At 38.6% G+C, this 288,358-nt stretch overlaps 1 protein-coding gene across 1 annotated transcript; it reads left to right on the top strand.

Moving 5' to 3' along the window:
* Positions 1 to 90,808: 90,808 nt before the first annotated feature.
* LOC122734197 (telomere-associated protein RIF1-like) lies at positions 90,809 to 237,969 on the top strand. The gene is made up of 35 exons (XM_043974940.1): positions 90,809 to 90,930; positions 171,380 to 171,635; positions 171,946 to 172,062; positions 172,762 to 172,840; positions 178,493 to 178,589; positions 179,128 to 179,258; positions 179,344 to 179,438; positions 182,785 to 182,974; positions 186,928 to 187,020; positions 187,996 to 188,134; positions 189,014 to 189,165; positions 189,753 to 189,873; positions 195,448 to 195,615; positions 195,833 to 195,943; positions 196,092 to 196,154; positions 196,418 to 196,518; positions 198,204 to 198,290; positions 199,152 to 199,225; positions 199,512 to 199,692; positions 201,603 to 201,710; positions 202,036 to 202,185; positions 210,763 to 210,862; positions 212,042 to 212,306; positions 213,644 to 213,686; positions 215,055 to 215,257; positions 216,698 to 216,794; positions 218,306 to 218,428; positions 219,071 to 219,115; positions 220,009 to 220,160; positions 222,178 to 222,255; positions 222,362 to 222,416; positions 222,855 to 225,713; positions 231,503 to 231,658; positions 234,155 to 234,257; positions 236,040 to 237,969. The coding sequence occupies exons 2-35, from the start codon at positions 171,388 to 171,390 to the stop codon at positions 236,252 to 236,254; spliced, it is 6,999 nt and encodes a 2,332-aa protein (XP_043830875.1). The 5' UTR covers positions 90,809 to 90,930; positions 171,380 to 171,387; the 3' UTR covers positions 236,255 to 237,969.
* Positions 237,970 to 288,358: the final 50,389 nt, after the last annotated feature.

The raw sequence follows: 288,358 nt of genomic DNA on the forward strand, positions 1-288,358 counted from the left end.
TGGCGTTTTTTCCTGAGGACTCTGGTGGAGAAGGGAGCTAGAAATGTGCTCTCCCTTTAATAGATAGATGAATGTAGGTCTTTCTCTCTCTCTTTACCAAATTCTTATTCTCATTAATAAATGCTTAAAAGTCTAACTCTTGCTAAAGCTTATAATTTATTGGCGACCACTCATTAGATATTTTAGACAGACTAGCTAGAATTTTAGCTTTAACAAGCTATATACCAACTGTGAGCTGAGACCCTCACCCCAAAGCTCCTGGATCTGTACCTGAGAACCAACCCTGAGGGATGGGAATTGAGCATGTCCTGCAGAAACATTCTTCTTCCACTCCTGCTCAAAGGAGGACTCAAACTGGGAATGTCTCAGAATTCCTTAGTCAATGGGGCCTTTATATAAGGGAATTCTGAGGTGTAGGACAACAGAGAGCTTTCAACGATTTGTTAACCATTGTGTTCTCTTTCTTTTTCTTTTTTGTTGGGGCAATGAGGGTTAAGTGACTTGCCCAGTGTCACACAGCTAGTAAGTGTCAAGCATCTGAGGCCGGATTTGAACTCAGGTACTCCTGAATCCAGGGCCAGTGCTTTATCCACTGTGCCACCTAGCTGCCCCAACCATTGTGTTCTAGTCTTGATGTGCTGTTGCTTTCCTTATGGCCTGAGAGAGGGTCTCATCCACCCTTCTACATTTTATATATCTGAAAAGAATGAAAATGTTTACTTTTATCTCTCCAGAAGAATGAAATGGGTCTCATCTCAACAGATTTACACATTGAATAATAAGATAACTTCAATAGGCAATGAACATTACAATTTAAACTTTCTAAAACTTCAGGTGTCTATGAATGTTACTTTTAGAAAAAGTTTTTAATCCAGAGTACTTATGTTTCCAAATGGTCCAAAAAAAAAAAGAAAAGAAAAGAAAAGAAAGCAGATGCAAAGGATCCAATAAACGCAGAACATTTATCAAAAATAAGTTAACACCAAAGATAGCACATATCTTAAGATGCAAGCCTAGGTTATAATTTCAGCATAATATACATACAGAAGTCAAAAGGAAACCTTATGAAATATTGAGCTGTACTAAACTTTCAAAAAAAACTTTATCATTTTGCCTAATTTTGATAAGGTAAAAATTATTACTCTCTCCTCCATTATACTACCTTCATGGGAAATAATCTAGAGAAATAAATACCTTTTCAGAAATGATGAAGCTTTTGGACTATAAAGTGTGAAGAAAACAAAGATTTTAGGGAACAACTTTACCCTTTCTCCCTGCCCAAGACATATCTACATAAAAGCCAGTATAATTTCTGCTCACACTTGTCACACATGACCAGATTCTGGTCATGCTTGGCCTCTTTAAACTGTCCTATAACCTAAGCACAGGTTTGAATCCTCATGTTTGATGGTTCACCTTACCTGGAGTTTGAACATTATTGCTAACCTCGTCCCCATTTTAGGGATAGGATAACTGAGGCCTTGGAAGGGAAAGGAAAGTTTAAGGCCTGACAGAATCCAGATCCAGGCTTTTCCACTACATCCTATTAGAGTTATCCATGCTGATGTTATTGCTCTTATCGAGTGATTCAGTCCTGTCTGACTCCTCCTGACTGCAGGCCAGGCTCTTCTATCCTCCACTCACTGTCTCTGGAAGTCTGTTAAAATTCATGTTAGGAATTGGGGCCAAATCTTCCCTGCCCTTGCTCCCAGGCTGGTTGTAGGCCCTCGGCTATTAGGTGGGGCCCTTTCTTTCATTATTGCCTAAGAGGGGTGTCTCTACCAGGAGCCCTGCCAAACCAGGCCACACTGCTAGGGAGAGCCAGGAAGGAAGCAGTTCCCAGGGAAAGAGGTGCCCCAGTGCCAAGTGCCAACTTGGCCTATGCCAAGTACCAACATAGACTAGTGGCCAACCTGCCCCCTGTCCAAGGAGGGGAGCCCATGCTTACCTTTCATGGGCTCAAGGTGCCCAAGGGCCAGTGTTTCCAGGTGATAATGAGGTACAGATAAGTCAAGTCCAAGGTAGGTTAATCAAGGGGGAGTGAGAACAGTTCTGTGACCAACCCTGATACAGCTCTAGGCCACATACCTTCTCAGCCTCAAGGACTGAACGTGCCTTAAGTGGCCCCTTGGCTGACCCCAGCAGCCCCAAGTGCAGCCCAACAGCATCCTTGACAACCCCATGCACAGCTACAGGTGTCACAATAGCCACATCAACATTGTCAACCTCCCCAGGAGACCCATTCTATACCACTTCCTCTGCTGCTTATGCACCAACAGACTCCTCCACAGTTCCAGTGGCAGCTCCAGGCTCCCCAACAGACCCACGCTCTGCCCAAGTCTCCTCTGAAGCCCCAGGCTCCCCTTCCCACAACTGCAGCAGCAACCTCAGCCCCAGGCCCCCCAGACCAGAGGCCATATCTCCAGTATTTTATTCAAAACACTAAAGGGTAAATTGGAGAGGATTTGAAAAGGTTTCCATTTCTCTTTGTAAACCACTGCATTGCTAAGACACATAAGCAGGTAATTTCAATAAAATACATGTACTCAGAAGACACCAAAGCCTGGCATGTCACAAGAAGGGGAGGCCTTAGAACATGGAATGTCAGGGCTTGTAGAGACCTGAGAACACACAGAAAATGCCTAGGCAAGAGTTACCATGGAGAAGAGAATGCTGGGAGGGCACCTGTATGGAGGGCTATCAGAGGGAGAAGGGCTCTTACACCAGGGAAATCAGAGTGACCTCTAACATCCCAGAAGAGGATGGAAAAGCTCCTGTTATCCTCATCAGAAAGCAGTCAGCTGGCTGCCGCTATCACTCCTCCTGTTAGAGGAGAGAAAGGGAGGGTCATAAAGTCTCAAGGAATGGCCCAGGGCCACAACCCTAGTCTGTGTCTGAGGGTGGATGTAAATGCAGCACTTTCTGACCCTAGGATCAGAAGTTTAAGTCCTTAGCCACTGATATATCTGTCCTCAGGCGACTGTGGGAGTGAGGGCTGGTGAGTGTACTAGAAAACTTACAAAAACATACTTGAGAAATTCTGATATTTTGACAAAATTCTTTTTTCTCTTAACACCCCCAAAGTATACAGAAGGATAGTATCATTTTTAAAACAACAATTACATAAAATTAGTATATGATAAGCAGATTTAATTTCATGCAAAATAGTATTAATATAGAATTGACATTTATTAATTCAACCTCAGAAAAGGAAAGAGGAGGCCCAAGAGAAAAATGAAAAGTTCTGGAAAATCTATCAGTTTGCCAGGGGCAAAATTGGGAACTATAAAAACTCCCAGACAGTGATTTGAAATCCAATAAGTCCAGTATCGATATTTGTTTTCTGGGCAGGGAATTAAGGATATTTATTTTAGTACAAAAGTCTTCATTTGACAACATTAGAAAGGGCATGTCTCTGTGCTTTAAATCTCAGTATTTCTGGGGGCAGCTAGGTGGCGCAGTGGATAGAGCGCCGGCCCTGGAATCAGGAGTACCTGAGTTCAAATCTAGCCTCTGACACTTATACTTACTAGCTGTGTGACCCTGGGCAAGTCACTTAACCCCAATTGCCTCACTAAAAAAACAAAAAATTATTTAAATCTCAGTATTTCTAAGAATCATAAGCAGAGAATTGACTAGAAAATACAGACTCCAAAGTCCCTAAATTGTAGCCAGTCACAAGAGTCACAAGACTAGGCCTGAGAACAGATTTTATCCAGGATGTTAAGTGCCCAGAAGAGACTATCAGAGTCCACAGGGTATTGAAATAGAGGGATATCAATACCGGAATGGCCCTTTCAGCTGTGGAAGACTGGAATTCATAGTGGCCTTTTAGCCCAATGAATTTTGGGTATAGAAGTATCCTCATGACATACCTAATAGGTAACAGTTGTGAAGGGCTTTAAGGCTGGCAAAGCATTTCGAATTGTGAGCTCATTTGATGCTCACTATAACCAGTTGAGCTAGTTGCTATTATCATTCTTTTTAGAGCAGAGTTCTGGGAACCTCAAAAAAATGACCCAGGGTCACAAACCTGGTTAGGAGGCTATAGTAATACTGGAATGCAGCTCTTTTTGACTCTAGCCCCAGGGCTCTAAGTCCAAATGCACAAGAGGACCCAATGGGAAGATAGATATGTGAGGGGTCCTAGAAAATCACAAAAAACTCAGGGTGATGAGTACCGCTGTCGAGGCAGGCATAGGATAATTTTTTTTTAAATGACCAAACAGGGGCAGTGAGGTAGCACAATAGATAAAGCACCAGCCCTGGATTCAGGAGTACCTGAGTTCAAATTCGGTCTCAGACACTTGACACTTACTAGCTGCGTGACCCTGGGCAAGTCACTTAACCCTCATTGCCCTGCAACCAAAAAATTAAATTAAATTAAAAAGTGACCTAAAACAATTGTAATAGGCAGCATTTATTTCAATAAAAGGCATAACACTGTAAATATCTTCTGAATTAAAATGTGGGTTTGGAATCACCAAAATGATAAAAGGACTGTAACATATGTGGACTTAACCACGTCAAATTGAGGACACATAAAAAATTCCACTCAGTGCCTTCATCAAGTACCCCAGGAAATATTTCTATTCTTGACCATGAATGAGGAGTGTTGATTTTATTCCTGAAATTAACGGGTTAATTGAAGAGCATTTGAAATGGCTTCCATTTGTCTTTGGAAACCAGTTCATTGCTAAAACATATAAAGAAGTTAATTCTCAATATAATACATATATGTCAAAGACACCCAAATCTAGCATGTTACAAGAGGATGAGGCCTTAGAATATGGAATGTCAGGGCTTGTAGAGGCCTGAGAACACACAGAGAATTCCTAGGCTAGGAGTTGCCATGGAGAAGAGAATGTCAGAGCTCAGAGGGCACTCAAATGGAGGCCAATCAGAAATGGAAGAGTCCTTGCAACAGGGGAAGTAAGAGTGTCATTTAACATCAGAATGCTAGTGATAGAATGCCTCTCATGATATAAAGTGTAGCTAGCCTTTATAAAGTGTTTGAAGGTTGTGAGACTGCAGAAGCACCATGGAGCAGGGAAGCAGGGAAACCTTCATTCTTGGAAAGGACCAGTAATATCCCCCTGCCCCAGCCAAGGGTAGCTCACTATTTATCAGAATGTACACATCTAAGAAGTAGGAGGATATTAAATTCTGTTGCAGGAAAATCAGTTGGGTGTGGCTACTACCTGAGCTAAGAGACAGAGATAACAGAGATAATAAAAGAAAATCTTCCTTGACTCTCTGGCTTCATTCCCTACCCCACCCCCAAAAGGAACTTCCCATTGTCAGGTGGTTACCTCTTCTCTATAAAAGCTTTGGCTTCCCTTCCATTCCAGGAGAAAGATGTCTCTAAGCCATCTCTTACCCTCCAGGAAAAGTCTTTGTTGTTTTGGTTGCTTTCTCCCACACCAAATAGAAGACCATTTTATTCTTATTGGATTGTGTGTGAAAGTTGTAATTCTTTACAGATGAATACCTAAAGACCCCCACCACCTATTTCCCTGTGACAAAGGGCATGATTGCTGTTACGATTAATTTCATTTTGTTTTAGTTTTTTGTTTTTTGTTTTTGGCTGGGCAATGAGGGTTAAGCGACTTGCCCAGGGTCACACAGGTAGTAATTGTCAAGTGTCTGAGGCCGGATTTGAACTCAGGTCCTCCTGAATCCAGGGCCAGTACTTTATTCACTGAGCCACCCAGCTGCCCCCCCCCTTTTTTGTGGGGCAATGAGGGTTAAGTGACTTGCCCAGGGTCACACAGCTAGTGTCAAGTGTCTGAGGCCAGATTTGAACTCATGTCCTCCTGAATCCAGGGCCAGTGCTTTATCCACTACACCACCTAGCTGCCCCTGATTAATTTAATTTTAATACTTTTTGTTTTGTTTTGTTTTTGTTTTGTTGGGCAATGAGGTTTAAGTGACTTGCCCAGGGTCACACAGCTAGTAAGTGTCAAGTGTCTGAGGCTGGATTTGAACTCAGGTACTCCTGATTCCAGGGCCGGTGCTCTATCCACTTTGCCATCTAGCTGCCCCTCACGATTAATTTCTAATGAAAATATAAAAAGATGCACTTCTCCACCTTCTAGTGCAGTGACTTTCTCCAGATATACAAAATTATTGAGTTCTCTCCCCAAAAAATGGCACCAAGCTCTCCATCTTTTTGAAAAGCACCCTACTTTTTCCCATACCCTGACAGTTCCTTTCTCTATCTGCTTTTCTCCACCCCTGGAAGAAATCCCTTACTCCCCCTGTACAGTTAAGTCTTCTGATACTGAAAAGGTTCTTGGTGCCTCTCCTATCCAAAGTTAGTTGGATCCCTCTAAGCCTCTTCCTCAAGTCTCCTATTATACCCTCTCCAGAGGCTATTGAGGGCTTTAGGCCTTTCATTAAGGACTACCTGCATTGGTCCTTGTAATTTTCCTATCCTTTCTGTTTGTGAGCTCTCCCTAATGCCTATTGTTGGAAGTAAAATATGTACAAATAATCAGACTTGCAGCAGAGTATGGATGAAGACTTTTTACTGCATTCTCAAGATAATGAGTATGGGGACCCCTGTTTATCCTCAGAGGAATGTGTTTGAACAAAGCCTCAGCCAAGCTTATATCCCTTAAGACCACTCCCCTCCTTTCTCCAATTGGATGGAAGGTTCACAGTCTTCCTGGAAGTTTACCTATATAAAGCCTAAGTATGTTCTCCCCCACCCCATTACATATTCCTGTATATATTGCATGTTCAGAAAATGGCTATCAAATCCTGCCCAAAGGTGGAGAGCTAATATTCATGAACTCATTGTTACTTATTAAGCATTGTTATGATGAATTTGATGGAGCTGCCTTATTAATCAAAAGAATTTTATGAAACCCTGGATTAATTGGACCAAAATGCCCTTTGACTGAATTCCAAACTGAACCCAGATAACTAGCAGATAATTCTTTATCTTCTGGCTTCTTTCTCCAGGACAGTAAGCTGCTTTCTTGTAAAAACTTCTGGGCATCCTTCTCCTTGCCAAACCCTTTTTGGGAATCATACAGTTTTATCATAGTGTTTCTGTTAAGTCTAATTATTGAACTGATTGGTATTTCCTATATTCTTGTTATAACTTAAATTGTTAAACTCCTTTGCATCATGTCCATTCTTGTCATAGTATTTGCTTTTAAGTTGATTTGTATCCTGCTAATGAAACGGATAGCATCCTGTAACCAGTGAACAAAGAAACCTTATATACCCTCAGAAAGAGGGAGTCTTTGAGCTCCTTCTTTGGGAGGGGTCTCTGCATGAGTCATGCTTGCTTGTTCTTGGGACAAATAAACTGGTGCTATCTTTTTTCCTATCTGTCTCTGATCTGATTTTTCCTGTAGGAGATGTTTTGAAAATAATTTCTCTAACTTTTTTTTTTTCTGCAGGAGACAGGCATAAAAAATTACAGAAATGGTGCCATGACTCGCATTTGATTGGAGATTGGAAATGGAATTCTCCCTGGAACTATAGGTTCTGGCAGGTGCCTTGAGGTTTACTCCCAAATAAGCTGTGGAAAAATTGGAACACTAATGCATTATTGGTGGAGCCGTGAACTGATCCAGCCATTCTGGAGAGCAATGGACTTGGAGAGTGAAAATTCCTTTCCAGTTTTCATCTCAAACCTCCAACTCTCACTAATTGTTTGAGTTCTTGTCCCTTGAAGAAGCTCTGGAGCTCTTAATAGAGGAGAGCCATCACAAGCTACTTCTCAAAGGTAGGAATTCCCCAAGGTAAAAATGTTGGGTCATACAAATTTCAAATTATGTGTAATAGGGCAGCTAGGTGGCACAGTGGATAAAGCACCGGCCCTGGATGCAGGAGGACCTGAGTTCAAATCTGACCTCAGACACTTAACACTTACTAGCTGTGTGACCCTGGGCAAGTCACTTAACCCAAATTGCCCCACAAAAAACAAACAACAACAACAAAAAACACCAAAATTATGTGTAATAGTAATAATGGTTTTCTGTGAAGTGGGCATAGTAAGAAGCTTTTAGAATATTCTCATCTGTATTTTAAGGCTTTAAGATCTAGCAACATGCTCAAAGTACAGTGATTTGATTTTAGCTAAGTGCTGGAACTTACAAACAAAAGAAAAAAAAATCAGTCTCTAGCCATTAGGAAATACTGTCCTAAGACCAACTTTCAGGACTTTGTCTTCAGTTTCCAACTAGTAAGGTTAGATAATCACCTACTTATTCACATCTAAGTACCTTTTAGGATAAATCTCTTGGAAGATATTGAATCTATAAGTATCATAAGTATTGCATATGGTAAAGATATTGGTTATTTGTTAATGTGCTTATCATATAGAATCTTAAATATATCTGATGTGGGCTGGAATTTAGGGTCAAATTGATTGTGAGTCATCCCAAAAGAATGACAAGACTCAGTGACTCAGTTTCCCAAGTTTTATTCCAATACTGTGAGTGACCACAGAAAGAGAACCAGAATAGTGGAAAGGTATTTCTTGAATAGTGAAAGAAAAGAAAGTTATATTTATAGTATGGATAAATTCATTATAATAATCTCCATCTTTGGGAGGCACACGGGAGGGCCTGTCCCAATTTGGAGTTCCTAGGGTCCTAAGTCAACCCCTGAGGCGGGTACTTTTTTCAGTGAAGGTGTGTTTTTGGGATTTACACATCATAAGGTGAATCTGAGGACAAATTTGGCCTTTTCTCCACGTCTCTTTCTGGTTCCCATGTTTAGTTTCAAAACATGTTCGTTTATCATTTATTCCTAGTCTAAGTTTCTATAGACTGTCAATTTTGTCATTGTTATATGACTTCACCCTTTTATGTTCCTGTTATGGGTAGTGATTACTGTGGGTAAGAGAACTAAGCCTCCTGACTTGTAAGTTATCTATTAACTGGGGTCTGAGTGCCTGTTAGGGCTCATATTTGAATAAGAGCTTGGATCTTAGGTTTTTCTGTTAACCCCTTTTCCCTGTGTTATCCAAATTGAGAATTATTTATCTCCTATGAAACTGGCAACACCCTGTCAACTTTTAGCCAAATTCCATAAGTCATTTTACCTGCAAGTCACAAAAGCCTTGGGACAGAAAAGTGACTGCAACAAAAGGGGAAAAAAGCCTGCATATTTTAACTTTAATTTGTTATCTGATAAGTATCAAAGGTAGGGACAGAGGTCCTAGCTCATTAGAGAAAAGGAGGAAATGAATTTTTACATAGCAGGGAAATAGTTACTATGTGCCTTTCATAAAGGTATTACATAAATCTATTTATTTATTTATCTATCTATCTATCTATCTATCTATCTATTTTTTTTTAAATTTATTTAGTGAGGCAATTGGGGTTAACTGATGTGCCCAGGGTCACACAGCTAGTAAGTGTTAAGTGTCTGAGGCCAGATTTGAACTCAGGTACTCCTGACTCCAGGGCTGGTGCTCTATCTACTATGCCATCTAGCTGCCCCCATAAATTTATGAATGATGAAATTTTTTTTCTTTTACAAATGCCAAGTGGGCGAAGCCAAGATGGTGGAGACGAAGCAACAAGGTGCCCGAGCTCTCCTTCTGTTCCCTCAAATTGAACATTAAATCAAGCCTCTGGATGGATTCTGAAACTACAGAACCTGGAAAGAGACAGAGAGACACAGTCTTCCAACCAGAGAAAATTTAGAAGACTTCAGGAAAAGGTGGGTCTGACTCAGGCAAAAGGGAGACCCGGCAAGGGGGTCGGGGCAAGTCAGCAGGAGCTGCGGGCCACAGCCAAACAACTGAGGCCCATGGAACCTGGCTGAAAAATCTGGTGGCCAAGAAGGACAGTGGAAAAACCTATCTGCACCAGCAGAGAGGGCAAGTTGCCAGCTGTAAGGCCACGAAGAGGACAGGCGGGATTAGGGCCTGACCAAGCGCGCTCAGACAGGAAGTGCAGGGGGGTGAACTGCACACACTATAAAGGCCTCAGAGTAAAAAGCTGGTCACACAGCACCTATACCCCTGCACAAGAAACCCAAAACAGGGACCCTGGTGCCCCCAGAGCAGACCTCAACTTAAAAAATAAATAAATAAGATGCAATAATGAGGAAGAAGCAAAAAAGAGCCCTCTTCATTGAGAGCTCCTGTATCAAGAGGGAAGAAGCCAACACAAACTCAGATGAGGACAATACCCTCAAATTGCCTACATGTGAAGCCTCACAAGGGAAGGTGAATCGGTCTCAAGAACAAAAGCCTTCCTGGAAGAGCTCAAAAAGGATTTTAAAAGTCAACTGAGAGAGGTAGAAGAAAAAATGGGGAGAGAAATGAAAGCTAAACAAGAAAACTATGAAAAAAGAATCAGAAGCTTGGAAAAGGAAGCACAAAGATTGACTGCAGAAAACGATTCCTTAAAAAATTCATCTGGCCAAATGGGAAAAAAAGTGCATAATCTCACTGAAGAAAACAATGCCTTAAAAATTAAAATTGGACAGTTGGAAGATAAGGAATCCATGAGACACCGGGAATCAGTCAAGCAGAATCAAAAGAATGAAAAAATAGAAGAAAATGTGAAATAACTCATTGAAAAGACAACTGATCTGGAAAACAGATCCAGGAGAGACAATTTGAGAATCATTGGACTGCCTGAAAGCCATGACCAGAAAAAGAATCTAGACACCATATACCAGGAAATTATTAAGGAGAACTTGCCTGATATCATAGAATCAGAGGATAAAATCACCATTGAAAGAATCCACCGATCACCTCCTGAAAGAGACCCCAAAAGGAAAACTCCAAGGAATATTGTAGCCAAATTACAAAATGATCAGGTGAAGGAGAAAATACTCCAAGCAGCCAGAAAGAAGCCATTTAAATATCATGGAGTCACAGTCAGGATTGCTCAGGACCTGGCAGCTTCAACATTAAAGGACCGCAAGGCTTGGAATATGATATTCCAGAAGGCAAAGGAGCTTGGATTGCAGCCAAGAATCTATAACCCAGCAAAACTGATCATTCTCTTTCAGGGGAAAAGATGGACATTTAATGACATTGAGGACTTTCAGTCTTTCCTGATGAAAAGAACAGAACTGAATAGAAAATTCAATCTTAACATACAAGACTCAAGAGAAGTTTAAAAAGGTAAACAGAGGGAAAAAAAAGGGTACTCAATTAGGTTAAACTGTTATATCCCTACATGGGAAGATAATACTCATAACTCTTAAGAATTGTAAATGTATTTGGGCAGAGAGAAGGACTTTACACAGAGGGTATAAATACATATTGTCTTAGATGTGATGATAGAAAAAAAATTAAGGGGTTAAAAAGGGAGTCTATGGGGAGGAGAGGAAAGGGGAGGTGGAATGGGATGAATTATATCATATGAAGAGGTGAAAAAAAAACCTATTACAATAGAGGGAAAGAAAGGAGGGGGGGACATTGTTTCAATCCTACTCTCATTAGATTTGTTTCAAAGGGGGAATAAAATATACGTGTATTGGGACAAAGAAACTTAGCTCATTCTTTAGGGAAGCAAAAGGGGAAGGGAAAGGGGAAGACTGACAGAAGGGAGGACAAAAGCAAGGGAGAAAAAGTTAAAGAAAAGAGAGGGGGGTGATAAAAAGGGAGGGCAGATTGGGGAAGGCAGGGGTAAGAAGGAAAACGTCAGTAAGGAGGATTAGGGTGAAAGAAGGGGGGAAAAGTACAAACAGGGTAAATAGAATGGAGGGGAATAGACAGTCAGTAATAATAACTGTGAATGTGAATGGGATGAACTCTGCTATAAAACGGAAACGATTTGCAGAGTGGATTAAAAACCAGAGTCCTACAATATGCTGTTTACAAGGAACACATTTGAAGCAGAGAGATACACACAGAGTAAAGGTAAAAGGCTGGAGCAGAATATATTATGTTTAGGTAAGGTAAAAAAAGCAGGAGTAGCAATCCTTATCTCAGACAAAGTGCAGGCAAAAATAGATCTCATTAAAAGAGATAAGGAAGGAAATTACATCTTGCTTAAAGGTAGAATAGATAATGAAGTAATATCAATATTGAATATGTATGCACCAAGTGGTATAGCATCCAAGTTTTTAGAGGAGAAGTTAAATGAGTTACAAGAGGAATTAGACAGTAATACTATACTAGTGGGGGATCTGAATCTCCCCCTCTCAGAATTAGATAAATCTAGCTGAAAAATAAATAAGAAATGTGAGATTTAAAATTGGATATTAGATCATAAATCTCCCCTACTTAACCTTTCCCTTAATTTATCTCCCAAACTAGTAAATGGAAGCAGGTTTTGGTTTTCTAGATAGACCTTTTTATTTATAGTTATGATAGTCACAAGGTGATGTTGGTTAGAAGGATAGGAAAGTAGAAACACAATACAAATCGTCTTAAGTCTAAGCTTAGTCTATATTCCTTATAACAACTCACCAAACCGACAAGGCCACCAACCGACAAGGCCACCAACCGACAAGGCCACCTTTGGAGAGAGAGAGTCCGTGCCGCGCCGTCAGGAGTCCCGCCAAGCAGGCAAAAAGGCCTCTCTCCTTTTCTCCACCCCGGAAGTCAAAAAAAAAACCCGGCAGGCAGTCTGACATGCGCAGCAGGCGCACTGTACCTGGCAGGCAGTCTGACATGCGCAGCAGGCGGACTGTACCCGGCAGGCAGTCTGACATGCGCAGCAGGCGGACTGTTCATCTCCTCCCCAAAAGGGTGGTCCTTGAAAAACTGGCGTCTTTCAGTTATCCTAACCGACTGTTAAAAACTTTCATATTTTACCACATTTCCCCCCTTTGCTTCCTCAAGAAACGGAATGTTTCCTTGATGGAACAGTAAAAAGAATATAATAACTTTTGCTGACTAATAATATGCGAACAACAATACAGAAAAGGAAGAGAGGAAAGTTTTGTCCAGAGGGGCGATTTTTTTTTTTTTCCTCATGAACCGACGCTTTGACATTAGTCTTGCAAAGGGAGAGCCTCTGCAGAGAGTACATGTTACAGATAGTATATAACAGAAAGGAGATAGTAAAAGCTAATAAAGCAAAACAGTTCATATAAAGTCTCTGAGTTCTCTTGTCTTCTTGAAGTGGTAAGATGTCATCAGGAGGAAACTGGATTCTGGTCTGGAAAACTGGATTCTGGACTCTGGTCTGGAAAGCTGGATTATCTTCTTTAACTGTTTGAATTGCTGTATTTTTAAAACCTTAGCATAGCATTGTCAATGATCAAATTAATAAATTCCATTACATTCCCTCCTTTATATGGTTAGACTTGTAATAGAGGGTTGAGGTAGTTATGCAATGTGTAACACTTTTTACCACCATGTGTCTGGATCAAAGCCAAATTTAGTATGTGTTCATGACACCTGAAAATGTTATGGAAAGGTTATCATACCATATCTCATGGTTCTGAGACAGCCAGTGATTGTGCTAGGCCACAGGTGAATTCAACTGAGTGAGATAAAAAGATAAATAAGTTCAGTTAAATTAGGTTAAGTTAGGAGGGAGAGAGGATGAATACTGGACTGTGCCTAGTAATTGTGCTCTACATAGTCACCATCATAAGCAAACCATGGACTTACGTATACCTGTCTCTCCTTTTGTTGCACATATATTCTCTCCAGGGCCTGCGTCAGAGTTCACAGCAAGTTAGTCTCTGAAATGATAAGTTTCCATATTTCTGAAATCTCATTAATTTCACCAAAGACAATATGATGGTAAAAATGTGTGCTATGCTGCATAACTGAGAATATATTAGTGATATATACAATAATTCCAAACCATACCCAGAGTATAATGACATATAAATAATAAACGAATGTAAATAGCTGATTATATTAGACATTGTTACATAATCTTCTTTTAGACATTATTACATAATCTTCTTTTAGCAAGTAGACCACATCATCTTATACATGAATTCTCTGGTATAACAGTAGCAGATACTTAAAGTGGTGATTAATTCATCAAAAAGAAATAAGACTTCAATTAGCAAGATTCAATATTCAATGTTTTCAGTGAGGTATCAAGCAATTTCTGGTACTTTTTAGTTAAACAGAACAACATACAAGAGAAAGGAGAAAAATAAATAAATAAAACAAAACTCATTAGAACTCATGGTTCTCTCAAAAAGAAAGAGTAAATAAAAAAAAAGAAGAATTCTGGTAGCTTCTGAGGCCCGATAGCCTCACCCACAGCATATACTTAAAATGTCTTTGAATAATCACTTAGTTTACAAAATTTAGTTTTAAAGAAAAGCAAAAGAAACAAAAGTAAAAAAAAAACCAAAGCAAAACCAAAAATAAAAAATAAAAAGCAAAAGATTCGCTAAGCACCCTTTTGTGCTCTTAAAGAACTTAAAGGTGCAGTCAATTCCAGGTCTTTTCAGTGCCTTTCAAAAGTCAAAACAAAAACAAAAAAACCCAAAAATTAATAAAAAAAAAAAAATAGTTGAGGTAGGCCAGAAAACTAGGCCATGTACTTCAGTGCTTTTGCCTGTAGAAGGAAATGCTTGTTAAATTATAAGGTATTTAAGCTGCTAGAGTTTGGGGTATGCCACATTGTTTTAACTGGTTCCCCAATTCTCTGCATGCCAAAGTGGCAGGGGTTTCTGAATTGTCATTGATCTTTCTAATGCTGTCATAATGTTCTTTATGGTAGAAAATGTGGAGTTCTGTAGCATCAGTTTTGTCTGTGCCACTGATTTTCAATAAAGGCTGATTTAATTGATGAACCACAACATTCAGCTGATGCTGCTTAGCAAATGCTACAATTGTATCATTTCCTCCCCACTTTCCAAATTTCTTTAATTCATCAACATATTCTTCAAAAGGGGAGTCATTTACTATAAAAGACTCAAACTCTTGTCTATGGTTAATCATATAAGAAGCAGCTTCTTGTCTGTGTCTGAGATGATTTCTACAGTGACCTTCTAGCTGGTCTGCTAAAGCCCTAAAAAGGCAATTTCCGTCTCCTGATACTTTACGAAGACTGAGTCCCAAAGCATTTAACTGATCAGTGGGATTCTTAAATGGGAACTTCCTGTTTCCTCTGAACTTTCTTTGCTCTTTAACAGTTGCTATCGTTAGGGTTTTTACCTCTTTAGCGTCTACCTCAGGTCTATCTGAAATCTCTTCACCTATGAATGGTGCAGGCTTTATATGAGAGCAATGAATCCATGAGTCTTTTTCACCAATTTTAATGGCAGTAGGAGTTGTCAATAATACCTGAAAAGGTCCTTCCCAGGCAGGTTGAGTTCCACTGGTTCTCTGAAAATTCTTTACATATATTTTATCTCCTGGGTTGAAGTTATGCAATGAAAAGTCTAATGGTCCTGCCTGGACCACAGCTCCTGCCTCATGGAGTTCACGTAGCCTGGTCTGTAATTCCTGTATATAGGAAGCAACAGAAGTATCACCTCCCACCAGTGATGTATAAACTGGGGAAAAAGTTTTAGCTTGGATAGGAGGGTGACCAAAAAGCATTTCATAAGGAGATATATGAAGTTCTCCTCTTGGTCTACTTCGTAGATAGAATAATGCCAATGGTAGAACATCAGGCCATTTCAAATGGGTTTCAGTACATAATTTGCCAATCATACTCTTAAGCTCTTTATTCATACGTTCGACTTGGCCTGAACTTTGTGGATGGTAGGGCGTGTGGAATTTTGGAGTCACTCCCAAGAAAGAGTAGATTTGGGATAAAATCGAATCAGTGAAATGTGTGCCTTTGTCAGAATCGATGCGGGCTGGTGGGCCAAAACGAGGTACTATCTCTTTAAGAAGAATTTTGGCAACAAAGGCAGCTGTGGCTCGGGGGCTGGGAAAGGCCTCCACCCACCGAGTGAGCTGATCAACTATAACAAGGCAAAATTTATAATGTCCTGCTTTTGGCATAGTAATATAATCAATTTGTAAGTGCTCAAAAGGTGTATATGCTAGAGGACGCCCTCCATAAGCTTTGGCCTTAAAAGCATACTGATTATAAGACTGACATGTGGAGCAGCCCGAGCAGATTCGAGATGCTGTATTAGTCACACCTGGTGCTATCCAGGTTCTCTTAATAGAGTCTACAATGCCTTGTGTACCAAAATGGCCTTTTCTGTGAACAGAGAGGCATACCTGGTGGTAGAATTTCCGGGGAAGAAATGGCTTACCTTCCGGAGACACCCAGATGCCATTGATCTGTTTCGCCTTAAATTTCTTTTTCCACTTTTCTACTTCAGAATCGTCATAGGTTAGGTTGGAAGGAATATCCTCAGAAGGTGAAAGGTTAAATACATGTTCAGGAGCTTCTAATGCAGCAAGCTTGGCTGCAGAATCGGCTCGTGCATTTCCCTTTGAAACAGGGTCACTATTCCCTGTGTGGGCAGGGCAATGTACAACGGCTAGGGAAGAAGGCAGTTTTAGGGCATCTAAGAGGTCCTTGATAAGGTCCCCATTGGCAATAGCCTTGCCCGAGGATGTTAGAAAGCCTCGTTGACGCCAAATCATACCAATAAAGTGGCATATGCCAAAGCCATATTTCGAGTCAGTAAAAATGGTGGCACTCTTATCTTTAGCTATATTACAGGCCTGTGTAAGAGCCACAAGTTCAGCAGCCTGTGCACTAAAATGGGAAGGCAGAGAAGCTGCCCAGAGGGTGTCATAATCAGAAACTACAGCAGCTCCAGTAAAACGGGTTCCCTCTCTCATAAATGAGGAACCATCTGTATAGAGGACAAGATCAGGATTTTCTAAAGGTGTATCAAAAAGATCATCACGGGGTTTTTCAGCCATATCAACTAAAGAAGCACAGTCATGCAACGGTTCCCCCGAGAATGGTAAATTAGGGAGTAGTGTTGCTGGATTAAGAACTGTGCAGCGTTTTAAAGTGATATTCTCATTACCTAACAGGGTTATTTCATACTTAGCCAGCCTTTGATCTGAAAAGGCTTGTGTCCTGTGACGTAGTAAGAGAGCCTCCACTTCGTGAGGGCATTGCACAGTTAGAGGGTTACCTAGGACCAAATCAGAGGCTTTTTCTACCAAAAGCGCTGTGGCCGCCACTGCTCTAAGGCAAGGTGGCACTCCAGCCGCTACAGGGTCCAGCTGAATTGAATAGTAGGCTATAGGACGCTGGTTAGGCCCCAGTGACTGAGTCAGGACTCCAGAAGCCACCCCCCTTTGTTCATGCACAAAGAGAGTGAAAGGCTTACTATAATCTGGCAGTCCTAGGGCAGGTGCTGATAACAAGGCCCGTTTTAATTCTTTTATGGCTGAGAGATGCTGGGGATCCAACTGTAAAATGTCTGGAACAGAACTTTTTGTAAGAGCTATGAGGGGTTTAGTAATTTCACCAAAAGAGGGTATCCATTGTCTACAGTACCCAGCTGCTCCCAGAATGGCTCTCAACTGCCTCTTAGTAGTGGGGGCAGAGAGTTGTTGAATGGCCTGGACTCGCTTAGAAGAGACAGAGCGAGTTCCAGCAGCCAAAATAAATCCTAAATATTCTACCTGGGGCAAACACCATTGTACCTTTGTCTTAGAAACCTTGTGTCCTCTCTTGTGCAGCTCCAGCAGTAAGTGACGGCTATCTTCCTGACAAATTTCAGCATTAGGAGAGGCCAAAAGTAAGTCATCAACATATTGTACTAGTGTGGAGGCTTTAAAGGTAATAGAGGCCAGATCCTGCTGTAAAATTTGGGAAAATAATGTGGGACTGTCTACAAATCCCTGTGGGAGTCTAGTCCAGGTCCACTGTCTATTTTTCCAGGTAAAAGCAAATAAATATTGGAAGTCCTCATGTACTGGTATGGAGAAAAAGGCAGAGCAAAGGTCTACCACTGTGAAACATGTAGATTCATAGGGAATTGAGGAAATTATCATAGCCGGATTTGCGACTATAGAATGTCTAGGAATAACATAATTATTAATCGCTCTAAGATCTTGCACAAAGCGATAAACAGGTTTACCATCTGGCCCAGGCTTGGGTTTTTTAACTGGCAAAATGGGAGTATTGCATGGAGAGTGATGACATGGAATAATAATACCCTGGCTTTTCAAAGCCTCAATTATAGGGGTGATCCCTTCTATTGCTTCCCTAGACAATGGATACTGTGGAATGGAGGGGGGTGGTCCCCCCTTAACTTTAAAGGTAACAGGCATGGCAGACTTAAGGAGCCCCACCTCATTAGGGGATGAGGCCCATAAAGACTCAGGAATGTCAGAGGGGATTTTGGATACCTCCCCTGCTGTTCCTTGAGCTTCTGTAAGTAAAATTGGTAATAAATGAACAGTATCCTCTGGCAATTGTAAGGAGACAGCCCCATCTGGAGCACAAGATATGGTTGCTCTAAGCTTGCAAAGGAGATCACGACCTAATAAATTTACAGGGGCATCAGGCATGAGTAAAAATGAATGTTCTACTGTTAAGGGCCCCATAGATACCATGCGAGGATTCAATTTTGCCACTCTCTGGCTCTTTCCTGAGACTCCCACTACATTCAAATATCCTACAGGTCTACACCCAGCATCTGGTTTGCTTACTAATACTGATTTAGAGGCTCCTGTGTCTAGCAGACAATCATAATAAGTCTCCCCCACTTTTAAGGTGACATGTGGTTCATTACTCTGGGGAGGTGAATGGACTGGCACAAGTGCATTCAAAAAATCCGGATCTGGGAATATATGGCTTTCATTATCTATGTTCCATTCCTCCCCAAGACACCATCATTCCTGTGTCCTCTTCTGAGGGGGGTCTTGGTTACCATTATTCTGGTACTGCCTTTCTGTATTCCTCCAAAAAGATCTATTTCTATTTTGATTTCGCCTGTAATTAGAATTAGAATTTCTTCTCCAAGTCCTACATTCTCTCAATTCATGCCCCTCCTTACGACAGTAACAACACACCTTAGTGTCCTTGCTCCGGTATCCACATGGCTGACTAGTAATCGCTGGTGCCAGAATGCTCTGTTTAGGGTGATCTGGATCTTCCTCACGTGAGTCAAAGACATAATTTGCAAGTTCCTTAATTCTATCTACTGAGAGATTTCTCCAGTCTGGACATTGTTTCAGAAAGTATCTGCGTATTTCTGGCAGTGAATTATAAACAAATGTGTTGAGAATGATACAGGAATCTCTTAAATCTACTGGATCCAATCTGGTGTACTGTCTAGCGGCCTCACAAAGTCTATCATAAAATCTGTTTGGTCTTTCATTAGCCTCCTGAGGTAGGCTTAAAAATTTCTGCCAGTTTTCTGGTTTTCTAGAGCAAGATTCCATTCCCTTCAGAAGTGTTTCTCTAGCATCTTTTAATCTTTGGAAATCCCTATCATCATTATAATTCCACTCTGGATCCTTTAGAGGCCATTCCACATCGGCCTTACCTTTCGCAACAAGGGCATTTCCTGCTGAGATAACATCTGTAATCTCAGTTGGGGACAGTAAAGTTTCCAAAAGGCAAGTAACATCAGCCCAACTGGGTTGATATGCATTAAATATAGTCCTTAACTGTGAAATTACAGTGTTAGGATTTTTCTCAAAACTAGGGATGATTGATTTCCATGCGCTCAAGTCACTTGGTCTAAAGGGGCTATATTTTCTGACTTGAATTGGCACTCCCTTCTTACTATGTTCTATAGCTTCCTGCAGAGGGAGTAGTTTCTGCTGATCTGATTCTGAACTTGGATCATCTCTAGTAGAAACAGCCATTTTGAGGTCTCTCTCCATATGTGAGAATTTCATTTCGAGGTCTCTCTCCATATGTGAGAATTTCCCCCATATCATAACAATGATAATAACAAAAACAATGATAATAACAAAAACAAAAAAAAAACCAAAAAAAAATAAAATCCTTAGTCGTATGAACTATGGATGTGGTATTAAAAGGTATTTCAATTGCAGGCATAAAATTTCTACTTATATTAAACGTATTTTCCCAAAGATTCTCACGTATACTATTATACAAAAAACTTTTTGCTGCCTGAATGAGGAAAAAACCAATAATGTTATTAAGGACCATTGAGTAAACTATTCCTCTAAGTCGGGATGTTATGCTGTCCCAATACATTCCGATGAGAAAAATCAAAGGGATAGTAGAATATTCGAGCATCTTGCCCTTTAAACTGGGCTGGCTTTTCTGTTTAAAGCAAGACTCTTAGAGGCTTAAAGTCTTTAAGGGAGATTAGACAAAGGGAAAGTCCGTGGGGGGGGGGGGTAATTTGGAAAATCCACCGAATTGGCCGGCTTATGGCCAAACTAGGGAGGGTGGGAGGGTCCTTAAGGTCCCTTCGGGGTCGCCAAAACTGTGAGATTTAAAATTGGATATTAGATCATAAATCTCCCCTACTTAACCTTTCCCTTAATTTATCTCCCAAACTAGTAAATGGAAGCAGGTTTTGGTTTTCTAGATAGACCTTTTTATTTATAGTTATGATAGTCACAAGGTGATGTTGGTTAGAAGGATAGGAAAGTAGAAACACAATACAAATCGTCTTAAGTCTAAGCTTAGTCTATATTCCTTATAACAACTCACCAAACCGACAAGGCCACCAACCGACAAGGCCACCAACCGACAAGGCCACCTTTGGAGAGAGAGAGTCCGTGCCGCGCCGTCAGGAGTCCCGCCAAGCAGGCAAAAAGGCCTCTCTCCTTTTCTCCACCCCGGAAGTCAAAAAAAAAACCCGGCAGGCAGTCTGACATGCGCAGCAGGCGCACTGTACCTGGCAGGCAGTCTGACATGCGCAGCAGGCGGACTGTACCCGGCAGGCAGTCTGACATGCGCAGCAGGCGGACTGTTCATCTCCTCCCCAAAAGGGTGGTCCTTGAAAAACTGGCGTCTTTCAGTTATCCTAACCGACTGTTAAAAACTTTCATATTTTACCACAGAAAGAAGTGAAAGAGGTGAATAGATTACTAGAAAAGTTAGACATGATAGATGTCTGGAGAAAATTGAATGGGGATAGAAAGGAATATACCTTTTTCTCAGCAGTACATGGCACGTTTTCAAAAACTGACCATGTATTAGGGCACAAAACATCATAGTCAAATGTAGAAAGGCAGAAATAGTAAATGCATCCTTCTCAGATCATGATGCAATAAAAATTACATGTAAGAAAGAGCCAGGGAAAAGTAGAATGAAAATCAATTGAAAACTAAATAATTTCATTCTAAAGAATGAATGGGCCAAAAAACAAATCATAGAAACAATCAATAACTATATCCAAGAGAATGACAATAATGAGACAACATACCAAAATCTATGGGATGCAGCCAAAGCAGTGCTTAGGGGAAAATTCATAGCTCTGAATGCTTAAATGAATAAAAAAGAGAAAGAGGAGATTAATGAATTGGGCATGCAACTTAAAAAGCTAGAAAAAAAAAACAAATTAGAAATCCCCAATTAGATAGTAAACTAGAGATCATGAAAATTAAAGGAGAAATTAATAAGATTGAAAGCAAAACAACTATAGAATTAATCAATAAAACTAAGAGCTGGTTTTATGAAAAAAACAATAAAATGGATAAAATATTGGTTAATTTGATTAAAAAATGAAAGAAGAAAACCAAATTACCATTATCAAAAATGAAAAGGGTGATGTCACCACCAATGAAGTGGAAATTAAATCAATAATTAGGAATTATTTTGCCCAACTGTATGCCAATAAATTTGACAATCTAAATGAAATGGATGAATATTTATCTATCTATCTATCTATCTATCTATCTATCTATCTATCTATCTATCTATCTATCTATCTATCTATCTATCTGTCTATCTATTTATTTATTTATTTATTTTGGTGAGGCAATTGGGGTTAAGTGACTTGCCCAGGGTCACACAGCTGGTAAGTGTTAAGTGTCTGAGGCCCGATTTGAACTCAGGTACTCCTGACTCCAGGGCTGGTGCTCTATCCACTGCGGCACCTAGCTGCCGCCGGATGAATATTTATAAAAATACAAACTGCCCAGGTTAACTGAAGAGGAAATAAAATCCTTAAATATACCCATATTAGAAAAAGAAATTGAACAAGCCATTAATGAACTCCCTAAGAAAAAATCCCCAGGGCCAGATGGGTTTATAGGTGAATTTTACCAAAGATTTAAAGAATAATTATTTCCAATATTATACAAATTATTTGGAAAAATAGGTGAAGAAGGAGTTCTACCAAATTCATTTTATGACACAAATATGTTGGTGATACCAAAACCAGGCAAAGCAAAAACAGAGAAAGAAAATTATAGACCAATTTCCCTAATGAATATTGATGCAAAAATCTGAAATAAGATATTAGCAAGGAGATTACAGCAAGTGATTACCAAGATAATACACTATGACCAGGTGGGATTTATACCAGGAATGCAGGGCTGGTTCAACATTAGGAAAACTATGAACATAATCAACCACATCAATAAGAAAACCAACCAAAATCATATGATTATCTCAATGGAAGCAGAGAAAGCTTTTGACAAAATACAGCACCCATTCCTAATAAAAACACTAGAGAGTTTAGGAATAGGTGGAGCTTTCCTTAAAATAATAAACAGTATCTACCTAAAACCATCAGCAAGTATTATATGCAATGGAGATAAATTAGAGGCCTTCCCAATAAGATCAGGGGTGAAACAGGGATGTCCATTATCACCCCTATTATTTAATATTATACTAGAAATGTTAGCTTTAAGCAATCAGAGAAGAAAAAGGAATTAAAGGAATTAGAATAGGCAAGGAGGAAACAATCACTCTTTGCAGATGATATGATGGTATACTTAAAGAATCCTAGAGAATCAACTCAAAATTTACTTGAAACAATTAACAACTTTAGCAGAGTAGCAGGATATAAAATAAATCCACATAAATCATCAGCATTTCTACACATGACCAACAAAGTCCAGCAGCAAGAGATAGAAAGAGAAATTCCATTTAAAGTAAAAGTAGATAATATAAAATACTTGGGAGTCTACTTCCCAAGACAAACCCAGGAACTCTATGAACACAACTACCAAACACTTTTCACACAAATCAAATCAGATCTAAATAATTGGAAAAATATCAATTGCTCATGGATAGGCAGAGCTAATATAGTAAAAATGACAATACTGCCTAAATTAATTTACTTATTCAGTGCCCTACCAATAAGACTACCTAAAAATTATTTTATACAGCTAGAAAAAATAATAACAAAATTCATCTGGAAAAACAAAAATATCAAGAATATCCAGGGAAATAATGAAAAAAATTCACAGGAAAGTGGGTTAGCAGTACCAAACCTGGAGCTTTACTATAAAGTGGCAGTCATAAAACTATCTGGTGCTGGCTAAGAAATAGAGTGGTAGATCAATGGAATAGGCTAGGCACAGGAAATGTAGTAGTAAATGACACTAGTCATGTAGTGTTTGATAAACCCAAAGACTCCAGCTTCTGGGATAGGAACTCAGTATTTGACAAAAACTGCTGGGAAAACTGGAAGATAGTATGGCAGAAATTAGGCATAGACCAACATCTTACACCTTATACTAAAATAAGGTCAAAATGGATACATGATTTAGACATAAGAGGTGATACCATAGGTAAATTAGGACAGAAAGGAATAGTATACTTATCAGATCTTTGCAAAGGAAAACAGTTTATGACCAAACAAGATATAGAGTATATTATAAAAAGCAAAATGGATGATTTTGATTACATTAAATTAAAAAATTTTTGTAGAAACAGAAACAACGCATCCAAAATTAGAAGGGAGGCAGAAAGCTGGGAAATAATTTTTATGGCCAGTACTTCTGATAAAGGTCTCATCTCTAAAATATATAGGGAACTAAACCAAATTTATAAGAATTCAAGTCATTCCCCAATTGAGAAATGGTCAAAGGATATGAACAGGCAGTTTTCTGATGAAGCTATCTATTCCCATATGAAAAAATGCTCTAAATCTCTAATGATTACAGAGATGGAAATTAAAACAACTCTGAGGTACCACCTGATACCTATCAGATTGGCTAAAATTACAAAAATGGAAAATTATAAATGTTGGAGAAGCTGTGGAAAAATTGGAACACTAATGCATTGTTGGTGGAGCTGTGAACTGATACAGCCATTCTGGAGAGCAATTTGGAATTATGCCCAAAGGGCGATAAAGCTGTGCATACCCTTTGACCCAGCAGTACCACTTTTGGGTCTTTTGCCCAAAGAAATTATGGAAAGGGGAAAGGGACCCACATGTACAAAAATATTTATAGCTGCTCTTTATTTGGAGGCAAGGAATTGGAAGTTGAGGGGATGCCCATCAATTGGGGAATGGCTGGACAAGTTGTGGTATATGAATACAATGGAATACTATTGTGCCGTAAGAAAGGATGAGCAGGAGGAGTTCAGAGAAACCTGGAAGGTCTTGTGTGGGCTGATGATGAGTGAGATGAGCAGATCCAGAAGAATATTGTGCACAACTACTGTGATGGACTATCTTCTTCTTCTTCTTCTTCTTCTTCTTCTTCTTCTTCTTCTTCTTCTTCCTTCTTCTTCTTCTTCTTCTTTTTCCTTCTTTTTCCTTCTTCTTCCTTCTTCTTCTTCTTCCTTCTTCTTCTTCTTCCTTCTTCTTCTTCCTTCTTCTTCTTCTTCTTCTTCCTTCTTCCTTCTTCCTTCTTCCTTCTTCTTCCTTCTTCTCCTTCTCCTTCTCCTTCTCCTTCTCCTTCTCCTTCTCCTTCTCCTTCTTCTTCTTCTTCTTCTTCTTCTTCTTCTTCTTCTTCTTCTTCTTCTTCTTCTTCTTCTTCTTCTTCTTCTTCTTCTTCTTCTTCGGCAATTGGGGTTAAGTGACTTGTCACAGAGCTAGTAAGTGTTAAGTGTCTGAGGTCGGATCCAAACTCAGGCATCCCTGACTCCAGGGCCGGTGCTCTATTCACTGTGCCATCCAGCTGCCCCCCATATTCTTCTCACCAATGCAATGGTATAGAAGAGTTCCAGGGAACTCATGATAGAAGAGGATCTCCAAGTCCAGGAAAAAAAAATAAAAGAACTGTGGAGTAGAGATGCTGAATGAACCATACAATTTTTTTGTTTTCAGTGCTGATGTTTTTCTATTTTGAACTTTTTTGTCATTGCTCTGATTTTTCTCTTATAACATGACTAATGCAGAAATATGTTTAATGTTATTATGTGTATGTGTGTGTATATATATGTATATATAAAACTTATATCAGATTACATGCCGTGTATGGGAGGGGGGGCGGGAGGGGAGGGAGGGAGAAAAATCTGAAATTGGAAAGCTTGTATAAACAAAAGTTGAAAACTATCTTTACATGTAACAGGAAAAAAAAAACTTTATTGATTTAAAAAAAAACAAATGCCTCGAGTATTAGGCCATAGAAATTAAAATGTTACCATTTGTTATAAATCCACAGTTGATTTGATTTAAGCCAAAATCTGTCCTAAAGGCAGTCTGAATCTATGCTCTTCTATGAGGATTATCATGGTATATTAGGACTTAACATTAAAAAGATTTGACATTAAGAAATGTACTAGCTATATGACCTCAAGAAAGTTCTATCTGTCTCAGTTTTCTTTTTTGTAAAGGGGATAGTAATAGAGTCACCTCCCAGGATTGTTGTGAGGATCACATGATTATAAAGTGCTTGACATAGGGCAAATGTTATATAAATGATAATCTGTGTAAGATATACAGAAGAAGCAATGCAACTAAATTAAGAACACTTTATTATCTCAATAGATTCAGAGAAAGCTTTTGACAAAATACAACACCCATTCCTAATAAAAACACTGGAGAGTTTAGGAATAGGGGGAGCTTTCCTTAAAATAATAAACAGTATCTACCTAAAGCCATCAGCAAGTATTATATGCAATGGAGATAAATTAGAGGCCTTCCCAATAAGATCAGGGGTGAAACAGGGATGTCCATTATCACCCCTATTATTTAATATTGTACTAGAAATGTTAGCTTTAGCGATCAGAGAAGAGAAAGGAATTAAAGGAATTAGAATAGGCAAGGAGGAAACAAAATTATCACTCTTTGCAGATGATATGATGGTATACTTAAGGAATCCTCGAGAATCAAGTCAAAAATTACTTGAAACAATTAACAACTTTAGCAAAGTAGCAGGATATAAAATAAATCCACATAAATCATCAGCATTTCTATACATGACGAACAAAGTCCAGCAGCAAGAGATAGAAAGAGAAATTCCATTTAAAGTAACAGTAGATAATATAAAATACTTGGGAGTCTACTTCCCAAGACAAACCCAGGAACTCTATGAACACAACTACCAAACACTTTTCACACAAATCAAATCAGATCTAAATAATTGGAAAGATATCAATTGCTCATGGATAGGCAGAGCTAATATAGTAAAAATGACAATACTGCCTAAATTAATTTACTTATTTAGTGCCATACCAATCAGACTACCTAAAAATTATTTTATACAGCTAGAAAAAATAATAACAAAATTCATCTGGAAAAACAAAAAATCTAGAATATCCAGGGAAATAATGAAAAATAATTCACAGGAAGGTGGGTTAGCGGTACCAAACCTGGAGCTCTACTATAAAGCGGCAGTCATCAAAACTATCTGGTACTGGCTAAAAAATAGAGTGGTAGATCAATGGAATAGGCTAGGCTCAGGAAATGCAGTAGTAAATGACACTAGTAATATAGTGTTTGATAAACCCAAAGACTCCAGCTTCTGGGATAGGAACTGGGTATTTGACAAAAACTGCTGGGAAAACTGGAAGATAGTATGGCAGAAATTAGGCATAGACCAACATCTGACACCTTATACTAAAATAAGGTCAAAATGGATACATGATTTAGACATAAGAGGTGATACCATAGGTAAATTAGGACAGAAAGGAATAGTCTACCTATCAGATCTTTGGAAAGGAAAACAGTTTATGACCAAACAACAGATAGAGTATATTATAAAATGCAAAGTGGATGATTTTGATTACATTAAATTAAAAAATTTTTGTACAAACAGAAGCAATGCATCCAAAATTAGAAGGGAGGCAGAAAGCTGGGAAATAATTTTTATGGCCAGTACTTCTGATAAAGGTCTCATCTCTAAAATATATAGGGAACTAAATCAAATTTATAAGAACCCAAGTCATTCCCCAATTGAGAAATGGTCAAAGGATATGAACAGGCAGTTTTCTGATGAAGAAACCAAAGCTATCTATTCCCATATGAAAAGATGCTCTAAATCTCTAATGATTAGAGATATGCAAATTAAAACAATTCTGAGGTACCACCTGACACCTATCAGATTGGCTAAAATGACAAAAAAGGAAAATAATAAATATTGGAGAAGCTGTGGGAAAATTGGAACACTAATCCATTGTTGGTGGAGCTGTGAACTGATCCAACCATTCTGGAGAGCAATTTGGAATTATGCCCAAAGGGCGATAAAGCTGTGCATACCCTTTGACCCAGCAATACCACTTTTGGGTATTTTTCCCAAGGAGATCATGGAAGGGGGAAAGGGACCCACATGTACAAAAATATAGCTGCTCTTTATGTGGTGGCAAAGAATTGGAAGTTAAGGGGGTGCCCATCAATTGGGGAATGGCTGGACAAGTTGTGGTATATGAATACAATGGAATACTATTGTGCTGTAAGAAATGATGAGCAGGAGGAGTTCAGAGAAACCTGGAGGGTCTTATGTGAGCTGATGATGAGTGAGATGAGCAGAACTAGAAGAACTTTGTACACAGTAACATCAACATTGAGTGTTGATCTACTGTGATGGACTATATTCTTCTCACCAATGCAATGGCACAGAAGAGTTCCAGGGAACTCGTGATAGAAGAGGATCTCCAAATCCAGGAAAAAAAAAAAAGAACTGAGGAGTATAGATGCTAAATAAACCATACTATTTCTTTTGTTTTTGATGCTGTTGTTTTTTTTTTCTGTTTTGAGGTTTTCCATCATTGCTCTGATTTTTTTTCTCTTATAACATGACTAATGCAGAAATAGGATTAATGTTATTATGTGTAATATATATAACCTATATATATTATAGGTTACATATTATATATATATATATATATATATATAACCTATATCAGATTACCTGCTGTCTAGGGGAGGGGTGAGGTAGGGGAGGGAGGGAGAAAAATCTGAAATTGGAAAGCTTGTATAAACAAAAGTTGAAAACTATCTTTACATGTAACAGGAAAAAAAAAACACTTTATTGATTAAAAAAAAACTAAATGCCTCGAGTATTAGGCCATAGAAATTAAAATGTTACCATTTGTTATAAATCCACAGTTGATTTGATTTAAGCCAAAATCTGTCCTAAAGGCAGTCTGAATCTATGCTCTTCTATGAGGATTATCATGGTATATTAGGACTTAATATTAAAAAGATTTGACATTAAGAAATGTACTAGCTATATGACCTCAAGAAAGTTCTATCTGTCTCAGTTTTCTTTTTTGTAAAGGGGATAGTAATAGAGTCACCTCCCAGGATTGTTGTGAGGATCACATGATTATAAAGTGCTTGGCATAGGGCAAATGTTATTTAAATGATAATCTGTGTAAGATATACAGGAGAAGCAATGCAACTAAATTAAGAACACTTTATTATCTCAATAGATTCAGAGAAAGCTTTTGACAAAATACAACACCCATTCCTAATAAAAACACTGGAGAGTTTAGGAATAGGGGGAGCTTTCCTTAAAATAATAAACAGTATCTACCTAAAGCCATCAGCAAGTATTATATGCAATGGAGATAAATTAGAGGCCTTCCCAATAAGATCAGGGGTGAAACAGGGATGTCCATTATCACCCCTATTATTTAATATTGTATTAGAAATGTTAGCTTTAGCAATCAGAGAAGAAAAAGGAATTAAAGGAATTAGAATAGGAAAGGAGGAAATAAAATTATCACTCTTTGCAGATGATATGATGGTATACTTAAGGAATCCTCGAGAATCAACTCAAAAATTACTTGAAACAATTAACAACTTTAGCAAAGTAGCAGGATATAAAATAAATCCACATAAATCATCAGCATTTCTATACATGATGAACAAAGTCCAGCAGCAAGAGATAGAAAGAGAAATTCCATTTAAAGTAAAAGTAGATAATATAAAATACTTGGGAGTCTACTTGCCAAGACAAACCCAGGAACTCTATGAACACAACTACCAAACACTTTTCACACAAATCAAATCAGATCTAAATAATTGGAAAGATATCAATTGCTCATGGATAGGCAGAGCTAATATAGTAAAAATGACAATACTGCCTAAATTAATTAACTTATTTAGTGCCATACCAATCAGACTACCTAAAAATTATTTTATAGAGCTAGAAGGAATAATAACAAAATTCATCTGGAAAAACAAAAAATCAAGAATATCCAGGGAAATAATGAAAAAAAATTCACAGGAAGGTGGGTTAGCGGTACCAAACCTGGAGCTCTACTATAAAGCGGCAGTCATCAAAACTATCTGATACTGGCTAAAAAATAGAGTGGTAGATCAATGGAATAGGCTAGGCTCAGGAAATGCAGTAGTAAATGACACTAGTAATGTAGTGTTTTATAAACCTAAAGACTCCAGCTTCTGGGATAGGAACTCAGTATTTGACAAAAACTGCTGGGAAAACTGGAAGATAGTATGGCAGAAATTAGGCATAGACCAACATCTGACACCTTATACTAAAATAAGGTCAAAATGGATACATGATTTAGACATAAGAGGTGATACCATAGGTAAATTAGGACAGAAAGGAATAGTCTACCTATCAGATCTTTGGAAAGGAAAACAGTTTATGACCAAACAACAGATAGAGTATATTATAAAATGCAAAGTGGATGATTTTGATTACATTAAATTAAAAAATTTTTGTACAAACAGAAGCAATGCATCCAAAATTAGAAGGTAGGCAGAAAGCTGGGAAATAATTTTTATGTCCAGTACTTCTGATAAAGGTCTCATCTCTAAAATATATAGGGAACTAAATCAAATTTATATGAACCCAAGTCATTCCCCAATTGAGAAATGGTCAAAGGATATGAACAGGCAGTTTTCTGATGAAGAAACCAAAGCTATCTATTTCCATATGAAAAAATGCTCTAAATCTCTAATGATTAGAGATATGCAAATTAAAACAATTCTGAGGTACCACCTGACACCTATCAGATTGGCTAAAATGACAAAAAAGGAAAATAATAAATATTGGAGAAGCTGTGGGAAAATTGGAACACTAATCCATTGTTGGTGGAGCTGTGAACTGATCCAACCATTCTGGAGAGCAATTTGGAATTATGCCCAAAGGGCGATAAAGCTGTGCATACCCTTTGACCCAGCAATACCACTTTTGGGTATTTTTCCCAAGGAGATCATGGAAGGGGGAAAGGGACCCACATGTACAAAAATATTTATAGCTGCTCTTTATGTGGTGGCAAAGAATTGGAAGTTGAGGGGGTGCCCATCAATTGGGGAATGGCTGGACAAGTTGTGGTATATGAATACAATGGAATACTATTGTGCTGTAAGAAATGATGAGCAGGAGGAGTTCAGAGAAACCTGGAGGGTCTTATGTGAGCTGATGATGAGTGAGATGAGCATAACTAGAAGAACATTGTACACAGTAACATCAACATTGAGTGTTGATCTACTGTGATGGACTATATTCTTCTCACCAATGCAATGGCACAGAAGAGTTCCAGGGAACTCGTGATACAAGAGGATCTCCAAATCCAGGAAAAAAAAAAAAAGAACTGAGGAGTTTAGATGCTAAATGAACCATACTATTTCTTTTGTTTTTGATGCTGTTGTTTTTTTTTCTGTTTTGAGGTTTTTCATCATTGCTCTGATTTTTTTTCTCTTATAACATGACTAATGCAGAAATAGGATTAATGTTATTATGTGTGTATATATATATATATATAACCTATATCAGATTACCTGCTGTCTAGGGGAGGGGTGAGGGAGGGGAGGGAGGGAGAAAAATCTGAAATTGTAAAGCTTGTATAAACAAAGGTTGAGAACTATCTTTACATGTAACGGAAAAAAAATAAAATACTTTATTAATTAAAAAAAAATAAAACAGAAATAACAATATTACCTACATCCCAGGGTTGTTTTGAAGATTAAATGAAATATTTAAAAAGCTCTTTGCAAACCTTAAAGCACCGAAGAAATACTAGTTATTTTTATGACTACAAAAACTACTGAATTTAAGAAAAATGGTCATGGTGGTTATTATTTTTGTCATGAACTTAGGATGCTAATGGTGTGAGGCATAAGGGTCAAACAGATTGATAGCAAGACTCCTAAGTGTGGCAAACCAGGTTAAATATAATAGATAAATATATTTTTAAATAAATAAAAATATAATCAAACATAAAAAACCCCACTTTATTGGTAATTAATTAATTGGGACCGCAAGGACAGTAAGTAGTCAATATCTAGAGGAGACTGCATTCCCAAGACTCTGGATGAGGGCTGAGTATACCCTGCATCCCAAGGTCTCTGTCACTTTACTCTCACTCTCTGTGTCATATCAACCTTGTGAGGTCACTCTGTGGTTTTTATCCTTAGCATTGATTTCTCCTACAGGTGGGATTAGTTTTGGTGTCTGGTATTTAATTTTGGTAGCTTTCTTCATAGCCAGTTCTGCCCCCCATTTGACAATCATCAATACCTCTCATGTGACTCCACACCTGCTCAGACCCTTAGTTCAATAGGCTATAGCCCACCTGAACCTATCCTCCTGCTGGCTCTGTATACCTACTGAGTCAGACAGAAGTCTGACCATCCCACTCTGATTTATGGATCAGTACCCCTGTGATAGAAATCCCTCATGTGTCCAGTTCTTATAGGCCTTCCTATCGTTCTATTATCTCTGTTACTCCTCCCCTTTCCCAATAACCTCTTTCACCTCTACCTATGCCTCTGTTTGCCTTCTGAGGAAGAGTTGGTTACAGAATAGCTCCTACTGCTGCCTTGGTTCAAAAATCACAGCGCTTTGGGAATCTTTCCCTTGAGCTCTCACAAGGCATGGAAGAAAAATACTCTCCAATCATAAACCTTAAGGAACAAGTTGCCTTCCTTTCCGGGATAGTGCTCCAGAACTGAAGGGCCCACAGTGCAAGGTTGAGTCTGTGCTTCTGTTAGTGAGGAGTGTTGTTTTTGTGTAAACTCATTCCAACAAATTGTTGATAATGGCCACTGCCTGTATGAGCAGGCCTTTAGGCTAAAGGCACGGGGCACAGAGGCCTATGATTTCCTCTCTTTCCTCCCTGGAGGACTTGGAAGTATCAATCCCTCTCTCCTGTTTGGTGCCATAATCCTCCTGCCCCTGATTCTCCTTTTCTTTCTTGCTGTCCATGGAGGCATCTTACTGGCACTGGAATTATCAAATGCTGTTACTGCCAAAGTTATGTTCCAAACAGAAGCTCCTTTGTCTATTGGGGGGGGGGGGGGTCAGTGAGACTGAACCTTTGACTAACAGGTGGGATTGTTATGATGAATTTTATGGAGCTGTCTTATTATCCAAAATGATTTTACAAAAGCCTGGATTCATAGGAGCAAAATAATCTTTGAACTCCAAACTGAACCCAGATAGCTAGCACATAAGTCCCTATCTCCTGACTTCTTTCCTCAGGATAGTAAGTAGCTCCAATCTTGTAAAAAATTTCTGGGCTTCCTCCTCCTTGCCAAACCCATTTTTTGGGAATCATAAAATGTTATCCTAGTGTTTCTGTTAAGTTGAACTGCCAAACTTATTGGTATTTCCTATATTCTTGTTATAACTGAAATTGTTAAACTGGTTTGCATTATGTCCATTCTTGTCATAGTATTTGCTTTTAAGTTGATTTGTATCATGCTAATGAAACTGATAAAACCCTGTAACCAGTGAAAAAAGAAACCTAATTACCCTCAGAAAGAGGGAATATTTGAGCTCTTGTTTTGGGGACAAATAAACTGGTACTATGTTTTTCCTGTCTGTATCTGATCTGAATTTTCTTATACAAGACATTTTGAAAATAATTTCTCTGATCTGTTTTTTTTTTCTATAGGAGACAGGATTAAAAACAAAAACTGATAGCATGTGCAGCCCACCTCAACCAGCACCAACTAGATCCAGCCAGTTGGGTTTTTTTGGGTTGTTTTTACACTTTAGGACCTTTTAGGAATGTTTGAAGAGGGGCTAGAACAGTTTCCTTCACTGTCTCTCTGAAATAAGTGACACACTATTATAACCTCTCACACCTATGCACTCATGAATCTCAGTCCCCATGATTCCTGTTTTCGCCTTTGATTTCTATGGTGCCTTTTTCAATGTGCCCCTTGGTGTGAATTGCCAATTTCTTTTTACTTTTACCTGGGAGGACCTGCATTGCACTTGGACCCTTCTGCTCACAGAGCCCCTCCCTCTTCTCACCAATTTTGAAAGCAGACCTTGTTGACCTTAAGTTTCCTGTAGGCTCCACCCTCTCCAGTATGTGGATTAGTTACTCCTTTGCTCCCACATCTCCAGTCTTCAAATCTGATTCCATTTTTCTCACTTCCTTCCTCACAAAGGCCTTAAGGTGTCTTTTCTCAGGTTTAAGTTTTTAGGACATCAGATACCAGCCAAGGGTCTCTGTCTGGCAGGATTAACGATCTCTCTCTACCATGCAAACTTTTTTTTTTTTTTTTAGTGAGGCAATTGGGGTTAAGTGACTTGCCCAGGGTCACACAGCTAGTAAGTGTTAAGTGTCTGAGGCCCGATTTGAACTCAGGTACTCCTGACTCCAGGGCCGGTGCTTTATCCACTGTGCCACCTAGCTGCCCTACCATGCAAACTTAATGTAACTATCTCCAGGTGTAGAGCCCTCAACCCAGCCACTTTTCTCCCTGACAAAGAGGATGGGAATCCTGACCATACTCAGGATCAATTGTGTTAAATTTGTTGACTTTATTTTAATTCCCCAAGAAGATCTCCACGAAACTGAGATAGAAATCTGGATTATTCCTGGTACAGAGATGGTTCCCAACTCTGAAATGATTCTGGTAACATGACTATCAGTTATGCTATCACCACAATGAGGAGGTTATTGAATCAGGACCACTTTCTTGGGCTTCCTCAGGACAACAGGCTGAATTTGAAGCCCTGACTCGAGTTTGTGAATTAGCAAAAAGAAATGTGAGGATTCCAGGTATGCTTTTGGGGTGGCACATTATTTCTGGATGTTATGGAAATATTTAAGGTTCCTGACATCCCCTGGCTCTCCCATTAATGTGAGGGCCAAAATTTGATATAGGGAGCTTTATTTGGGTGACTTGCCTTAATATTGGGGTCCCAGAAATATGAAGGACCTTTTAGGTTTAATCCTCCCCTCTGAACTGCCCTTTTTAGATATTTCTCCCAGACCAATAAGAAAGGAGCTTCTAAGCTTTAGTTCACAAAAGGATCAGATTTTATTACTTGGAAATTAATTAAACAACAAAGGTGAAACTAATAAAAATCAAAGATAAGGCAATAGGAAAATAGAAATACAGATAGTTATTCTTAACTCTAAACTTAGCCTATGCAATCCCCAGACCTTTTTCTATTAAGCTATTTCAAAGGAATTTAGAGTTTTCCCTCATTAACTCACCAAACACCTGAATAGTCCACCAGACTGAGAACCAGCATGCTCCACCAGGACTGCAGTAGCCACACTGAGAGACCGAACTCCCAATCCAGAAGTGACTCGAGAGCTAGCATTCTGGAAGTGCCCTCTGATGTAGGAGGTGAAAAAAGGGTTAATAGAAAAACCTAAGACCCAAGCTCTAATACAGATATTAGCTCTAAAAGGGAGTCAGATCCCAGTTAATGGATAACTTATGTTAGGTTCTCGTACCCATAGTGATCAACATCCATAATGGACCAGAGCAGGTCAGGTCAAAATGACAATAAAGGAAAAAGACAACCTATAGAGATTCTAATGAAAAATGATTCTATTTTGAAACTAGTCATGGGAATCAGAAAGAGACATGCGCAGAAAAGGCCAAATTTGTCCCCAGATTCACCTTATGACATATGAACCCCCAAAACACCTCCACTGAAAAAGGTACCTGCCTCGGGGGTTAGCTTAGGACCCCCAGGAACTCCAAATTAGGATAAGCCCTCCCTTGTAACACCCCTAGGTAGAGAATATTATAATGTGAAGGACAGGCCCTCCCCTGTACCTCCGCAAGGTGGAGATTATTATAATAGACTGATAATCAATTTATCCATACTATAAATATAACTGTCCTTCCTTTCCTTATTGGAGAGATACCTTTCCACTATTCTGGTTCTCTCCCTGTGGTCACCCACAGTATTGCAATAAAACTTGGGAAACTGAGTCACTGAGTCTTGTAATTCTTTTGGGATGACTCATGATCAAGTTGACCCCAAATTCCAGCCCACATCATTTGGTGCCCCATGTGACTTCAAGTCCCAGACTCAGTGGGGTGAGATCTTGTTAAGGTAAGTTTGAGATCTGCCTTTAACTCCTGCACCCAAGTTTTTGGCTCATTTGGGAGTCCGGGCTGGCTCACCAAATCGAGTGGGGGTATTTCTCGTTGATCCAGGATCAAGAAATTTACCCTGAGGGGTTTCTTTTTTCTTTTAAAAAAAAATTTTTTTTTTTGAAGTGAGGCAATTGGGGTTAAGTGACTTGCCCAGGGTCACACAGCTAGTAAGTGTTAAGTGTCTGAAGTCGGATTTGAACTCAGGTACTCCTGACTCCACTGCGCCACCTAGCCACCCCGAGGGGTTTCTTTTTTTTTTTTTTTCCGGAAAAGGGAAGAAAGGAATTGCCCTGTTGGCAAGACCCAGAAGTCTGGGGGACGCCCTGGATTGGGTTCTTTGCTGTTTTAATGGATACCCATGTGGACACAGGTGGAGGTGAGGTGTCGGTAACCTCCAGGACGTTATGGATGGGTCAGGAAATTTTGACAAATTGGGAGAAGGGAGTAAGGAGAAAATTGGATGTAGCCAAAAAGAAACAAATGACTTTAAGAGGAAGAATTCTGATAGCACTGACCTAGAAAAGAAAACGGGTGGTGTTTTACTGCAATATTGTCTGACCACAGCAACCCCCTCATTGGGCTCTTGTGTTCCCTGGGACAGAGTATGCATTGTGTTTTTCTCCTCTGTTGCCTCAGAAACCTCAGTCACATTGGGTGGGCACCCAAGGTCTGAGGTAGGATTTTTCTCAGGTACGGTCTTAGCCCAACCTACCTTAAAGGGACAGGGAGAGAAAACATTCTGCATGACCTCTCGGGTGTATCCTTACAAATTTGGAAAAAGGAGAAAAAAGAGGAAAAAAGTTGGACATGGGTAAAAAGGACTTATTTGCAAGAGAAAGATTTAAGGTATGGCTGTTTGTTTGTTTGTCTATGTGCTGATGCTAGCCTGCTTGTTGTCTTGTGCATTTATGTCTGCCAAATTTTGTAATTGTGTTGTACAATCTGTGGGGAATTTTTGGTTGTACCCCCATAGCCTTTCAGAGCAATGGCCAGTTTCTGAAAGTAGGGGGAAGTGAAGTCTCTGACTTCTGGAAATCTTTGAAGGTGTGTGTCTACTTAAGAGCTTGAATTTGGCATTCATAGCTTTAGATGAACATTGTAAAAGCTGGTTTGAAAATGCTGCTAATTTGAAATCTTTTGTAGTGGAATGGTTAAAAAATCAGGAACTATTTGTAATGTGTAAAAGTTGTAATGAAAAATGATCTCTAGTCGAGCATGAATTGCGCAGCTGCCTCCCCCTCTGCCCCACCTCAGGTGCTGGCTGGTTGTCCAGCACCAGAGCTGTGAGTGGGTGAGTGAGAGAGAAAAAGGTTTAGAAAATCTTTTTTTTTTCTTTCTTTTTTTTTTTTTTAGTAAGGCAATTGGGGTTAAGTGACTTGCCCAGGGTCACACAGCTAGTAAGTGTTAAGTGTCTGAGGCCGGATTTGAACTCAAGTACTCCTGAATCCAGGGCCGGTGCTCTATCCACTGCACCATCTAGGTGCCCCTAGAAAATCTTAAAAAAAAACTGTCCAGAGTATTTTAAATTATTGGTAAAAGCAAATAGAAAGAAAACCGTGCCATTTTGTACTGACTGTTCAAAGAATTTGGAATCTTGAAAAAAGAAAAAAGGGGAGTATTTAAGGTGCACTGCCACTTTAAGTGTTCACCTGCCATTTCAAGGTTTATGAATTCTGGAAGGAACCAAAGAGTACTGTTAAAGTTTTAAAGTTATTTTAAAATTGATGTATATGTGTTAAAATTGTGTTAAATTTGCAATCTGGTTTTAACAAAAATAGGTATAGTGGTTGTTTCCTCTAAGAGGAAAGCATTGGAAGCTGGTAAATCATTAAACAGAAAAAGGCCTTCTAGATTTTTTGTGTGTGTGGGGGGGGCAATGGGGGTTAAGTGACTTGCCCAGGGTCACACAGCCAGTAAGTGTCAAGTGTCTGAGGCCGAATTTGAACTCAGGAACTCCTGAATCCAGGGCCGGTGCTTTATCCACTGCGCCACCTAGCCACCCCTAGATTTTTTTAAATTTGTAAACTTGCCAGAAAAGGGCTTGTTACAAGGAATGGTTTTGCTGAGGATATAAAAGGCTGCTTATTGTATAGAAGTAATTTCTAATGATTGATCTTTACACCAGGATAAAGTTTAACCTGAGAAGAAGGAAGGAAAAACCAAGCAACATATGTGTGTGTTTCCTGATAAATCTTTTTTGCTCATTGCAATTTCATGAGAGTAGAGGTTTGCTATTTAAGATAAAATATTTGGCGACTGTAATTTATATTGTTTTGAGTTTTTAATTCAGGTATAATTGTTTGGATGGTTAAGCCAGTAATCCAAGTACTAGAGAGAATGCCATAAATTAATGCCACAAGAGGGAATGTGCTGCTTACAGGTGGAGGTATCTGGGAAAAAGCCGAGGACAATTTACAGACTCAATCCGAGGTAGGCTCCTTCTGGCTCATTGTGTTCCTACTGAATAGGAAAAGTTTCCCCACCTGGCTATCCCTAAATTTGGCTATTACTGTATGACTGTTTGTCACTTGTAACTTTTACCTGAAATCAAACAGAGCTAAGGATGTTTTATCCTTGCCTTATAATCATGTCCCTGCTTTTTCTTTTATAGCAGATTTCTATAATCAGAGCAAGTAGTCAGTAGAAGAAATGAGCACAATGCAAGTATGTGAGATATTACTGTTTTCAGTTTAAATGTGTGGTTACTTGATATGCCAAAAAACAAGGTATATTAATATTTAGGTTCATCATCTGCCTGCTAATTCTTACATGGTATAATGATAAGGTTAAATTTACTGGGTATCTTTTTGGTTTAGAAGAAAGTGAAATTCCTCCCCATGCAGAGGAGAGGGAGGATGGTAACTAGGAAACATAGTTATGCATTTTAGGTTTTATTATAAATCTGCCCAGTCATATCTCTGTTATGTACTGCCAAGGGCACCAAGCTACCAGCTGCATAGCACAAGGGAATCACAGGGCAGACCTTGCTGCTGGATTAGTTGCTAGGTCCATTCACTGGTCAACCCTTAGACCTGGTCCCCTTGCACCCTATTGTGCCCCAAAGGTATTTCCCCTTCCTATAACAAGGAGGAGATTATAAATCTTTAGTGTTAACTACCAACTGCTTAAGCCCATATGTTATCTTGGAATATTTGGATTATAGAATAAGAATTCTATTGCCTCTTCTCATATTAAAGTCAGAAGAGGAACCTGGGATAATTTTCTTTGGTGGGACTGGAAAACTGCTGCCCTCACTATTCCTTTTGTTGGGTAACTTGAACATGAAGCTATGCTTACAAATTTAACTTTGGTAATGGAATAAGTTTCTAATTCTACTGCATTAGGGTTACAAGAATTGGAAGCGTGCTTTAACTCTCTGGCAAATATGGTCCTGGACTGAGGTGGAGTCTGTATGGTTCAGAACACCTCCTGAAGGTTGAGCTGCTGTGCAGAGATTACCTGGATGGCTGAAACTCATTCACAACTGCTTGCTTCGTCCAGTTTTGTTTTTTTTCATGGAACTCTTAGATTTATTCTGTATTAGGGTCCCTGTTGCCCCTTGGTCTGTTTGTAAATCATTTGTGTTTTGTGTTGTGGTTCTTGCATTTGTAACACTAGTTCCTACATCTCCCTCAATACATAAACCCCCTGTAGGTGCCTACTTCGTCCCCACTCAGCAGGAAGCAGTAACAGAAGAGATGACCTTCGTCCTTTTTCCCGGGGTATATGAAAAGGGGGGAATGATGTAGGAGGTAAAAAAAGGGTTAACAGAAAAACCTAAGACTCAAGCTCTAATACAGATATTAGCTCTAAAAGGGAGTCAGATTCCAGTTAATGGATAACTTATGTTACATTCTCGTACCCATAGTGATCAACATCCATAATGGACCAGAGCAGGTCAGGTCAAAATGACAATAAAGGAAAAAGACAACCTATAGAGATTCTAATGAAAAATGATTCTATTTTGAAACTAGTCATGGGAATCAGAAAGAGACATGCGCAGAAAAGGCCAAATTTGTCCCCAGATTCACCTTATGACATATGAACCCCCAAAACACCTCCACTGAAAAAGGTACCTGCCTCGGGGGTTAGCTTAGGACCCCCAGGAACTCCAAATTAGGATAAGCCCTCCCTTGTAACACCCCTAGGTGGAGAATATTATAATGTGAAGGACAGGCCCTCCCCTGTACCTCCGCAAGGTGGAGATTATTATAATAGACTGATAATCAATTTATCCATACTATAAATATAACTGTCCTTCCTTTCCTTATTGGAGAGATACCTTTCCACTATTCTGGTTCTCTCCCTGTGGTCACTCACAGTATTGCAATAAAACTTAGGAAACTGAGTCACTGAGTCTTGTAATTCTTTTGGGATGACTCACAAGCAATTTGACCACAAATTCCAGCCCACATCACCCTCTAACCTCCCTTCAGGGAGCATTCAATCTTTTCTCCCCCAAAAGGGGAGGTTCTTCAAATGCTGGCTATACCACAAATAATTTTTACCACATTAAGAAGGTCCAGAGGTCCATTATACTCCCATGAAGTCTCTCCCCATGTTGGAGGTAATGCCCTCAATTACCTAGACTGATCAATACCCCATTCCTCATTCCCTATTAGGCTGTCTTCCCTCTACATCTACTGCACCTGCCCTCAAATTAACATTGATCCCAGCAGAGCTTAAAGCTGTCCAAGAGACTATGTCCTGCTGGAGGAGCCAAGATGGCGGAGAGGAATCAGCAAGCTGCCTGAGCTCTCCTTCTGTTCCCTCAAATAGAACATTAAATCAAGCCTCTGGATGGATTCTGAAACGACAGAACCTGCAAAGAGACAGAGAAACAGAGTCTTCCAACCAGAGAGAATTTAGAAGACTTCAGGAAAAGGTCGGTCTGACTCAGGCAAAAGGGAGGCGCAGCGCAGGGCAGCAGCCCAGCACCGTGGGGGTCGGGGCAAGCCAGCAGGAAGCTGCGGGCCACAGCCAAACAACTGAGGCCCATGGAACCTGGCTCAAAAATCTGGTGGCCAAGAAGGACAGTGGAAAAACCTACCTGCACCAGCTGAGAGGGCAAGTTGCCAGCTGTAAGGCCACGAACAGGACAGGCGCAACTAGAACAACTGATCTAGCATGCTCAGACAGGAAGTGCAGGGGGGCGAACTGCACACACTATAAAGGCCTCAGAGTAAAAATCTGGTCACAGAACACCTATACCACTGCACAAGAAGACCAAAACAGGGACCCTGGTGCCCCCAGAGCAGACCTCAACTTAAAAAATAAATAGGCTGCAATAATGAGTAAGAAGCAAAAAAGAGCCCTCTCCATTGAGAGCTTCTGTATCAATAGGGAAGAAGCCAACACAAACTCAGATGAGGGCAATACCCTCAAATTGCCTACATGTGAAGCCTCATGAGGGAAGGTGAATTGGTCTCAAGAACAAAAAGCCTTCCTGGAAGAGCTCAAAAAGGACTTTAAAAATCAATTGAAAGAGGTAAAAGAAAAAATGGGGAGAGAAATGAAAGAAAAACAAGAAAACTATGAAAAAAGAATCAGCAGCTTTGAAAAGGAAGCACAAAGATTGACTGCAGAAAACAATTCTGTGGTAAAAAGTTTTTAACAGTTGGTTAGTGAATACGGAAAGACGCCAGTTTTAAAAGGACCACCCTTTGGGGGAGCAGACCGACGGCCGTGCATGGGCTATGCAGGCCAGTCTGGCTGCTAAGAACTCCACGGGTGTGAGCTTAAAAGGCAAGGAGAGAACGGAAGTGGAGGTCTTTTTGGCTCTCCTGTTTGCTGGCTGCACTGCTCAGACAGACACTGACTGGAGTTCAACTCGGCCCAGCTCGCCGTAGCAGCACGTGCTTGACGTGGCTCCCCCCCCCCCCACAAGGTGGCCTTGGGCTTTTGGTGAGTTTTATATGGAATATAGACTAAGCTTAGACTTAAGACTATTTGTTTTGTATTTCTACTTTCCTATCCCTCTAATCAATATCACCTTGTAATTTCCAAACAATAAAAGCTCTAACTAGAGACCAGAGGTTCCATTTACTAGTCTGGGAGATAAATAAGGGAAAAGTGACAAAGGGAGGTTAATGCTCTAGTATCCAATTTTAAATCTCACAATTCCTTAAAAAATTCATTTGGCCAAATGGAAAAAAAGGTGCATAATCTCACTGAAGAAAACAATGCCTTAAAAATTAAAATTGGACAGTTGGAAGATAAGGAATCCTTGAGACACCAGGAATCAGTCAAGCAGAATCAAAAGAATGAAAAAATAGAAGAAAATGTGAAATACCTCATTGGAAAGACAACTGATCTGGAAAACAGATCCAGGAGAGACAATTTGAGAATCATTGGACTGCCTGAAAGCCACGACCAGAAAAAGAATCTAGACACCATATTCCAGGAAATTATTAAGGAGAACTGCCCTGATATCATAGAATCAGAGGATAAAATCATCATTGAAAGAATCCACCCATCACCTCCTGAAAGAGACCCCAAAAGGAAAACTCCAAGGAATATTGAAGCCAAATTCCAGAATTATCAGGTGAAGGAGAAAATACCCCAAGCAGCCAGAAAGAAGCCATTTAAATATCATGGAGCCACAGTCAGGATTGCTCAGGACCTGGCAGCTTTAACATTAAAGGACCGCAAGGCTTGGAATATGATATTCCGGAAGGCAAAGGAGCTTGGATTGCAGCCAAGAATCTATAACCCAGCAAAACTGATCATTCTCTTTCAGGGGAAAATAACATTGGGGACTTTCGATGTTTCCTAATGAAAAGACCAAAACTGAATAGAAAATTAAGTCTTAACATACAAGACTCAAGAGAAGTTTAAAAAGGTAAACAGAGGGAAAAAAGTTACTCAATTAGGCTAAACTGTTTACATCCCTACACGGGAAGTTAATACTCATAACTCTTAAGAACTGTAAATGTATTTGGGCAGAGAGAAGGACGTTACACAGAGGGCATAAATATAAATTGTCTTTGATGTGATGATACAAAGAAAATTAAGGGGTTAAAAAGGGAATCTATGGGGAGGAGAGGAAAGGGGAGGTGGAATGGGGTGAATTATATCATATGAAGAGGTGGAAAAAAAACCCTATTACAATAGAGGGAAAGAAAGGAGGGGTGAACATTGTTTCAACCCTACACTCATTAGATTTGATTCAAAGAGGGAATAACATATACGTTCATTGGGATAAAGAAACTTAGCTCATTCTTTAGGGAAGCAAAAGGGGAAGGGAAAGGGGGGGACTGATAGAAAGGAGGACAAAAGCAAGGGAGAAAAGGGTAAATAAAAGAGAGCGAGGTGATAAAAAGGGAGGGCAGATTGGGGGAGGCAGGGGTAAGAAGGAAAACGTCAGTAAGGAGGATTAGGGTGAAAGAAGGGAGAAAAGTACAAACAGGGTAAATAGAATGGAGGGGAATAGACAGTCAGTAATAATAACTGAATGTGAATGGGATGAACTCTGCTATAAAACTGAAACGATTTGCAGAGTGGATTAAAAACCAGAATCCTACAATATGCTGTTTACAAGAAACACATCTGAAGCAGAGAGATACACACAGAGTAAAGGTAAAAGGCTGGAACAGAATATATTATTCTTCAGCTAAAGTAAAAAAAGCAGGGGTAGCAATCCTTATCTCAGACAAAGTAAAGGCAAAAATAGATCTCATTAAAAGAGATAAGGAAGGAAACTAAATCTTGCTAAAAGGTACTATAGATAATGAAGTAATATCAATATTAAATATGTATGCACCAAGTAGTATAACATCCAAATTCTTAGAGGAGAAGTTAAATGAGTTACAAGAGGAATTAGACAGTAATACTATACTAGTGGGGAATCTGAATCTCCCCCTCTCAGAATTTGATAAATCTAGCCAAAAAAATAAATAAGAAAGAAGTGAAAGAGGTGAATAGATTACTAGAAAAGTTAGACATGATAGACATCTGGAGAAAATTGAATGGGGATAGAAAGGAATATACCTTTTTCTCAGCAGTACATGGCACGTTTTCAAAAATTGACCATGTATTAGGACACAAAAACATCATAGTCAAATGTAGAAAGGCAGAAATAGTAAATGCATCCTTCTCAGATCATGATGCAATAAAAATTACATGTAAGAAAGAGCCAGGGAAAAGTAGAATGAAAATCAATTGGAAACTAAATAATTTCATTCTAAAGAATGAATGGGCCGGGGCAGCTAGGTGGCGCAGTGGATAAGCACCGGCCCTGGAGTCAGGAGTACCTGAGTTCAAATCCGGCCTCAGACACTTAACACTTACTAGCTATGTGACCCTGGACAAGTCACTTAACCCCAATTGCCTCACAAAAAAAAAAAAAAAAAGAATGAATGGGCCAAACAAGAAATCATAGAAACAATCAATAACTATATCCAAGAGAATGACAATAAGAGACAATATACCAAAATCTATGGGATGCAGCCAAGGCAGTGCTTAGGGGAAAATTTATAGCTCTAAATGCTTACATGAATAAAAAAGAGAAAGAGGAGATTAATGAATTGGGCATGCAACTTAAAAAGCTAGAAAAAGAACAAATGAGAAATCCCCAATTAGATACTAAACTAGAGATCCTGAAAATTAAAGGAGAAATTAATAAGATTGAAAGCAAAAAAACTATAGAATTAATCAATAAACTAAGAGCTGGTTTTATGAAAAAACCAATAAAATAGATAAAATATTGGTTAATTTGACTAAAAAAAGGAAGAAGAAAACCAAATTACCAGTATCAAAAATGAAAAGGGTGATGTTACCACCAATGAATTGGAAATTAAATCAATAATTAGGAATTATTTTGCCCAAATGTATGCCAATAAATTTGACAGTCTAAATGAAATGGATGAATATTTACAAAAATACAAACTGCCCAGGTTAACTGAAGAGGAAATAAAATCCTTAAATAAACCCATATTAGAAAAAGAAATTGAACAAGCCATTAATGAACTCCCTAAGAAAAAATCCCCAGGGCCAGATGGGTTTATAGGTGAATTTTACCAAACATTTAAAGAACAATTAATTCCAATATTATACAAATTATTTGGAAAAATAGGTGAAGAAGGAGTTCTACCAAATTTGTTTTATGACACAAATATGGAGGTGATACCAAAACCAGGCAAAGCAAAAACAGAGAAAGAAAATTATAGACCAATTTCCCTAATGAATAATGATGCAAAAATCTGAAATAAGATATTAGCAAGGAGATTTCAGCAAGTGATCACCAGGATAATACACTATGACCAGGTGGGATTTATACCAGGAATACAGGGCTGGTTCAACATTAGAAAAACTATTAACATAATCAACCATATCAATAAGAAAACCAACCAAAATCATATGATTATCTCAATAGATGCAGAGAAAGCTTTTGACAAAATACAACACCCATTCCTAATAAAAACACTGGAGAGTTTAGGAATAGGGGGAGCTTTCCTTAAAATAATAAACAGTATCTACCTAAAGCCATCAGCAAGTATTATATGCAATGGAGATAAATTAGAGGCCTTCCCAATAAGATCAGGGGTGAAACAGGGATGTCCATTATCACCCCTATTATTTAATATTGTCCTAGAAATGTTAGCTTTAGCAATCAGAGAAGAAAAAGGAATTCAAGGAATTAGAATAGGCAAGGAGGAAGCAAAACTATCACTCTTTGCAGATGATATGATGGTATACTTAAGGAATCCTCGAGAATCAACTCAAAAATTACTTGAAACAATTAACGACTTTAGCAAAGTAGCAGGATATAAAATAAATCCACAGAAATCGTCAGCATTTCTATACATGACCAACAAAGTCCAGCAGCAAGAGATAGAAAGAGAAATTCCATGTAAAGGAACGGTAGATTATATAAAACACTTGGGAGTCTACTTGCCAAGACAAACCCAGGAACTCTATGAACACAACTACCAACCACTCTTCACAGAAAGCAAATCAGATCTAAATAATTGGAAAGATATCAATTGCTTATCGATAGGCAGAGCTAATATAGTAAAAATGACAATACTACCTAAATTAATTTACTTATTCAGTGCCATACCAATCAGACTACCTAAAAATTATTTTATACAGCTAGAAAAAATAATAACAAAATTCACCTGGAAAAACAAAAAAAATCAAGAAAATCCAGGGAAATAATGAAAAAAAATTCACACTATCTGGTACTGGCTAAGAAATAGAGTGGTAGATCAATGGAATAAGCTAGGCACAGGAAATGCAGTAGTAAATGACACTAGTAATGTAGTGTTTGATAAACCCAAAGACTCCAGCTTCTGGGATAGGAACTCAGTATTTGACAAAAACTGCTGGGAAAACTGGAAGATAGTATGGCAGAAATTAGGCATAGACCAACATCTTACACCTTATACTAAAATAAGGTCAAAATGGATACATGATTTAGACATGAGAGGTGATACCATAGGTAAATTAGGAGAGAAAGGAATAGTCTACCTTTCAGATCTTTGCAAAGGAAAACATTTTATGACCAAACAAGAGATAGAGAATATTATAAAATGCAAAATGGATGATTTTGATTACATTAAATTAAAAAATTTTTGTACAAACAGAAGCAATGCATCCAAAATTAGAAGGGAGGCAGGAAGCTGGGAAATTATTTTTATGGCCAGTACTTCTGATAAAGGTCTCATCTCTAAAATATATAGGGAACTAAATCAAATTTATAAGAACCCAAGTCATTCCCCAATTGAGAAATGGTCAAAGGATATGAACAGGCAGTTTTCTGATGAAGAAACCAAAGCTATCTATTCCCATATGAAAAAATGCTCTAAATCTCTAATGATTAGAGATATGCAAATTAAAACAATTCTGAGGTACCACCTGACACCTATCAGATTGGCTAAAATGACAAAAAAGGAAAATAATAAATATTGGAGAAGCTGTGGAAAAATTGGAACACTAATGTATTGTTGGTGGAGCTGTGAACTGATACAGCCATTCTGGAGAGCAATTTGGAATTATGCCCAAAGGGCGATAAAGCTGTGCATACCCTTTGACCCAGCAATACCACTTTTGGGTCTTTTGCCCAAAGAAATCATGGAAAGGGGAAAGGGGAAAGGGGAAAGGGACCCATATGTACAAAAATATTTATAGCTGCTCTTTACGTGGTGGCAAGGATTTGGAAGTTGAGGGGGTGCCCATCAATTGGGGAATGGCTAGACAAGTTGTGTTATATAAATATAATGGAATACTATTGTTCTGTAAGAAACGATGAGCAGGAGGAGTTCAGAGAAACCTGGAGGGTCTTGTGTGGGCTGATGATGAGTGAGATGAGCAGAACCAGAAGAACATTGTACACAGTATCATCAACATTGTGTTTTGATCTACTGTGATGGACTATATTCTTCTTACCAGTGCAATGATACAGAAGAGTTCCAGGGAACTCATTATAGAAGAGGAACTCCAAATCCAGGGAAAAAAAAGAACTGTGGAGTATAGATGCTGAATGAACCATACTATTTCTTTTGTTTTTGGTGCTGTTGTTTTTCTATTTTGAGGTTTTTCGTCATTGATCTGATTTTTCTCTTATAACATGACTAATGCAGAAATATGTTTAATGTTATTATGTTTATGTGTATATATATATATATATATATATATATAAAACCTATATCGGATTGCCTGCTATCTGGGGGAGGGGGGAGAGAGGGAGAAAAATCTGAAATTGGAAAAGTTGTATAAACAAAAGTTGAGAACTATCTTTACATGTAACAGGAAAAAAATAAAATACTTTATTTAAGAAAAAAAAAAGGGATACTGTGGCCTGTCCCATCCAAGATAGACTAAGAGGAAAGGGTATTAAAACGTTAAAACTCTGGGCTCTGGTATGGGCCAGAGGTACGCCTGGTGCTCCCCACCTCTCTGTGTTGTCCTATGATGGAATCCCTGCACACTTTCAGTTACTGGAGCCCTGGCAAGTTGCTAAGTTTGGGCTGCAAATATTGGTGGGGGAAAAAGGAGATGAGCTGTAGCTGACATTTATCTGCAGTGTGAAATCTGTCCCAAATATAATGTTAGCAAGCCCCTAAGACCTCCCCCAGCCCCCCTTCACCCAGGAAATTCCTCTACCCTGAGTACTGCTTTCAATTCTGGCAGATTGATTTTTATTCAGTTCCTACTTTCCTCTACTTAAATGTTAGTGTACTAGTCAGGGTTTGCATGTTTTCCAAGGGGTTTTGTTGGGAGCGACTTGTGACCTTGATGGGGGTGGGGTTTGCTACCTCACCCAAAAGAAGTGGAGGCTCCTCACCAATCTTGTCAAAGAAAAAGAAATTTAATAGGAGAGAGGTATATATTGCAGGGGAACAGATCACTATGGAAAACTGTCCCCCTTGAGTTAGAGAAGACCTGGTCCTTTGTAGGTTTACAAAACAAAGGAAGGGAAGGGCACTACAAAGCACAGGGAGGGGATTTTTGAATCATGGGGCATCAGTAAGACATGTAGCATCCATCCATACCTTGTATATCATCTTGCTTATCAGCATATCAGGGCCTTGCTCAGTCACACCTTATTCCTTAGTTGGGAGGCAAAACTGTTTTTACTTGGCAGATTCTAAGGATATCTTGGGGGTTAGGACCTTTAAGTTTCTTGGGGTCTCATTACATTGCCACAACAGGTTGAGGCTTTTCCTTATAGTCAAACCACTGCAACACACCTAGCCAAGCACCTCTAATTTACAGTAGAATGGATCACTGGATACATTAAGATTCAGCTTGTCAAATTTATGGATGGTTTGGGTCTGTGAAGGCCAAAAGCCCTTCCCCTATTTCCTCTGAACCTTGGAGCACCCTCTTTTGGTAAATATTCTCTTTTAAATGTACAAATAGTCATTTGAAATAGTCACTAGTTGTCACATGCCCCTCTTTCTCCTTCCAGCAATTCCTCACCACCTTCTATCCTTCCTATTGCTGGGATTCATTCAACACTTTTGAGACCTTAACTACCTTGTTTCTCAGTCATTTTCTAGGAGCTCATCCTGAATCAGTCTACCCTGAAGGTGGAACTTAGAGATTAGTTCTATTGGAAAAAACACATGGCAAGGATTCTCTGCAGCCTAGGTAGGAAGTATCCAACCAAATCATGCTAACCAACCCCTCTGCCACAAAACTTAAGTTAGGTTGACAATTGGGTACATCTATCACCTGAAGATAGGAGAACCAAATAGAACTCCCAGTAACCCAGAAAAAAGATTCAGATGACAGCAGGGGTAGATCATTTTCCCAAGACGCTGGACATTGCTTGAGAATTCTGTGTTCCTCACCCCAGCATTTAAATTTTTGCAAACTATGTCCCTCTAACAGATACTGAATCTTGCCTAGTTCTTATTCTTACTATATTGTCTATTCCCATGAGCAAATTCCTTTTCAAAGTTGGTAAATTTCTATAAACTCAACCCCTTTTCTAAATTAAGTCAACTTCTCCAGGACAACTCCTTGTTCCAGCAAAACATTGGACTCTTGGCATTATTTTTTAATCAGTGATGGAATTCCAGAAGTCATCTTGACCAACAGGAGGAATTTACTAAGAACTGCTTAATCCTCTCCCATTCTCCATTCCCAGGTCAATGAATTGCCTGAGGCTGACTAGACTGTCAATTCTAGCTTATGATTATTTGTGGATCTACCAAACTATCCCCTACAGAAATTCTCAAGCTTTCTTATGTGCTTTTGCTTATTACTAAAACAATTTGCCTTGTGAAACTACGAAAATCTTAATCTTCCCAAAGGAAGTCTCATAGATCTCTCTTCTATTCCCCAATAAACCCTGTCCCCAGTCCTCATCTTTGGGTATTCCTAGCACCTGTTTTGTGATGCTCAGAGTTGTAACTCATCTGCCCAGATTAAAGACTTTAATTCTGTTATATTAATTGCTTCATTAATTTTTGGGGGGGGAGCAGGGCAATGAAGTTTAAATGACTTGCCCAGGGTCACACAGCTAGTAAGTGTCAAGTATTGGAGCCCGAATTTGAACTCAGGTCCTCAGGTCCAGAGCCAGTGTTTATCCACTGTGCCACCTAGCTACCCCCACTTATTTTTAGTTTGACATATTGGGGGCTTGTCTGGGATTTGAAGACTCTACCAAGCCAGCCATTTTTTACCTCTGATGTTTGGTGCCAACAGGAATCTTTTGTGTTCCAGCCTGGACTTAAACTCAGCATCTCAGACTGGGTAGGGGTGTCTCAAATTCAGAACTCCTATCCTTTACTCTTGAGTTCCTAAATCTCTTTGATCAGGGGTCGGCTAATGTCCATGGATGATGTGGTAAATTGGGTCCCTTCTGGCAGGTTCCCCCACAAGGGGATGGCTGCAGTTTGTTTCTAAGGACCATATGTGGCCACTGAGAGGTCCTAAAAGGATGGCTCTAAGTCTCTGTTTTCAAATCATGGACTACATGATTGCAAGTATTTGGGAAAATTAGACCCACAATATTGATGGCCACAGTGAGGTTTTCTTTTTGAGTTTATTCTTGATTCTGCCAACCCCCAAATTAAAGGCTTTGAGTGGGAATCCTTTTTTCCCCGATGGAATTTTAAATCAATTAAGTGGGAACCTGAATTTGAACCCTCCTCCTTTCCAAAAAATAGTAAAAAACAAAAACAAGGAGGAAAATTTTTTTTCCCTCAAAAAGTAGGTCTCTAAATTTTAAAATGTTGAGTGTACTTATGAACTGGATAGGGGGATAGCACACCCAAAGTACTGGAGGCTAATCACAAAACGTGAAAAAAGATTTATTAGGAGAGAGGAATTAGGAGGAGGCAGGGTCACAGAATAACTAGGGAGACTGTACTGCTGGAATAAGAGAAGAGGTGGTCTTTTTGTATATTTACAAAAGAAATGAAGGGGAGAGAACTACAATAGAGGGAAATAAGGGAGGGGTGAGCATTGTTTCAATCTTTCATCAGATTGGGTTCAGGGAGGGAATAACATACACCCATTTGTATAAAAAGATTTAGCTTACTCTTTTTTTTAGTGAGGCAATTGGGGTTAAGTGACTTGCCCAAGGTCACACAGCTAGTAAGTGTTAAGTGTCTGAGGCCAGATTTGAACTCAGGTACTCCTGACTCCAGGGTCAGTGCTCTATCCACTGTGCCACCTTGCTGCCCCTAGCTTACTCTTTAAGGAAGTAAAAGGGTAAGGAAGAAAGGTTGGTACTGATAGAAGGGAGGGCAGAAGAAGGGAGGAAAAGGGGAAAGAAAAGGAAGTGGGGCTAATAAAAGGAAGGGAAGATTGGGGGAGGCAAAAGTCAGAAGCAAAACAGTGGTGAGGAGGAATAGGGTGAAAGAACTCTCCCATAAAATGGAAGAAAATAGCAGAGTGGATTAAAAATCAGAATCCTACATGTTGTTTACAAGAAACACATTTGAAGCAGAGAGATACACACAGAGTAAAGGTAAAAGGTTGGAGCAGGATATTTCACGCTTCAGCTGAAGTCAAAAAGGCAGGGGTAGGAATCCTTATCTCAGACAAAGCAAAGAAAAAATAGATCTAATTAAGAGAAATAAGGAAGAAAACAAAATCGTGATCAAAGGTATGATAGATAATGAAGTAATATCAATACTAAACATGTATGTACCAAGTGGTAGAACATCCAAATTCTTAGATGAGAGGTTAAAGGAGTTACAAGAGGAAATAGACAGCAAAACTACACTAGTGGGGGATCTGAACCTTCCCCTCTCAGAATTAGATAAATCTAACCACAAAATAAATAAGAAAGAAGTTAAGGAGGTGAAAAATGTTAGAAAAGTTAGATGTGATAGACTTCTGGAGAAAATTGAATGGGGATAGAAAGGAATTTACCTTTTTTTTCCTCAGTGGTACATGGCACATATTCAAAAATTACCATATATTAGGGCACAAAAACCTCATAGTTAAATGTAGAAAGGCAGAAATAGTAAATGCATCCTTCTCAGATCATGATGCAAATAAAATTACATGTAATAAAGAGTCATTTAAAGTTTGAGGTTTAAAATCTAATGTGTGTCCTTACCTGTCCCTTAGTGTGGGGGGAGAATTAACTAAGATTTATTATAAATTCAGCAACAGTTTAGACTTTTAAGTGTTTATTAAAGTGTATTATTATTAAAGTGTATTTATTAAGTGTTTATTAAAGTGTTAGTGAAGAGAGAGAGACTGAACACAGGTCTCTGAAAGAATGGAAAAAGCTACCTCAGATCTACGCGGGATAGATAGAGAGAAAACCCACCTTTACCTAGCAGTTCACACTTCCAAAGAGAGAGTCCCAGTCGGTTCTCCCAGAAGCCCCCTGTGGAACAGGAAGCAGCACAGTCCCCACACACAGCTCCAAGCTAATTGGCTGATCCATTGATTAACATGACTTATAGGCAGTTCTATGAAAAGAAGCAACTTCCGGGATGCCAGGCAACCTCCAGGATGCTAGTCACATGCTTTCTGATCAGGGGGCAGCACCCTAGTTCTCACAATGGCTTTCTCAGCAGGGGGTGTCACCTTGGTTCTCACAAAAGGTAGACTGAAAATTAATTGGAAACTAAATAATTTCATCTTAAATAATGAGTGGGTCAAACAACAAATCATAGAAACAATCAATAACTTCATCCAAGAGAATGACAATAATGAGACAACATACCAAATCCTATGGGATGCACCCAAAGCAGTGTTTAAGGGAAATTTTATATCTCTAAATGCTTACATGAATAAAAAAAGAGAAAGAGGAGATCAATAAATTGGGCATGCAACTAAAAAAAGCTAGAAAAAGAACAAATTAAAAATCCCCAATAAAATACTAAATTAGAAATCCTGAAAATCAAAGGAGAAATTAATAAAACTGAAAGCAAGAAAACTATAGAATTAATTTAAAAAACACTAAGAGCTGGTTTTATGAAAACACCAATAAAATAGCTAATCTTGGGTTGTCAATTTAAAAAAAAAGAAAGAAGAAAACCAAATTACCAGTATCAAAAAAAAGAAAGAAAGAAAAAGGGCAAATTCACCACCAATGAAGTGGAAATTAAAGCAATAATTAGGAGCTATTTTGCCCAACTCTATGCCAATAAATTTGACAACCTAAATGAAATGGAAAATATTTACAAAAAATACAAATTGCCCAGGTTACCTGAAGAGGAAATAAAATCCTTAAATGAGCCCATATTAGAAAAAGAAACTGAACAAGCCATCAATGAACTCCCTAAGAAAAAATCTCCTGAGCCAGATGGGTTTACAAGTGAATTCTACCAAACATTTATAAAACAATTAATTATTATATAAATTATTTGGAAAATAGGTGAAGGAGTTCTACCAAATTCTTTTTATGACACAAATATGGTATTGATACCTAAACCAGGCAGAGCCAAAACAGAGAAAGATAATTACAGACCAATTTCTCTAATGAATATTGATGTAAAAATCTTAAATAAGATATTAGCAAGGAGATTACAGCAAGCGATCTCCAGGATAATACACAATGACAAGGTGGGATTTATACCAAGAATTCAAGGATGGTTCAACATGAGGAAAACTATCAACATAATCAACCACCTCAATAAGAAAACTAACCAAAATCATATTATTATCTCCATAGATGCAAAAAAAGCTTTTGACAACATACAGTACCCATTCCTAATAAAAACACTAGAGAGCATAGGAATAGGTGGAGCTTTCCTTAAAATAATAAGCAGTATCTACCTAAAACCATCAGCAAGCATTATATGTAATGGTGTTAAGTTACAGGCCTTCCCAATAAGGTCATGGTGAAACAGGGATGTCCATTATCACCTCTATTATTTAATATTATACTAGAAATGTTAGCTTTAGCTATCAGAGAAGGAAAAGGAATTAAGATAGGCAAGGAGGAAACAAAACTTTCACTCTTTGCAGATGATATGATGAATATGACGAACTTAGAGAATCCTAAAGAATCAACTAAAACCTACTTTAACAATTAACACTTTTAGCCAATTTGCAGGATATAAAATAAACTCACATAAATCATCAGCATTTCTATACATGAACAATAAAGCTCAGCAGCAAGACATAGAGAAATTCAATTAGAAGTAAGTGTAGACAACATAAAATACTTAGGATTCTACCTGTCAAAACAAACGCAGGAACTATATGAACACAATTACAAAATGTTTTTCAAACAAATAAAATCAGATCTAAATAAAAGGAAAAATATCACTTGCTCATGGATAGTCTTAGCTAATATAATAAAAATGACAATTCTACCTAAATTAATTTACTTATTCAGTGCCATACAAATCAGACTACCCAAAATTATTTTATAGAGTTATAAAAAATAATAAAATTAATCTGGAAGAACAAAAGTTCAAGAATATCAAGGGAAATAATGAAAAAAAAATGCACAGGAATGTGAGCTAGCTGTACCATATCTTAAGCTATACTATAAAGTGGTAGTCATCAAAACTATTTGGTACTGACTGAGAAATAGAGTTATGGATCAATAGAATAGGTTAGTCAAGTGAGCTACTGAACTCCTGACACGATTGCTCCAAAAAACATCCAACTAAGGTCATAGGAAAATGCCTGGAGCAGCAAAACTGACAGAAGAATGTGCTGAAATCATCTTCTAACCAAGAACGGCTTGGAAGGTCAGAAGGAGGGAGCTGCTGCACTGATACAGGAGTCGGGCCCAACCCCACAGTCACCCTGACACAGATCCAGTCTCAGGAAGTCCTCACCAGAGAAGGAGACCCCCAGAGCCTCTGAATCAGCTGAAGCACCTGTGTTGTCTGGAACTCAGCTCACAGTCTGGTGAGTGGGCTGAGCCCAGGGCAGGGGAGAGATTAAAGGGGTCTATGCTGGTGCTGAGGCAAAACTTGGGTTTTTCACCACTGCTGAGAACCAGGAGGTAGGCTTGAATAGCAGTGGCCCAGGTGGGTGTTAGCTCGTTGGAGCTAACAACCACAACACACAAAGCTGGTTGATTGGCAAGTTGGTCTGGGGTCATCTAGGACCAGGAAACAGGCCGGGTGAGGGAAGAACCTGATCCTTCTTAAATCATACCACCTGGGACTTCTTAAGCTTGGGATACTGCAGCCTGGAAACAGTGCCCCACTTTAAGGAGCTAAAAGTCTAGTAAAAGAAAGGCAAGATGAGCCGACAGAGAAAGGTGAGGACCATTGAAAGTTTCTTCAGTAACAAGGAAGACCAAGGAGCACCCTCAGAGGAAGATGTCAACATCAGGGCCCCTATATCTAAAGTTTCCAAGAAAAATATGAATTGGTCTAAGGCCATAGAGGTGCTCAAAAAAGACTTTGAAGATAAAATCAGAGAGGTAGAGGAAAAAATGGAAAGAGAAATGAGGGTGATGCAGGAAAGACATGAGAAAACAGTCAACAGCTTCAAAAGTCAAATGGAAAAGGAGGTACAAAAGCTCTCTGATGAAAATAATTGCCTAAGAATTAGGATTGAACAAATGGAAGCCAGTGACTTTATGAGAAACCAAGACACAATAAAGCAAATCCAAATGAATAAAAAAAATAGAGGGCAATGTGAAATATCTTCTGAGAAAAACTGCTGACCTGGAAAATAGGTCCAGGAGACATAATTTGAAAATTATTGGTCTACCTGAAAACCATGATCAAGGAAAGAGCTTAGACACCATCTTCCAAGATATTCTCAGGGAAAATTGCACTGAAATTCTAGAAGAAGCTAAAATACAAATGGAAAGAATCCACCGATCACCTCTAGAAAGAGATCCCAAAAAGAAAATTCCCAGGAATATTATAGCCAAATTCCAGAGCTCTCAGGTCAAGGAGAAAATATTGCAAGCTGCCAAAAAGAAAGAATTCAAGTACTGTGGAGCCCAGTCAGGATAGCACAAGATTTAGCAGCTTCTACATTAAAGGACTGGAGGGCATGGAATATGATATTCCAAAGGGCAAAGGAAATGGGATTACAACCAAGAGTCACCTACCCAGCAAAACTCAGCATTATCTTTCAGCGGAAAAAATGGGACTTTAATGAAAAAGAAGACTTTCAGATATTTGTGATGAAAAGACCTGAACTGAATGACAAATTTGACTTTCAAATACAAGACCCTAGAGAACCATAAAAAAAAAAGTGGAGCTGGGGGACATACCTGGGGTCATACAGTGGGCAACTGTCTTGTGTCTGAGGCCAGGTTTTGGCTGGGATCCCCCTGGGTCCAGGGGTGATGATTTGTCCACTATGTCACTTAGCTAGATGATAACATCTTTAGGGTTAAATTGAGGGGTGAAAGGAATTCACTGGGGGAGGAGGAATGGCAGAAGTGAAATCCTACATGAAAATAACAGGAAAAGGCTTATGGAGTGGGAGAAGAGATGGGAGAGGAGCAGGGCAGTAAATGAATTTTACACTCATCAGAAAAGGCTCAAAGATCTTAAACTCATCAGAGCTGCCTCAAGGAGGGACTAATAGACACACCCAACTGGGTGGAGTAATCTATTTAATCTGAGCAGTAAATGAGCCTAACACTCCTCAAAATTGGCTCAAAGACCTCAATCTCATTAGAATTGGCTCAAGAAGGGAATAATGTACACACTCAATTGGGTGAAGTAATCTCTCTAACCCTGCAGGAAAATAGGAGGGGAAAGGGATAAAGAGAGAGGGGCAAAAGAAGGAAGGGCAGAGTGGGGGAGGGGACAGACAGAAGCAAATCCCTTTTGAAGAGTGATAGGATGAAAGAAGATGGATAATAGAATAAATATCATGGGGAAGGGAATAGGATAGAAGGGAAACAGTTAACAATAGTAATCATGAAAAAGAGGAAAGGGGGAAAATTGTACAAAAAAAATATTTATAGCAACTCTTGTGGAGGCTAAGAATTGAGAATCAAGGGAATGTCCATCAATTGAGGAATGATGGAAAAGGCTGTGTTATATGATTGTAGTGGAATGGACTTGTGCTACAGGAAATGACAAACAGGATGATCCCCGAAAAACCTTGAAAGACTAATGAACATCGATGTATAGTGAAGTGAGCAGAGCTGAGAGGACACTGTGCATAGTGACAGCAGTATTGTTCAAGGAGCAATTGTGAATGATTTAACTACTCTCAGCAGTGCAATGATCCAAGACAATCCCAAGGAACTAATGAGGAAGCTTACTATGCACCCCTATAGAAAGAACTGATAAAAAGAACACTTGTGGATTGTACATATATAACCTGATTGCGATCTTGTGGAGGGGGGAGGAAAGGAAAGGAGGGAGAAAAGTATGGAACTCTAAATCTTATGAAAATGAATGCTGAAAACTACCCTTACATATAAATGGAAAATAAAATAAATAAATAAAAATAGAATAGGTTAGGCACAGGAGACACAGTAGTAAATGACTATAGTAATCTACTGTTTGACAAATCCAAAGATTCCAGCTTCTGCGATAGGAACTCAGTATTTGACAAAAACTGCTGGGAAAATTGGAAGATAATATGGCAGAAACTAGACATTGACCAACATCTCACACTGTATACCAAAATAAGGTCAAAATGGGTACATGATTTAGAAAAAAAGCGTGATAATATCCAAGAAATGCAAATTAAAACAACTCTAGGGTACCACCTGAAAACTATCAGATTGGCTAATATGAAAAACAAAGGAAAATAATATATGTTGGAGAAGCTGTGGAAAAATTGGAGCACTAGTGCATCGTTGTTGGAGCTGTGAACTGATCCAACCATTCTGGAAAGCAATTTGGAACTATGCCCAGCGGGCTATAGGACTGTTCATATCCTTTGACCCAGTAATACCACCACTAAGTCTGTGTCCCAAAGAGATCTTAGAAGAGGGAAAAGGACCCACATGTACAAAAATATTCATAGCAGCTCTCTTTATGGTGGCAAAGTATTGGAAATTGAGGGGATGCCCATCAATTGGGGAATGGCAAAACAAGTTTTGGTATATGATTGTAATGTAATACTATTGTGATGTAAGAAACGATGAGCAGGAGGATTTCAGAGAAACCTGGAAGGACTTACATGAACTGATGATGAATGAGATGAGCAGAACTAGGAGAACATTGTACATAGTAAAAGCAACATTGTGTGATGATCAACTGTGATAGACTTGGCTGTTCTCAGCAGTGCAGTGATTCAAAACAATTTCAAAGAACTCATAATAGAAAATGTTCTCCACATCCAGAAAAAAAAGAACTGTGGGTTATGAATGCAGATTGAACCATACTATTTTTACTTTGGGGCTATTTTTTCCTTCTTTTTTGAGGTTTTCCCCTTGTGTTATGATTCTTCTTTCACAATAATATGACTAATATAAAACCTATATCAGATTGCTTTCTGCCTTGGGAAGGGGAGAGGAAAGGGAGGGTGGGAGAAAAATTTGGAACTAAAAATCCTTTGAAAACTATCCTTAGGAGATGGAGCCAAGATGGCCAGGGAAAGGCATTAACACTCAGACTTCCTGATATAATTACTCCAAAAAAAGTCCAAACACAACCAGAAAACAACTCCTGGAGCAGCACAACCCACAAAAAGACAGAAGTTCTGCAGGATGGGGAGATGGGCTGGGAGTGGAGTCCAGCCCCATGATAGCACCAACACAGATTGAGCACCAGGCAGGCTGCGCCAGAGAAACTTACCCCCAAACCTCCAAATCAACTGCAGTGCTGGCATCTTCTGGAACTAAGCTCATGTTCTGGTGAGAGGGCTGAATGGCTGGCCAGGTGAGAGTCTATGGGGGTGTATGCAGGAGTTAAGTGGGTATTTGGATGTCCTACCCCAGTGGGTAACCAAGAAGAAACTTTGAATGGTGGCAGCCCAGGTAGGGGAGGGGTACAGGCTCATCAAAGCTAGCATCCATCACACATAAAGTTTTGCTGCCTGATTGATTGGCAAGTTGGCCTGGAGTTATATACAGACCAGAGAAAGGGCCAGGCAAGTGAAGAAACTGCCCCTCATTAAATCATAACACCTGGGGGGGGGCAGCTAGGTAGTGCAGTGGATAAAGCACCAGCCCTGGATTCAGGAGTACCTGAGTTCAAATCTGGCCTCAGACACTTGACCCTTACTATCTGTGTGACCTTGGGCATGTCACTCAACCCTCAATGCCCTGCCAAAAAAAAAAAACCAACAACAACAAAAACAAATCATAACAGCTGGGACCCCCTGAATCTTGGGACAGTATAACCTGGAAGCAGAACCCCACACTAAGAAGGTGTTAAAAGTCAAGTCGAAGATGAATAGAATGATCAGGCAGAGAAAGTTGTGAACCAGCGAAAGTTTCTTTAGTGACAAGGAAGATCAAGTTGCACTCTCAGAAAAGGATAGCAATGTCAGGTCCCCTACATCTAAAGCTTCCAAGAAGAATATGAATTGGTCTCAGGCCATAGAGGCACTCAAAAAGGAGTTTGAAGATAAAATTGGAGAGGTAGAGGAAAAAATGGAAAGAGAAATGAGGGTGATGCAGGAAAGACATGAGAAAAAAGCCAACCGCTTGAAAAGCCAACCGCTTGAAAAGCCAAATGGAAAAGGAGATACAAAAGCTCTCTGATAAAAATAATTGCCTAAGATTTAGGATTGAACAAGTGGAAGCTAGTAAGTTTGTGAGAAACCAAGACACAATACAGCAAATCCAAAATGAATAAAAAAAAGAGGGCAATGTGAAATATCTTCTTGGGAAAACTATTGACCTGGAAAATAAATCCAGGAGAGATAATTTGAAAATTATTGGACTACCTGAAAACCATGATGAAGGAAAGAGCTTAGACATCATCTTCCAAGAAATTGTCAGGGAAAATTCCCCTGATATTCTAGAAGCAGAAGGTAAAATAGAAATTGAAAGAATCCACTGATCACCTCCTCAAAGAGATCCCAAAAGGAAAACTTCCAGGAATATTATTGCCAAATTCCAGAACTTCCAGGTCAAAGAGAAAATATTGCAAGCAGCCAGAAAGAAGGAATTCAAATACTGTGGAGTGACAGTAAGGATAGCACAGGATATAGCAGCTTCTGCATTAAAGGATTAAAGGTTAAAAGATTGGAGGGCATGGAATAAGATATTTGATGGGGCAAAAGAATTAGGTATAAAACCAAAAATCACCTGCCCAGAAAAACTGTGTATAATCTTTCAGGGGAAAAAATGGGACTTCAATGAAAAAGAGGACTTCCACGTATTCATGATGAAAAGACCCAAACTAAATAGAAATTTTGACTTTCAAATGCAAGACCCTAGAGAAGCATAAAAAGACAAAAGGGAAAAAGAAATCATGAGAAATGTTAACAGGTTAAACTGTTTATATTCCTTCATTGGAAGATGACATGTATAAATCTTGAGATCCTTCTGAGTATTGGGGCAGCTGAAAGGAATAAATTTAGACAGAGGGCACAGGTGGGAATTGATTATGAAGGGATGATAACTGTAAAGCATTTTTTCTTTCTCTTTTTTTTGGAGGGGGGTTGGTCAGGGCGATGAGTGTCTTGTGTCCAAGGCTGAATTTGGGTTTGGGTCCTCCTGGGTCCAGGGTGGGTGCTTTGTCCACTGTGTCACCTAGCTGCCCCATGATGACATTCTTGAGGTAAAATTGAGTGGGGAGAGGAGTACACTGGAGAGCGGATAAGGGAGTGGGATAACGGGATGAAATCTCACATGAAAGAAGCAGGAAAGGGTTTATGGAGTGGGGGGGGGGGGGAGATGGAAGGGTTGTGGGGAAGTGAAAGAGCCTTACACACATCAGAATTAGCTCAAAGACCTTAATCTCATTGAAGTTGGATCAAGGAGGGAATAACATACACACCCAATTGGGTGGAGTAATCTATCTAATCCTGCAGGAAAGTATGAGGGGAAAGGGATAAGGAGGGAAGGGTAAAAGAAGGGAAGGCAGGGGCGGCTAGGTGGTGCAGTGGATAAAGCACCAGCCCTGGATTCAGGAGTACCTGAGTTCAAATCCGGTTTCAGACACTTAACACTTACTATCTGTGTGACCCTGGGCAAGTCACTTAACCCCCATTGCCCCGCAAAAAAAAAAAAAAAAAAAAAAGAAGGGAAGGCAGAGTGGGGGAGGGGGGCAGTCAGAAGCAAAACACTTTCAGGAGGAATAGGGTAAAAGAAGATAGAAAATAGGACAAATATCAAGGGAAAGGAATAGGATGGAGGGAAACAGTTATAATTATTGATTATGATGGCAAAATGTATGGTACTTACTTTGCTGGGCTATTGTGAAGAAAATTTTTTGTCAAGTTTAAGGTACTATATAAAAGTTATTATGAACAGGACACTATCAGAAAAACCTGGAAAGGGGGGCAGCTAGGTGGCACAATGGATAAATCACTGGCCCTGGATTCAGGAGGATGTGAGTTAAAATCTGCATTCAGACACTTGACACTTATTAGCTGTGTGACCCTTGACAAGTCACTTATCACTCATTGTTCCCCCCCCCCAAATAAGCCTGGAAAGACCTACATGAACTGAAGCAGAGTGAGATGTACTGTATCCAAAATAACAGCAATAGTGTAAGATGATCTGCTGGGAAGCACATGGTTATTTTCAGCAATGTAATGATCCAGTATAATTCTGAAGGACTTATGAAAATTGCAATTCATCTACAGGGAAAGAACCGATGGTATCTGAAAACAGATTGAAGCATAATGTTTTTGATAGTTTCTTAACCTGAAGTTTTGTTGTTGTCTGTTTTCTTTCACAACCTGCCTAATGTGGAGATGTTTTACATGACTATTCATGTATAACTTATATTGAATTGCTTGAGTTCTTGGAGTGGGGGGGGGAGGGAGGAAGAGAAGTTGGAACACAAAGTTTTGAAAAATTGATGCCAAAATTTGTTTTTACATGTAATTTGGAAAATAAAATTCTAAATAGAAAAAAGAAAGTTAAAAAGAGGGATATTTAACCTTGATGTAAGAAAGATCTTTCTAATTAATTATAACTCTCTAAAAGTAGAATTGGCAGTGGGTTTTCCCTCAGAAGAGGATTTCAGGAGAAGATTGGATGATTGCTTTGTTGGGTATGTTACAGAGTAAAGGAGTCAAACACTGAACCTATAAGGGTTTGATTTTTTTTTTTAGTGAGGCAAATTGGGGTTAAGTGACTTGCCCAGGGTCACACAGCTAGTAAGTGTTAAGTATCTGAGGCCGAATTTGAACTCAGGTACTCCTGACTCCAGGGCTGGTGCTCTATCCACTGTGCCACCTAGCTGCCCCTAAGGGTTTGATTTTGACTCAAACTAGATTAAAATGTAGGGGAAGCTAGGTGGTACTGTGGATAGAGTGTTGGTCTTGGAGTCAAGAGGACCTGAGTTCAAATCCAGTCTGAGACACTTATCAGCTCTATGACTCTGGGCACATCACTCAACCTCCATTTTTTCTCAGTTTCCTCATATGTAAAATGATCTGGAGAAGAAAACAGGAAACCACTCCAATATCTTTGCAAAGAAAATTCCAAAGGGGATAACAAAGAGCCAACACAACAATCAAACACAACAGAAAGATTAAAATGTAATTGGGAAATATTTAACAAAATAAAAAAGAAAATAAAACTATCCTTACATGTAACTGGAAAATAATAAAATACTTTTTTAAAAAAATCAGGACATAGAATCAAGCAGTAATTGTAGAGCATTGAAGACTAACAGAGCAAAAGCAAAATGTTTGGGGTTTGTGGTTTTTTTTTTGTTTTTTTTTGCAAGTCAATGAAGGTTAAGTGACTTGCCCAGGGCCACACAGCTAGTAAGTGTCAAGTGGCTGAGGCCGAATTTGAACTCAGGTCCTCCTGAATCCAGGGCTGGTGCTTTATCCACTGTGCCACCTAGCTGTACCCACAAAATGGGTTTTTAATATTTTAGGAATAGATGATACTAGTTTGTTATAATATGCTCACTAAACTAAAGCCTGGAAAAAAGTGGTATTTTCATATCTTATGTGTCTGAATAAATATGTGTATATGTGAAAAAAATCATCCCATGAGATGGAACGCTTTTGTGAAGTAAGAAATGATAAGCAGGATGCTATCAGAAAAACCTGGAAAGACTTGCATGAGCTGATGCAAAGTGAAATGTAATGTATACAAAATAACAGCAATATCGTAAGATGATCTTTTGTGAATGAGTTATATTCAACAATGCATTGATCCAAGACAACACTGAAGGACTTATAAAAAATGCAATTCATCTACAGGGGAAGAACTGATGACATCTGAATACCATCTATATACCAGCATAATTTTTTTAGTTCTTTTACCTAAAATTTGGTCTGTTTTCTTTCATAACCTGCCTAATGTGGAAATGTTTTGCATGACTACACATGCATAACATATTGAATTGTTTGAGTTCTTAAGGAGGAGAGAGGAAGGGAGGAAGAGAATTTGGAACACAAAGTTTTTTATCATAAAAGTAATTTATTATTTTCTAGTTACATGTAGAGATACTTTTCAACATTTGTTTTTATAAGATTTCTAGTTTCAAATTTTTCTCCCTCCCCCCTCCCCAAGAAAACAAGCAATCTGATATAGGTTATATATGTACAATCACATTAAACAGTTCTGCATTAGTCATGCTGTGAAAAAAGGATGTAGATTCCTCAGTTCTTTTTTTCTGGATTTGGAGAGCATTTTCCATCATGAGTCATTTGGAACTATCTTGGACCATTATATTGCTGAGAAGAGTTGAGTCTATCACAGTTGATCAACACACTGTTGTTGATACTGTTTACAATGTTTTCCTGGTTCTGCTCATCTCACTCAGCATCAGTTCATGCAAGTCCTTCCAGGTTTATCTGAACTCCTCCTGTTCATCTTTTCTTACAGCACAATGGAATTCCATTACATTCATATACCACAACTTGTTGAGCCATTCCCCAATTGATGGTAGCCCCTCAATTTCCAATTCCTTGCCACCACAAAAAGAGCAGCTATAAATATTTTTTGCACATATGAGTTCTTTTCTCTCTTCTATGATCTCTTTGGGACACAGATCTAATAGTGGCATTTCTGGGTCAAAGGATATGCACAGCTTTATAACCCTTTGGGCTATAAATTGTTCTCCAGAATGGTTGGATCAGTTCACAGTTCAGGGTTCCACCAGGAAAGCATTAAGGAACACAAAGTTTTAAAAATTTATGTTAAAATTTGTTTTTACATGTAATTTGAAAAACAATAAAATTCTAAATAAAAAATCATCCCTTCATATTCAATTCACATTTGTGTCTTCTGTCTCCATCCAGCTGCCCTAATAATGAGAAAGTTCTTATCAGTTACCATTATTATCTTCCCATGTAGGAGTGTAAACAGTTTAAACTTTTAATATCTCTTATGATTACTTTTTCCTGTTTACCTTTTTATGCTTTTCTAGGGTCTTGTATTTGAAAGTCAAATTTTCTATTCAGCTCAGGTCTTTTCATCATGAATGCCTGAAAGTCCTCTTTCATTGAATCCCCAATTTTCCCCCTGAAGGATTATACTCAGTTTGCTGGGTAGATAATCCTTGGTTGTAATCCGAGTTTCTTTGCCCTCTGAAATATGATATTCCAAGCCCTGTGATCCTTTAGGGTAGAAGCTGCTAGATGTTGTGTTATCCTGACTGTGGTTCCACAATACTTGAATTGTTTCTTTCTGGCTGTTTGCAGCATTTTCTCCTTGACCTGGGAGCTCTGGAATTTGGCTATAAGATTCCTGGGAGTTTTGATTGGTGGATTCTTTCAATTGCTATTTTACCTTCTGGTTCTAGAATATCAGGGCAATTTTCCTTGACAATTTATTGGAATATGATGTCTGGTCTTTTTTTAACATGAATTTCAGGTAGTACAATAATTTTAAAAATTATATCTCCTGGATCTATTTTCCAAGTCAGTTGTTTTTACAATGAGATATTTCACATTTCCTTCTATTTTTAAAATTCTTTTGGTTTTTCTTTATTGTTATTTGATTTCTCATAAAGGCATTAGCTTCCATTTGCTCATTCCTAATTTTAAGTAGTTATTTTCTTCAGAGAGCTTTTATACCTCCTTTCACATTTGGCCAATTCAGCTCTTCAAGGCATTCTTATCCTTATTGGCTTTTTGTATGTACTTCTTTTACCATTTTGCCTAGTCCATTTTTAAAGGTGTTATTTCCTTCAGTATTTGCTGTATCTCCTTTACCAAGTTGTTGATTTTTTTTTCATGATTTTCTTGCATAACTCTCATTTCTCTTTCCATTTTTTTTTCTTCTACCTCTCTTACTTTATTTTTTGTGGGACAGTGAGGGTTAAGTGACTTGCCCAGCATCACAGAGTTAGTAAGTGTCAAGTGTCTGGGGCAAGATTTGAACTCAGGTCCTCCTGAATCCAGGGCCAATGTTTTATCTACTGCACCACCTAGCTGCCCCCTTACTTTATTTTCAAAGTCCTTTTTAAGCAATTCTATGGCTGGAGAACAATTTATATTTTTCTTGGAAGCTTTGTTTTTGTTTTTGTTTTTTGCGGGACAATGGGGGTTAAGTGACTTGCCCAGGGTCACACAGCTAGTAAGTGTCAAGTGTCTGAGGCCGGATTTGAACTCAGGTACTCCTGAATCCTGGGCTGGTGCTTTATCCACTGCGCCACCTAGCCGCCCCCTCTTGGAAGCTTTGGATGTAGGAGCTTTGACTTTGTTGTCTTCTTCTCAAGGTATATTTTGATATTCTTTGTCACCATAGAAACTTTTATGGTCAGCATTTTTTTCTGTTTGCTCATTTCCCCAGACTATTTCTTGACTTTTAACTGTTTATTAAAGTGGGGCTCACCATTTAAGGTGGAGGGTGCACTGTTCCAAGCTTTAGGGTGTTTGTGCAGCTGTTTTCAAATATGTTTTCAAAGATGAATTTGTGGGGCAACTAGGTGGTGCCGTGGATAGAGCACCGGCCCTGGATTCAGGAGGACCTGAGTTCAAATCTGGCCTCAGACACTTAAGACTGTATGACCCTGGGCAAGTCACGTAACCCCAATTGCCTCACCAAAAAAAAAAAAAAGATGAATTTGTAAGTTTTTAGTTCTTCTAAGGTGGTATGATTTAAGAAGAAGTATATTTACTACTTCCCTGGCCTATGCTCTGGTCTGCAAGCATCCCTAGGCTTGCTTTTCTGCCCTGGAACTATGAACAGAGTCCTGCTCCATTGTGGCTGCAAGGTCTGGTGTTCTTGTGCTCCTCCCCTGCCTGGCATAATGAAGTGTGACCCTGAGAAAAATAATTTGGCATCTTGCTATAAATATCAAAAAGTTAAAAATCTGAATAGTGGAGGTTTCCCTAATAGGCCATAGGGGCAGCTAGGTGGTGCAGTGGATAAAGCACCAGTCCTGGATTCAGGAGGACCTGAGTTCAAATCTGGCCTCATACACTTGACACGTAGTAGCTATGTGACCCTGGGCAAGTTACTTACCCTTTATTGCCACGCAAAAAAAAAATGAGGTACAGGTCCAGAGGTCCCATGAAGTCTCTCCCCATGTTGGATGTAATGCCCTTAATGACCTGCATACCAAGCAGGCTGCTCACCACACCCTAGCCCTATTAGTCTGTCTTCTTTTACATCTGCTGGGCCTGCCTTCAAATTAACGTTGACCCCAGGGGAGCTTAAAGCTGTGCAAGAGACTGTTTCCTGTACTATCCAAGAGAGACTAAGATGGGAAGGGTACAAAATGGATAAAAACTCTGGGCTCTGGTATAGGCCAAAGGGATGCCCAATCCTCCTTGACTCTCTGTGTTGGCCTATGATTGAATTTGTTATGGGGTTAGGACTATTAAAATTTGACCTGGCCTGATGATAAGGGTGTTCTCTTTGAGACATACCTTGAAGCAAGAGAGATAAGCTCATTAGGTGTGGATGCTACCTGAATGGGGCCAGGGGGACAGAGATAGCTTGAGAGATCAGAGTCTCTTCTCCCCAACTTCCCTCAGCCACCACCACTGGGGGACAGTCCTCCCTCAGGTGATAATCCCCAATAAGGGAACTTTCCACAGTCAGATGATCTCCCATCAGTCCCTCCACCACCACATCTCTGTGCCATGTTATCTTCCCATGAGAGAAATTTGACTTCTTTCTTGATTTCCTTTCTCTAGCACATAAATAAAAGATTGTTTTATTCTAATTGGATTTATGTGCAAGAGGGTATAAAGAGGAATTCCTAAGGACTAACCCCAACACCCCCACCAATTTCTCCCATAATAGAATTCCTGCCTCTTTAGGTCACTGGAGCCCTGACAAGTTGCTTAGTTTAGGCTGCAAATATTGGTGGGGAAAAAGTAGATGAGCTGCACATGACATTTATTTACAATGTGAAATCTGTCCCAAATATAATGTTTAGCAAGCCCTTAAGACCTCCCCCAGCACTGACCCCTCCCCCACCTCCCAACCCCCCAGGGAAATTCTTTCTCCCTGACAACCTCTTTCAAGTCTGGCATCTGGATTTTAATTCAGCTCCCACTTTCCTCTACTTAAAAGTTAGTGTATTAGTCACGGTTTGCATGTTTCCTCAGCAGGTTGAGGCTTTTCCTTACAGGCAAACCACTGCAACACACCCAGCCAAGCACCCCCAATTTTTTGTTAGTATGTATCAGTGGAATTAAGATTCAGCTTGCCAAATTTATGGATGATTTGGTTCTGTCAAGACCAAAAGCCCTTCTCCCAGTTCCTCTGAAGCTTAGGGCACCCATTTTTGGTAAATATTCTCTTTTACCCTTTGAAATCATCCTCAGTTGTCCCATGCCCCTCTTTCTCCTTCAAGCAACTCCTTTCTACCAAGATTTCCCTTCTATCTTTCCTACTACTGTGACTCACTCAAAACTTTTGAGACCTTAACTACCTTGTTTCTCAGTCATTTTCTAGGAACTCATCCTGAATCCAGTTTGAAACCAAGAGATTGAGTCTATTAGAAAACACACCTAGCAAGGATTACCTGCAGCTTAGATGGAAAGGGACTGACCAAGTCCTTCTGACCAACTCCTCTGCCTCAAAATGTAATTCAGGTTGACAACTGTGAGGAAAAGAGTAATGGTCTCCTCTCAGTAGGACATAACCAGCACCATTCAAATTACACTTCTCTGGACCTTCCCCCTTCATTCTGGCAGACAGATCACATGGTTCAAGTAGTCCTGAGCTGGTCTCAATGAGGTCCTCTCCTGGTGTCCGTAGAAAGGAGAATTGAAGGAATGTCCCTGTGTCACCTCCCCATTAACTAAGAACTCAAAGAATAATTATGGAAATTATGGTTAGAAATACTGCGTTCTGGTTAGCTAGCTTTCAAGCTTAAATTGTAACCCTTAAGTAATCAGCTAATGATGAACAGGGGTGGGGTTCCTTTTCGCATTAGGGACTAGGGATTAAAACGAGGCCTGTGAGCCCTATGCCTTGTACCTGCCTGCTGCACACTGAATTATTCATCGTGGTGCCCATTCTCCCAAGAATGAAAATAAATGAGCCTTTGACACACCACTACCAAGTTCCAGAAAATTATTGAGCAGGTGTATTTTTCTCTCAATTTGGAGTTCCCACTGAGATTTGAAAGGAGCTGCAGGACCCTCCATGTTCCATCACTCCTCCACAGGATGTCTTGCTGAACTGTTATCAGTGGTGGATGGATTGTTGGAGCCTGGAGGCTTGTCTCTTGATGAAACCAGAGGAACTCGGGCAGAGATGTCACAAACTAGGAAGGGATAAAGTGTGCTCAAAAGAGGTAAAAATTTATTAGACCAGGGAGGAATTTCAATCAATGTAAATTTGTTCATGGAATTTAGAAGGAAAGTTTGCTTAATTGTTTGATAAAGCTACCCCCATGCTGTGCCTAAGTTAAGGAAGTGGGGGAAGGGCAGAAAGAGTCTTGCTTCTAATTTATACTTAAATCCTAGCTAGCTTCTCCCACACTGGGGAGCAGGTAAGGTGATTTAGTTTTGGGGTTTTTTTTTGTTTTGTTTTTTAAGTGAGGCAATTGGGGTTAAGTGACTTGCCCAGGGTCACACAGCTAGTAAGTGTTAAGTGTCTGAGGCCGGATTTGAACTCAGGTACTCCTGACTCCAGGACCAGTGCTCTATCCATTGCGCCACCTAGCCGTCCCAAGGTGATTTAGTTTTACCTGTCATAATAGCATCCAAATGACTCTGGAATTTTCCTGACACCCAACTATCACACTGTCTAGGTTCAGCTTGGAGTTCAGTTGGAGGATATTTTGATCTTGTTAATCCAAGGTTTCATAAAATTCTTTTGGATAATGTCAGCTCCATCAAATCTATATCATTTATATATTCACCATAACATGATTTACCACAATTATTCTGACAGGAAAACACAGAAATGACATGACATGATTTAGTTTGGGGACCAAATCAAATCTGGACTTATAATTACTCATGGTAATGTGTAAATCTCAATTTATCCAAGGACATTTTACTAGTATCCCTTCAAATTCTAGGACCAACTATTTTCAGTTGGTCTACTGCCAAAGATTTAAAGTGATAGTCTTTTATTTTTGCCCTTCTTTTAGGATCCATGAAACTTTTCTGAAACAGAAATTGCACACATAACCTCTTTTACTCAGTAATGAAATTATAAAGGAATATTCCACAAATATGGACTAAAATAGACTGTGCTAATGGTTTGCTATCCCCAAGTAATTCAATGCTTCAAATACATTTCTATATTTTCAGTATCATGAAGAATAACCAAATAAAGCTTCTCATGTCCTTCTTTGAGATTGAACCCTTCTTCACTTCTCTTTCCAAATTTCCATAATCCTTTCTATCAGTGCAAAAGAGACTACAACTTTTTTTAACTTCCTTCCCATTTTCTCTTATCACAAATTTGGTTAATTTTTTTATCCTTTCTTTCAAGCTGAGATGAAAGCCCTTCATAACTGCACCTGTCTTGTTTCTTTCATATTCTGACCAGAAACTTCACTTGCCAATCTACCCAAACTACCTATAGAAGTAATCTTTACTGAAGTTTTTCTTTTTCTCTTTCTCTTTTCTACCCCTCCAACTTGGCCACAGTCAGAAAGGGAGAGAGAGATGGCCCCTTTTTATGTTTCTGTTTAAAAGCCTTGGAAGTTCTACTTTCGCTTTCCAAAAAGTATTCACAGTACCTAGTCACTACCCCTAATTGTTTTGAAGCCTTTAAAGCCTAAACATCTTCAAATCACATTTAGAATACACATATGACTGAGTTCAAAACCTTAGGTCCCATTATTTATCTAGCTAAAATAAGTTTTGGGTTTTTCCCCCATAATTTTCCTTGCATGGTCAGGAAGCCTAGACTTCACATCTTAACTCAAAATATTTAAAAACAAGTTGAAAACTATGTTTACATGTAATTGTAAAAAATCTATTAAAAGAATAAAAAATCAAAAACATAAAAAAAAAATCCAACAACATACTGCAGGATTCTGGTTTGTAATCCACTCTACCATCTGCTTCAATTTTATGGGAGATTTCTTCCCATTCAAATTCAGAGTTCAGATTACTGTGTATTTCCATCCATCATATTTTCCTCCTGTTTATCTCTCTCTCTCTCTCTCTCTCTCTCTCTCTCTCTCTCTCTCTCTCTCTCTCTCTCTCTCTGTCTCTCTCTCTCTCCTCTCTCTTTCCTTTTACACTGCCCCTCCCTCAATCTACCCTCCATTCTATCAGCCCCACCTTTTCTTGTCCCCCTCCCTAATACTTCCCTATAGGGTATGATACTTTTCCATACTCAACCAAGTTTGAACCTTATACCCTGTTTGAGCCAAATCCAATGAGAGTAAGGTTTAAACAATGCCTACCCCACTCTCTTCTTCCCCTCCTTTGTAATAGGTCTTTCCTGCCTCCTCATTTGAAATAATTTACCCCATCCTGCTTATCCCTTCATGTTTCTCAGTGAAATCCTCATTCTCATCCCTTAATTATTTTTCTACCCATCCCATCAAAGTCAACTGAAACTGCACCCTCTCTCTATATGTACTCTTTCTAGCTGCCCTTATAGAGATACAGTTCTTTTTTTAATTATGAAAGTATTTTATTATTTTGCAGTTACAAGAAGAGATAGTTTTCAACATTTGTTTTTTGTTTTGGTTTTTTGGTTTTTGGTTCTGGTTTCATTTTATTTCTTTCTCAGTTATTAAAATCCATTTCTATCCCTCCTACCTCCTCCCCACCCCCAAATAAAAAAGAGAAACAAAACCTTTCTAACCAATAAACACAGTCAAACAAAACAAATTCCTGCATTGGTCATGTCCAAAAAAATGTGTCTCCTTCTGCACCCTGAGTCCATCACCTCGGTCAGGAGACAGGAAGCATGTTTCATCATCCGTTGAAATTGTTATTGGCCAGTATATTGTTCAGAGTTCATCTTTCAAAATTGTATTTACAATGTTGTTGTTATTGTATAAATTGTTTTTTAATTAATAAAGTATTTTTTCACATTACATGTAAAGATAGTTCTCAACTTTTGTTTATACAAGCTTTCCAATTTCAGAATTTTTTCCCTCCCTCCCCTCCCTCCCCCCTCCCCTAGACAGCAGGTAATCTGACATTAGTCATGTTATAAGAGAAAAATCAGAGCAATGACAAAAAAACCTCAAAATAGAAAAACAACAGCACCAAAAACAAAAGAAATAGTATGGTTCATTCAGCATCTATAATCCACAGTTCTTTATTCTTTTCCTGGATTTGGAGATCCCCTTCTATCATGAGTTCCCTGGAACTCTTCTGTACCATTGCATTGGTGAGAAGAATATAGTCCATCACAGTAGATCAACACTCAATGTTGATGATACTGTGTACAATGTTCTTCTGGTTCTGCTCATCTCACTCATCATCAGCCCACGCAAGACCTTCCAGGTTTCTCTGAATTCTGCCTGTTCATCGTTTCTTACAGCACAATAGTATTCCATTACATTCATATACCACAACTTGTCCAGCCATTCCCCAATTGATGGGCATCCCTCAACTTCCAATTCCTTGCCACCACATAAAGAGCAGCTATAAATATTTTTGTACATGAGGGTCCCTCTCCCCTTTCCATGATCTCTTTGGGAAAAAGACCTAAAAGTGGTATTGCTGGGTCAAAGGGTACACACAGCTTTATCGCCCTTTGGGCATAATTCCAAATTGCTCTCCAGAATGGTTGGGTCAGTTCACAGCTCCACCAACAATGCATTAGTGTTCCAATTTTTCCACAGCTTTTCCAACATTTATAATTTTCCTTTTTTGTCATTTTAGCCAATCTGATAGGTGTCAGGTGGTACCTCAGATCAACATTTGTTTTTATAAAATTTCTAATTTCAAATTGTTTCCCTCCCTCCTCTCCCCAAGACAGCAAGTAATCTGATATAGGTTATATATGTACAATACCATTAAATATATTTCTGCATTAGTCATGTTATAAGAGAAGAATCAGAGCAAAAAATGAAAACCCTCAAAAAAATAAAACAACAGCACCCAAAAGAAATACTATGGTTCAATCTGCATCCATATTCCACAGTTCTTTTTTTTCTGGATTTGTAGAGCCTTTTACATCATGAGTCCTTTGGAAATATCTTATAACTTTCTATTGCTGAGAAGAATCAGGTCTATCACAGTTGATCAACACATAATGTTGATGCTACTGTGCACAATGTTCTCCTGGTTCTACTCATCTCACTCATTAATAGTTCATGCAAGACCTTCCAGGTTTCTCTGAAATCTGCATGGTCATCGTTTCTTACAGCACAATAAAATTCCATTACATCCATATATCACAACTTGTTCAGTCATTCCCCAATTGATGGGCAGCCCCTCAATTTCCAATTCCTTGACACCACAAAAAGAGCAGTAATAAATATTTTTATACATGTGGATCCTTTTCCCTTTTTTATGATCTCTTTGGGGAAAAGAACCAATAGTGGTATAGCTAGGTCAAAGGGTATGCACAGCTTTATAGCCCTTTGGGCATAATTCCAAATTGCTCTCCAGAATGGTAGGATCAGTTCACAGCTCCACCAACAATGCATTAGTGTTCCAATCTTTCCACAGCTGCTCCAACATTTATTATTTTCCTTTTTTGTCATAGCCATTCTGATAGGTATCAGGTGGTACTTCAGAGTTGTTTTAATTTACATTTCTCCAATCAATAGTGATTTAGAGAATTTTTTCATATGGCAATAGATAGTTTTGATTTCTCCATCAGAAAACTGCCTGTTCATATCCTTTGACCATTTCTCAATTGGGGAATGACTTGGATTCTTATAAATTTGATTTAGTTCCCTATATATTTTAGAAATGAGGCCTTTATCAGAAGTATTGGCCATAAAATTGTTTCCTAGCTTTCTGCCTCCCTTCTAATTTTGGATGCATTGCTTCTGTTTGTACAAAACCTTTTTAATTTAATGTAATCAAAATCATCCATTTTGCATTTCATAATATTCTCTATCTCTTGTTTGGTCATAAACTGTTCTCCTTTCCAAAGATCTGAGAGGTAAACTATTCCTTCTTCTCCTAATTTGCCTATGATATCACCTTTCATGTCTAAATCATGTACCCATTTGGACCTTATTTTAATATAAGGTGTCAGATGTTGGTCTATGCCTAGTTTCTTCCATACTCTCTTCCAGTTTTCCCAGCAGTTTTTGTCAAATACTGAATTCCTATCCCAAAAGTTGGAGTCTTTAGGTTTATCAAACACTGCATTACTAATGTCATTTGCTACTGTGTCTTCTGTGCCTAGCTTATTCCACTCTATTTCTTAGCCAGTACCAGATAGTTTTGATGACTGCTCCTTTATAGTAAAGCTTCAGATTTGGTACAGCTAGCCCACCTTCCTGTGCCTTTTTTTTTTCATTATTTCCCTTAATTTTATTGATCTTTTGTTTTTCCAGATGAATTTTGTTATTATTTTTTCTGGCTGTACAAAATAATTTTTAGTCAGATTGGTATGGCACTGAATAAGTACATTAATTTGCATAGAACTGTCATTGTCATTTTTATTATATTAGCTTGGCCTATCTGTGAGCAATAGATATCTTTCCAATTATTTAGATCTGATTTGATTTGTGTGAAAAGTGTTTTGTAATTGTGTTCATAGAGTTCCTGGGTTTGTCTTGGCAAGTAGACTCCCAAGTACTTTACATTGTCTACCATTCCTTTAAATGGAATTTCTCTTTCTATCTCTTGATGCTGGACTTTGTTGGTCATGCATAGAAATGCTGATGATTTATGTGGATTTATTTTATATCCTGCTACTTTGCTAAAGTTGTTAATTGTTTCAAGTAATTTTTGAGTTGATTGTCTAGAATTCTCTAAGATGATATCATCTGCAAAGCGTGATAGTTTTGTTTCCTCCTTCCCTATTCTAATTCCTTTAATTCCTTTTTCTTCTCTGATAGCTGAAGCTAATATTTATAGTACAATTTTAAATAATAGAGGTGATAACAGACATCCTTGTTTTATCCCTGATCTTATTGAAGGCCTCTAACTTAACCCCATTACATACAACATTTACTTATGGTTTTAGGAAGATACTGCTTATTATTTTAAGGAAAGCTTCATGTATTCCTAGGCTCTCTAGTGTTTTTATTAGAAATGAGGGCTGTATTTTGTCAAAAGCTTTCTCTGCATCTACTGAGATAATGATATGATTTTGTTTAGTTTTCTTATTGATGTAGTTGATTATGTTGATAATTTTCCTTATGTGGAACCAGCCTGGTATAAATATTCCTGGTATAAATCTCACCTGGTCATAGTGTATTATACCGGAGATCACTTGCTGTAATCTCCTTGCTGATATCTTATTTAAGATTTTTGCATCAATATTCATTAGGGAAATTGGTCTATAATTTTCTTTCTCTGTTTTGGCCCTACCTGGTTTAGGTATCTATGGCATATTTGTGTCATAAAAGGAATTTGGTAGAACTCCTTCATTTATTTTTCCAAATAATTTGAATAATATTGGAATTGATTTTTTTAAATGTTTGGTAGAATTCACCTGTAAACCCATCTGACTCTGGGGATTTTTTCTTAGGGAGTTCATTAATGGCATGTTCAATTTCTTTTTCTCATATGGGCTTATTTAAGGATTTTATTTCCTCTTCAGTTAACCTGGGCAGTTTGTATTTTTGTAAATATCTATCCATTTCATTTAGATTGTCAAATTTATTAGCATACAGTTGGGCAAAATTGTTCCTAATTATTGCTTTAATTTCCACTTCATTGGTGGTGAAATCACCCCTTTCATTTTTCTTTTTCTTTTTTCTTTTCTTTTCTTTTTTTTTGTGTGGGGCAATTGGAGTTAAGTGACTTGCCCAGGGTCACACAGCTAGTAAGTGTCAAGTGTCTGAGGCCGGATTTGAAGTCAGGTTCTTCTGAATCCAGGGCCAGCACTTTATCCACTGCACCACCTAGCTGGCCCCCCTTTCATTTTTGATACTGGTAATTTGGTTTTCTTCTTTCTTTTTTTTAAATCAAATTAAGCAATGGTTTATTTATTTTATTGGTTTTTTCATAAAACCAGCTCTTAGTTTTGTTGATTAATTCTATGGTTTTCTTGCTTTCAATCTTATTGATTTCTCCTTTACTTTTCAAAATTTCTGATTTAGTATTTAATTAGGGATTTTTAATTTGTTCTTTTTCTAGCTTTTTAAGTTGCATGCCCAATTCATTGATCACTTTCTCTTTTTTGTTGATGTAAGCATTTAGAGATATAAAATTTCCCCTAAGCACGGCTTTGGCTGCGTCCCATAAGTTTTGGTATGTTGTCTCATTACTGTCATTCTCTTGGATGAAGAAGTTATTGATTGTTTTTATGATTTGTTTTTTGATCCATTCATTCTTTAGAATGAAATTATTTAGTATCCAATTAAGTTTCATTCTACCTTTCCATGGCTCTTTATTACATGTAATTTTATTTGCATCATGATCTGAGAAGGATGCATTTACTAATTCTGCCTTTCTACATTTAACTATGAGGTTTTTGTGCCCTAATACATGGTCAATTTTTGAATATGTGCCATGTACTTCTGAGAAAAAGGTATATTCCTTTCTATCCCCATTCAATTTTCTCCAGAAGTCTATCACATCTAACTTTTCTAACATTTTTCACCTCCTTAACTTCTTTCTTATTTATTTTGTGGCTAGATTTATCTAATTCTGAAAGGGGAAGATTCAGATCCCCCACTAGTATAGTTTTGCTGTCTATTTCCTCTTCTAACTCCCTTAACCTCTCATCTAAGAATTTGGATGCTCTACCACTTGGTGCATACATGTTTAGTATTGATATTACTTCATTATCTATAGTACCTTTTAGCAAGATGCAGTTTCCTTCCTTATCTCTTTTAATTAGATCTATTTTTGCCTTTGCTTTGTCTGAGATAAGGATTGCTACCCCTGCTTTTTTTACTTTAGCTGAAGCATAATATATTCTGCTCCAACCTTTTACTTTTACCCTGTGTGTATCTCTCTGCTTCAAATGTGTTTCTTGTAAACAACATATTGTAGGATTCTGATTTTTAATCCACTGTGCTATTCATTTCCCTTTTTTTGCAGAGTTCATCCCATTCACATTCATAGTTATTATTACTAGCTTTCTATTTCCCTCCATTCTATTTGTACTTTTCCCCCCTTCTTTCACCCTATTCCTCCTCACCAACATTTTGCTTGTTACTTCTGCCCCCACAATCTGCCCTCCCTTTTGTCAGCCCCCCTCCCTTTTCTTTACTCTTTTCTCCCCTACTTCTGCTCTCCCTTCTATTAGCTCCCCCTTTTCCCCTTTCCATTTTACTTCACTCAAGAATATGCTGTTTCTTTATCCAGATGAACGTATGTGTTATTCCTTCTTTGAATCAATTCTATTGAGAGTAAGGTTGAAACAATGTTCTCCCCTCCCTTATTTCCCTCTCTTGCAATAGGTTTTTTGCACCTCTTCATATGATGTAATTCACACCATTCCACCTTCCCTTTCCTCTTCTCCCTATAAACTACTTTTAACCCCTTAATTTTCTTTATATCATCACATCAAAGACAATTTATATTTATACCCTCTGTGTATAATCCTTCTGTTTGCCCAAGAGTTATAGGTATTATTTTCCCATGTAGGAATGTAAACAGTTTAACCTTATTGAATAACTCTTTTTCCCCTTGTTTACTTTTTTAAACTTCTCTTGAGTCTTATATGTTAAGATCTAATTTTCTATTCAGTTCTGGTCTTTTCATCAGGAAACCTTGAAAGTCCTCAATGTCATTGAATGTCCATCTTTTCCCCTGAAAGAGAATGATCAGTTTTGCTGGGTAATAGATTCTTGGCTGCAACCCAAGCTTCTTTGCCTTCCAGAATATCATATTCCAAGCCTTGCAATCCTTTAATGTTTAAATTGTCAGGTCCTGAGCAATCCTGACTGTGGCTCCATGGTATTTAAATTGCTTTTTTCTGGCTGCTTGGAGTATTTTCTTTTTCACCTGGTAATTCTGGAATATGGTTACAATATTCCTTGGAATTTTCCTTTAGGGGTCTCTTTCAGGAGGTGATCGGTGGATTCTTTCAATGGTAATTTTATCCTCTGATTCTATGATATCAGGGAGTCCTTAGCTTCCAACTGTCCAATTTGAATTTTTAAGGCATTGTTTTCTTCGGTCAATCTTTGTGCATCCTTTTCCAAGCTGCTGATTCTTTATGCTTTCTTTTCCAACGTGCTGCTTCTTTGTGCTTCCTTTTCCAAGTTGCTGATTCTTTTTTCATAATTTTCTTGTGTTGCTTTCATTTCTCTCCCCATTTTTTCTTCTACTTCTCTCAATTGATTTTGAAAATCCTTTTTGAGCTCTTCCAAGAAAGCTTTTTGTTCTTGAGACGGATTCATCTTCCCTCCTGAGGCTTCACATGTAGGCAATTTGAGAGTATTGTCCTCATCTGAGGTTTGTTTTGTTTTGTTTTTAGTGAGGCAATTGGGGTTAAGCGACTTGCCCAGGTGTCACACAGCTAGTAAGTGTTGAGTGTCTGAGGCCGGATTTGAACTCAGGTACTCCTGAATCCAGGGCCAGTGCTCTATCCACTGCACCACCTAGCTGCCCCTAACCTCATCTGAGTTTGTGTTTGTCTCTTCCACGTCAATACAGAAGCTCTCAATGGTGAGAGCTCTTTTTTGTTTCTTGCGCATATTACAGGTTCTTATTATTTTTTTAAGTTGAGGTCCACTCCTCAGGGACCAGGGTCACTGTTTCAAGCTTCTTGTGCTGGGAGATGGGGGCTGTGTCACTGGCTTTCTGCTCTGTGGCCTCTTTGGCTTTCGGGTTTCTCACTGCCCTGGGCTTGCTTCTTCTGGCGTGCCTTCATCTAGCCAGGCCTGGTCTCACCCATCCTGTGGGTGGCCCCCTAGCTGGCAGCCTGCCCTCTCAGCTAGTGCTGATGGATCTGACCACTGGCCCACTGCGCCACTAGCCTGCTGAGCCATGATCACGGGCTTCAGTTACTTTGCGCTGACTTGCCTCGACCCACTCCATGCTGCGCTGTGCTGAGGTACACTGTGCTATTCCCCTGCCTGAGTGAGACTGACCTTTCCTGAAGTCTTTTAAATTATCTCCATTTAGACACTAATGCATTGTTGGTGGAGCTGTGAACTGATCCAACCATTCTGGAGAGCAATTTGGAATTATGCCCAAAGGGCTATAAAGCTGTGCATACCCTTTGACCCAGCAATACAACTTTTGGGTCTTTTTCCCAAAGAGATCATGGAAAGGGGAGAGGGACCCACATGTATAAAAATATTTATAGCTGCTCTTTATGTGGTGGCAAGGAATTTGAAGTTGAGGAGATGCCCATCAATTGGGGAATGGCTGGACAAGTTGTGGTATATGAATGTAATGGAATACTATTGTGCTGTAAGAAACGATGAGCAGGAGGAGTTCAGAGAAACCTGGAGGGTCTTGTGTGGGCTGATGATGAGTGAGATGAGCAGAACCAGAAGAACATTGTACACAGTATCATCAACATTGTGTTTTGATCTACTGTGATGGACTATATTCTTCTCACCAATGCAATGATACAGAAGAGTTCCAGGGAACTCATTATAGAAGAGGATCTCCAAATCCAGGAAAAAAAAAGAACTGTGGAGTAAAGATGCTGAATGAACCATACTATTTCTTTTGTTTTTGGTGCTGTTGTTTTTCTATTTTGAGGTTTTTTGTCATTGCTCTGATTTTTCTCTTATAACATGACTAATGCAAAAATATGTTTAATGTTATTATGTATATATATATGTTATTATGTATATATATACATATATATGTGATGAAGAACTGTGAATAAAATACAAATAAAAGCATATATAGTGAAAACAACTGTAACCTTTTGTAAAATTAGGGAACCAATGGGCTCAATATACATGTTCATTTCTCTTGTAAAAACCTTGGTTATAACATTTTAAAAAATAGAAAAAAGAAAACAACTCCTTAAAAAATAGAATTGACCAAATAGAAGTTGCAGGTAAGAAAAATTCACTGAAGAAAATTACTCCTTTAAAAGTAAGATTGGCCAAATAGAAAAGAAGGTGCAAAAGCTGAGTGAAAAAAAATAATTCCATATATATATATATAACCTATATTAGATTACCTGCTGTCTAGGGGAGGGAGGAGGGAGGGGAGGGAGGGGAGGGAGGGAGAAAAATCTGAAATTGGAAAGCTTGTATAAACAAAAGTTGAGAACTATCTTTACATGTAACAGGAAAAAAATACTTTATTAAAAAAATTATCTCCATTTAGAAGATTGTGATCCTCTTTCTTTTTGTAGGTTCTGTAGTTTCAGAATCTGTTTAGAGGCTTGATTTAATGTTGTTTTTAAGGGAAATTTGGGACAGCTCAGACAGCTTACTGGCTTCTTTCCGCCATCTTAGAGATACAGTTCTTAAGAGTTACAAGTATTGTCTTCACATGTAAGGGTATAAACAATTTAACCTTATTGAATAACTAGGGTTCTCCCCACCTTTTTGTCTGCCTTTTTATGCTTCTCTTGAGTCTTATATTAGAAAATCAAATTTCCTGTTCAACTCTGTTCATCATCAAGAATGTTTTGAAAGTCCCGTTTCTGAGAACATTGTATCAACAACATTATGTGTGGATCAACTCTGGTTGACTTGATTCTTCTCAGCAATACAATGGTCCAAGATAGTTCGAAAGGACTCATGATGGAAAATGTTCTCCAAATCCAGAAAAAAAAAAAGAACTGTGGAATCCAGATGCAGATCAAACCATACAATTTCTATTGGTTTTTGTTGTTGTTTTTCTTTTTTGAAGTTATTCCTTTTTGCTCTGATTCTTCTCTCATAACATGACTAATGCAGAAATATGTTTAATGTGATTGTACATACATAACCTATATCAGATTACTTGCTGTCTTGGGGAGGGGGGAGGGAGGGGAGAGAGGGAGAAAAATGTGAAACTAGAAATCTTATAAAAACAAATGTTGAAAACTATCTCTAAATGTAACTGGAAAATAATAAAATATTTATATGGAAAAAAGGAAGTCCTGTTTCCTTAAAGGTCCATTCCCCCCTGAAAGGTTATGCTCAATTTTTTTGATTCTTTGTTGTAATCTAAGTTCTTTTACCTTCTAGAATATCATATTCCAAGACCACCTATCCTTTAAGTAGAACCTTCTAAATCCAATGTAATTCTGACTAAAACTGGTGGATTCTTTCAATTACTATTTTGCCCTCTGGCTCTAGTATATCAGAGCAGTTTTCCTTGATGATTTCTTGAAAGTTGCTGTCCAGGCTCTTTTTTTATATCTATGCTTTTGGTTAGGACAATAATTCTTAAATTACCTCTTTGCAATCTCTATTCCAGTGGGATATTTTATATATTCTTCTATATTTCATTCTTTTGATTTTGTTTAATTTATACTTAAAATATCATGAAGTCATTAGTTTCCACTTGCACAATTCTAATTTTTAAGGAATTATTTTTTTCACTCAGCTTTTGCACCTTCTTTTCTATTTGGCCAATCTTACTTTTAAAGGAGTAATTTTCTTCAGTGAATTTTTCTTACCTGCAATTTTCATTTGGTCAATACTATTTTTTAAGGAGTTGTTTTCTTTTTTCTATTTTTAAAAATGTTATAACCAAGTTTTTTACAAGAGAAATGAACATGTATATTAAGCCCATTGGTTCCCTAATTTTACAAAAGGTCACAGTTGTTTACACTATATATGCTTTTATTTGTATTTTGTTCACAGTTCTTCATCAAACAATATTGTTGCTTCTGTGTACAACGTTCTCTTGGTTCTGCTCACTCCAGGCCTTTCTGAAATCATCCTTCCTGTCATTTCTTATAGCACAACACAATTCCATCACCATTGCAAACCACAGCTTGTTTAGCCAGTCCCCAATTGATGGGTATTCCTTTGATTTCCAATTCTTAGCCACCACAGAAAGAGTTGCTATAAATATTTTTGTACAAATAGGCCCTTTTCTCTTCTGGGGGATGTCTTTGGGATATGAACCTAGTAGTTGTATTGGTGGGTCAAAGGGTAAACACAGTTCTATAGCACTTTGAGCATAGTTCTGTCATGGGGGAAATGGTTGGTGGTTGGTCCTTAGGAATTCTTCTTTAAAGAATTACACCCTCTCCAACACAAATCCAGTTAGTATAAAATAATATTTTATTTGGGCGTTAGAGATAGGAAAACCTTGAGACAAGTCTCAAGGGGAGATAGTTCCAGAGATGTGGTTCTCTGAGATATCTATCTCCTCGAGAAAAGCAAAAACTTTTAGAGGATGGATGGGGTGATCATCTGACTGTGGAAAGTTCACTTATTGGGGATGATCACCCAAGGGTGGAACATCTGCCACTGGTGGTGGGCAGGAAGAAGTTGGATAGCACATATTTCTTGAGCTATCTCTATCCCCCTGGGGCCACTCAGGCAGCAGTCACACCTAATGGGCTTTGCTTTCTCTTTGTTTCTCAAGGAGAAGACCCTTGTCAGCTGGCCAGTTTAAACTTTAATAGTTCTTTTGTGTGTGTGTGTGTGTGAGGCAATTGGGGTTAAGTGACTTGCCGAGGGTCACACAGCTAGTAAGTGTGTAAAGTGTCTGAAGCCGGATTTGAACTCAGGTCCTCCCTATCCACTGTGCCACCTAGCTGCCCCAAACTTTAATAGTTCTAACCCCATAACAATAATAACATAACAGTAATTACTCTCAAGAATAGTTGTATCTTTTCACAACTCCACCAACAGTGGATTAACATCCTAGCTTAAGCAGTTATTTTCTTTGGTGAATTTTTGTACATATTGTACATCTTCTTCCATTTTTTGTGCTTCCTTTACTAAGCTGTTCACTCTTATTTCATGATTCTCTTGCATAATTCTCATTTGTCTTCCCAATTTTTCTTCCACATCTCTTATTTGATTTTAAAAATCCTTATTCTGAGGGGTAGCTAGGTGGTGCAGTGCATAGAGCACCAGCCCTGGATTCAGGAGGACCTGAGTTCAAATCCGACCTCAGACACTTAACACTTACTAGCCTGGGCAAGTCACTTAACCCCAATTGCCTCACCAAAAACAAAAAATCCTTATTCTGCTCTTCTAGAACTTTCTGGGCCTGAGGCCAATATAGAATTCTCTTTGAGATTTCACATATAGCAGTTTTGACATTGTTCTCTTCTGAGTTTGTGTTTTGATCTTCCCTATTGCCATAGGTTTTTATGGTATTATGGTAGAGTAGGTTTGAATTTTTTTTGCTCATTTTCCAGCCTATTTCATGACCTTTAAAGTGAAGGTCTATTCCTAGGGTACAGGAGGCACTATCCCAATCTTTTGGCACCAGGGGCCAGGGATCAGGTCACTGGTTTCTTGTGCTGAGGCCTCTGTGGCTGACAACTTGCCTGTTGCATGAGAGAATCTGGGGATGGCACAAGTGGTTTGGGGACTGGCAGATCACCTACTGGGATAGTGCTGGAGGCCTCTCATTTGGCCTTTTGAGCCTGGCCTGGGGACCTACATTGCTGATTTCTCCTGGGGCTAGGGAATACCCAGTAGCTCCTCTGGATACTACCTGTGCTGCCATGCACTCCCATTTCCCCCAAGTTAGACATACCTTTCCTGCAGATGTTCTAAGATTTTTTGAGTTGGAAAATTGTTTCACTCCATTCTTTTGTGGGTTGTGGCACTCCAGAAATCATTTTAAGGCTTTATTTAATATTGTTTTGAAAGAAATTGAGGAGAGCTCAAACAACTTCCAGCTCTTCCAAATCCATATTGGGGGAGGGGAGTGCCAGGTCTTAGAATGTTATGGTGTCAGAACTGGAAGAAATATCCAAGATCCTTGAGTATAATCCCATTATTTTCTTTTTATAAATTATTTTGCAGAAATGGGTTTTTCCCAATAAGCAAAGAAAATGCTTGCTCTGAAATGATAAATAAAATAAATTTTTATATAAGGCCAATCTATACAAATGTTTTCTTTTTCTGTCCCATTTTCTATATGTGAAATTCAGAATAAAATAAAATGTAAACATTTACAATTGGGAAAAAATCTAGGTAAATGTTTCAAGTGGGCTTCTTTTCTTTTGGAAATATTGATAAGTGTAATTGAAATATGTGTGTGTGTGTGGGGGTGCTGGAGCCGGCTCATAGCAACTGAAGAGAGCCAATTGTGAAAATTATAGTGTGAACATTTAAACCACAACAATTGGCAATCAGGGCTTGAGTTATTGTTTTGTTAATTGTCTAAACTTAAGAAAGTGATGGGGAAAATATTAATAGTTCAGATTAAATGTAAAATCCTGCCATGCACACATTTTGTTGTTGTTTTGGAGAGCTAGCCCTTAAACATTTACTAGTATGTATTAATCAGGTTCCTGGAATGTCAGAGTTGGAAAGTTCCTTAGAGATCAAACATCTCCATCAACCTCCTCATCTGACAGATGAGGATAGGAAGACCTAGACAGGCATGTCAAAGGTCACAGCTAGTGGGTGGCAGAGGGTGCACCAGACCCCAGATCTCCTGGTTGTTCATCTAGTGCTTTTTCTGGAACCCCCCAAACAGGCTCTTCTTTTAAAATTTGGAAAAGTATTGTATTACTATGTGAAAATTATTTTTTATCGTAAAAGTATTTTATTATTTTATAGTTAAATGTAGAGATTGTTTTCAACATTTGTTTTTTATAAGATTTCTAGTTCCAATTTTTTCTCACTCCTTCCCTTTCCTTTCCCCTCCCCAATACAACAAGCAATCTGATATAGGTTATATATGTACAAACACATTAAACATATTTCTGCATTAGTCTGTTGTGAAAGAAGAATCAGAACAAAAGGGAAAAACCTCACAAAAGAAAAAACAAACAAAATGTCAAAACAGTATAGTTCAATCTGCATCCAGATTCCACAGTTATTTTTTTCTGGATTTGGAGAACATTTTCCATCATGAGTCCTTTGGAATTTTCTTGGATCATTGTATTGCTGAGAAGAGTTAAGTCTATCACAGTTGATTATCACACTATGTTGTTGATAATGTGTACAATGTTCTCCTGGTTCTGCTCATTTCACTCAGCATCAGTCCACTAAGTCTTTCCAGGTTTTTCTGAAATCAGCCTGCTCATCCTTTCTTATAGCATAATAGCATTCCATTACATTGATATACCACAACTTGTTTAGCTATTCCTCAATTGATGGGCATACCCTCAATTTTCAATTCTTTGCCACCACAAAAAGAGCAGCTATAAATATAAATATTTTTGTACATGTGGGTCCTTTTCCATTTTTATGATCTTTTTGGGATAAAGACACAACAGTGGTATTGCTGGGTCAAAGGGTATGCGCAGTTTGTATCCCTTTGGGTATAGTTCCAAATTGCTCTCCAGAATGGCTGGATCAGTTCACAGCCAATAATGCCTTAGTGTTCTAATTTTCCCACAGCTTCTCCAAGATTTGTTATTTTCCTTTTCTGTCATATTAGCCAATCTGGCAATACATAACTTGACTTCCTTCATTTGAAAACTGTCTCTTGATATCCTTTTTGTACATGTGGGTCCTTTTCCCTTTTTTACATGCAAAAATCTTAAATAAAATATTAGCAAGGAGATAGAAGCAACTTATCACCAGGATAATACACTATGACCAGGTGGGATTTATACCAGGAATGCAGGGTTGGTTCAACATTAGGAAAACTATGAACATAATTGACCCACATAAATAACAAAACTAACCAAAATCATGTGATTATCTCAATAGATGCAGAAAATGCTTTTGACAAAATAAAGCAGTCATTCCTATTAAAACACTACAGAGCTTAGGGACAAATGGAGCTTTCCTTAAGATAATAAGCAGTATTTACCTATGTGGGAACCAATTTTTAATTGGGGAGTGCTAGCTAAGCGGCTTGCCGCAATATTGGGGCAAGGAAGGAGACTGACAGCCTCCCTCAAAACAGAACAAGATTTATTTTAACAAGAACGAACTTAAAAAAAAAAACACAAACAGGATCAGTAGGATCAAGGGAAAGGAAATAAAATGGGGAAAGGGAAATTATAATACCTGAAAAAATACCACCGCCCAGGAATCAGCTGAAAATACACAGCAGAATGCCTGTCGCTTTCCAGCTTCCACCTAGAATGCCCAATTCTCCTCCCCCAAACCTAGAAACCCCCCACACAGTCCCAGCCAATGGGATGGCCACTCTGACAGTCACATGACTGCCCTCACTAGGCTTCCAATCATAATTTTGCCAGGCCCATGTAGGCGTTGGCAAGTGGTGATGACTTGAGGTGCCAGAGCCCTGGCAATGGCTACAACCAGTGGGTGGAACACCGTGTGATTTGCGGAGCCCCAGGCCAGTTGCGGGCTGAGGCATAAAAACCTCAAATAACAATTAATTCTTTACACCTAAAACCATCAGCAAATATTATATTTAATGGGGAAAAGTTATAGGCATTACCATAAAATCAGGGGTTAAATAGGAATGTCCATTATCACCTCTATTGTTTAATATTGTACTAAAATGTTAGCTTTAGTAATGAGAAGAAAAAGGAATTAAAGGAATTAGAATAGGTAAGGAGGAAACAAAACTATCACTCTTTGCAGATGGCATAATGGTATACTTAGAGAGTCCTAGACATTCAACTAAAAAACTACTTGAAACAATGAACAACTTTAGAAAAGTTGCAGGTTATAAAATAAGGCCACATAAATCATCAGCATTTCTATCGATGAAAATTCTTATTATAAGGAAAGAATCAATGGTCCTAGCAGAGCATTTTATAATCTTGAGCTGCACCGATATGTCCAGGATCAATATTTTCTCTGAGGAGGTGTATTCACCTCCACCTCTTAGTATCAAATATGGTGTTCAAGAGTTGCTCTGACCATCGAAGCCATTCCCCTTCGGACCATGAATGGGGACCATGAATGGGGACCATGATTGTGAAGATCATGGTCATGATCTTCTTGGAGAGTGGCTATACTAATGCTCAGACTTCAGACACCCAGTTCATCACTGGAGCTTCCCTAGAAACCTTTTGGGCTTGCTAGATCCTGCCAGAAGGTATGCTCATCAGAGGCCCAGAGAAGCTTCTGCCTCTTCTGCCCCCTCACCACCAGGCACCAGAAGTGCATTGTAAATGAAGAAGTTTGCAGACATGTCACCAAATATAGACATGCCCTGCATGTGGCAATGTGGATGTGGCACATGACAATAATTCAGAGATCCCTCTAACCAGTCAATCAACATTTCTATTCTGTGTACCTGGAGGATAGCTCACTGACCTCAGGGACACAAAAATCCCCAAAGCAGACCTTCCTCAAATTGCCTTGATGTTTTCTACTTGGTAATGAACCTCTGCTTTTCATTTTTTTATCTTTTCAATGAAACAAATCACCACAGTGTCTCAAGCACCTATGTAAGACTGCAGGTTTCAGTGCAGGAGTCAAACTGCCTCAGCAGAAATCATAGGTCTGATTCAACCACATTCATAACTATAATACTTCCCATTGTCATAGCACTTTCACATTTCTAATTCTCTGGCTTCAAGACAATTCTGTAAAATAATTAGTACAAATACCATTTTCCTATCTTCAAATATGAATTGGGTCCCAGAGAAGGGAAGTGATTTGTTCAGTTAGATGTTCAATGTGAAGGAGACAGAGAAAGCAGTGACTTCGTAGGACAATAAGTATTAAAGCAAAGTGAAAAGATTTGAAAAAAAAAAAATGTAAGATTCATCCTCTCAAAAACAACTGACCTGGAATGCAAAAGTGAAAGAAAGTGGTTTAAAGCTGGTGACTAAAGAATGGTTCCAAGGAAGAGAGCAGGACTTTTAGGTTTCAGCCCTTAAGGGCCTGAATGGTTATGCTGTCCCTGATAATAATAGTGAAGTTCAGAAGAAGCATGTAGTTGAGGGGAAATATAATGAATTCTCTTGTGAATACGTAGACTTTGAGATGCCTATAGGACATCCTTCTCAAAATGGCAGGCATCTATATCTTTCTTCATGTTTTGAGGAAGTAGAGAGAGAAGTCTTTATATGTAGCTTACCTGTATTGAGCAAAGGGTGATGTGCCCCTCTTTGTGTTCTATAAGAGGAAGGCACATTTCCAGAGAGTAGGAGCACCTCAGGGGAAATTGATCTTGTCCAGATTTACTTTGCATTTTCCTGAAGGGCTTATATCAAAGGACTTATTTGTACAAAAATATTTATATCAGTTCTTTTTGTGGTGGCAAAAAATTGGAAATTCAAGGAATGCCCATTAATTTTAAGGAATGATTGAACAAATGATGGTATATAATGGTAATGATGATTTCTTGTGAAAGACTTAGCTACCCTAATCAAGGCAATGATACAAGACAATTTCAAAGGAACCATGATGAGAAATGCTATCCATTTCCAGAGAAAATGGAAAAACTCTGAGTGCAGATTGAAACATAATGGTTTTTTTTTTACTTTATTTTTCTTGCTTTTTAATTTTTTTAACATGGCTATAGAAAAAAAAAAGAAAGTGACTCATGGATGGAACTGCATCTCCTTACGTGGATTTAGGCATGCTTCTAAAGCGAGTTTAAACAGCTTCTAATAGGTCAGGACACAGTGCAATCTAATAATTAGAAGGCTCAATGCCCTTTGAATAGGTGCTGCCAACTACTTGAGTAATGTCTTCCAATCCAAACTACTCAGTCAAGAAGTATTTATATACCACCTGCCTCAGTGCAGGCACTGTTCTAGGCTTTGGGGATATGGATACAGTGGGTAAAACAATCCCTCATCGCAAGATCCAAAAGATATGAAAAGTGTCTGGGATTTCTGCCACTACAGAAATTGATATCATAGGTCTGAGACAGGAATCTGGGATAGAAAGTGGGGAAGGCTCAGTTCAACCCATCCCCACAGGTCTAGCCCAGGGCTTCCTCTTGCACTGGAAGATTCCCACATTCATTCCTGCATGTTGGTAAAATCAGAATCAGCTGGTGACCTGTAAATTTACTGAGAAACTAAATGCCTCAACATTAGAGGGGTCCAGATTTAGGGAATAGTGAAGCTGGTCCACAAGGTGGACTCTTGATGTTGGCACAATAGGTGTCTGCCAGGGAAGTGTGGATTGAGGAGCAGAGAAATTGAGCTTATCCCCATCACCAGATCTCTCTACCTGCAAATTCCACTCATTCACTGGGGGAATAAATCAATCAATAAATATTTATTAAGCACCTACTATGTGTCAGACCCTGTCCTAGGTGCTGAAATTGGGAGGCAGTTGGCATGACCTCCTGCTCAATTCTTCCCTTACTCCTGCTTTCCTTCTGTGTCTTGGCTGAATTAGCATCTACCATATTTTATGGTCATTGTCAGTTCAGAGGAATGAGGTTCTAGAGTGTAACCTGAGCAGTCTCTGCCATCCTGGGGCTCCATAACCTAGGGCTGGTTCCAGACAATAGTTAGCATATTTTCAATGCCTCCCTCCTACTTTCTTCCTTCTGAAGTAATTTTTCAGAACCTCTATCTACTACTAATTGAAGGGATATGTGACAAAATCTCTATAGCATGGGGAAATTCAATACAGGCCCCCAACAGCAAGCCGCAGGTCAGATGGTACATCCCTGCCCCCAGGAATGTAGAGGGTGGTGAGGCAAGAGTACCAAAGGACTTATTTAAGAATCACTGTCCTCCCTCTGGGTCAATTCATCTAAATTTGACCATATTTTAATTCTCTCTTCTTTGTCAGAATGGGGTTTGGTGGACAATGGCAAAGTCTTTATAAGATGATAGGATGCCAATATGGGCCCTAGGCATCAGCCCCACCCTTTAGGCTCTGAGGCCCTGCTGAGGAAGAACTAAGTGTCCATAAAAGTCCTATTAGGTGCAGCTCATCACTGGTTGCTAAACTTGTCTGTTACCAAGGAAATCTGATATCCTGAATTGCCGGCCTTTATATTAGTTCCTCATTGGGCCTGTGTTATGATGTTCTCTCAGGCAAGAGGACAAAGGGGGTTCTTCCCTACTTTACTCTGATTAGCCAACTAGGCACAGACCTAAATCCCTAGAGAGTACAATGTAATGAACATTTCCAAAAATTCATACATACATACATATGTATGTATATACTTACAGCTCTGGCTACAGGATTTAAGTCAGGTGAAAGAAGAATCCTGCCATCCATCATTCCATTCCAGGATGCAGTGATCACCTACTCACCTGGTGCCAATAAGTCTATCCATATTCCTGAACTTTTGCCTGAAATCTTGAATTTTCCAAGAGAATGCCTGAAAGTTAAGGAATGTTCTGCAGATTGCAAATGTTTTCTGGATTGGAATTCTCCCTTCACATGCCACATTCATTCTTCACAAGCCTCTGGGAGGATTCTCACCCTAATTCTGAGGAAGAGAGTATAAGTAAAATGTTAGTTGCCCAGATGAAGGTATAGAGGCCCAGAGAAGGGAAATGTCCTGCCTGGAAAGAATGCTGGTTTCAGCATGTCCATAGGGCTATGGTTAGGTAACACAGATAGCAGATGCTTCATTCTACACATGTGTCAGCCCTTGCTTCCTGATCTGCAGAAACAATGCTGTTGGGGACTTAATCTTTGCAGTCCCCTCATTGGGGAGTAAACAAACATTCATTTCCACCACTATATCTAGCCAGCCTCACATCAAGTGGGGTTCTTTTCTCCCTGCAAATTATACTCATTCATTGTTACAGAGAAGAAAAGTCTCAGATTTTGGACTTCAATTAACCAATCAAGGATTATTTATGAACACCTACAGTGTTTCAGGTATTGTCATCAGCATTGTGATATGAAGGCAACAAGCCTGGCCTTGTACCCAGGTCCTACCTTAGCACAGTTTTCCTTCTATGTCTTGGTATTGTCATTGAAGGCTCAGAGTGAGGAAAGTCTAGAGTAAAACCTTAGCAGAGTCTCTGCAGTCCTGGGGCTCTCTAAACCAGAATTGACCCCACACAGAGAGTAGCATGTTTTCAATGCCCACTTCCCTTGTTCTGAAGTGACTGTGTAGAAGCTATGTTTATTGGTAAATGAAGGGGGATGTAACGGGGAAGAAAACCAACCCAGGCCCCTTTCATTTACCCACAGGTCAGATGGTGCATCCCTCCCTCCTTTGAATATGTAAACTGGGGAGAGAACAATGCTAAGGGCGTGGTTTAAGGATTAATGTTCTCTTCTTGTGATATTTTACCACATCCTAATTGCTTTTTTTTTTGTCCTGTGGGAATGGGGGATAGGGGAATGCAGCAAAGTCTTTGGATGAGTATAAGATTTCAATATACGTTTTAGGCTGCAGCCCCACCCTTTAGATGTGAAGCCTTGCTGAGGAAGAATTGTGTTGTTGAAAGCTGTATTAGCTGGGCCCTACCTCTGGTTGTCATGGTGACTTGTCTGTTACCAAGGAAATCTTGTATCCTGAGTCACTGGCCTTGATGCTAGCTCCTTAATAGGCTGGTATTATGCGGATCCCTCAGCCAAGAGGAGGAGGGGGCTTCTTTCCCTCTTTGTTCTAAGCAAACAACTGCGCACAGACCTAAATCCCTAGGCACTGCAATCTAATGAGAGATAGCAAACATATACCAAATCACATGCGTGCATATGTATGTATGTATATAAGTATGTATGTATATACACACATATATGTGTGTATTTATGTGTATATATAATATATTGATAGGATTAGGTATTAAAAGGAGAAGTTTGCTGTGGCAAAGCATGACATTCTTCTAGAGTGCGTGCCTATTCTTGCAAGAATGTAATAAAGCCTTCATATATTCATCACAAGGTAAAGTCCAGTATTTTTAGTTCTGACAATTTAGCATTCGAACAGGGACGACCAAGACAGACAAGGCCAGCAGGACTTTGGGGGAGGAAGGAATCCTGCTGATTTTAGTGGTCCTTTAGTCCTTGATAGTCCTGCCAGATTTCTGCATTCTGTCAGCCCAGGGAGTTTTGAAGCTTTTTGGTGATTGTGTGAATACTGGGAGCACCAGTAAATTGGAGATGGTGGTAGCCATGCCCAGGGAAAAGGAAATTGAATCCAGGGTGATCAGGCAAACTGTGTACAACTAAGGTGAGAAGGAAAGGGCTATCTAGTAATGCCTTGGTGATCAGGTATTCTGCCGGGAATTTCGGGACTGTAAGGTGTCTTGAGGGAATTGGGGCAGTGAGAACTGCCTGGGAAATTAGACAGGATGAGATACCGATTCAAAATTAAATGGGGAAAAGGTATTTTCCCCAGGAAATAGCCTCTGTGAAAAAAGCTGTGGAATAGGGTCTGCAGCAGCTACACTTGGGAAAAAGGATAAAAAGAAGATCCTATAGCTGTTGGGTTTATGTGTTTCATGTGTGTCAGTTATGTGTTTGACAAAGTGTTGTACTTGTGTGAAAGATAAGTTTTTGGTTACTCATAAAGCTGATTCTAAACCTTGGGAAGGCAGAGGAGGTTGGAACGTGACTTCAGGATGTTAGCATTGTAAATTACTCAGTTTGAGTTAGGCACTGGGATGTAAAAGCTGGGTTGTTTTTAAGTGATTAATATTGGTGAAACCTTAATCTGTGTGTGCAGGCACTTGGGATGTAAAAGCTGGGTTGTTTTTAAGTGATCAATATTGGCGAAACCTTAATCTGTGAAATTAACCCTTCCAATCCTACAAGGTTGAGCTGTAAGACAAGAAGGGTGAGTATGATTCTCTAATTTCCAAAATTGTTCAGTAAGCAATCAAGGAGTTCCTAGGGAAGACCTGAATTTTATAATAGACAGATTAATAAAGGGAATACACTGGGTCTAACTTGGGAAAAATACAGTTTTATATTTATACACACACACACACACATATATATATATACATATATATATATATCCATATCCATTCATTTATTCATCCATCCATCTATATCTATCTATCTAGGCTTACCTGCCATTTTACTAGTTTCAGATGATTTAAGTAAATAGAGATGGTGAGAGAAATATCAGAGCAGAATAACAAAGAAACAAGACTGTGATGTTTTTAAAAAAAGATTTATATTGAAGGGAAAGAAAGCTTAGTATTTAGGAATAAGAGTGAAGGGCAGAAAAGAAAGCTGCAATCTGTTTACAGAAGATTTGAAAGCAAACAGTTTAGAGATTTTGAGAAAAAAATGATGAGCTCACTGTCACTTTAAAAAGCGGTTTGCAGGTCCAGGAACCATGCCGATGCAAAATCTCAGGGTGAAGGAAAAAAGGTTCCACATTTGAACAGAACACCTACTTAACCCTTTCTTTTCTTTTTTCTTTTTTTTTATTCAGAACAATGAGGGTTAAGTGAGTTTCCCAGGGTGACACAGCTAGTAAGTGTCAAGTGTTTGAGGCTGGATTTGAACTCAGGTGCTCTTGAATCCAGAGCCAGTGCTTTATCCACTGAACCACCTAACTGTCTCTTTAACCCTTTCTTGGCTAACAAAGTGAGAAAAGGTCTGTGTGAATCTGGAAAAAAAAAGTAAGTTTGACTGGAAGATCTAATTGGTTATTTATAGATTCTTGCAAACTAAAGTTAAGTACTGATCAATTTTAAAGTAATTTGTAAATTGGTGTGTGTGTGTCTTTGTGTGAAATTGGAAATAACTGTAAATAACATGAGAGTCCTACCCATTTTTGTTATACACTATTTTAATTTTTTTGTTTCTTCTCTAAGACAAAGAGCAAAGTGCTGGAAGAATTTTGGCAGTAAAGGGGAAAGCTGATAAATTATTGAATGGTAAAAGACTCCCCTTAATGTGTAAACTTGCCAGAAAAGAGCTTATTATGGGTTGTAAAATCCTTAAACAAGGAATGTTCTTACTGAGAATTTATGTTTGCTTATTATATAGAAGTAATCTTTAATGATTGCTCCAGGATAAGTTTAAATATGATAAAATATTTGTGGGACTGTATATTGTTTTGAGTTTTGAATTCATATATAGTTTTCTGGTAGATCATTAAGTCAGTAATCTACCCCTCCAGAGAATGTCACAAGTGATTTGAAGGGAACGTGCTGTTACAGGTGGAGTTATCTGGGAAAAGGCCAAGAGGACTATCTTGGTCTCACCTAAACAGATTTCTATAATCGGAGCAAGTAGTCAGTAGAAAATATGATCACAGTGAAATGATAAAGATATGTGAAGTCTTATGTGATTTTTTTTGTGTGTGAACTGCAACTTGGTATTCCAAGGGGGATAGGACTTGGAAACTGGTTCCTTATTTTGAAAGACAAGTCAACAAAACTAGGTATAAAGACTTGATCTGGCTGAAAATTGTTAGGTTATTTTATAAGCCTCACTGACTTTGTGTTATAATATTTTGGAGTACTGTAACTTGAAATGTAAAAAAAAATGATGAGAGAATGTTAAAAGGCCTGATAAAATTTGTTATTCTAATAAGGCTAAATTAATTGGGTATTTCCTTTGTGATTTAGAAGAAACTGAAAATCCTCCCCACTGCAAAGACATTTGGATAAGAGTAAAGTTAACTTTCCACCAACTTAGTCTTGACTAATTCCAATTTTAAAGAATTTTTTTTTGTCTTTAAGGATTGAATAATATAGAGATATTTGTCATTTTTAAAGTAATCCCTTGAAGGTTTTGTGAATATTCCTTTTTATTTTCAGGATCAATTTTAAGTTGTTTCTCAAAAGAAAGGTATTTTCATGTTATATCATATACATGTTCCATTAGTACTTGTGTGATTTAGAAGGTCTGCTATCTTATTTGTAAGCTACTTTGTTGCAATGACAATTTGATATTGATAACAGTTATGCCCAAATCTACTGTGATTTGTGAGGTTTTATTAATTGAGGGAAAAGCTTTTTCTGGGAACCTGAATATTTTCTGTTTCATTCTTAGGTTCAGTGTGTATATTTCTATCATTAGGGTAGAAAAAGTGGAAGGTTGTTATTGTAATATTGAATTAATTGGTTATTAAATTAATACTAAAGCATCTAGATTATTGTACTAAGATCTTGCTGTTTGGATCTGAATTTATTGCCATTGAACAATAGTTAAATTAGTGCCTAAACTTGTCATATGTATAAGATTAGTGAATGATGGTAATTTATAAACTGTCTTATATCACCTTAACTGGAAATACGAGTTTGCCCATGACTGTTATTTAATTTGCAATTAGAACATGTGTAAGAACACATGCAGACTAGTCAAGTCATTTCAAGGATTTTCTCATTGTTTAAAGGAATTCTGAGGGCAGTGTCTTCTGTTTGTGCCTATATGGTTGATAGCTGAACCTGTGCTTTTAATTGAGAAATTTTCTAGACTGTTTTCTGTACACAATTTGGGATTACTTGCACTTCTTCCAATTATTTTATTGTTATTGAGCATCTCAAGGAAGATTCATCTGTGTAATTTTAATTTAGGGATGTAAAGCATCAATTTAACATGGGTACAAGTATAGTAAATGCTTGCTACCTAGAATATATGATCCTTGAGAAGTTAAATCACTTGAACTACTGATTGTTGGATTTTGCTAAGACATCATGGAGCTGTTAATTGCTATTATTCTGAGTCTGATTACCAGGTATGACAATTGGAACAATACTGCAATTCTACTGAGCAGCCATGGTTCCACAACCCTGATAGGCTTGACATGCATGAATAGCAGGTGGTGGACAGTCATGAGAAAGGCTGAGAAAATGACTTTTGGCAAGGGCTGAGATAGGATTTTCCTGACTTAATTTCCTCAATGTGACATATGGATTGGAAGCATATCCCACCCAGCTAACTTTGAGCCTGACCCAATACACCTGGTTGTCTGCAGAAGTTCTGCCTGGAGTGGGAAGTATTACTCCCTGAGAGCTTTGTCCCTCTTCTTTTATGGCAAATGTCTATAATCATGTCATTTGATCAGTATGAACGCAATATTTGCTCTTCATCCCTTAGGTATTATCTGAGTAAGATGCAGATATAAGATTCAAGCTATTTAACCTAGAAATTCTAGTCCTTGTTATATTCTAAACAGCTAGAGTGTTTGAAGAAGAGAATTTTAATGCAACCAGTCTTCTTAGAAGGGGTAACTTATAGAAAGTGTTGTCTAAGGAAAGGTCAATTTTATTTGAGTTTATTATGTAATGTGGAAATAACACTACTCCATAGAGCATGTCCTATGGTACAAAAGTAGTTTATTATTGACAACTTATTTAACATGTGTGATGTTTAAAATCTAAATTGTGTGGTTGCCTTAAATTAGAAGCTTCAGCACCAGTCTTTGGGCATTAAGCATTTATTAAAGCATACTAGGTATTCACGTGGAGTTCAGAAAGTTAAGAAAAGGCCTATCTAGCCTAGAGTTCCAGCCTGGTCTGATTGTTCCTCAAGTCCTCTGCCACAAGCCTGATTCAATCATGAACCCCCTCAAACTGAGTATGGAAGCTTTTTATAGGTCCAGAGCATAGTAGGTTCTTACGAACTGCTTCAAGCTGATTGGTTAGCATCATCCAAATCCATTGGTTCACTGAACTTGAAGGTGGTCTAGAGTTAAGTTCAAAGTCTTTAGTTTCTGAAAAAAAACAATACCTTCTTAAGGGCTAGCCAGGTGTGCTTACAATCTAGTTAAACTGAAATAGGCTAATCAGCAGTCAATTACTCTCACTTAGTCCAATCAGTTTAGATTAATCTCCAGGTGGGCCTTTGAGTATCTGCTAAATCCCATTATTTTATCACACATGAATTGTTTTAAAATTAATTACTTAGGTGTCATCCTAAGTCCTTTACTACAAGTTAATATGTATATAATTTGGAAAGATTTGAGTTCTGCCTTCTGTAGTATTTTGAAACATTTAAGTTATATAGCTTGTATATATCAAGGCAGTGATAACCCTTTGGCCTGTTGTTAATAATGTTTGTTAGAGGGATGGCTAGGTGGCGAAGTGGATAGAGCATTAGCCCTGGAGTCAGGAGTACCTGAGTTCAAATCCGACCTCAGACACTTAACACTTACTAGCTGTGTGACCCTGGGCAAGTCACTTAACCCCAATTGCCTCACTAAAAAAAAAAATAATAAATAATGTTTGTTAGATACAGAGTTAGGTAAAATTGTAAACAGTATGGGGCACTCACATTATAATGTCTTTAAGGTTCAGATAAACTATAAGACCTTAATATTGTTAATAAGCTCAGAACCAAAAGGACTGAAGTAGTTTTACCACATGGACTAGTTATTAGAAGAGTAGAATTTGAGAGATTGTACCAATTTGTATTGATCTGTTTTGCAAGAGATTTTAACAGGAACATCTGAGGATTCTCTACAAGTAATTAGAAATGAGAGAAGTAAATCTACTGAAAAAGTGACTCAGAGACAAGACATCTTCCAGATTGCCCCAAGAAAAGGAGTTCCAGAAACCAGACAAGTACATGGGAAATCTGAGATCCAAGATGAAATTGCTAATTGAATAGACAATGGGAATGCATTACTGAAATTACAGAGAGACTTGATATTAGCTTGATGTTATAGTCTTGGTAATATTGACATTTGTTTCCTAGTGTTATATCTGGGGGTTGTTACTGAGGATAGAATTTTGCAAGGAACAAAACTAGTTTTGAAAGGACACTATTGGATTTGTGGCCAAAATTGTTTACATGTCTCCCCAAGAATTGGACAAGCATATGCTATATTGGGTTAATTAGGCCCCAATTTCTTTTCTTTTTTTTTTTTTTTGGTGAGGCAATTGGGGTTGAGTGACATGCCCAGGGTTACACAGCTAGTAAGTGTCAAGCGTCTGAGGCCGGATTTGAACTCAGGTACTCCTGACTCCAGGGCCGGTGCTCTATCCACTGCGCCACCTAGCTGCCCCAGGCCCCAATTTTTAATCCTGAAGGATACCTATGGGACAGGATAAGATATTCAGTTGTATGAAAAGCTAGAAAGATAGAAAGGAGTATAGATACAGGACTTACTGCCACAGGGAATGTTAATGAATGGAAAGATGAATGACCCCCACAGAAAATAATTCAGGTTTATGGTCCAGCTACCTGAGCACAAGATGGGAGTTGGGGTTATCAAACCTCAATCTATATTCCAAATAGGTTCATTAGACTATAAGCCAAGTTAGAGATAATAACCAATCAGACTGCCATGGCTTTGGTACTATTGACAAGTAAAATCACTCAGATGAGGGAAGATATGTTACAACATAGGTTGGTCCTATTCTCTTGACTGAAGAAGGGGGTATCTGTGGGAAATTGAATTTAAGCACTTGTTCTCTAAAATTGATGATAATGGTAGAGTAGTGAAGAAATAGCAACTAATATTAGAAAAGTGGCGCAGGTGCCGGTACAGAAGTAGAACGCCATTTGAAATAATGAGTGGCTATCATGGCTCACTGAGGACTTGGTAGAAACAAATTGTTTTCTTTGTACTATGTGCCATTTCTGGATTGATATTAATTTCATGTCTAATACCATGTTTTATGAATTTATTTAAGGAATGAAAGTGATTACTGTACCAAAAGCAAATATTAGGGACTCAGGAGGAGTCCAGATGATAGTACTAAGAAAATCCAACAGCAAAGAAGAAGAATATAATATTATGGAGACTGAGGAACTGTGTGATGAAATGCTATAGAAATTGGAAGAGACTATAGAAATTAGTGAGAAAAGCAGAATTATTAACAAATAAAAGAGGAGGGATTGAGAGAAATGAAATAAAGTCTCCCAACAGAAAAATGCTGTTATCTCAGAAAACGAGACAGGGAGGAAGTCTGGGTAAGAGAGGAGGATTGCAGAAAGGGAAGTCAAAGCTAAAAGATAGTTTTGCAGGTGCCTAAAAGTAGATATAGAAGTAAATTTCAAGGCCAGTAGTCTAGCTAGTCCAAGTGTGCCAAAAGTTAAAGCTGTTTTGTTTGTACTGCCCTTGCTTAATTAGCTTATGCACATTAACAGTTCACACCCCAAGGTCAGAGACTGCTGCCATTTTCTTTTTTTTTTTCATTTTAACAAACATTTATTTTATTTTCCATTTACATGTAAGGGTAATTTTCAACATTCATTTTCATAAGATTTAGAGTTCTAAATTTTTCTCCTTCCCTCCCTCCCTTTCCTCCCCCCTCCACAAGATCGCAATCAGGTTATATATGTACAATCCATAAGTGTTCTTTTTATCAGTTCTTTCTATAGGGGTGCATAGTAAGCTTCCTCATTAGTTCCTTGGGATTGTCTTGGATCATTGCAATGCTGAGAGTAGTTAAGTCATTCACAATTACTCATTGAACAATACTGCTGTCACTATGCATAATGTCCTCTCAGCTCTGCTCTGCTCACTTCACTATACATCGATGTTCATTAATCTTTCAAGGTTTTTCGGGGATCATCCTGTTTGTCATTTCCTGTAGCACAAGTCCATTCCACTACAATCATATAACACAGCCTTTTCCATCATTCCTCAATTGATGGACATTCCCTTGATTCTCAATTCTTAGCCTCCACAAGAGTTGCTATAAATATTTTTTTTGTACAATTTTCCCCCTTTCCTCTTTTTCATGATTACTATTGTTAACTGTTTCCCTTCCATCCTATTCCCTTCCCCATGATATTTATTCTATTATCCATCTTCTTTCATCCTATCACTCTTCAAAAGGGATTTGCTTCTGTCTGTCCCCTTCCCCACTCTGCCCTTCCTTCTTTTGCCCCTCTCTCTTTATCCCTTTCCCCTCCTATTTTCCTGCAGGGTTAGAGAGATTACTCCACCTAACTGAGTATGTACATTATTCCCTCCTTGAGCCAATTCTAATGAGATTGAGGTCTTTGTGCCAATTTTGAGGAGTGTTAGGCTCATTTACTGCCCAGATTAAATAGATTACTCCACCCAGTTGGGTGTGTCTATTAGTCCCTCCTTGAGGCAGCTCTGATGAGTTTAAGATCTTTGAGCCTTTTCTGATGAGTGTAAAATTCATTTACTGCCCTGCTCCTCTCCCATCTCTTCTCCCACTCCATAAGCCTTTTCCTGTTACTTTCATGTAGGATTTCACTTCTGCCCTTCCCCCTCCCCCAATGAATTCCCTTCACCCCTCAGTTTAACCCTAAAGATGTTATCATCTAGCCAAGTGACACAGTGGACAAATCATCACCCCTGGACCCAGGGGGATCCCAGCCAAAACCTGGCCTCAGACACAAGACAGTTGCCCACTGTATGACCCCAGGTATGTCCCCCAGCTCCAATTTTTATTTTATGGTTCTCTAGGGTCTTGTATTTGAAAGTCAAATTTGTCATTCAGTTCAGGTCTTTTCATCACAAATATCTGAAAGTCTTCTTTTTCATTAAAGTCCCATTTTTTCCGCTGAAAGATAATGCTGAGTTTTGCTGGGTAGGTGACTTTTGGTTGTAATCCCATTTCCTTTGCCCTTTGGAATATCATATTCCATGCCCTCCAGTCCTTTAATGTAGAAGCTGCTAGATCTTGTGCTATCCTGACTGGAGCTCCACAGTACTTGAATTCTTTCTTTTTGGCAGCTTGCCATATTTTCTCCTTGACCTGAGAGCTCTGGAATTTGGCTATAATATTCCTAGGAGTTTTCTTTTTGGGATCTCTTTCTGGAGGTGATTGGTGGATTCTTTCAATTTCTATTTTAGACTACTGCCATTTTCAAACCTGTGATGTATGTAACTGGAGGGGGGGCATGTTAAGGGGAACTATGAAGAGGCGTTACGGGAAGATTGTACATTTCTTAGTCCTCAACCAATGAGGCAAAGAGGGAAGGGAAATTTGCAGCAGGATTAGGGATTAAAAGGAGGAGTTTGTTGGGGCAAAGCCCACCACTTCTCTTTATAGTGCCTGTCGATTCTTGCAAGAATGTAATAAAGCCTTCATATATTCACCGAAAAGGAAAGTCCAGTATTTTTATTTCTGACACTTTTATTGTTTTGTTGATTGTCTAGACTTAAGTAATTGTTGTAGAAATTTTAATAAAGAAGATTAACCTTAAAAATGCTTAGTAGAGGGGGCAGCTAGGTGGCACAGTGGATAAAGCACTGGCCCTGGATTCAGGAGGACCTGAGTTCAAATCTGGCCTCAGACACTTGACATTTACTAGCTGTGTGACCCTGGGCAAGTCACTTAACCCTCATTGCCCTGCAAAAAAAAAATGCTTAGTAGACTCCCCCCCCCCCAGCCAGTTAATAAACATTTACCAGCAAACCTCAAAAATTACTTCATCTTTCCACCTTCTGAACTGTAAAACAGATTAAAGATAAGTGCACTACCTCCCTTCTCAAGTGATTCCCAACCCTTACACCAGTTGATATCACCAAGCACTTCAAGGCCAGTAAAGCATCCTCTATGTTTAACACTAGATTTGGGTTAAGTCAATCAATCCGTCTCCCTCCTCTCTATAGCCCATTCCTGTCATGGTCTTACCTCCATCACCTAAGAATCCATGTAAATTGAATGAGAAATCCACAAGTGTGAACTAGATGTGAACTGGAGCTGGGCATCATCTCTGGCATTTTTACTGTGTAACAGAAAGTCCATGATGATATGGTCAAGTCCCCAGCATGTCTGAGAAACCCAGAGCTACTTTGGGATTAGAACATCTCATTTTCTAGCAGTTTATTGGCAGAAGCCTCCAGCCAAGTCTTTCAGAAGGAATCACTTGGGGAGGGGGTAGGAGGTTCACTCTCTCAGTCTCCTCTCCTCTCCCTCCTCCTCTTAGCAAAGTAGGACCTTGTGAATGAGATAGGACCAGAGGCTTTGAACTTTTCATCAATGCCCTAGCAGTGTCCCAGTAGGCAGCAGTGAGTGTCTGCATCAGGAGGAGAGGGAAGATTCCATACAAGGAGGACAAGCAGAAGTAAAGCTTTACAAGGAGCCCAACAGGAAAGCAAAGTCCTAAGTGAGGAGAATATCTTGAGGACTCCAGCAAAAGGACTTCAAGGAACTTGGTGTTAACCCTTTGACAACTGTGTTCTCTACTCTTTTTTTTTTTTTTTTGCTGGGCAAGGAGGATTAAGTGACTTGCCTAGGGTCACACAGCCAGGAAGTCTCAAGTGTCTGAGGATGGATTTGAGCTCAGGTCCTCCTGATTCCAGGTCCAGTGCTTTATCCACTGTTCCACCTAGCTGCCCTCGTGTTTTCTGCTCTTGAGCCCACTTTTTCCTGGACTCTGTGTGTACTAGAGGTGACTCTGAGGGTTGGAGTTTGTTTTGTGCCAATTCTACCTCTGCATTAAATATATATTTCTGAAAATTAAGCAGATCAGGTAGGTTAAATGATATGTGCTGATGTTAATGGTGAAAAGCACTAGTGGAAGCTCATGAATTATGACTGTGCCCCAAGCTCTTAGGGTTGTGTGTAGTACACTAAAGAGGAGATCTAAGCAGATGCCTACCTGGGATCTTCCCTGCCCCAGTGTGAGTGAGGGTTGGGCTAACAGCTTCAAGTCTGAACTACTCATGTACTCACTTGATTCCCACAACCTCTCTGGGATGGATTATCATCTCTATTTTAAAGCTGAGGAAACTGAAGCTTAGAAAAGCCAAGTGATATACCCCCGGTGCCCAAGCTGGTTAGTGTCTGAGATGGGATTTGAACTCACATCCTTGTGGGGCAGCTAGGTGGCATAGGTAGCTATGGAGTTCATAGAGTATTAATTTGCCCTAAGAAATGATCAAATGAATAGTTTCTGAGGAACCTGGGAAAGCCTCCAAAAACTAGTATGAAACAAAGAAGAACTGGAAGAATGATTTATTTAGTGACAACAATATTCTAGTGGAAAATAAAAACATTTCAAAAGATAAACTAGCAGGCCAAAAGAGAGAAGATGAAACATTCCTTGTACTATCAGAGAGATGTTCAAATTCTAATTTAGAAGGAGAGACATATGTTTTCAGATGTGGCCAGTGGGGGAATTATTCTGTAAACAATTCCCTTCATTAAGGAGAATTTAATTTTTATTTGATGGCTTCAATTGAGGAGGGATGCTAAGTGAGAGATATAGATTATAAATGGTTAAAACAAAAATGAATACTTTTTTAAAAATAGCCTTTGCCTTTATGGTCTAGTGTTTTAAAACCTCATCTTCTCTGGTTGAAACCTGTCAATTCTTCTTAGAGAATGAAGAGAACCCTTTAGAATTGGGTCAGAACCTTCTATGCCACTTAAAGTCTTAGAGAGTTGCCTGGAATGTAGAGAGATTAAGAACTGGTACAAGGACACAGAACCAGTCTGTTAGAGGCCAAGTCTTCCTGTCTCCCATGTGAGCTCTACCACCTGAAACACATTGGCTCTTATTAAATCTTTTTTTGTTTGTTTGTTTGTTTGTTTTAGTGAGGCAAGTGAGGTTAAGTGACTTGCCCAGGGTCACAGCTAGTAAGTGTTAAGTGTCTGAGGCGGGATTTGAACTCAGGTCCTCCTGACTCCAGGGCCGGTGCTCTATCCACTGCACCATCTAGCTGCCCCCTCTTATTAAATTTTACTTATGGTCAACCTTAATTCTCTCTCTTTTTTCATTTTTAAATTTATTTTACTTATTTAGAATTTTTACCCAAGTTACATGCAAAAACAATTTTTAACATCAAATTTTAAATCTTTGTGTTCCAAATTTTCTTCCTCCCTCCCTCCCCACCCCCTTAAGAACTCAAGCGATTCAATATTCATTATACATGTACAGTCATGCAAAACATTTCCACATTAGTCAGGTTGTGAAAGAAAACAAACTAAAAACTTTAGAAAAAGGAACTAACAAAAAATTATATTTCAATTTGTATTTAGATACCATCAGTTCATTCTCTGTAGGTGGAAAGCATTTTTCCATAAGCCCTTCAGAGTTGTCTTGGATCATTGCATTGCTGAAAATAACTAAGTCCTTCACAGCAGATCATCTTACAATAATGCTGTTATTTTGTATACACATTTCACTTTGCATCAGCTCATGTATGTCTCTCCAGGCTTTTCTGATAGCAACCTGCTCATAATTTCTTACAGCACAATAGTGTTCCATCCTAATCACAATTTGTTCAGCCATTCCCCAATTGATGGGTATCATCCCAATTTTTAATTCAACTTTTTAAAAATCCTTTTTAAGGTACCAACCTGGTAGTGGTATTGCTAGTTTGAAGAGTATGCATTGTTTTATAGTCCTTTGGCCAGAGTTCCAAATTGCTCTACAGAATGTTTGAATCAGTTTACAACTTTACAAAGGGTGTATTAATATCTCATTTTACCATATCCCCCACAACATTTGTCATTTATCTCTGCTGTCCTATTATTAAATCCAATGGGTATGAGGTAGTACCCAGAATTATTTTGACCTATCTCCAATTAATAGTGAGCTAGAGCATTTTTTCACATGGTTATAGGCGGCTTTGATTGTTACAACTGAAAACTTCATGTCTTTTGATCATCTATCAATTGGGGAATGGCTTACCTTCATTCTCTCAGAATGACTTTGTTCCTGAGAAACAACAAATCAAATTAATTCCACAAGCAAACCAAGATGTAAAGAGTAATGTGTAGCCAAGTCTGATCAGTAAACAATCTGGAGAATCCTTGTTTAGGTAAAAATTCAAGGAGGGCTGGGAAGTCAAGAGAATGGTCTTCTCTGTTCTCTTTAGGACAGCCCTCCTTTGGATACAACAATTACATCATCTCAGCTTAAAAACCAATGCTATGGGGGCAGCTAGGTGGCACAGTGGATAGAGCACCCGCCATTGAGTAAGGAGGACCTGAGTTCAAATCCAGCCTCAGACACTTGACACTAGCTGTGTGACCCTGGGCAAGTCACTTAACCCCAATTGCCTCACAACCCCCCCCCCAAAAAAAAAAACAAAAAACAAAAAAACAAAACAATGCCATGGCTTAAGAACCACCAACATCTTCTGGCTTTACTCTTCCAGCCTAAGTGGTGTAATCATTATATTTTTTCTTTTTTTCTATTTAGAATTTTATTTTCCCTGTTAAAATTGTAAAAACAAAACAATTTTAACATCCATTTTTAAAACTTTATGTTCCAAATTCTCTTCCTCGCTCCCTCTACTTCCTCCCCCAAACCCTTAAGGACCCAAGCAATTCAATAAAACTTATACATGTGCAGTCATGCAAAACATTTCCGCATTAGTCTGGTTGTGAAAGAAAACAGGCAAAAAATTTAAGAAAAAGAAATTTTTAAAAACTATGCTTCAATCTCTATTCAGACATCACCAGATGTTTCTCTGGAGATGGACTGCATTTTTCATAAGTCCTTTAGAGTTGTCTTGGATCACTGTAATGCTAAAAATAGTTAAGTCATTCAGACCTGATCATCTCACAATATTGTTGTTACTTTGTATACAGTACATTTCTCTTTCCATATGATATTTATTTCTTTTTTTTTCTTTTTTTTGTGAGGCAGTTGGGATTAAGTGACTTGCCCAGGGTCACACAGCTAGTAAGTGACAAGTGTCTGAAGCTGGATTTGAACTCAGATTCTCCTGACTCCAGGGCACTCCACTGTGCCACCTAGATGCCCCTATCATTATTTCTTTTTTCTTTTTCTTTTCTTTCTTTCTTTCTTTTTTTTTCAAGGAAATGAAGGGCTAAGTGACTTGCCCAGGTTCACACAGCTAGTAAGTGTCAAGTGTCTGAGGCCGGATTTGAAGTCAGGCACTCCTGGATTCAGGGCCTGTGCTTTATCCACTGAGCCACATAGCTGCCCCCCTATCATTATTTCTTAAAGAAAGTATTTCTTCCTCACTACTCATGCTGGGAACAGGAAGGAATCTATTTCTAAAAATTACCACTGGAAAAACATTTCCAAAACTGATCCTATTATTATAGGCAAAAAATGAGGGACTAGGAGAGTGAAAGAAGGAAGGTGATGCAATGGCAGCAGCAATTGGTGGCCCAGGTCAGAGCGAAAGGAACCCAGGGACATGTAAAGACAATAGCATCACTGCTCTTGATTTAGGTTGGCTCCTCATTCCACTAACAATGTTCTCTAATGGGGAATTGTGTGGCCAGCCATGGTCAGAGCCAAAGGATCTACCCAATAAGGCTCTTATTAATCTTTTAGTCTATTAGTCTTTTTTGCCTAGGAGAAGCTAGGTGGTACGGTGGATAGAACAGTAGGACTAGAATCAAGAAGATCTGAGTTCAGATGCAGCCTGAGATACTTGCTAGCTGTGTCACCTAACCCTTATTTGCCTCAGTTACTCATCTGTCAAATGGGTACACACTGCAGTAGGAAATGGCAAAATGAAGTCATTGTCTTGGCCAAGAAGTGCTCACATAGAGTTGGACACAACTCAACAACACCAACGACAATTAGCAACCTGACAAACCATCAACCCTCCTGAGTTCCAGTTCCCACTGGATCCCATGCTCCAGCTCTATACTAACTGTGAGCTGAGACCCTCACCCCAGAGCTCCTGAATCTGTACCTGAAGATCAATCCTGAGGAACGGGAGTTGAGTGTGTCCTAAAGAAACATTCTTGCACTCATACTCAAAGGAGGACTCAAACTGGGAATGTCCTGGAATTCCTGAGTCAATGAGGTCTTTATATAAGGGAATTGTGAGGTATAGGAGAACAGGGAGCTTGCAACACTTTATTAACCATTGTGTTCTAGTCATAGGGTGCTGTGGATTTCCTTATGGTCCTAAGAGCGGGTCCCATCTACCCCTCTCCATTTTCTTTAGCTAAGCAGAACAAAAATGTTTACTTTTATTTCCACAGAAGAGTGAAATATGTCTCTCCTCAACAGATTTATACAATGAAAATAAGATAACTTCAATGTGTAATACAAATTACAATTCAAACTTTGTAAAACTTCAGTTAACTAGGTGAATGACTTGCTTTTACAAAAAAGATTTTAATCCAGAGAACGGATGTTTCCAGAAATGATATCCAGACTTTTGGAGACAAACATTGGAACTGAGTTTGTTATACAGCAGGGAAATTGTTAAGAATAATTTTCTTAACATTAAAACAATGAACAAAAAGCAATTTTTGTACAATGTAAGAGCCTTTCAAAGTAACTGTCCTGGGCATGCAACATTATACTTTCTGTCACTCAAGTACCTTATACCAAAAAGACTGCCAAAGCAACGTAACATAAGAAGTCTTTACATAGCTTTATTTTGCCCATTGTCAGCTGCTTTCTAATGCCTTTTGGACAAATGTGCAAAAGCAAAGAACCAGATAAACACATTACATTTGACAAAAATAAGTTAACACCAAAGACAGCACATGTCCTGAGATGTAATCCCAGGCTACAATTTTAGCATAATGTACATTCAACAGCCAAACATAAAATCTTATGAAATATTGAGCTATACCTTAAATATATAACTAGAACCTTTATCATTTTACTTAATTTTAATAAGGTGGGAATATTATTTTTACTGCAGTACCCTACCTTTATAGGGGAAAAACGGTATGTATGTATATGTATTTCTTTGTACATATGCATATGAAATAGATTTTCAGAAATTATGAAGATTTGGGGCTATATAGTGTCAAAAAACTAAGATTTTAGGGAACACCTCCACCACTGCTTCTTCCCTAATCACCAACATCCACACAAACGCCAGTGCAATTTCTCCTCACACTTGTTGAAGACTTGTTGAGTCTCCTGATGCCTGGCCTCCTCAAGGTGTCCTATAATCCAGTAATAGGTTCAAACCCTCATGTTTGATGGTTCACCTGGCCTGGAGTTTAAACATCACTCACCTCCCCCATTTTTTCCTCTGAAAGATTATACTCAGTTTTGCTGGGTAGGTGATTCTTGGTTGTAGTCCCACTTCCTTTGCCCTTGTAAGGAATTAATTGTGATTTGGGGTTTCCATGACCACATCTTTGCTTCATTATGGTCAGACTGAAAAGATGCAAGCTTTAAAAACCTAAGAGAAGATGAGTGTGTACTTTAAGAGATTATAGAACAAACAACAAAAAGAACATTTATTGAATCAAAGTATCAAACTAAAGTACCTAAGCCCCACATAGGAGTTCCCCCATGCCCACATGGACCTGGCCAAATTATAATGGGGACAGTCCAGGAGGGATGTTAAACCAATTGGAGACTCAGCCTGGCTATAGAACCACCCTTACTGTGAGAGAGGCAGGAAAGGGGAGAGTACTCAGAGAAGGATGGGGAAAGAAGGGAGAGAGAGGGAGAGAGAGAGAGAGAGAGAGAGAGAGAGAGAGAGAGAGAGAGAGAGAGAGAGAGAGAGAGAGAGGAGCTGCTGGTGTTTTGATCTTTGGACCTAACCAGGAGACACTGCAAAGCTGATTCTTCTTAGAACTGTGGTGAGTTTTGGTTATTGAAGTGAGGCTGGCTCTTTAAGCCAGCTGAGCTGGAAACAAGTTTAGGGCTTGAGTTAGTTTTTGCCAGACCAAAACTGTTCTGAGTAGCTGAGAGAGCACAGCTTATTTGAGGTACCCGGGGGCCTTCTTTTTACCCTGGAGATTTAAATTCTAACCATCTGAGAAGAGGGTCATATTTTTCCCTTTCTCTATCCCTTTTCTCATTGTACCTGGCTTTATTAACTCCACTTGTGTTGTAAATTGTGTTCCCATTAATAAAACCTGATTTTTTTGTGAAAAAGAGGCTGTTAATCTCCTTTCTTATCAGTCTGGGAGACATAACAGTAAAAGAGGAAGTTTGGATAAAGGGAAACTCTGGGCCTAGAGGTCCCCCATTATTTTCTGAACCCCAATATTATGTCAAGCCGCCCAATTAACTCTACCATACTAAATTTTGGCCCTTACACCGTCCACAATATCATATTCCATGCCCTCTGGGTATATGTGATATTAATAAATTAATAATAAATGCTTACTGCCAAAAATGGAGCAATACTGGAAACCCCAGTATAGTCCCACCATATTTTAAATAACACATGTTGTTGTTGTTATTGATATGGACCATATCAGGCCAGATCCATCTGTTCTCCACTATCTCTGGAAGTCTGTCCAAGTTCATGTTATGATTTGGGGTCAATCTTCCCTGCCCTTTCTCCCAGGCTGGTTATAAGCCCTGAGCTGTTGGGTGGGGCCCTTTCTTTCATTATTGCCTAAGAGGGGTGTCTCTACCAGGAGCCCTGCCAAACCAGGCCACACTGCTGGGGAGAGCCAGGAAGGAAGCAGTTCCCAGGGATGGAGGCACCACAGGTGATGTTCTCTGACCTGTGCCAAGTACCAACATAGGCTGGGGACCAACCTGCCCCTGTCCAAGGAGGGGAGTCCATGTTGACCTTTCACAGGCTCAATTTGTCCAAGGGCCAGTGTTTCCAAGGGATGATCTGGTACAAACAAGTCAAGTCTAGGGTAGATTAACCAAGGGGGAGTGAGAACAGTGTTGTGACCAACCCTGATGCAGCTCTAGGCCACATACCCTCTCAGCCTCAGGTACTGAACCTGCCCAAAGTGGCCCCTTGACTGAGTCCAGAAGCCTCAGATGCAGCCCAATAGCATCCTTTATAACCCCACACACAGCTATAGGTGCCACAATAGCCACAAACAGCCTCGACCTCCCCAGCAGACCCACTCTCCACCAACTCCTATGCTGCTTATGTACCAACAGACTCCTCCACAACCCCAGTGGCAACTCCCCAGAGACACGGGCTCTGCCCAAGTCTCTTCTGCAGCCCCAGGCATCCCTTCCCCCAACCCCAGAAGAAACCTCAGCCCCAGGCCCCCAGATCAGAGTCCCTATCCCCATTATTTAGTTTACTCAAGAGAGTAAAGGGTTAATTGGATAGGACTTGAATGGGCCTCCATTTCTCTTTGTTAAACACTGCATTTCTAAGATACATAAACAGGTCATTTTCAATAAAATGCATGTACTCAGAAGACCCCAAAGCCTGGCATGTCACAAGAGGGGGAGGCCTTAGAACATGGAATGTCAGGGCTTGTAGAGACCTGAGAACACACAGAGAATGCCTAGGCTAGGAGTTGCCATGGAGAAGAGAATGCTGGGAGGTCACCTGAATGGAGGGCTATTAGAGGGAGAAGGGCTCTTACACCAGGGAAATCAGAGTGTCCTCTAACATCCCAGAAGAGGATGGAAAAGCTCCTGTTATCCTCATCAGAAAGCAGTCAGCTGGCTGCCACCATCACTCCTCATGTTAGAGGAGAGGTCAGTGAGGGTCATAAAGCTCCAGGGAATGGCCCAGGGCCACAAATCTAGTCTTTGTCTGAGAGTGGATGTACATGCAACCCTTTTTGACCCTAGGGCCAGGAATCTAAACCCTGAGACACTGATGTCTCTGTCCTCAGGGCTGGGGGAATATGGGGGTGGGGGGAATTTCCTAGAAATTAAAAAAAATACTCAGGAAATCCTGATATGTTGACAAATTTATTTTTTTCTCTTAATTAACCCAATGTATAGTCAGGGATAGTATCCTTTTTAAAATAACTAAATATAATTAGGATATGATAAGCAGATTTCATTAAAAACTATTAACATACAGGTGATATTGTCAAACCTCAGGAAAGAAGAAATCCAGAGAAAAAGTGAAAGGCCTAGAACATCTACCAATTTGCTAGGAGTAAAATTGTGAGCTATAAAAACTCCCAGTTACTTGAAATCAGGTAAGTCCAGTATTGATATTTATTTTCAGTGTAGGGAATTCAGAGTATTTATTTTTCTACAAAAGGCTTCATTTGACAACATTAGAAAGGGCATGTCACTGTACTTTAAATTTTTTTTTTTTTTTTTAGTGAGGCAATTGGGGTTAAGTGACTTGCCCAGGGTCACACAGCTAGTAAGTGTTAAGTGTCTGAGGCCGGACTTGAACTCAGGTACTCCTGAATCCAGGGCCGGTGCTTTATCCACTGCACCACCTAGCCGCCCCATCACTGTACTTTAAATTACAGTATTGCTAAGAACCACAAGCAGAGAATTGAATAGAAAATACATAGACTTCAAAGTCCCAAGTGGGTGGAACCCTAGACCAGGCATGAGAACAGATGTTATCTACGATTTATGTGCCCAAGGGAAGAGACTGTTTGATTCCACAGGGTATTGGAATAGAAAGATGTCAATACCAAAAGGGCCCTTTCAGCTGTGGAAGACTGAAATTCATAGTAACGTTTTAGCCCAATAAATTTTAGGGTTATAAGGATCCTCATGACACACCTAATAGGTAGCAGTTGTGAAGTGCTTTAAGTTTGGCAAAGTATTTTGAATTGGGGGCTGATTTGATCCTCACTGCAAACAGCTGAGCCAGTTGCTGTTATCATTCTTCCTTTTAAAGCAGAGAACAGTGAGGTCTAGGAACATCAGAAAAATGGCCCAAGGTCACAAATCTGGAATGCAGCTCTTTCTGACTCTAGGCCCAGGGCTCTAAGCCCAGAGGCACAAGAGGCCCCAGAGAGAGGATCTGTGAGGGGTCCTAGAAAGCTACAAAATAGGCATTAGATTATTTTATTTTATTTTATTTATTTTATTTTTTTTAATAAAAGTATTTTATTATTTTCCAGTTACATGTAGAGATAGCTTTCAGCATTTGTTTGCATAAGATTTCCAATTTCAAATTTTTCTCCCTCCTTCCCCTCCCTCCCCCCCTCCACCAGATAGCAGGCAATCCAATATAGGTTATATATATATATATGTGTGTGTGTGTGTGTGTGTGTGTGTATGTATACATATATATATATATACATACACACACAAACACACACATATACACATATACACATACATAACAACAATAAACATATTTCTGCATCACTCATGCTATAAGACATAAATCAGAGCAATAAGGAAAAACCTCAATATAGAAAAACAACAGCACCAAAAACAAAAGAAATAGTATGGTTCAATCAGCATCCATATTCCATAGTTCTTTTTTTTTCTTCTGGATTTGGAGAACCTTTTCCATCATGAGTCCCCTGGAACATTCTTGTACCATTGTATTGGTGAGAAGGATCCAGTCCATCACAGTTGATCAACACACAATGTTGATGATACTGTGTATAATGTTCTTCTGGTTCTGCTCATCTCACTCATCATCAGTTCATGCAAATCCTTCCAGGTTTCTCTGAACTTCTCCTGCTCATCCTTTCTCGCAGCACAATAGAATTCCATTACATTCATATACTACAACTTGTTCAGCCATTCCCCAACTGATGGGCAACACCTCAATTTCCAATTCCTTGACACCACAAAAAGAGCAGCTATAAATATTTTTGAACATGTGGGTCCTTTTCCCTTTTCTATGATCTCCTTGGGAAAAAGACCCAAAGGTAGTATTGCTGGGTCAAAGGGTATGCACAGCTTTAAACCTTTTTGCTCTCTGGAAGGGTTGGTCAGTTCACAGCTCCACCAACAATGCATTAGTGTTCCAATTTTTCCACAGCTTCTCCAACATTTATTATTTTCCTTTTTTGTCATTTTAGCCAATCTGATAGGTGTCAGGTGGTACCTCAGAGTTGTTTTAATTTGCATCTCTCTAATCAATAGTTATTTAGAGCATTTTTTCATATGGCAATGGATAACCTTGATTCCTTCATCAGAAAACTGCCTGTTCATATCCTTTGACCATTTCTCAATTGGGGAATGACTTGGATTCTTATAAATTTGATTTAGTTCCCTATATATTTTAGAAATGAGGCCGTTATCAGAACTGGCCATAAAAATTGTTTCCCAGCTTTCTGCCTCCCTTCTAATTTTGGATGCATTTCTTCTGTTTGTACAAAACTTTTTTAATGTAATCAAAATCATCCATTTTACATTTTATAATATTCTCTATCTCTTGTTTGGTCATAAACTGTTCTCCTTTCCAAAGATCTGAGAGGTAAACTATTCCTTCCTCTCCCAATTTACCTATGGTATCACCTCTTATGTCTAAATCATGTCCTCATTTTGACCTTATTTTAGTATAAGGTGTAAGATGTTGGTCTATGCCTCATTTCTGCCACAGTATCTTATTAGTTTTGAATTGTGTTCATAGAGTTCCTGGGCTTGTCTTGGCAAGTAGACTCCCAAGTATTTTATATTATCTACAGTTACTTTAAATGGAATTTCTCTTTCTATCTCTTGCTGCTGGACTTTGTTGTTCATGTATAGAAATGCTGATGATTTCTGTGGATTTATTTTATATCCTGCTACTCTGCTAAAGTTGTTAATTGTTTCAAGTAATTTTTGAGTTGATTCTCTAGGATTCTTTAAGTATACCATCATATCATCTGCAAAGAGTGATAGTTTTCTTTCCTCCTTGCCTATTCTAATTCCTTTAATTCCTTTTTCTTCTCTGATTGCTTAAAGCTAACATTTCTAGTACAATATTAAATAATAGGGGTGATAATGGATATGCCGTTTCACCCCTGATCTTATTGGGAAGGCCTCTAATTTATCTCCATTGCATATAATACTTGCTGATGGTTTTAGGCAGATACTGTTTATTATTTTAAGGAAAGCTCCACCTATTTCTAAACTCTCTAGTGTTTTTATTAGGAATGGGTGTTGTACTTTGTCAAAAGCTTTCTCTGCATCTGTTGAGATAATCATATGATTTTGATTAGTTTTCTCATTGATGTGGTTGATTATGTTAATAGTTTTCCTAATGTTGAACCAGCCCTGCATTCCTGGTATAAATCCCACCTGGTCATAGTGAATTATCCTGGTGATCACTTGCTGTAATCTCCTTGCTAATATCTTATTTAAGATTTTTGCATCAGTATTCATTAGGGAAATTGGTCTGTAATTTTCTTTCTCTGTTTTTGCTCTGCCTGGTTTTGGTATCACCACCATATTTGTATCATAAAATGATTTGGTAGAACTCCATCTTCACCTATTTTTCAAAATAATTTGTATAATATTGGAATGAATTGTTCTTTAAATGTTTGGTAAAATTCACCTGTAAACTCATCTGGCCCTGGGGATTTTTTCTTAGGGAGTTCATTAATGGCTTGTTCAATTTCTTTTTTCTAATATGGGCTTATTTAAGGATTTTATTTCCTCTTCAATTAACCTGAGCAGTTTGTATTTTTGTAAATATTTATCCATTTCATTAAGATTTTCAAATTTATTGGCATACATTTGGGCAAAATAATTCCTGATTATTGATTTAATTTCCACTTAATGTGTGGTAACATCACCCTTTTCATTTTTCATACTGGTAATTTGGTTTTCTTCTTTCTTTTTTTTAAACAAATTAACCAATATTTTTTCTATTTTACTGGTTTTTTTCATAAAACCAGCTCTTAGTTTTATTCATTAATTCCATAGTTTTCTTGTTTTCAGTTTTATTCATTTCTCCTCTAATTTTCAGGATCTCTAGTTTAGTATCTAATTGAGGATTTATAATTTGTTCTTTTTCTAGCTTTTTAAGTTACATGTCCAATTCATTAATCTCCTCTTTCTCTTTTTGATTCATATAAGTAGTTAGTGCTATAAATTTTCCCCTAAGCACTGCTTTGCTTGCATCCCATAGATTTTGGTATGTTGTCTCATTATTGTCTTTCTCTTGGATAAAGTTATTGATTGTTTCTATGATTTGTTTGACCCATTCATTCTTTAGAATGAAATTATTTAGTTTCCAATTGATTTTCAATTTACTTTTCCATGGCTCTTTCTTACATGTAATTTTTATTGCATCATGATCTGAGAAGGATGCATTTACTATTTCTGCCTTTCTACATTTGACTATGATGTTTTTGTGCCCTAATACATGATCAACTTTTGAAAATGTGCCATGTACTGCTGAGAAAAAGGTATATTCCTTTCTATCTGCATAAAATTTTCTCCAGACATCTATCATGTCTAACTTTTCTAGTAATCTATTCACCTCTTTCACTTCTTTCTTATTTATTTTTTGGCTAGATTTATCTCATTCTGAGAGGAGAGGATTCAGATCCCCCACTAGTATAGTATTGCTGTCTAATTCCTCTTATAATTCATTTAACTTCTCCTCTAAGAATTTGGATGCTATACAACTTGGTACATACATATTTAATATTGTATATATATAGTGCCTTTTAGCAAGATATACTTTCTTTCCTTATCTATTTTAATGAGATCTATTTTTGCCTTTACTTTGTCTGAGATAAGGATTGCTACCCCTGCTTTTTTTACTTTAGCTGAAGAATAATATATTCTGCTCCAGCCTTTTACCTTTACTCTGTGTGTATCTCTTTGCTTCTAATGTGTTTCTTGTAAACATCATATTGTAGGATTATGGTTTTTTAATCCACTCTACTCTGCAATTCACTTCTGTTTTATAGCAGAGTTCATCCCATTCACATTCACAGTTATTATTACTAACTGTCTATTCCCCTCCGTTCTATTTAACCCCTTTGTACTTTTTCCCCCTTCTTTCACCCTATTCCTCCTCACCAACATTTTGTTTCTTACCCCTGCCTCCCCCAATCTGCCCTCCCTTTTTATCACCCCTCCCTTTTCTTTACCCTTTTCTCACTTGCTTTTGCCCTCCCTTCTATCAGTCTCCCCTTCCCCTTCCCCTTTTACTTCCCTAAAGAATGAGCTAAGTTTCTTTATCCAAATGAACATATATGTTATCCCCTCTTTGAATCAAATCTAATGAGAGTAGGGTTGAATCAATGTTCACCCCTTCCTTCTTTCCCTCTATTGTAATAGTTTTTTTTCACCTCTTCATATGATGTAATCCACCCCATTCCACCTCCCCTTTCCTCTTCTCCTTGTAAACTCCCTTTTTAACCCCTTAATTTTCTTTGTATCATCACATCAAAGAAAATTTATATTTATATCCTCTGTGTATAATCCTTCTGTCTGCCCAAATACATTTACGGTTCTCAAGAGTTATCAGTATTATCTTCCCATGTAGGGATGTAAACAGTTTAACCTAATTGAGTAACTTTTCCCCCCTGTTTACCTTTTTAAACTTCTCTTGAGTCTCGTATGTTCAGATCGAATTTTCTATTCAGTTCTGGTCTTTTCATCAGGAAACCTTGAAAGTCCCCAATTTCATTGAATGTCCATCTTTTCCCCTGAAAGAGAATGATCAGTTTTGCTGGGTTATAGATTCTTGGCTGCAATCCAAGCTCCTTTGCCTTCTGGAATATCATATTCCAAGCCTTGCGATCTTTTAATGTTGAAGCTGCCAGGTCCTGAGCAATCCTGACTGTGACTCCATGATATTTAAATTGCTTCTTTCTGGCTGCTTGGAGTATTTTCTCCTTCACCTGATAATTCTGGAATTTGGCTACAATATTCCTTGGAGTTTTCCTTTTGGGGTCTCTTTCAGGAGGTGATTGGTGGATTCTTTCAAGGGCAGTCCTCTTTGATCATTTCCTGGAATATGGTGTCTAGTTTTTTTTTTCCTTATCTTCCAACTGTCCAATTTTAATTTTTAAGGCATTGTTTTCTTCAATGAGATTATGCACCTTTTTTTTCCATTTGGCCAAATGAATTTTTTAAGGCATTTTTTTCTTCAGTGAGACTATGCACCTTTTTTCCATTTAGCCAGATGAATTTTTTAACGCATTGTTTTCTTCAGTCAATATTTGTGCTTCCTTTTCCAAGCTGCTGATTCTTTTTTCATAATTTTCTTGTTTTGTTTTATTTTCTCTCCCCATTTTTTCTCCTACCTCTCTCAATTGACTTTGGAAATCCTTTTTGAGCTCTCTTCCCATTTTTTCTTCTACCTCTCTCAATTGATTTTTAAAGTCCTTTTTGAGCTCTTCTAAGAGGGCTTTTTGTTCTTGAGACCAATTCATCTTCCCTCTTGAGGCTTCACATGTAGGCAATTTGAGAGTATTGTCCTCATCTGAGTTTGTGTTTGCCTTTTCCCTGTTGATACAGAAGCTCTCAATGATGAGAGCTCTTTTTTGTTTCTTACTCATACTGCAGCTTATTTATGTATTTATTTATTTATAAAGTTGAGGTCTGCTCTGGGGGCACCAGGGTCCCTGTTTCCAGTTTCTTGTGCTGGGGTATAGGGGCTGTGTCACCAGCCTTTTACACTGAGGCCTCTATAGCTTGTGGATTTCCCCTGCCATGGACTTCCTGTCTAAGCACGCTTGGATCAGTAGGCCTGGTCGCACCTGTCCTGTGTGTGTCCCTCCAGCTGACAACCTGCCCTTTCAGCTGGTGCAGGTGTGTTTCGCCACTGTCCTGCTGTGCCACCAGATTTTTGAGCCAGGATCCAGGGGCCTCAGTTGCTCAACTGTGGCCCACAGCTTCCTGCTGCCTTGCCCTGACCCCCTCAGCACTAAGCTGACACCCTGTGCTTCGCCTCCCTTTTGCCCGAGTCAGACCAACCTTTCCTGAAGTTTTCTAAATTATCTTTGTCTCTTCTAAATTATCTCTGTCTCTTTGCAGGTTCTGTAGTTTCAGAATCCATCCAGAGGCTTGATTATTTGAGGGATCAGAAGGAGATTGCAGGCAGTTTGCTGATTCCTCTCTGCCATCTTTGATCTGCCCCTGAGATCGGCATTGGATAATTTTAAAAACAATGACCAAACATAATTATAATAGGCAGTACTTGTTTCAGTAAAATGTCTATTGACATGGTGAAAATCTTCTAAATTAAAACTCAGGTTTGGAAACATACACCAAAAAAACCTTGGGATGCAGCTGGAACTATAAATTAACTACAAAAAACCATTCCTTATAGACAGAGAGAGAGAGAGTTGGTCTTCATCACAAGTGTGTGTAAACCCACTTTTTTGTTTTTTAAAGTATTTTATTATTTTCTAGTTACTTATAAAGATAGTTTTCAACATTTGTTTTCACAGGATATTTAGTTCCAAATTTTTCTCCCACCCTCCCTCTTCCCCAAGACAGAAAGCAGTCTAATACAGGTTGTATATGTACAATCACATTAAACATATTTCTACATTATTCATCTTGTGAAAGAAGAATCAGAGCACAAGGGAAAAACATCAAAAAAGAAGGAAAAAAACAGTCCAAAAGTAGAAACAATATGGTTCAATCTGCATTCATAATTCACAGTTCTTTTTTCTGGATGTTGAGAACATTTTTATCATGAGTTCTTAGAAACTGTTTTGGATCATTGCAGTTCTAAGAAGAGCCAAGTCTATCACCATTGTTCATCACACAATGTTGCTGTTACTGTGTACAATGTTCTCCTGGTTCTGTTCCTCTCAGTCAGCATCAGTTCATGTAAGTCCTTCCAGGTTTCTCTGAAGTCTGCCTGATCATCACTTCTTACAGCACAATAGTATTCCATTGCATTCATATACCACAACTTGTTTAGCCATTCCCCTATTGATGGACATTCCCTTGATGTCCTAATTCTTTGCCACAACAAAGAGAGCTGCTGTAAATATTTTTGTACATGTGGGTCTTTTCCCCTTTTCTATGATCTCTTTGGCATATATACCTAGCAGTAGTACCACTGGGTGAAAGGGTATGTACATTCCCATAGCCCTTTGGGTATAGTTCCAAATTGAACCCACTTTCTTTAATGTAACCAGTCATAATACCTCGACCCCTTGATGTTGCCAGTTCAATGACCAGAGATGTGTTTTCTGTTCTGTCCTTTGATATCTGCTAAGAAAAATTGGTTACATCTTCATTTTGACATAAACTGAGACAAGCCATTGACACAGCTATTGACAGCTATCCACATCACTCTTTTTTTTTTTTGAGGCAATGGGGGTTAAGTGACTTGCCCAGGGTCACACAACTAGTAAATGTTAAGTGTCTGAGGCTGGATTTGAACTCAGGTCCTCCTGAATCCAGGGCTGGTGCTCTATCTACTGCGCCACCTAGCTGCCCCCACATCACTCTTAATAAATCTTATCTTGCTCAGAGGGAACATACTTTGCTCTACCTTTTTATTAATGATTGCTCATTATATAGATATTTCATTCCTAAGTAATTTGTTTTCAGTTTTAAAAAACGAGGGATATGGAAATCCATTCTTGCTGATTCTCCCTTGTCTGGTCTATTGCATTGATCTACTGCTCTGTTTTTTAACTAATACAAAGTATGTGATGACTACCGCTTTATAATAGAATTTTAGTTCCAAACATGTAAGTAAATCTCCCTTCCTTCCTAATTTTTTTGTTATTTCCCTTGATAGTCTAGATCTTTTCTGAATCCTAATTTTTGTTATTTTTTAAGCACATAATGTAAAGTAGCCCAATGATCATGTTATTGCTATAGCTTTGAATTTGTTAATTAACTTTAGGAATATCTTTTTCATTGTGTTGGCATGGCCCCACTATGAGCACTGAATGACCTTCCAGTTATTACAGTCATTTTAAAAAAATTCTTTAAGGGCAATTTTGTAATTGAATCTATCCAATTATGTTGTGGTCTTTGACAGATGAATCCCCATATTTTTATGTATTTTTCATTATTCTGGAAGGGGTAAAGGCTATCAGTTCTAAACAATATCTTCCTCACCTCTTCCAGTTCCCATTTCTGTAATCTATGCCCCCCTCCTCGCACCCAGGCCAGAATGTAAGCTCATTGAAGATAAGGACTGTCTTGCTTACTTCCAACTCCTGGTAATTTATCACTCTCTGTCCCTCTCTGTGTGTCTGTGTCTCTGTCTTTCTGTCTCTCTGTCTATTATCTATCTGTCATGGGGAAAATGAGATTTGGGATAGGGGTAGTGGTTTGGGGTCCTTAGGAATTCCTCTTTAAAGAATTTCAACCTTTGTACACAAAAGCAGTTAGAATAAGATAGTAGTTTATTTAGAGGAAGGGAAACCATGAAAGAAATCCTTGGACTTCTACTCATGGGGAGAAAGCCACAGAGCATGGCTCTGAGATACCTATCTCCTCGAGCAGGAGAAAGGCAGGTACTTTTATAGAGGACTGATGGGGGTGATCATCTGACTGTGGAAAGTTCCCTTAGTGAGGGAGGACCATCCCCCACTGGTGGTGGCTGGGGGAATTGGGTGAGGGGTGGCTGCAGATCTCTCAAGCCCTCTCTCTCCTCGGGACACAAAGGAAGCAGCCACACCCAAACTTATCTCCTCAGGGTTGAGGGAGACTAGAATGAAGGGTGAAGGTCCCAAAGCTAGCTCTGTCCAATCTGGTTCCACTTATCTCTTTAGGTGTGTCTGTCCTTTGGTTTAGCTTCTCAAGGAGAAGGTTCTTTGATGTGCCCCAGAGAACTTCTGGGTTGCTCTGGGCCCATAACATTCCCCACTTCTCTCTATATAAGGAAAGGGGACTATGATTCTTCTGAAACTGCTTCATGCTGAGCAGGGGTTGAAGAAGTCACGGTGCAAGGGAGAAGTGGAGAAGGCCTGGTCCCGAGTGTGAGGAGCTGTGAGGTCCAGAGTGTAAGAGGAGAAATATAGACGTAGTGGGTAGCTGCCATGAATCCTTGAGCCTAGATGGAACAGACTTAAACAAAGATTTTAAAAGAAACCAGGGCAAAAATGAAAACGGGTTTATCAGATAAGGAGTAAAAAATGTGGCCGCTTTTTTTCCCCAATGGAAACTGGAAAGGCTGAATGCAAGACAGGGTGTGGCCTACCTTACAAGAGTTAAGTAATCAGATCAAAGCTTAGTTCTGTGCAGTTCAATGGTTAGGTTAAAATATTGTTCTTTGCAACTTTTACACATTACAAATAATTCCCAATTTTAGCTATTCTACCATGAAAGCTTTTAAGCATAACGGTAAACAGATCAACAACTGTGGGATAGCTAAAAGAAAACCCATAAGCTAGGTACTTCTCATGGAGCTCACTTTTTCTTGGCATCACTCCCTGATAAGGGCCCAGGTGAAGGTAGGAGAGCTGGCCTCACCTTCATGGGGTGTCCCCAACTCCTGTGTCCCAGTTTACTGCAGCTGCCAGAATCTTGGCCACCCAGAGATATACTGGTAGCAGATGTGATGGCTGCTGCTATTAGCGAGGCTCATTCTATGGAGCAGGCACGAGCCATCTTTTCTCTCTCTTTGGCTACTGCAAGGTCCCTGTTATTAAAAATCTTAAAAGCAATATCAAGGACTTGTGAGGGTGGGGTTTGGGGACCCCAGTCTAACTTCTGGAGTTCTCTCCTAATGTCAGGAGCAGATTGGCTGATAAAATGAATATTGGGGACAGTTATTCCTACCTCTCTTCCTGAATCTAGGTTGGTATATCTTTTCATAGAGTCCAAGAGGTGACTCATGAAAAGAGCTGGGTTTTCCTCAGGCCCCTGTGTGATCTCCTTCACCTTCTCATAATTGACTTGTTTCTTACCCCCCCTTCTCATTCCCTCAACCAGACAGGTGACCATGTGGTTTCTATGAGCCCTGTCTTCCCTGTTATGATAGTCCCATCTTGGGTCTACAGCTGGAACAGTTGTAGTTCCAGGAACCCCAGCCCAATTTCCAACCTGCGAGTATTCGTCCCCGACTTGTACCACCAGGTCCCAAATCTGTTTTTTCTCATCGGGGGTACAACAGCCGGCAAGAATAATTTGAAAATCAGTCCAGGAAAGGTCAAACTGCACTGTCACAGACTTAAAGCCATCTATGAACTTTGTGGGGTTCTCTGAGTAATACCCCAATTTCTCTTTAATCTGAGATAAACTGCTCATGGAAAAAGGAACATGCTTTAGTGTTATACCCTTCCCAATGGGAAATTCCTTTCATGGAAGCAGAGGAGCAGTGGGAGATGCTGGTAGGGACCTGGGTGAAGCCAGTTGGGGAGGTGGCTCTGGTGGTGGTGGAGCCAGAGGATTGGGTGGAGGAGCCAGGTTAGTCTGTGAGGTGGGTGGAGGAGGGGTAACAGTCTTTGGCTGTGGAGTGGGTGAAGGAGGGGTAAGGAAGACTGGGGGGGGGAATGGGAGTAGGCAACTGCAGATTAGGTAAAGCAGATGGGAGCGGCTACTGGATGGAAAAAATAGGAGAATAGAGATCATATTGGAGCTCCCCCAGATTGTGACAGGGGTACAGCTGTGAGGGGTACAGCTAGATAGGTTGTGGAGACCACTGTTGGGTGGGGCAAGTAGAAGAGTACTGACGTCCACTCCCAGTATGGCCAGAGTTCAGCTGTGAAGGGCACAGGGGATTGGTTCTAAGATTAGCCGGTGGGCAAAGAGAGGTCTCAGTCATGACAGTGGCTGACCCATAGGTACGGAAGCAGGCAAGGAAGAAGTGGTGAAGCGAGCCCCTCCTTTCCTTCAAAGGTCAGATAACATGCTGCCTCTTCCTACATATAAAGTCTTCCAGATCCTTCCCTGCTTATTAGAAACCCTCCCCTATTACCTTGCTTTTTATTGATGTGTTGTACATACAGATATAGATATATCATGCAATGTAGTACATAATATTATATGTTGTACATTAGAAAACAAGATCAAATTTTATCAGGGCAGGGGTCTTTATTTTTTCTCCTTATATCCCTAGAACCTAGGACAAGTCCTGGAGCATAGTAGATGTTTTTTTTTAAATTCCTATTGAACAGTAAATGTTCTAAGATAATAGCATGGTCATTTACTGTCATCTTTTTTCCAAGATGGATATTGCTGGTCATGGATAAATACAAGATAAATTCTCTATGCTTATTACAGTTTAAATTTGTCATCCTGCATCCAAATGCTTCCATTCCATTCCTTCCCTTTCCCAAGCCTATCCATATTGGGCTTGGCTACATGTCATAACTCTCTTTCTCTTAAGAGAGATAAAATCTCCCAAAGCAGCCTGAAAGGAAATCCTCCTTTTAAAAAGAGAAGCACATAATGAAACTATTCAGTGTAAATAGGAATTCAGGCTAAATCATCATGATTAAAATTGTCTCTTACACTCCTTAATCTTACCCCAGGAGATATGACATAGGTTATGATTAATAGCAAAGGAGACATCACTAAGCAGGTTTCACCCTACACTGTCCCTGGTCTGTAGGTACAGGTAATTTTGTTTTATTATTCTATAAAAAAATTGCTGTTAACATTGGCTCTTTCTGCCAATAGGCTTAACATTACTTCAGGGCATGTTTTGTGTGTGTGTGTGTGTGTGTGTGTGTGTGTGTGTGTGTTGTGCTTTGTTGTGTTGTGTCTTTCATTTTGTTTTGATCTTTACATCCCCAACACCTAGAATAATTCCTGACTCTTCCTAGGTACTTAAAAAAAATTCATCCAACAGTGTGCTTTAGGGAAATAGCATGGTCTTTGTGCCATCAGGTGTCCAGAAAGGATACTGCAGCCCATAACAATTTTGACTCCTTTTCCCCCCTCCTTGTGGCTCATTCAGACATTGCTGTTTTAGTCACCATTGCCTGTCCAAATAGTAGTATTCCATTTGGACTCCTCCAAAATCCTCTTTTAACTAGATTTTAGCATATGGGAAAACTCACTCTTTGTTAATTATGGGAGGCAGAACATATCTAATTGAAATTCTCCAATCATGAAGTGAAAGAAGTATATTCCTTCAGTATAAAGAGGAATTCAGACTAAAGCATCATCATCAAAATGATCTCATGCTCTGAATCCTACCACAGAAGATATGATACAGGTAAATATTACATTGCAGGGGAATCATCAATGATCAGGCTTCAACTTACAGTGTGCCTTATTTCCAGGTAAAGTATTTATATTGCTCATTTCACAAGAGCAAAATTATATGAGGGAAATAAATACAAGAAAATGGCTGATCTCAACTTTGAAGGATATTTTTTTGTAATTAAATCTCAAAAGTTGACTAAAGCAGTGTTGCACAGGGTGCAACCTTCTCATACAGTCTCCTTCTGGCTTCTAAAAGCTAGTGATTAAATTTTCAGGAAAGTGGTGGGCTATTTGTGTCAGTCAATAAGGATGTCATGTCTTATGTGCCCACAATATGTCAGGCACTGTGTTAAGTGGTGGTGGTTGTTCTCTAAGAGGACCCAAATGACATCACTAAGTTAGAGTCAAGTTGCAGTGTGTCTGACTGTGGCTGATCATAGCAATACTAGCTGGGAATGCTCTACCACAGGGTGGGCACAAATAATCCATGGAAACATTTGGTTGGATTATCTAAATCTGCCCATCTTGAATTTCTTTTGAGCTACTTCAATTCTGCTTTGCTCATAGAGTATAGCACCTACATTGGTGAAGGTACGCCATGCTGGATGGTCCTGTGCTAGTGTCTCCCACATCATGCAATCAATTCCAAAGTTCTTAAGAGAGACCTTATTAACATAATCAACTACATCAATAAGAAAACCAACCAAAATCATATGATTATTTCAATAGATGCAGAGAAATCTTTTGACAAAATACAGCACCCATTCCTAATAAAAACACTAGAGAATTGAAGAATAGGTGGAGCTTTCCTTAGAATAATAAACAGTATCTACCTAAAGCCATCAGCAAGTATTATATGCAATGGAGATAAATTAGAGGCCGTCCCAATAAGATCAGGGGTGAAACAGGGATGTCCATTATCACCCCTATTATTTAATATTGTCCTAGAAATGTTAGCTTTAGCAATCAGAGAAGAGAAAGGAATTAAAGGAATTAGAATAGGCAAGGAGGAAACAAAACTATCACTCTTTGCAGATGATATGATGGTATACTTAAAGAATCCTAGAGAATCAACTCAAAAATTACTTGAAACAATTAACAACTTTAGCAAAGTAGCAGGATATAAAATAAATCCACATAAATCATCAGCATTTCTATACATGACCAACAAAGTCCAGCAGCAAGAGATAGAAAGAGAAATTCCATTTAAAGTAATGGTAGATAATATAAAATACTTGGGAGTCTACTTGCCAAGACAAACCCAGGAACTCTATGAACACAACTACCAAACACTCTTCACTCAAATCAAATCAGATCTAAATAATTGGAAAGATATCAATTGCTCATGGATAGGCCTAGCTAATACAGTAAAAATGACAATTCTACCTAAATTAATTTATTTATTCAGTGCCCTACCAATCAGACTACCTAAAAACTATTTTATAGAGCTAGAAAAAATAATAACAAAATTCATCTGGAAAAACAAAAAAAATCAAGAAAATCCAGGGAAATAATGAAAAAAATTCACAGGAAGGTGGGTTAGCAGTACCAAAACTGGAGCTTTACTATAAAGTGGCAGTCATAAAACTATCTGGTACTGGCTAAGAAATAGAGTTGGAGGATCAATGGAATAGGCTAGGCACAGGAAATGCAATAGTAAATGACACTAGTAATGTAGTGTTTGATAAACCCAAAGACTCCAGCTTCTGGAATAGGAACTCAGTATTTGACAAAAACTGCTGGGAAAACTGGAAGATAGTATGGCAGAAATTAGGCATAGACCAACATCTGACACCTTATACTAAAATAAGGTCAAAATGGATACATGATTTAGACATGAGAGATGATACCATAGGTAAATTAGGAGAAAAAGGAATAGTCTACCTATCAGATCTTTGGAAAGGAAAACAGTTTATGACCAAACAAGAGATAGAGAATATTATAAAAAGCAAAATGGATGATTTTGATTACATTAAATTTAAAAAATTTTGTACAAACAGAAGAAATGCATCCAAAATTAGAAGGGAGGCAGAAAGCTGGGAAACAATTTTTATGGCCAGTTCTGATAACGGCCTCATTTCTAAAATATATAGGGAACTAAATCAAATTTATAAGAATCCAAGTCATTCCCCAATTGAGAAATGGTCAAAGGATATGAACAGGCAGTTTTCTGATGAAGGAATCAAGGTTATCCATTGCCATATGAAAAAATGCTCTAAATCACTATTGATTAGAGAGATGCAAATTAAAACAACTCTGAGGCACCACCTGACACCTATCAGATTGGCTAAAATGACAAAAAAGGAAAATAATAAATGTTGGAGAAGCTGTGGAAAAATTGGAACACTAATGCATTGTTGGTGGAGCTGTGAACTGATCCAACCATTCTGGAGAGCAATTTGGAATTATGCCCAAAGGACGATAAAAGCTGTGCATACCCTTTGACCCAGCAATACCACTTTTGGGTCTTTTTCCCAAAGAAATCATGGAAAGGGGAAAGGGACCCACATGTACAAAAATATTTATAGCTGCTCTTTATGTGGTGGCAAGGAATTGGAAGTTGAGGAGATGCCCATCAATTGGGGAATGTCTGGAGAAGTTGTGGTATATGAATGTAATGGAATACTATTGTGCTGTAAGAAATGATGAGCAGGAGGAGTTCAGAGAAACCTGGAGGGTCTTGTGTGGGCTGATGATGAGTGAGATGAGCAGAACCAGAAGAACGTTGTACACAGTATCATCAACACTTAGTGTTGATCTATTGTGATGGACTATATTCTTCTCACCAATGCAATGGTACAGAAGAGTTCCAGGGAACTCATGATAGAAGAGGATCTCCAAATCCAGGAAGAAAAAGAAAAAGAACTGTGGAGTAGATGCTGAATGAACTGATGTTTTTCTATTTTGAGGTTTTTTTGTCATTGCTCTGATTTTTCTCTTATAACATGACTAATGCAGAAATATGTTTAATGTTATTATGTGTGTGTGTGTATATATATATATATATATATATATATATATATATATAAAACTTTTATCAGATTACCTGCTGTCTAGGGGAGGGGGGAGGGAGGGGAGGGAAGGAGAAAAATCTGAAATTGGAAAGCTTGTATAAACAAAAGTTGAGAACTATCTTTACATGTAATGGGGAAAAAATAAAATACTTTATTAATTTAAAAAAAGAGAGAGACCTTGAGAGTGTCTTTAAATATACTTTTCTCACCACATGTGAGCTCTTACCTTTTGTGAGTTCTCCAAGCATACATTTGGCATTCAAACAATATGGCCAACCCCTTGGAGTTGCACTTTCTGCTGTAGAGTTTGAATGCTTGGCACTTTAGTTCAAGATGGGACTGATATCTTATCCTGTCTGGTGATCTTTAGAATCTCCCTAAGACAGTTCAGATGGAAGTTATTCAGTTTCCTGGCATGCTGTTGGTATACTGTCCAGGATTCACAGACATAGAATAACGAGGTCAGCACAACAGCTCAGTAGATCTTCATATCTTTTTTCTCCCACACTTTCCTTCAGAACCTGGTTCTGAAATGAAATTAAAACACCATATATGTATCAAATTGAACTGTTGGTCAAGTTATATTCTGATTCTACCATTCTGTAGAATATATTGGAACTATGCCCAAAGGTCTATAAAACTATGCATACCTTTTAACCCAGAAATATCCTTGGTAGGTCTTTATCCCAAAGAGATAAAGAACAAAAATATGCACAAAAATATTTATAGCAACTCTTTTACTGGTAGCAAACAATTGTGAATTGAGGGGATGTCCATGAATTGGGGAATGGATGAACACATAGTTGTATATAAGTGTAATGGAATCCTATTGTGCTATAAGAAATGATGAGCAGGATGCTCTCAGAAACACCTGGACATACAAAAGTAGATGCAAAGTGAAATAACTAGAACCAGGAGAGCATTGTGCACAGTAACAGCAATATTGTAAGATGCTCTACTGTGAATAACTTAGCTATTCTCAGCAATACAATGATCCAAGACAATTCTGAAGCACTTATGATGAAACTATGTTTTTGAGAATTTATTGCTATAGCTATAGACACCAGTTTGCAGTAAGCATATTATTACTTTATCAATATTATACCAGTAAAGGATTGGCCACATGTCTCTCTAACTTCTCATGGTCTCAGACCACATGGTAGAGAAGGCAGGGAAGAGCTTCAGCATGCCAGTTAGTGAAATCAGGAGAAAAGCCCCCAAAGACCCAAGCTGTCTTCCAGAGAGACAGCATGTGGTCTCAAGGATACCTAACAGAGACAGAGACCAAGAGGCCCCAGAAGCCCTGGAGTGTCATTTTCCAAGGATTTTACTCCTCTTTTGAAAGAAGCAGGTCATTATACATTGATCAAAGCTAATTGGGTCATTATACATCAAACAAGTCTAAATGGTTAGAATCATTCAACCCTATTAGTTGATATGACTTGAAGGTAGGCTACATTAAAATGAATTCTAGAAATGACATGAGGGAAAAGAAGGCAAAAGACAGTTCCCTATTTCTGGAATGCATTACCTACCCAGCCTGGCAGCTTAGAACCCTCAGTTTCCTTCAAAGCTTGGTTACCATACCACTTCTTATACTTGAGCCCTTTCCAGATCCCACCTTGCTTATAAGAAACCCTCCCCCAATTCCTTGCCTTTTGTTGATATTTTGTAATATAGACAGACAGACAGATAACAAACATATAGATGCGGGGCAGCTAGGTGGTGTAGTGGATAGAGCACCGGCCCTGGAGTCAGGAGTACTTGAGTTCAAATCCGGCCTCAGACACTTAACACTAGCTGTGTGACCCTGGGCAAGTCACTTAACCCCAATTGCCTCACTAAAAACAACAAAAACAAAAAAAACAAACCAACATATAGATGGGTGGGTAGGTAGATAGGTAGGTAAATAGGTAGGTAGGCAGATAGATAATGTAAAATAGTATTTTGAGATGGAAGTTCAAATTCCAAAAGGACAACGCTGTTTCATTTTGCTCTTTGCATCCACAGCACTTAGGGCAGATCCTGGTGCCTTGTAGATGCTAAAGAAAGGCATATTTAAAAGGAAATTGTCTTTGAGGAAAATGATAGCATTTTTCGGTGTCATCTCATGTCCAACATGGATTTTGCAGGTCACTGAAAAATGTGAGACCTTCTTATGGTCCATCTCTTTTAATTCACCTCTGTGTTTACAAATCCTTTTATTCCTATCTGGCCCTTACCAAGCCCTATTTGTATTGTACTTTAGCATAGTGAGAACCCACTTGTTGAAGGAGGCAGCACAGTTCTAAAGGAAATACTCCATTGATGAAGTGAAGCAATCAATGAATCCTGTAGCATAAAGAGGAATTCGGATTAAATCATCACCATTAAAATGAATTCTTACACTCTTAATCCTAACATAGGAGAAAGGATACAGGTTAAGCCATCATAGCAGTGGAGACAGCACTAAGCACACTCCACCCAACAGTGTACCTGCTCCCCTGGGTGAATTATTAATGTCCATTCACTAGAACAAAACATGGATGAGAGAAATACAAGAAAAATGGCAGATCTCAATATGGAAGATAATTTATGTAGTAAACAGAAAAGTAAGACTGAGCCTGAGACAATGACACTAAAGCTTCCTCAGACAGGCTGTCACAGGATTCCAAGAGCTAATTGCTAAATTTTCAGGAATTTCTGAGAACTGGTTACTCAACATAGCCAATCAATTCTCACACTTGTCACATTATCTGTTTCTTTACCAGAACTGGTTTTTAGTTGTAGATGAGTACTTTTTCAATACTTTGTCATTGACTTTAAGTGATTGCAACTTCAATAATGACTATCTGAAGATGAACTTCATTGCATTTTGTTCTGATTATGCTGGTCCTTCATTCAGGGAAAAATGTCTAGAATAGCCATATTGCTGTTAGAAAATATTCTTAAAACAATTAACTGGCAATTTAAAAACTATTTATAGCAGTTATTACTCAACAATTTGATATCTAAAATAAAAGAAGTTGATAATTTAAAAATATTTCAGAATAAAAGGTATTCTAGTTAGTGCTGATGGAGCCATATTGATTAGTGATAAGGACATGATCCTGGAGAGAGATGGACTGAATATTTTCATAATGTTCTCAACAGATTCAATCAATGATGAAGCCACTGACCATTTCAATGAAGTTGAAGTCAATCCCTCAAATTTCCAAGAGAAGAAGAGGGTTTTTTATTTGTTTGTTTTTATTTTTTAAATAATAAACATTTTATTTATAGTTTGGTGTTTCAATGTTTCTGCTTTTTCCCCTCCCTCACCTCCTTACTCCCTGAAGTGGTAAACAATCAGATATGGGTTATACATGTATGATTATGTAAAACATTACCATATTTGTTATTTCGTACAAGAAAACTGGCTTAAAAATAAAAGAAATTGAAAAATAGCATGCTTCAGTCTGGGTTCCATCAATATCACTTCTTTCTTTGGAGGTAGATAATATGTTTCATCAATAGTCATTTGGAATTGTCTTGAATCATTGTATTATTGAGAATACTCCAGTCATTCACAGTTCTTCATCAAACAATCTGTGCACAATGTTCTCTTGGTTCTGCTCACTTCATTATACATTTGTAGGGGCTAAATTTAATATGTGGAGAATTAATTGGGTGACTCACCATAATATTGGGGTTCAGAAAATAATGAGGGACCTCTAGGTCCCAAACTTCCTCCCCTCCAAACTGCCTTTTTAGATATTTCTCCCAGGCCAATAAGAAAGGAGCTTAACAGCCTCTTTTCCACAAACTAATCAGATTTTATTAATTGGAATAAAATACACAGCAAAGGTGAAATTAATAAAGTAAAGGACAAGGGAATAGGGAAAGAGGAAAATGGATAACTTAACTCTAGCAAAAACCTATACAATCCCCAAATTTGTTTACAGCTCAGCTAATTCAAAGAGCCAGGCTTGTTTTATTAACTTACCATCTGGGGTCCATAGCTTCTATAGGAAACAGCTATGCAGCCAAGGCCCACAGCAAAAACTGCCAGGAAAAAACCTCTCTCTCCTCCGCTCCCAGAAGCTCACTGATCGGAAAAAGACCAGGTTCCCCTCAGTGAGCGTTTACTCTCCCTCCTCCAAAAGGGAGGTCCTTCAAACTGCCTGTGGAGAGTAATTCCCCTGCTGACATTAGCAGCATACGTCATTCAGGGCAGGCCAGGTGTGTCCCGTGTCCAATCATCCCTAGTCAGCTTTCCGAATCATTCAGGTGAGACCCCTGGGCATCTGCCAAATTTCATTATTTTACCACACATTATTTCATACATGTCTTTCTAGGCCTTTCTGAAGTCATCCTGCTTGTCATTTCTTATAACACAATACTATTCCATCAACATCGTATACCACAGCTTGTTTAGCCATTCCCCAATTAATGGGCATTCCTTTGATTTCCAATTGTTAGCCACCACAAAAAGAGTTGCTATAAATATTTTTGTACAAATGGGTCCTTTTCTTGTTTTGGGGATATCTTTGGGATATAAACCTAGCAGTTGTATTGCTGGATCAAAGGGTATGCACAGTCCTGAAGCCTTTGGGCATAATTCCAAATTGCTCTCCAGAATGCTTGGATCTTTTCACAACTCCACCAGCAGTGGATTAGCATCCCAGCTTTCCCACATCCCCTCTAACATCCGATATTTTCTGTTTTTGTAATATTTGCCAATCTGATAGGTATGAGGTGATACCTCAGAGTTGTTTTAATTTGTACTTCTCTAATGAATAGTGATCCAGAGAATTTTTTTCATATAATTATAGATAGCTTTGATAAATTTGACTCAGTTCTCTATATATTTGAGAGATGAGGCCTTTATCAGAGATATTTGTTTCAAAAATTCTTTCCCAGTTTTCTACTTCTTGGTTACATTAGTTTTGTTTGTGCAATAACTTTTTAAATTTTATATAATCAAAATGAGATATTTTCCATTTTATTTTACTCTCCATAGCTTTTTTGGTTCTAAATTCTTCCACTGACCACAAATCTGACAGATAAAGGATTCTATACTCCCTTAATTTGCTTATGGTATCATCCTTTATGTGTAAATCACGTACCCATTTTGACCTCATTTGACTGTATGGTATGAGATGTTTGTCTATACTTAGTTTCTGCCATACTGTTTTCCAGTTTTCCCAGCAGTTTTTGTCAAATAATGAGTTTTTGTTCCAAATGCTTGGATCTTTGGGTTTAGTATATACTAATACTATATACTATAATACTATATACACTATAGTAATTTACTATCTATTCCATTGCACTGATCTACCTCTCCATTTTTTAGCCATTACCTGATTGTTTTGATAATTACTGCTTTATAATACAGTTTGAGATTTGGTACTGCTAGACTAAGTTCTTTTTTTTTCATTGATTCCCATGATATCCTTGAAGTTTGTTTTTCCAGATGAATAATGTTGTTTTTTCTAGCTGTATAAAATATTTTTGATAGTTTGATCAGTATAGCACTAAGTAGATAAATTAATTTATGGAGGATTGTAATTTTTATTATATTGTCTCAGCCTACCCAAAAGCAATTAATATTTTCCCAATTGTTTAGATCTGAATTTTTTTCTATGAAAAGTGTTTGTAGTTCTTTTCATATAGTTGCTGTGTTCATCTTGGGAGATAGGCTGCCAAGTATTTTATATTGGCCATAGTTATTTTAAATGGAATTTCTCTTTCTATCAGTTGTTGCTGGAATTTATTGGAAATATATAGAAATACTGATGATTTATATGGGTTTCTTTTGTATCCTGCAACTTTGCTATTGTTGTTAATAATTTCAAGTAGCTTTTTAGTTGATTATCTAAGATTTTCTATGTTTAACACCATATCATCTACAAAGAGTTATGGTTTGGTTAACTCGTTAACTATTATAATTCTTTTAATTTCTTTTACTTCTCTTATTGCTATAGCTAAAATTACTTTTTAAATTGAATTACAATTATTGCCATGAATTATGGAATTTCTTACTATTGAGAAATTAGTGTTTTAGTTGTTTCTGCACAGAATAAATGTCCTGCCATCTTTATTTTTTCATATTTAGTATTTTATTTTTTCCCACATTATAGGTAAAAATAAACTTTAAAATAAATTTTTAAAACTTGGTGTTCCAAATTCTCTTCCTCCCACCCTTAAGAATTTAAGCAATTCAATATAAGTAATATGTGTGTAGTCATGCAAAACATTTCCACATTAGTCAGGTTATAAATGAAAACAGACAAAAAACTAATGAAAAAAAACCAATTCAATCAGCAATCAGATATCACCTGTTATTTCTTATGGCTAACATTTCATTTTTTAAAATAAAAGTATTTTATTATTTTCCAGTTACATGTAGAGATAGTTTTCAATGTTTGTTTGTTTTTTTAATTTTACATATAAGGTATTTTATTTTTTCCGTTACATATACAGATAGTTCTCAACCTCTGTTTATACAAGCTTTAGAATTTCAGATTTTTCTCCCTCCCTCCCCCCTCCCCTAGATAGCAGGTAATCTGATATAGGTTATATCTATATATCTATATATATATATAGATATAGATATATCTGTACACACACATATATATATAAATACACATAATAACATTAATCCTATTTCTGCATTAGTCCTGTTATAAGAGAAAAAATCAGAGCAATGATGAAAAACCTGAAAATAGAAAAAACAACAGCACCAAAACCAAAAGAAATAGTATAGTTCATTCAGCATCTATACTCCACAGTTCTTTTTTTTTTTCTTGGATTTGGAGATCCTCTTCTATCATGAGTTCCCTGGAACTCTTCTGTACCATTGCATTGGTGAGAAGAATATCATCACAGTAGATCAACACTCAATGTTGATGATACTGGGTACAATGTTCTTCTGGTTCTGCTCATCTCACTCATCATCAGTTCACGTAAGACCCTCCAGGTTTCTCTGAACTCCTCCTGCTCATCATTTCTTACAGCACAATAGTATTCCATTGTATTCATATACCACAACTTCTCCAGCCATTCCCCAATTGATGGGCACCCCCTCAAATTCCAATTCCCTGCTACCATGTAAAGAGTAGCTATAACGTTTTTTGTACAGGTGGGTCCTGTCCCCCTTCCATGATCTCTTTGGGAAAAAGACCTAAAAGTGGTATTTCTGGGTTAGGGTTAGGGTTTGGGTTAGTTAGTAGCATTGGTTTCTTCATCAGAAAACTGCCTGTTCATAACCTTTGACCATTTCTCAATTGGGGAATGACTTGGATTCTTATAAGTTTGATTTAGTTCCCTATATATTTTAGAGATGAGGCCTTTATCAGAAGTACTGGCCTCAAAAATTCTTTCCCAGCTTTCTGCCTCCCTTCTAATTTTGGATGCATTGCTTCTGTTTGTACAAAATTTTTTTAATTTAATATAATCAAAATCATCCATTTTGCATTTTATAATATACTCTATCTCTTGTTTGGTCATAAACTGTTTTCCTTTCCAAAGATCTGATAGGTATACTATTCCTTTCTCTCCTAATTTACCTATGGTATCACCTCTTATGTCTAAATCATGTATCCATTTTGACCTTATTTTAGTATAAGGTGTAAGATGTTGGTCTATGCCTAATTTCTGCCATACTATCTTCCAGTTTTCCCAGCAGTTTTTGTCAAATACTGAGTTCCTATCCCAGAAGCTGGAGTCTTTGGGTTTATCAAACACTACATTACTAGTGTCATTTACTACTGCATTTCCTGTGCCTAGCCTATTCCATTGATCTACCACTCTATTTTTTAGCCAGTACCAGATAGTTTTGATGACTGCCACTTTATAGTAAAGCTCCAGGTTTGGTACTGCTAACCCACCTTCCTGTGAATTTTTTTCATTATTTCCTTGGATATTCTTGACTTTTTGTTTTTCCAGATGAATTTTGTTATTATTTTTTCTAGCTCTATAAAATAATTTTTAGGTAGTCTGATTGGTATGCACTTAATAAATAAATTAATTTAGGTAGAATTGTCATTTTTACTGTATTAGCTAGGCCTATCCATGAGCAATTGATATCTTTCCAATTATTTAGATCTGATTTGATTTGAGTGAAGAGTGTTTGGTAGTTGTGTTCATAGAGTTCCTGGGTTTGTCTTGGCAAGTAGACTCCCAAGTATTTTATATTATCTACCATTACTTTAAATGGAATTTCTCTTTCTATCTCTTGCTGCTGGACTTTGTTGGTCATGTATAGAAATGCTGATGATTTATGTGGATTTATTTTATATCCTGCTACTTTGCTAAAGTTGTTAATTGTTTCAAGTAATTTTTGAGTTGATTCTCTAGGATTCTTTAAGTATACCATCATATCATCTGCAAAGAGTGATAGTTTTGTTTCCTCCTTGCCTATTCTAATTCCTTTAATTCCTTTCTCTTCTCTGATTGCATTTTAGCTAACATTTCTAGGACAATATTAAATAATAGGGGTGATAATGGACATCCCTGTTTCACCCCTGATCTTATTGGGAAGGCCTGTAATTTATCTCCATTGCACATAATACTTGCTGATAGCTTTAGGTAGATACTGTTTATTATTCTAAGGAAAGTTCCACCTATTCCTAAACTCTCTAGTGTTTTTATTAGGAATGGGTGTTGTACTTTGTCAAAAGCTTTCTCTGCATCTGTTGAGATAATCATATGATTTTGGTTGGTTTTCTTATTGATGTGGTTGATTATGTTAATAGTTTTCTTAATGTTGAACCAGCCCTGCATTCCTGGTATAAATCCCACCTGGTCATAGTGTATTATCCTGGTGATCACTTGCTGTAATCTCCTTGCTAATATCTTATTTAAGATTTTTGCATCAGTATTCATTAGGGAAATTGGTCTGTAATTTTCTTTCTCTGTTTTTGCTTTGCCTGGTTTTGGTATCACCACCATATTTGTATCTTAAAATGAGTTTGGTAGAACTCCTTCTTCACCTATTTTTCCAAATAATTTGTATAATATTGGAATTAACTGTTCTGTAAATGTTTGGTAAAATTCACCAGTAAACCTATCTGGCCCTGGGGATTTTTTCTTAGGGAGTTCATTAATGGCTTGTTCGATTTCTTTTTCTAATAGGGGTTTATTTAAGGATTTTATTTCTTCTTCAGTTAACCTGGGCAGTTTGTATTTTTGTAAATATTCATCCATTTCATTTAGATTGTCAAATTTATTGGCATACAGTTGGACAAAATAATTCCTAATTATTGACTTAATTTCCACTTCATTGGTGGTAACATCACCCTTTTCATTTTTGATACTGGTAATTTGGTTTTCTTCTTTCTTTTTTTTAATCAAATTAACCAATATTTTATCTATTTTATTGGTTTTTTCATAAAACCAGCTCTTAGTTTTATTGATTAATTCTATAGTTTTTTTGCTTTCAGTCTTATTAATTTCTCCTTTAATTTTCAGGATCTCTAATTTAGTGTCTAATTGGGGATTTCTAATTTGTTCTTTTTCCAGCTTTTTAAGTTGCATGCCCAATTCATTAATCTCCTCTTTCTCTTTTTTATTCATGTAAGCATTTAGAGCTATAAATTTTCCCCTAAGCACTGCTTTGGCTGCATCCCATAGATTTTGGTATGTTGTCTCATTATTGTCATTCTCTTGGATAAAGTTATTGATTGTTTCTATGATTTCTTGTTTGGCCCATTCATTCTTTAGAATGAAATTATTTAGTTTCCAATTGATTTTCATTCTACTTTTCCCTGCCTCTTTCTTACATGTAATTTTTATTGCATCATGATCTGAAAAGGATGCATTTACTATTTCTGCCTTTCTACATTTGACTATGATGTTTTTGTGCCCTAATACATTGGTCAATTTTTGAAAATGTGCCATGTACTGCTGAGAAAAAGGTATATTCCTTTCTATCCCCATTCAATTTTCTCCAGACATCTATCATGTCTAACTTTTCTAGTAATCTATTCACCTCTTTCACTTCTTTCTTATTTATTTTTTGGCTAGATTTATCCAATTCTGAGAGGGGGAGATTCAGATCCCCCACTAGTATAGTATTACTGTCTAATTCCTCTTGTAACTCATTTAACTTCTCCTCTAAGAACTTGGATGCTATACCACTTGGCACATACATATTCAATATTGATATTACTTCATTATCTATAGTACCTTTAAGCAAGATGTAATTTCCTTCCTTATCTCTTTTAATGAGATCTATTTTTGCCTGCACTTTGTCTGAGATAAGGATTGCTACCCCTGCTTTTTTTTACTTTAGCTGAGGCATAATATATTCTGCTCCATCCTTTTACCTTTACTCTGTGTGTATCTCTCTGCTTCAAATGTGTTTCTTGTAAACAGCATATTGTAGGATTCTGGTTCTTAATCCACTCTGCAATTTGCTTCCGTTTTATAGCAAAGTTCATCCCATTCACATTCACAGTTATTATTACTGACTGTCTATTTCCCTCCATTCTATTTACTCCCTTTGTACTTTCCCCCCCTTCTTTCATCCTATTCCTCCTCACCAAGGTTTTACTTTTTACCCCTGCCTCGCCTGATCTGCCCTCCCTTTTTATCACCCCCCTCTCTTTTCTTTACCCTTTTTTCCCTTGCTTTTGTCCTCCCTTCTATTAGTCCCCCCCCTTTCCCTTCCCGTTTTGCTTTCCTAAAGAGTGAGTTAAGTTTCTTTATCCCAATGAACGTATATGTTATTCCCTCTTTGAATCAAATCTAATAAGAATAGGGTTGAAACCATGTTCCCCCCTCCTTTCTTTTCCTCTATTGTAATAGGTTTTTTTTTTACCTCTTCATATGATATAATTCATCCCATTCCACCTCCCCTTTCCTCTCCTCCCCATAGACTCCCTTTTTTACCCCTTAATTCTTTTTTGTATCATCACATCAAAGACAATTTATATTTATACCCTCTATGTAAAGTCCTTCTCTCTGCCCAAATACATTTACAGTTCTTAAGAGTTATGAGTATTATCTTCCTGTGTAGGGATATAAACAGTTTAACCTAATAGGGTAACCTTTTTTTTCCCCCTCTGTTTACCCCTTTAAACTTCTCTTGAGTCTTGTATGTTCAGATCGAATTTTCTATTCAGTTCTGGTCTTTTCACCAGGAAAGATTGAAAGTCCCCAATGTCATTAAATGACCATCTTTTCCCCTGAAAGAAAATGCACATTTTTGCTGGGTAATAGATTCTCGGCTGCAATCCAAGCTCCTTTGTCTTCCGGAATATCATATTCCAAGCCTTGCGGTCCTTTAATGTTGAAGCTGCCAGGTCCTGAGCAATCCTGACTGTGGCTCCATGATATTTAAATTGCTTCTTCCTGGCTGCTTGGAGTATTTTCTCCTTCACCTGATAATTCTTGAATTTGGCTACAATATTCCTTGGAGTTTTCCTTTTGGGGTCTCTTTCAGGAGGTGATTGGTGGATTCTTTCAATGGTAATTTTATCCTCTGATTCTATGATATCAGGGTAGTTCTCCTTAATAATTTCCTGGAATATGGTGTCTAGATTCTTTTTCTGGTCATGGCTTTCAAGGCAGTCCAATGATTCTCAAATTGCCTCTCCTCGATCTGTTTTCCAGGTCAGTTGTCTTTCCAATGAGGTATTTCACATTTTCTTCTATTTTTTCATTTTTTTGATTCTGCTTGACTGATTCCCGGTGTCTCATGGATTCCTTATCTTCCAACTGTCCCATTTTAATTTTTAAGGCATTATTTTCTTCAGTGAGATTATGCACCTTTTTTTCCATTTGGCCAAGTGAATTTTTTAAAGCAGTGTTTTCTTCAATGAGATTATGCACCTTTTTTTCCATTTGGCCAGATGAATTTTTTAAGGTATTGTTTTCTTCAGTGAGATTATGCACCTTTTTTTCCATTTGGCCAAGTGAATTTTTTAAGGTAGTCTTTTCTTCAATGAGATTATGCACCTTTTTTTCCATTTGGCCAAATGAATTTTTTTAGGCTTTGTTTTCTTCATTGAAATTATGTGCTTCCTTTTCCAAGCTGCTGATTCTTTTTTCATAGTTTTCTTGTTTTGCTTTCATTTCTCTCCCCATTTTTTCTTCTACCTCTCTCAATTGATTTTTTTTTTTTGGTGGGGCAATGGGTATTAAGTGATTTGCCCAGGGTCACACAGCTAGTAAGTGTCAAGTGTCTGAGGCTGGATTTGAACTCCTGAATCCAGGGCCGGTGCTTTATCCACTGCGCCACCTAGCTGCCCCCTCTCAATTGATTTTTAAAATCTTTTTTGAGCTCTTCCAGGAAGGCTTTTCATTCTTGAGACCAATTCACCTTCCCTTGTGAGGCTTCACATGTAGGCAATTTGAGGCTATTGTCCTCATCTGAGTTTGTGTTGGCTTCTTCCCTATTGATACAGAATCTCTCAATGGAGAGGGCTCTTTTTTGCTTCTTACTCATTATTGCAGCTTATTTTTTTTTTTAAGTTGAGGTCTGCTCTGGGGGCACCAGGGTCCCTGTTTTGGGCTTCTTGTGCAGGGGTATAGGTGCTGTGTGACTGGCTTTTTACTCTGAGGCCTTTATGGTGTGTGGAGATCCCCCGACCTGCACTTTCTGTCTGAGTGCGCTCGGCCAGCCAGGCACCCGATCCTGGCGTCTGATCCCGCCTGACCCGTTTGTGGCCCTCCCGGCTGGTGCAGGTAGGTTTTTCCACTGTCCTTCTTGGCCACCAGATTTTTGAACCAGGTTCCAGGGGCCTCAGTTGTTCGGCTGTGGCCCACAGCTCCTGCTGACTTGCCTCGACCCCCTCGGCGCTAGGTTGCTGCCCTGCGCTGGGCCTCCCTTTTGCCCGAGTCAGACCGACCTTTTCCTGAAGTCTTCTAAATTATCTCTGGTTGGAGGACTGTGTCTCTCTGTCACTTTGCAGGTTCTGTAGTTTCAGAATCTGTCCAGAGGCTTGATTTAATGTTCTTTTTGAGGGAACAGAAGGAGAGCTCAGGCAGCTTGCTGCTTCCTCTCCACCATCTTGGCTCCACCCCCTCTCAACATTTGTTTTTATAAGATTTCCAGTTTCAAATTTTTCTCCCTCCCTACCCTCCTTCTCCCCCTTCCCCTAGACAGGAGGTAATCTGATATACGTTATATATATATATATATATATATATATATATATATATATAACATTAAACATATTTCTGCATTAGTCATGTTATAAGAGAAGAATCAGAGCAAAAAGGAAAAACCTCAAAAAATAAAAACAACAGCACCAAAAACAAAAGAAATAGTATGGTTCAATCAGCATCCATATTCCACAGTTCTTTTTTTTTCTGGATTTAGAGAGCCTTTTCCATCATGAGTCCCCTGGAACATTCTTTTACCATTGTATTGGTGAGAAGAATCTAGTCTATCACAGTTGATCAACACATAATGTTGATGATACTGTGTACAATGTTCTTCTGGTTCTGCTCATCTCATTCATCATCAGTTCATGCAAGTCCTTCTAGGTTTTTCTGAGCTCCTCCTGCTCATCGTTTCTTACAGCACAATAGAATTCCAATACATTCATATACCACAACTTGTTGAGCCATTCCCCAACTGATGGTAGCCCTCAATTTCCAATTCCTTGCCACGACAAAAAGAGCAGCTATAAATATTTTTGTACATGTGGGTCCTTTTTCCTTTATAGCTAACATTTTTAACACAATATAAAATAATGGGCATCCTTGCTTCACCCCTGATTGTATTTGGAAGGCTTTTAGGTTATCCCCATTACAGATAATATTTACTGATGTTTTTTAGATAAATAGTACTTATCATTTTATGATAAGTTCCTTTTATTCCTATGCTATCTAGTGTTTTTAATAGGAATGGTTGCTGCATTTTGTCAGAGGCCTTTTCTGCATCTATTGAGATGATCATAGGATTTGTGTTGCTTTTGTTATTGATAAAGTCAAATATGCTGACAGTTTTCATAATATTGAATCAACCCTACATTCTTGGTATAAATCCCACCTGGTCATAATGTATGATCCTTGTGATATATAGTTATAATCTTTTTTCTAATATTTTGTTTAACATTTTTGCATCAATATTCATTAGTGAGGTTGGTCTATAATTTTCTTTCTCCGTTTTGGATCTTTCTGGTTTGGGTATCAGCATCATATTTGTTTCATAAGGGCATTTGATAGGACTCCTTCACTTATTTTTTCAAATAACATATAGTATTGGGAATAATTGTTCTTTAAATATTTGGTAAAATTCACTTCTGAATCCATCTGTTCCTTGGGATTTTATCTTAGGAAGTTTCTTGATGGCTTGTTCAATTTCTTTTCCAAAAATTGGGTTATGATGTTCTGGGGAGTTTTCATTTTGGAATTTCTTTCAGTTAGTGATTGGTGGAGTCTTTCAATTTCTGTTTTGCCCTCTGGTTCTAATATTTCAGGGCAGTTTGCTTTTATTTCTTGAAAAATATTGTCCAGGTTTCTTTTTTTTGGGGGGGGGGTTCATGTCCAATAATTCTTATATTATCTCTCCTGGTTCTATTTTCTAGGTCAGTTGTTTTTCCAAAGAGTTGTTTCTTCTTCTTCTTCTTCTTCTTCTTCTTCTTCTTCTTCTTCTTCTTCTTCTTCTTCTTCTTCTTCTTCTTCTTCTTCTTCTTCTTCTTCTTCTTTTTTAACTTTTTAAAAAAAATTTGTTTTATTGTATCTTGGTGTTTTATATAGTCATTTGTTTCCATTTATTCAATTCTTAATTTTAAAGAGTTATGTTTTTCAGTGACCTTTTGTACTTCCTTTTGAATTTGACTAAATCTGTTTTTAGGGAGTTATTCTCCTCAAAAATTTTTGGCATTTTAAAAAATTTCTTTCCCCAATTTTTCTTTTACTTCCCTAATTTGGTTTTTTAAGTCCATTTAAAATTCTTTCAGGAATTCGTTTTGGGCCTGAGATCAATTTTCATTTTTCTTTGAAGCTTCACCTATATCCATTTTGTTATTATTGTCCTCCACTATGTTTATGCCTTGATTTTCCCTATCACTGTATTAACGCAATAATCAAGCTTTTTTTGTTTTTGCTTATTTTTGTGCCTTTGCCCATTTTGGTCCTAGGGGCTGGAAATTGCTGTTGAGCAGTCTTGGGAGGGGCTTCACTACTGGTCAGTGGTGGGGTCAAAGCTTCCCTGGTGGTCTGTACTAGCTTCAGGGTACCTAGATAGGGTCCCTGCTATGTTGCTCAGACTGTTCACCTGCCCAGGGAGCTGCTGGATTGCCCCAGGGTCATGGCTTTGAATCAGATCCACTGCTGTGAGTCCAGAAGCTGCTGCTGCTGCTTCTGCTGCTTCTGCTGCTGTTCCTGGACCTCACTTCCCCCCTACCCAGGTAAGACAGAACTTTCCTGCTGGGCTGCAAGGCTGCTTCCCTGCTCCTGGGATGCTTCAGAGGCAGTTTTATGTTGGAATAGAGGGGAAATCTGGGAGAGCTCCAGGGGGTTGCTTCCTCCCTCTGCCATCTTGGCATAGGAAGTGAACAAACTCCACTCTTAAAAGATTAATTTTGCCTTAAGGGGTGAATATGAAATACCTTTAGAGAGGGATCTATCTATATATGTCTGTTAATCATTGTCTTTTTTTCTTCGTTCAGAATTTTATTTTCCAAAATATATGTATAAACAAATTTTGATGTCAATTTTTTAAAACTTTGTGTTCCAACTTCTCTTCCTCCCTCCCTTCCCACCCCCACCCCCAAGAACTCAAACAATTCAATGTAAATTATACATGAGTAGTCATGGAAAACATCCCCACATTAGCTAGGTTGTGAGAGAAATCAGTTGAAAAAACAAAACTTCAGATTAAGGAATTATCAAAGAAAAAAAAATTTAAATGTGTTTCCATCTGTTACCATCAGTCCTTTCTCTGTAGATGGGTTGCAATTTTTTTAAGTCCTTCAGGGTTATATTGGATCATTGCCTTGCTGAAAATAACCACATGTTTCCCAGCAAATCATCTTACACTATTGCTGTTATTTTGTATACAGTACATTTCACTCTGCTTCAGTTCATGTAGGTCTTTCCAGGCTTTTCTGATAGAATACTGTTCATTATAACTTTTATATAGTACCATAAACTCAACAAAGAAGTTTCTTCACAATAGCCCAGCAAAGAATGTACCATGCATTTTGCCATTATAGTCAATCATCATAACTATTTCTCTCCATCCTATTTACTTCCCGTGATATTTACTCCATTTTCTATCTTCTTTTATCCTATTGCTCCTCAAAAGTGTTTTATTTCTGACTGCCCCCTCCCCTGCTCTGCCCTCCCTTCTTTCACCCTTCCCTCCTTATCCTCTTCCCCTCCTACTTTCCTGTAGGGTTAAATAGATTACTCCTCCTAATTGTGTGTGAATGTTATTCTCTCCTTGAGCCCACTCTGATGAGATTAAGGTCTTTCAGCTAATTCCATGTTCTAAATTTTTCTTCCTTCCTCCCTCCCTCCTCAACCCTCCCTATGAAATCAAGCAATTCAATATGTCACACATGTGCAGTTATGCAGAACATCTTCAACTTTCTCAAAAGTGTTTTGCTTTTTACTGCTCTCTCTCTCAATCTGCCCTTCACTCTTCTCCCCCCTCTCCTTATTTCCCTTCCCTCCCACTTTCTCTCAGGTCAAAAATATATTACTATACCTACTTGAGTATATATGTTATTCCCTCTTTAAGCCACTTCTAATGATATTAATGTTCACTCACTCTCCCACTCCTTCCCCCTCTTCCCCTCCCCTCCATAAGCTTTTTTCTTGTTTCCTTCATGTGGGCTACCTCTCCCCTTCCCCCTCCCCCAGTCTCTTCCTCCTACCCCTCAACCCCATTTTAAAGATGTCATCATGGGTTAGCTAGGTGGCACAGTGGACAGAGCACCAGCCCCGGACCCAGGAGGCCCTGAGCCCAAATCCTGCCCCAGACATAAGACACCCCATTCTGTTTGCCCCACAAAGATCAAAACATAAATCCTTTACAGATATCATCCCTTCATATTCATATTCGTGTCCTCTGTGAATTCCTTATTGAAAAAGTTCTTATGAGTTCAAAGTATTATCTTCCCATGTAGGAACGTTAACAGTTTAATCTTTTAATATCCCTTATGAATTATTTTTCCTGTTTACCTTTTTATGCTTCTCCAGGATTTTGTATTTGAAAGTCAAATATTCTATTCAGTTCAGGTCTTTTTATCACAAATGTCTGAAAGTCCTCTTTTTCATTGAAGGCCTATTTTTTCCTCTGAAAGATTATGCTTAGTTTTTCTGGGTATGTGATTTTTGGCTGTAGTCACAGTTCCTTTGCCCTCTGGAATATCATATTCCATGCCCTTGGGTCCTTTAATGTGGATGCTGATAGATCTTGTTTTATCTTAATTGTAGCTCCATAGTATTTGAATTCCATTTTTCTAGCTGCTTGGCTATAACATTCCTGGAAGTTTTCCTTTTGGTCTCTCTTTCAGGAAGTGATCAGTGGATTCTTTCAATTCCTATTTTGCCTTTTGCTTCTAGAATATCAGGGCAATTTTCCCTTACAATATCTTGGAAGATGCTGTCTAAACTCTTATTTTGGTCATGGTTTTCAGGTAGTCCAATGATTTTCAAATTATCTCTCCTTGATCTATTTTCCAGGTTAGTTGTTTTTCCAAGGAGATATTTCATATAGCCCTCTATTTTTTCATTCAATTAGATTCTTGTGTCTTGGTTTCTCATAAGGTCACTAGCTTCCATTTCTTCAATCCTAGTTCTTAGGCAATAATTTTCATCAGACAGCTTTTTTAATCTCCTTTTCCATTTGACTTTTCAAGCTGTTGACTTTTTTCTCATGACTTTCCTGCATCACTTTCATTTCGCTTTCCATTCTTTCCTCCACCTCTCTAAATCTTCCTTTTATCTCTCCTACTTTCTCTTCAAAGTCCCTTTTGAGAGCTTCCATGGCCTGAGAACAATTCATATTTTTCTTGGAAGCTTTATATGTAGGGGTCTTGAGGTTGTTATTCTTTTCTGAGGGTGCACCTCGATCTTCCTTGTAGCTAAAGAAACTTTCTTTTGTTCTCAACTTTCTTTGCTTAATCATCTTGTCATTTTTTACTTGACTTTTAACTCCCTCTTAAAGTAAGGCCCTACATCCAAGCTACACTGTCCCACACTTTAGAGGGTCCCAGGTGTTTTGGTTTGAGGGAGGGCAGGCTTTTCTCTCACCTGGCCTGTTCTCTGGTTTGAAGGTAACCTCAAGCCAACTTGCTAGTTAACCAGCCAGCAGAGTGCTGAGATGGTTCTTAGCCTTGACGAGCCTGCACCCTTCCCCAACTTGGGCCTCCTGCTGCTCAAGATTTCTTCCCGGTTCACTGCTGGTGTGCAATAGCCAAATTCCTCCTCAGGTCCCACAGACCCTGTATTTTCCACCCCCTGGGCCAGCCCTCTTACTGACAGCAAGCTTAGCTTCAGAAGACTCTGGTGCTGAAGATGATTCAGAGGCTGGGGATAAATTTCTTTGGCACAGTGTGTTTGGGGTTTGTGTCGGCACGATTGCAGGGTTGGGCTCTGCTTGCAGCCCAGTATGGCTCCCTTTAATCTGGAAAATAATCTTTTTGTTGGTTTTACCACTCCAGTACTTGTTTTATTGCTGTTTTGAGGGTAATTGTGTCAGGAGCTCTGTGTGTTTAATGTCTTTCCTCTACCATCTTGGCTCTGCTGTTAATCATTTTCTAATGGTTTAAGTAAACTATGTAGGATTGTGGAATGTAATTATTTTTCTTAATGTCTAATGTCTAACAAAGGAAAGAAAAAGATACTGAGTAAAATTTTAGAGTTCAGTTAAACTGTTTTAATTGGGTATTTTTCTTTTTCTCTCAGAAAAAACTGAAACTCCTCCCCATTGCAAACATCTTTCAATGAAAGGGGGATTGTGCTTGAAATTAATTTAGGCTACTTGAAGACATTTTACACCAAATTAATTCTGACAAATTCCAATTTTAAAGATTTATTTTTGCTTTAAGGATTGAATAAGAGACATTTGCCACCTAAAACATATTTTATTTTAGAAAGGTTTAGTGATTATTCCTTTTAACAAAAGAATAAATTTTAAGCTGTTTCTTAAAGAGAAATACTTTTAGGAAGTATTGCTTAAGTAAAAATATTTTGTGTACTTAAAAAAAATTCGTGTGATTTTGGAAAGCCTGCTAAATTATATTTAGTAACTAATTTATGGCAATAATTTTATGGTATTAATAAATTATGTTGAAACCTCTTGTGACTAGTGAGACTAGGGGAATCTTTTCTGGGATAATGACAATTCTTTTTAAGATTCATTCTTAGGTTTGTCTTGTCTTTGGACTGTCCTCTTTAAGAGACAAATCACCCATCAGCAGTCAATGTAAGCAATTTCTGAAATCTAAGGCTAGTAAATATTTGACATATATGTGCCTGAGAATAAGGTAGCGAAGTTACCTTGGGGAAGGTTGGACATTCCAATACTAAAAAAATCTGTCCACCTATTATTGTCAGAGTAGAAAAAAGGAAAGCTTGCCATTGTATTTATTAGTTAAATTAGCACTGGAATTTGTCATATATATGAAAGACTATTCCTGAGTTGTTGTTGATAACTTAGTTTGTTTTAGGCCTCTTATTAAGGGCCACCTATCATCCGGTCTTATAGTTCCCTGAGTTAGTTCTTGTAATTCTCCCATCCTTCCTGTTTGTGAGCTCTCCCTAATGCCTATTGTTGAAAGTAAAGTATAAATAATCAGACTTGCAGTTGAGTATGGATGAAGAATTTTTATTGCATTCTCAATAGAACGGGGAGCCCTGCATATGCTCAGAGGAATGTGTTTGAACAAAGCCATAGACAAGATTATATGCCTTAAGGTCCTTCCCCTCCTTTCTCCAATTGGATGGGAGGTTCACAGTCTTCCTGGAAGTCTACCTATGTAAAGCTTTAGTATGTTCTCCCCCCATTACATATTCCTTCATATATCACATGTTCAGAAAATGGCTGTCAAATCCCACCCAAAGGTGGAGAAGTTAATATTCATAAATTTATTAATACATATTAAGCATTGTTATGATGAATTTGATGGCACTGCCTTATTATACAAAATAATTTTTTGAAACCCTGGATGAATAGGAGCAAAATGCCCTTTGACTGAACTTCAAACTGAACCCAGATAGCTAGCAGATAAGTCCCTATCTGCTGACTTCTTTCCCCAGGATAGTAAGTTTCTATCTTGTAAAAACTTCTGGGCATCCTCTTCCTTGACAAATCTTTTTTTGGGGATCATAAAATGTTATCACATTGTTTCAGTTAAGTCAAACTATCAAACTGATTGGTATTTCCTATATTCTTGTTATAACTGAAATTGTTAAATGGGTTTGCATCATGTCCATTCTTATCCTAGTATTAACTTAACTTAAAAGTTGATTTGTATCATGCTAATGAAACTGATAACACCCTGTAATCAGTGAACAAAGAAACCTTATATTGCCTCAGAAAGAGGGAGTCTTTGATCTCTTTCTTTGGAAGGGGTATCTGGATGATTCATGCATGCTTGTTCTTGTGACAAATCAACTGGCACTATGTTTTTCCTGTCTGTCTCTGATCTGGTTTTTCCTGTAGGAGACATTATGAAAATAACTGCTCTTATCTGTTTTTTCTATAGGAGACAGGCATAAAAACAAAAATTGACAGCATGTACAGGAAGAAGTTGGGTTTACTAAAGTTCACTTAGCCCACCTCAACCAGCACCAACTGGATCCAGGCAGTTTTTTTATGACCTTTTAGGAATATTTAAGGAGGAGCTAGAACAGGGGTTGATTCACTGTCTCTCTGAAATAAGTGATACATTATTCAAACTTCTCACACCTATGCTCTCCTGAATCTCCGTCCCCATGATTCCCCTCTTTTCACCTTGGATTTGTGTGGTACCTTTTCCAGTGTGTCCCTTGATGTGAATTGCCAGTTTCTTTTTGCTTTTACCTGGGAGGGCCTGCATTGCACTTGGACCCTTCTGCTCACAGAGCCCCTCCCTCTTCTTACCAATTTTGAAAGCAGACCTTGCTGACCTTAAGTTTCCTGTAGGCTCCACCCTCTCCAGTATGTGGATGAGTTACTCCTTTGCTCCCACATCTCCAGTCTTCAAATCTGATTCAATTTTTCTCACCTCCTTCCTCAAAAAGGCCTTAAGGTGTCTTTTCTCAGGTTTGAGTTTTTAGGGCATCTGATGTCAGCCAAGAGTCTCTGTCTGGCAGGATTAGAGATCTCTCTACTATCCAAACCTAATGTAACTATCTCCAAGTGTAGAGCCCTCAACCCAGCCACTTTTCTCCCTGACAAAGAGGATGGGAATCCTGACCATACTCAGGATCAATTGTGTTAAATTTGTTCACTTTATTTTAATCCCCCAAGAAGATCTCCAGGAAACTGAGATAGAAAACCCATATTATTCCTGGTACTCAGATGGCTCTTGCCTCTGAAATGATTCTGGTAACATAACTGCCAGCTATGCTATCACCAAAATGAGGAGGTCAGTGATTCAGGACCCCTTCCTTTGGCTTCCTCAGGACAACAGGCCAAATTCGAAGCCCTGACTCACACTTGTGAATTAGCAAAAGGAAAACTAGTGAGGGTACCAGGTATGCTTTCCTGTCCCATCTAAGACAAAGATGGGAAGGGTACAAAAATGATAAAATATCTGGGCTCCACTATGGCCCAAAGGTACGCCCAGTGCTCTCCACCTCTCTGTGTTGGCCTATGATGGAATCCCTGCACACTTTCAGTCACTGGAGCTAAGTTGCTAAGTTTGGGCTGCAAATATTGGTGGGGGAAAAGGAGATGAGCTGTGGCTGACATTTATCTACAATGTGAAATCTGTCCCAAATATAATGTTAGCAAGCCTCTAAGACCTCCCCCACCCCCTCTTCCCCCACCTCCTCTTCCCCCAGGAAATTCCCCCTCCCTGAGGAACCCTTTCAATTCTGGCAGACTGATTTTTATTCAGTTCCCACTTCCCTCTAATTAAATGTTAGTATATTAGTCAAGGTTTGCATATTTCCCAAGTGCTTTTGTTGGGAGGGACTTGTGACCTGGATGGGGGCAGGGCGGGGCTAGTGATGGAGGAGGTAAAAAAACAGATAAACTGGGGCTTGAGTCCTTATTAATAGTACCTAAAAGTGTTAACAGAGAAATTGATGTTTGTGTTCTTACAGTAACCTCTAAGAGGTGTGTCATGATAATGGAATGTGATAGATGAGATTTAGCAGATACTCAGGAGCCCACCTGGAGATTAATTTAAACTGATTGAATTGGATAAAGCCACTGACTGCTGAATGGATTACTGGCTGACCTCTAGTTAAGCACATCTGGCTGGTACACTTAAGGGTACTTAATGAATTTGACTGACACTAGCCAATAAGCTTGAAGAACCTCCCATTGGGGGGGGGGGGAAGATGAAACAGGAAGCAGACACTGGGGACTGGCTCCTGGCTCTTTGGCTGCAAGAGATCAGCATGGTGGCCTAGGATTTCAGAAGTGGAAGCTTGGGAAGATTAGGATTGCCAGGTTATAGGAAATCTGTTCTGTCTTTCTCTTTCTTTTACTATCTTTCAATAAACCCTTAAAAAACCTAAATTCGTTTATCAGTCATTTTAGTCAGTTTCCCCCCAAAACTGGGGGGACAGATTAGAACCCATATTTAGAATTTTAAATTACACAGAGACAGAGGCAGCTAGGTGGCGCAGTGGATAGAGCACCAGCCCTGGATTCAGGAGGACCTGAGTTCAAATCCGGCTTCAGACACTTGACACTTACTAGCCGTGTGACTCTAGGCAAGTCACTTAACCCCAATTGCCTCACCAAAAAAAAAAAAAAAAAGAGAGAGAGAGACAGTAACCAGGGACCATTAACCATTAATAGCCATTAATATTCCTAAATGACAAGACACCCAGAAAACAGATTTAACTAAAGAGAGATCATAAACACCTCTGTGTTTCACAAGTTTAAGCATGTCTTTAGGAACATGCACAGAGAAGGCCAAATGTGTCCTTATGTTCACCTTATGACATGTAAACACCAAAAACACACCTCCAAGGAAAAAGTTACCTGCCTCGGGGTTTGACTTAGAACCCCAAGAACTCCAAATTAGAATAAGCCCTCCCCTGTACCTCCTTAAGGTGGAGATTAGGATAATGATGAGATAACCAATTTTTTCTTGCTATAAATATAACCATCTTTCTTACTATATTTGAGGTAGCTTTTCTTTTTTTCTATGGTATTCTCCTTGTGGCCTCACAGTATTCAAATAAAACTTGGGAACCTGAGTCACTGAGTCTTGATTTTTTTGGGATGCCTCATGATCAATTTGATCAATTAAATCCATCCCTACTACAGGACCTCACCTAAAGAATTGGAGGCTCCCCACCAATCTTTTAAAATAAAAAGAAATTTATTAGGAGAGGGGAATATATTGCAGGGGAACAGGTCACTATGGAAAGCCGGACAGCCTGGTCTCTTGTAGGTTTACAAAAGAAAGGGAGGGAAGGGCATTACAAAGCACTAGGAGGGAAATTCAAATGACAGGGAGGGAATTTTGGAATAATGGGGCATCAGTAAGATATGCAGCACCCATCCATATCTTGTATATCATCTTGCTTATCAGCATACTAGGGCCTTGCTCAGTCACACCTTATTTCTTAATTGGGAGGCCGAGCAGTTTTTCCCTTGGCAAATTCTAAGGATATCTTGGGTGTTGGGACCTTTAATTTTCTTGGGGTCCCACTACATTGCCAGAACAGGTTGAGGCTTTTTCTTATAGGCAAACCACTGCAAGATACCTAGCCAAGCACCTCCAATTTGTGGTAGAATATATCAGTGGATACATTAATATTCAGCTTGCCAAATTTATGGGTGATTTGGGTCTATGAAGGCTAAAAGCCCTTCCCCTTCTTCCTCTGAAACTTAGGGCACACCCCTTTTTATTTTTGTAGTGAAGCAATTGGGGTTAAGTGACTTGCCCAGGGTCACATAGCCAGTGAGTGTCAAGAGTCTGAGGCTGGATTTGAACTCAGGCCCTCCTGACTCCAGGGCCAGTGCTCTATCTACTGTGCCACCTAGTTGCCCCTGACACCTGCTTTTGGTAAATATTCCCTTTCACCTTTTCAAATCCTCACCAGCTGTCCCATGCCATCTCCTTACAGTGACTCCTCATCAAGAGGAGTGCTTGGACTCACTCAAAACGTTGGGACCTTACCTACCTTGTTTCTCAGTCATTTTCTAGGAACTTATGAGCCTACTTTCTCCTGGACTCTGTGTATACTAGATGTGACTCTAGGGGTTGAAGTTCCTTTTGGGCCAACTCAAACACTGCATTAAATACATATTCCTGAACATTAAGAAGATCAGGTAGGCTAAATGAGGTCACCTGATGTTCATGGGGAAAGGCACTAGTGGAAGCTCATGAGTCATGACAGTGCCCCAGTCCCTTAGGGTTGTGTATAGTACACCGAAGGGGAAATACAAGCAGATGCCCACTGGGACCTGCCCTGCACAAGTGTAAGTGACAGTTGGACTAACAGCTTCAAGTCTGGGCTACTCATGCACTTGACTCTCACAACCTTCCTGAGATGTCTTTTTATCTTTATTTTAAAGCTGAAGAAACTGAGGCTCTTAAAAGTCCAGTGACACACCCCTGTTTCCCAAGCTGGCTAGTGTCAGACATGGGATTAGAATCCAGGTTTCCTCAGATCTCACATCTACATCCTTGTGGGGCAGCACAGTGGAACAGGAACTAGCCCTGGACTCAAGAGGACCTGAGTTCACATCTCACCTTCAGACACTTACTAACTGTGGGACCCTGGACAAGTCACTTAACCCCAGTTGCCTTAAACATCCAGGGCCTTCTCCAGGAGCCCTGATTTATATCTTGCCACTGAACCCAGATGGCTGTGGAGGAGAGAGTCCTCCTTCACTTAAATCCAATTCTGTGCAAGTCATGACTTCATCCAAATGTCATGGCCCTATTCGAGAATGAAGCCCCAAAACATCCACATCCATTTTTTTCCATCTTATTTCTTTCCTTTTCCTTCAAAAAAAGGTTTTTTTTACACGAGTCATTACATAAGTAAAATTCTCCTACTCTATTCAACTATCACTTACTTCATAAATATGCCCAGACATGGTGGTTGACCAAACCTGTAACAGGTTGAAGCTGGTTGCTCACTTGACTTCAAGACTTCTGAACTACACTAATCCAGTATTTTTTCTTTTTCTTTTTTCTTTTTTTTTTTGGTGAGGCAATTGGGGTTAAGTGACTTGCCCAGGGTCACACAGCTAGTAAGTGTTAAGTGTCTGAGGCCGGATTTGAACTTAAGTCTTGCTGAATCCAGGGCCTGTGCTCTATCCACTTCGCCACCTAGCTGCCCCTAATCCAGTATTTTTTAAAATATAATTTTATGGATATCTTTTTTATAACCCCAAATTCTCTCATTATATTTTCTCCTTCCCCCTCCATGGGAGACATCTCATTTAACATTTTTTTAAATAAAATGAAAAAAATCCACAATATACATCAATACATCCAAAATGTCTGCATTGTATCACAACAATGGATCTGTGGAGAGTGTCTTCTTAAATCTCTTCTTTGGAACCATGCCAGGAAAATACAGTTTTGCAACATTCATTTTGATTTTTGGTTATTCTTTCCATTTACATTATTGGAGTCACTTTCTTTATGTTCCTTTCTATGTTGTATTTACTTACATCTTTGCCTGATTTAGTAAAACTTTCTATGTTTCTATGCATTTATCAACTTCATTGTTTGTGTCCACATAGTAATATTTCAGGACATGAACATCTTGAAGTTTCTTTTGCCATTCTGAAATTGGTGGGGAAAGATTTGGTTCTGCTTCTATAAATATGTTGAGAATTGCTACCAGTACTCAAAAATAAAAAAAGAATAAAAGGGCACAGCTAGGTGGCACAGTGGATAGAGTACTGGCCCTAGATTCAGGAGGACCTGAGTTCAAATCCGGCCTCAGACACTTGACACTTACTAGCTGTGAGACCCTGGGCAAGTCACTTAACCCCCAATTGCCTCAAAAAAGAAAAAGAATTGTTACCAGTTGCCACCTTGGATTTTGACAAATACACATTTATTATCTATATTTATATCTATACCTGTCTGTTAATTGCATATCTTTAAAACTAAACACTTATCTGGGAAATTTGATGTAAGGGATTTCTCCCCATTTGATCACTTCCCTTCTTCTCTGAGATGCATTGACTTAGTTTGGACAGAAGTATTTCAATTTTATGTAATAAACCTTATCTATCTATTTTACCATTTATAATCACCTCTATTCCTTCTTTGGTTGAGACTACTTCTACCCATAGCTGTGAAAGATCTATGACCTTCCTTTCTTGTATTTTTTTAAAAGATCTTCACTATTAAGTTCACATATCTCTTTAGAACTACTTATTGAAGAGAGTAGAATTTCTTGGTTGTATGAAATGATGGATTTGAGTCAGATTAAAACTCTGAGGATGGGGTCTGGAAAATACCCAGCCCCCCCAGTATAGTCAGTTCCTTCTCTCTCTGCCTAAGTTTTATTACTTGTCATTTCTTTGCTCAAGTAGCACCATTTAGCTCCTGCTTACTTGTCAACTACATCTTAGTTTTATTGCCTGTAATAAAAATCGTGTCTCCAGCTAATTGGCCTGGTACTCATCCCCCAACCCATGTCAGACCCCCCCTCCCCCTTCCCTCAGTTTGACCTTGTTCCCCCTCCCCTTTCCCCCCTTGTTCCTGGAACACGTATGCATGTCTCCATACATTGATCGCTAGCTAAGCATGCATTCTGGGTGAGACAGGATTGGATATTAGATTGTGAGCTCACCCAGTGCATGTGAGGGCTTCCCCCCCACTTCAAAATTCCTATAAAAATCCAAAGCATGAGCCTATTATTGCGACTCAATCTCAGTCATCGAGTTTGCCCTTTCTCATGAGAATGTAATAAATCTGTCTCTGCTTGACTTCGTGGTCTCCTTGAGTTATTTCGGTAAACTGAGGTAGTTTGTCTCAAACACTGGTCTAAGCCTAATTTCTCTCAGACACCTTTCTAGTTATCCTAGCAATTATTATCAAATAGGGAGTTTGTTTTTCCTAAGGAATTTATGTGTTGTAGATATTCAAAATAGCCATCCTGGGTGTGAAACATTACACTTTCTGTCACTCAGATGCCTTATACTAAAAAGACCACCAAGGTCACATGACCCAAGAAGTCTTTACATGACATTTTTTTGCCCATATTTGGTTGCTTTCTAATGCCTTTTGAATAAAAACAAAATATACAGATGGAAAGGATCCAATAAATACTGAACACATATCAAAAATAAGTCAATGCCAAAGATACCACATTTCCTGAAATGCAATCCCAGGTTATGATTTCAGCATAATGTACATGCAGGAGCCAAAAATAATACCTTTTAATATATTGATCTGTACCAAAATATATACATAGAAAGAAATGTTATCATATTGCCTAATTTTGATTAGAGGAAAATTATTACTCTTTCCTCCATTATACCACCATTATGGGAGAAATGTATATGTGTGTGTACATATACACATATAATTACCTTTTCAGAAATTATGAAGTTTTTGGACTATTAAGTATGAAGAAAACAAAGATTTAAGGGAATAATTTTACCCTCTCTCCTCCCCCACCACATACCTACACAGAAACCAGTGTAATTTCTGCTTTCACTTGTTAGCAATTTATTGATTCTCCTGATGTGTGGCCTCTTTAAACTACCCTATAATCCAAGCACAGGTTTGAATCCTCATGAGTTTGAATATTATTGCTAACCTCCTCCTGATTTTAGGGGTAGGATAATTGAGGCCTAGGTAAGGGAAGAAAAAGGATGACAGAATCCAGATCCAGGCTTTTCCACTAACCCCTATTCGAATTGGCCATGTTGTTGTTGTTGTGTTTTTCAGTCCTGTCTGACTCTTCTTGACTCAATAGACCATAGCAGGCCAGGCCCTTCTGTTGTGTTAAAATAATGGAATTTGGTAGATCCCCAGGGGTCTGACTTGATTGACTTAATAGTGTTTGAATTGGCAGTGAATGAGGAATTACTAAGTACCCACTTAAAGGTGATTAGATCTTTAATTTAAATTTAGCCAACCCTGAGGAGAGTGTGATTTTCAGAGGCTATGGACATCAACAGGAGACCACTCTCAGCCAATCAACTGGGAGGAGGACAGGAAGTAGGAATTTGAGGCTGGCGGACAGGATCTTCCTCTTTTGGTTTGAGACATCAGCATTGGTGGCAGAATTTCACATGGGATGTTAGGAAAGGAAAGGTTTCTGTCTCTCTGGATATACCGAATAGATCCAAGCTTTAATAAATCCTTAAAAGCCTAAACTTTTGGTGAATTTATCAGTGATTTTAGCCAGTTTCCCCCAAAACTGGGGGAACAGATTAGAACCCACATTTAGATTTTTAAACAACACACTGTCCTCCACTATCTCTGGAAGTCTGTCCAAGTTCATATTAGGATTGCACACCAAATCTTCCCTGCCCTTGCCCCCAGACTGGTTGCAGGCCTTGAGCTGTTAGGTGGGGTCCTTTCTTTCATTATTGACTAATAGGGGTGTCTCTGCCAGGCACCCTGACAAACCAGTGCACACTGCTGAGGAGAGCCAGGGAGGAAGCAGCTCCCAGGGAAGGAGCTGCCCCAGGTGATGATGCTCTCTGGCCTGTGCCAAGTACCAACATAGGCTGGGGACCATCCTGCCCCTATCCAAGGAGGGGAACCCATGTTGACCTGCTTCAAGCTCAAGGTGCCCAAGGGCCAGTGTTCCCAGTTGATGATGGGGTATGTTTGGGACAAACTGCCTCAGTTTACCCAGATAACTCGAGGAGACCACCAAGTCAAGCAGAGACAGATTTATTACATCCTCATGAGGACGGGAAAAACCCAATTACACATTGAAGTCTTGCAAAGATAGGCCCAATCCTCTAGGTTTTTATAGTAATCTTGGGTGGATGAGCTCACAATCTAACATCCAATCCTGTCTCACCCAAGATGCGTACCCAGCTCGTGATCCATGTATGGAGACATGTCCAAGAACAAAGGGGAGAAGGGGAAGGGGTACAAGTCTGAGGAATGTCAAAGAAAGAGGGAGGCAGAAATCACTCCCTTATCTGCCATGACAGGGACTGGGATTCTGACATGTGAGAGGGGAGTTTTTTATTACAGGCCATAAACTAAGGTGTAGCTGGCATGTGGGAACTAAGCAGAAGTAAAGTAAATAGTGCTAATTGGTAGAACTGTGACAAGTAATAAAACTTACTGGGGGACTGGATATCTCCCAGACCCCATCCCCAAAGTTTACACAACTGTCCCAAGTCCATTATCTCAACAATAAAACTTAAAGGAGACAGTGAGAATTTGACAAGCAATTAACTTTCAGGCAAAGTGAGAGGCTAGCTATGGGGGGGGCGGGGCTAGGTATCTTTCATACTCCATCCTCAGAGTTTAATCTGACTCAAATCCATAATTGTCCCACACAATCCCCTCTTTGTTTTTTATGCTCAGAGAGCATACTCTGGATTTGAGTCACTGTTGTTGAGTCCTTCAGCCATACAGGATTTCAGCCCGCCAGTCCAAGTCCAGCTCATCACCAGTCTCTCCTTTGTGAAGTTTCAGGATCATGGCCTTTCCCCCTGTCACAGTCAGCTGCATCTGTTGAACTGCATGTTTTATCAAACCTATAAAGCAAGGGACTAAACGGGGACAAGTATAAGGGGAACTCCAAAAATTACAACTGAATCTTATTAATTATCCCAATACACCATATACTTGTCCAATTCTTGGGAAGACATGTAAGCAATTTTTGTCACAAATCCAATAGTGTCCTCTCAAGACTGGTTTTGTTCCTTGAAATATTCTATAACAATCCCCAGATATAACACAAAGACCTGGTGTCAATAACTACCAATATTATAACAACAAGCATGATTTAAAGCCTCTTTGTAATTTCAGTGATGTGCTCCCAGTGTCCATTCACTTAGCAATTTTCATCTTTGACCTCAGACGCCCCCATTAGAACCTTTTACAAAGCAAATTTTAATAGCAAATACAACTGTTTCCCAACTTTATCCAAGGAAAGAGTAATCTCTAATTGACCCCTTCTAGGCCTGAGCATCCCCAGCTAGACTCAGGCCCACCAGGCTACCACTACATTTCCCCACCCCTTCTTCCAATAGCTAAGGGAAAAGAGGGCGAAGATCTCTTCTTCTGTTACTGCTTCAGCTGAATATGTGTGTAGAGCTGGCAGTAGAAGGAGCAGAAATCCTTGCAGGCCAGGTCCAGATGGTGAAGAGGTACATAGGCTGGAATTGCTACCATAAAATTGAAAGCTTTGAGCCTAGATAAAACAAACCCTCAAGAGGTTAAAGAGACAAAGGCCAAAAATTAAAAAGAACAACGATAGGGAAAAGGGGCAAACCAAAGGAGTGAATCCAGGAACCCCAGGATCCTGCATCAGGAGCAAAGAGCTGTTTACAAATGTCCTTCATCCAGTGAGAGGTGTCACAAGTGCCCCATGGTGTTGGAAGCTTTACCTAGTTCTGTATCTGACAGGCATTATTAACAACAGATCAAAGGGTTATGACTACCCTGCTACATGCAAGCCATACAACCTAGATGTTTCAAAATACCACTGAAGGCAAAACCCTTAAATCTTTCCAAATTACACACACATACACACACACACACATATATCCTTTTCACTCTATTTCTCTAAACGTTTTCATTCAGTTGTTTAAGATCTAATCCTCACATAAAGCTTAGGTTACAAAATACCTTTGTAAGAAGATGACCACAAACAAACTTACATAAAAGTTACCAAGTTAACTTCAATTCTAATAAAAGACTTAGGATGACATTTAACCAATTAATTTCAAAACAGTGCATGTCAAATAAGTTGTCCATAATAAACCATGTTTGTATTATAGGACATGCTCTACAGACAGACATTATTTCTACATTACACAATAAACTTATACTTGACCTCTCCATAGGTATAACAACACATTCTATAATTTACCCTCCTCCATTTTCTTGAAACAGACTTGAGATGTCTCTGGTTCAGTTTTAACATACATAACTAATAACAGACAGATGACAAGGCTAAATGCTTATACATTCTAGTTGTTTAGATTCTGAAAGGGACTAGAATTTCTAAGTCAAATAGCTTGAATCTTAAACCTGCATCTCACGCAGATATTACAGTGTTAATCTAGGGATGAAGAGACAATATTGTGTTCATGCTTATCAAGTGACATGATTATAGGAACTTGCCATAAAAGAAAAAGAACAAAGCTCTGGGGGAAAGGTACTTCCCAACTCCCAGTATAAATTTTGTAGACAACCAATGCAATATGCCAGACTTAACATCAGCCAGGTGGGAGAGTTTACATTCCATATGTAATATTTGGGGAAACCAAGTCAGGAGACACCTACCTCAGCCTTTGCCAAACAGTCGGTCTCCCATCTTTTCCTAAGAGAACTCCACCTGCAGTGCACACATGTAAAACCCCTATAGGGTTGCTGGTATCATGGATCATAGAGTTCACCATTCCTTGATAGTCATAACTGGAGTCAGACTCAGAGCAATAATGATTAATAGTCTCATAACATCTTAAATAGCAAGTCTCAATAATCAGCACTGAAAGTGAATTCACTTCTCAAGGATCACATATCCTAGATAGCAAGTATAAACTATACTTGCACTTAAATAGGTTTTTCTTTTCATCCCTAGGTTAGCACTACACAAATGAATCTGCTTTGAGATGCTCAATAACAAGCAATAGTTGCAATGAGTATACGCAATCCCAACTTGCATATTGGGAACAAACCAGAAAATGTCCCAGCAATAGCACATAGTAAAGTGGGTTTAGATGTTAAACATAAGATACTGTCCTCAAAATTCCCCTAAACAATGGGAACATCTTTAAAGTGACAACAAGTTTGCATGTATTTCTACACAGGTTCTAATTCCAATTAATTAACAACATGAGTAAAACTTCAGATTCCCCATCAAAGTGATATAAGATAGCTCATAAGTTATTTATTGTTCATTAACATGTCATACATGACAAGTTCAGGTGCTAATTTAACTATTGCTTAGCACCAATAAATTCAGATCAAAACAGCAAGATCTTTCTCATAGCTTACTAGTTATTTAGATGTTCTAGTATTAATTCAATAACCAATTGATTCAATATTGCAATAACAAATTTCCACTTTGTCTATGTGTTTCCTGCACACTAAGCAGGCTCCAACTGCCTATCAAGGAAGGGTATACATCCCTTTGCAATCCAATTTCTTAATACCACATCACACATACCCTGTACATCCCAGTGACTCCCTTGGTGTAATTGTTGAAAAATCTGTCTCATAATAAGAACAGGCAATACTACTCTCCTGTCTGGCATCTCCCAGCCTTTGTCTTTCTTCTACACTGCCCCGATTTGTTTTGCAAAAGCTTGCTCCTCTTTGTCTTCCAATATTTGCAATGCCCGGTTCAATGCATATAACTCACAAGTCTGGGCTGACCAAGCATCAGGAAGTCTTGCAGCCTCTACCACGGAGGCAGAATCCCCATCAATTACAGAATATCCACTGTGTCTTTTCCCTTCAATCACTCCGGAGGACCCATCCACAAAAAGGTTAATACTCCCTGGAGTTTTGGGACTCCTGAAGGTCCTCTCGTGCGTTTGTCTGACAATCTATTAATTCCATGCAATCATGCCCGCTCTCTGACCCTGCATCTTGGGTACTAGAGAGGAAATCAGCAGGATTCAAACTAGAATCTGTGTTCATAATTAAATCATCTTTTTTCCAACAGAATAGCCTCATATTTTAAAATCCTTGAATCTGTCAGCCAGCGCCCAGCCCTCTGACTCAGGATGGCCCGCACCTGGTGGGAGGCACTAACGATTAACCCTCTCTCAAAAGTCAATTTCCTGCTTTCTTCCACTAGAACCGAGGTGGCTGCGACCGCCTGAATGCAGCTTGGCCATCCCTGGGCTACTAGGTCCAAGGTTTTTGTCCTCCCCAAACCTGGGCCAAAATTCACAGTGCTATTCCTTTGTCAGTATTAACAAGAAGATGGAAGGCTTTCTGTATCACAGGGTGTGAGGGGAATATAATCTTATTAATTTCTCTCAAATCTTTACAGGCCTGTATGCTCCATCTGATCTGACTGGAAGTATGGGAGCATTATAGGGAGAATGTGTGTGTGGGTTCCAGAAAGCTTTTCTAGCAATCAATAAAATTTCACAACTCACAGTAGGTTTGGACATGATAGTTATTAGTTTCAAATTGCCATTGCAACAAATTAGCTTACAAATAAGATGGAAAACCTTCTAAATTACACATTACACATTATATCCTGAAAACATCTTTTTCCCTTCTTAAGAAACAACTTAAAATTTATCCTTATGTGAGAAGGAATATTCACCAACCCTTCATGACATAAAATACTTTCAAATGCTAAATATAGCTCTCTTATTCAATCCTCAACTTCAGAAAGAAACCTTTAAAATTGGAATTTCCTAGGATTGAATTGAGGAAAGTTTAACTTTATCTCTGCTCCCCTTCTCTCTTATCTAATGTGTTTGCAGTGGGGAGGAATTTCAGCTTCTTCTAAACCAAAAAGGAAATAATCAATTAACTCATTCCAATTATAATCACAAATTTTACTAGGCCCCTTTTACAATTCTCTCATTATTATTTTTTTGTTGTAGTTGTTGCTGTTTCAAATTACAGTATCCCAGATCCCAATACAACTTAAAATAACCCAGAAGTTCTTTTTAGCCAGACCAAGTCTTTACCTCTGACTTTCTTTCCTCCTGTCCTTCAAGATAAGAGACTGAGCTAAGGATTTCAAATCCCATCCCCCTCTAATACCAAATTATGTTTCACAAAGAGATCCCATCAAACTTCTAACTTTTAGAAAGGAAGCAAATTACTGTACTTTACTGAGGATCTGTTAGATCTTAAAGCCTTAATATATAGCTGAGAATATTCTTACTATGCCCACTTCACAGAAAACCATTATCACATTCAATTAAATTCATCACCCAAAGGAATTTAGAGAATCCAAATCTGACTATATCTCTTATACAATAAACTATTAAACTGTTGGGCACTTTTCCTTTGCATATTACAAATCACCTTGAAGTAGTCAGTTTAAAACCACACAAATAGAACAGTATACATTTCACTTAGAATTAAATCAGAATTAATTCAATTAAACCCGAATTTGTTTCCTGAATGATATCATATAGAACCTCATTGATAATTTCACTTTAGTATTAATTCATCCCGTAACCACTTAATCTAAGCACTATTTTCCTGGTTTTTCCTTAAATTTTTCCACTACAAAAGATTTGTTTTTTAAGATTTCCTTTCTCAATTCTGATTTAGACTGGTTAAAGAAGTTTCAATAGGCCAATTTACCTTATTATTTCTAGTCAATTCTAATCATTTTTAAACAACCTTCGTGCACATAAAAAAGCATATTTCCTAACCACTTGCAATGCAACAGATCTCAAAGAGGGCTTTGCTAAATTAGCTATGCCTCCACCTTTTACTCTGAGACATTCTTAGCCCCTAGAAATAGTTTGATGGCTATCCTGTATTTCAAGCCAAAAACTGAACTTAGGCAGTGTGGTTCAATGATTAGAGACCACACACACAAAAAGATTTTTTTTTCCTTGAAACTTTTACACATTACAAATAACTCCTGATTTTAAGCTACTCCACTACAAGAAGATCTCAAGACAGATATACACTAGGTGTTTGCTCTCTCATCCCCCATCTCTCTCTTTCTTTCCTTCTACTTTCCTTCTTTCCTCTCTCTTTCCTTCCTTCCTTCCTTCTACTTTCCTTCTTTCTCTCTCTCAAAAATCCCAACTATTCACTCTCATACCCCTGGTCACACTGTCAATGCAGACAGGGCAGACCATGTAGGCTAGCAAACAGCTTCCTAACTATTTATTCCTCCTTCTCACTTAATCAAACTTCCTTGAACCTTCTCAACATACTTAAACCATCTGAAACTAGCAAAGTGGCAGCTTAGCCAATATTTCACTAAAGGACCCCATTTAAAGATAGACCCAGGGTATTTTAATCTGCCTATTACAAATTTCAGGTATTTCTAAGAGCAAATTTATCACATTCACTTTTTCCTTTGTTTACCTGAGGCTGCAGAGAATCCACATTCCAATGGCCCAATTCAAATTCTGAGTAATTTATAATTCTACAACTTCTCCTTCCACAATCTCTCAGTCCCTTCTCTAACCCAAACTAATTTCCCTTTCTTCTTCTTTTGTCAATACAGTTTTGTTTTCTTTTGAAAATATTTCTACTTTTATTTAATTTCACTTGGGACTCCTGCCAATTATTAAAACGTTGCCCTACTCTAGATGTTCTACCCGTCTTTTGCTCAAGGTCTCAGCCAGGTCCGGCCTCTTGACTGAACTCACCGGGCTCCTGTTTTTTTTTTGCTTGTGAGGTCTAATCCAGACCCACAAACACAACAGGTAAACCTAATTCTCCCCCTAGGGGAGTTCCTATATTTTGTTCGGGGTGTCTATTTTGGTTAGGCATCCCCAGATCCTTTTCAACCCCGCAAGACTCAATAGGCCCAGGAGGCACCCTAAGGTGATTCTGTATCTTGTAGCAGGGTGTCTATTCAGTCCTAGTGACCTGTTCAACCCTGCAAAACTCAACAGCCCTTAGGATGATTATAACCAGGGGTTCCCCAATTTCTTTCCAGAAATCCCCCTGAATGATCACCCAGTTTACTCACCAATCTGGGTCTGTGTACACGTTGCAAATCAATCGGGATACTCCTTACTTCAGTCGGAACTTCTGTGTCTGGTTGGCTTTTAAGTCTCTCTCTCTCTTTCTCCGGGCATGGATGCTGAGAAGCCTCACCAAGAGCCAGACCCCTGAACCTGCTGAACTCAGCAGGGACGTCCTTGTTGGGAAGGACAGGCTCCTGAGAGTCTACAAAGATCCTCAAAAAAGATCCCGGACACACCCCCATCTGTTTGGGACAAACTACCTCAGTTTACCCAGATAACTCGAGGAGACCACCAAGTCAAGCAGAGACAGATTTATTACATCCTCATGAGGACGGGAAAAACCCAATTACACATTGAAGTCTTGCAAAGATAGGCCCAATCCTCTAGGTTTTTATAGTAATCTTGAAAAGGACTGTCCCCACATACACCTAGGGTGGATGAGCTCACAATCTAACATCCAATCCTGTCTCACCCAAGATGCGTACCCAGCTCGTGATCCATGTATGGAGACATGTCCAAGAACAAAGGGGAGAAGGGGAAGGGGTACAAGTCTGAGGAATGTCAAAGAAAGAGGGAGGCAGAAATCACTCCCTTATCTGCCATGACAGGGACTAGGATTCTGACATGTGAGAGGGGAGTTTTTTATTACAGGCCATAAACTAAGGTGTAGCTGGCATGTGGGAACTAAGCAGAAGTAAAGTAAATAGTGCTAATTGGTAGAACTGTGACAAGTAATAAAACTTACTGGGGGACTGGATATCTCCCAGACCCCATCCCCAAAGTTTACACAACTGTCCCAAGTCCATTATCTCAACCATAAAACTTAAAGGAGACAGTGAGAATTTGACAAGCAATTAACTTTCAGGCAAAGTGAGAGGCTAGCTATTGGGGGGGGGGGGGGAGTAGGTATCTTTCAGACTCCATCCTCAGAGTTTAATCTGACTCAAATCCATAATTGTCCCACACAGGGTACAAACAATTCAAGTCCAAGGTAGATTAATGAAGGGGGTGGGAGAACAGTGTTGTGGCCAACCCTGATGTAGCTTCAGGCTACCTCCCCTCTCAGTCTCAGGGACTGAACATGCCAGGTATTGGCCCAGGGCCAAAACCTAGTCAGTGTTTGAGGGTGGATGTCAGTGGAGCCCTTTCTAACCCTAGGACCAGAGCTTGAAATCTGAAGCCACTGATGTCTCTATCCTTAATGCTGGGAAGGGTCATAGAAAATTAGAAAACACTCAGGGAATTCTGTTTTTTCTATACTCAGTGGATTAAGCTTATTGCAATTTAATTATCATCAATTAAAAAACATAAATGCTGAAATATACTAATGATTTAATAATCAGTTTTTATTTCACAAATATTAAAATCGCCACTGTGTTGATATTCTGATAAGGAGTGGTCTCTTAGATCACAAGATGACCGGACTTTTTAGAGATCTCCAAAGATAGACTGTATGTTGTGGGAATTACAGTAAAAATGGTGTGTCTGGAAAGGCATTAGGAAACAGGAAGACATAGGAGACCCTTCCTATAGGGAAGGGAGAACTAGGAGTGTTCTTATGCCCCCAGATTGTCAGAGATGGAGGGTGTATGATAAGAGCTCCCATTTATAAGGTACCTTAGGGCTCGTAAAACCCTTGAGAAATATTATCTCATCTGAAACTTAAAACCAACTAATGAGCTAGGTGATTCTATCATTGCCATTTTATACATGAGAAAACTGAGGCAAAGAGCAGTTCAATGAATGAGAGCCCAGAGTCACTAACCTAATGTAGTTTTTGAGTCTGGGCTTGAATTCAAGTCTTTCTGAATCCCTTTGCAGGGACCTAGATGCTGCACCACCTAGCTCCCTATGTTGTGAGTTGAGAGGGGTCGTCCAACCCACACTCACAAAATAAACTAGATGGGAAATTGTCTTTGCTTAAAAATGTATGTTTTTCTGTGTTCAGTGGTTTGAAGTACAGGCAGCCATGATAATTTGAGAAAAATAAACAGGAAACATGCTTATGATTTGATATACAACTTTTATTGCAACTGTACTGAAATCATCAGCACTGTTCTGATATTCTAAATTCGAACTCAGGATCTTAACCATGAAACCCAGGAGAAAAGATGAGAACACTTGGAATGTTTCTTTGAAAATGAGCTAGAATAAAAATAATTCCATGCAAGCTGGTGATAAATTAAGTAAATTTGGTGCAATAAATGGAATGAATTCATATTTATATAATGAGCCTTACTCTCATAGAATTGGCTCAAAGATGAAATAATATACACACCCAGTTGGGTGTAGAAATCTTTCTTACCACATAGCAAAGGAGGAGAAGAAGGGGATAAGAGAAGAGGAGGGCTGATAGAAGGGAAACAAGATGAAAGTAAAAGTCTGAAGACTTTTGAGAATGGACAGGATGAAAGGAGAGAGAGAGTAGGATAAACAGATAAAATAGGATGGAGAGAAAACTATAGTTAGTAACCATTCCTGTGAACATAATTTTAAAGCAATTTCTCTGATAAAGACCTCATTTCTCATATGTAGAAAACTAAGTCAAAGTTGTAGCAATAAGAGCCAGTCCTCAGCTGTTAATGGTCAAAAGGTACGAATGGACAGCTTTCAAAGTAATCAAAGTTATCTAGTCATATACAATTTCTCTAAATGACTATTGATAAGAGAAATGCAAATTAAAACAACTCTGAGCTACCACCATATACCTATCAAATGGGCTAATATTGCAGAAAAGTAAAACACTAAATGTTGGAGGGGATGTGGGAAAATTAAAACACTAATGAACTGTTGGTGAAGTTATATTCTGATTCTACCATTCTGTTGAATATTTTGGGAATTATGCCCAAAGGTCTATAAAACTATGCATTCCTTTTAACCCAGCGATACCATTACTAGGTGTGCATCCCAAAGAGATAAAGAACAAAAATATGCACAAAAATATTTATAGCAGCTCTTTGACTAGTAGCAAACAATTGTAAATTAAGGGGATGTTCATGAATTGGGGAATGACTCAACACATAGTTGTATATAAGCGTTATGGAATTATAGGAAATTAAATATGGCTTAATCTGCCTGTCTCCTACAAAAAATAACAAATAGATCAGATAAATTAATCTTACTTCCTAAAGGAAGTATTTCTTTCCCACCACTCACACTGGGAATAGGAAGGAATCTATTCCTAAAAATTACCACTGGAAAAACATTTCCAAAGAACCCATTAATATAGGCAAAAAATGAGGTACTGGGAGAGTGAAAGAGAAAGGAATGTGATGCAATGGCAGTAGAGATTGGTGCCCCAGGTCAGAGCAAAGGGACCCAGGGACATGTAAAGACAATAGCATCACTGCTCTTGATCTGGGTTGGCTTTTCATTCCACTAACCATGCTCTCTAATGGGGAGTTGTTTGGCCAGCCATGGTCAGAGCCAAAGGATCTCCCCAATCAGCATGAGTTCTCAGGCTCTTATTATTTGTCCCCTCTAGGGGCAGCTAGGTGGTACAGTGGATAGGGAACTAGGACTAGAATAAAAAAGATCTGAGTTCAGATGCAGCCTGAGACCCTTACTAGCTGTGTAACCCTGGGCAAGTCACTTAACCCTTATTTGCCTCAGTTACTCATCTGTCGAATGGATACACACTGGAGTAGGAAATGACAAAGCACTCCAGTGTCTTTGCAAGAAATGGTCACATACCAAAAAAAAGTGGTCACATAGAATTGGACACAACTCAACAACAAAAACAACAACAATTAGCAACCTGACAAACCAGCAACCCTCCTGAGTTCCAGTTCTCACTGGATCCCATGCTCCAGCTGTATACCAACTGTGAGCTGAGACCCTCGCCCCAGAGCTCCTGGAGCTGTACCTGAGAACCAATCCTGAGGGATGGGAATTGAGCATGTCCTGCTCATTCTTCTTATACTTCTTCTCAAAGAAGGACTTAAACTGGGAATGTCCCAGAATTCCTGAGACAATGGGGCCTTTATATAAGGGAATTCTAAGATGTAGGAGAAAAGAGAACTTGTAACACTATTAATGACTGTGTTCTAGTCATGGAGTGCTATGGATTTCCTTATGGCCCTTAGAGGGGGTCTCATCTACATCTCTCCATTTTCTTTAGCTAAGCAGAACAAAAATGTTGACTTTTCTTTCCATAGAAGAGTGAAATATGTCTCATCTCAACGGATTTACACAATGAAAATAAGATAACTTCAAAGGGCAATACATGTTACAATTCAAGCTTTGTAAAACTTCAGTTAACTAAGTGAATGACTTGTTGCTTTTACAAAAATATTTTAATCCAGAAAACTGATTTTTCCAGAAAAGATATCCATACTTTTTTAGACAAACGTTGGAACTGAGTTTGTTACACAGGGAAATTGTTAACAGAATCATTTTGTTAACATTAAAACAATGAAAAAAAGGGGCAGCTAGGTGGCGCAGTGGATAGAGCGCCGGCCCTGGAGTCAGGAGTACCTGAGTTCAAATCCGGCCTCAGACACTTAACACTTACTAGCTGTGTGACCCTGGGCAAGTCACTTAACCCCAATTGCCTCACTAAACAAAAAACAAAAAAAACCCCCAAAACCCCCCAAAAAAAAACAATGAAAAAAAAAGCAATTTTTGTACAGTGTAGGAGTCATTCAAAGTAACTGTCTTGGAATGCAATATTACACTTTCTTTCACACCATGGCAATGTGACCCAAAAAGCCTTTAGATAGCATTATTTTGTCCATTGTTGGCTGCTTTCTAATGCCTTTTGAATAAATGTGCAGAAGCAAATGATACAATAAACACAGAACATTTGTCAAAAATGAGTTAATACCAGGGGCAGCTAGGTGGTGCAGTGGATAGAGCACTGGCCCTGGATTCAGGAGGACCTGAGTTCAAATCCGGCCTCAGACACTTGACACTTACTAACTGTGTGACCCTGGGCAAGTCACTTAACCCCCACTGCCTCACCAAAAAAACCCAAACAAACAAACAAACAAAAAAATACTAAAGACAGCACATGTCCTAAGGTGCAATCCTAGGTTACAATGCAGCAGCCAAACATAAAGCCTTATGAAATATTGAGCTCTACCTTAAATATATAACTAGAAACTTTTTAATCTTGCCTAATTTTGATAAGGTAGAAATATCATTTTTACTCCAGTACACTACCTTTATAGGGAAAAAAGTGTGTGTGTGTGTGTGTGTGTGTGTGTGTATGTGTGTGTGTGTTTGTCTCTGTACATATGTATATGAAATAGCTTTTCAGAAATTATGAAGCTTTGGGGCTTTAAAGTGTCAAGAAAGCTAAGATTTTAGGAAACAACTCCGCCCCTGCCCCTTCCCTAACTCCCAACACCCACACAAAAGCCAGTGAAATTTCTACTCACACTTCTTGAAGACTTGTTGAGTTTCATGATGCCTGACCTATTCTAGCTGTCCTACAACCCAATCATAGGTTTAAACCCTCAAGTTTGATGGTTTACCTGACCTGGAGTTTAAACATTATAAACCTACCCCACTTTAGGGATAGGAAAACTGAGGCCTAGGTAGCAGAAGAAAGGGGCTGGGAGGACAGAATCCAGATCCAGGCTTTTCCACTATACCATATTAGGGCTATCCATGTTGGTATTGAGGTGTTCAGCTGAGTCTGAGTCTGAGTCTGACTCTTCCTGACCCCATAGACCAATGCAGGCCCTTCTGTCCTCCACTTTCTCTGAAAGTCTGTCCAAGTTCATTTTATAATCTGGGGTCAAATCTTCCCTGCATTTTTGCCCAGGCTGGTTGCAGGTCCTGGACTGTGAGATGGGGTACTATGTTTCACTATTGCATAAGAGGGGAGTCTCTCTCAGGAGCCCCTGCAAATTCAGCCATGCTGCTGGGGAGAGCCAGGGAGGCAGCAGCTCCCCGTGAAGGACGTGCCCCAGGGTCTGCTCTCTGACCAACAGCTTTTGCTGAGCACCCATGTAAGCTGGTCACTCACCTGCCCCTGTCCCTGGAAGGGAACTTGTGCTGACCTTCCACAGGCCCAAGATGCCCAAGGGCCCATGTGTCCAGGTGATGGGGCAGTAAAAATTTAAGTACAAGGTACATTATCCAAGTGAGACTGAGAAGAGCACAGCCCCAGAAGAGGGCTTTGGCCAACCCTGAGGCACCTCCTGGGGCACCAACTTCCCTCCCTTCCCCAGAGCCTTGGCTGAGCCCAGCAGCCCCAGCAGCATCCTTAGTAAAACCAAGCACAACTGCAGATGGCCCAATAGCCTCATCTCCAACCTCAACCTCCCCAGGAGCCCCATTCTGCACCACCTCCTCTGCCACTTGTGCCTGTTGCCTGAGCCAACCTACTGCCTGTGAAAGTCCTTAGATTAAAAAGGCCGAGGGCTGCCCCTGCATCTGGTGCCATCTTTAGTCCTCCCCATGTATATCTTGTCACTGGACCCAGATGGCTCCAGAGGAGAGTGAGATTGGTGACTTTGCACAGTTCTCCTTCACTTGAATACAATTCACTGCAAGGCATGACATCACCTCCCAATGTCATGGTTCTCTTTGAGAATGAAAAACAAACAACAACAGTCAATGATGCACCAACAGACTCCTAGCCAGCTCCAGAATCCCCAAGATACACAAACTCTGTTCGAGCCTCCTATATATCTCCAGGCAACCCTTCCCCGCAACCCCAGCAGCAACCTCAATCCTAGGCACTGCAGACCAGGGGCCCTATCCACAGTATTATATTCAAAACAGTAAAGGGTTAATTGGAGAGGAATTGAAATAGTCTCCATTTTGTCACTCCCCAATTAAAATTTGGCCCCTACAATTTCCTTTTGTAAATACCTGCATTGGTAAGACACATGAAAAGGCAATTTTCAATAAAATGCAAGTAGTCAGCAGACCCCAAAGCCTGGCATGTCACAGGATGGGGAGGCCTTAGAACATGGAATGTCAGGGCTTGTAGAGACCTGAGAACACACAGAGAATGCCTAGGCTAGGAGTTGCCATGGAGAAGAGAATGCTGGGAGGGCACCTGAATGGAAGGCTATCAGAGGGAGAAGAGCCCTGATGCCAGGGAAGTCAGAGTGACCTCTAACATCACAGAAGAGGATGGAAAAGCTCCTGTTATCCTCCTCATAAAGCAGTCAGCTGGCTGCCACTATCACTCCTTATATTACAGGAGAGGACAGGGAGGGTCATACAGGTCCAGGGAATGGCCCAGGGCCTCAAACCTAGCCTGTGTCTGAAGGTGAGTGTAATTGCAGCCCTTTCTGAGCATAGGGCCGGGGCTCTAAACCCTGAGACATTGATGTCTCTGTCCTCAGGGCTGGGAGAGTGTGGTGGTGAGGGCAGGGGAGTGTCCTAGAAAATTAAAAAAAATACTTGGGGGAATTCTGATATTTTAACAAATTTATTTTTTCTTTTAATTACCCCATTGTGTAGGGGGGGGGATAGTATCATTTTTAAAACAACAACTAAAGGGCAGCTAGGTGGCGCAGTGGATAAAGCACTGGCCCTGGATTCAGGAGTACCTGAGTTCAAATCCAGCCTTAGACACTTGACACTTAGTAGCTGTGCGACCCTGGGCAAGTCACTTAAACCCCATTGCCCCGCAAAAACAAAACAAAACCCCCAACAACTAAATATGATTAGTGGATGATGTAAAGAAATGGGGATTGGTCTCCTCTCAATAAAAATATAATGGTCACCATTCAAATTACATTCCTCTGGACCTGTTTGGGGAAAAAGGTCTCCTCTCCCCCCCCCATCTTGTCATTTCTGTCCCTCTGTCCCTCTCTTTTTCACAGAAAGCCACTGCCACAATCAATTAATTTCATCCACATCCTGACAATATGTCCAACACAATGAAACTGCTGGGCACCTCTCCCCTACATATCGTAAATCACCTGAGGTAACAAGCTTAGATTATAAATTATGGAGCATCACAATAATAAGTTTCACCAAAAAATGAGACCAGAATTGATTCAACTCTACCTGACATCCCATAGAACCTCAACTGACAATTTCATTCTAGTACAATTCACCCAAGAACCATCCACTCAGTGCATTCCACATTTTCCCTCCTGTTCCTAAGCCATTCCACCACAAAGTGCATATATATGTATATATGCTTGTATATATATGTATATATGTATCTCCAAATGGTAGTATATAACAGGTTTTACTTTATTTTGTATGAATCCCCCCAATTTCTTAACTAGATGGCTAAATCAAACTCGCTAACCTTTTTGGATGATTTCCTTTCTTTTGTATGTTTAACTGAATAACTAATGCAAGGGGGCAGCTAGGTGGCCCAGTGGATAGAGCACCGGCCCTGGAGTCAGGAGTACCTGGGTTCAAATCCAGCCTCAAACACTTAACACTTACTAGCTGTGTGACCCTGGGCAAGTCACTTAACCCCAATTGCCTCCCTTTAAAAAAAAAAAACAACTAATGCAATATCTTCAGTTTTCTAATTAGTTTTCAAAACAATGCTAAAGCTGCGAATTTCTTTCTATCCCTCCCCCCACTTCCAGCCGCAGCACAAGCTTCCAAGCACAAACTTACATTATTTTTTTACAGAAACTTGAACACAGAAGACAATTTCACACATTCACATATGCGACACAAAACTCTCAGACAATTTCTATCCCCTTGAAACTTCCTTTCTCAGTCCTTACCCTGCCCCCCATAGCAGGAACTGCCAAGTGAAAAGAGAGGGGGGAGGGGGCTTTGAACACATTGTGTTCTCCATTCTGATTTCAGGCCCCTGTACCTGAATTCAAAACTCATTCATTCCAAAATATTTTGTCCTGTTTCTTTTTCACTGTCAGTATAAACAAGGTTCAACTTCTTTCCTGATCCCTTACCTAGAAGGGGCCTGTCCCCTATGGATTTCCCATGAGGCCACTCTTACTCAGTTCCTTCAGCACTGTCCTTGGTGACTTTTCTAATTTGGAGTTCTGGGTCCCCTATAAATCATTTAGCCTACAGACTTTAACTGTCTGGCTTCGGCTGCAATCCAAAACAGCCCACAGTCAAGGCTTTGCCTCAATTTCCCTGGGCTGCTAAAACCATCCCAGAAGTACTCAACACAGCCCTTTTCTTCCTGAGATTCTTCCCTGCTACCCCCTTGGTGAGCTCACCTAATCCATCTGCCTTTGCAACATCTCCTACTGCTGGAGATCCTTTTTTGGAACCACCCAGCCTCCAAGCTCCAGCCCTCCACTTGACCACTGAGAATAGTTCAGTGAGATGTCCTGTCCAAAGAGTACTGGGGATCAGAGGCTGACAGCTCCTTTAAAATCATAATTTCACAATAAATCTGGCTGTGAGAAATATCACTCCTATAACTTCTGGAACTCAGCGTTGGTGATGTGTCCAAGGCTCATTTATTGTCCTCCTGAGAATGGGCCACCCCTTGTGGAGTGAATACCAAAGTCGAGGCTCCAGGCCTTTATTTCCTAGTCCCTAACTGTGACTGGCCCCTCCCCCTTTTCACCGTTATTTCAGTTACTCAGGGGCTACAATCTCCTCACAAAAACTAGCGAATGGGAACACAGTATTTCTTAGCCAATGGGAGAGGAGCTACAGGGACAGCGGTTCAATTATTCCCTTATATGGGCATAGCTCAGGAGCAGATATAAGTGCGACCAGACCAGGGCTTCCCTGAGTCATGTGATTCTGTTTGCGGGAGCAGGTGGAGGCCATGCAGACGGTTTTCCTCAAACAGGTAGGGATTGAGAGGAGACCAAATCCCCATTTCCTCATAGTTACACATTTTAAAGCTGAATCAGGGACATCTTTAGCTTGTTTTGAAGAAAATAATTTTAATGCAACTAGTTTTCTTAGAGGAGGGTAACTTACAGTTAAGCTGAAGGCTCATCCCTCCTTCGTTTCCAGGGAGGGGGAGAGAGCACTAAGAAGTCTGGGTTATTCCTAGAAATTCATTATTAATAATTATTTTTTCAAAAACAACAACAAAAAGAAGGGTATCCTATTCGTAAGATGGGGAGGAGGTTAGCAATAATGTTCAAACTCCAGGTGAGTTGAACCATCAAACATGAGGTTTCAAACCTGTGTTTGGGTTATAGCACAGTTTAAAGAAGCCAAGCATGACCAGAATCAATAATTTACCAACAAATGGGAATAGAAATTACATTGGTTTTTGTGTAGGTATGGTGGGAGGGAGGGGAAGGGGGAAAGGTAAAGTTGTTCTCAAAAATCTTTGTTTTATTGACACTTCATAATTTCTGAAAATGTATATATGTACGTATATATTTTAGATACATATATATTTATATACACACGCATGCCCATTTTTTCCCATAAAGTTAGTATAATGGAGGAGAAAAGTTCCCACTGGTCCCTCTTCCGGCCCCTTGCCCGCATCGGGCGCCTCCCCTGGTTGAAAAGAGCCCGGGAAATTCTCACGTCGTTGGCGCCGGACGCGGGTGGCGGCGGGAGCGGAAGCGGCAGCGGGGCCGGCGCATGTGCGGGAGAGCAGCCAGGTGCCGAGCCGCTTGGCTTGGCCTCCCCCCCACCGCAACCCCTCCAAGATAGGGAGTCGGAAACGCGGCCTGAGGGCGGGTAAGTGTAAAGGAGGGGGCGGGAAAGGACCGGGCGGGCACACATGTGTACGTTCGTGTGTGCGTGTGCGTGTGTGCGTGTGTGCGTGTGCGTGTGTGTGTGTCCGTCCGTGGGTGGGTGTGTATGTGCGCGTGTCTTGGTCCGTGCGCAGCGGGGTGCGGGTGTTGCTGATGGGGGTTGGGGGCCAGTCGTGCGCGCGTTTCAGGGACGCCGCTGGGGGTGGGGGTGTCGGTACTTTGTGTGTGTGTGTGGGGGGTCGTCTCACAGTGACGGTCTTCTAAGCCTCCCCCCACCCCTTCCCCCACCAAAGTGTAGCCATCATGACCGCCTCCCAGGACCGTAGTACTCTGACCCCACTGCTAGAAACCCTGGAGGATGCCACCGCCTCTGTGGGCGAGCAGGTGGATGCCTTCCGGACCCTGGCCAGGTAAATCTCAGTTGATCTTCTTTCTCCCGTATGTTTCCTTGAAATCATAGTTAGGCTTGGAGCGGGAGGGGAGAGCGGATTGAAAAGGGAAGGGTTCCTATAAGATCCAGCTTGTGAGCTCATCCTAGAGATGGGAGGTCAGGTGAGAGGTGGTTAAGAATTTTGTGTGTGTGCTTGTGTCTCTCATTTATTGAGGTTGAAAAGATCTAGTGTTTTTCCGGAAAAGACTTGCCTGAAGGGTTATAGAGGGTTAATTTATGTTTGGGGAACACATTCACACATTTGTAATTATTTGTGCAACTGGACCATTCTTTTTGAATGTTGCAAAAATATTTTTGAAAATTTAGTGCAAAACTAGTTAGATGATTTTTTTTGAAATGTTGTACCACATTAGTAAACCCTATTTTATTTTTTTAGCCAATAGCTTTATTTTAATATTCCTGATTATAAGCTGGTGCCATCTTTGTACAGTATTTAAAGTTTTATCACTTTATCATTTGATTCAAAAGTATTCTGAAGTTTAATTTTACAGGCTTACAATCTTAGATCTTGGTGGCAAATGTCTACTAATACGAGTACTGTGTATTTCAGTACAAGAATGACTTAAGGAATGAAAATATAAGTCTTATTTAAGAAAGGAATCAACATTTCTAGTAAGTGTAAGAGTGATTAATTTTTTTCCTCCCCATATTCTTGAAGTGAATTGACTGGAGAAGAAGGAAAAGAATTCATTGTAGAACTCAAGAAACAGATTCCTCGCCTTTATAAAGCATTTAAGGTTTGTAATTCATGAAGTTCATTAAAATGTTATACAAATTTTTTGAGCTTTTATTTTCACAACTAATTTCACAGTAATAAAACTATTAAGGGGCAGCTAGGTGGCACAGTGGATAAAAGCACCGGCTCTGGAGTCAGGAGTACTGGAGTTCGAGACACTTAACACTTACTAGCTGTGTGACCTTGGGCAAGTCACTTAACCCCAACTGCCTCACTAAAAAAAATAAAAATAAAAAAAAAATAAAACTATTAATAACGTTGGGCACATTAAGTTAGAAAGTAAGAATTTTATAATTAGGATTAGATTTAAAATTGAAGGGACCTTAGAGGACATCCAGTCAAACCCCTTCACTTTTTTTTTTTACATATAAGGTATTTTATTTTTCCGTTACATGTAAAGATAGTTCTCAACTTTTGTTTATACAAGCTTTACAATTTCAGATTTTTCTCCCTCCCCTCCCTCCCCCCTCCCCTAGACAGCAGGTAATCTGATATAGGTTATATCTATATATCTATATACATATACATATAGATATATATCTATACACATACACACATATATATATATATATACACATAATAACATTAATCCTATTTCTGCATTAATCTTGTTATAAGAGAAAAAATCAGAGCAGTAATGCAAAACCTCAAAATAGAAAAAAACCACAACAGCACCCAAAACAAAAGAAATAGTATGGTTCAATCAGCATCTATACTCCACAGTTCTTTTTTTTTTTTTCTTGGATTTGGAGATCCTCTTCTATCATGAGTTCCCTGGAACTCTTCTGTACCATTGCATTGGTGAGAAGAATATAGTCCATCACAGTAGGTCAACACTCAATGTTGATGATACTGTGTACAATGTTCTTCTGGTTCTGCTCATCTCACTCATCATCAGCTCACATAAGACCCTCCAGGTTTCTCTGAACTCCTCCTGCTCATCATTTCTTACAGCACAATAGTATTCCATTGTATTCATATACCACAACTTGTCCAGCCATTCCCCAATTGATGGGCACCCCCTCAACTTCCAATTCCTTGCTACCACGTAAAGAGCAGCTATAAATATTTTTGTACATGTGGGTCCCTTTCCCCTTTCCATGATTTCTTTGGGAAAAAGACCTAAAAGTGGAATTGCTGGGTCAAAGGGTATGCGCAGCTTTATTGCCCTTTGGGCATAATCCCAAATTGCTCTCCAGAATGGTTGGATCAGTTCACAGCTCCACCAACAATGCATTAGTGTTCCAATTTTCCCACAGCCTCTCCAACATTTATTATCTTCCTTTTTTGTCATTTTAGCCAATCTGATAGGTGTCAGGTGGTACCTCAGAGTTGTTTTAATTTGCATCTCTCTAATCATTAGAGATTTAGAGCATTTTTTCATATGGGAATAGATAGCTTTGGTTTCTTCATCAGAAAACTGCCTGTTCATATCCTTTGACCATTTCTCAATTGGGGAATGACTTGGATTCTTATAAATTTGATTTAGTTCCCTATATATTTTAGAGATGAGGGCTTTATCAGAAGTACTGGCCTCAAAAATTCTTTCCCAGCTTTCTGCCTCCCTTCTAATTTTGGATGCATTGCTTCTGTTTGTACAGAAATTTTTTAATTTAATATAATCAAAATCATCCATTTTGCATTTTATAATATACTCTATCTCTTGTTTGGTCATAAACTGTTTTCCTTTCCAAAGATCTGATAGGTACACTATTCCTTTCTCTCCTAATTTACCTATGGTATCACCTCTTATGTCTAAATCATGTATCCATTTTGACCTTATTTTAGTATAAGGTGTAAGATGTTGGTCTATGCCTAATTTCTGCCATACTATCTTCCAGTTTTCCCAGCAGTTTTTGTCAAATACTGAGTTCCTATCCCAGAAGCTGGAGTCTTTGGGTTTATCAAACACTACATTACTAGTGTCATTTACTACTGCATTTCCTGTGCCTAGCCTATTCCATTGATCTACCACTCTATTTTTTAGCCAGTACCAGATAGTTTTGATGACTGCCACTTTATAGTAAAGCTCCAGGTTTGGTATCACTAACCCACCTTCCTGTGAATTTTTTTTCATTATTTCCCTGGATATTCTTGATTTTTTGTTTTTCCAGATGAATTTTGTTATTATTTTTTCTAGCTCTATAAAATAATTTTTAGGTAGTCTGATTGGTATGGCACTGAATAAGTAAATTAATTTAGGCAGTATTGTCATTTTTACTATATTAGCTCTGCCTATCCATGAGCAATTGATATCTTTCCAATTATTTAGATCTGATTTGATTTGTGTGAAGAGTGTTTGGTAGTTGTGTTCATAGAGTTCCTGGGTTTGTCTTGGCAAGTAGACTCCCAAGTATTTTATATTATCTACTGTTCCTTTAAATGGAATTTCTCTTTCTATCTCTTGCTGCTGGACTTTGTTGGTCATGTGTAGAAATGCTGATGATTTATGTGGATTTATTTTATATCCTGTTACTTTGCTAAAGTTGTTAATTGTTTCAAGTAATTTTTGAGTTGATTCTCTAGGATTCTTTAAGTATACCATCATATCATCTGCAAAGAGTGATAGTTTTGTTTCCTCCTTGCCTATTCTAATTCCTTTAATTCCCTTCACTTTTTAGATGAAGAAACTAAAGTGTCATGACAGTTAGCCTCAGATAAAGGGACCATATCTGTCTTACCCACTTAGACACTGGAAGAAATTTTAAATTAACCCTTTATACAACGGGGTGCTAATCCTATAGAACTTCAGAGAAGGGGGGAGGGGGAAGTTTTTAGAGAGGTCTATAGACATATCACATAATATTTCCCATACCTCATAGAAAGTGGTCATGTTGAAGAATTTTTAAAAAGAAAAACTTAAGCAAAACTAATCAATATATCAGAATTTTTTGATAGGCTGTAAGTGTTCAATACCCATTTCCATCCCCCCTCTTCCCTAACCTCTGCAGTGAAAGATGGATGCCCTCTTTTTTTTTCTCTTGGGGACCAAGTTTGGTCATTATAAGTTTGCAACATTCAATTTTGATTAATTTTGTTATTTCCATTTAACTTGGCATGTATATTTTTCTATTTCTGCTTACTTTACTGGCATTATTTCTTGGAATTCTTTATGCTTCCCTGTATTATTTCTTACAGTATAATAATGTATTACATATGTGTACCACATTGGTTAGCCATTCCTCAGTTGGTGAATTGATTTCTTCTACTTGATTTCTTTTGCTTTGTTTCAACAAAAAGTGACTGTGGGACTTTTTGTCATTGAGCTTCTTGGGATATGTACTTGGTGGGCACACTAATGGGAGTAGCTGTAAATTGGTCCAGTCATAGATGGAATATGTCACCTGGACCTTGGAGAATGAGTCTGTTTGGGAATTGGCAAAAGTAGAGAAAGAAGCAAAAGAATTTCAGGAAAGGTGAGAATCATATATACAAAATGAGAAATGAGTGTTAGATATTTGGGTAGACAGTGCTGAGTCTTGCCTAGGAAGAACAGAAAGTTCGTGTCTGGGAATAATGAGAAATTTAATGATATCAGGACAGTGAGATTTATGGAAGGATGTTTTGGATGTTAAAGACTGATCAGTTTAGAACAAAGCTTCTTAAACTGTGGCTCATGACCCTATATAGGGTTGTTACTGAATGTGAGGGTTGTGAAAAATTTGGCAACAGTAAAAGGTTATTAATACCTATTTTACATACCTGGGGTCACGTAAAAATTTCTCAGGCAAAAAGGGGTTTTGAGTGGAAAAAGTTTAAGAAGTCCTGATTTAGAGGTAGGGCATCTTCAACATTTTTTAAGCATGGGTGTGTTGGAAAGAATTGATGTATCCCTCTCTGTTCTGCTAGTTTTTTCTCCTTTGTTTTCAAACCTGCATTAATGTCCCATATCTAGGTGGGAGGAGACTATGAGCCAGGTCCTCCTAGCTCCAAAAATGTTCTTTATACCACCTGCCTGTCCCTATCTTAGATTTCTTCTTATTTTCTGTCTCTTCTTCCCACTTCCCACCCCTTTTCATACTGTGAGGATTTAAAATTTTTTTGTTGTTTTGTTATTTTTTTTTGTGAGGCAATTGGGGTTAAGTGACATGCCCAGGGTCACACAGCTAGTAAGTGTTAAGTGTCTGAGGCCGGATTTGAACTCAGGTCCTCCTGAATCCAGGGCCGGTGCTCTATCCATTGCGCCACCTCGCTGTCCCCAGTGAGGATTTTAGAATTGTCTAGTCTGCAAGAAAAACCACTGAGGCAGAGCTCTGAGCCCCCTCTAATGAAGTGGACCTCAGATCTTCCTCATGATCTGAGATGCCTTCTTCCTCCAGGGCCTTAGTTTTATAGTTCTTGATACCTGGACAATACAGGTGAAGCTGACCAAAAATACAGAATCTCATTGGTTGATAAACCTTGCCCTTGACCCTCTAGGAGGGTATCCGCAAAATACAGAATCCCATTGGTTGGCAAACAGGTTAGTGAACAGACTTTAACAGACCTATCTTGGCCTGTCAGGTGGTCTTACCAAGCCAATGAGCTCACCCATGGACTGGAAAAGTCACACCATAGGCTAGAAACTCATTGGCTGTGTGCTCATGATCATCTCCCTATAAGGATGACAAGGGATAGAGAGGCAACAAAATTAGCTGGGGGATTTTCCATGTATTTGAGTCACCTCTGTCATGCTCAGCTTGGTCTCCATTAACAAGGAGGCCTATAATAAAGCAAGTGAACTCAAAATCTGTAGTTCCCAGCACAGAAGCTTGCTATCAGAACTTATAATCACTCTCCCTATGGAATCATATGAGTCTGATTAATATTGATTAGAATAACATAGGGATCCAGTTAGTCATCTACATCTATCACATTCCTTCCTTTGATAGAAAGACTAGTGCAAAACCAGAGGGGCCAGTTAGTCTGAGAGGAAAAGGGAGAGAGTGATCGGTGCATTGACAGGAGCCATTGGGGGCAGTCCCCTTGGACAAGTATGTCTTAACAGAGGATGATGATGCAATCATCAGTAACTCATTTCTTCCAGTCCATCGTATCTTATGGTTCAGATGTCCCATCTCATATAGTTGTCCAATCTCTGAAACATCCTCTGATGTAGTCCTGGGGTCCTCTGGAGATCTCTCCTCACAGAAACACTGGAATGGATGGGGTTTCAGAGCAGCTTCTAGTGAATTTCTTTCTCCAGTTGAGGTCACTAGCAGAGATCCCCTTTTCTGTTAAAATTTCTTAACTAAATTGATCTTAATACTTTTTTTTTTAGTGAGGCAATTGGGGTTAAGTGACTTGCCCAGGGTCACACAGCTAGTAAGTGTTAAGTGTCTGAGGCCGGATTTGAACTCAGGTACTCCTGACTCCAGGGCCGGTGCTCTATCCACTGTGCCATCTAGCTGCCCCTTAATACTTTTTTAAATTTGCAAATGACAGTAACAAAGTCAGGTAGTGGGAGCTAGCTCAAACCTTATAGCACTAATATGAACAGCAAATTAGGAACCTTTTTAGCAGTGTTTATCTCATTGATTATGATGTGTTTTGTGAATTGATTTCATTGTCTTAGTGAGCAGTTTTTGTCATCTTATAATTAATATCTTAAAATGTTTTGTTAATTTATTTCAGTATAAATTTCAAGTTGACATTTTGGTTGTGTTTTTTTCAGACTCACATTTCTAGTCAAAACTCAGAGCTGACTTGTGCTACTCTACAAGCTATGGGGTTTTGTTTATATAACCCCCAAATTACTTTGGGATTAAAAGGTATATAAAATTAATTGTGACTTTGAATTTTCAGAATTTCATAAGAGAAATGCTTTTGTTAGTATTGTGCTATGTTATCTTTGGACCTTTGTAGATCTCTGAATCTTTGGTTTTAAGAAGATACAAGTAGTAGTTCTCATTATTACATTTTCTTCTGTCCATGGGGCAGCACAATACACCTAAGGCATGACATAAATTATGCTTGAACTCTTAACATGCCTTAGAAATTACGAATTTGTTTAAAATTAATTTGCAGTGCCAAATGTATTTTGAAATTATTACAATTGCACATTGTAAAGCATTTCAACTGTAAAATCGAAATCTATCATTGCTGTACTGTGTATGTGTTTGTGTGTTTTTACTTGTTTTTCTGCTTATTTGACATGAGCTTGCTGTTTGTGGAATAGGCCTGAAGTAGCATGAAAATCTTTGCTCTTTTTAAAAAAAAATTGGAAGTAGTTCAGTGCAGTGAGTTTTATGACTTTAAAGTATGTTTCATAATCAACAAAACCCAAATTTTAAATGTTTTTCCCCCCAGAAAAAGAAATGCAAGATCTGCTTTCACAGTTGACCGATATTGCTACAAAGAGTACAGACAAAAACACATGTACTCGAGTACTTTGGGTAATGTCTAAACAGACATTTCCCAGTGAAATTGTTGGCAAAGCGGTAGGTGTGGATTTTTTTTTCCTTTGATACTATTTACTATGCATATTGAAATTAGGCTTGATTATTTCTCTATATATCTTTCTAGGCATCCAGTATAATTACCATGTTAGAAGTAATATTTAATAAGGTGGATGTGCATTCTATGGTGGTTGAGTATGAAGCACTACATGTTATCATACGGTATGTATATTTGAATGTCATGCTTATTAACATAATTTTAATAACACTTAGGTATTTGAAGGAGTAGACTATTAACATGGTAGGTATTTCCTTGCCCAGATCTCAGTTATTAGTTGAAATGTGCTCTAGAGTAGCATTTCACAAACATTGGGACTGAGAGTTCTTGAATGAAATATAATGATGCATTAGCACAGGTAGGAAACCTACTGCTTTGCTTTCTGTCACTTGTACACAGTATGCTTATGTAGCTGGTAGAAAGATTCATTTGAAGAAAATGATCAAAATAATATGACTAAACACTTGTTTTCTTAGTGTTGTGTAAGATCAGTTAATATTGATCATCGAATCAATGGAAATGAGTGAATGGTAGGATGTAGTCCTGGGATATAGGTAAGGGATTCGTGACTGCCAGTTGGGGACTATCCATATTATGTATTCTTTTCTATTATCTGTTGTGTCAAACCTAGGATTCCAGATAATCAGTAAGTATTTATTAAGCAACCACTATGTGCTAGACATTGTTTTACACCCTGAGTATTCAAGAAGAGGACAAAAACAGCTCTTGTCCTCAAGAAGCTCATAATCTAATGGGAGAACAACAAGCAAATATGTACAGACTAGCTATGTGCATGCTGTATAGGAAATAATTAACAGGGGGAAGGAATTAAGAGGGGTTGGGAAAGACTTCCTGTAGAAGATGGGATTTTAGTTGGGACTTAAAGTCAGGATCCAGTAGGTGGAGGAAGAATATTCCAGACTTGGAGAACAGTCAGAGAAAATGCCTATAGCTTCAAGATGCAAGATGGAGTTTCTTGATTATGAAACGGCAAGAAGCCCAGTGTCACTGGGTCAGAGAGTATGCTGGAGGTATAAGGTGTGAGAAGTCCAGGGGGACAGAGGGGATAATTTATGAAGAGATTTGAATGCCAAAGGATTTTGTATTTGAGCTTGGAAGTGATTGGGAGCCACTGGAGTTTGAGTAGAGGAGTCACATGATTGGACCTGCATTTGAGGAAAATCACTTTGACAACTGAATAAAGGATGGATTGGAGTGCGGAGAGACTTGTGGCAGGCAAACCCATAAGCATGTTATTGGAATAGTTTAAGTGTGAGGTGATGAGGAGACTGAGGTAAACAGGGTTAAGTGACTTGCCCAGGGTCACACAACTACTAGGTATCTGAGACCAGATTTGAACTCAGGAAGATAAGTCTTCCTGATTTCAAGCCCAGTGCTCTATCCATTGCACCACCTAGCTGTCCATCAGCATAAAAATGATAATTAAATTAATGGAAGCTGATGAGATCACTAAGTCAAGTAGTACTGTCATGAAAATTTCTAAGTCTGATGAAGAAAAAGAAGTGAAGTCTCCAAGCTATAGAAAATAGGTTTATTGAGAGAGGCCCTATCTCACAATAAAGCTGGTCTCCGGCAGGGGTAGGATGTGAAGGACCCCGAGCTTGGGGTTCAACAGGGTTTTATACCCCCACAAGGCTTACTAATTTAGGCAGTCTCTCAATTTGCAGTCCATAAGTTGATCATCCAAATTTGCTATTAGCCACTTGCTTGCTGTTTGTGGGGAATATCACGATCTACAAACTCTAATTGCTAAACACTTACTACTGTGATGTAATAGATGATAGCTAGAAGCTACAGATGATGACTAGAGATGGTTTCTAGCAGAACTTGATCATCTGGCATTGCTAATCTTATGGAATTGCTAATCATAGGGAATTGGAATTAGCTCTACTGGTATCTGTTTTACCTAATATTGACTTAATCTACTAATAAAATAAAATATCTAAATATAGTAAATAATAATTTTTAATTGATATACTGATTATTACCATAATTAAATCTCTTATAACTAAGGGGTGGGAAAAATCTCACTCACATTATAGAGGGAGAAGAGGACCCAAGACAGAGCCTTGTAGGTACCTATAGTCAATGGGCGTGATCTCAAGGATCTAGCAAAGGAGACTTAGGAAGAGTGGCACCTGTAAAATATTACATAGGACAGTGTTGTTTTTAAAATAATAGTAGCTTAAAAATCCATCTTTTGCTTATATTTCAAAGTTGTGAGACAAAGGTATTACAGCACGTTTGCTGACATGTTTGGCTAATCTCATACAGCTATTCAACTGGGTTGACAGCTATTCACCTGGAATCTAGTTGGCAAATAGGTCCCAGAATATTTTTTGTGAACTGTGAGAATAAATTTGCTAATTACCTAGTTTTATTTGTCCAGAGTCTCTGTTTCTCTAACCTATGTGATATCTCGCCCTTTTTTGCCTGCCAAATCTCATAACTTATTTTCTCCTCTCTTTGCCTTTCTTTACCTTGTTGTTTTCTTGTACATTGTTGGCTACCTGTTTTTTCTTGGTGCTCCCATAGTTTCCATGATATTGATCTCTGACTTTTTCCCTTCTTAGTCTCCTACTGGATCATCATAGGGTCTCTCCTTTCCTTTCCCTCTCTCTCTTTTCCTCTCTTGTTCTCTTCTCTGCCCCTTCCCATTCAGTTACCTATGCACAGATGACTCCTAAATGTGTATGTAAAGATGTATATGTAAATATACTGAGAAAGATATATCTGTCTACAGAGAGATCTTAATTGTTCCCTTGAAATCTAGTGCTGTGTCTCCAGCTTCCTACTTAAGCCCTTTCTTAAGTCACAGGGCTAGTGTCATTTTCTTGCTTAAAGACCTTAAGTGGTTCCCTGTTGCTTTCATATAAAATATAAACTGCTAAGTAGTTTTTAAGGCCCTTGATAGCATTACTTTAACCTGTTTTTCTAGCCTTATTTCACATTAATCTCCTTCATGCATTCTACATTCCAGGCAAACTCTTTAGTAGTAGTTGTTCTTAGCCATTTTCTGTTTCTGAAATACATTCCCTCATCATTTCAACCTTCCAAAGCTCAGATCAGGTGCTACATCCTTTTAAAGTCTTACTCGATTCCTGCCCCCTCCCACCAGTTGTTAGTATTTTCTTCCTACTGAACTTAGCATGTATTTCTTGTATGTGTCTTGTAGCTTTACAGTCCTTGACAACAACAAAAACTTTTTCTTCTTTCCATCCTCAGAACCTAACATAGTGCCTTGCATAAAGTAGGTATTTAATAAATGTTTGTTTGAATGAAGTTGAATTCTGGATGTAGATTTCGAAGGTTACAGATCTTTGGAAACACATGCATCTTTAGTCACTAACCTATTATGTAATATTAATATTGGCAAGGTAACTTTCTTGAGAAAAATTTACTAATCAATTGCAAATAAGTTATCAGTTAAGACTTAAATATTTACAATTGCACAAACTTTTCCTAAAAATTTATTTCTGTTCTTAACAGACTAATAGAGCAAGCCCCTATACAGATGGAAGAAGAAGCAGTGAGGTGGGCAAAGTTGATCATACCTTTAGTGGTGCATTCAGCACAAAAGGTACAGTTGCGGGCAGCAGCTGTACTAGAGATGGGAATGCCATTGTTGCTCAAGAAGCAGCAAGAAGTAGCAGCTATTACCGAGCAGCTTATGACAAGTGTAAGTGGTAATTTTAAGTTTTATAAAATAGAATCTTAAGAAATTTCTTGGGGAACTAAGGACAAAAAAAAAGTGGTAAGGGCAAAAAATTGTCTTTACACATTGTATCTTCTTATTATGATAATACCCAATTTTAAACATAGTCCAATGTTAGTGGGCCATATTTCATATTAAAACTAAAAATTTTATAAAGATTTCAAAGTCTGCTATTGCTGTATATAATTTGAGATATTGAATTGTTTTTTCTAGTTGCAAATTGATGTTTTGAGCTCCAGATTATAGCTTGTTTTTGTTTTTCAAGCCCTTTTTTTTTTTTTTTTGCGGGGCCATGGGGTTAAGTGACTTGCCCAGGATCACACAGCTAGTAAGTGTAAAGTGTCTGAGGTCAGATTTGAGCTCAGGTCTTCCTGAATCCAGGGCTGGTGCTTTATCTACTGCGCCACCTAGCTGCCCCCTCAAGCCTTTTTGATAGCTCATTTTACTGAAAATAGATTTGGTAATTTCACCTATGGTACTTTCTTTTGTGTAAAGTGATGTTTTCCACATTTTTTCATTGTTTTCTGTTAATTACTTTTAAGTATTTTATAGTGGATTATACATACAAGAGTCTTGATTGGAAAGGAGCTTATAACGTGATTTATTCTAACATAATTATACTAAGGAGTAATAGCCACAGTAGAGTGCTTTGAGGTTTGCAAAGTATTTTATACATGTTATGTCATTTTGGTCCTCACTTTAACCTTGAAAGATGGTGTTATTATTATCCCCATTTTACAGATGAGGAAATTAAGGCAGAAAGAGTATCTCTAGAAGGATTTTGAATTCAGGTCTTCTTACTCCCAAGTCCAAGGAGTCTTTTAAAAGCATATTAGTACATTTGTTAGGTGTTGGAGGTAAGGTTTTTAGGTTAGAATCTATGCCCTCATGATGTTTACAGTAAAGGGAACAGGATACTGCACAAAACAGCATAGGCTAAGTGTTTTTGAGCAATGAAAGTGCTCTGTGAAGATTACATTCCTAGTTTTCTGACTGAATCAAATTACTTTTCCGATTTACCATGATTCCTTGTTAACAAGATAACAATTGGGAACATAAATTGACAGGGAAAAAAAATTCATTACCTAGCGGCTAACCTATACTCACCTTGGACGGCAGATTCAGGAATCAGTATATCAAAGCCTTTCTAACTTTATGTAGAACCTGCCAGAATTCTTCCATTAGAATAACCTAATAACCTAGAGTCACCTTACTATGATATGGACCCATCATATCAAACTCAAATTGAAAAGAAACTAGAGTGAGCTCTCGAACTCATGACACAATTGTTCCAAAAAACATCCAAATAATGCCATAGAACAATTCCTGGAGTAGCAAAATCCACAGCAGAATGTGCTGAGACAGGAGCAGAGCCCAACCCAACAGTCTCCCTGACACAGATCCAGGCCCAGGAAGGCCTGGCCACAGAAAGAGACCCCCAGAGCCTCTGAATCAGCTGAAGCACCAGTGTCGTCTGGAACTAAGCTCACAGTCTGGTGAGAGGTCTGAGCCCTTGGCAGGGGGGAGACTACAGGGGTCTATGCGGATGCTGAGGCAGAACTTGGGTTTTTCACTCCTGCTGGGAACCAGGAGGTAGACTTGAGTAGCAGTGGCCCAGGTGGGGAGGGACACAGGCTTGTTAGAGCTGACAACCACAACACACAAAGCTGGTTGATTAGCAAGTTGGTCTGGGGTCATCTAAGGACCAGGGAACAGGCCAGGCAAGTGAAGAACCTGCTCATCCTGAAATCATACCACCTGGGACCTTCTGAGACTTGGGATACTGCAGCCTGGAAACAGTGCCCCACTTTAAGGAGCTAAAAGTCAAGTCAAAGAAAAGCAAGATGAGCAGACAGAAAGGTGAGGACCATGGAAAGTTTCTTTAGTGACAAGGAAGATCAAGGTGCACCCTCAGAGGAAGATGTCAACGTCAGGGTCCCTATATCTAAAACTTCCAAGAAAAATATTAATTGGTCTCAGGCCATAGAGGACTTTGAAGATAAAGTTAGAGAGGTAGAGGAAAAAATGGAAAGAGAAATGAGGGTGATGCAGGAAAGACATGAGAAAAAAGTCAACAGCCTGAAAAGCCAAATTGGCCAAATGGAAAAGGAGGTATAAAAGCTGTCTGAAGAAAATAATTGCCTAAGAATTAGGATTGAACAAATGGAAGCTACTGACTTTATGAGAAACCAAGACACAATAAAGCAAATCTAAATGAATAAAAAATAGAGAGCAATGTGAAATATCTTCTGGGAAAAACTGCTGACCTGGAAAACAGGTCCAGGAGAGATAATTTGAAAATTACATGAACTGGTACATTTACATGTGACTTCTCATGTGCGATTACATGCTCAGAATTTTACACAAGGATAGTGGGTATAAGTGATAGGTACGAGGTAGGCAATAATCTGAATGCCATAAAGAGACAGTAAGACTAGGAGCCTCACTATTCCCCTCAACCCTACTCCTGCAGTTCCCATGAAGAATGGCTATATTATCTGTTTTTCAAGTCAGCATTACCTATATATGTTTTTATAGGTTTCAGCCCATATTAATGTTAACTATAAAACATATATATATATAATATATTTATTTATTTATTTTTTTTAGTGAGGCAATTGGGGTTAAGTGACTTGCCCAGGGTCACACAGCTAGTAAGTATTAAGTGTCTGAGGCCGGATTTGAACTCAGGTACTCCTGACTCCAGGGCCGGTGCTCTATCCACTGCGCCATCTAGCTGCCCCTAAAACATATTTTTTAAAAGTTTTTTTTAGACTTGCTTAAATTTCCCTACACTTGGCCCAGACCTTGTGATATATTTAAGTTAAGGAATTGAGAATATCAAGTCTATTGTGAAATATTGAGTAATTTATTTGATTTATGTTAAATGTTGTAAAAATATTTTAACTGCTTTCTATCTAATCTGTAAAATTATAACTTAATAGGGGAAGAGCCAATTGGGAGTCTCCCCCTCCCCCACTGCCTCCCAGACTGATAAGCAAAAGATTAGGAACCCTCTTTTTAATTTAAGCAAATACAGTGTTTGAGGTGAATAAACTTAGAGATAAGGATAACAAAAGGTAAAAAATATGACCTGACTGCATTTTAACTTTCTCCCTGCCACCGTGAAATCTCTTCCCAAGTCCCTCACCTTTGGGTGTGCTTGGCCACTCTGCTGCTGCAGCCATGCCTCACTCTACATCTTTCCTTCAGTCCTCTGCAACTGCTGTCACTGTCAGCCGTCCCCATTAACTCACTAGAAACTCCTTCTTTTCTCATCAACAGCCTCTTTCCTTCTCAGCTCCCCCACAACTGCTGCTCCTCCCTTCTCTGCTCCCCTGTGCTTCTCTACCCCCCCCCCCAGGCTATGTATTCCTTCTCTCCCCTCAAACCTTGGGCTGGGCCGTGCCCACTTGCACTAAGCTAATTTGCTGGTGCCCCCAGGGCAGGTGTCCAAGGCCAGCAGGGACACAACTCCCTGTACTGGGTGCGCCCAAAGCCAGGGGCTGGGTGGAGGAAGCTGGGGTGTTCCTGAGGCCCTGTGTGCACATCCCTGCTGAGCGGGGTGTGGGCTAGGCGTGTTGCATGAGGCTTACATGGGGTGGTTTTGGGGAGAGCAGTTGCTCTGGGGGAAGGGCAGCCCATTCGGGGCACCCAAGGCTAAGCCGCTTACAATGTGTGTGTAGACTTGTGTCAGGCTTTGATAACATAATTCATTTAGAGAAATCATAATTCATTTAGAGAATTGTTTAGAAAATAATTGAAAGCACAAATACTTTACAAATTTATTAAACTGCAATTTTCTTAGTTGGTTGTTAGTGATGGGTGAATAAATTGCTTTATTTTCTAAGGTCTAGCTGTTTTAAAAAATCTTTCACCACCCATTTTTTACCATAAAAACATTTTTTTTTCCCCAGAAACTGATTCCAGAACTACAAAAACTATTCCTAAGTAAAAATGAGATATATGTGTTGAAATTATGGCCTTTATTTGTTAAACTTCTTGGAAAGGTAAGAGCTATGCTTTCTCAGGATAATACATTCTTAGTAAGTTCCTGACGTGGGGTCATATCATTTGTTCCTGTTTTAAAAAGTTTAATTTTTTAATTCTCAACTTAAAATACACCAAGAAAAAGTTTTCAAATAATGTAAAAAGGATTATATATGAAACCTTGAATCTATTCCATACAGCTTGCTTTTTAAAAAGTGCATATTAAATATTATTTCCAAAGCTGTCCTGCTTGTCTGTGCCTTCTCTCAAACTTAAGTTCTCTTTTAATTAAAAAAAAAAATTTCAATGGCCCTCTTTTGCATTACTGTTTTTGGCTCCCCATTGCTGTCTTCTCCCTATTATAAAAGGGGAAAAAACACTTGTAAAACTAGTAAAGCAAAATAATACTAGAATGGCCTTGTCCAAAAATGTATTCTCTTTCTGCACCATCAGTCCATACATCTGTGAGGAGGTAGGTGTTGGTTTTCTAGTTATGGTAAACTATTGCTGACAGGAGTTGTTAAAGATTTTCAAAGTTGTTTTTCTTTATAGTTCTCTTTCTGTTCTTTTTACTTTGGATCAGTTTATATAAGTCTGTCCAGTATTCTATAAACATAGCTTAACATTTTTTGTAAGTCTTTACATGGTTTTCTCTATTCATCATGAATATTTATCATTTCATCATGTTGGTCATTTCCTATAGCAGAGTAATACTATGTTGTATTAACATAATATAGTTTATTGTGACACTTCCCAATCAGTGGACGCCAACTTGGTTTCCAATTCTTTGCAACTACAAAAAGTGCTACTTAAAGATTTTGGTGTATGGGGGGACTTTCTTATCAATTACTTCCTTGGGGTGTGTCTTGCTGTACAATCATTGATTTTTGCACATTTAAAGTCTTTGCATATTGCTATAGACACTCTTCCTGTGCTCTTTTCAAATAAATGCAAGTACTTTAAAAATTTTGCTTTTGGTATTTTGTTACCTTTAGACTCTTCATCGAAGTGGGAGTTTTATCAATTCATTGTTGCAGCTAGAAGAACTTGGATTTCGTAGTGGAGTACCTGTGACAAAGAAAATTGCCTTTATTGCTTGGAAAAGTTTGATAGATAATTTTGCATTAAATCCAGGTAAGCTAAATAGTTTTAAACATTTGAAATTTTTTTATTATTTACTGCCAACTAAAGAAGAAATTAAGTTATCTCTTCTAGTCTTAATTCTTTTTAATTTAGGGTTTTTAAATGTTGCTGTGTCTGTTACAGTGGATTAGATATAGTTCAGAATATTTTTCCTTAAATCCTTGTATAAAACTTGGTTGTGGCCCATAATCAGTAGTAGCAGACAGGAGAGGGATTGCTGGATGGAAAATCAGGCAGACCAAGGTTCTGTTCTGATGCTAGTTCTGTCATTATGGTCAAATCACTTATCCTCTGAATTTCCTGATCTGTAAAATGGAGATAATACCTGTGGTACCTATTTAATAGAGAATTATAAAGCTCAAATTAGTATGTTAAAGTACTCTTTGCAAATGTAATAAGAGCTGAACTTATACTTAAGCTTCATTTTAGTGGTATAACATGTTACTTTGGATGGCTCACGTTGGTGTCATTAAAATGCTTTGCAACTTATTTAACATAATAGGAGTTTAAAGAAAGGGATCAATGAAGCAGTGCTGCAACACCCTTGCCATTAAAGACTTTTTATTGCAAACACATACAGGTTAACCTGTCAAACACTGAGTGGAAGTATCAAGAATAGTTAGTCAAAGCTAGTCTTGAGACATGGCTATAGTAATCCATCTGAAAATTCATCCTCTGAATAATTGAATTGAATGATTTTAAGGAGTTTTTTCTTTTATAGGTAAATCTCTTACGGATAATTATTAAATAGATGTATACCTTTATTTTAACTTAAATTTACTAAAAATGCTACTTTAAACAGAAATTAATGAGTAATTCTTTATCTCAAATTTGACTATATATTCTTAATCTATTCTTAAAAATCAAAAGATATATTGTGCAGCACAAAGCGACTCAAGTTGCTAATGAAGCCTTTGAGCTATATCCATGTGAGAACAGAAGCTCTAGCACTGACAAAACTGGAAGTCTGGTGGTATCTACTAATGAGGCTTGGGCCTCATCTTCCTACAAATTTTGAACAGGTAACGAAACATGGAATATGGACTGTTGTATTTTGACTGCTGTGTGCGTTCTTGTCAACAAAGGTTTTTAAATAAGTTATGTTGCATTTTCTACTGTATAAAAGTACCTCACTTCTTAACAGTTAGGAATTATGAGATAATGCTGTGCCAGCTAGAGAAAATTGTGTTCTTTACAACAAAATGCCTTGGACAAACAATGAACGAAACCTAGAATTGTGACCTTTTAAATTAACGCAGATATTATCGAATTCTAAGTTTCATGCCTTTTGCTATGAATGAAATCAGTGACAATTGAGTTTTCATGTTTAATTTGAGAAGTTTTATTGTAGACCACTCAAAGATACCTGTTTGTGGATTCTTGGAGAGTAGTCTCTTCCCAAATTGAATGTGTCTTTATATTTTGTCCTTTCTTTGCTTTACTTCCCTATTTTTAATGTTTGGCTGACAGAACTTAATATTAATAAGACCAAGCCAATTAGTGGTATATATTTCTGTGGTTTGGGAGAGTGAGATTGGAACATCTGAGATTGAATAGAATTGCATCGTTGAACAGTTAAATGCATTATTTCCTTTTTTACTCTCCATAGGTTTGTGTACCCTTGATTCAAAACATAATAAGCATAGACTGCCATACTGCATCCCAAGGAACTCCATCCCATGGAGCAGCTAATACAGGCTTAAGCCCTGTTATTCCCAACCAGAAATCAGGTACAGGATAGACTTGAAATTGTCCATTTAAATCCATTACTTCAAAAACCAGCATCTGTTCAGCTTGGTTGGGTTTATTATTAATAAGCTTCTTTCTAATTGTAAATCCTGCTGTTTGAAAAATTCTGCTTATGTTCTTGATTAGTTGGAACTTAAAGTACTGTTATGCTGGGTTACATAATGATGTACATGTAGATTTATTTTAATAATACATATTTGATATTTGGGATGAACAGCTTATATAGAATCCTAGAAAAGTTAACACAGGAATATCTTAGGAACAGACTCATTATAAATAGTTCACTGTCAGCAGTTATTAATGCAGTAGAAACTTGTTCCTGTAATTGTTTTTTTACAGCAGTTACCTTTAAGCATAAAGGAATATATGAATGAAAGCAGTTAAAATGGACATTACTATATACAATAGAACCAAAAAAGAGAAGAGAATTGTTCAATCTTTATCCTTCAAAGCGATCCTGTTTCTCTTTGCCTCTTCCTGGCCTTCCTACTATTCTCTTCTGCTGGTTTGAAAAACAGGATGCAGTAGTAACCCCTTTTCAGCTATCTTTTTTTTTTTTGGTGAGGCAATTGGAGTTAAGTGACTTGCCCAGGGTCACACAGCTAGTGAGTGTCAAGTGTCTTAGGTCGGATTTGAACTCGGGTACTCCTGAATCCAGGTCTGGTGCTCTATCCACTGCAGTGCCACCTAGCTGCCCCCTATCATTTTATTATACTTAGTGAAATGCCATTTTCATTTATAAATATCTTTTATTAAACGTTTGATCGTTATTGATGTTTTTTGTTTTTACACTTCCTTCATTTCTGAACATCTCCCCTCTCTATATGCAGTGAGCCATTCCTTGGATAGAATAGTAATAAGAAAGAGAAGGGGGAAAAAAGGAAATAGTTGCTGAATACCACATCATTTGAATATGAAAGTATGTACAGTTTTGCACACCTGTAGGCCTCCAAGTCTCCAGCAAAGAAAGGGAGCTGCATTTTTTCATCGTCTTGAAGATTAGGTTCAGCATTAGCTTTCAGTGTTAAAAATCATGCTATATTATGCATTATACAGTAAAATAGTATTTTTAACTTAACAATTAGAAACAAACATTTCTAGTATTCTTCTTTTACAAGTTAACAAGTGCTAAACAGACTCAATACCAAAGCAAATAACTACCTAAGATTACAAGATTCTGGTCATGAAATTTTTGTTGCTATGGAGTTAAAAAATTTAAACTTGCATATTTACAAGATTAGTAATTGTCCTAGTAATTGGAGAGGAAATCATTTACTCTTTGAAAGGTTTACTTTTTACAAATTTTAATATATAATTTTATTTTTCCTGCACTCTTCAAACTAGGTCTTTCAAGTTGTAGGAATTAGAACTGGGTTTTATTTACTTTAAATGGTCTATCCACTGTCTTAATGTGTCCTATTTGATACTGGTAGAAGAAACTACTTCTGTTTCATCTTTCAGAAACACTTCTTGTTTTCATTAAGAAGACCTGGTTTGTCAATATGGGTTTTTGTAATGGAGTCTGGGAGAGTATGAATTCTTACCAACAAAATACATACACATAAAGTATACATAAATAAATGTTCGTGGTTGCTCTACTTAAAGGTTTTTAATCAGAGAGTACATTAGGAAGATGATTAGAACTGTGTGAATGACATTGGGAGCCATCAAGGACAGATAATTATAGTAGTCCTGAATTGGAAGGAATCAACGTAAGAGGTGTTGTGGAGGTAGCTGGTAGTTGTGAAATGTGGGAAATGAGGCAAAGAGAAGAATTAGATGAACCTGAGTAACTGGAAACATAATAAGGAAAGAAATAGGGAAGTTGGGAAAATGGGACATATTTGAAAGAAGGCTGATGAGTTCACTTTTGAACATAATGAATTTACACTGCTGGCAGAACATCCTCTTTAACCTTTCCTTAAGCATTTGACACTCAATTGCTCGCAGTATATATTAGAAGTATCTATACTTCTAATTCAACATGTCTGACCACTCCTCAGTATCTTTCAGTGGTTTATAATTCTTTAACCTTAAGTGTAGGTGTATTCCAAAGCTCAGTCCTCTATATCTTCTTTTTGGAGCTTATCTCTTCCATGTATTCAGCTACAAATCTAGAGGAAAGATTCCTTAATGTAGAAATCTATAATCTCTTTCATATCATTAATTGTCTGAGACTTATGTTCTGCCAGCATTGTAAATTCATTATGTTCAAAAGTGAACTCATCAGCCTTCTTTCAAATATGTCCCATTTTCCCAACTTCCCTATTTCTTTCCTTATTATGTTTCCAGGTTCATCTACAGGAAAATAAAGAGTTTTATTCAGTGGGAGCTGATGTAAATAGATGAACTTTGGTGAAAGTTGGAGAGGCACATTATACTTTTTGAGTGGAGCAGGGGATGACAGTGTGGGGACAATTTTTTGTTTGTGGAACTGAGTGGGGAGTTCATTTGACTGTAACTAGTCCCCGTTCTATAATAACTCACATATAAGGCTATCTTTACAGATGGAAACAAATTAAGTTACTTTAAGTCACAACTAACAAGTGATGGAGGTCTTAAGGTCTCTTAAACCTAGGTCTTAAGGTTCTTCATTTAGTACTCTTAGCTGTGCCATGCCACCTGTTCTTTGGTTTTGTTTTTTAACAGTAAGTGAAAAATAAATGTGCCTGAAATGTACATGCATGAGAAAAAAAGCAGTGTATTTTATCTGAACATGAGGTTTTGAGGAGAGATACATTGGTAATTGGAACAGTTAAGAAGTTTCTGTATTAATATTAACTCTTTGGGTTAGACTAGTGTTGGTCTTTGTTGGGATTGTTTGTTTATATACTAGTTAGTTTCCCTTTTTTTTGTGGGGCAATGAAGGTTAAGTGACTTGACCAGGGTCACACAGCTAGTAAGTGTCAAGTGTTTGAGGTCGGATTTGAACTTGGGTCCTCCTGAATCCAAGGCCTTATCCACTATGCCACCTAGCTGCCCCGTTCTCCTCTTTTTAATAGTCATAGAATATGTTACTTCAGTCCTAAAAAGTTTCTCAAAAAGCATGTTAGAGCAGTTAAAATCTACTATAAGGAACAACCTAGTATAGCAAAATGATTTTGCTTTCAAGTGTCTGAAGCTTCTATAAAGGATAAAGGACAGCATGTTCTTATAAATAGTAATGCTGACTTTTATTCACATAGCAGGACAGATATAAACATTTATGTTGAAAGACCAAGTTATTTTTTCATTGGTCCTTCCAATAACTTGTATGATCAGATATCACAAATGAAGATCAGAAAAACTTGTTCACAGATGCACCTAATATATCCTGGAACCAGTTAGGTTTTCTGATTCCAAATCCAGAAGCCCGGATTCTTTCCACCAGACCAGGGGTTCTTAACCTTTTTGTGTCATGGACCCCTTAAATTAAGGTTTTTAAATACCTAACATATACAATTACAAAGGAAATTAATTACATTGAAATAGTTATAAAAATATTAAAAAACAAAACCCAGTTTTACAGATTCCACATTAAGAACCCTTGCATTAGTCAAGAACACTTATGACAGTTGAGAGCATTATTAAAGATCTTTCCTCTCCCCCCCCCCATCAGTCTTCAGTTTACTGTAAAATTAATTTGGATTTTTAAACAAAATGTAACTTAAACACTAAATAAAATTGACATTTCCATAAATAGTAGAACAGAAAAAAGTGGTCATACATAAAATTTCCAGCATCTTTTGTATTTTTTAATCATGAAATAAATTCAACCTGTAACTTTCGAAGCTGTTCTGCTTTTCTGGGGGAATGGTCGGAGAAGGGAGCTTTACTTTCTCATCAATTTATAAAAGGATGTCTCAGTGACCTACATTCTTTTCTTTTTTGACTACTTTATTTGTTTTCTCCTCCACCCACTGGATTTTTTAAAAGGCCTCCTAGCATGCATAATCAAGCAAAACAAATTGTCTGAAAAGCTATCTCATTCTATGTTCTCAGTACATCACTTCTCTCCCCTAACATAAAGAGCTTGCTTCATTATTTGTTTGGAACATGTACCCCAAAGAGATTAATATTCGTAGCAGTTCTTTTAAAATAAAATAACAAAGAATTGGAAAATGAAGGTGTGACTATCAATTAGAATGGCTGAACAAATTGGGTTATATGAATTGTAAAAAAAATTATTATTAGCAACTATATCTAATCTGAAAAATTATATATAATTGGATTTATGAAAAATTATAGGTTTAGGAAAATTATAATTGGGCCGTAAGTCCCTTTGTGGTCACCATTCAAATGTGGAAATATTTTAAATTGACTAGCCTAATTTGGGGGGCTAAAGCTGAGTGGAGGCCTAATCTGGGGACTTTTGACTGTTAGCTATCTGACTGTGTTTAATTTAATATGGGCCGTTTATAAAGTTCCACCACACTGCTCCACTCCCAAATTGATAAGCACAGGATTAAGAAGCCTCTTAACTAAATAATCAAAGCAGAGTTTATTTATGAGATACTATTGAAAATTAAGAATACAGGGGGAAAAAATGTCTCTTTCCACAGTCTCTTTCCCACCTGCTGCGCTTGGAACTTCTTGAATACAATATGGGCCTTAGCTGCCTCCGGCCTCAGGGCACATTACTCTTTCCCTGGTTTGTAATAAGGCCTGTAACCTTTTTAATACAATAAGGACCTTAGCCGCACCCCGCCTCAGGGCACTCAGGTCCTTTATTCTAACTCCAAGCCCCTTTCACTTTGTAAATCCCCCTGCTTCTAACTTTTCTCTCCTCCTTACTGCCACTGCTGAACCCCTGTGTTTCTCTCTCACGGACCTTCTGTCTGTCTGCTCCGCCAGTCTGCCCTTCGACCTCTCTTTTCCCTGCTCCCAGGCCTTCTCATCTTCTCCTGCGTCCCTGTAGCCCCATCTCTAGTCTGCCGCACTACAACCTTTCTAATCTCGCCAGCCGCCTCTTGACCTCTTCTGCGCCCTCCGTCAGTAGCTCCCGTTCCTTCTCAGCCTTGTCTCTCCTTTTCCGAACCGAACTCCTCTGCTGTCTAACTCCCAGGTGTATATATACACCTTTTCTTCTCTCCACTCAAATCTCAGGGCTTCCTGCGCCCACACACCAAGCTAATCCGCTAGCGGCTGGGGGGGGGGGTGGGGTGCCTGTGAGCCTCGAGAGCCTCACATGCCTCAGGCTATGCCAGAGCCCAGCATCTCTCTGATACGGATCAGGTAGGAGGGAGCTGAGGGCTTTTTTCCCCCAGCTGTCTGACCTGGCGTTTTATACAACCCACGGGGCTTTCTGGCTCAGCTGAAGCTAAGGAGAAGGGGGAGAGACCCTGAGGGCCTAAGGCTTTCTAATCTCAGCCTAAAGGTAGGGTCCCCAAATCAAAATAAATTTCCACAGAATGAAATGGAATATCATTGTGCCACTAAGAAATGACATAAAGTTCCCGAAAGGCCTTGTGAAAGCTTGAAGTGAACAGAACCAGAAGAACAGTTTTATACTTTGGGCTGTTTTTTCTTTTTTAAATGTAAACTACTTACATGAATTTTCTGATTTTTGTCTTAAGGATCTTTGGGAGCTCCTGTTACACCCAGAGTGCACTTGTCTCTTAATACCAGTGGAATGGCAGCCTTCCCATCCATTCAGCTTCTGGGAATTGAAATGTTACTTCACTTTTTGCTGGGTCCAGATGTTTTGGAATTTGCCAAGCAAAACAAACTTGTGCTGAGTTTAGGTATTTTTTTTCCTTAAAATATTTTTGGGATTTATACAAATCTTATAGTGTACTTTTCAATACTTAAAATTTAACTTTTTACATATTACCAAACATGCAAAATTAATGTAGTCACAAAACATGGATTAATGGTAAAGTTTTGCTTTTTATTTGTTACTGAAAAATATTACAGAAAAATTCCACTTTGATTTTAAAATTATCTTTCCCCCCTTTTTAGAGCCTCTTCAGCATCCTTTAATCGGTAGCCCTTCGTTCTTTTGCAAACACGCAAATATACTCATAACTGCAGTTCAAGACAGCTTCATTGTTATTGGAAAAGATGCTTCAGGTAAGCATTTAATTAGAAATTCTAGTTTGTCATTAAGAGTTAAAAAAAATGGTATTTGGGGACTTGAGAAAGTTCTGTGTTGTATTCAGGATGATTTCCCCCTCACTCCCCCCCCTTTTTTTAACAAGAAATTATTTTTGTTTTGTAGATGCTATGATATATGCCATATGGAAAGGTATCATTTGCTTTGTGAAGTCAGTTATTGAATCAGGTAATGTAATTATAAAGCTAACAAGCATGGCTAACCTGAAATTTTTTATCACTTACCTTCAACTTGCAATGAAAAATCACAACCTTAAAGCTCATCTTTTAAATGTGTCTCTTTTAACATATTCCCTTTATCTTTAATGTTGAAATAATCTTTTTAATAAACTCATACAGTGAAGAGTTTTTTGTAAGTTCTGAGTACCTACCTGAAAATTGTTACTTGTTCTTAATGAATTTTCAACCTGCTTGTGATTTCTGAACTATTAGGTAACAAAAAAGAAAGACAGGGATCAGAAGTATTGACCCTTTTGCTACAGTCTTTGAAGAGCATAGTTAAAGCTGATGCATTTCCTGTATCAAAAGCATTGGTAAGTGTTTTGTTATTATATTTTTTAAAATATTAAAAAAATTTTTAAATGAACAATTAAATGAATAATTAAATTAAAATTAAAATAATTTTTTTGTTTTTGTTTTTTTAATTTTTGCAGGGCAATGAGGGTTAAGTGACTTGCCCAGGGTCACACAGCTAGTTAAGTGTCAAGTGTCTGAGGCTGGATTTGAACTCGGGTATTCCTGAGTCCAAGGCCAGTGCTTTATCCACTGCATCTAGCTGACCCCAAAATATTTTTTAAAAAAGCAAAAAAAATTAGCATTTTTGTCACAAGACTTGTCTCATAGGTTTTATAGAAATTTCTTATCATATAATTGAACAAATGGATCAATCATTTGTTGGAAAATAATTCCTGGGGAAATACTATTATATATTTGCAAAAAACCCAACCTTGCTATTATAAACTTGCCACTGTAACTAGTTTGCAGTTATAATAGAAATCTTCCACTCCATACCACCCTATCTATTATCAGGTAACTTCTCTACTTTAGTGACAAGAACAGGGCCATCCAAAACCTTATTTCATTTCCCTTTGTACATCCCTTTTATTTTCCATTCTCACCTATCTGCTCATCCTTTAGTCTCAGAGAATGATGTAGTTTGTCCTTTCTTTGCAAAGGCAAACTTTTCTACCTGTGTTCTGGTTATCTACCTTCATATCACCCAGGAACTTGTAGCCTTGATGATCTTTGCTCTTTTGACCTTTCCTAACCACCCACCTAGGATTTAGAAATGATCCCTTTTTAATATCTAATGTCCTTTTGGCTTTTCATATACACCTACAGATTTATAATTATTAAGGCTAGCTGTTTTATCCATGTCATCTTTCTCAACTAGAGTGTAAATTTTCTGAACTGTTGTATTTTTCAGATCTGTATCCTTAGCCCTTTGTACTTCACAGAGGTGCTTAGGGAATGTTTTTTTAATATAATAGTAAGGGTTACATGGAAAAAATTAAGAGATTTGTTGTCAGTGGATTAGATTTTAAATAAGTCAACCTGCCAGACAAAAGAACGGTATTCAAAAGTTAAATTTCAAGTGAATTCTTTCTTCAAAATCACAGGGAAAAGTGCTGGAAACAATGAATTGTTGTAGTACCTTCCATAACTTATGTGTCATCATATGTTTTCATCTAGAACTCATTCTGAAATTGCTGCTCTATTTATTGTTTTGGAATACCAGTATACTATAATGTATAAAGAGTATCGGACTATACGTCAGGAAAGTTAAGCTCCAGCTCTCCCTTTAGAAAAATCACTTGCTCAGGGCAGCTAGGTGGTGCAGTGGATAAAGCACTGGCCTACTTATTAGTTGTGTGACCCTGGACAAGTCACTTAAGTCTCATTGCCACCCCGGGGGGGGGGGGGGATGAGGGGGAGAAAATCACTTGCCCTCTGTAATTTCTTCATTCATAAAAATGAGTAATATCTGCTTTTAGCTTTTAGTATACCTTTCTCCAGTTACTGTGAAAATATAATGACTTTGTAAATTATTAAATCTGTCTATATGGACATATGTCTAATATGAAAAGTAACTCATTAGTTATTTTTTTGGTCAGACTTGTAACATTTGTAATCAGATGTCTTTGTAGAACCTTGTAGAACTTTTGCCAAGTTGGGGTATTCTTTTGGAATAATTTTTGTTCCATTTTTAAAAAATTAGGTCCTCACAGAAATTACAATTAACGGATTACCTCAGAAAGTATTAGTTTCTCCAGCATATCAAGTTGCTAACATGGATCTTCTTAATGCAAGTATCTTAAATGTAGTGTGGGGTGGGGGGTAAAGGGGAATGGTGTATGTTTGTGTGACCACATCAGTGAGAGAAACAGAGAAACCCGATCTGTCACTAAAAAATGTCTTCAAGGTGATTTCCATAAAGGAGGCAGGGGAGAAGGGAAGGGTGAAAGAGGAACAATGGTTTCTGCTTCTTAGTATCTCCATGACATTTGCCACAGAGCTGTCCAGGAATTGTCATGCTTCTTGATTTCTAAAATTAATTCACTTGTGTGTGGGGGAAGTCGTTATGGAAGAGAAAAAAGCCTTTTGCTTGATTCTGTATAACAATCTTTATATTGTAGCTTATAATGAAACTTTAAAAATTGTTATACATAGTTCTGGATAGAAAATCTAAAAATGAAATGTTTATATAACATTGTCATTAAATTGCCATAATTCCATAACATTTAATTTTTAATAATTAAGAAAAACTACTAGGTTATAGCAAGTCCAGCTTTAATAATTTGGAAAGTGAAAAAGTGACGTAGGTAAATGAAGAAGCAGATTTTGCAACCTCAGAACATGGGATGGTGGTTGTTTTTTTTTTTAAGTATTCTTTCATTTGTCACATATGAGGTGTTATTTTGATTTGTGGCTTTGTAAGAGACACCATTTAAATTTATTTATATCATACTTAAGATTGGCCTTTTCCAACCTTTATCTGGAAGTGTGATCCACTTAAATTTCAGATGGTATGGTATTAGTAAGGCAGGCTACTCTCTTATATGTTCATATAAATAGCTACATACATATTTATATACTTAATAACTTGACATAAAAATACTTAGAATTTTTATAATTCAAAATTGATTATTTCTCCTTTTCTATACAGGGATCTCCAGCTTTGTTCCTAATTCAGTTAATTTTTAGTAATAACCTCTTGAAATGTGGTGTGGCCTATGAAAGGTGAGCTTTCCCAGTCATAATTCAACAAAGATTGTGGCCTTTGCTAAATATCTAGGAAGGACAATTTGTTTAAATTATAATTGAAAAGATGTTAGGAAATTGGGACCATGTTTCTCAATAGGGACTTGTAAAATCAAAAACATTAGGGTGGGCAGGACAACAAAGGTTAAGAACAAATTTCTTGCCCTCCTTTGTTCTTCGTTTAGAATGTGCTGGCAATTAAAATTTGTATAAAATATTAATGAAAGTTGGTCCAATATTATGTTGTTTTGTTTTTCCTTTTTAGATTCTTTCAAAACCTGGAACTACTTGTAGGTTGTGTTCTTACTGGCCCAACTTCTTCATTAGCTTTCAGTGATTCTATTTTAAATGTTATTAATCAAAATGCAAAGCACCTCAATAACAAGGAGCATGTGTGGCGAATGTGGATTATTCTAGTCAACCCATTAACCGAACTGATTAACCAGGTATACTCTCATATTTCTTCTACTAAAGTTTTTTTTTCTACTAAAGTTTTTTTAAAGCACATGCACATATAAACACTCATGTGTACAAAATAAATACAAAGTAATTTAGGATGGGGGAAGAATACCAGCCATTAGGGAGATAAGGAAAGGCCTCTTTGGTGGCCTTTGAGTTGAACTTTGAAGGAAACCTGGGATTTCAAGAGGTGACATGGGAGTGCGGTGGGGGAGTGGGGGGGAGAGAGGAGAGACTGTAAGAAGGTGAGTTTGTCAGGACTTCCAAGAGCATGATGTATAATAAAACTGGAATTAGATTACCAAGCTAATGCATGAAGATTATGTAATGGATGCTAGAGGCAATAGGAGCCCTGGGAGTTTGCTGGGTAGGGGAGAGACATGGTCAGACCTCTGTTTTATGAATTTCATTTTTGCAGCTGTGTGGAAGATGGTTTGAAGAGTGGAGAGACTTAAGGCAGGGAATGCGGTTATAAGGCTTATTAAAATAGTGTAGGTAAGAGGTGATGAGGTTGGGGAGGTGGTCAGCTGACTAGAGAGGAGATGGGAAGTGAAAGATATTATCGAAGTAGAATCTATAAGACTTGTCAGTTGATGAGTGATAATAGAGAGACAGTGTAAAAACATTCTAAATGAGAGCCATGGGGAAGAAATTTTATTTGGTATGTGTGATCAGCGTATGCTTGACAGTGGGAGAGGGACTTAACTTCCTGGGCTTTAAAGGGTAGAATTCATCTGGTAATACTGGGACAGGGAAACATTGCATACAGAGGGTATCAGTAAATGAATGGAAGCCAGTAAAGTCTAGGGGTGTTCATGGTATGGAGAGTGGTACAATTTGGCTAGAGCAGAAAGTATGTGAAGAAAAGTGATAAAAGATAGCCACCAACTAGTAGGTTTGAATGACAGGATTTGATGGACAATAGAAAGCATCCAGTGGTCTTTTTTCTCCCAGGTGTTTCATCATTGGTATCCCAGAGTAGTTTAGTCATTGCACTGGTAAGAGTTCTAATGTCTTTGAAAGATGTGTCAATCAAGCATGAATTGCTTATGAATGTTTCAAGCACTCCAATAATACAAGTCTCCACTCCAATAAGCTTACATTCTAAGTGGTGAACACATTCCAAAGTTCATAAATACTTGTGTTTCCACTAAGAGAAATCAGGATTTTGCCCTCTGGTATATGGTCTGGTTATATCTCAAAGGCTATGTTGATTTTTATTTTTAAGTGTTACAGGTTTGGAATCAGGAGTTCCAAAAACTAGTTTGCTTGTGATGTTGGAAAACAAGATTGTCTAAATTGTCAACCGGCATTTCCTACTCTGTCTTTTTCCCCCAATCTTCCACCCTGCCCTCCAAAGAGTCCTCCCTTCAAACTAACATGTTGAAAAGGTCTGTTATATGAAGTCTTTACTCCAAACCCATAGTCTCTCATATCTATAAAGAAACAGCAGGGGAAAGTGTCTTCTTATATCTCCCAGATTTTCTTTTAAAAAAATCACTAGCAAATTTGCATGTTGCTTTTATTTGAATAGCATTTTTCTCTGGTATTTTATTCAGACCATTGAAGGTAAGGATTAGAGTATTAGGCAAGATTTGATCTAAAGATGTATTTCACTTAGTATATGAATTCTTGGAATAGCTTTATGCCACAGAAAATGTACATTGTACATGTACCATGATATCAGAAGTCATTTTGTATTGAAAAACATTGCTTTCCACAAGAAAGCCATTATGTACAGGGTATTTTGCTCATTTACTTTTTTTTTTAAGAAAACAAAACAAACTTCGCTGTTAGAATTTCTTTCATTTTAAACTTTTCCGTTGCTTATAATAATGACCAAATGGCTGTTTATCTTGGCAGCTTGAATACTATTTTCTTCTTGTATTTTATTCAGACCAACGAAGTCAATCAGGGGGATGCATTGGAGCACAATTTCAGTGCTGTCTATCATGCATTGATGCTACCAATAATCCATATTTTTCCAGTGCAAGAGTTTCCATTGGTAAGTTTATGGATTATAGTTTGGGTTTCGGGGGGGAATGGAGAACAACAGATTTTCTAGGAAAGTTATAGGCTGTAAGTTTGATTTGTCACTGTAAGATATCTATGTATCTTCCCTTTATTCCTGATATCTACTTCCTTTTTTCATATATTACACTTATTTGTGTCATATAAGGAGTTGCTAAAGCTAAGGTTTGCACCTAATTTTTTTTTTTAGGATACTATTAGCATAGCTCTTGAGGTAGCAGAGATGGTTGAATTTATACAGTTAAATGGAATTGGCAATAACTTAGTTTTCCATTCTGTTTTTCTACTTTTTTTTTTAGCCTATTATGAAGTCATTACTTCGAACTTGGTCAGAATTATATCGAACATTTGCCCGTTGTGCCTCTTTGGTAGCAACTGCTGAAGAAAATTTATGCTGTGATGAACTTTGTCTCAAGATGATGTCTGGCTTAAATGACAACACCTTTGCAGTAAGGTTTTTTTTTCCTGACAAAAGTATTTTATTATTTTCCAGTTAAATGTAGAGATAGTTTTCAATATTTGTTCATATAAGATTTCCAATTTCAAAATTTTCTCCCTCCCTCCCAACCCTCCCCTAGACAGCGGGTAATCTGATATAGGTTATATATATATATGATAACATTAAACATATTTCTGCATTAGTAATGTTATAAGAGAAGAATCACAGCAAAAAAGGAAAAACCTCAAAAAAGAAAAACAATAGCACCAAAAACAGAAGAAATTGTATGGTTCAATCATCATCCATATTCCACAGTTCTTTTTTGTTTTTTTCTGGATTTGGAGAGCCTTTTCCATCATGAGTCCTTTGGAACTTTCTTGTACCATTGTATTGGTGAGAAGAATCTAATCTATCACAGTTGATCAACACATAATGTTGATGATACTGTGTATAATGTTCTTCTGGTTCTGCTCATCTCACTCATCATCAGTTCATGTAAGTCCTTCCAGGTTTCTCTGAACTCCTCCTGCTCATCGTTTCTTACAACACAATAGAATTCCATTACATTCATATACCGCAACTTGTTCAGCCATTCCGCAACTGATGGGCAACCCCTCAATTTCCAATTCCTTGACACAACAAAAAGAGCAGCTATAAATATTTTTGTACATGTAGGTCCTTTTCCCTTTTTTATGATCTCTTTGGGAAAAAGACCCAAAGGTGGTATTGCTGGGTCAAAGGGTAGGCACAGCTTTATAGCCCTTTGGGCATAATTCCAAATTGCTCTCCAGAATGGTTGGATCAGTTCACAGCTCCACCAACTATGCATTAGTGTTCCAATTTTCCCACAGCTTCTCCAACGTTTATTATTTTCCTTTTTTGTCATACTAGCCAATCTGATAGGTGTCAGGTGGTACCTCAGAGTTGTTTTAATTTGCATCTGTCTAATCAATAGTGATTTAGAGCATTTTTTCATATAACAATAGATAGCTTTGATTTCTTCATCAGAAAACTGCCTGTTCATTTCCTTTGACCATTTCTCAATTGGGGAATGACTTGGATTCTTATAAATTTGATTTAGTTCCCTATATATTTTAGAAATGAGGCCTTTATCAGAAGTACTGGATATAAAAATTGTTTCCCAGCTTTCTGCCTCCCTTCTAATTTTGGATGCATTGCTTCTGTTTGTATAAAAACCTTTTAATTTAATGTAATCAAAATCATCCATTTTGCATGTCATAATATTCTCCATCTCTTGTTTGGTCATAAACTGTTCTCCTTTCCAAAGATCTGAAAGGTAGACTATTCCTTCCTCTCCTAATTTACCTATGGTATCACCTATCACCTCTTATGTCTAAATCATGTACGTGGGGCAGTGGATAAAGCACTGGCCTTGGATTCAGGAGGACCTGAGTTCAAATCCAGCCTCAGACACTTGACAGATACTCACTTGCCCCTGGGCAAGTCACTTAATCCTCATTGTCCTGCAAAAAAAAAATGTACCAATTTTGACCTTATTTTAGTATAAGGTGTAAGATGTTGGTCTGTGCCTAATTTCTGCCATACTATCTTCCAGTTTTCCCAGCAGTTTTTGTCAAATACTGAATTCCTATCCCAGAAGCTGGAGTCTTTGGGTTTATCAAACAGAACATTACTAATGTCATTTACTACTGTGTCTCCTGTGCCAGCCTATTCCATTGATCTACCACTCTATTTCTTAGGCAGTACCAGATAGTTTTGATAAATGCTGCTTTATAGTAGAACTTCAGATTTGGTACAGCTAACTCACCTTCCTGTGCACTTTTTTTCATTATTTCCCTAGATATTCTTGACTTTTTGTTTTTCCAGATGAATTTTGTTATTATTTTTTCTAGCTCTATAAAATAATTTTTAGGTAGTCAGATTGGTATGGCACTGAATAAGTACATTAATTTGTGTAGAATTGTCATTGTCATTTTTATTATATTAGCTTGGCCTATCTGTGAGAAATTGATATCTTTCCAATTATTTAGATCTGATCTGATTTGATTTGTGTGAAAAGTGTTTTGTAATTGTGTTCATAGAGTTCCTGGGTTTATCTTGGCAAGTAGACTCCCAAGTATTTTCTACCTTTACTTTAAATGGAATTTCTCTTTCTATCTCTTGCTGCTGGACTTTGTTGGTCATGTATAGAAATGATTTATGTGGATTTATTTTATATCCTGCTACTTTGCTAAAGTTGTTAGTTGTTCCAAGTAATTTTTGAGTTGATTCTCTAGGATTCTTTAAGTATACCATCATATCATCTGCAAAGAGTGATAGTTTTGTTTCCTCCTTGCCTATTCTATTTCGTTTAATTCCTTTTTCTTCTCTGATTGCTAAAGCTAACATTTCTAGTACAATATTAAATAATAGAGGTCATAATGGACATCCCTGTTTCACCGTGATATTATTGGGACGGCCTCTAAATAATCTCCATTATATATAATGCTTGCTGATGGTTTTAGGTAGATACTGCTTATTATTTTAAGGAAAGCACCACCTATTCCTAAACTCGCTAGTGGTTTTTTGTTTTTGTTTTATTTCAGTGAGGCAATTGGGGTTAAGTGACTTGCCCAGGATCACACAGCTAGTGAGTGTTAAGTGTCTGAGGTCGGATTTGAAGTCAGGTACTCCTGAATCCAGGGCCAGTGCTTTATCCACTGCGCCATCTAGCTGTCCCTTCTCTAGTGTTTTTATTAGGAATGGGTGCTGTGTTTTGTCAAAAGCTTTCTTTGCATCTATTGAGATAATCATATGATTTTGGTTAGTTTTCTTATTGATGTGGTTGATTATGTTCATAGTTTTCCTAATGTTGAACCAGCCCTGCATTCCTGGTATAAATCCCACCTGGTCATAGTGTATTATCCTGGTGATCACTTGGTATAATCTCCTTGCTAATATCTTATTTAAGATTTTTGCATCAGTATTCATTAGGGAAATTGGTCTGTAATTTTCTTTCTCTGTTTTTGCTTTGCCTGGTTTTGGTCTCACCACCATATTTGTGTCATAAAACGAATTTGGTAGAACTCCTTCTTTTTTTTTATGTATAAGGTATTTTATTTTTCCGTTACATGTAAAGATAGTTCTCAACTTTTGTTTATACAAGCTTTACAATTTCAGATTTTTCTCCCTCCCTCCCCTCCCTCCCCCCTCCCCTAGACAGCAGGTAATCTGATATAGGTTATGTCTATATATCTCTATACATATACATATAGATATATATATATATACACACACATATATATACACATAATAACATTAATCCAATTTCTGCATTAATCCTGTTACAAGAGAAAAAATCAGAGCAGTGATGCAAAACCTCAAAATAGAAAAAAAAAAAAACAACAGCACCCAAAACAAAAGAAATAGTATGGTTCAATCAGCATCTATAATCCACAGTTCTTTTTTTTTTCTTGGATTTGGAGATCCTCTTCTATCATGAGTTCCCTGGAACTCTTCTGTACCATTGCATTGGTGAGAAGAATATAGTCCATCACAGTAGGTCAACACTCAATGTTGATGATACTGTGTACAATGTTCTTCTGGTTCTGCTCATCTCACTCATCATCAACTCCACATAAGACCCTCTAGGTTTCTCTGAACTCCTCCTGCTCATCATTTCTTACAGCACAATAGTATTCCATTGTACTCATATACCACAGCTTGTCCAGCCATTCCCCAATTGATGGGCACCCCCTCAACTTCCAATTCCTTGCTACCACGTAAAGAGCAGCTATAAATATTTTTGTACATGTGGGTCCCTTTCCCCTTTCCCCTTTCCCCTTTCCATGATTTCTTTGGGAAAAAGACCTAAAAGTGGAATTGCTGGGTCAAAGGGTATGCACAGCTTTTATCGCCCTTTGGGCATAATTCCAAATTGCTCTCCAGAATGGTTGGATCAGTTCACAGCTCCACCAACAATGCATTAGTGTTCCAATTTTCCCACAGCCTCTCCAACATTTATTATCTTCCTTTTTTGTCATTTTAGCCAATCTGATAGGTGTCAGGTGGTACCTCAGAGTTGTTTTAATTTGCATCTCTCTAATCATTAGAGATTTAGAGCATTTTTTCATATGGCAATGCATAGCTTTGATTCCTTCATCAGAAAACTGCCTGTTCATATCCTTTGACCATTTCTCAATTGGGGAATGACTTGGATTCTTATAAATTTGATTTAATTCCCTATATATTTTAGAGATGAGGCCTTTATCAGAAGCACTGGCCTCAAAAATTGTTTCCCAGTTTTCTGCCTCCCTTCTAATTTTGGATGCATTGCTTCTGTTTGTACAAAAATTTTTTAATTTAATATAATAAAAATCATCCATTTTGCATTTTATAATATACTCTATCTCTTGTTTGGTCATAAACTGTTTTCCTTTCCAAAGATCTGATAGGTACACTATTCCTTTCTCTCCTAATTTACCTATGGTATCACCTCTTATGTCTAAATCATGTATCCATTTTGACCTTATTTTAGTATAAGGTGTAAGATGTTGGTCTATGCCTAATTTCTGCCATACTATCTTCCAGTTTTCCCAGCAGTTTTTGTCAAATACTGAGTTCCTATCCCAGAAGCTGGAGTCTTTGGGTTTATCAAACACTACATTACTAGTGTCATTTACTACTGCATTTCCTGAGCCTAGCCTATTCCATTGATCTACCACTCTATTTTTTAGCCAGTACCAGATAGTTTTGATGACTGCCGCTTTATAGTAAAGTTCCAGGTTTGGTACCGCTAACCCACCTTCCTGTGAATTTTTTTTTCATTATTTCCCTGGATATTCTTGATTTTTTGTTTTTCCAGATGAATTTTGTTATTATTTTTTCTAGCTGTATAAAATAATTTTTAGGTACTCTGATTGGTATGGCACTGAATAAGTAAATTAATTTAGGCAGTATTGTCATTTTTACTATATTAGCTCTGCCTATCCATGAGCAATTGATATCTTTCCAATTATTTAGATCTGATTTGATTTGTGTGAAGAGTGTTTGGTAGTTGTGTTCATAGAGTTCCTGGGTTTGTCTTGGCAAGTAGACTCCCAAGTATTTTATATTATCTACCTGTACATTAAATGGAATTTCTCTTTCTATCTCTTGCTGCTGGACTTTGTTGGTCATGTATAGAAATGCTGATGATTTATGTGGATTTATTTCATATCCTGCTACTTTGCTAAAGTTGTTAATTGTTTCAAGTAATTTTTGACTTGATTCTCGAGGATTCCTTAAGTATACCATCATATCATCTGCAAAGAGTGATAGTTTTGTTTCCTCCTTGCCTATTCTAATTCCTTTAATTCCTTTCTCTTCTCTGATTGCTAACGCTAACATTTCTAGAACAATATTAAATAATAGGGGTGATAATGGACATCCCTGTTTCACCCCTGATCTTATTGGGAAGCCCTCTAATTTATCTCCATTGCATATAATACTTGCTGATGGCTTTAGGTAGATACTGTTTATTATTCTAAGGAAAGCTCCCCCTATTCCTAAACTCTCTAGTGTTTTTATTAGGAATGGGTGCTGTATTTTGTCAAAAGCTTTCTCTGCATCTATTGAGATAATCATATGATTTGGGTTGGTTTTCTTATTGATGTGGTTGATTATGTTCATAGTTTTCCTAATGTTGAACCAGCCCTGCATTCCTGGTATAAATCCCACCTGGTCATAGTGTATTATCCTGGTGATCACTTGCTGTAACCTCCTTGCTAATATCTTATTTAAGATTTTAGCATCAATATTCATTAGGGAAATTGGTCTATAATTTTCTTTCTCTGTTTTTGCTTTGCCTGGTTTTGGTATCACCACCATATTTGTGCCATAAAACGAGTTTGGTAGAACTCCTTCTTCACCTATTTTTCCAAATAATTTGTATAATATTGGAATTAACTGTTCTGTAAATGTTTGGTAAAATTCACCAGTAAACCCATCTGGCCCTGGGGATTTTTTCTTAGGGAGTTCATTAATGGCTTGTTCGATTTCTTTTTCTAATAGGGGTTTATTTAAGGATTTTATTTCTTCTTCAGTTAACCTGGGCAGTTTGTATTTTTGTAAATATTCATCCATTTCATTTAGATCATCGAATTTATTAGCATACATTTGGGCAAAATAGTTCCTAATTATTGCTTTAATTTCCACTTCATTGGTAGTAAAATCACCCCTTTCATTTTTGATACTGGTAATTTGGTTTTCTTCTTTTTTTAATCAAATTAACCAATGGTTTGTCTATTTTATTGTTTATTTTCCATAAAACCAGCTCTTAGTTTTATTGATTAATTCTATAGTTTTCTTGCTTTCAATTTTATTAATTTCTCCTTTAATTTTCAGGGTTTCTAATTTAATATTTTATTGGGGATTTTGCAGTTGTTCTTTTTCTAGCTTTTTAAGCTACATGCCCAATTCATTGATCTCCTCTTTCTCTTTTTTATTCATGTAAGCAGTTAGAGCTATAAAATTTCCCATAAGCACTGCTTTGGCTGCATAGATTTGGGTATGTTGTCTCATTATTGTCATTCTCTTGGATAAAGTTATTGATGTGTTGTTTGACCCAGTCATTCTTTAGAATGAAATTATTTAGTTTCCAATTGACTTTCAGTCTACCTTTCCATGGCTCTTTCTTACATGTAATTTTTATTGCATCATGATCTGAGAAGGATGCATTTAGTATTTCTGCCTTTCTACATTTGACTATGATGTTTTTGTGCCAATACATGGTCAGGTTTTGAAAATGCCATGTATTGCTGAGAAAGAGGTATATTCCTTTCTATCCCCATTCAGTTTTCTCCAGACATCTATCATGTCTAACTTTTCTAGTATTCTATTCACCTCTTTCACTTCTTTCTTATTTATTTTTCGGCTAGAATTATCTAATTCTGAGAGGGGAAGATTCAGATCCCCCACTAGTATAGTATTACTCTCTTGTTACTCATTTAACTTCTCTAAGAATTTGGATGCTATACCACTTGGCGCATACATGTTTAATATTTATATTACTTCATTATCTATAGTACCTTTTAGCAAGATGTATTTTCCTTCCTTATCTCTTTTCTGTTTTTTTTTCTTGGTGAGGCAGTTGGGGTCAGGTGACTTGCCCAGGGTCACACAGCTAGTAAGTGTCAAGTGTCTGAAGCCGGATTTGAACTCAGGTCCTTCTGAATCCAGGGCCGGTGCTCTATCCACTGTACCACCTAGCTGCCCCCTTATCTCTCCCTCCCCATCTATTTTAATTAGATCTATTTTTGCCTTTGCTCTGTCTGAGATAAGGATTGCTACTCCTGCTTTTTTGACTTTAGTTGAAGCATAATATATTCTGTTCCAGCCTTTTACCTTTACTCTGTGTGTATCTCTTCTTCAAATGTGTTTCTTGTAAATGGCATATTGTAGGATTCTGGTTTTTAATCCACTCTTCACTTTGCTTTCGTTTTATGGCAGAGTTCATCCCATTTACATTCACAGTTATTATTACTAACTGCCTATTCCCCTCCATTCTATTTCCCGCTTCTTTCACCCTATTCCTCCTCACCAATGTTTTGCTTCTTACCCCTACCTCCCCCAATCTTCCCTCTCTTTTTATCACCCCCTTCCCTTTTCTTTACCCTTTTCTCCCTTGCTTTTGCCCTGCCTTCTATCAGTACTCCCACTTTCCCCTTACTCTTTTACTTCCCTAAAGAATAAGCTAAGTTTCTTTATCCAAATGAACATATGTGTTATTCCCTCTTTGAATCAAATCTAATGAGAGTAGAGTTGAAACAATGTTCACCCCTTCCTTCTTTCCCTCTATTGTAATAGGTGTTTTTCACCTTTTCATATTATGTAATTCACCCCATTGCACCTCCCCTTTCCTCTTCTCCCCATAAACTCCGTTTTTAACCCCTTAATTTTCTTTATATCATCTCATCAAAGACAGTTTATATTTATACCCTCTGTGTATAATCCTTCTGCAGTAAGTTTTTAATTACTCTTTTAAAGGTTTATACCCAGACTAATATTAATTGGTTTTAAAGAAAACAGATTAGGTAAATTTCAGAATGTCTTATAAGTAGAAGATTGGTTGGAAATTGAATGTGAATTAAGTCAAACAGTTACAGAACAGCCAGCCATAAATGGAAATTGATTGGGAATTAGTTAAAAGGGGAGACTCTAATTGGGAAGATTTACCCAGCATTAAGGAAAGGAGGAGGTAGGTATCCAGAGCTTTAAAGGTATGTGAATACAGCGCAGAATACTTAGGACTTGCCTTCCTTGGGCATAGGGAGCCAGACAAGGATATATTTTACCCTGGAATCAAGTTGAAGAACAGATTGGATGACCTAGAGATAGGTCAGTTACTTTTTGGATGGGAGACTTCAATTAAGCTATGAAGGTAAAACAGTAAATCATGTGTCTGCCTTTGCCTTTGTTCCCCAATGATTTACTGTTGTACCTTCATAGCCTAATTGATACAGATGAGACACATGAGACAGATGAAAGATGATAATCATCTTTGACAACTGCATCTGCTTTTCATTTAGCTTAAAATTCTGTGCTGATTAATGATTGGATGTTCCCAATGTTAATTTTTTTTCTGTAGAACTTGTCCTTTTTGGATAGGATTGCCCGTGTTGCTGTAGTAATGGTTGAATGCATCAATTTTTCACCATACAGTACTAAACATCAACTCCAAGTGAAATGTGAGTATTGATACATTTATTCTCTTTTATATTCTTAATTGGATACTAGCATATTTTAGGTTTTTTTGTCTTCATAATTGTCCATGAATTAATTTTTTCATGAACATGAAAAATGTTGTATGGTAATCTGTTGGCTTCAGTTTACAAATATCAAAAATGGGGGATTAAACTAGATAATTTAAATCTTCATTTCATAGCCCAAGGTCTATTCAGCATATTCACTGAACCATTACATTAGATATTATACTCAAGGATTAGAGACAGCTCCAGGATTCATTTAAAAAGAGCTCTGAGGGGGCAGCTAGGTGGCACAGTGGATAAAGCACCGGCCCTGGATTCAGGAGTACCTGAGTTCAAATCTGGCCTCAGACACTTGACACTTACTAGCTGTGTAACCCTGAGCAAGTCACTTAACCCTCATTGCCCCACAAAAACGAAACCAAACCAGAATTTTTTAATTTTTTAAAAACATAAATGAAAAAGAGCTCTGCTTCTTAACCTATAATTAAAATTTTGAATATTTTATAACTTTGGCATATATCACTTTTTTGTGCCAGCAAAATCCATGGTTCAAAATTGTATAAAAGGGTGATGGTGCTTGTCACCGAGTAGTATTATTCTGCAGCAAGTATTAGTCTCACCATTTCATTTACCACTTCATTTATGCCTTGTGGCATTTATCACTAAATTCCCATAACTGCATATTAAATTCAGCAAGGGCAGGAGCCATGTCTTATGCCTATTTGCCTATATTTTGCTGTTCCTTTTTACAGACAGTACATATTTCTTAATTATTTTGTTCTTAATGAGTGTAGGCTACAACATAATATAGTGCAAAGAGTAATTTCATGCCATGGACCTTCCTCTTTTGAAAAATTCCACTTGTCCTATTTCCCAGATTGTTTTGAAGATCAAAGAAGACAATTATCTTTTTAACAATAAAAGCTTTTTAAAAGTGGGAAATGGTTATACTTATTTCATATTCATTATGTACCTTAAGTTACAAATTAACGTTCTTTGTCTATGTATGTTAACTTGTAGAATATAGGGAATTATAGACAAGCATGACATGCCTAAACTTGTAAACTATTGTTTATCTTGGAGCCAAGACACTAAATATTCTGTGAAAGAATGAATCTTGAAAAGACTTCTGTATTTAACCAAACTTTTTATTTTCAGTACCACAGATACCTACAGATTGGTCCAAGAAAAAAAAAGAACCTTTAGGGAAATTGACTTCTTTATTTAAAGTTATCCTGAAGATGATGGATGCTTTCCATAATGTCAGCTTCAAGGAACTTCATTCAGAAACACTCCTCTCTGTTGGTAGTTCAATTATCCGCATTATTTCTAATATTCTTGGCCATGTGTCTTTGCCTTCAGTAATACAAACAATCTTTGCTACTTTAACAAAGCCTCTGGCATTGTTATATGAAAACTCAAAGTAAGTATATTGAGCTTCATGCAGAAATTTGGAGAGAATTGCATCAGGAAATGTCTTTTTCTAGGAAGCAGATTTTTAAAACTGGTGTTAATAAAGATTATTTACTTTAATAAAATGGGGGGAACTTTTGAAAATTGGACTAACCTTTAAAATGTATGTCTAATATGTATAGCTAATGACATTTTAAAATCAATTTATGTAGGATGTCATTTGATGTATGTGTATATAAATATGTCCATATATGTATATCCATATGCCTTAGACAAGGTATTTTTACTCTATTAACCGCTTTATAAATTAGGCCTGCTTTATATTAAAAATGTGACATATTAGTAGCTAATGTTATAATAGTAATATGGAGTGTGGTATATTGAAAATATTGCTAGATTTGAAAAATAGTAACTGGATTTGGGTACTGGTTCAATTCCTTCTTTTTTTTTTTTTTAGTGAGGCAATTGGGGTCAAGTGACTTGCCCAGGGTCACACAGCTAGTAAGTGTTAAGTGTCTGGGGCCGGATTTGAACCCAGGTACTCCTGACTCCAGGGCCGGTGCTCTATCCACTGCACCACCTAGCTGCCCCTCAATTCCTTCTTGTGTGATCTTGAGGAGGTCATACATTTTGCTGGGCTTCCGTTTCTGAATCTATAAAATGAAGGGTTTGAATTATATGATCTGAGATCTTTATAGTTCTAAAACATATTAGTTTATCTTATGATGATAGTATGGTAAAAATTTCCTCTGAATTCAGGAAGACCTAAATTCAATTCCCACATTACTGTTACCACCAATGTGACTTTGGGCAAGGCACTTAATCACCTTGGGCATGAGTTTTTTATTTATAAACTTAAGGGATTAGACCAAATAGTCTCTGAGGTCCCTTCTAGTTCTAGATTTATGATCCTATGACACATGATCTATCATACATTACCTAGCAATGCAAAGAGTCATGTATCCAGACTTGAAAATTAATTGGGAGAGACCTGAAAGAGAAGACAGTTGGCCTAAAATAAATTTAATTATATCCTAGTTTTTTGTAGTAGTTTAAGCTCAATGATTTATGGGGAATCCTCTTATATTTTATTTGTAAATATCTTAAAGCATTTCTTGTTTTAAGGAAATTGAGAGATAAGGAACAGTAACAAAAATTTGTTGTTTTATAAAGTCTTTTAAACTGTAAGCTCCAATAGTGCATTTCTCTTTTTAAGTTTATTAAATAATAAAGCATGAAGTATTATTTTCCCAACCATTTAGTTAGGGTATAGTTTCCCACATACTTACAGCCTGAATTGCCAAGTGTAATCATTTCTTCCCTCTTAATTTTGTTTTTTGGTCCTAGGCTTAGTGATGTGCCTAAAGTGAATAAATGCTTCAACAAGAAGGTAAAAATTTATGACAGATTTCATCACTTCTTCCTGCCTTCCCTCCCTCCTCATCATTTATGAATCCTTCCAATTTAATTGAATATCTGAAACTTCCTAATTAATAGATACACAATTTTAACAGTGGTTGGATGGTGAGATTGTGGTAAAAGAAACATAGACCAGGTTGCCTTGGTCTTGTGATATTTTTTTTAAAATTAATAAAATATTTTATTTTTTTTCCGTTACATGTAAAGATAGTTCTCAACCTTTTTTTATACAAGCTTTACAATTTCAGATTTTTCTCCCTCCCTCCCCTCTCTCCCCCCTCCCCTAGACAGCAGGTAATCTGATATAGGTTTTATATATATATACACACACACACACACACACACACACACACACACACACACACATACATTAATCCTATTTCTGCATTAGTCATGTTATAAGAGAAAAAAATCAGAGCAATGATGGAAAACCTCAAAATAGAAAAAAAAAAAACAGCACCAAAAACAAAAGAAATAGTATGGTTCATTTAGCATCTATACTCTGCATTTCTTTTTTTTTTTTCCTGGATTTGGAGATCCTCTTCCATCACGAGTTCCCTGGAACTCTTCTGTGCCATTGCATTGGTGAGAAGAATCTAGTCCATCACAGTAGATCAACACTCAATGTTGATGATACTGTGTACAATGTTCTTCTAGTTCTGCTCATCTCACTCATCATCAGCCCACGCAAGTCCCTCCAGGTTTCTCTGAACTCCTCCTGCTCATCGTTTCTTATAGCACAATAGTATTCCATTGTATTCATATACCACAACTTGTCCAGCCATTCCCCAATTGATGGGCACCCCCTCAACTTCCAATTCTTTGCCACCACATGAAGAGCAGCTATAAATATTTTTGTACATGTGGGTCCCTTTCCCCCTTCCATGATCTCTTTTGGAAAAAGACCCAAAAGTGGTATTGCTGGGTCAAAGGGTATGCACAGCTTTATGGCCCTTTGGGCATAATTCCAAATTGCTCTCCAGAATGGTTGGATCAGTTTGTGATATTTTTTAATAAGTTCAGGTTGTTTTTCATATGTACTTTCTTTTTTCTTTTAAATTTATTTGAAATTTTATTTTTCCCCAGTTATGTGTAAAAACAGTTTTTAACATCCATTTTTAAAACTTTATGTTCCAAATTTTCTTCTTTCCTCCCTCCCCGTGTCCTCCCCTATAAGAAAGCAAGCAATTAAGTTATACATGGGTAGCCATGCAAGGTATTTCCATTTTATGGACTTTCAAGGAATATTATGTCCTGAAAGTAATAACTAATTTGATTGGGGGTTTTGTTTTATTTTAACTTAAAAAATAATATTTCTAAATTTTATGTTTCTTTCTAGTTAGAAAAGCTTTTGGGAGAGATTCTCAAATGTCTTCAGTTTCGCTACAATGGTACTTATAACAGTGAGCTTTTACAACAACTCTCGCCATTACTGTGCATAATATTTCTGCACCAAAATAAACAGATCCGCAAACAGAGTGTTCAGTTCTGGAATGACACATTTGCTAAAGAAACCCTGCTGGAGTATCCTGAAGAACTAAAGTAAGATGAAAGTTTTAATTTCTACAACAATGTTAATAGATTGAAGTTCTAAATGAACACTTTGGTTAGATGTAGGTAAAATTGTTATTGAGTTTACATAAATGAATATAAAAGTCTTGTTTTGTTCAATGAAAGTGACTTCCAAGTACTTACCTCATAAGTTTCAGTTTCATTTAACAGTTTCATTACTGTTATCCAGGGCCCTTGGGAGTTTACCCCTGCCATGGAGATACTCCAACAATCTGTTGAAGGGTATAGGAAATTGAGCATTAGGCTGTTCAGCTTAATAAATCTTTGTATTTGTTTTATAGTTTTGTCTGTTCTTGTCATTCTGCTTGGCTGGCAGCAACCTTCTCCCCCTATTTCTGATTTGAGGTTCCTCATTTTATTGACCTAATTCAGATAGTGAACCTTAAAATAAGAGAATAGTGTAAGAAATAGAAGCTGCCAGGAACCCTGGAGAGAGAACCCTCCTGAAAAGCAGAAAGACCTGGGCAAGTATCTTCACCCAAGTTAGGGGTGTCAAACAGCAACACCCCAGAATGTGACTGATTAAAATGTAGGGAAATAATTAACAAAATAGGACATATTTTAGTGGTCTGCAGAAGTTTTTATCCATAGATTAATTGCCCAGTTTCTATTTAGGTTTCACACCACAGTTCTAGGTAACTATGCTATAGCAAAAACTTAATAGTTGCATATAAGGTGCAACCTATTTTAGAGAGAGTTCCTCACCTCGAGTTCCCTGTAGACTTAATTAGCCAAGGTAGCATAGGACTGTATACTTTGACATCAAATGGGCATGTTAACAGTTTTTTAAAAAAGCAAATATCAAAGTGAAGACAATAGTGGTAAATATAAGCACCTGGTAGTATTGGAGTCACAGACCTGTAGTTGGACTTTTTAAGGTTCAGAGGCAACTCAGCCTATCCTTATACAAGAGGAAGAAGGAGCAAAGGTGAAGGACCTTTCCATCCCAAGTTTGAAATTTCAGTAAAAGAGGACTCTGCATTATATGCTTCCCGGAGATTAACATTTGTCAGCCTCCTTTGTCTTGGCATCTGTCATACAAATTAAGTGAAAGTTAGTAATAATAAGTTATTATAACTTGATTTTAATAGGGAAAGTAGTGAGGAGGCTTAGATTATTAAGTCACAGATTCCTTAGCTAAAAGACTTAGAAAGGGGAAGCTGAATTTGGGATTAAAAGATTTTCCCTAGACCTTTGCTGTACTTCTCTATATCTATTTCCTCCCAAATGAAAGTATTTTGATTGGATTTGACCACCTTGTATAGTAAAATGCATAAAAGATCATTTTTGTTTACCTTAGTGTTAGCCATAAAGAAACCTATAATCACATATGATTAAGTTCTCTTTATATGTACTCAGGACTTAATGCTTATTATTTCTAACCCCCCCCCTTTTTTTTTCTTTCTGAAGAACTGTATTGAAACAAGTCAAACAGAAATGTTTGCTTTTGTTACCTGGTTTTGAGGTTGAACCAATGGAAGAATCTAGTGACCCCAATTCAGAGGGAGTAAGTACTGTTTTTGTTAATTTTGTAATTACTAATGTTTTTTAAAGAACTGAGCTGTCTGGGTGTTTCCTTCTCTACACCCCCCCCAAAAAAAAACCCCCAAAAAAACAAGTTAGCCTGAACTAGATTAGAAGGAATTGGAATAAGTTAAAAGAAAATAAATAAAAATACAGTACAACATAGATAATGTTAATTTGTGGCTTTCCAAGTACAGTGTGGTTGCAGATTTTATTACTATTTGAGTTTGTCACCACTGGTGTAGGAGAGCTCTTCATTTTACTTCTATGTGCTGCAAAAGTGGAAGAAAATAGTTATAGGTATCAGTACAGCTTTAAATAAGCATCAGCTTTATCATCTTCCAGCAGAGAAAAAAATACTTCTGGCTCTCTTAACCACCCACTAGAATTGTGGTTATTTTCACATTAAAGCAGCAAGAAACTTAGATCTAGTTCTCTTAATTAAATACAGGCTAAAAAATGTAATTTCTAGTAATATAAACCTCCAGTTCTGTTGTAATTACATATTATATTATGTTTTGTGAAATTTGTAGTGATATGAATAAAAAGGATTTATTTCCTGAGTCTGGTCATTTAATTTTGGAATTATTTATGACTTATTCAAAATAATAAACAGAAGCAAAACACATTTGCTATGTTTTTACAAAGTAGACAAAGCTTTGTTCCTTTTAAGATAAAGAGTTCTTCACCCAGGTTCTATGTAGGTGTTTTTTCCCCTAAAAGAGAGAGGATTACTATTTCAGTATGATTGATTTCCTTTTTAATCCTATGTATTTAATTTTATGCATTTAAAAAACATTAGCATGTAGTGACTAAAACTTCTTGTATCAAGGGAATTTAGGCATTATGGGAATGAATATACAAATTATGTCCTCTTTATTATTTGTTTCAAACTTTTATCTTTGAATTGCTTTTCCTGGTTATTTATGAAATATTGCTCCAGCTAGCGCAGTACTTGAGCTTCATTAAGATAGTGGTTTACAAGGGGAAAATAATAAAAACCAAAAAGCATATTTCTAATGGATGTGATTTTGAGATCATATGACATTTTGGCATTTTATTCAGTGAAGTTGGATGGGTCTTTTATACACTTACTTTGGAATTATAGAGAAAGGGTTCTTAATCTGCATGGGGGCAGTCTGTGAACTTGAGTGAGAAAAAAAATTATTTGAAAATAATTGACTTTTTTGGTAATACTATATATTTTTTTTTGTATTTTAAAACATTTTAAGAAGTCTATAGATTTTACTAAATTCTCTAAGGGGTCCATGACACAAAAAATTAAGAAACCACTATTCTAAGAGGATTTAATAAGAAATCTCATTGGATTCTTTGAGTTTGTCACCATGAGGTAAGTTCAGCTACATTACTGGTTTAGGATATGGTATTGAAATAATTTAAAACCAGAATATAGAAGAGTGTAAATAGAATTATTAGGCAAAACTAACACATTTTACAATTTTCCTGAAATATGGATCTTTTTTTTTTTAACAGACAGAAAATTCACAATTAGACACAAAGATAAGTGGTATAGAAATACAGTCTCGTGGAAAACAAGATTTTTCATTATTACATGCAAAGAATCTGAAAGGAAAAGACTTAAAATCACCATCTAAGGTAAGGTACTTTAAAATGGATTTAATAGAAACCCTTTAAAAAGTTTGTCAGATTTTGTTGTTGTTGTTGTTGTTGCTGTTGTGGGAAGTAACTCTTAGAGGAGTTGAGTAGTCTTGAAGGCAGCAGTTGTAGTGGAAGGTTAGCGATGGATCACGGAAGACTACGGGAGTTATGACAAAGAAAAAACTTTGGAGAACAATAATAAAAGGTGCCAGAGTACTCTAGTGTTGATTTAGCGATTGTTCTCCAGCTAATAAAGATGTTTCAGTTATTATTGTTTTCAGTCATGTCTGACTCTTTTAGAGCCCATTGAGATTTTCTTGGCAAAGATACTGGAGTGGTTTCCTTTTCTGGTTTGTTTTGCATTTGCAGATGAGGAAACTGAGATAAATAGGGTTAAGTGATTTGCCAAAGGTCATATAGCTAGTAATTGTCTGAGGTCGAATTTTAACTCAGGTCTTCCTGACTTTAGACTCCATACCTAACTGCTCTGAAGGTGTTTCAGTAATTATTTTCATTATTTATAATGTACACCATGACAAAAAAATAATTGGAACTGACATTTTCTTACACATTTTGACGAGAATTAAATTTTAGTCATAACAATGAACACATCTTTTTTTTTTTTTTTTTTTTTTGTAGGGCAATGGGGGCCAAGTGACCTGCCCAGGATCACACAGCCAGCAAGTAAGTATTAAGTGTCTGAGGCCAGATCTGAACTCAGGTACTCCAGAATCCAGGGCTGGTGCACTGCACCACCCAGCTGCCCCGAACACATCTTTTTTAAGAATAAAAACTGAAAAAAAGACGAAAGTAAATTACTAGCAGACCCATTTATAAATGCTCAGATTTACAAATGTTTGCCTTAGAAACGCTTCTTTTCTTTGGATGTTTTTAAGAGGCAGTTTCTCTTCATTTTACATTTATGAAGAATGATTAATCAAGGTTAAAGCAGCTTTATTTGGGCTGAAAGAGGAAAAAAATAAAAGTAAAACAATTGAAGGATAAATACAAGGTTAGAGCTTGAGCCTACCCTTAGAGCTCCAGGCTTAAGCTATTTATAATTGAAGAATTTGAGTTGTTTCTTCTGTCATATTTTGGTTACAGTGATGACATCTCTGAACTTTTTGGCCCCAGTACTGTCTGTTGCTTCTACTGAAGCAGAATGAAATGTCTGTTCTACAGAAAATATCATTGCCATACTAAAAGTTTCCAAGTAGCACTAATAACTTGTGCTTTCTTCTTAAGTTTTCCTAGTTGGTGCCAAAATCCTTGACTAATCCAATAAACATATTTTGCTCTTTTTGAACAATTTGGTTTCTTTAATCTTGAGAAATATCTTTACCCATCTGATGTAGGTAAACATAGATTTCAAATATTATCTTACTGTGGTCTAAAATAAACTTCCTTCTTCAGAAGAGCAAAATAGTAAGATATTTAAATGTTGAAAACATTTAATTTCTAAATTTGCATTATATTTCTGGTAGAAAAATAGAAAAACAAGTGAATGATCTTGAAATATGGACTTTTTTTTAAAGACCTGAGAATTAATTATTGTACTCTTTTCTATTTTTTTTTAGATGAAACGAGAATTTTTGTATCCCAAATTTAAAAAAGATGTCATTTTGGAAGATTACTCATCTGTTGATTTTGTGTTTATACCTCCCGTTGAGAAAGAAACAAAGGAAAGAATTCTAACTGAACATCAGAAAGAAGTACTTAGAACAAAGAGGTTTGTAAGCCTAGTTTTTTTTTTAATAAAAGTATTTTATTATTTTCCAGTCAAATGTAAGGATAGTTTTCAACATTTGTTTTCATAGGATTTTTAGTTCCAAATTTTTCTCCCACCCTCTCTTCCCTCTCTCCTCCCCAAGATGGAAAGCAATATAATATAGGTTGTATATGTACAATCAACATTAAACATATTTCTGCATTAGTTATATTGTGGAAGAAGAATCAGAACACAAGGGAAAAACCTCAAAAAAGAAGGGGAAAAAAACAGTCCAAAAGTAGAAACAGTATGGTTCAATCTGCATTCATAATTCACAGTTCTTTTTTCTGGATGTTGAGAACACTCTGTATCATGAGTTCTTTGAAATTGTTTTGGATCATTGCACTGCTGAGAAGAGCCAAGTCTATCACCATTGTTCATCACACAATGTTGCTGTTACTGTGTACAATGTTCTCCTGGTTCTGCTCCTCTCAGTCAGCATCAGTTCATGTAAGTCCTTCCAGGTTTCTCTGAACTCCTCCTGCTCATCGTTTCTTACAGCACCATAATATTTCATTACATTCATATACCACAACTTGTTTAGCCATTTCCCAATTGATGGGCATTCCCTCAATTTCCAATTCTTTGCCACCACAAAGAGAGCTGCTATAAATAATTTTGTACACTTGGGTCCTTTTCCCTCTTCTATGATCTCTTTGGGACACAGACCTAGTAGTAGTATTACTGGGTCAAAGGGTATGAACAGTCCCATAGCCCTTTGGGCACAGTTCCAAATTGCTCTCCAGAAGGGTTGGATCAGTTCACAGCTCCACCAACAGTGCATTAGTGTTCCAATTTTTCTACGGCTTCTTCAACATTTATTATTTTCCTTTTTTGTCATGTTAGCTAATCTGATAGGTGTCAGTTGGTACCTCAGAGTTGTTTTAATTTACATTTTTCTAATCAATAGTGATTTAGAGCATTTTTTAATATGACAATAGATAGCGTTGATTTCTTCATCAGAAAACTTCCTGTTCATATACTTTGACCATTTCTCAATTGGGGAATGACTTAGATTCTTATAAATTTGATTTAGTTCACGATATAGTTTAGAAATGAGGCCTTTATCAGAAATGCTGGCTATAAAAATTGTTTCCCAGATTTTTGCTTCCCTTCCAATTTTGGCTGTATTGCTTCTGTTTGTACGAAACTTTTTTTAATTTAATGTAATCAAAGTCATTCATCTTGCATTTCATAATATTCTCTATCTCTTGTTTGGACATAAATTGTTTTCCTCTCCATAGATCTGAGAGGTAAACTACTCTTTCCTCTCCTAATTTATCTATGGCATCACCCTTTATGTATAAATCATGTACCCATTTTGACCTTATTTTAGTTTAAGGTGTAAGATGTTGGTCTATGCCTAGTTTCTGCCATACTATCTTCCAGTTTTCCCAGCAGTTTTTGTCAAATTCTGAGTTCCTATCCCAGAAGCTATAGAGTCTTTGGGTTTATCATACAGATTACTATAGTGATTTACTACTGTGTCTTACAAGCCTAGTTAACATGTTTGGCAACATAAAATGAATTTTCTGTATTGATTTCATGTGGTAAATTGTGTGGGGGTGTGGGGGTGGGTGTGGGGGTGGGTGTGGGTGTGGGTGGGTGGAATGTGGGATTAAGTGACTTGCCCAGGGTCACACAGCTAGTAATTGTTAAGTGTCGGAGGCTGGATTTGAACTCAGGTCCTCCTGAATCCAGGGCCGGTGCTCTATCCACTGTGCCACCTAGCTGCCCCTCATGTGGTAAATTTGAAGCCTATTTTTTTGTTATTGTTTAAAACCTTTTTATACTAAAACTAACCAAAGGCTATACTGTGGTTGGCAGTATGGTACATAACAATGTAAGAGATTCCTAACTTGTTAACTTCCCTGTAAAGGGAAAGAAAATTTGTACTTTTGTTTGACATTTCTTTGGAAAGTTTAGTATGTAATATTAATTGCAACATTCTTTAATTATAAAATGATTTGCTTTACAGAAATGATATTCCTACTCTGTATAATAATCTGGATGTATCACAAGATAGTTTTTCTTACCATTCTCAAGAAGAAACTATGTAAGTAATCAGAGATTTAGTAAGCCTCCCATAAAACTTTTTCTGATTTCTCAAATAATCAAAAAAAGCCCAACAAAAATATAACTTGCATATTTATTTACTGTAGGGAAAATCCAACTTTAACTGAAGAACCAAAGGAAGAATCAGATTTTATCACAAAGGTATAACTAATTTATTTTGGAGATTTAAGTTCTCCATTAATTTTTATATTTTGGTATTTCCTTTATTCCAAGATTGTATAATCTTTGTTTAATGCTGTTATAAGGACCCATAGCCATGATTCCAGTGTCCATTAGATCTAAATCTACCTGCCACTTAGTGGATTTTTTCTATAATTCATAGAGAAGTAAAATAAAATAGAACATGATAATAGCATATTGTTGCCATGTATTAGCAATAGTAGCATAACCTTATAGTTATGGAACTCTTATGTTCCTGTGAAACTAGTTATACAGATCTTCACCATTTTACAAATTAAGGAAATTTAGAAGACTTAACAACATTTGAATACTTGTAGTAGTAAATGTTTTCTGTATAAATTAAGGTTTTCACAAGGCCATAATTTTCATAAGATAATTTAGATTTTACTTTCTGTACAGGAAGGAGAAAGAAAAACTGATTCAAAGAACAACACTGAAGACATCACAGTAGATAGTGGTATTCAGAAGCATCCTGACAAATCCTATATCACAAAACATAAGGTGCAAAGTTCCCAGGAAAAGAACAATTTATTATTGAATATTAGAAAGCACTTTGAAAGAAATGCTTCTAAAATTGTTTCAAAGGAGGCTTCAGGAGAAAACACATGCATCAGCGAACAGACCTTGAATACCAGTAGTAGGTCAGTTTCTAGTGGACCCATAAGCCGAAGACAGTCCTTTATTACTTTGGAAAAATTTGATACATCAGAAAATAGACCCTTTAGTCCTCCTTTCTTGAATACTGTATCGGGTGCTGTTTCAGTGTCAGAGAATGTAGCAAGTACCTCAGTGAAAACTAAGGCCAAAGAAATAAATCTTTCAAAACGTGATAGAGAAAAAATCATTAGTGGGACAAAAAAACCAGCTCGAAAGCGAAATAAAACAGAACACACAGGAAGTAAAAGACCTAAGCTGTTAAGATCAGAACAAGAAAAAAATTCTCAAGAATCTGGTGGTTCTATAATGCCTATAGAAAATAAGTTGGCTGATTCACTGGATCATACAGAGGATACTCAGGACACTCTTTCTCAGGCTAAAGTATTGGAATGTTATGAAGTAAAGTTTAAACATCCAATAGTTAAACATCCAGTAGAAGGTCTTGAAATGGTAGAAAACATTACAGAAGGAAATAATTTGGAATCCAAAGAAAATACACCTCCAGAAGAAGTAATACCTGCAACAGACCAAATATCTAATGATGATGGTCATATACAGGTATCATCTAATCAAAAAACACTTAGGTCTTCAAGATGGCACTCCGATGTGGAATATACTGAAGAAAGACAAGATAAAGAAAACAGTCAACTAAAAAAGGAAAGGCAAAAGGAAGAGAGATCTGTCCAGAAGAAGCTATCACAAATAAAAGATGATGTATCACAAAAGCAGAAGCCAATTTATGAAAAAAATACAAATGAACAAGAACATTTAAATAAAAAAGCAAGTAATTTACTTGAGAAGACTTCAGAACAATCTAACGTTGAAATTAAATTAAAATCAAAATTTGAGAGTATTAATTCAAATGTTGATGATTTTCAGGACTGTGGTTCAGATAAGTCCTCACAAAACCCATTAAGAGGACGAACAAGGAGAGCATCCCAAGGTTTACTTTCTAGTATTGAAAACTCTGAATCTGATAGTTCTGAGACTAAGGAAGAAATTTCTAACAAAAAAAGACCTGGAAAATGGAAAAGTGAGAGTAGTAGTCTTGAAAATGAAAACACTAAGGGAAAAATAGAAAGTAAGGACAATGTAGGCTCTGAAATTAAAACTGAAGGTGAAACACATTCTGAATTGGATATGGAGATAAGATTGTCATCTCAAACTTTTGATATGGACAATGAGCAGGACTCTTCAATTATTAATGATTCTGTAGGATCTATAGATCCATCAGAAGTTCTTAATGATATAGAGAACACAAATGAGGAGAAGAGTAAAATGAGCACACTTGCAGAAGATTCTGTTACAAACTCTTGTGGGCCAGAGTTAATTTTAAGGACTAGAAATGTAAATAAAAAGTTCTATAAACAAGATTCCATAGACAGTAGTGCTATTTCTCCAGGAAGAGATGTATCAGGTATATCAGATAACTCTTTGCTTTCTGAAAAATCCCTCCAGGCAATTGAATGTCTTCACAAAAGAAGTAAGAGGGTAAGAAGATTAAAGAGCTGCTATTGTTGTGGAGAAAAGTCAAAACTACAGGAAAAATTCCTTATTTCATTAAAGAACACAGATAATCGTGAAGTAAAAATTAATGAACCACAAAAGCTAGGTTTGCAGGCCACTGACCATTCTTTGGAAACTTGTGTGGAAACAAACTTAGAAGTAAAATCTTTAAAGGAATCTTGTACTGCTATTGTACCATTACTTCACAGTAATGAGACTGACATGTTGAATGATTCAGTGACTGTACCAGAAAATGAATTGAAGGAAAATTCTAACATTGATGATTATCCTCCCCTAGAAAGGGTAGTAAACTTTGAAAACAAAACTTGTGTCATTAATAATGAAACAGATCTTGATGTGCAAGAACTTTCTGGTCAGGTTAATATAATTATTGATTCTGGTCTACCAATGGATGGTTCTCAAGATTCTTTTGAACAGAAACCTGTTTTAGAGATAAGCAGAGAACAACTGGTAACTTTATTAAAAGAGGAAATAAATCAGCATGTAGATACAGAGGTCCCTGAGGTGAAGGTGGAGGTTGACATATCTGAGGAAAGTGCCATGGTAGATGGAGAAACAACTGAGCCTAAGGCTGAAGTAGATAATACCCAGCCCAAAACATTTACTGATACCAAGGCTGGGGTGGTTAATTCTCTGGCCAAAGCAGTTGAGGCAAGTGCTGAAACTGATGTGTTAGAGTCACGTGAGGAAATGAATACTGTAGAACTGAAAGCAGAATCTGGCACACCAGAAAAGGTAAAAGCTGACATTGATGACACTGAAGAAACAAAGTTAGATCAAGATCAGGTTGAGGCAGAAGAAATCAATGAGAAAATTTTAGAGAAAACTCAGGATACCTCAGAGAAAGTGGAAGAACCATCAGAGATATTTGTAAATGTTTCTGAGCTGATAACAGAAGAAAGTCATGTTTTTCCTCAGAAGTTAAGGGGAATTGACACCCAGTCTGAAAATAATAGTGCAAGTAGAGTGCAGACAAGCTGCATATGGTCTCCTTTGGCTTCTCCTTCTACCAGCATTTTGAAGAAAAGAGTAAAAAGACAACAAGAAGATGAGGCCCCATCACCTCATAATAAGGTAGGCAGTGAAAACTTTTATTTTGTATATATGTGGATGCATGTATTTGTGTAATATCTCTCTATTTTCTTCCAATATGCATATGATTGTAGGATTTTTAGCCATAAGGAGCTTCAGTTAACCTAGTTCAACCTCACCCTAAATCCACTGTTCCAGATTGTCATGACAAAATGAAGATCAATGTGCTAATGGTAATCATCCTTTTAAAAAGTACCTTCTAGAGGGCAGCTAGGTGGCACAGTGGATAAAGCTCCAGCCCTGGATTCAGGAGGACCGGAGTTCAAATCCAGCTTCAGACACTTGACACTTACCAGATGTGTGACCCTGGGCAAGTCACTTAACCCTCATTGCCCCGCCCCAAAACAAAACAAAAAGTAACTTCTAAAGGGATAGGACAGGCAGAATTTCATTACAGCTCACTCATAAGCTTTTGTTAATGTTGTAGAGCTTAGTGCAGCATACTAGAAAGTGTATTAGCTATGAAGCTAGAAGCATAGGGTTTAAATCTTGGTTCTGCTAGTTACTGCATTTTTTATCTTAGGCAAATCATTTCTCTGAGCTTCAACTTTCTCATGTGTAAAAAGGAGGAGGTTATGATACATTAGTATATGCCCTTCCATGTCTAAATCCTATGTTTCTATGATCTTATAGCTTGCTTACAACCTGAGTGCCAAAAAATCTGAGACCTTTTTAAAGTTTGGGATTCTGGCTGTACCCTACATAGGTGTAGGGTAGCTGGGGTTTCCATAGCTTTAATAACTTAAAAAGTATCATTTTAATTTCCATATAAGTCAACATCACCCCTGCTTCATTGACACCAGTTCACAACCTTATTTTGAATCATTAATGTTATAGTCAGTTGTCATTTAAATTTATTAAAAAATTTGTTCCTATTTTAACTTAATTAGTAAAGTTTTACAATTTTCATTTACTCAGGTTTCTTTGAGTAGATTAGTTTAATCAAGCTCTCCCTGAAGGGTTTTCAGGTCTAGGGAATTTGCCTTAACTTCAGTATTGTGGTTTGTTTCTTGAAGTCTTCTGCATTGTATGTACCTGCCTTTCACCAGGAACTGTAGAAAAGATTTCTAGAAGCATCTAGGGTTGTTCAGTGGATAAAGAGTGGGCCTAGAGTTGGGAACACCTAAGTTCAAATGCTGCCTCACACATTTACTAGCTGTGTGACTCTGGGCAAATAACAGTGTAATTTGTTTCTTTTTTTTTTTCCCCAAGCAGAAAAGTACTTCTGCATATTGACATTTTTGCTGGACAACACAAAAGTGAAGACTAATTGTAAAGCATAGCTAGTAAATGTAGAACTTTAAAAGTGTTTATTTCTGATCCGGAAAATTGGCAAGACAAAATGAATCTTAAAATCAGAAATAGTTGAGCTCTATAACCCATTGCACTATAAACATGGGCATATTTTCTGCTGGGAGAATTCAGTGAATAATTTGAGATTTGGAAGGGACCTCAGAGACTATTCCAACCTTTTATCCAAAAGAAATCAGTGTATTTTAATATATCCAAGGATTGGGAGCCTACTATCTTTTGAGGCACCTAATTCCACTTTTTGACAACTTTAATTGTCAGGATTTTTTTTCCTGACATCTAGCCTAGATTGTTCTCTTTGAAACTTCTGCCCAGCACTCTTCACTCTTATAAGTCTAATTCTTCCTGCCTGACAGTCCATTAGATAGTCAGAGAGTAATCATGACTATTGTAAGTCTTTTTTTATCCAGGCTAACATGATCAGTTTTTCAAACCTGTCTTTATATGACAGACTTCCACCATCCTGTGTGATGGTAAACATTCTTTACTTTATCAGTATTTTTTTTAAAAACATAGTGCCCAGAACTGACTATAGTACTCCAACTGAGGCCTGGATATAGAGTACAGTAGAACTATCACCTTCCTGTTGTGAAAGCTATACCTTTTTGATTCAGATTAGCTTTTTTACTTGCCATACATAGAAATACTGCCAATTAATTGTATTTGCATGCACTCTGACCAATACCCAGGTCTTTTTTTTTTTTTTTTTTTTTTGGTGAGGCAATTGGGGTTAAGTGACTTGCCTAGGGTCACATAGCTAGTAATTAAGTGTCTGAGGCCAGATTTGAACTCACATCCTCCTGAATCCAGGGCCAGTGCTCTATCCACTGTGCCACCTAGCTGCCCCTCTATCTTTTTTATGATCTCATTTGTTTTCCTTACCTAGTTTGGAATTCTTCCTCTAACCATAAATATGAAAGGTTCCTTCCTAAATTCTGGGCTATGCTTGTATTGTGGTCTGCTGCTGATTGTTCTTGCCAGCTTCCCAGGTTATTGAAGGTTGTGTTAGAGGCTGTAGCACCTGCTAGCTATCAGTGCACCTAAAGTGATCTGATCCAGAGTGAAGACTGAGCTCTCCTTTCTTGTGTCATCTCTGCTAATTTTCCTGACTTGAGAGCAATACAACTATAAGTTTTTACCTTTGAATGAAGTTCCAGTAGAGTGATAGACAACAACTGTCAGCTACCTGGAAAGCTCTTTAGGTAACAATTACAGGGTCCTCTTTGCTTTGGGCTTCTTTGCCCCATTTTTCTGTTGCACACCGGGGGCTGAAGCTGAGATCCTGTTCCTCATTTAGTACACAGCCAAAGTCCAATGACTATTCCTTGGCCTGGACAACCACCTCTAGGTACAGGTCTCCTTATTTTGTATTGAATCTGGATAGTGAGCAACAGAGCTGTTGACACCTATTTCTGCTCCCTGCACAAGGTCAGGTCTGTTTGTGCAAGATCTCAGACGACTTCTTGTGCTGGTGCACACCTTTGACAGGCACTGTAGCTGATTGTGGCTGGAACCAGCCCTAGTATCCTCAAATCTCTCTTTTCTTGTGTTGACCTAGACTGGAAAATGACTCATTCTGATTTTTTTTAAAACTTAATTTTCCCAGTCAAGATTTTATTTTGGTACATTTTCTAGATCTCTGTGGAATAGTGGTAGAGGAGAGCTGAGACATTTTGGCTTTGTGTGCTTATCTGGTCCATTCCACTGAGCAACTTTTTGTAAATTAATTCTCTCCCTCATGGTGGTAACCACCTGACCTGCCCTGTTAGCCAAAAGTAATATCATAGATCTATGAGATATTGCGTTGCAACTAGATTTATTATAAGAGAAAAATAAACATACATGCAGAACCCTAAGCAAGCACAAAGAGTTAACCATCCAAACAGAAGCTTGTATATTTATAAAATTTGCAACTAAGAGAGGAAGAAACACAAATCTCCAGGGTCAGAGAAATCATGAATAATTAGGGTGGCAAAAGTGGCATTCTTTTCCCTTGGGAGCTACTAGATTTTGAAGATAGGGTGGTCAGCTTATGTACAAGGGTCCCAGCTGTATAAGCCATTTTCCAGTCTGGTGCAAAAAACAAATTATGTCAGCTGGGGAGTGGGGTGAGGTGTGCACGCCTCATCCTTGACAAGTTCAGGGTCTTGTGCATGCTCAGCTTTAGGCCCAATGTTTCTGGAAAATAGGGCAATTCAAAAAGACAAGTTCAGGGACCCCTTTAACACATTTGACCCCTTGTAACAGTTGAGTTTGTAACTCTCAACGAGCTTGTTGTGTATTATAGTTATGTTTGGCTATTTTTATTACCCTCTTTCCCTTATAATTACCTCAATGGCAGAAATTATGTCTTACCTAGATTTCCACTATTACAAGTCAGATCATGTCACTTCATTGTTCAGTGCCCATTTTTCAACACTTTGTATATATTACGCCCCTTCATTACTCTGTGATTCAGCCATCTGGCCTTCACTTTTTCACAGACTGTTTCTCTTGCCTGAAAATGCACTCCTTTCTCACTTCTCTCAAAATCCCTCATTTCCTTCAAAACTTAGCTCTGGTGCCACATTCCATATGAAGCCTTAATTGATTTTCCCCCCTCTTCCCAAGCTATTAATGCCCTTCCTCTCACCCCAAAAGGAAAAAGGCATCTTTTTTGGATATACATTTAAAATGTGTATGCTTTCCCCAAGAGGGAGAGCACCTAGCATAGCACCTAGTACATAGTAGGTACTTATTAAATGCTTGTTAATAGATAGTAATTAGAAAAGTGCTGATTTTAATAATTCATTAATTTTAATTAATTAATTCTAATTCATTTCTCTTCATAGAAAAGTACTCACTACCCATTTGGAACTTAATAATTATTGGTCTTTTTTTTAACCTCAGGCTAGTGACAGTCTCTCAGGACTTCCATTTTTCATCTATAAAATGAAGGGGTTGAATTTAGATGTTTTCTTAAGGTTTTTTTCCAATTCTCAATTCCCTGCCCAAATTATACAGACAATTAATGCTGCTAGAATCCTGAAATCAGAGGCTAGCCTGGCACTAATATAGGAAGTAAGTTAGGTGTCCCTCTGACCAGCTACTTTTCCAAGTCATTTATTATGAAGCATTTTGGCTTCTGTGTGTATAGGTGATGCTAGAAACACTAAAGTGTGAGAATTGGGTCTGTTTGCCTTGAGTTTTGTAAAACTAATCAAAACTGTCCACTTGTAAACACTAAAGTAAGAAACACAGAAAAAAACTTTGATATAGAAATAGTTAACAGAGATGCAAGATAAAATTCAAAAAAAAGCAACCAAAAATAAAACCCACTGTTACCTCTGATGTCTGTGCAAATGCACAAAATGACAGAGCTAGGTGAACAAAAGATAACACAAGGGACAAATTTGATATGGCTTGGTGAGATGGGAAATAGGACACAAATGGAGTGGTTGGGAGGAGGTTGTAGATTAGATTTATATATTAAGACAGACTTCTGAAGAAACCCTAAAACTAGCAGGAAAAAGCATGACGAAAAGCATTTAGGTTAAAAAATTAGCATAAGTGGTATTGTTGGAAATTTACTAAACACACATGGTTAGAAAGTAGAAGGCATGACTAGATGTCAGGCCCACTCTGGAGTCTATAACCTTATTAGAGGAAATTAACATTTGGGATTTTTTAAGGCCATCCTTCTGCCTACAGTCTTTCCCTGAGGCTAGGAACAGTATGGATAATCAGCTATAAGGGGAATGGAGGCCCCTGAAAGTAATCTTAGATTTGTATTTGGAAGGGACCTTAAAACTAAACTATCCAATGTACTAAGACCCAGAGAGGTTTGATGACCCAGGCCATGACTCAATTTTATCAGGGGGAGTCTTATGGTGACCAATTAATATTCAAAACAACGTATTTAAATCAGGAATATTGATATAAATTCAACTCTAATATGATACAAGAAACTTTTTAATTTCAGTTCAGTAGCTTAAGCCCAAAAAGTTTAAAATTTGCAGATTAATCTCACTGCTATTTTTGTACTTTATTCAAATAAAAACTAGAGCAAATGACTTCCCTTGCATGGTAGCTTTTAATTTAATGATGAAGCTATCATCTCTAAAAGAAAGAATGAAATATATGGTTGTAGGGAGTTCTTTCTATGGTTTTACCACTATAGTTTCTAATTTTATCACCATCAAATTGTTTGGTTTCATAAGATTATGGAAAATAGCCAGCCACAGACCTAGTAGCTTACATGTAAAATGATCTTTTGGTTTCGGTATGCTTTTCTATGTAGCATGAATATTATGCAGTTTTTTAACCTCTGATTTTCATCAGTACTAGTAATGGAAGCAGCTGCCAGTTTGTAAATTGCCAGTTTGGTCATTTATTGACCTTTTAGAGGGAAAAAGATTTCAAAAATTAATATTATGGGGTTAATTAGAATGGATTTTATCAGGTAGCTATTTCTTTTTTAGGTTCGACGAGTTTCATTTGCGGATCCAATTCATCAGGAAAGACTGGCAGACGATATTGATAGGACAAGCACAGTTTTTAGATCACGTTCTTCTCGTTCTTCAAATAATTCTTCAACAGCTAAAAGTCATAAAAGATCCCCTACTGCAAAGTCCAGGGTAAGCCACTGATATCTAAAAATATATCAAAGTATTCTTTTTTTGTTTTTAATATAAATGTATCTGCCTATAAAAAGTGAGCTACTTAAATAAAAACTCCCTATCTGTTCTCCAAAAGTTTCCAATGTTAAGAAGGCTCTCAGAATATATCATGAGCAGCAGGTAAAAATTAATTTTTTTAAAAGTCACTAATCATTCTATAACAAAGTGCCTAAGGAAATCATCATACAGAGACTTCAGATTTAAATAATACTTAATTTAAAAGTACATTTGTAATAATTCTATCTGAGAATAATGAATACATATTGGTAATGTTTGCCCTAGTAATTATAAGAATTTTTCTTTCTTTGGCGGTGGAGTGAATGGGGGGGGCGGGGCGCCAAATTCATTCCAGCCTTGCAAGATGCTCAGGGTAATGCAAATGTCCTAGATTTTAGGAAGTTTTTAATAGTTATTTCCATTTTTAACACATTTATATCTTATATGAGTGACCACACTTTTTTCTCTGTAGAAGGAGTCTTGTCTGTATGGATTAATATATCAGACTACATTTGTGGTACTCTTCATAAGGGATATCGGGACAATTTTTTTCCATCACATAAGTATGCACACTTTAGAGGTTTGAACATTCAATCTCAGCTTGACTTTTGACCAGTTTTCTACTTGTTCCTTCTCATTCCCACATGACCTATGACCTATGTTTATTTTATCCTATAATATCCCCAAGTCTATAACTCTGTTTTTTCCCATTATTTGTTTGAACCTTTTTTTTTTAATTAAAAAAAAAATCTTTATTCCAAACATAACACTGCGGGGCAGCTAGGTGGCACAGTGGATAAAGCACCAGTCCTGGATTCAGGAGGACCTGAGTTCAAATCTGGCCTCAGACACTTGACACTTACTAGCTGTGTGACCCTGAGCAAGTCACTTAGCCCTCATTGCCCTGCAAAAAAAGCAAACAAAAAACAAAAACAAACTTAACACTGTCCAAAATGCACATTTCCATACAGTAGAACAAAAAAATTTGACTTATTGATTACATGTCAAACCACTGAGCTCATTTTTTCCTAAGTATAAAACAAATTCAGCATCCTACTTTTTTTTTATAAAAGTATTTTTTTTATTTTCCAGTTACATGTAGAGAATACTTTTCAACATTTATTTTTACAAGATTTCTAGTTTCAAATTTTTCTAGCTCCCCCTTCCCCAAGACATCAAGCAATCTGATATAGGTTATATATGTACAATCACATTAAACATATTTCTGCATTAGTCATGTTGTGCAAGAAGAATCAAAGCAAAAAGGAAAAACCTCAAAAAAGAAAAACAAAAAAAAATACGAAATAGTATGGTTCGGTCTGCATCTAGATTCTATAGTGGGTTTTTTTCTGGATTTGGAGAGCATTTTCCATCATGAGTCCTTTGGAACTATCTTGGAGTCAAGTCTATCACAGTTGATCAACACACAATGTTGTTCATACTGTATACAATGTTCTCCCAGTTCTGCTCATCTCACTCAGCATCAGTTCATGTAAGTCCTTACAGGATTCTCTGAAATCTGACTGCTCATCATTTCTTACAGCACAATAGTATTCCATTACATTCATATACTACAACTTGTTCAGCCATTCCCCATTTGAGGGGTATCCCCTCAATTTCCAATTCCTTGCCACCACAAAAAGAGCAGCTATAAATAGTTTTGTACATGTGGATCCCAGCATGCTACTTTCAAAGCTGTACTGCTTTTGTGTGTTTCTGCCTTTCCTACGTTTCTCTTTGATTTTCAGAATGGTTCAGTGATTTTTCTTTTTTTGGGGGGGGGTTGGAAGGACATTGAAATGAAAAAAAGAAAAACAAAATTCTTATTAGAAGTAAGTATGGTCAAGCAAAACCAAACCATATATTTGCCATTTCCCAAAATATTTTTCTCATTCTGGACCTTGATACCATCACCTCTATCTGGAGATGGGTTGTATGTCTCATCATCTGTGCTCTGGTCATTGCAATCATCACTTGTTCAAAGCTGATTTTCTTTAAGATATCAAGTCAATTTATTCCCCTTCTCCTTATTGAAAAAAAAAAGAAAAGAAAACCTTGTAGGGGACATGCATAGCCAAGCAAAACAAATTTCCACTTTAGCCATGTCCATAAATGTGTCTCATTGTATCTTGGACACATCTGTCTGTTGGGAGGTAGGTAGTATTCTTTCATCATTTTTTTGGAAATTGTGGTTGGATATTGCATTGAGTTCTTAAGTCTTTCAGGGTTGTTGATCATTACAATTCCTGCTTCACAGTCCATGCCTTACTTATATGTACCTGCTCCCTTCAAGTGCCTTTACACTTGGTAATATTGTATTTTACTGCTACTATACCACTTTCTTTTTTTACCTAAAAATGTTTGGTTGAAAAATGCTTTTCATGTTTTATTATTTCAAATTTTTGTTTTCAAAAGTTAAATTTGATTTTTTTTAATTTCCTATATCCATCTATCAAGATGAAGTCTCGAAGACTAGAAACCCTCGTTGAGGTTTCAGAGAAACCATTAAATGGAATGGGAAATAAACCTATTTCTCCTGATGAAGAAACATTTGCTTCAGGTATATTTCTCCTCATTATAAGTGTGGTTTCCATTCTTGTAATTCAAAATAAGCCCTCAAGCTTTGCTATTTTTTTTAGATAATTGTTACCTCTGTAAGGGGGGGTTTAAAAGATCCCCCAGGTTTGTTAAGCCCCGTACGGACCTCCAATCTATAAGGGCCAAGTTTAATATGGGAAGAGTTAATTGGGAGGCTAGCTGTAATATTGGGACTCAGAAAACAATGGGGGACCTCTAGGTCCCCGAACCTCCTCTCTTCTACACTGCCCCCTCCCCAACTGTTTCTCCCAGATTTACAAGAAACGAGATTTAAAAGCCTGTTTTCAAAAAAACAAAAACAAAAACAGGGTTTATTGATGAGAACAAATTTAGAAATAAGGACAAAGAAAAGCAGGAAATAAGACTTGTAAACTCGCCCACTGGACTCAACTGCTTCACGTTTAACTCTCTCTATCCCCCTGCGCGTCCGCATTTAACTCTCTTGCCTGCCACCGTGATCTCTTCTCTTCTCCTTTCTCTTTCTCTTTCTCTCTCTCTCTCTCTCTCTCTCTCTCTCTCTCTCTCTCTCTCTCTCTCTCTCTCTCTCTCTCTCTCTCCCCCTCTCTCCCTCTCCCTCCTCGTCTCGTCTCCTCCTCCTGTTTTTCCTCTACGCCCCCCCCCCAGAATAAAAAACCCTTCTCTCACAGGAAACCCAGGCCGACCACCCACACACCCCAAGCTAATTTGTTGGCACCCCTGGGGGCAGTGCCCAAGGCTGTCTGGGGCACGGGGTTTCCTTGTGTACACCTGCTTGGTGGACGAGCCAGGGCTTGGGTTTTCTGTGCATACCCCTGCTGGGCAGAGGGAGCCATGCGGGGTGTGCTGAGGCTTTCTAATTTTAGCCAAAAATGGGGTCCCCAAATCACAATCAATTCTTACACCTCCCCATTTCCAAACAAGTAACAGAGACTGATGTTGTCGTCAAAGCACAAATGAAAGGCAGTACTATTGTGCACTGATGGAGGTGGATCATGAAATAGAGTAAAAGTGAAATAATGTGAACAGTACTTTGGAATAGCATTTATTTGTATGCCTTTGAGCTTTGGTTTCCATTTTTTGTCCCCCTCACTTGATTATTTGGCAGATCAGTTGGTAAAATGATGTATAAAATACCCTTTCAAAGTGCAGGTGTAAATTGTGATTAGAGATACCAAAAAATTGTGAACTTTTAAAAGTTTGATACTCGGGACAGCTAGATGGCATAGTGGATAGAGCACCGACCCTGGAGTCAGGAGTACCTGAGTTCAAATCCAGCCTCAGACACTTAACACTTACTAGCTGTGTGACCCTGGGCAAGTCACTCAACCCCAATTGCCACACACACACACACACACACACACACACACACACACACACGCACGCACGCACGCACACACGCACAAAGTTTGATACTCCTTTGATTAACTTGTTGCTTTCTTTACTGAAGACCTTTCCCTTTACTTGACCATGGTCACACAGCTGGTGTCAAGTGTCTGAGGCCAGATTTGAACTCAGGTCCTCCTGAATCCAGGGCCAGTGTTCTATCCATTGTGCCACCTAGCTGTCCCAACTTGTTGCTTTCTTAAAATTGTTTTGTATAACTAATACTACATTTGTAAATTTTACTTTAGTATGGTAGGGCTTACTGGTAATAGAGAAAATTAGTTCTTAAGATTTCAAGGGTCATTAAGTACTCAGTAAATGATGTGGTAATTTGCTTTTTTGGGGTACCAAATGAATTGTTCTATTTTATTTTCTCTTCTAGATTTAATTGAGCCAGTTGCTTCAGATGGTCGGCAGGCCAGAAATCTTGTGGCTCAGATCAGTGCTCTTGCTCTTCAGCTAAATTCAGAAGATCTGCATGATTATTCAGGAAGCCAACTTTTTGAAATGCAAGAGAAACTGGGTAGCATGACTTACTGCATAATGAAAACTCTACACTCTCGATGGAGGTCACCACCCCATGAAAGTTCTACTTAGACTTTCTTTAGGATAACAGAAGTTCCTTAACATCACGGATTTTGTTAACTGAGGGTAGCCGCTCTGAAACATTCCATAAACAAAATTTTAGAATTTAGAGACTGAGTATTTGCAGAGTAGACCTTTTTAACCATGAGAAATGGTTGGGGGAATCTCTGACACAGTGGATAAAGCACCAGCCCTGAATTCAGGAGGACCTAACTTTAAGTTCAACCTCAGAAATTTGACACTTACTAGCTGTGTGACCCTGGGCAAATCATTTAACCCTTGTGCCCCACCCCCCCCCCAAAAAAAACAAACAAAAAATGAATTCAATTTTTTTTTTAATTTGCGGAGATCACTTTTTTCCCTGCAGAGTTCATTTACTGCTATGCATCATTTTTCAAGTATTTCAAGTGAGATTTTTACTAAAACATGAGGAAAGACTGAAATCAAATGTTCCTACACTGAAACATTTTTATTCCTTCAAAACTTTATGTAAAATGGTATTTTAAGTAAGTGAAATTGAAAGTGTTTTATTTGAAAACCAGATTATTTGCAGAGCTATTACTGGTGTTTGATACTCCATTTCCTTCTTGGATTTGTTTTACCTGAGACCTAAGGAAGTCATTTTTGGTGAGGCATCTCAAATGAGATGCAGCAGAATCAAGGGATTTTTTGGTTGGTGTATTTTTTTGTTTTCTTCATAGTGAAGTTAACATGCTTTTGCATCATTCTATACATCTCATTCTATGCATCTATTTTATTTTAAATCCCATGAAAGGTGAAATGCTAAAAATAATAGTAACTGTCATTTTGGCATCGTCATGTTAAACAGATTTCCTGGGCTCTTTTCATTTGTTTGGCAAATGAAAGTGCAGCAGTATTTTCCCATGGGAATTTGTTTCTGTGGGACATATACAATACAGTTAAGGGCATAACTGTTCATGTATTATGTATAGATTATTGATGTTGGTTTTTAATTTATAAGTTTCAGCTGATTAATTCCATGGATTGCCCTTCCCATAAAGACCTTTTGGGTAAGAGTCCTTGGTTTTACATTATAGAAATCCACTTTGTATATATTATGTACTATATTACCAGTATGAAGGGTCTTCATGAGATTGCTTCATTTGTACATAAAGAATTCTACAAGGTCCTACAACAGTGAACTGTGTAATTGGTTAATAAAATCTTAGTTGAAAAGATGAGTATGTTTTCCAAAATATACTGGATCATAAAATTACTGAAATGCTAAATGATTTTAGTTTTCATTTACCTTTGTTTTATATATATGTAAAAGGATTCAAAGGAAGACCACTTGAACGTTTGCTGGTTTTATTGATGCTTTCTGAAAGTACATTCTTAGATAGTTTTAGCTCAATTTAACTAGTGAAAAACCCGGAGGCTTGATTCTTTTCGGGGGGTGGGGGCACACTTGACTATGTTTTCCTTCCATGGCTACCTGATTTGAGAAAATTTGAACAAAATTAAATTTTGTCAAATAATATCATTAGTAATGACTGGTGTTCCATTCCATACTTTACATTTAGTTTCACTTGCATGCTTTTTAAACAACAGATGAGTTCAGCTATTTTTTTTACTCTTAGGTACAAAAAGCACAACTTTCTTAAATAGGTTGTGACATGTTAGCTCATTGGGTAGAACATAGTGCTAATGATACCAAAGTCATCAGTTCAATTCTTCTCTGGACCTATTAGGTTCCATTGGCCACAAGGTGGGTAGGTAATATCTTTCTAAAAAGTATGTGCTAATGGCCTTAAGAGAAACAGAATTATAATTTGGCCAGGTCAGTAAGAGTATCCCAACCATTTCAAGAAAGAAATCAGACTTTCTATCCTAATAAAAATGGGTTCATTTAGTGTTATCTTTGTTTTTGTTTTTTGTTGGAAATACTTAAGTAATTCTATGTATTGCAGTTTGAAGAAAGTCAGATTAGGGTTAGCTGGGTATTTCAAAGGGATAGTATATGACCTAATTAACATCTGTTATCCACAAATGATTTACACGTTTATTGCCCAAGAACCTCTCTCCCCTGAAAAAAAAATTAAAATAGGTCCCTATTTTTCATTGGATCAAGAAGATGCAGGAATGGCTGGGGGGGGGGGGGGGACTTGGTTTTTTAGATACTGTAAATTAGGGATGGAGCCAAGATGGCAGTGGAGAGGCTGTGACTCCTGCAAGCTCCCAATAAACCCATCCACTCTCCCAAATGCCATTTAAAAAAAGAAACCCTGGAGCAGCGTAACACACATAAGAATAGAGTGAGACTATTTTCCAGCCAAAGACGGCAACTGGTATCACCTGCTGATCTGGTTGAGAGAGGAGCTCAGCCCATGGTCTGAACCTAGGCAGGAACAGACCATGCCTCCATCACCTCAGAGTCTGAGGTGCCAGCTGCTTCTTGTGAGGCTCAGCTTGTGGACCAGTGAGGGGGTTCGGCAGTTGGCCAGGGTGAAGTGGCTGCAGTCTCTGCTGGAGTTGGGGTGAAGTGCCCTGGTTCTAAACCAGTGGGCTGAATTGAGTGGTGGCAGCCCAGTGGGGGAGGGGCACAGGTACACCAAGCTTCTGACCATAGAGAATCGGATTTCAATCAGACATATGCTTCTGGGTTGATATGAGTAGGCAAAGAAAACAGCAGACCATCAAAATCTTCTTGGGGGGCAAGGTAGAGCAGAATACACCCTCAGAAGAAGATAATGACAAAGTCAAAGCTCCAACATCCAAACCTTCCAAGAAAAATATGAATTGGTCTCAGGCCATGGAAGTGCTCAAAAAGGACTCTAAAGAGAAAGTAGGAGAGATAGAAGGAAGATTTAGAGAGAGGGAGGAAAGAATGAGAGAGTGATACAGGAGAGTCATGACAAAAAAGTCAACGACTTGAAAAGCCAAATGGGAAAGGAGATAGAAAAGCTCTCTGAAGAAAATAATTGCCTAAGAATTAGAATTGAGCAAATGGAAGCTAGTGACTTTATGAGAAACCAAGACACAATAAAGCAAAACCAATTGAATAAAAAAACGGATATGAAATATCTCCTTGGAAATATAGCTGACTGGGGGCAGCCAGGTGGTGCAGTGGATAAAGCACAGGCCCTGGATTCAGGAGTACCTGAGTTCAAATCTGGCCTCAGACACTTGACACTTACTAGCTGTGTGACCCTGGGCAAGTCACTTAACCTTCATTGCCCAGCAAAAGAAAGAAAAGAAAAAGAAAAAGGAAATATAGCTGACCTGAAAAATAGATCCAGGAGAGAGAATTTGAAAATCATTGGACTACCTGAAAAATCATGAACTAAAGAGTTTAGACATCTTCATCATCATCCCAAAATATTTTATCCCATTTCTTATTCACTTTCAGTACAAACAGGGTTCAATTTCTTTCCTGATTGCTTCCCTAGAAGGGGCCTGTCCTTTAGGAATTTCTTAAGAGGCCACTCTTACTCAGTTCCTTCAGCAGCACTATCCTTGGTGACTTTTCTAATTCTGGGCAGGGTGGGGGGGGCGGTGCTATAAACCATTCAGTCTACAGACTCAAACTGTCTGGCTATAATAGCATGGCTTGGGTATAATCTAAAACAGCCTACAGCCAGGGCTTTGCCTCAATTTCCCCCAGCTGTCTTAACAACCCAGACAGTACTCAGCCCTTTTCCTCCCATGGGATCTGTGTGCACAGACTACTATCGTTGACATTCTTCCCTGTTCTGATAAATTCTTTAGCCCCTTTGTGAGCTCACTTAATCCATCTTATGTTTGTGACATCTCCAACCACTGGAGTTCCTTCTCTAAAACCACTCAGCCTCCGAGCTCCAACCCTCCATGTGACCACTGATAATAGTTCAGCAAGACATCCTGTCAAAAGAGTGCTGGGACTCAGAGGCCAAAAGCTTCTTTCAAATCATAATTTCATAGTAAATCTCCCTGGGGCCTCCAAATTGTGAGAAATATCACTCCAATAACTTCTGGAACTCAGTGTTGGTGATGTGTCAAAGGCTCATTTATTGTCATTCTCATGAGAATGGACCACTTTTTGTCCATCTGGTGGGTGACCAAAGATGCAGGCTTCCAGGCCTGCTTTTATCTCTTCCCATCCCTAAGGGGGATCCCTTTCTTCAAGGGTTACAATCTATTGGCAAGAACTGGCTTAATTGAGGCAGAATTCCCACCCCTCTGCCTGAAACTTCTCATGGGAAGTTTCTCTATTGACTCTCCCAGACAGAAATCTCTCAATCTGAATACATACTAATCCTCACCTGGGGATATGTTCTCCCAGACAGTTCTTAATTAGCTTGATTCATACTCAGAGGAGTCAAGCCATCCCCCAATTCCTCACAACAGAAGTCACACAAACTTACTCTTTTTTTAAAGCTAGAAATAATGTGTTATTTTAAATTTTTGTTTAAAAAACACTTGGGTTTTTCTTTTCTTTCCAAGGTACTGAGCTAATATTTTCTTGATTGTGTTTGACTCCATCTCTGGAGTGAAAGATAGGGGCGTGGGGCAGCCAGGTGGCACAGTGAATAGAGCACTGGCCCTGGATTCAGGAGGACCTGAGTTCAAATCTGGCCTCAGACACTTGATACTTACTAGCTGTGTGACCCTGGGCAAATCACTTAACCCCAATTGCCTCACCAAAAAAGAAAGAAAGAAATGGGGATTCCCTTGACCAGGTTTTCTTTGTATAATACCAGCATGAGGAGAAAGCATCCAGAAAACAGGAATGAATAAGATTCTGGTTTGTAAGTTTTATGCATCAGTTAAGTTTTCTTGCAATGCCCAGGTATTGCATCTGAACTAAGGAATGAGGAGGTTGATGAGGATCTAATAAGTTTTAATTGAAGAGGTTATTGGGATAGATGTTGGGGTTTTTTTTTTCCATTTTAAGAGCTCTATGTCACTGAACATGATCATTCTTATGGTAAAGGGCCCTCTTTTTTTTCTCTCCTATAGGAATGATATTAAAAAGCTAAGGAAGGCAAGTACTTTTTAAAGCTGTTAAGAGTTCATTTTATTATAATGTTAAATGGCATCTTTTTTTTTCTTTTCAAAATACCTAGCTAAAGTTTTCTTGATTGTATTTGACTCTCTCCATCTCTGGAGTGATGGGGATTGGGATTCCTGTCCCCAAATTCTCTTTGTACAACACCTGTGGGTCACAAAAAGGCATCCAGAGAATAGCAGCAATCAATACAAACTTCCTCTATTTTTTTCTGGGGTGGGGGTAAGGGAGAGGAAGAGATCAGATTAATGGGAACTTCTCTGTTTGAGCCCCTCAAATATCCCTTTGACGTATTAGAAAAACAAAATACACTATAATGAACAAAGAACTAAGAATGAGAAAAAGGGAATTTTGTTTTTGTCTTTGTTTTTGCCCGTGAACAATCCAATCTTTGCAATATCAAGTAAATTCACGAGCATCAAGGTAATATAATTAGTGTAATTTCAGTCCTCCAGAACGTTATAATAGTGATAAGGGGAAACTGATAGGAGAAAGCACGTGGGTCCTTAGGATTCCTCTGTAAAGAATTACACTCTCGCACAAGACCTAATCAGGAATAAGAGAACAGGTTTATTGGGGTACAAGAGAAACCGGCCGGGAGGAAGGTTTTGCCAGAACAAAACACTTTCCCCCCCAACTAACTTGTGGGGTGCCATTTTATAGGGTTTAGATGAGGGTGGGTAAGAGTCTCTTATTGGGTGAGGGGCTGGTGGTCTTCCCAAGTTGCGCTGTGGTAGGAAGAATCCCTCGTGAGAGATCTGGTGGTGGGTGTCAACTTTGTCCTGATGGGTCTAAGCAGTCTGCTGATGGGCGGTTCCAGGTGGTCTTCTCCTGGATTACCTCATCCAGATGCTTAGGAGGACTGGAATGTGGGGTGATGGTCCTGGAGCATGCTCAGTTCAATCTGTGCCGCTTATCTCCGTTAGGTGAATGTGTGTGTCCTTGATTGTGTTCAAGGAGAGGCCTACTTGATTTCAAGGGAAAACCCCTGAGGTTTCAAGGAAAAAGTTCCTTGAACCCCCCAGAGAATTGTTGGGGTGACCGGGGCCCATAATCCTCCCATGACAATAGGAAGATGTATTCAAAGAAAATAAAAGGAAATTTTAAAATGAAGTATGACGATAATTTTGAAATGGCAAATATCAATAATCATACTAAGGAGATTTGGAGTTAACAGACATGGTACATATACACATATTGCTATTTACGTTTGTGGGCAATTTTCTCTCAAGTTATTTTAAAACAAAGTCATATTTCATTTTTGGTTAAAATAAACATGTTAGGCACTTTTAAAAGGCAACCTAGATGAGATGTTCATGAAAATTTTCTAAAACTTAATCTACAAAATCCCATGAAAGACATATATGTTGGAGGCTCAGGCTCCAATTCCTTGTACAGTTACACAGAGATAAGGTAATGTGATGGGTAAAACTAAATGTGTATGGTTACCCTATCTGTCCCCTTGTGGGGAAAGCTAACTAGGACAACAGTTTAACAATTTAGGTATTAAACATTTATTAAAATATATTGGAGCAGCTAGGATAGAGTGGATAGAGTACTGGCCCTGGATTCAGGAAGACCTGAGTTCAATTCTGACCTCAGACACTTGACACTTACTAGCTGTGTGACTGTGGGCAAGTCACTTAACCCCAATTGCCTCACCAATATATATATATATGTATGTATATCTCTCTGTGTGTGTGTGTGTGTGTGTGTGTGTGTGTGTGTGTGTGTGTGTGTGTGTGTAGAGGTTAACAAAGAGAGAACAAGTGTCCCAGAAAGAATAGGAAAACCTAGCCTCCCCTCAAGGAGAAATCAGAGCTGCCAACCCCACGAAGTTCCAACCACCAACTCCCAAAACCAACTGACAAAACCCACTGCCTCACACACTACTTCAAGCTGATTGGTTGAGGGTGGTCACATGTTCACAGAAGGGGGCCTATTCTCACACACACTGTGTCATGCTCACACAGGAGAGGGCCTCTGTAAAATTAATAATATTCTCACACTCACCCTGTGCTTCATTAAGAAACAGAGTTTCCTTAAATGAAGCAATAACATCACATATACTTATCTAACAATGTAAAGGGAATGAAAAAAAGAGAAAAGAAATTGAGTGACACATTGCCAAAAACTAAAAGGGGCACTCCCCTTTAGTAGGTGGACATTACAAATAGTGTATAAAATTGGAAAAGGACAACAAGAAAATGTCCAGAAAAGTCTAGAAATCTTTTCTCAGGTGATTCTTGGGGTGTCCTCTGGGTATAGTTCTGGATTCTGGATTCTGGCTCTGGATCCTGGGCATGGTCTCAGGTGTGGTTGTAAAAAAATGTCCCTCAGGTGTTTCAGATCATCTAGAAAGTCTCAGCTAGAGAGTTTTCTTCAAAATTGATCTTAACACAACTTTAAATAACTTTTCCAATAATCAAATCAAACGATGAGAGTTCTCAAAAACATGTCTAAGGAAATTCAGAATCTTTTAGACATATAATAAAAACAAAAATTGATTTTTTTCTTTTTTTAACTTAATATTACTGTAAACCCCCTATGGAGAATACATTGAGAAAACATTTGTGATATTAATTAAGAAAATATTTTTTTTAGCTTTGTTTCATCACTTTTTGCATCATCCGCCTAATTATCCTCATGCCATTATGAGAAATTAAAGAATCTAATATAACTGGTAAGAGATGTCAAGGCCAAATTCAACATTGTATCCATCATGACATCTGAGATAATGATGGGGTTACCATAAAAGGACAGAGAAAGAAATGAGCATTGACAAACTTTGTATGTGGAGGAGAAACTGTATCAGGTTTAATCAGATGCATAGGATAGAGATGTTCCTGGCATCAGGCATATAGCTGGCATATATTGAAGTCAGGCATAGAATGAGATAGCATAGCCCAGCCATCTGTTGCTATGTGAGGGAAAATTAAACTAAGAGAATCCAACTTCAACTCTTGCCAATAGCCGTTCTTTCTGCTTTTCCCAAGGCAGTGCAGTACCTAGGCTTCCTGCGTGTCTCCAGTTCTGTGACAGTTCAATGCCTGCACTTGTATGTATTCCTCTCATTGATGGCTGGAATCTTGGCTGCTCTGATCTGATAACTCAGAATAAAAGCAATTAATGTCTCAAATGGTAAATTTCCATAATCCAAGTCTCATATGGATTTAACAACTGAGAATAATGATGACAGCAAAAATATGAATTTTCTTTGACAGAATATAATATACAACATGCAATAATTCCAAATAATAACTTTTTTAACTCTTAACACACATAATACTTCTAGAATTAATTTACATTTGCCATGGTAACCAATTTACCAAGGAAATACTTTATAGAATTTGATCAAACAATCGGTTTGAAAAACAGTTTAGAATATGGGGGAACGATACTTCCAGAATTAATATTGTATTATGAAATCAAAACCATCTTGCATTGGTTCAAAAATATAGAGATAGATGAATAGAACAAAATACACATGGAAGAATAAGAGGCAATGAAATTCAATAGTCTACATGTCTGGTACCAGTTTTACATGGGAGCAATGGATCCACGAGTCCTTCTCTCTGATTTTAATAGCAGTCAGAGTTGTTAGCAATACTTGGAAAGGACCTTCCCAAGCTAGCTGAGTCCCACTAGTCCATTGAAAATGTTTAATATAAACACTGTCTCCTGGTCTCAAATCATTTAAGGAGAAGTCCAAGGGTCCAGCCTGTACTGCTGCCCCTGCCTCGTGGAGTTCACATGGCCTGGCTTGTAATTCTTGTATATAGGAAGCAACAGAGGTATCTCCCCCCACCAATGATGTATATACTTGGGAAAATGTTTTGCTTGGATAGGATGGCCAAAAAGCCTCCTAAAAGGTGATATATGTAGTTCTCTTCATGGCCTGCTGCACAGATAGAACAATGGCAAGGGTAGAATATCAGGCTACTTCAAATGAGTTTCAGTGCACAATTTGCCAATCATGCTCTTAAGTTCTTTATTCATACGTTCCACCTGGCCTGAGCTTTGTGGGTGATAGGGTGTATGGAACTTTGGAGTTACTCCCAGGAAAGAATAAATCTGAGATAGAACAGAATCAATAAAATGTGTGCCTTTGTCAGAATCAATGTGGGTGGGTGGACCAAAGTAAGGAACAGTCTCTTTAAGGAGAATTTTTGCAACAAAGGCAGCTGTGGCTCTGGGACTGGGAAATACCTCCACCCAACAAGTGAGTTGATCAACTATAACAAGACAAAAATTATAATGTCCTACCTTAAGCATTATGATATAATAAATTTGTAGATGCTCAAAAGGTATATATGCTAAAGGATGCCCTCCATAAGCTTTAGCCCAGAAGGCATGTTGATGATAAGTCTGACAGGCAGGGCAAGAGGCACAAACCCTAGAGGCCACATTAGTAACTCCAGGGGCAATCCAAACACTTTTTACTGAGTCCACAATTCCTTGTGTGCCAAAATGGCCTTTTCTATGAAAGATAGGCATACCTAGTGGTAGAAATTCCAGGGGAGAAGTGGTTTTCCCTCCAAAGTCACCCAGATCCCATTGATCTCTTTAGCCTTGAATTTCTTTTTCCACTTCTCTACTTCAGACATTATAAATAAGAGAAATAACATCATCAGAAGATGAGACGTTAAATACATGTTATGGGGCTTCCAAAGCAGCAAGCTTAGCAGCAGCTCATTCATTCTCCTTTGAGACAGAGTCACTTTTTCCTGTGTGAACAGGACAATAAACAATAGCTAGAGCAAATGGAAGCTTCAAAGCAGATAAAAGATCTTTAATAAATTCTCCATTAGCAATGACTTTGCCAGTAGAGGTTAAAAATCCTCTCTGCAGCCATAACATTCCTACAGCATGGCAGACACTGAATACGTATCTGGAATCAGTGTTAACAGTAGCACTTTTTCCTCTGGCTAGTTGACAGGCTTGTGTGAAGGCCACAAGTTCAGCAGCCTGTGCACTAAGATGGGAGGGGAGAGAAGCTGTACCTTTATAGCAGTACCTATATAGAGGCTTCCCTCACATATAAAAGAGGATCTGTCAGTATAGAAAATAAAATCAGAGTTCTCTAAAGGTGTGTCAAAAAGATCATCATGAGGATTCTCAGCTCTATCAACTAAGGGGGTGCAGTCATGCTAAGTCTCCCTGGAGAGTGGCAGGCAGGGAGCAGTGTTGCTGGGTTAAGGACTGTACAATGCTTTAAAGTGATTCATTTTCTAGCAGGGTTACTTCATACCTAGTGAGCATTTGATCTGAAAAAGCCTGTGTCATGGAGCCAGCTAGGTGGCACAGTAGATAGAGCACCGGCCCTGTAGTCAGGAGTACCTGAGTTCAAATCCGACCTCAGACACTTAACACTTACTAGCTGTGTGACCCTGGGCAAGTCACTTAACCCCAATTGCTTCACTAAAAAAAAAAAAAAAGAAAGAAAGAAAGGAAAGAAAAAGCCTGTGTCCTATGATGTAGTAAGAGAGCCTCGACTTCATGAGGGCACTGTATGATTAGAGGGTTACCTAAGACCAAATCAGAGGGTTTTTCTACCAAAACAGTAGTGGCAGCCATGGACTGAAGGCAGGATGGCACTCCAGCAGCTACAGAGTCAAATTGAGTAGAATAATAAGCTGTACAGGCCCTAATTTTTGAGTCCAGACCCAAGAAGCTACTCCTATCTCTTCATGTACAAAAAGAGTAAAAGACTTACTGTAATCTTGGAGTCCTAGTTCAGGTGCTGATAACAAGGCCTGTTTTAATTCTGATATAGCTAAACAATTCTGGGAATCCAGCTGTAAAGGTTTTGGGACAGAATTTTTAGTTAGAGATATAAGAGGCTTAGTAATTTCACCAAAAGTGGGTATCCATTGTCTGTAATACCCAGCTACTCCCAGAATAGCCCTTAGCTGCTTCTTAGTAGAGGGCACAGAAAGTTGTTGAATAGTCTGAGCACACTTAGGGGAGATGGATTGCATGCCAGTGGCCAAAACAAAACAAAATTCCACCTATGGTAGGCATCATTGTACCTTTAACTTAGAGACCTTGTGGCCTCTTTTGTGCAGCTCTAGTAACAAGTGGCGGCTATCTTCCTGGCAAATCTCAGCATTAGGTGCAGCCAGGAGTAAGTCATCTACATATTGAACTAGGGTGGAACCTTTAAAGGTAATGGAGGCTAAATCCTGTTGCAAAATTTGAGAGAATAATGTGGGACTGTCAACAAACCCCTGTGGGAGTCTGGTCCAAGTCCACTGTGTATTCTTCCAGGTAAAGGCAAACAAGTATTGGTAATCTTGATGTACTGATATTGAAAAGAAAGCAGAACAGAGATCTACCACTGTGAAGCATGTTGCCTCACGTGGGATTGAGGAAATGATAATAGCAGTGCTGGGCAATATTGGATGTCCAGGTATAACATAAGAGTTAATTGCTTGTAGATCTCATACAAAATGATAAACAGGTTTGTCATCAGGCCCAGTCTTGGGCTTCTTAACTGGCAAAATGGGAGTATTACACAGGGAATGATGGCATGGAACAATGATACCTTGGTTTGTCAAAGCCTCAATTATAGGTGTAATTCCCTCAATGGCTTCCTTAGATAAGGGATGTTGTTGAATGGATGGTGGTGGGCCTCTTTTGGTCTTAATGGTAACAGGCACAGCAGATTTAAGCCGACCTACATCAGAAGAGGAAGAAGCCCACAGTAACTCAGGAATATCAGAAGGGATTTCAAATGTATCCCTCACTGTTTCCTGAGTGTCTGAGATCAAAATTGGCAGCAAGTGGACAGTGTCCTCTGGCAATTCCAGGGAAATGCCACCATCTGGAGAACAAGTTATGGTTGCTCTAAGTTTACAAAGGAGGTCACGACCTAATAGATTTGCAGGAGAGTCGGGCATAAGTAGAAATTGATATTCTACGGTTAATAGGCCCATAGATATCATGCGAGGGATTAATTTTGCAACTTTTAGAATTTTACCTGAAACTTCAACTATGTTTAGAGATCTAATAGATGTACATTCAGCATCAGGTTTACTCAATAGGACTCATCTTTAGACTCCAGTATTTAATAAACAATCATAATCAGTGTCCCCATCCTTAAGAGTTACATGGGGTTCATTATTTTGGGGAGGTGAATGGACTGGCTAAAGATATTGGGGTCTGGAAAGATACAATCCAGATTCCACCATCCTTTCCCCTCCCCTACACCATCAGTCCTCTGTTTCTTGCTGAAAGGATATATAAGTAGTTTAGTTCTGCTTCTCTGTACCCCTTTGAGGGGGCCTATAACTGTTTTGATTCTGCCTCTTTGTACCCCTCTGAAAAGATCTATAATTATTCTGATTACATTCCCTTTGCATAATCCTACAGGGGCATTATGTGCCCCTGTCTATTGCAGTAATAGGAAAATCTCGGGGGCTGATAGCAATTCAGGGGTTGATAGTGATTCCCAACTGCCTGACCTCACTGCCTCGTGGTTTCCTGTAATGGAACTAAAATGCTGGGCCTGTTCCTTTCTTCCCTCTCATTTCCTTCATAAATATATGATGTGCTATTTCTTTATTTCTGTCAGTACTCAGGGCATTCCAACCTGAACACTGCCTTTCAAAATATTCCCATATTTCTGGCAATGATTGATGCAAAAAATGATTAGAGATAAAGTCGGTGTCTCTGGAATCTAATGGGTCCAATGTAATATATTGTTTGGCACTCTTACACAATCTATCATAGAATCTATTAGGTCTTTCATTAGGTTCCTGAACTGTATCTATAAATTTTTGCCAGTTATCAGTCTTGCTAGCACAGGATTCCATTGCCTTCAACAATGTTTCCCTTGCTTCTTCTTCTTCTTTTTTTTTTTTTTTTTTAGTGAGGCAATTGGGGTTAAGTGACTTGCCCAGGGTCACACAGCTAGTAAGTGTTAAGTGTCTGAGGCCGGATTTGAACTCAGGTACTCCTGACTCCAGGGCCGGTGCTCTATCCACTGCGCCACCTTGCTGCCCCATTTCCCTTCCTTCTTGCATCAAAATGCTCAGGGACATTGGGGTCCCAGTCAGGGTCTTCTAAAGGACATTGAATAGTAACTTTTCCTGATGTTTCTAAGGATATATTAGCTATATATCAGTTCTTTCCCCTGGGGATAATATCATTTCCATGAGATCAGTAACATCACCCCAAGTGGGCTGATATCCTCTGAAAATTGCTCTAAACTGGCTGATAACTGTTATGGAATCCCCATCAAATTTAAGAATATGTTGTTTCCATGAACTCAAATCTTTGGGCCCAAAAGGTGTATATTGTCTGAGATTTACTACAGTACCCTTTCGATCATGGGTGAGAATCTCTTGAAGGGGAAGAATTTTGGGTTTTTCTGTCTCCTCTAAAGGTGAACTTTCTGTAGAGGAAATAGAAGTTGGGCTATTTGGCATTCCAGCCTGTGAAATAGGCTCGGTTTCAAACTCGGGTGTGGATCCCCCTTCGCTTATATCCTCTCATATCAGTTTACTCCTTGTTTTACTCCAGATTTTCCAATAAAATAAATGTTTAGGTGGCCAGTGGCATAGGATTCCTTATAAATGCCTCAATCTTTGGGAATTAAATTACCCATGTTCAGGCCATTCATCCTCTAATAAGCTATGCCATAAAAACACAGTCCAATAAGATTTCCCTTGGTCATGTTTGATTTGACTGTAAGTTTTTCCTTATCCCAATCCATGAATAGCTTTACTAATGTAACGATTGGAATGACACCACCTGCTGGAGACTTACTGTAGAAGAGTTCCACCCATGAAGCGAAGGTCTTTGAGGGCAAGCCAGGAGTCTTTTCTTTGGCATCAGGAAGTGACGTTGGGTAGTGGGAGGAGGAAGGAAGAGACTGGCGCTCGGTCTCACGCTCTTTCCTTTGGACTCTGGTGGAGAGCAGAGCTAGAAATGTGCTCTCCCTTTAATAGATAGGAATCTAGGCCTTTTTCTCTCTCTTGACCAAATTCTTATTCTCCTTAATAAACGCTTAAAAGTCTAACTCTTGCTAAAGCTTATAATTTATTGGCGACCACTCATTGGATATTTTAGACAGTTTAGCTAGAATTTTAGCCCTTAACACTAATGGGGAGTCCTGGGGTATGCTATTTCTAATCCTCTTCTTGATATTCAAAACTTTCCTTACCACAAAACAAAAAAAGGTAAAAATAAAAATAAAAACAGTAATAGAATATTCAAATTCAAATCAACCAAGTTTAAACATGATCTTAACCTTAGCTTGTCTAATTAACCAGACTAAAATACTTAGGAAGTTGAAGAGATCCATTTGAAAACTTAAAGGCATAGGGTCATGGAAATAGGAGGAAATTTCTTACCCAACGTGAAGATCAGAAGATTGCAGGCTCGGCTCCTTAGCTGGCCCACCAAACCTGTGACAGGTAAAACTAAATGTGTGTGGTTACCCTACCTGTACTTTTTTGGGGAAAGCTAACTAGGACAACAGTTTAACAGTTTAGGTATTAAACATTTATTGAAATATATTAGCGGTTAATAAAGAAAGAACAAGTGTCTCTGAAAGAATAAGAAAACCTAACCTACCCTCAAGGAGAAATCAGAGCTGCCAATTCTCTCTATCTTGATTCACTCATCAGTGAATACACTTTCCCAGGCTCTTAATTAGCCTATAAGTTATCCCTCACCTGTGGATACACTCTCCCAGAGGGTTCTAAATTAGCTTTTCAATTGATCCCTATTGAGAGGAGACAACACCATCCCCCAATTCCTCGCAGTTATTATATGGGAAAAAAATATGTCCTTAAGCATTAGGATAATTGGAGCCTGAAATAGATATATTTTATAATAATCTTACTATGAGAAATAAAACAAACACTGTTTAAAGAAACACATTTGAAAAAAGCTTAAGACACAATGGACAAAACAATCCAGAAAAGTTACATTAAACTACAATGAAAAATCAACAGAATTAACAATGGTTAGTAATAGGGGCAGCTAGGTGGCGCAGTGGCTAGAGCACCGGCTCTGGATTCAGGAGTACCTGAGTTCAAATCCGGTCTCAGACACTTGACAGTTACTAGCTGTGTGACCCTGGGCAAGTCACTTAACCCCCATTGCCCCCCCCCAAAAAGCCCCCCCAAAAACCCAAAAAACAAAAACCAAAACCCAATGGTTAGTAATAGAACAATGGAAAGTGACATCACTGAAATGAGCTGGTTTTACTGAGAGTAGAAGTTTTAGGGTGGAAAATCACATTAAATTTAGAGTTAAGAAGGAAATTTCATCTACAATGTACTCCCCCCACCCCCACCAAAATCTACTTCTATTTTTCTTATTGATATTTGATTGCCTCTGGAGCAATAGTTACAGGAGTTCCTGTAACCAATTTTCACTGTATACTTGTGTGATAGGAACTCTCAACAAAAACAATGATGATAAAGAAAACATGACAATAAATAAAATGCCACAATTTGACCTCCTTATTTGGACAAATGAAAAGAAACTGGAATCTTTCTGTGAAAGGCTTATAGTACAGGACAATTACCAAAGTAGAATGATTTACGACTTTACTATTTAAAAATATATATTTAATGCTACTTTGTGCTCCAGAGACTGTGGTTAGTATTCTGTGGTCAGCCAGCAATGACCATGATTATGATCAAGGTCAAAGTCACTGACATTCCTGAGCAAGAGCCAGTTGACTGTTTTCACACACTGATTACAAATCTTTTTTGTTTCTTTTTTTTTGTGGGGCAATGAGGGTTAAGTGACTTGCCCAGGGTCACACAGTCAAGTGACTGAGGCCGGATTTGAACTCAGGTACTCCTGAATCCAGGGCCAGTGCTTTATCCACTGCATCACCTAGCTGCCCCTGATCCTTTTGTTTCTTGCCAGTTCCCATCCAGAAACATAGAATGAGAGCAAAAACTGAAGACAATTTGGAACCCTGGATTGTTATTTTTATAAATCAAAGATACCTGTACTTTAAAACTTTCAGAAGCAAAACAAATGGTATAAAGGGAAGGAAAGGAATCATTTAAGAGGGAGGATTATAGAAATTACAAAGTGTTAAGAACAAATGGTGAGTAAAAGGTCTTGAAAATCAGAGGGTTCAGATGGTGAAAGAAGTATTTTTTTCTTTTTTTGTTAAGTTGATTACATGAAAGGACAGGTAATGGGAAGTTTTCATTTTTAAAAGTTAAAAGGGAAAAAATATTTTAATATAGTTAAAGGGAACTTTTATGATTATGATACCAAGCTAAAGTTTTCTTGATTGTGTTTGGCTCTCTCCATCTCAGGAGTGACTGGTTCCCTTACCCAGGTTTTCTTTGTACAACACCTGTATAGCATAGAAAAGCATCAACAATCACATCAGCACAGCACTGTGTGTGGGTCAGGTCAGGCTTGTCTTCACAGACTATCATTCAAAGAGAATTTACAGTCCCTCAAATAGATAAAACAAAAGGCCTCCATTTGGGCCATTTTAAAATTTGTCTTCCTGACTTGATGGTGGTGGTGGCGGCGGCAGAGGACTTCACAGGAAATTTGAGGAAAGATAGGAATTCCAGGCTGTTGGAATTCTGTTCTCAATCTTTCTCTTTCTATCTTTCAATAAATCCTTAAAAACCTAAACTCGTCTTATCAGTGATTTTAGTCAGTTTCCCCCAAAACTGGGGGAACAGATTAGAACCCACATTTAGAATCTTAAATTACACACCTACCTGCCTATAATTGTTTAAAAAAATGGAACACAAATTACTAATGAGTAGAAAGATATGAGGTAGTTAGTCAGGAAATAAGGATTTCTCAGTGCTAAGCTAAGCGCTGGACAGTGCTAAGGGAGGGGACATTGTATGTCTAAGACAGGTTCAAATCAATTCCCTATTTAGGAATAGAGAAAATGGGAAGGGGGAACAGTAAGAAATATCAGCCACACATTTTCTATAGACCCCAAAGCATTCCAAAGAAAGACAGTATAAGCATTGTGTGTATGGTTGTACACACTATTCTATGCAAATGGCTAAAATCTGGAGATTTACATCTCTGGGTCCCAAAAGAACCTGTGAAACACAAGGAAAGTGTCCAACAAGGTGACAGAGAATACAAGTAAAATTGTAACTGTTTTCCTTTACTAGTGTGAGGGGAAAAAAAACCATCCTCTTCTCAATAATTCTCAGGAACTCAACAGGGATGTGGCTGTTTATTTCCTTCTCATGAGAAGGAGGCACCCTAGTGTGCAGCTAGTGGGTGCCAAGAAAGGGGGCTCACAGGCCCTGTTTTATACCCTAGTCCCTAACTCGAATGAACCCTCCCCTTTTTCATCACTGGTCTAATTACTCAAGGATTACAATCTACGCACAAAAACTAGCTAATCGGAACGCAGTATTCCCACCCCTCTTTTTTGTATGGGCATACCTCAGGAGTGGACCTTATACTTCCTTATATGGATACAATTCTGGAGCAGACCTTATTGAGACCAGGGCTCCTTGAACCATGTGATTTTGTTAACCTGAGGGGGAGGAGGGGATCTGAGACCTTTGTCCTACAAACAGGTCAGGAGGAGTATGACTGACTGTTATATCCACATCGAGAGGAGACAACTACCCATTTCTCACAATCCCTCCTCTTTATTTTTGACTATTTGGCTCCTCTCATTCCATTTATTGAATATCTCCTCTGCCTTTTGGTCTAAATCTGTGAATATTAGCATTTGAATGTTTGCCTTTACTTTCCCAAATGGAGTAACCGTTGTGAGAGAAGTCTCTATTAGCCTCTGATTTGACCCTCCAAGGAAGGGAAGGATACAGCATAAAACTCCTGCCACTATAATGAGAGTGGTGAGGATTGAGGCAGTGAAACCTTTCGATTTCCCAAACCACAATTCCATCCATCCCATCCAGGTGGTGTCAACCCCTGAATTTTCTGCTTATTCTTCAGCCAGTGTACTTAAGCCTTTCAAGGCTCTAGTTATTGAACCACCAGGGGTGGTATTATTTGGGATAAAGGTGCAGCATTGGCCGCCCAGCATGACACACAGTCCCACTTTTTCTGCTAGCATCATATCAAGGGCTACTCTTTCTCAAGCCATTTTGCAAGTTGTAGCCAGTTGTTCAGAAATTCCCTGTACTGCATCCCTAGTGTAATTGATGAACCTCTGCTGGTTCCAATCTACATTTTTAGTTATGGTTACCCACTGTAGGAGAGATTCTGGCACACCTCATGGGACTCCTATGTTATCTAGGCAGATTAGAGCGTCAGATGACCCTTTTTGCCTCTCTAGGCTGTGATTCTTTCTTGATTTAGACTCAGATATGGAGAAATGTTCAGATGCCATGGTAAAGGGGGTGGCCAGCCACACCAACCCACAAGTCCCAGCCCAGTTAGGGGGTAAGGTTGGTCTTCCACCACAATACCACCATAGGTAGGCTTGGGGGAGGATCAGGGATGAAAAATCTACTGAGTTGTTCTCGGTTACTTCCCCTGTTTGGACACAACTCATATTACCTAAGACCAGAAAATCTTCTCTCACCCATCTGGAGAGACAGGTGGGATGGTTTCCTGGGACTCCAACAAAAGTGGGTATGATCTTTTCTGCTGTCCTTTTTTACAGGGAAGAGTAGCTCCAAATCCCTGCAATTCTCACCCTTTGCCAACCCCTCCAGGCTAAAATGTGGACTTAGAGTATGGGCAGCTGGTCTTCCCAAAGTGCTGACCCATTCCATCTGAGCATTTGAATCTCCAAACCCAGTCTCTGTCTCCACTGTCTGTCTCACATCCTTAACTTCAATGGCCTGTAACTCAGGAGTTTCAGGGTTTCCTAATTTCCCTTCTGGACTTGGAGAGGTTATTTCTGGAGTCTTAAAAGGATAGGGGGATGTAGGAGCCATGGGATTTTCAAAGGATATTCCTATTCTTTCCTATGGGATCAGTTCCTCCTTCAGATGCCCATATACCAAATCCTTTTTGCTCCTCCATTACTTGTTTGCCTGAGTAGCTTCAACTACCCCGAAATGTTACCTCCCTTCCTGCTTTTTGTACCAGGCTTGGTATATTGTACATTAAAGTCTTTTTAAACTTCACCCTTGGTCCATCAGATTCCTTATTCACAGTCCACTGCTCATGTTTTGGCTCTGGTTTTTCCTCTGGAAAAGGTGCCCCTTTTACTTGAGAGTAGTGAGTCCAGTTTTGTTCCTTAGTCCTCACTGCAGTGACGGTGAAAAGTAATACCAGGAATGACCCTTCCCAATCAGGTTCCAACTTGTTGCTCTTCCAGGCTCTTATCAATACCCAGTCTCCAGGCTTAAATTGGTGAGCTGGAAACTTGAGAGGAGGAGTCTGGGCTAGAAGTCCCTTCTGTTGGAGTAAAGAAACAGAATCAGAGAGGCAAGAAATATATTCTCTGAGAAACATGTCTTTCAATTCTATTATTGGGAACTCTGTTTCCCTTCCCAAGTAAGGATATCCAAATCTTCTTGATTTGGGGGGTTTTTACTATTCACATATACATTTAAGGCTTAACATACCCGATTTTCATTAGACCCAAATTTAGGCCAAAGGACTGAACCTCCCTTGAGGGGAACCCCTGCCCATATTAGGCCACAATATTTTATCATTCTCTTTTTTACATTTTACTCTATACTTCTCAAGTTTATCCCAGATTTCTAATTTGTCTCCCAAAGGGTTGTCTTTGGGAATTTTGGGGAGATGTACTTTCTTCCTTTTCTGTATCTCTAGAGGTGGCATTCTTCATCTTACTTAGTTCCTTCAACAGTCTTTAATGAACCCTTTGAATTATTGGGAATCACCCCCGCCTGGCACACTGTTTGGCACGCCTGCCTACGGACTCTAACCACCTGACACACTGCTTGGCACACTTCTTGCCTACAGACTCAAACCGCCCGGCACCTTGGCACACCTGGTACCTATGGACTCAAATGGCCTGGCACCTTGGCACACCCAAAACCAAAAGAGAGAATCCAGGGACCCCAGGATCCTGCATCAAGAGTAAAAAGCTGTTCCAGTGAGAAATGTCATGAATGCCCCATGCTGTTCAAAGCTTTATCTAACATAACAAACCATTCTTTAAGTTATCCTCCTCTACTTCTCTTGAAACAAACTTGAGATGTTAAAAACTTTCCCAAGCCACCTGCAAAGGAGTCCATAAAGTTATACTAATTAAGAATAGAATTTTCATCTTTGTTTCATCACTTTTTGCATCATCTGCCTACTTATCCTCAGGCCATTTTGAGAAATTAAAGAATCTAATACCATTGGTACCAGACGCCATGGCCAAATTCAACGTTGTGTTTATCATGCCACCTGGGATGATCATGGGGGTTACTGTAAAAGAACAAAAGTTTCCAAGCCTCATGGAATACAGTGCAGGGGAAACCGTGTCAGACTTAATCAGATGCATGGGATTGAGATGTACATGACATCAGGTATATAGAAGGGGAGATCAAAGTCAGGTGTAAAATGAGATGGCATAGCCAGCCATCCAGTGCTATGGGGGGGGGAATGAAGCCAAAAGAATCCTGCCCCAGCCCCAGCTTTTGCTGATGACTGTTCTTTCTGCCTTTCTCAAAGCAGTACAATACCTGAACTTCAAGAATCCCTCCCCTTCTGCTCCTCTCTCCCTGTGGATAGTTGGCATCTTGTTTGCTCAAATCTGATAACTCAGAATAAAGGCAATTAATGTCTTAAAATGGTAAATTTCTCATAATCCAAGTCTCATATGGATTTAACGACTGAGGATAATTTGACAGCAAAAATGTGAATTAAGTTTGTAGATAGTTCTTATCCTTATAATAATTTATTGGCCCAATCATAAGCTCAATTCTTAAGGACAAACATGTATGGAATCCAACCAGTGATTATTAAACTCCTTTAGAACTGCTGAAAATTTAAGCCATGCTAGAATTTTAAAAATACATTGCCCCTTTGACTTTCAAGATTTCTTCTAACTGAGAAAACCTAAAATAACAGCTATTTTTCCAAATAATAATTCCAAATATATAACTTCCATGAATGCATATATAGGACAAAATACACATAGAAGAATAAAAGACAATGAAAATCAAATTGGCTTGAAACACAATCTTAAAAGAATGAAAACCTCTATGAATAAAAACTTTTATCTGAATCAATGAGGAGGAGGGCTACATAGGTACAATTTCTTACACAAAAGCTTTCAGTTAATCAATAAACTCAAACAATATTTAACCCTTAGCAAAATTATAAAACCAATTTACAATAGAATGCAACAATTGCTAAATATTACTATAATTTCCATCTGTCAACAGTTTACCAATTAAAACATGGAATCAGCAGTTTTCTCAGGATTTAAAGTGGAATTCTCAAACATTTAAAAAAAGATTTATCAGAAAAGTTGCAAGCCAAGTAATAAAGTTTTCTTAATATACTAATAAGTCAAGATTAAAACAGCAAGATCCTTTTCACAGTTTAGTGCAGTGATTTGGATGCCCTAGTATTAATTTCTTTGCAACAAATTAACTTTTAAATAGAACGAGCCTCCTAAATCCCACAAATATTATATATATATATCATATCATATCATATCATATCATATCATATCATATCATATCATATCATATCATATCATATCATATCATATCTTTCTATTTTCTAAGAAAAGGCACTGAATTCACACTCCCCTTTCCCAAACAAATGAATTGCCTGGGGATAACCTATCTTTGTTAATCCCAGACTCTTGAAGGACCTATGAGCCTCCCCCACCTTCCCCAAGCAAACCCTTTTGTTTTTTTAATGGCCCTAGTTTACCCGAGAAGTTCCCTGGGGCAAATTAAAAGAACCCCCTCCCCATGAAACCAAACCAAAGGACGGACACCCGCAAAGAGATACTAACTCTAGGACCACTACCCTTCACTCCAGTCTTCCCCACCCCCAGGGAAGACAAGATTAGGTGTGGCTGCTGTCTCTGTGGTGTGAGGGGGAGAGAGAGATGACCTGAGGGATCTGGAGCTGCCCCTCACTGAAATTCCTTCAGCCACCACCAGTGGGGGATGGCCCTCCCCCAACAAGGTAACCCTTCAGTCAGATGATGACCCCACTGGACAACGACGATGACGATGACCACAACCACGACCACCACGATCACAACCACCACGACCATGACCACCACCACCACCACCACCACAACGACCACCACCACCACGACCACAACCACGACCACCATGACGACCACGGCCACGATGACCACCATCACCACCACCACGACCACAACGATCACGACCACGACCACGACCACGACCACGACCACAACCACGACCACCATGACGACCACGGCCACGATGACCACCATCACCACCACCACGACCACAACGATCACGACCACGACCACGACCACGACCACGACCACAACCACAACCACCATGACGACCACGGCCACGATCACCACGACCACCACCACCACCACCATGACGACCACGGCCATGATGACCACCATCACCACGACCATGGCGACCATGGCGACCACGGCGACCACGGCGACCACGGCGACCACGGCGACCACGACCACCACGACCACGACCACCACGACCACGACCACGACCAAGACCACGACCACGACCAAGACCACGACCAAGACAACGATCAACATGACCACGACCACTAAAACCACGATCACCACCACCACCACAATCAACATGACCACCACCATGACCATGACCATGACCATGACGACGACGACAACCACCACCACCACCACCACCACCACCACCACCACCACCACCACGACCACCATGACGACCACGACCATGATGACCACCACGACTACCACCACCACAACCACGACAATGATCAACGCGACCACGTCAACCACGACCACAACCATCACCACCACCACCACCACGACCACGACAATGATCAACACGACCACGAGACCACGACCACCACCACGATCAACACAACCACCACGACCACGACCATGATTACCATGACCACCACGACGACTATGACCACGATGACCACCACCACCATGACCATGATCACCACCACCACCACCATGACAATGATCAACACGACCACCAACACCACCACCACGATGACCATGCACCACCACCACGACCACAATCAACATGACCACCACCACCACCACAACGACCACGACCACCACGACCACCACCACGACCACCATGACGACCACGGCCACGATGACCACCATCACCACGACCACGACCACGACCACGACCACCAAAACCACGATCACCACCACCACCACCACAATCAACATGACCACCACCATGACCATGACCATGACCATGACGACGACGACAACCACCACCATCACCACCACCACCACCACCACCACCATGACGACCACGACCATGATGACCACCACGACTACCACCACCACAACCATGACAATGATCAACACGACCACGTCAACTACGACCACAACCATCACCACCACCACCACCACCACAACAATGATCAACACGACCACGAGACCACGACCACCACGACCACAACCACGATCACCACAACCACCACGACCACGACCACGATGACCATGACCACCACGATAACTATGACCACGATGACCACCACCACCATGACAATGATCACCACCACCACCACCATGATAACGATCAACATGACCACCACCACCATGACCACGATGACCATGCACCACCACCACGACCACAATCAACATGACCACCACCACCACCACCACCACAACGACCACGATCACCACGACCACAACCACGACCACCATGACGACCACGGCCACGATGACCACCATGACCACCACCACCACCAACACCACCACGACCACAACCACGACCACCATGATGACCATGGCCACGATGACCACCATCACCACCACCACCATCACCCCAACCACCACCACCACCACCACCACCACCACCACGACCATGACCACCATGACGACCACGGCCACGATGACCACCATCACCACCACCACGGCGACCACGGCGACCACGACGACCACGACCACCATGACCACGACCACCATGACCACGACCACGACGGCCACGACCACCACGACCACGACCACGATCACGGCCACAGCCACGACCATGACCACGACCACGACCACGACCAACATGACCACAACCACGATCAACACGACGACCACCACCATGATCACAATGACCACCACGACCACAACCACGACCACGACCACGACCACCACGGCCACGACCACCACGGCCACGACCACCACGGCCACGACCACGACCGTGACCACGATCAACATGACCACGACAACCATGACCACAACCACGATCAACAAGACGACGACCACCACCACCACCACCATGATGACCACCACGACTACCACCACCACCGCGACAATGATCAACACGACCACGTCAACCACGACCACAACCATCACCACCACCACGACAATGATCAACACGACCACGAGACCACGACCACCACGACCACAACCACGATCAACACAACCACCACGACCACGATGACCATGACCACCACGATGACTATGACCACGATGGCCACCACCACCATGACCATGATCACCACCACCACCACCACCATGACAACGACCACCATGACCACGACCACGACGGCCACGACCACCACGACCACGACCACCACGACCACGACCACGATCACGGCCACAGCCACGACCACGACCACGACCAACATGACCACGACAACCATGACCACAACCACGATCAACACGACGACCACCACCATGATCACAATGACCACCACGACCACAACCACCACCACGACCACGACCACCACGACCACGACCACGACGGCCACGACAACCACGGCCACGACCACCATGACCACGACCACGACCACGACCACGACCGTGACCACGATCAACATGACCACGACAACCATGACCACAACCACGATCAACAAGACGACGACCACCACCACCACCACCATGATGACCACCACGACTACCACCACCACCGCGACAATGATCAACACGACCACGTCAACCACGACCACAACCATCACCACCACCACGACAATGATCAACACGACCACGAGACCACGACCACCACGACCACAACCACGATCAACACAACCACCACGACCACGATGACCATGACCACCACGATGACTATGACCACGATGGCCACCACCACCATGACCATGATCACCACCACCACCACCACCATGACAACGACCAACATGAACACCACCACCACGACCACGATGACCATGCACCACCACCACGACCACAATCAACATGACCACCATCACCACCACCACGACCACCCCAACTACCACCACCACGACCACGACCACGACCACGACCACGACCACGACCAACATGACGACCACGGCCATGATGACCACCATCACCACCACCACGGCGACCACGACGACCACGACCACGACCACGACCATGATCAACATGACCACGACAACCATGACCACAACCACGATCAACACGACGACCACCACCATGATCACGATGACCACCACGACCACGACCACGACCACGACCACCAAAACCACGATCACCACCACCACCACCACAATCAACATGACCACCACCATGACCATGACCATGACGACGACGACAACGACAACGACAACCACCACCACCACCACGACAATGATCAACATGACCACATCAACCACGACCACAACCATCACCACCACCACCACCACCACGACAACGATCGACCACGACCACGATGACCACCACCACCATGACCATGACCACCACGACGACCACGACTATGATGACCACGATGACCATGACCACGACCATCATGACCACCACGACCACGACCATGATGACCACCACGACAACGATCAACACCACCACCACGACCACGACCACGATGACCGTGCACCACCACCACGACCACAATCAACATGACCACGACCATGACCACGACCACAACCACCACCACCACCACCACTACCACCACCACGACCACGACCATGACCACGATCAACACGACCACGACAACCATGACCACAACCACGATCAACACGACCACCACCACCACGACCACGATGTCACCACCACGACCACAATCAACACGACCACCACCATGACCACGACCACGACCACGACCACGACCACGACCACGACCACGATGACCACCACCACCACGGCCACCACGGCCACAGCCATGACCACGTTGACTGCCGCCATCGCTGCTGCCACCACACACACACACACACACACACACACACACACACACACACAAATGCCTGCTCCTCTTCTACTCAGAGAGAAAAGCATTCCAGAGAGCCACACCTCCACACCATGCTCTCTTCTCATGAGATAAAATTCAGGGACTTCTCTCCTAGCTTTCCCCCCAAACAAAACATTATTTCACTCCAATTGGATTTGTATGCAAGAGGGTGTAATTCTGCAAAGAAGAATTCCTAAAAACTCCTATACTAAACCCCAATAACATTTTGTTCTATCCTCACAATCCTGGGAGGTAAGCTTTCATTCATAAATTCACCCAATACCCCTGCAAAAGACGTATAGCAGTGAGTCCGCATCATGAGCCTAACAAACCAGAGTGCTGGCTTTTCCTTCCTCCCCACGGCAGTTCCTGTTTTGTTAAATTCTTACCCCCTTGGTTAGCATGCTCCACCCTGCATTTGCAAGGTGTCTGCTGAGTTCCTCAGGCTCAGGAGTCAGGGATGGCCCCCCTCTGGGCTCCAACCATCACTGGCGAAGAGTGCTGGGATTGTTGGAAACCGGAGGGTCCCTTGCAGCTCCTTAAATCTCAGTGGGACCTCCAATTGTGAGGGAAAAATCATCCTCTTCTCAATAATTCTCAGGAACTCAACAGGATGTGGCAAAGGCTCTTTATTTCTTTCTCATGAGGAGGCACCCTAGTGTGCAGCTAATGGGTGCCAAGAAAGGGGGCTCGCAGGCCCTGTTTTATACAGTAGTCCCTAACTTGAATGGACCCTCCCCTTTTTCATCACTGATCTGATTACTCAAGGACTACAATCTACTCACAAAAACTAGCTAATCGGGAATGCAGTATTCCCACCCCTCTTCCTTGTATGGGCATAACTCAGGAGTGGACCTTATACTTCCTTATATGGACACAACTCTGGAGCAGACCTTATTGAGACCAGGGCTCCTTGAACCATGTGATTTTGTTAACCTGAGGGGGAGGAGGGGATCTGAGATCTTTGTCCTACAAACAGGTCAGGAAGAGTATGACTGACTGTTATACCCACATTGAGAGAAGACAACTATCCATTTTCTCACAACTAGCAAAATGTTAGACTTGAGAATTGCATGGCACAAGTAAACACCATGTTAGAAACATCTACTGTTATTTATAAGAAAACAGAAAAGACTACAGAGTATACTGTTTTTTTTGTTTTGTTTTTGTTTTTGTTTTTTTAGGGAAACGGTAAATATATATGCTATATATATGCTAGAATAGCCATGGTTAAAATTTCACACCAGAATCAATAATGTATATATCCAGTTAGATTTGGATTGAAATCTAAAGTATTTGGTAACATTTCCTCCATTTTTTGTGTTTAGTTATTTTATAGGGAGAAGCTATTTGTCAAGGGTTAAGGTTATTTTTAGCATGATATTAAGGGAGCTTTTTAGACTCCCCCCCCCCCAAGAAATACTGAGCTAATGATCTCTTGATTATGTTTGACTCTCTCCATCTCTGGAGTAATGGGTGTTGGGGTTCCAGTGCCTAAATTTTCTTTGTACAATACCTGCGAGAGATAAGACAGCACCCGAATAAAACACGGGCACAGCAATTTAGGTAGTGAGAAAAATAGGAGTGAGGAGGAGGAGGAAGGATTTTGTTTTTGTTTTAATTTAAGTTTTAGTTCATTGGATTTAGTAGGAGTATACTTTTTTACATTTTATTCCACACATTATGAAGATAAATTCTACAGTGGTAATTATTCTTTGGATTATAAATGATATGAGACAATTGATGTGATATGTGACATAAGCAATTGTGAGGAATTACATATTAATTTAACTAGGGTCTTTCACACTTGTCAGTCACCCACAATGTTAAGGCTCAATGTGGAAAATGAGTCACTGGGTATCATCTAGGTCAGATGATGACACACACCCACCACCCTGTTTAGGCTGTTACTTTTTTTTTTTTTTTTAGTGAGGCAATTAGGGTTAAGTGACTTGCCCAGGATCACACAGCTAGTAAGTATTAAATGTCTGAGGCCAGATTTGAACTCAGGTACTCCTGACTCCAGGGCCGGTGCTCTATCAACTGCGCCATCTAGCTGCCCCTATTTTTTTTTGGTGAGGCAATGGGGGTTAAGTGACTTGCCCAGGGTCACACAGCTAGTAAGTGTTAAGTGTCTGAGGCAGGATTTGAACTCAGGTCCTCCTGAATCCAGGGCCGGTGCTCTATCCACTGCGCCACCTAGCTGACCTCATCATAATTTTTGTATTTCTAAGCCACTCAACAAATATCCAGTCACCCAAAAAGTGAACAAGCATTTACTAAGTGGAAGGAGTCATACTGAGCTCTGAGGATAAAGACAAAAATGAAATCACCCCTGTCCTCAAGAATATCTGTTGAATGAATGGATGATGCATTGTAAGGGCCTAAAATTCTAGCTATGATGTCTAAAATCTAATGAGTGGTTACCTTAAATTAGAAAATGTATCACACCAATCTTTGGGCACTAAGTATTTATTAAAGTATATTAGGGGTTAGTAAAGAGAAACACATGGATAAAGTATCCCTATTTTGCCTGTCCCTGCTGCCTCTGCCGCCAAGCCCAAGTCAGGAACCGAAAAGGACTTGCTCCTCCCGGCTTCTTCCAGAAGTCTCCTGTGAAACATTAAACAAGACCGCCTTCACACACAGCTCCAAGCTATTTGGTTGGTAGCACTGATTGACACAATTAACAGGCAGTAACTTCTGGATGCTAAGTCACATGTGGATGCCAAGTCACATGCTTTCTCCTCATGGTGGAGCTTCCCTGCAATATCTTTCTCAGCATGTTGGTAGTGCTCTAATTCTCACAGCATGAATGAATGAAAAATCATTTAATATGTGTTTACCATTTGCAGAGCACTGTGCTAAATGCTGGTAGATAGAAATAGAAGAGGCAAGACAATATCAACTCTCAAGGAGCAAGTATAATGAAGAAAATAACATGTACAGTTAGGGACATATTCAAAATAAACACAAAGTAATTTGGGGAAGGGGTGCTCTAACCATTGTGGTAGGGAGGTCCCGGAAAGGCATTCACTCCAGTTATACATTAGCTTTTAAGGCAATTTCTCCCCCCAGACTATGTGCCATGGTCAGCACAAGCCTGAACAAAACTGAACTTCATTCCCCTCATGGAACACAAAATCCACTCTGAGAAAGACCAATGAAGTCAGGAGAAATGCAACACATCCTTACTTTAAATGTGACTTTTTTGGGGCCAGGGATACTAACAGTATACAATATCAAAGAGGATTTGATTGGCCACAAAACAAAACAAAGACCACAGGGTTACTGCTCTGGGATTTCAAAGAAGAAGTTTTTTGTTAGTATTTCTCACTTAATGCCTTCAGATGTTCTTTGATGGAGCTTCTTTAGGTAAGAGGTTTGGTTATCCTTTTATCAATTATTGGTATCAGCTAGGGTAGTAAGGGGTTAATTGTTTGAAACGTTAGGAAGTTAGCATCATTACAGATGAGTTTTCCTAAAATGAGGTTGGAATCACTTAGGTTAGCATTGGAATGGAAAACAAAATAAATATACCGGCTGAAATTCTTTTGATTTTCTTTAACACGCAGTATTTCTGGCATGCCTTTTATAATTGTAATTTTCCCTTTAGGGTTTTTGTGATCACTCTGGTATTGGAACTATAAAGAAAGAGCAAATAAACACCTAGTTACTATTTGAGCATTCTTTTGTAGGCCCGGGTTTGGATCTTTTCCAAAGTGTAACAAACAAACAAATCAAATTTTAGAGAAGCCCTATGTACCTGGAAAATATCTGAAAAATATTTATCATAGCACAAGAAAAAAAAAATTTCACTGAGAATTTCCAGGGGGTAAATTTGTTATCAGATTTTGATTTAATGTTGGGGAGCCTGGGGAATGGAGAGAAGAGAATAACACACATACCCAACACAAAGCCAGCTGTTGCCTGGGGCTAAATCTCAGGCTTGACTAAGAGCGACACAGGATGGTGAACATTTATATTTGAAGAAATAAAAACACCAAGAGAAGGGAATTGTTCAAATTTCCACTTGGCCTTTAGTTTTGGCATTTGTGATAATCCTTGATCTAGAAAATGACCCTAAATATTGGCCCTCATTTTCCAGGGAGGGAATAAGAAGTGGAAGTTGATCATTGGGGCAATCCCAGAAGCAGGAGAGTAATCCTCGTAAATTCTGAGATGCCCATTTGGGTCTTAACCCTAAATGTGTTTGGTGCTATGCTTTAAAAAAGAAATTTGTTTTCAAAGTTATGAGCTTAGAAAACATTAACAAACACAAACATTTCAGTAATAAAAGACCAGAAAAGAAGAGTTTTCATATGAAACTGTGAATGTGTTATTTACCATTTTTTAAAGTATGTTAACTTTTAAAAGTGTGTGTTAACTAGGATAGTATACTATGTCTAAATGTTCTTAAAGGCTCCTGAGAACTTTATAGTATAGTTGGGAAGAGAGGGATTACTTGTTACACATTCCTCAATTCTTCACCTAGGCCAACAGCACAAGGGATCTTGGCCAATCTGCTTCTTTCTGAGTCATCCAATGGGATTTTGCCAGGCCTCTTCCAAGTAGGTAGATGCATTGGGTCTCTGGTGGAGCTGAGACCCAGGCCACATGCTGAGTGATTACTGCCTAGTTGGATATTTTGTCACCCCTTCTTCTCCTCGCCTTTGACTTCCTTTTGGCTTCTAGCCTTCAGTCTTGCTGTCCCTTTCCAGCATCAGAATTTTGGTCACTATGCTCATTTTTTCTGAATAAATTTTAGAGCAAGAGCAGCAGAATCCAATGTGGGTCCCTTGCTATGAATGTCTGACCAAGGGATGGAACATTTGTTAGAGATTCCTCCTATCTTCCCCTAGCCCTCCAACACAAGAGATCAGGGCCAATCTGCTCCATTCTGAGTCATCCTTTGGCATGTCATCAGGTTTCATGAAAGTAGGTGTGTCCATGGTTTCTCTGATGGAGCTGAGAGCCCTCCTACTGGGATTCATGACATGCTAGTTGGTTTTCCTATTAGACATTGCCCTTTTCATTTCCTGGGGCTTCCTTTTGGCCATACTGGCCTTTCTCTTGGTGTCTCTGATGAGTGAGAATCAGTCCAAATCCAGATAGTGCAATTGGATCTTTTGAGGGGGTCTCTAACCCAGTCTACATTGGGTCTTGAATTGTATCAAGGTAAGATATTTTGTTGCAGTTTCCTCTATTCCCAACCTGGGTTTAGCTTTCAGGCCATTCTGGCAATTTTAGTTGGGTCTCTCAGCCCTGAACAACTGTATCAAGGTAAAATAGTTTGGTTGCAGTTTCCTCCCCTCCCTCCCTGGGTCTAGATTTCAGATTCTTCTGGCTTTTCATGGGTAGAAGGAAATGTGTTGGGAAGGATGCATATGTGGATAGATTTCTGGTTTCTGTGCTAGTGTCCATTTTCCATCCCCCTGCTATGAGTCAACCAATTCTGGTCACATTTTGGTGGTACTTTCATTTTTCTTGAACAGGGGTGGGGTCCTTTAAAGGGATTCTTGCCTACTTCTTGTGATGCTTCTTCACCAAGCAAATTTGGAAGTCTGAAGATCCTTGCTGGATAGATGTTTAGGAATCTGGCCCAGAGTCTTCTTTAGTCCCCACTTTCTTTTGCATGGACTATTTGTTGCAGCTTCTTCTCTTGATCTGGGAAACTATTTGAGGAGCTACTAGGACACCAAAGGGCAACGATTGCCATGGGACTACTTACAGCCTATGGATAGATTCCTAGGGTTCCAGCCCCTTTTTGTGAGTGGTTACTTCCTGGCTGCATTTCTTGGTGCCCATTCCTCTTTTCTTCACCTGAGGTTTCCTTGTGGGCATTTTGTCCTAGTTTTGGGGCTCCTTTTCTACCATCAGACCTTTGATAGTTCTAATGGTTGTTTCTATGGAGATGTTAGGGAATATGCACTAGGGCCCAATGTAGGTCCCCCTGCTGTGAGTGGCTTAAGCTTGGATAGTTGTGTTGATACACTTTGCTCCTCTCTTCACCTAGGCCCATCGAAAGAGATACCATCTAGGGAGGTGCATGGGATTCTCTGCTTGAGATGAGACACAGCCCCCCAGCTGTAAGCAGTTATTTTCTAGGTGGATTTTTTAAATCACCTGTTCTCTTCCTCACTTGTGACTTCCTTTTGGTCATTCATGCTTATGACTTGCTGTCCTCTTCCAGCACCAGACTTTTTGTAACTGTTCAGATTTTGGTATAGATTTTTGGAAACAGCAGAAGAGCCCAATGTGGGCCCCCTGCTGTGAATGACTGACCCAGGGTTGGATCACTGGTTACAGATTCTTCCTCATTAACAGATGGTTCATTCTTTAAAGAAAAATTTTGAAAGTTGGCCGACAAGTCTCATTTAAAACAGGTAATTTTATTCAACATCATTATATATCAAAAGAAGGAGTATAGTAGAGTGGATAAAATGCTGGACTTGGGAATCAGGTGGCCTGGCCTTGAAGTCATCCTCACTTTGTATCTGTATGTTGCTGGGCAAGTCACTCAACTTTCCTGCCTCACTTTCTTCATTGGTTGTGCTTAATGGCCTGGGATCATACCTTCCCAGCTGCACAACTGTGGTCCTTTGATTAGGATGTCAAAGCCTTTTTTGAAATAGGATGAGAGTTTCTTTCTCCCGTAAAGCAGACGCTTCAGTAATGTTTCCCCTTCTTTCCTTTAAGCAACCGTTAGAATTACCAAAGTTCCATGTATATTTGAATTAAAAGGGTTGAGAATATGTAGGAAGTTCTACACACATACAGGTGAGCTAAACCTGGTGCCAGGGCTCTCTTGTAGTTGGTGGGAAAGCTCTCCCATCTCTTGGTCTAAGTGCTTTTCTTTGTTGAGGGAGATGACTGAGGCATCTTAGCCCGTGGAGCGCACCAGCAACTTGGAGGCTTGGCCATGGAAGTCCGCAGCCTGCAGGAGACCATCTTCGTTCTCAAAGAGCTGGGCTGTCCGCTGGTAGAAGCGCACCACCTGCTATGGCATCTAGCTCTGGAGCAGGGAGGCGAAGCGTCTCAAGGTCATGGCCGTGAGGTTTGAAATCTTTCTTGAACATCTGTGTGGCTTCGTCTAACTTCTTCAAGTCGCTCAGGAGCAGACCTGCTTGCTGCCACTCTGGCAGCCTGAAGCGGGTCTTGTTTTTTTTGTGGACTTCCCCCTCTTTCAGAAAGGCCTCTGCTGCCTTGTCCAACATCTTGGCGCTGCGGAAGGCGAAGGCAGCTCTCGTATGTTCTAGCGACGCCTTTTCATAGTCTGGGCTCCATTTCAGGGACCCGAGATTAAGGTAAAGGGAAGTCTTGGGCAGGAGGTTCAGCCACCGCCCCCCCCCCCCATCCCCATCCATAGATTTTGAATCTCCATCTCTCTTCTGGTTCCATAGCGTCATCTTCCATCTCCCATTGCTGCGGAGGAGAATGACTCGGGTCACTGGGGTGCAGCGTTTATATAAAGCCCGTTGCCAAGCCACTGCTCACCCCAGCGACGGAACCAAACAAAAGGGGGAGGGGGTGGAGCGAAGGGACATTCAATTGATTCGCTAAGGGAGGAGAGGTCACTCTTACTGGCAGCCAAGGCGGGGGAGGGAGCGGGGGCGGGATGGGTGATGGGATTCAATAGTGACTAATGGGTCTATGGGGAGGAGGAGGAGGGGCATATAGCAAGGGATCCCAGGGTGGAAGGAGGTGTCCTAAATAACAATGAATCTATAGCCAAAGACCTTGGCGGGACAGGGCGAAAGATAAACGTAGAGTCGGGGAATCCCCGGTAGCAAAAGATCAAACCAACGGACCACTGAGTGGATGCTAAAAAACCAACGTCCTTTGGAAGAGCGAATTGCTCAGGGCCAAAGGACAAAGGGAGAGGTGTGCCACGGTGACAATATTCTTCACAGCGGACCTATGTCCATGGTCTTCATTAGTGTCACTGTCTTTCGTTTGTGGTCCTTGGCCCAAAGACTATTTTTATAGCCTTATGCAAATTCTGTAAATGATATTTTTACTATTTCTGCCTTTTAGCTTTCTTTCCAATATTTCTGTGCCTAAATTCATAGTAAGTTTTTCTAAAAGGACTATGAGGTGCTGAGAAATAGGTATAATCTTTCTTGTCCCATTTAGAAAATATCATGTCTTTTAGTTCTAAATTCTCCAGCAATTTTATTTTTTCAGTTCTGCATTTTCCATTTTGTCTACTTTTTGTCAGGCTTGTCTATAAATGAGAAGGCTATTGAAGTCTCTTGTCGCTATTGTATTACCATCTATGTGATCTTGTAGCTTAGTTAATGCTTGCTTTTTTAATTTGTGTGCTAAGACATCTGGAACACATCATTTTATTACTGATATTAGTTTGTCTATGACTCTTTTGCATAATATACTATCCTTATTTATTCATTGTAATTTTAAATCTGTTTTAGCTTTTCAATAAGATAAATTATTATTTTCTATTATATTAATAACCAACTATTAAAATAGGATGAATGTTTTTTCTCTTTATTTCCTACAGGGACCAGCTCCTGTAGTCAGTCAGGCTCTGAAGGGCATTGTTGATAGATGAGATTGCTCACATCCTTCCAGAATATGGTTCTAGATTTTGGGCAGGACCCTACTCAACTAGAAGACCTTATTTCAGTTTAAAGTGTAAACAGAATCTAGTCTAATTGAATTCTTGCCCTTAGGAAATAAGTCTATGTCTTCCCTCTCCTCCATTAGGGTTTAGAGTAACCCAGCTTGTGAAGGAGAAAACCAACCAGAGTGTTTGGGGTAGAGATGGATTCCTTTGTCCAGATTCCTGGAAGCATCTTCATCTCATGATCAATCCATGTTCTCAGCAGGAAGAGCTAGAGGCTTTCCGCTCACATCTTCATTTGCAAGTCCACCCCCTCATTAATTGTTCATCAATCAGGGTTGATTTCCACCTGTCAGGAGCACCCACTTTTCCAAAGTTAAGTATTCAGTGATCTCCATGGTTTTCTCTTTGCTTATAGAGAGAAATCACTGACCATCAATATACTGATTATCAGCTAGCCTAACTAATAAATTGATTATTAATCATCCAGAAACTCTGTCTCTTGGGTTTTTCATTCATCTTAAGCAGTATAATTTCAATCTTTGCTTTTTTGGACTCACTTGATGCATAGTAACTTTCCCCCCATCCCTTTAGTTTTATTTTGTATATACCTTTGGTTGTTTTGTTTTGTTTTGTTTTAATGTGTTTCTTGTAAGCCACAGATTGTAGGGTTTTGTTTTCTTATCCAGTCCTTTTTGGGGGCTTTTATTTTATGAAATCGTTTAATGCATTCATATTTAAAACTATTAAAGTTAGTTTTTTCCCCCCATTTGCCTCTGATAGATTTTTTTCCAAGTTAAGATTACCCCCATTTCTGCTGTAAATGGTTTTATGTCTCGTCGGTAACTTTAGCTTAATCTTTCTAAAGGTGTCTCTGTACCCCATGGCTATGATCTTCTCCCCTTCCACTTTTTTATTATAAATACAATATCTTTCCTTCTTTTATCTAATTATTTCATTCTTCCCTTCTTTTCCCCTTCTTACTCAAGCTGATTTTCCTTTACTCTCTTCCCATTCAACTAGTTAAGTTCATTACTTTTATTATTTTTTTTAATTTTCTTTTTTGAAATGAAGAGGATTTCTCTTACTCTCTTAGCAATCTCTCTCTTCTCCAAGCTTTCATTCTCTGGTTCATGAAATCTCTAATTATCTAGTCTCTATTCTCTGAACTGCTTATAAAATGAACATTTTTTTGTTTGTTTGTTGCAGGGCAATGAGGGCTAAGTGACTTGCCCAGGGTCACACAGCTAGTAAGTGTCAAGTGTCTGAGGCCGAATTTGAACTTAGGTACTCCTGAATCCAGGGCCGGTGCTTTACCACTTCACCATCTAGCTGCCCCCTAAAATGAACATTTTTTTGAGGTATCCAATCTGGGCTCTTCCCCCTAGGCAGTTTCTGTCACTGCTTTGTAGAGTTTGCCCTGGGCATTCTCCTTTTCCAATTTGCCTCAGTCTCAGTATACAATACCACTTCCAGCAGGTGACAATATGCTACAAAAAGGAAAAATGCTTTGCTTGGTCTTTCTCCCTGATTAACAAGGCAAAGCTCAGGAAAAAGAAAATTAAAAGGAGCTCAATAAAAGTGCTTGTTGATGAGCTGATCATTAAGACATCAGACAGGGATTCAAGATGAAGCCAGATTTTATTAATAACTTCCATAACAAGATAAAGATATTTCAGATAGGTCCACATTAGCAAAAGGGGATGGGACTTTGCATCTCAGCTACTCCCTAATTGCCAGTACATGCAGGCAAACAAGTAGTAGGTGACCTGGTATGTGAGAAATAGTAAATAATAATACAAAAGCTGCAGACTAGGTGATTCCTCACCCAACAGTGATTGACAAACAGGACTGGGAACAATAAATCCCTGAGTCAGCATTAATTTAAATTATTCCTCCATTAGGTGCTAACTAACTAACCAAGAAAACTCAGCGAACAAATCATGAAACAAAGTGATCAAAGTAATACAAAATATTAATATTAAATATCAATATTAAATAACATCAATTCTCCTTGTAACTCACTCCCAATGTTCAGTTAATCAGCACATTTTATCTTAAGTCTCAGATGTCCGAGGTAGTTGTCTGGTCCCTCGAATCATCTTCCCTTGGATATTCTAGAATAGGTTTCATTCCCAGGGAAACTCTGAAGTGGCCTTGTTCCAGTGGGTTTGATTCTCTGGTTTCAAGGCACTTGCAGAGATTCCTAGGTAATTTTATTCAAATCTTTCAGTAACCAGGCTCAACTTCTCTAATGATTTTTCCAATAGCTAGTTCATATACTGAAAAATCTGCATAAGTCTCATGATTCCGGTTATTTTTTTCGTTAATAGTATTTTATTTTATTTTTTCCAATTACATATAAAATAGTTTTCACCATTCATTTTTGTAAGATTTTGAGTTTCAAATTTTTCTCCCTCTCTTGTTTCCCTCCCCCTTCACTAAGCAATCTGATATGGATTATTCAGTACAACCATGTTAAATATATTTCCACATTAATTATGTTGTGAAAGAAAATTTTCCTTTGCTGTGTTATTATCCAATCCAATAGGTATGAAGTAGTGCCTCAGAATTGTTTTGACTTACATCTTTCCAATCAATAGTGAGAGCATTTTTAAAAATGTGGCTATATATTGATTTATTATTTCATCTGAAAACTGTTCATGTCTTTTGATCATTTATCAACTGGGGAATGCTTCTTATTTTGGGGAGGGGTGAGGGCAATGAGGGTTAAGTGACTTGCCCAGGGTCTCACAGCTAGTGAGTGTTAAGTGCCTGAGGTCAGATTTGAACTCAGTTCTTCCTGAATCCAGGGATGGTGCTTTAGCCACTCACTACACCACTCAGCTGCCCCCAAATGGTTCTTCTCTTTTTCTTTTTTTTGTGTGGGGCAATGGGGGGTTAAGTGACTTGCCCAGAGTCACACAGCTAGTAAGTATCAAGTGTCTGAGGTTGGATTTGAACTCAGGTACTCCTGAATCCAGGGCTGGTGCTTTATCCACTGCACCACCTAGCTGCCCCAAATGGTTCTTATTTTAATAAATTTGACTCAGTTCTCTGTTTGAGAAATGAGGTCTTTATCAGAAAATCTTGCTTTAAAATTTTTTCACAGTTACTGTTGCTTTATTTCTCTCCATCCTATTTCCTCCCCACACCATTTATTTTATTCTTTATCTCCTTTCACCCTGTCTCTCCTCAAAAATGTTTTGCTTCTGACTACCCCTTCCCCATTCTGCCCTCCCTTCTATCATCACACCCCTTATCTCCTTCCCCTCCTACTTTCCTACAGGGTAAGATAGATTTCTATACCCAACTGAGTGTGTGTGTGTTATTCCCTCTTTGAACCAATTCTGATGAGAGTAAATTTCACTCACTCCCTGGCACCTCCCCCATCTCCCCCTTTGCTGTATAAGCTTTTTCTTCCTTCTTTTACGTGAGATAATTTACCCCATTCCAGCTCTCCCTAACCCTTTCTCCCAGTGCATTATTCTCTCACCCCTTAATTTTATTATTTTTAGATATCCCTTCATATTCAACCCACACCTGCACCCTCTGTCTTAAATATACTCCATCCAGCTGCCCTAATAATGAGAAAGTAAAGGTATTGATATTATTAACAATTGAGCTAAGAGAACATCAAATGGAACCCATAATTCACTGAAAATTTCAGAAACTTTTAGTTATTATATACCACATGTTTCTATCTTTATTCATTACAATTATCAATGCAATTTTATATATAAATCCCTGAACCCAATTTTTGGAATTTACTATTATGGAGTTTTGTATATATCTGATTTTGTTGCTTTCTCAAAATTTTCCATGCCTGGTAATTCCCCTGTAGCAGGGGAGATATGTTAAGGATCTTATCCTATCTATACATGAATACCAAGCACTCAATGTAAGTAGATGCTTTTAATCCTTACATTCAACAGTTACACAAATGAATTTTCTTAAAAGATACTTATTTAAGTCTAAATGTAACAAACAACAAAAGACTCTGGATTGGATGTATAAATGTAGAATATATTTGGTTGCTAACCATGTTTAAATAAAGCATCATATCATCTTCAAAAAGTGCTTCTTTTCTTTCCTCTTTGCCTATGCTCATTCTCTCTATTTTTTTTAGTCTTATTGCAACAGCCAGCTTTTCTAACACTATGTTAAATAGGCAACCCTAGTTTACACGTAATTTTTTTTGAAAGGTCACTAACATTTACTCTCTATGTATAATTTTTGCTCTTGAGTTTAGATGGATATTGTTAACTATATTAGAGAAGGGTCAATTGCTTACTTTGATATTACACAAGCATAGACTACTGACCAGTAAAAGTCTTTTAAGCAAAGGGAACATTTTAAAGGTAACTCTTTGGTAGTTTGCATGCATTCTAGGACATACGCTTCACATAGGTTTTAATCCCAGATTAAATAACAAACCTAAGGTCTTGCCATTTCTAAACCTGACTTTTGATGTGTCATATCATTTAAAAAAATAGATGACAGGGATTTTAGATCACCTTAAGAGTGTTGACTTTATTTTCCTATAAAAAGAAAATATTTTCCCCATCCGTCTTCTCAGTGTATCCTCCCCCCATTTCTTGCCCCTTCTGAATTTTTTTCCTTAGTTTCTTCAGAAGATAGTGATTGGGGGCAGCTAGGTGGTGAAGTGGATAAAGCACCAGCCCTGGATTCAGGAGGACCTGAGTTCAAATTCAGCCTCAAACATGACACTTACTAGCTGTGTGACCCTGGGCAAGTCACTTAACACTCATTGCCCTGAGAAAAAAAAGAAAGAAAAAAAAGAGAAAAGAAGATAGTAATTGAAAACTGTCAATGCCATTTATGTGCATACACCAAAGAAGTCAATTCTGAATGAGAGTAACTTCCTGGTTCATACTGATAAAGAATTATAGGGAGTTATTCACAGAATTCAAAAGTAAAAAAAAATACTCTTAAGGCATTTATGCTTCTAATAGACATGGGGATCCATTTCAAATCATTTTCATATTTACAAAATTTATACTCAATCCAAGAAGAATGAGATTTAAACTGAAGGTGGTCCAGCTTGATTGATGATTTAAAAAAAGAAATAACCAAAACCTGAGTACAATTTTACTACCATAATCTTTTGTGGAAAAGATTGAATGGGGAGTAAAAATTATTTTTTCTTTCCTACCACATTAGTCTTGGAAATGATTCTACAAAATAATGCAGGTAATGTTTTATTTTGAAATCTCTTACCGGATGTTGACATTAAGTACATCAAGCAAAAGGATTGGTTTTGGTTTCTCAAGCCTTTGTCTGAATGCTTCTTTTATGTGAGATATTGAACCTAATGTGAGACATTATTCAACCTAAGTTTTCTTTTTAAAAATGCAAATTTGCATTTGCTACATTTAGTTTGAAATTCTTGAGTATTGACTTTTAACAAGCATAGAGAATGGTCAGTTTTGTTAAGGGGGAAAAAAGTCCCTCTGTTGGAGTTTGAGCAGCTGATTGGTGTTAGTCATCCTGTTTCAGTGTATAGAATTTCTATGTTCCAGGATGCAACATAAAATTCTTCTTAAATCAAGACTGATACAAAACATTGAATGCATCATGAAAAAAGATTTATTTAATGAGAAAGGTGCTTCATATTGTACTTTTTTGGTATTTTTTTTGAAAGTTATTACATTTGGAACTATCCTGAAGCTGTTAATTTAAAAAACATAAAATGTTGCAGGTTTAAAAAATAAATAACAAACTTAAGGAAAATCAGATATTCCATTGAGATAACTAACTCGAGATATTTCATAAGTTATTCTCTACTAAGATAACTTATTGCAGTGAAATTCTAACTAAAAAAGAGTTTTCTTTGTTTTTGTTTTTTTTAGTGAGGCAATTGGGGTTAAGTGACTTGCCCAGGGTCACACAGCTAGTAAGTGTTAAGTGTCTGAGGTGGGATTTGAACTCAGGTACTCCTGACTCCAGGGCCAGTGCTCTATCCACTGAGCCATCTAGCTGCCCCTATCCCCAGAATTTTAACAATTGGCTATTAATATGAGAGAAATAATAATTTCTCTCAATATAAAAAATATCCATCTTATTCACAGTGTATAATAGCTAGTTAGTCTCAGGATCAATCCGGTTGGAAACATGTCTGTTCAAAAAAGAAACAGCAGCATGGGGGAAATAATTCAAGAAGATCCTCCCTTAGGCCAAATCTTCTTAAACTGTGGGCTATGACCCCATATGGGGTGACACAATTGAATGTGGAAGTCACAAGAAATTTGGCAGTAAATGTTTGATTTGCATAACTATTTTTGTATCTATATACCCATGGTCATGTAAAAATGTCTTGGGCAAAAACGGGTCATGAGTGGAAAAAGTTTTAGAAGCCCTGCCTTAGTCCATGCCAAGATCATTCCCTCAACTTTTCCCAGGCCCAGATATCCACCTATAGCAGTTCCCAGACTGCACAGCATTTGGGTAGCACATGGTATCCCCCTTGAAAATGGTAGATCATTGGCCTAATGACAATGCAGACAATAATACCTGAAATCCACACTTAAGATAATATCAGGTTATAATTCCATGATATTTTACCTCAAATTGCAAGCTTCATTAATCACAGTTTATGGCTAGATATAGTTGTTCTTATTTTCTCATGGCATTGCAATAACAGTTTACCAGGCCTTTAAAAATTTACTCAACAACCCATCCTTTTTCTTTTTCATCTCCTTCAGTTTAAATTCATTCTGATTTAAAAATCAATAATTAGGAATCAAGAAAATAATTACATTCTGGAATTTCACAAAAACAGTAAATATATGAAAGTTTATTCAAAACCCTAGAAAACACTGGCCAATTAGTATCAATCTACAGACTAGTGATACTCATCTCTTAAGGTATTCTATATTCACCCCTTGAGGCAAAAATAACTCCTTGAGACTGGAGTTCGTTTAGATTAAGTTGGGTAAAGATGTAATTTCAATCTGTACTATTCTGGCTATAATTACATAAGCTTCATAAGTGACTGGCAAATAATTTTAGATGAAACTCACTCTTTATTATAAGCAGACTTGGACATTTCTCCCCTGTTTTTGTGAAGAGTTGAAGAGGGGATCCCATTTTCTCAGAAAACCAGTTTATTGTTTAGGAATTCCACTACACCAAAAAACTCTTTCACAAGGCTGATAAGATTTCATGAGTTTGCACAAGCAGATGGTCTCAAGAAATCTTTGAAGTTTACAAATAAGGAGATTTTGCAAAGTTTCTTTGTACTTTTTCCCATTCAATAAGTAATTATCAATTTTCCCTTTCAAAATAGACCCAATTTAATATTTGCTAATTTTTTTACATTATGACAATAAGCACTTATGACTTAATTAAAAATTTCATAATAACCAGAACAAAATAAATTTTTAGCATATATCATTATGATGGTTCCAGGCATTCACAATACAAGGAAATTCAGAAACAAAAACAATATAAACAATATTTTGGATTTTTAAAACATAACAGAATTTGCAGCTACATTTTACATGATGCCCAATAATCTCAATTTATCTGAATGTATCTCTGAATCCTTTTATGTAGAAATCACTTCATTTTATTGTTTTTAGCATTTTATGCTACTCTAAAACCTGGTAGAAAGTTATCAAAAACAGACCAATTACATCTAATTAAATAAATAATAATGTGATCCTTACAACAACCCTTGGAGGTGGATGCCATTACTTCATTTTCCCCTTTACAGATGAGGAAACAGACGTAAAAGAGGTGAAGACTGTGAAAAATATATACTTTCATAACTGTCTCCTATAGAAAACAGAATGCAAAATTCACAGGACAGATCAGAAAGCAATTAGGAAAACACAGCACCAGTTTATTACCCCATTAGCAAGCAGTCATGTACATGTGGATACTCCTAAATGTCATGGGGTGCAGAGCACCCCTGAAGTTCTCTGGGGCACATCAAGGAAGCTTCTCCTTGAGAAACTAAACCAGAGGACAGATAAGATAAACTGAACCAAATCGGACTGAGCTAGCTTGGGATTCCTACCCTTCATTCTGGTCTCCCTTACCCTGGGGAGATAAGTTTGGGTGTGGCTGCGGCCTCTGCGTTCTGAAGAGGGATCCGTAGCCACCCCTCACCCAATTCCTCTAGTCACTACCAGTGGGGGATGGTCCTCCACTCCTCACCCAATTCCCCCAGCTACCACCAGTGGGGGATGGTCCTCTCTCACTAAAGGAACTTTTCACGGGCAGATGGTCCACCCCCATCAGTACTTTTATAAAGTACCTTCCAGTCTCCTGTTCGAGGAGATTTGGTACCTCTGAGCCATGTGCTTTATGCCAAATCTCCCCATGAAAAGTCCAAGGATTTCTTTCATGGTTTCCCTCCCCCCACCCTTCCCTTCCCTTGCTCCTAAATAAACTATCACCTTATTCTAACTACGTTTTGTGTACTAGAGTGTGTAATTCTTTAAAGAGGAATTCCCAAGAACCCCAATCCCTAACCCAACCCGTACCCCATTTCCCACCATATCATAAAGAAGCTCAAAACTTCTTTATTAATGAAAGTACTTAAACCTCTGCTCAGTGGTTACAAAACTTAGTCTTCCAAGTTTTCATTCTCTATCCAAATCCAGACTGATTAATTTTTGTTTGTTCTGGCTCCTTAGTAGAGGATGTTATCAGTTCTATTAGCATGATACAAATCACTTTGACAGTTCAACTTCAAAGCAAACAATATGATGAGAGTATATGAAATACAAATCAGTTTGATAATTCACACTTAAAAACAGCATGACAAGAGTATATGATTCAAAAGGGTGTTTTCCCAGATTGGGATAACCAGATGTTTTTTACAAGTTTTGGGGAAGAAAACAGTATGGCTCCAGCAGATGAAGATGTTGGTTAGAGAGCCATAAACTCTACCAATTATCCTGGGGAAAGAAGTCACAGTAGATGGGAGCTTATCTACTAGCTCCAAACTCCCAGACATTAGGAGGGGCAAATGGTATGCAACACCCCCCCAAAAAACCTCTGCGGTTTGTACGACACTCGTATATTGTCTGGGTTCAACTGGAGTTCAGTTGGAGGGCATTTTGATCTCATTAATTCAAAGTTTCATAAGATTCTTTTGAATAATAAGGCAGCTTCATCAAATCCAGGTGGTTTATATATATGTTAACCATCTCATTTGTATCTAGATTATTAAAATTTGCATAACAAGACACACTGTCTGTGAGAAATGGGTAGTTGTCTCCTCTCAATGTGGATGTAACAGTCAGTCATACTCCCCTGACCTGTTTGTAGGACAAAGGTCTCAGATCCCCTCCTCCCTCTCAGGTTAGCAAGGTCACATGGTTCAAGGAGCCCTGGTCTCAATTAGGTCCTCTCCAGAGTTCTGTCCATATAAGGAAGTATAAGGTCCACTCCTGAGTTATGCCCATACAAGGAAGAGGGGTGGGAATACTGCGTTCTGATTAGCTAGTCTTTGCTCGTAGATTGTAAACCTGACCAGTGATGAAAAAGGGGAAGGTCCATTTGTGTTAGGGACTAGGGTATAAAACAGGGCCTTCGAGCCCCCTTTCGGGGCACCCACTAGCTGCACACTAGGGTGTCTCCTTCTCATGAGAAGAAAATAAAGCCTTTGTCACCTCGCTGCTGAGTTCCTGAGAATTATTGAGAAGAGGATGGATTTTTCCCTCACACAGTCAATATATTTCTGAGACTAGATTAATTGCTGAGCCTGGATTTTGTTGACTCAAGTTTTCCTGATCCATGTATTTTCTAGCATTTTTTCTTCTGCCTTAATGGCAAATAACAAATACAGTTTTGCATTAAGTTCCGATTTATCCCAATTATTCTGAGAGAATACATTTCACTGTCAATGAGACCACATGATGATGTAGTTTCAGGACCCAATCAAATCTGGATTTAATGGTAAGGTGTAAATCTCGATTCATCCAAGGGCCATTTAAGGTGAACAAAATCTGAATTTATCCAAGGGCCATTTACTTCTAGCCCTTCAAAGTATAGAGCCAGCTATGTTCAGTTAGGTTGAACTTGTATCTTCATCCCTCTTTTAGAATCCATGAAACTTTTCTGAAACATAGAAATTGCAAACATGAACTCTGCTATGCAGTAATGAAATCATAAATCAATATTATTCACATAAGGACTAAACTATACCCAGCATTTGCTATGCCCAAGTAATTCATTGCTGCAAATACATTTCTATATTTTCCATATCAGGAAGAATAACCAAATAAGTTTCTCATGTCCTTTTTGTCTGAATGAGAGCAAACCCTTCCTCACTTCTCTTTCCAAATTTCCACAACCCTTTACTTTCAAGCCCTCTATTCTTACTATCAGTGCAAAAGAGACTACAACTTTTCTTAACTTCCTACCCATTTCCTCTTTTCCCTAACTTGGTTAAATTTTATCTCCTTTCTTTCAAGCTGAGATTAAAGTCCTTCATAACTGCATCTGTCTTGTTTCTTTATTATTCTGACCAGACAGTTCACTTGAATCATATCCCACACTATCCATAGAAATAATCTTCATATGACTGAAAAAAGGAAGGGAGAGATTATTTTTTTTTATGTTTCTGTTTCCCAAAAAGTATTCCTAGTACCTACTCACTTCCCCCAATTACTATTTCAATGCTTCTTTGGAAAGCACTGAAAATCCCTTGTTTGCTTAGCCTAGAGGTCTTCAAATCATGTTTAGAATGTCCATCTGACTAAGTTCAATACCTAAGGTTCCATCCTTTATCCGACCAAAATATGGTGTTTTTTCGTTTTTTCCCCATAAGTTTTAGGAAACTACCTATCCTCATTGCTCAGTTGTGGACTTATCTGGCAGAATGTTTTCCAAGCTATTACAGTTTATCTGCCCTGGAGTCCCTGAAGGTTCACTTTTCCCACTCCCTTTATGAAAATTGGTATTCCCATGCAAATATAGGTAAGGCAACATTTACATACCTGTTTCTTCCTGGTGAACCTTTTGCCTTTCCTTCTGCTTTAAATTCTTCCTGTACAAAGGGGACAAACAACAAATTTGGATTTGGGAACCTATTTTTTATTTTCTGTCCTGAATTTTGGTGACCTAGGGGCTCTGCCACTTCACAGCTTAACTAACCACTAGGGTGAGTTCAGTATCAGGCAAAGCCTGATTGCCAGCTGGGCATGGAGCAGGCCCAACCACAGTGAAGCTGCTGATGGTGCTACATTTGTTAAAAGGGAAATGCTTTTTTATGGCAAAACTCAGGAAAAAAAAACAATTAAAAGGAGTTTATTAACTTCTCAGCAATACAATGGTCCAAGATAATTCCAAAGGACTCATGATGGAAAAAGCAAAAACAACTCTCCAAATCCAGAAAAAAAAAGAACTGTGGGATATAGATGCAGATTGAACCACACTGTTTCTACTTTTTTGTTTTTCTTTGTCAAGGTTTTTCCCTTTTGTTCTGATTCTTCTTTCACACAATGACTAATGTAGAAATATGTTTAATGTGATTGTATATATTTAACCTATATCAGTTTGCTTGATGTTTTGGGGATGGGGAGGACCAGGAGGGAGGGAGAAAAATCTAGAACTAAAAATCTTATCAAAACAAATGTTGAATAAAAGTAAAATACAAAAATACATACATACATATATATATATATATATATATATAAAGGAGTTTATTAAAACAACAATGTAGTGTTAATATGAATATATGGATCACCTGATTTGATTGAGGTACCTTATTATCCAAAAGTATTTTTTTATGAATCCCTGGGTTAACAGGAGCAAAATGTCCTTCAACTGAACTTCAAAGTGAACCCAGATAGCTAGTAGATAAAAGACCCTACCTAGTGACTTCTTTTCCCTCCAGAAAGTCCCTATCTTATGGTAATATCTGGACATCCTCATCTTTGCCAAACCCTTTTTTGGAATCCTGTAGTCTTACCATGATGCTTCTGTATTTCCTCCATACTTGTTATAACTGAAATTGTTAAACTGCTTTTTGCTTCTGGGTTGATTTCTGTATCATACTATTGAAACTGACAAAGGCTAGTAATCAGTGGACTCAAACCATATATACCCTAAGAAATAGGGAGTCCCCTGAGCTTCACTCTTAGGAGGGGAGTCTTCACATGATCATGTTGTGTTATATTTCTTCTTGGAACAATACAATATTAAATTGATATTATGTTTTGTCTGTCTTTGATCGTAGGAGGACAGGTATGGATATCATGTTCTCTGATCTAGTTAGTAGGAGATATTATAATTTCTCTGATATGTTTATTAATTTTGTAGGAGAGATTAAACATTATTTCTCTGATCTGTAGGAGACAGGCAGATACAAAAACTATATTTTAATATTCAACAGTAGCAACACACTGACAAGCTGATCCCTAGAGATGGAGCCAAACTTGATTGAAAATTTTCATGATGAGAGACAGACAATTCAAATAAATCCCAATCAGCAAAATTGTATCTCAGCTCCTTCCCAATTGCCAGTAGGTGCTAGCTAACAGGTAGTTGGTGACCTGATATATGAGGGATAGTAGGAAATACGAAGGCTGAAAATTAGCTGAGCCAACAAAGCCTCTCCCAACAGTGATTGACAAGTAAGACTATAGTCATAATGAAAAAATGCTCTAAATCACTATTGATTAGGGAATTGCAAATTAAAACAACTCTAAGGTAACAACTCATACCTATGAGATTGGCTAATATGACAGAAAAGGAAAATGACAAATGTTGGCAAGGAAGATAGGGACACTAAAGCAGTGTTGGTGGAGTTGTGAACTAATCCAAGCATTCTGGAGAACAATTTGGAAATAAATTCAAAAGGCTATAAAATCATGCATACCCTTTGACACAGTGATGCCACTACCAAGTCTGTATCTTAAAGAGGTTAACAAAAGAAAAAAGAAATATTTGTACAAAAATATTTATAGCAGCTCCTTTGTGGTGGCAAAGAATTTGATTTTAACATGCAAGAACTTTTGCCTCTGGAAATTTCCAATAATTTTGCCACCCCTGAATAAAAAGTAGTATGAAGGAAAATGAAATTGCATAAGAGAAATACAAAAAAGGAGGGGAAAATACACTTCCATATCCATTATGTTGTTGAGGTCCTGAGGAAGATGAACACCCAAGTAAGTCAAGGATGATGGCATGGTGAAAGTAAATGAGGGATGGAAATAAAAATTGTGTCAGATGGTCAAATAACTTAAAGACTTGGACTTAGAACCAGGAAGGACTGACTAGCCACATGTAAGGTGTGTCCTCCTGGCCTGAGTAACTTTGTATATCTTATCATTCCTCATTCCTCTGTAAATTGGACTACAAAGAGCATCACAATCAGAGGTCTGCTGCTGGATCAGAGGACATAACATGCACACACTGTACCCCTTCAATATTTGCTGTGCTTGTTTCTGATTTGGTAGGTGAAATTCTTATTAGGGCTGTTTTTGTTGCTGTTGTTATTGTGATTAATTCTTTTTTTTAATTGAGGTTAATTGGGGTTAAGTGACTTGCCCAGGGTCACACAGCTAGTAAGTGTTAAGTGTCTGAGGTCGGATTTGAACTCAGGTCCTCCTGAATTCAGGGCCGGTGCTTTATCCACTTTGCCACCTAGCTGCCTTTATTGTGATTAATTCTGAACAGAAAGGAAAAGACCTTCACACCTAGCAGACCTCGTAGGCAAGGCCAAAAGCCACACCCAAGGGCTACCATCATTCATTTTTCTCAAAAGAAAGGAACTGAAGACTTACATTTAGAAGGAAAGAAGGATGGTTGAACAAGAACAGTTGTGAACAACAGGGCCAGTTCTCAAATCTTCCAGGGTATCTCCTTCCTAGGAAGGAAAGATCAGAATTGATGTTAAGCCTTGGGGCCTTAGCGGAAAAGAGATGGCAAGACTGACTGTATGGGAGGCCTTGTACACTGTCTCAGCTATCTGGCCTCCCAACTCCTTGCAACTTACTGTCCTGCTGACTCCATTTGATGGAGCCAGGAGAACAGAAATTTCAAGGAAAAATAAAAGATGACTGAGGTAGAGGCACACTCAAGGCAGTGTCCAATGGCCAACATCTGGAATCAATGAAGCAAATGTGTGTATGCAAGACACATTCTATTAGGCCTTTGAAAACTCTCACTTCCTCACTTGTCTGATAAGGGGCTTTCAAGCAAATGGACCGTGAAAAGGCCAACAGTTCTGCCTATGTTGACCCTGAATATTTTGGGAAGTGAAGGATGGCAAGAATGAATACATATGTGGCAGGTGGGTAGGGGGAGATGAATGGCTGGCCAGCAGGGGCCCAAATCACTAAGAGGCCCCATCCTGACCTGCATGGTCAGGAAGCCTCCACTTTCCATCTCAACTCATCCACTTACCAGATATGTCAAGAGGGCTAAGTCATGCGACCTCATTCCTCCTCAGCTCTCTGACCTAAGAAATCAGAGCAAGAAAACCACCAATCTCATGGCTGCTTTTGAGGCTCAAAAGACACACATAGACAAAAGACATATAGAGCCTGTTGCACATAAGAAAAAAAAATTAAAGGTAACCCCCTGTTTTATGTACCACATTTTTGTATATATTAACTAAACGGTCAATTGCTCCTTCCCTAATCTCCAAAGATGGCAAATGTGGAAGGAAGTCATTCCCCACAAAGAAACACATGAAAACCCAGTCATCAATGCTCCTCTCAATATAAAAATTAAATGGAAGGCTGGCCACAGTTAATTCTCTTTCTAAATACTCACGAAGCACATTTAGCCAAATGTAGATAAACTCTCCTTCTGAAGCAGGAAGACATTCTTCAAACTGATCATGCTCTCCCTGTTTTTCTCTTGGCAAACCCTGGCAGTTCTTGACCTCGTGCCTGAGCTGATTACAAAGACCACATGGTTTTGGTTTGTTGGGTTTAAATTCTTCCTTAATAATTGCAAAGTTTGACTCATGTGTGGCAAGTTCAAGCATAATGAGATCAGCATCTGCTCCACATAAACAATGATGATTGTTTGGGTCATGGTTGGGTTGAGCTCTTTGTCTTCTTTAATGGATGCTCATGAGCACTTCCAAGGGAAGATATCAAAATCCAAGGTGAACTATTTCAAAGGTCTATCAGGAGGTAACCTGCCTGGCTCTCCCTGACTTAGGCCATCAAACCTAGCCTATTTAAATTCCTGAAACAAATGCAAATTTGGAAACTCATCTTTGAAAAAAAATTGTGAGTTTGTCAAAATGAAATCTGTCCACAGGAAGAAGACTCCTTATCTCTTCCTGGGAATAATCCTAGAACCAATCAACAGGGAAATAAAGTTAACTTTAAAACATTAGAGGCTAAAAGAAGGAGAAACTGACAGTGGGGAAGCCCCCAAATCTGAACTGAGCCTGCAAGAACTTTTTACACTAACAATATGTATTTCTTTTGCCACCTTTGAATACATGTATGATGAAGGAAATTAAATTTCAAATCAGAAATACAAAAAAGAGGGGGAAATATGTATGCCTTTATATGTCTACATTTATGACTATATATAGTGTGTACTATATACTATACTATATACTACTTTTTATACACACACTATATATATATTTAACATAATAGATATGTGTGTTTTTATATATATATATTTTTTGGGGGGGGGGTAAGGCAATTGGGGTTAAGTGACTTGCCCAGGGTCACACAGCTAGTAAGTGTTAAATGTCTGAGGCCGGATTTGAACTCAGGTACTCCTGAATCCAGGGCCGGTGCTTTATCCACTGCGCCACCTAGCTGCCCCTTTTATGTATATATATATATGTGTGTGTGTGTGTGTATGTATATATATATATATGTGTGTGTGTGTGTGTGTATGTATGTATATATATATATATATATATATATATTTGCTATACTCAAATACATGTAGGATAAAGGAAAATGAAGTAGCACAAGGCAAATACAAACAGGAGGGGAAAAATACATGTCCATATCAGTAACTTTCACTTCAACAAATCAGGGTGTTCCCTTTCAGACCTCAGACACTTGTTACCTAATGAGATTTGTTCTCAGTACACCTCTGATGCTCAAAATGGGAAAGATGAAAACCCAGGCAATCCAAGGACAATGACATGGTGAAAGGAAATTGAGTACAGAGATGCGAATGATGGCACACAGCAATATGTGCTAATACCTTGGACTTGGAACCAGGAATGCTTCCATCTTACCTCAGAAACTTATGAAATATGTCCTTCTTTCATGTTCTGGAATCACTCAATTCCTTTGTCAATTGGACTCCAAAGAATTGGAGGTCTGCAGCTGTTTCAAAGGAAATAACACGCACTCATTGTGCTCTTTCAATGATATATACTGTGTTTCTGATATTGTAGGTGAAATTATTGTTACAGCTGTTTTTATTTCTGTTATTGTTAACAGAAAGGAAAAGATCTGGCACATCTGGAATGGGCATAAGAAGGGAATCTGTCCATCACATAATGGAAGACCCCTTAGGCAAGGCCAAATGCCACCCCCAAAGGCAACTATTATCCATTTTTCCCCAAAGAAAGAGGAATTTAAGTGACATATTTAGAAGGGAATAGGGGTAGTTTCATAGGGAGAATTTGTGCACCAGAAGAGGACTTCTCAAATGTTCCAGGGTATCTCCATCTTAGGAATGAGAAAAGCTGAAATCATGTGAAGCCTTGGGGACTTAAAGGAAAAGAGATGACAAGACTGACTCCATGGGAGGCCTTGCACATCTTCCAGCTGTCTGGCCTCTCAACTCCTTGCAATTTCTTTTCCTGCTGACTCCATTTGATAGAACCAGGAAAACAGAAATTACAAGGAAGAAGAAAATGTGACCTAATGTGGAGGAATGACTCTCCAGTGGCCTCCATCTATCTGGGTTCTGCCAAGGACAGGGTCTAATGCACATGTCACTCCCATTCACACAATTAGGCCTTGGCAAAGCCAGAGACCCTAACTGTTCCTCACATCTCTGCTAAGGGGTTGTCAGGTAAAGGCCCCCTGAAAAATTCTGTAGTTCTAGTTATGTGGACAGTGAAGTTTTAGGGAAGTGAAGGATGGCAAAAATGAATACATATTTTGGCAGAGAAGTTAAAATGAATGTCTGACCAGCAGGGCCCCTAATCCCTAAGAGGCCCCATCCTGGCCTGCAGGGTCAGGAAGCTTGGCCTTCCCATCTCAACTCATCCACTTACCAGACATGTCAAGAGGGCCAAATCCCATGACCTCACTCTTCCTGAGCTCTCTGACCTTCAAGATTAGAGTAAGAAAACCACCAATCTCACAGTTTGCCCTGGGCCTTAAAAGGCA

The sequence above is a fragment of the Dromiciops gliroides genome, chromosome X, assembly GCF_019393635.1.
Source record: "Dromiciops gliroides isolate mDroGli1 chromosome X, mDroGli1.pri, whole genome shotgun sequence".
NCBI classification, from domain to species: Eukaryota; Metazoa; Chordata; class Mammalia; order Microbiotheria; family Microbiotheriidae; genus Dromiciops; species Dromiciops gliroides.

What these genes read in the sequence shown, in the direction of transcription:
- LOC122734197 (XM_043974940.1), top strand. Translation starts at nt 171,388, where the DNA reads ATGGAGGAGAAAAGTTCCCACTGGTCCCTCTTCCGGCCCCTTGCCCGC. An exon ending in TAATTTTGCATTAAATCCAG is followed by an intron (nt 188,135 to 189,013) that starts GTAAGCTAAATA and finishes AAAAATCAAAAG; the next exon opens with ATATATTGTGCAGCACAAAG. An exon ending in TGAAGAAACATTTGCTTCAG is followed by an intron (nt 234,258 to 236,039) that starts GTATATTTCTCC and finishes TTTCTCTTCTAG; the next exon opens with ATTTAATTGAGCCAGTTGCT.